This window comes from Sturnira hondurensis, unplaced genomic scaffold, assembly GCF_014824575.4.
Source record: "Sturnira hondurensis isolate 20B ecotype Veracruz unplaced genomic scaffold, ASM1482457v3 Scaffold0002840, whole genome shotgun sequence".
Classification (NCBI taxonomy): Eukaryota; Metazoa; Chordata; class Mammalia; order Chiroptera; family Phyllostomidae; genus Sturnira; species Sturnira hondurensis.
This window is the reverse complement of record NW_028075471.1, coordinates 4,370,369-4,585,636: the sequence shown is the minus strand read 5'-3', so window position 1 is coordinate 4,585,636 and position 215,268 is coordinate 4,370,369. Positions and strand designations below refer to the sequence as shown.

The 215,268-nt window shown below is 38.7% G+C and overlaps 1 protein-coding gene, 1 non-coding gene and 2 pseudogenes across 37 annotated transcripts; 3 read left to right on the top strand and 1 right to left on the bottom strand.

Moving 5' to 3' along the window:
* The first annotated feature begins 35,611 nt into the window (after window positions 1–35,611).
* Window positions 35,612–36,899, top strand: LOC118983626 (small ubiquitin-related modifier 3-like; annotated as a pseudogene).
* A 5,051-nt stretch (window positions 36,900–41,950) lies between these two features.
* Window positions 41,951–205,639, bottom strand: SLMAP (sarcolemma associated protein). Of its 36 annotated transcripts, none has more exons than XM_037040736.1 (24): window positions 204,820–205,639; window positions 137,411–137,564; window positions 121,479–121,551; window positions 117,421–117,457; window positions 115,704–115,766; window positions 109,965–110,060; window positions 109,629–109,700; window positions 107,923–108,063; window positions 106,785–106,922; window positions 105,591–105,759; window positions 105,452–105,502; window positions 104,904–104,954; window positions 100,185–100,247; window positions 78,194–78,253; window positions 71,719–71,799; window positions 71,380–71,439; window positions 57,338–57,460; window positions 56,012–56,086; window positions 53,575–53,895; window positions 52,817–52,934; window positions 51,194–51,365; window positions 47,195–47,329; window positions 45,171–45,260; window positions 41,951–43,792 (listed from the first exon to the last, which is right to left on the bottom strand). In XM_037040736.1, exons 1-23 carry the CDS (start codon window positions 205,015–205,017, stop codon window positions 45,177–45,179), a joined length of 2,535 nt encoding a protein of 844 aa, XP_036896631.1. In that variant the 5' UTR covers window positions 205,018–205,639; the 3' UTR covers window positions 41,951–43,792; window positions 45,171–45,176. The 36 variants fall into 36 exon arrangements, with proteins under 36 accessions (XP_036896631.1, XP_036896632.1, XP_036896629.1 ...); XM_037040737.1 differs by having other exon boundaries at window positions 137,417–137,564; XM_037040734.1 differs by lacking the exon at window positions 45,171–45,260.
* LOC118983702 (small nucleolar RNA SNORA33) lies at window positions 102,518–102,642 on the top strand. The gene has a single exon (XR_005065770.1). It is a non-coding gene; the product is annotated as a small nucleolar RNA SNORA33 (small nucleolar RNA).
* Window positions 163,218–164,540, top strand: LOC118983377 (pyruvate dehydrogenase E1 component subunit alpha, mitochondrial-like; annotated as a pseudogene).
* Window positions 205,640–215,268: the final 9,629 nt, after the last annotated feature.

Genomic DNA, 215,268 nt, shown 5'->3' with positions numbered 1-215,268 from the left:
CTGAGCTCTCTTCTTTTCCTGTCAGCCAGAGTTCCCTTCCTCAAAGACCCAAAGGACTTGAGCTCTCAACTGGGAAGTCTTGCCCCTACCCCTCAAAAGCCGGAGTATGGAGACTCAAGGAAATAACAGATCCCCTGCTTGGACTCAGCCTGCCTAGCTCAGGGATCAAGGAGAGTGAGTGGGGCCCTTTAGCCCCGTTTTACTGGTTTGTTCTCTCAGGGGGAACACGCCCCATATGGCAGCTGCTATCCAGTGCACACCCAAGAAATGCTTCCAGCATTCCTCCCCAGCAGGGTGTGGAGCGGGACCCAATCCTGACACTCTCCCCCTCCAAAACCAAATCCAACCCATCATTGAAAATGAAAGTTTTACTGAAGGCTTCTTAGGAATTTAATAGGCAACTTTCTTAGTGTGGCAAGACTTCCTGAAAGTCTTGCCTCCCGAAAGTCCTACCGCCCAGTCTCGTTCCCTCCCTAGGAACTATTTCCCTGAAGCCTCAGCTTCATGCCTCCCCGCTGTTCCCCTAGCCTCTCCTGTGTACACACGGAGTGCCATTAGCAGGCCTGGCTCCATGACTTGCGGGTCCTGATGCGCAATGAAAATGCAGGGTGCCTGGTTGGGAAACTGTGAAGAGTTTCAAGACTTTGACAGCAGGGCATGAAATCAGGTGCTGGGCCCTCCTAAGTGCAGAATGCCGTTGACTGCAGGGGCGCATGCCCAGGAAGCCGACCGGCCCTTAGTGCACGCCCCACGGGGACTAGAACACCAAGTTTTCAAGAATTTTAAAGCGAAAGCCTGAGATTCACCCCCTCAGAAACACAAAGCATACTTGAGGATGGCTGCTTTGGGCTAGTCCCACCCTGACCCTCAAACTTGCACTTTCCATCCTGCCCTTACGCCCACGATAGAAAAGTTTGAGCTCTCCCACTTGAGCTGATCATGCCTCTGCAAAGTGCTCTCATGGGTTCTCTACGAGAGAACAGTTGCCATCCCATTTTACAGCTAGGCAAACTGAGATCCAAACACTCCCCACCCGAGCTGTCACCTCCTGACAGTGGCATACACCACCAGCACCATGGCCTCCAGGTCCCCTGAGCTTGGAGCCATTTCCGCTAAAAAAGAGCCCAGACACCAGAATGAATGCATAAATGATGCAAACCACAGTGCTGAGGCAATTTATATTATTTCTAGAGTAACAGCATTTTCTCATGTTGAAGCAGCCCCACCCAAGCCCACACGAACACCAGGCCCAAACAGACCTCCACCAAGGGAGCTGCCCCCATCCTTCGCTGACTCATCACACACAGTGCTCCTGAGACCATAGACCACAGAAGGAAAACTTTTATTCAAACAGGTTTATAGTAGGGGTGTTTGTTTTATTTTATTCCTCATGAAAACTTGGAGCCCATTTTTAATTTTTATTTTGAGAATACGTTTATTAAAACTGTGAACAGTGAAACAAGGAAGGGCCTAGGAGAGAAGAAGCAACAGGAGAGAGACTAAGCCAGGCTGCTTTGGCTCTCTAGAAGCCTTGTGAGAAAGAAGTGAGCCACAGCAGGGGTGCTGTCAGCTGACTGGAGAGTCAGAGAAAAGGGGGCCTTGGAGACAGGTTCAGGGGCTCAGCCCAGGATGAGCTGCTGCTGCTGCTCATTGCTCTCCTGGTTGCAAGTCTCTTGGGGTCCCTTTGAGTTTAGGAGAGGCTGGCCTGTGGGAGAAGAATGAGAAAGGAAAGGTGCAGGTGTGTCCCCGGGAGGGGTGCATGCACTGGGCCCTTTGTCTTGAGGGCTTTAAAGGGTGGGTGTTTAGGGGAGGTCTTAGGAAAGCAAATCAATAGACAATTCATCAGCTTTTCCAGGTGTAGCCTTTCAGGGCCATGGTCCTCACTGACTGGTTGGTGCTAAGGTAGGGGGTCATTAGTCACGGCAATTAGTCCTGGTGTCACCTGCCTGGTTTTGCTGCTTTTCTGGGCCTGGGGCTGAAATACAACTGAGGCCTAGGTACTATCTTTAGGGAGGAAAGGTCAGGGGGGTCTAAACCACAAGACCAGTGATATGCCAAGGGGAGAAAGGCCATCCTGGGGGTGAGGTCTGATGCCAGTTTTGCCCATTGATAGGTACCCATGGCTGTCCACCCTCGTGGCCTTCCGTACCTGGCTGTAAATTGCTCAGCAAATTCACTGAGCTATCTGTCTAAGATTCCCCATTCCACTTGTCAAGGAATTTTCCCAGCTTCTTACTATCCCGCCTCATTTCCCCCTCAGAGACTTCCATCCCTGAAATGTTTTAGGGGCTATGAGGGAGGACTGTGTGTCTTCAGTAACTGCTTCCTGCTGACGAGGCCCGTGGTCCCTACCTATATAGGGTATGAAGGTCTCTCCCTGTCTGATCTAAGGAGGACAAAGGAATAGGATCAAGACTGAAACAGAGAGGCTGTTAGCTGATTCTTCCAAAGTAGGGATAGGCCGGAATCCCTGAAGCATCATCATCTTGATACTGAATTGTGCTGTCATTCCAGAGGCAAAGTTGCTAGATTGCTTCATATCTCATTGACTCAATTATGTAGTCCTGGTCACTACAGCTGATGCCCAATTATGAGACCTCTAGTACCTGGATGTGGGGCACAGGACAAAACATCAATTCAGTTATTCCTTAGAGTTCTATTTATTTTTGTCTAGTTTAAAGATATGATCTGAACATTTACTGTATTTTTTCCACCATAAGACACATTTAGGTTTTAGAGGAGGAAAATAGGAAAACAAATTTGAAGCAAAAAATGTGGTACAATATTTAATAATATAAATAACATAATATTTCACCAACGTACATGTAAACAGAACTCAACAGCAGCATTAACAACCACTATTCTTCCCAAATTTGGGGGGGGGGTATGTCTTAGAGTCCAAACAATACAGTATTTTTCAAAATCTCAAGTGTTGGACTGCCACCCAAATACTGGCAAAAAGACTGGCAAATCCATCTACCCATTTTTGGAATGTTCCTTTCCATGGGTACTTAAGATGAAACCTAACCCCGCCACGCATGTGTCCCCTAGGAATGGTTGCGTGGGCAGATGGCTCCATGTCCAGAGGGCAGATTCACCTTCCATCTCAGCATTGACGAGGCACCTTTCGAAAAAAAGATTCGCTCCACTGCTGACGGGGGTTTTCCCTGAGAAGAGCGATGAGGTGCTCTGAGTCACGGCCCCGTGTGTTTGTTGCTGGCAATGTCGGTGGCAGGCAACGGGGTCCCACCTGGGTCAGCAGGGAATGCTACCAGAGAGGGCCTGGCCCGGAGCAGGCCTGGCTCTTCTGACCTGGTGCCGGGTGCCCCTGCCACTTAAGGAAAAAGAGCTTTGTCTTCAAATATGTTAGCTTTCCAGCTAGCTCATATTTACTGTGTGAAACCCATGCCCCAGGAACTATGCAAAAGATTAAGTTAGCTCATTTAGTCATCAAAGCAACCCTAAGATACCACCATTTCACAGATGGGAACTGAGCTCAGACAGTTTAAATTACTTGCTCAGGGTCACACAGTAGAACATGGCAGAATGGGGACTTGAACACAGGTTTGTGCTGTGCTCCCCTCCAGATGGAAGCAGACAAGTTCCTTCCCACAGTGGGTCCTTGGGGCCCACTGGACTCTCCATCAGTCTGGAAGCCAGCCCCTAAATCACAGCAGCAGACTTTGGGAGGCTGGAGAAGGGATGGCCCCACCCGGTCCCTGGCTCCAAGCATGTGATTAGGTCAGAGTGAGCCAGCCCCCTCTAACTCCTCCTACTTCCCCACCCACTCCTCCCCTCCCCCCACCCCCAAGGCTAGAGGAGGGAAGCTCTAGCTTGGGTTTCCAAAACNGATGGAAGCAGACAAGTTCCTTCCCACAGTGGGTCCTTGGGGCCCACTGGACTCTCCATCAGTCTGGAAGCCAGCCCCTAAATCACAGCAGCAGACTTTGGGAGGCTGGAGAAGGGATGGCCCCACCCGGTCCCTGGCTCCAAGCATGTGATTAGGTCAGAGTGAGCCAGCCCCCTCTAACTCCTCCTACTTCCCCACCCACTCCTCCCCTCCCCCCACCCCCAAGGCTAGAGGAGGGAAGCTCTAGCCTGGGTTTCCAAAACGCCAGGTTTTCCTGGAAGGCAGGATGAGGAGGGACCAGCTTAACTTTCCAGTAAACAGCTGAGGGTGAGTCAGCCCCAGCCTGGATGGAGGCTGTCCTGCCTCCAGTCAGGGGCCTGGACCAGATGACTTCATGGGATCCTCCCCTCCTGGCCTGGACACCTTGTTGGCCTGAGACCCAACAGAGACTGGGGCGGCTTTAGCCAGGATGGTGGGGGCATCCTATCAATGTCTGGGACCTGATGCCTCCCCAGTGTGTTTTTTTGCAGATTTTGCATGGCTATTCTCCTTCTATGCCTGTTCCAAACCACCCCAGCTGGATACTGTGCTCTACAGACAACTTTGTTTGATTTGGTGTTTCATTTAAAAGGACTAAAAAGTTTTGGAGGTGGATAGTGGTGATGATTGCCAAACAAAGTGAATGAATTTTACTTAATGCTACCAAATTATAGTCAGAAAGGGTTAGAGAGGTAAATTTTTAAAAGACCTCCCAAAATTTTTAATAAAAAATTTTAAATACACACAATAGTAGAAAAATGGTTCAATGAATTTTCATATACCCATCACCCAAATGCAACCAAGATTTCTGTGTACTTGCTTCATTTATCCCTGTTTTCTCTATTCTTTCATTTTCAGAAAACACTCTAAAGCAAACCCCAGACATTGTCATTCCACCCCTACATCAGTGTTCATCTCTAAAAAGTGCGGACTTCTTCGTGTGGAGCCTTAATTCCATTACCACACCCGACACGACAAACTGATTCAAACAATGCTCTTTTCCTTAGAGGATTTCAAAATTGTGACTTCATCCCCTTACAAACGTAATCACACCTCACTCTGCTTTTCGCTTCTGGTTATTCTGCATAACTTACTGTGTTTTTGCGTATTGTCTGCCTGCCCTCGTTCGACCAAGAGCGGCAGAGGCAGGAGCCTTGTTCCGTTAGCTGATGTGTCTGTGGGCCGGGTTTGTGATCATTTGTATGGCAGCCCTAGGACGTGAGTACAAGACCTGAATGATGAGAAGGAGCCAGCCCTGGAGGACCTGGCTGAGCCTTCCAGGCAAAGGGAACAGCATGTGCAGAGACCCAGACAGGATCGATTACGTCAGGGGTTCTCAGCCATGCTGTGCATTAGAATCATCAAGGATCCTTAAAAAATAACACCTTCAAAAGAACGATGAAATCAGAATCTCTGGAGGTGGGCCCGGGCATTAGGATTTTTTGAAAATCTCCCCAGATAATTTTAACTCACCACAAGTGCCATAATTCACCATTTCACAAGGCAAAATAAATCCATAAAAACAAACTATTAAATTAAGTTGTGAAAACAATTCCTGGTGCTGATGGGAAGCTTGGCCCACACCCAAGCTGTCAGGCTATCACACACAACCATACGACTCTGGTGGATTAAACAAGTGAATAAAACCACAATTTTCGGCTAATCCCATCAAGAGGTGGAATCTATTTCATCCCCTTCAATCTAGGTTCAGCCTGTGACTTCCTTCAACCAATGGATCCTGATCTAAAGTGATGCAAGCAAAGACGTGAAAAGTAAGTGCAGGGACCCTGGGGCTTGCTCTCTCTCGCTGCCGCCGGAAACCCTTAGATCACCAGGGGAAAAGGCCCAGGCTGGTCTCCTGCAGGATGACAGGCCACATGGAGAGAGGGACAAATGTTCCAGCTGCCCTAGACTGGAACTGCCCAACCAGCCCACCAAATCAGGAGAAAGATTAACCGCTGCTCTTTAAAGCCACTATGCTTTGCAGTGATGTCTTTCAATGCAGCAAAGAAGAGGCTAAGTGATGCACCCACCTTCGATATTTCCCCAGATGAAGAGTAGGGACACTCTGCCACCAAAGTAGAATTGTGTCTTTTTTTGAAGTAACAGTTATGAGGTTCATAAAGTCATTTCTTTATTATTCTGAATCGGGTGACAGCTTGTGTTGAAGTGAATGATGAGGGAGGGGGTGGGGTAGGGGTGATGGGACTCAGTGCCTACACTCTGCCCCTGTGGCTCTGGAAGCACCCCCGCCCGCCACGTGCTACCACGACTCTCACCCCTGCTTCCATTCTTTGTTAAAAACCAAAGACCACTCTTCCCACACGGACCACATTTTCCAGTCTAAGTATCAAAAGGTTTCCGGTGTGTGTTAAGTGTTACTTCTGGATGAAAAAGGTAGTCAGGACACTTAAGTTTGGATGCCAAGGTGTTAGGTTTCTGGATCATTTGGAAGATTTATACAGATAATGAGAGAAAACATTTGAAATCAGCAGAATTCCAGAAAATTGCAGCTGGGCAGTTGTTGCACATTTGGAGGATCCCAGATTCCTCTGGATGTGGGGAGCACAATTAATTTAGCGTACAGGTAGAGGCCAGCTCAACCCCCTCCTTCCTCCCTAAGCCCTTCCGTCTCTCACCCACCCAGAGAGATTTATGCGCTGCACAGAGTCCATATGGAATGCAGAGACCATGTGGAATGCAGCAAGGGGCTGAGTTCAGAACTCTGGTTAACTCCTTCCTGACCTGCTGCATGTTGGGCTGGGAGCCAGGCAGGAGGATGACTTCTGGGACTTACCTAGTGGCCTCCATGTACCCGGCCCCCCATCGATGCTAACCTTGCAGCTCTCCCAGAAGCCCAGTTTGACAGGTGAGGAACGTGAGGTCAGAGAAAGGAACCGAATTGCCCCAAGTCTGACAGCAGTCAGTAACGACTGCTACTAAGAAAATCATTCCGAGTGATAATGTGAAATAGTGCATTCATAATGGCAATAATGGTAGAGTAACAATGCATCGTATTGAGATTTTCTGACCTGCCTTACAAGCATTTGCTCATTTAACCCTCATCCCAACTCTCTGAGATAGGAACTCTTATGAGCTTTACAGAGGATGCAACTAAGGCACAGACAAAGAAGGACACTTATCCAAGGTCACACATCTAGATGGTGGAGGGGGAACTCAAACCCGACTGAGGCCGATCTCACAGCTTCTTGTCTCTGTAGGGTCACTTAGTCACAGTCATCATGACAACGTGAACATTTCTAAAGCACTTTCTGTGGGCTTTGACCCATACTGGAGCCTTACCTGCATCATCTCATTGAGTCTTCATTACAAGCCCGAGCTGCAGATGCTGCTCTGCACCTCAGTTTCCTCATCTGTAGATAAAGGCTTATGAGGTTAAGTGCCAGGCATGGAGGAAGTGTTCAGTTAAGTATTATTCTCTTGTATTATTGTACCATATTATTTTCTTGTATTATTAAGGACAACATTATTAAGGATAAATCCATGACTTATATTAAAGGTTTTAGTCCATCTCACATCTTGGTTGGGTGCAGGTCAGAGAGACAGGGCAAGGGCTCTGTGCTTGCAGTCATTCAAGGGCCCAGGCTCCTTCTACCTCGTGGCTCCACCTCTTCCAGGTGTCCTAAATCCTCTCAGCTGAGTCAGCAGGAGAGGAACAAGGGCCGGGACGGTGTGGGGGAGGTTTATCAGGGCCCAGGCCTGGAACTGGCACTTCTGCAACACAAGTCACATGTCACTCCACACAGCAAGGAGGTCTGGGAAATGCATTCTGGCTGGTGCCCATGAAGAAAGGGAGAGTGCGGATATGGAAAATACTATTTCCATTTTAATTCTGTTCATCTGAGGCCTGGTCAAGGTCCAATTCTAGTCAGAGGAGCCACCCACTTACCTGTATATACTGAGCATTAAGGGCAAGTGACATTGTGGTGTACGTGGTGTTTTCCACACATAGTTCAATGGTGGCTCCCGTGGCCGTGTCATGTGGCCCCATATGCAGTACTTCCCTTTGCCATGACCCAGCTTATTTCCTACCACTCAGAAGATGGGCATGGGATCCAGGGCACAAGCTTGCTCTAAGGAAGCCTTTAACGGGCCCTAGCATCTGGAGTGAGCAAGGGGCCCCATCTAACGGATGCCCACCACAATGGGATTCCATGCAAGGACCCATCGTGTCCAGCCTGTCTAGGGTCTCAGCCTGTCCAGGAACTGGAAAACCCTCATGCTCTCTCCTAATAAGAGAGGGCAGAGAGCCCCCACCTTGGGAATCAAATGCAGGGCCCCTGACAGACCCTGGAGTTCACCTAAAATCAGCCAAAGGAGAGTGACTGGAGACAGAAAAGCCTGGGAGTGGTGGAGAGTAGAAGTCGGCTGGATCCAGTGGGAGACCCAGACATGGGCCACCTAAAACAGACATATAATGAGGGCTGCCAACCTATAGTAGCATTTACTGCATGCCAAGCCCTTTAAATGGATCATCCCCTTCAGTCCTCATGACGACCAAATCAGTGACATACTATTATTATGCCCACTTCCCAGATGGGGAAACTGAGGCACACAGGGAGGCAGTGTTGCTTGCTTACGGTCAGGCAGCTGGAAACAGGCAGAGTTGGAACTTCAGCCCTGATATGTCTGACGCTAAACCCTGTGTTCTTCCAGTTTTAGACTCTGCTGCTCGCTGGGGCTGGGCGATGGGGCCCGCAGAGCTCAAGAGCTGGGAAGACACAAGCAGGCTCTACCAGGGGCATCCAACCTGCGGCCCGCAGGCCGCAGGCAGCCCAGGAGGACTGTGAATTCAGCCCAACACAAAATCATAAATTTGCTTAAAACATGAGATTTGTTTTGACGGTTTCATGTCACAACGTATTTAATGCGTGGTCAGAGACAACTCTTCTTCTTCCAGTGTAGCCCAGAGACGCCAAAAGGTTGGACACTCCTGCCTAGACTTTCTGACTTTGTGCGTAATGACAGGAACCTCAAGCTGAGGGTGTGGGGCCTGCCCAGCTCCCACCCAGAGCATTTTTCTCCCTGCATCTAACAGGGCAATAACCAGGACATGCCTTTGTGTGGGAGAGAAAGAGGGACCCACACTCTGGGCTCCACCATTCCCACCCCACAGGGGCTTCCCGCTTGACAGCTCCCAGGTCTCCCTGGGAACTGTTCCTGGCAGAGTGTGTGCTCAGTAAATACTTGTCAAATGGACAAGTGAACAAATGAACAAAAGAATGAAAAGATACAGCCTTTTCTCTCAACATTACCTTGCTTTATTTTCTCTCGTATTTTCTATTTTGTCATTTATAATGAGCGTATTTCCCACTTCTGCAGTTGGGTCAATAGATCTCAAAATTGCTACTGGCAAGTGGAAGACATGATAAAATTGTTGCTTCCCCCCAAATATCTTTATCTACTTATTTCAACTATATCTTTATGTACATAGGGATGCTCTGTTATGTGATAAAGCAACTTTTCCAATGAGAAAAGAATAAACATCTTAAGTGATAATAGCGTTCCATCAGTTTCATTGGCAGAGTTTTCCCTTTCCGAGTGCTGCGTGAAACAGTGGTGTGTTCTCATAGCCCCTGCCATCTGGAGCCGACAAAACACAGCCCGTCGTGAGCATCTGCCTGCCAAGAATGCGGACAGCTAACAAGCACTGAGCTCCTCCCAGGCTTTACGTTGACTATCTGCTTATAATCAGGTGATCACTGCCCAGATCTTATTATTACTCCCATTTTACCAATGGGGAGTCTGAGGCACAGAAAAGTCAAGTAACTTCCTCAAGGTCACTGAAAAGCAGGGCCAAGACTTGGCCAACAGCCATTCCACACCGGAGCCTGGGTACCAACCCCTGGCACACCCGCCTCCCACTCAGTGAGCAAAGAGAAGCACTGAGGTTATCGTTTCATTTCGAGGATCCCGTGGGGTAATGTGGCAGTCTGTCAGTGTTGGCTGAGCACCTAGTATATGCTGAGTGAACTCTATGCTGGCGGCCATGGGGAATCCCTGCAAAAAGGCCCTGGCCTCTTTAGGTGTACCATATCATTCTAGGGCTACAGAGCTTTCACCCACCCTGCTAACTTAAAAATCCAAATAACGGTCACAGATAATTTCAGTGCAAGCTGGGTCCCTTAAGTGCTAACAAGAGCAGAATGTAAGGGCTCAGCCAGTGGGGCAGTCCAGCAGGTCTCCACAGAGGTGGTAACTTAAACCGGTAAACCTCTTCCAGGGCTTCAACCAGGATCCAATGGGCAGCTATATTCCTGCGAGATGAGGAGGCACAGATGAGGGTGCCCTTGCCTACAGCCGGCTTTGCCCCTTACTGGCTGTCATACCTAGCACTTCAGCCCAGGCCTTGGCCCTGGCCTGTCACCTGAGCTGGGGAGGCTGTGAGGGAAGTACAAGGTCTAGAGAGCCTCCTCAGGGGCAGACACCCTGACTGGCTGCTGTGTACTCTCTGGGCAGGGCCAGCCACTGAGTCTCAGACCCTCACAGAAGGGTTTCTCCATGCCAAGGCCAGTGGCTCCCCCTTTGGCTGGCCTGGGTCTGGGACTTGCTAGTTCAGGTTGCCTGATTACTCATGTAGCTCTGGGTTCAAGTCCTAGATCAGTCATTTGCAAGTGTGACATGGGTTCACCCCGCTGAGCCTCAGTTTCCTCTTTTCTAGAAAGGGTTTTTAAGAGTACTGACTTCACAGTGTTTCTGGGAGGTTTCAGAGACAAGGCCTGTGGGCCCAGTGCTCAGCACAGTGCCTGATGGACAGCTAGCACATGGGAGGTTTCAGGGACAAGGCCTGTGGGCCCAGTGCTCAGCACAGTGCCTGATGGACAGCTAGCACATGCTCAGGAGTAGGAGCTGGTTGGTGGGGCCCAGCCCTGGGCAGGTGGAAGATGCCTACAGGAGCCAGAGTCCACCCTCAGGTGCCTGACAGGAGTTGGACAGTTTATATTATCTGGGCCTCAGTTGAGGCCTCTGTAGAATGGGGAAAGGAGCAAGAGGGGCTGCCTCACACTGTCATGATTGAGTAACAAACATGCATACAGCAGGTACTTAATAAATGGCAGATTTTGTAATGCTCTGTTCACCCTTGGAAAGACAAAAGACCTTCTAGTTATCTCCATTTTTCAGGAAGGAAAAAGCACAGAAAGGTGGAGGACTTGCCCCGAGTCACACAGTGGGAAGGGGTGGGGAGGCTTGACTGGGGGTCCTTAGGCTGCACCGCTCTGTCCTCTCACCCCCAGCTCTGATCGAGAATCAGTTAGGGTAGAACCACCTTGGTGTTACAATCAGCCAACAGCAGCACTCAGGGCCCCTGACTCCCGGTCTAGGCTGTCTGCGGACTCAGCCTTTCTCTGTATGGTACCCCACCTTGAGCAAAAGGGTGCTTGGTGGGCTCTAATATGAGCAGCTAAGGGGAAAGTTGCCCCCAAATTCCTGCAGTCACTAATGGGAGGAAGGAGAGGGAAGCTACTTGTGTGTCTACCACATTATTTTTGTTAAGCCTCATGACCCCCAGAAGCATGTATAAAGTGTCATTAGCCCTATTTCTCCCTGTATAGGAGGAGTCCAAGCCCAGAGAGGTTAAGAAACCTGCCTGAGGTCACACAGCCTGGACATAGGAGGGTCGGGATTCTCACTGACCAATATGGTTGCAGCGGTGGGAAAGATGAACTTAAACATCAAGACCCCGGAGTAGGGAAGCCCTCAGAAGGGGTCTGAGGGAGGGCCCACAAACCCTCCTCAGAGGTAAGTCCTTCCTTACACGGTTATATTGCTGGAAGGGGACACACAAGGGAAGAGGAGGAGGAAATTCTGTTTGGCATTATTAAGTGCGTTCCCACATGCCATCGTCCTTTACCACGTCAGTGGTCATGGCCCAGCTTTTAGCTTCCGGCACTAGCTTTCTCCCAGTTGCCAGGGCCCCCACAGTGACCAGTCGCCCACCGTGACAGCCTGCTCGTTAACACACTGGACTTCGGCTGCTTTCTCTGGTTCCACTTCCTCATTCTCCTCCTGCTTATGCTCCCTGAGATCTGCTTCTGGGATCGTCTGGGCCTGGGGCAATTTGTCCCATGGACATTCCACAAAGCTCCGGAGACATTTTTGATTGTTTCAGTGACCAAGGGGAAGATGCTACTGGCTTCTGGTGGATAGAGGCCACAGATGCTGTTAAACTCCTTACGACTCACAGAGCAGTCCCCAACAACAAAGAATTATCTGGCACAAATGCCAACAGTGCTAAGGTAGAAAATTCCTGACTGAACTAAGACGCTGAGCCCTGGCTGGTATAGCTCAGTTGATTGGGTGTTGTCCTGCAAACCAAAAGGGTGACAGCTTGACTCCTGGTCAGGGTCTGGGTTGTGGGTCTCTGTGCTCTGCTCCCGTTGGGGTGCTGGCTGAAGGCAGAAGGCAACCAATCGATATTTCTCTCCCTCTCTTTCTCCCTCCCTTCCCCTCTCTTTTAAGTAAGTAAGTAAGTAAGTAAGTAAGTAAATAAAATAAACTAAGACATTGAATGGCCCCATCAATCCTTGGCCTGACATGAATGGCCCAGCAAAACCAGGATAGGGACAAGCCCGATGGTTGGGGAGCTAACCCTGGGGTCCCCTGGCTTTTGCCTGCCTCCCCTCTCCCCTTCCCACCTCCCCCCATTCTGTACAGTCCTGCTGCTCCTCGGTCCCAACCCCACAACAAGATCCAGTGCAACAAAGGGCATGCAAGGCAAGGCTCGGCCAATCCGAAACCCCCACCTCAGACCACGGTCAGGGAAGCATGTGACTCAAGATAAACTGATCAGAATTCTCTCTGGGACTTTTCTGCCAGAGGCTGTCTCTTTCCAGTAGGATCAGGGAGCTGGCCAGACAGGAGTCAGGGCTGTGCAGACACGTCAGGCCTGACTGACAAACGCCCAGAGGGCAGAGTCCTGACGACAAATAGAGGTTCAGGGACATGAATCAGAGCCTTCCCTTTTTTGGAATGGCTTTTCTGTTTTGACTAAGAGGGCTCTGTCTCTGCCACTGGGTTGGGAATTTCCTGTTCTTTTATCTCTTCCTCAAGAACCATGCCTCCTCCCCCTTCCAGGAGCTGAGAAGAGGAACCGCCAACCACAGGGCCACCCAACTACTCATTGATGAACTCGTTACTCACCTGCTGTCTGGCTGCCAGAGAACACCTGGGCCAGCTCACCTCACACGGATGAGGGAATTGAAGCTGGAAAAGCTCCACGTCCACCTTGGCAGGATCCCTGGGGCAGTGGTCCGGTTGGACTCCTTTGAAGGCCTGATGGAAGCTGCAGGTGGCCCTGGGGGGTTCGAGAAACTGATACCCATCCCTGCCCTGCCTATCGTCTCTGTATTGGGGTTTTTCAAGGGAGTTATATGTGGATTTTGAGCTGGGCTTGAATCCTGAACCTGCTGCCTCTTGGATGAGTACATCTGAGCAAGTCACTTCTCCCTAAGCCTCAGTGTCCTCACCAGCAAGATGTGGAGAGTGATACACCAACCCCTCAGGTTGTTACTGGTGTAAAACTTACAGGAGACAGAATAGGGGAAACCCTTAGTCTAGTGTCTGGTGCTTAGCAGACAGGCAACATTTGGGGGGAACAATATTCTAGAAATACTTTCTGTTTGAAAAATAAAGAGGAGACGCCCCAGGCCACCCCTCCCATCCTGAGCTAGGGAGGCAAGGAATCCTCCAGAGCTGCTGAGGAGGTGGGTGTGGAGGCCAGATCCACCAGGGACCTCCCTCCAGCTAGTGCTTGGTGGTGCAGGGCCTGGTGTTTGCAGGCTCCCCCACCCCCGGCACACCCAGGCCCCCACCCGGTGAGTCAGCCCCACTCCTTAAGACACAGTAAAACCCACAAGTCACTTCCTGGCGGCCCCAAACAAAGGCCTAGAATCCACAGTGCAGGAACTGACCCCTTATCTTTCCTCAGGCCTGATAATAGGGGCAGAAGGGTCTGAGTCAGCCTGGAGTAGCCAGTTGTTGCATGATTTGCCCTGGCCTCAGGCCTGCCTGAGGGCTCAGAGCCCCTCTTCTCCCCACTCTCCACTGTCCTGCTGTCCTTCAGGTCCATCCTTCAGCCCTCTGGCATTGTCCCCAGAGGAAACCAGCTAAAACTTCTCCGGGAGAAGCAGTAGCACGTAGTGGAGTGCTCCCTGGAGTTTCTCAGACAGGCAGGCTCTTGTGGGGCCCAGGGAGGTGGACAGGGACAGGAACAGTGTGAGGAGGGAGGGGAAAGGTACCGGGAAGGGCAGATCTCACCCTCCGGCCGAGCACTCCACAGGAGCAGCGGGGGGCTCAGCCTTCCCAGCCTCCCCCCAGCCCCACTCTTGTCTGACTATCCACCCAGCGGCGAGAACCACCCTATTTAAGCCACATCTGCTTGTCCTACTCTACTCAGAACCCTTCTGTACCATAGTTTTTTATCCACTCATTCACTGATGGGCACTTAGGTTGCACCCAACACTCAGCTACTGTAAACTGTGCTGCTATGAACATTGGGGTGCATAGGTTCTTCTGAATTGGTCGTCAAGGAACATGTGTAAAGCACACATGGACAAAGCCAAAGGGATCGAGGGTAGGAGGTGGGGATGGTGGGCTGGGGGGAAAATAGGGATAACTGTACTTGAACAGCAACAACCAAAAAAAAATCCTTCTGTAGCTCTCCACTGCCCTTGGGGGAGGGGCCAGGTTTTGTTCTGATTCCAGGGCTCTTTCTAGCACATTCCAGACAGAGCTCCTCACAGTTCCTACAAGGGAACTTCTCACACTTCTGGGTTTCTGCTGCCAGGACCCTGAGGAGTAAGGATACAGGAACTTTCTGGGTGTGTGAGTAGAGGTTTGAGGGAAGGCTTCCTGGACAAGGTGGCATTTGTGCTGTCCTGGTATTCTGACAAGAATGAGAGGCAGAAGGAGAGGCAGGTAGGTGATTTCCAAACAAGCCAACAACTCCAATTCATCCAGCTTCTCCCTGAGCAAGGAGCCTGGCCCTCTTCCCCAGTGGCTTCTAGTGGAAAGAGCAGGAAGCTCAGCACTTATCAGCTGTGACCTTGGACAAATGTCTCTTTATCTCTGATCTTCTCTGTAAACTGGGCTGAGGTCGGCTGTCAGGGCTGCCAGGGGAGGGGAAAGCCTGCAGTGGGTGTCAGGGGCCAGTGGGCGCTTGGACCATTTGGTTCGAAGGGCTTTTCTCCAGGGCAGTCTCTTGGTTGCTTCTCTGGTCGGGGTCAAGGGACAGGGCCGGGGTTGGGGGAAACGAAGCCAGGCCAACCTGGATTTTCCAATTGTTCCCAGCTGTATGTCTGCGCCTTGGGCTGGTGGGAGGAAATTCTCTGCACAAAGACAGGAAGTCAGAGGTGCTCTGTGGCAAAGGCAAAGCTCACAGCGGTGCCTGGTACAATGGAAGGGTCTTGCCGCACATAGAGAGCTGAGCAGGGGAATCACAGCAGAGGCTCCGTCACCCTGGTACCTCTCACCCCCTCTAAGGGCATCAACTCAGGATGTCACAGAGGGGGAAACTGAGGCCCAGAGTTTGGACCTGCCCTAGGTCACGTAAAGGCTTCCAATTCAGGTCCCCCTCCACTTCTTTCAAGTTCACAACCATTGACTGAGGATGTTTTATCAAGTACCTAGATGGTGGTAATCCCTTACCAATTGTATCTTAAGAGAATTCCTTTTTTTATATATGTACATATTAACATTGTAAACAGCTATACTGAAGAGTAATTTACACGCCATAGAGCTCACCCACAGTGAACACACTGAGTGACGAGTGAATTTCCACAGCAGCTCGACCACCATCACAGACTGTGTGCAACCACTTTCATCACGCAGTCAACCCTGCCCCACCCCCCCAGGCAACCACTGGTTTGCTTTCTCTCTATATAATTTTGCCTTTTCTAGAAATCTCTGCTCTCTTAAAAACAAAACAAAACAAAACAGGAAGAGCCCTGATCTGTGTCAGGCCTGGATGGGAAAGACTTTGAGGACAAAAAAGACGTGTTGGTGAGAAGCCTGGAGAGTGTGGGGCCTGACACCCCCCCCCACCCCCTCCCCAGTTCAACTTAGAGACTCTGGGAAGCACAAACTGAGGGTCCGAGAGGCCCAGGGACAGGGGGCTCCTCAGTCCGACCAACCCATGCCTTCATTCCACAGATGATAAGGACAGCGGCAGCGGTGACGCCCTACTCAGGGCCTGGCCTGGCCATGTCAGCTGCCCCAGGTCTGGATGCAGATGCCAGGAGGTCCTGGCTTCCCCAGGACCAGTATATGAATAGCTCACTGGGTGCAGATAGGGTCTGGTGTCTGCTGGATTTAGGGAGGCCAGCTCCTTCCGGCTGGCCAGTTCCAGTTCCAGCTGGAAAGGCTCTTGTGCCCAGCTTCTGCCTCTGGGCCCTGATAAGCTCTCCATGGGTTATAAGTGTTCAGAAAGGAAACTGCCAGCTGCACAGACTTGTAAGTGACCAGGAAAACCACCTTCCAAACTAGACCAGACCCAGAGCAAGCAGCCAAAAAAGAGCTCATTCACAAAAGCAGGGCAAGTTTGGAAGCAAGGCTGGGGGCTGGGCCGACCTTGGTCTCCAAATCACCTGGGCAGGTGAAACCACAGAGGCCTCCTCTCTTCTAATTGGGAACCTACTGTGTTTTCTGAGACCGAGGGCATACTATAAATGTCTTTTTTCTGCCCTGACGAGGCCTAGGAGGAGGAGGAACTTTCCAGTAGTTCTAGTGGGACAGCTTTTCTCACCCCAAAACGAGCAAAGCTTTGAATCTGTATGTGGGCATGACTAGGATAATCATGACAATAACAGTGAACATTCATTCAGAGCTTCTTAATTTTTTTTATTTTTAATATATTTTTAAAGATTTTATTTATTTATCCTTAGAGGGGAAGGGAAGGAGAGAAGGAGAGAAATATCAATGTACGGTTGCCTCTCGTGAGTCCCCTGCTGGGAACTGGCCTGCAACCCAGGCATGTGCCCTGACTGGGAATCGAACTGCGATCCTGTGGTTCGCAGGCCCGCGCTCAATCCACTGAGATACACCAGTCAGGGCCTCATTCAGAGCTTTGTGTGTGCTGTCCTAAGTGCTGTCCTATGGCGTATGTACCATTGTAGCCATATTGCAGAGGAGGAAACTGAGGCCCAACGAGGTGAAGAAAAGTGAGGAGTCGCACACAGTGGGGGCGGAGCTGGGAGCTGAACTCTGGAAGTTGGCTCCATTTGTGTTCCGTGCAGGACTGACTTCTGCCATGGAGATGCCCTGCCTTCCCCTGAGTCTTGTTAGCAGGCCAATACTCAATCCAAAAACACTGGAGACCCATCAAAGCTGCCCCAAGGCGCCAGTGCCTCTGCTCTTTCCAGCACTCCAAAATGCCCCTGTGCAGCCAGCGCTCTGGGATGCTGAGTAATTAGAAATGAATTTGGTAAGGCAGCTGCTACAAGTTAAACTGTGTCTCCCAGAAGATGTTCAAGTCACAGCATCCCCACGCTGCCACCTGTGAAAATGACCTTATCTGGAAAGAACTTCTTTGCACTCGTAATCAAGTTAAGATGAGGTCATAGTGGATTAGGATGGCTCTAAAGTCAGGACTGGTGTCCTTATAAGGAAAGGGTGATTTGGAAACTACAGACGCACACACAAGGAAGAAGTCACTGTGATTACGTGCTGTGTCCACAAGCCAAGGGACGCCAAGGCCTGTTCCACCTACTAGCAGCTGGGAGCGAGGAATGGGACAGACTCCGCCTGGAGCCTGCAGAAGGAACTGACCCTGCCTACACCTCGATTTTGGGCTTTTGGCTTTATGAACTGTGAGAGAATACATTTTGGTCATTATAAATTACCCAGTTGGTGGTAATTTGTTATGGCAACCCTAGCAAACGATTTTTTTCCAAATCTTTTCACTCGGCTTTGTCATTTTGCTGGTTTCCTCATTAATGAGTTAAATAAACCTTGACACGTGGTCACCATATACTTGTATAAGAATCCTTCTGGAAATTATACTTCGCCATAGAGCTGTTACTTAAGTTTACCCGTCCACTGTCCGATGGGCAGTGTCCCTACTGCCCATCCCTCTGTCCCAGGCACCGGGAAAATCCAGGCCAAACCCCCAGCTCCCCAGGGACGGTCGTCACCCAGATGGTGTGAGGAGGAAAACAGCCCTCTAAGCCTTAGTCTTTTTTAGCAGCTGGAGGGCAAGCCAGCTTGGCCACCCAAGGCTGAGAGGTGGAGGGCCAGGGGAGGATCGCTCCCTTCAGACCTCACCGCATCTGAAGAGCAGGGCAGAGAAAATGCTTGCGAACCCGTGCCAGAGGTGCTGTGGGCTGGGGATTGGTGACATGAAGCAGACGGCCAAACGGCCCACTGAGGACAGTGAGGTAATTCTGAGGCCGACTCACTCCAATTGGCAAAGAGCGTGCAAGAAGGAAGTCAGCTCCCCCTGAACCAGAAACGAACGGGTGCACAGGGTGGGCCAGGGAGCTGGGCGCTCGGTCCTTCATCCAGTGCTTAGCGAGGCTTCCGGTAGAAGGCCCAGCGGTTAACCGGTCTCCTCTCTCAGGACACCTTCAGAACCGAGGCATGTGATGAGAAGCAGGTAGGGCAGCGGGCAGGTTTGAGTCTCATCTTCCTCATTCACTCCCTATGTGATCAGCAACAAGGATCTGACCATCAGTTTCCTAATTTGGAAAATTACCATCTTTCCTACTAGTTCCCAGGAAGCCTTAATGGCCTCAGGGACAAGAACTCACCTAGGAAAGGGTTTGGAATGAAACTGGTATCTAAATGGTTAAAAAAAAAAGTAACATTAAGTCATCCTCAAATACTCCCTTGGCTTTTTTTTTTTGAGGAAATCACTCTAAACAGGAGGGCAGGAGGTAAAAGCAACTTGTCATTTCTTTCCCCCCAAATGGAAAATATCTTTTCATGTAAAAACATTGCTGCATTCCACTAATTCTAAGATGCACATTTTTTCACATTTTAATATCTCAAAAACCTCTCAGTATCGTGTGTCTTACTAGTGGGTGACGTGCAGTTTAATTGGCAGCCATTTGCTTTCATGACAGTGTGTAAAGTAATGGTCTTTCAATCGCTGTCAACCTAGACTTAGGAAATGTGGTCTAAAATTGATATACACTCATTGCACAAAATTCAGACACACAGAAGTATACAGAGTAAAGGTTCCGAATTCCAGAGCACTGCCACCCTGAAGACAGCCTGCTCTGTGTGAAAGTGCACGTTTGTTTTCATTCTCTTTAATTGCCCAGCAAATCTCCTCGGGCTAGTTACCCACACCTCCTCCAGCGCACCGGAGCCAAATTAATGCTCATCTAAAGATGGCGACACTTTGCAAATTTGGATTTTGTGATCAGACACCTTCCCCACCGGCACCCCCAACCCATGTGGCTGGTGCTGCCCGCTGCCCGGCTCTGCCTGCATAGTGGTGCCCTGTGCTGGGAGTCGATGATGTCAGCCTCTAAAAAAACGAATGTGCATTGCAGTTTGTAGCTTTACTACTTGCAAACGACAAAAGTCAGGGATGTGTGGGGCCTGAAAAGGGAAAGCAGTGGGAAATCAGAAATGTGTGTCTTATGCAAGGACAGGCTTTTTTACCCATTATATGATTTAACAGCCCTCACACCACGGAGCCCTCACACTTAGCTCTGTGCCAACTTAACCAAACTGGGAAGGAGGAGGCACATAGTTTCATAATTAGCACGTGGCGACTCTGATGAACAGGCAGCTGCCAGGGGCACTGGACTGACTTTGAAAACCACATTTTTTAGGGAAGAAAAGGAAAGTGACTTGACTAAGGTCAATTGACTAGTAGTCAGCAGAACCAACCTGGAAACCAGTCAGGTTTCTAGGCAAGCCAGCACAGGGCTCCTTCCTCCTCCACACCAGGCAGCCTCCCAGAGATGCCCTGCCACCCACCTCAGCCCTGCACAAAATCTGCCCTGCTCCGAGCCTACCTCCCCGGCCTTTTGTGGATCACCACTTCAACAGGAGACTGAAGTGAGGGGCAAGGGGAAGGAGGCGGGAAACGCACTGGCCTGGGGGCCCACCAGCTATGAATGAGACGTCTGTTTGCCTGCCTGTGCGCCTGGAATTTTGTATGAAAACAGTGAACTAGAAGGAGGTGAAAGCATGTTCCCCAAAGCAAGGCCAGCCCCCCTCGCTGCATAAAAGACCTGCTTTGTTTCAAACAAAGCGAAGGAGAAGCTGGGGAATGCATTGAGATTTTAGGGGGAGGTCAGGTGTCTGGGGTTGACATGCAGCGCCTAGGAGGAGGCAGCGATCTGAAAAACCAGGAGCCAAACCAAAACCTGGGATTTGGTTTTTGGAGAAGACTCCCATCATCTTTCTAACTGCTCTCATATTTGTGTGGTGCTTTACACAAACTTGCAAAAATGCTTTCTCAGACATTTTCTCAACAGAATGAGAGCTTGGAGAGGGACGGCCAGCATGATTCCTTCAGCCTTCTCTCTTGCCATGTGGGCGGCGGTGTTCTCTAACCCTGGGAGTCTGACAGACTGGCTGGGGTCCTGGCTTCTGCCCCCGTTAGCTCCAGCACCTTGTGCATGCTGGCGGATCATGGCATCGGCTGCGAAGGGGAGAATAATAATGTGATTACGGCTGCCTGGCAGGGTGTCTGTGAGGACTGAACGAGCTTCCGGGGTAAGGAGGGGTCTGGCTTATTGATAAGACCTTGATCAATGGTAGCCATTAGCTGTTATGACAAGGGAGATGTTTACTGTAAGATTGGATGTATAGTCTACCCTGGAAGCATCTGGATACGTCACCTGGATGTAAGTCCCACCCAGAAAAACTTGGAGTGTAGGGGGAGCATCACGTCAGGCAGTGGACCACCGAGTGAGGCCCCATGGGGGGAGGAGCCCACGAAGTTGTGGGTCCTGGCTGACAGAATTAGAGGAGCTGTGCAGCTTTTCATTTTATCTACAACACAAGTACTGAGGTTTGTTGAGGGTCCAATCACATCACTCCTCTGCCTCAACCCTCCCAAGTCCTCATTGTACTCAGAGGAGTAGTTACAATTCTCAGAATGGCCTTTAGAACCGATACAACTGGGCTTCTGCTTCCTCTCTGACCTCCATTCCCACCATTGTCTTCCTTACTCACTCTGCCCTGACTGGACAGGCCTCCTGGCTGATGTCATGTCAAACCTGACACGGATGCTCCCGCCTCAGGGCCCTTGCATGTGCTGTTCTCTCTGCCAGATGCGCTCCTCCCTCAGACATTCACGCAGCTCCCTCATCTCCTCCCCACTTCGGCTCGAATGCCGCCTTCCCACAGAGGCCTTTTTTGACCACCTCGTATAAAATAACAACCTGCCAACAGCGTCCCCATCTCCTGTATCTGCTAAATTTTCCTCCAGGTAACTTATCAGACCGTGACGTACTTTATGAGATATCCAAGTCTGTTATCTCTCCCCCCACTAGAATGCAAATTCCAAGATGGCAAAGATTTTAGTTAGCTTGCTAGGACATAGCACTATGCCTGGTATGCAATGGGTGCTCAGACAAGCATGTGTTGAATGGATAAACTTCTGTAAGGAGAACACAGCAGGCTGCTGTACAGCAGTATGGCACGAGTCTTTTGTTGTTGTTTAAAACCAACATTTGTTGGCGATTGCTTCGAACCAGGAATTGGACTAAGCCCTTTAACATGAATTAGCTTACTTAAGCAAGTACTATTATTATCCCATTTTTAAAAAATATTTTATTTATTTTATTTTTAGAGAGGGGAAGGTAGGGAGAAAGAGAGGGAGAGAAACATCAATGTGTGGTTGCCTCTCACTCGCCCTCCACTGGGAACCCAACCCACAACCCAGGCATGAGCCCTGACTGGGAATTGAACTGGTGACTCTTTGGTCCTCAAATCCACTGTGAGCCACATCAGCCAGGGCATATTATCCCATTTTATAGATGAGGAAAATAGATCTCAAAGTTTGGTCCCCTACTTAGGCACTAATGGCAGTAACTACATGTAGTTCTCACAACCAGAGTGTGGGTTCCTAGCTCCGTCCTGTGCTCATTCCTGATGCAGCAGGTCTGAAAGGACGGACACCAGAACTGTGGGAGGCTTACTGGTGATCTGTATTCAGGTTTTTCCAATTTTTTAACTTAATTAAAAATAATTTTAAAATTAATAAGCAAGTATTCATTTTATAATCAGAAAAAGATAACAATGGACCTACCTGTCCACCCATCCACCAGGAATCACGGAAAGAGTGGGGACCCTAAGGTGGGAGGTTGCCGGAGGCTCTTCTGGGAGCCTCTGAATCTCAGCTGCTCTGGAAGCGGGTTAAGAGCAGGAGAGATCCAAGGACCCCTGTGCCAGATGGCGATGGCAGGGAGGTAACGCTCAGGCCAGCTGTGAGGACGGCAGCTATTACCAGGGGCCACGAGGGCAAAGATGTAAGAGAATCCTTTCTCCACACGTACAGCTCTGTGGCTTTCCCTTCTGGACTCTGGCACCACGGGGGCAGTAAACATGCTTCTAGGTCTGAGACTGGCTCACCTAACTGATGCCAGCTCCCCCAAATTATGCTTGGCTTTGGAGCTGTGAGAAGGCTCACCTTTCCACCCAGAAACAACAGGCAGGCTCTTCTAAGACAACTCCCCCCCACCCCACCCCCTTGGTAGTATGGGTTTCTGTCCCTGCAGGGTCTAGTTGGGGGAAAGAAACGCTCAGCTCCGTGGGGCTGCTCCTCTCCTCATCCTCCAGTTCTCAGTGAGCACCTTATCAGGGCCAAGACACCAAAACTCCCAGCAAGAAGTGAGAAAACAAGAGAATATCCTGTTGTTAGGAAATGGACACAAATGTGAAGGAACGTGATGAATGAATTGACATCCTCAAATAGTTCAGCAAAAAAGTGTGTGTGTGTGTGTGTGTGTGTGTGTACACATATGTAGAGTGATAAAACCAAATGAGCAAAATGTAAACAATTAGTGAATCTGGGTAGGGTAAATTTGTGTTCCTTTTGCTATTCTTGCAATGCTCTGCTAAGTTTTACTTTTTTAAAGATTTTATGTATTTATTTTCAGAGAGAGAAGAAGGAAGAGAGGGAGAGAAACATCAGTTGGTTGCCTCTCCTACACCCCCAACTGGGAACCTGGCCCACAACCCAGGCCTGTGCCAGGACAAGGAATCAAACCGGCAACCCCTCAGTTCAAAGGCCAGTGCTTAATCCGCTGAGCCACACCAGCCAGGGCTCTGCTAGGTTTTAAATCACATCAAAACAAAAAGTTACAGAGAAAAGAAAGTATGTGTGTGCTGAATTAACTAAGGTGATCAGCTTAGTGTTCAGAGAAGCTGAATGAAGGGTCCAATTCTTTTTCTTGTGCTAATGCCACCCAGGAACTGGAGAAAACCGTGATCACCCCATTCCTCTTCCCATGGGTCACTTTGGATCCCCTTAAGCTTCCTGGTATGAAAAACATCCGGCTTGGACAAGAGCTTTGATCATAAAAATGCAGTAAATGCCTGGAGCCTGACACCGGAATCCGTGCAAGGGGCTGCTGGAGGATATAACCTGGAGGTGAATCTTGGGTACCACTCCATGAGGATGCCAACAAGGGGCAGCGGGGGTGGGGGGGGTGGGGGCTGGAGGGCAGCAAAGGCAAGTGGGTCATGGCTTTGCCATTCAGAGCACAGTTTAATAGGGGAGAGAAGCTATGCACATGTGACTGCTGTCATGGTCACAGAAAAAGTCCTCCAGGGGCCAGAGCAGGGAGGCTGCTTGGAATTTTCTAAGGAGAATGGCCTGTAGTATCCCCTCCTGATAAATTCCCTTCTGCTTACACCAGCCCCACAGGCTCCTCACTACACAAAATGTGAATCCTCCCCTGCAGCAGGGCAGACTCTGTGGCTCGAGGTGTGGATGCACCCTCAGCTCCCTCTATCACAAGCATTTCTTCCACCTGAAATCCTGTCTCCCCAGGCTCCTCCCAAACCCTACTGTTCCTCCAGGCCCACCCCCAGTCTGCATGCAACCACTCGCACACGTGCGATACTCTCCCACCTTCTTTGCAATGCCTTCCTGTTGCATCCCCAACAAGCCCAAATCTTTCTTGCCCTTCCAGGCCCGTATGCAAAGTATTGTCCCTTCCAATTTTTCAAGCTGCTCCCTGGAGAAGCCATTTGATTCTGAAACAATATGAGCCATTAGTAATATAACTTGGTTGTTCAAACATTTAAATCTCCCTCAGGATGCGTGGACGGAAAGCTGTTTTGAACTGACCAATCCCACCACATTCTTTGCAGTTCCGATCCTCCTGGGAGCCATTCTTGAAAACCCTGACAAGCCAACGCTGGCCTGCAGAGAAGACACGCAGCATGGAAGGCAACCTTGTCATATGAACAAAGAGAACCAAACTTGCTGGGACTTATGCCAGCTTGGAAACGTACATTCCAGTAACCGAAGAGCTGTCATGAAAGCAGGAGCTGAGTTCTGGGTAGCAAAGATTTTTTAGAACTAGGACCAATGAGGTTTGGAGACACCAGCCCTTAGGAGGCCCATGGCAAAGACCATGTGGTTATGCAATGCTGCCCTATGCAGTCATGTGCTGCCTGTTGCAAGAGGGAGCCAGGTGAAAGTGGGGAAGCATAGAAAGAATTGTCTCCAGCCTGACCAGTGTGGCTCAGTTGGTTGGGCGTCGCTCCACAAAGGGAAGGGTCGCTTGTTTGATTCCTGGTCAGGGCACAGGCCTGGGTTGTGGGGTTGGTCCTCAGTCAGGGCCCATATGATCAATGTTTCTCTCCCTCTCTTCCTTTCTTTCTAAAATAAACAAATAAATAAAATCTGAAACAAACGAACAAACAAGACTTGTCTCTGCCTACATAAGCAGCTCCCAAAAGTCCAACCATTAGGGCAGTCTCCAGTGGTCAACAGTGACCTGAGAAATTAGGGGCACATGCTGATGTGTGCAGAAAGCTAGTCCATTTAAAGGGCTTTTTTTTTTTTTTTTTGATACAGTTCCACAATCCAAAAAGGTCTGAAAACCAGGTGTTTTGGTTTGGCACCAAAACTCATTTGGCAGAAAATCCTGTCCTGAACTGACATATAGTTATTTATAGCCTTTACTGATTCCGCTTAGCTGAATATGCATATGGTTCACTGCAAAAATTTTACATTTTATTATAGAGTGTTATATGTACCGTATTACTTTTCAGACATGTAAAAAGCTTTCAATTCCAAAGCAAATCTGGTTTCCAGGATTTTATAAGAAATGGGGGCCACTATTAAGTGCATCCCACTTTTAAGATGTGAAATGGACTTTCTTCAATGAAATGGTGAAAGTAAATAGTAGCTGTGTATGGGTGTTCTTAAATAAAAAATGTTATTTCTTGGTAAAATGAAAAGTTGGCAGCCCTAGTTTAGCTCTGGAATTTCTGGAACATTTTATTGTTCTGTAAAGCCCAACTCTGGCACAAGGCACTTCAGGTGCCTTGCGAATTTGAGCTCGACTTGAACAGAGCTCGCCAGCTGGTGGCCCCACTGGCCACAGAGAGCCTGCAGGCACGTTTTGTTTGCCGCACATGTGCATTCTCCTCTCCCCTTTATTCTGGAATGTGAAGTCTTATTTGTCTTGAAGTAATAAAGTCTTATTTGTCTTGAAAATTTGGAAGCTATTGACAACAGTCCTGCATGCCACATGATCAACTGGAGGCAAGTGGCCCTCTTCGTTTTCCAGCTGACCCCTCTCCGTGTGCTGGAACACCCGCTTTGGCTCACTGCCAATGCACAGACTAGAAGAGACGGCCTTTCCCAGGACAGGATTGCTGGTCACCCACTTCATGTAGGAACAGTGCCCTAGCCAAAACCTCCACACAAAACTAGGAGGGCACTGCTCCAGGGAAGGCCTGGGGCAGAGGGTGCTGGGAGGCAAGAGGCCAACAGCGACTTGTCAGACTCAGTGAACTCCTTAGCTGATGACAAAGAATCTACCTTGATTAGTAATTCCTTCTCACTTTCACAGAAACTCCTGCAGAAGCAGCAGTTGTCAGGAATATTGTCAGAGCCCGCCTGAGGCCCAGCTGCTGAAAGCCTGTATGGAATATGGCCTTCTGCCCACGAGGATGGCAGTAGTATATTCTGAAGAAAATGTTTTAAAAGATGGTATTAGTGCATTTGAAACATCTCTCTCTCTCTCTCGTTCTCATTTTTACAGGCATAATACAAAGCAAAATAAAAGTAGAGATTTTTGGATATTCAACCTACACCTGTTCAAAGAGAACTAACACTTTGGTCATAGCACTTTGTACAGTGGTTCCCTTATCCACGATTCACTTTCCACAGTTTCAGTTACCCAGGGTCAACCATGGTCCAAAAATATTAGATAGAAAATCCCAGAAATAAACAATTTATAAGTTATACATCGCACGCCATTCTGGGTAGTATGATGAAATCGTGAGCCATCCCACCCCATTCTGCCTGGGATGTGAATCATCCCCTTGTCCAGCGTATTGATGCTGTGTATCCTCCCTGACCCTCAGTCACTAGTAGCCCACTCGGTTATCAGATCAGTTACAGAGTTGTAGTCCTTGTGTTCAAGTCACCCTCATTTTACTTAATAATGGCCCCAAAGCCCTTCATTGTAACTTTTATTACATACACTGTTATAATGGTTCTCTTTTATTTTTATTGTTGTTAATCTCTTACTGTGCCTAATTTATAAATTAAACTTTGCCTTAGGTATGTAATATAGGAAAAAATATAGGGTTTGGTACTATCTGCGCTGATAGCCATCCACTGGGGATCATGGAAGGTGTCTCCCACAGTTAAGAGGGTCCACTGTACAGGTAAAATGTGCCCCTCTTACAGAGACAGTCTGGCTGGTGAAAATAGACAGAACTCTTTTTTCAAATACAAAGCACAGAAGACAATATAAGAAACATCTATGTGTCTGTCATCACAAATAAACAAATGTTAAATTCTGCCACCTGTGCCTTTTTAAAAAAGAAATAAAGCATTCATCATCTCAGTTAAAGCTGCTGTAGCTTCAGTTCCTCCTTTGCTTCTCTAAATCTCATTTTCTTTGCAACACCATCCCAGAAGCAAATAATGAAGTTAGTAATTCTACTGTTGCTAGTTACAATTTTCCTACATAGAAAACAAAGGGGTTTTTGTCTTTCATTTAATGTTATTTGAGTTTTAGCAGAGTTGATGCATATAAACCCATTCGTTTTTTTTAAGATTTTATTTATTTATCTTTAGAGGGGAAGGGAAGGAGAGAAATATCAATGTATGGTTGCCTCTCATGAGTCCCCTGCTGGGAACTGGCCTGCAACCCAGGCATGTACCCTGACTGGGAATCAAACTGAGATTGTGTGGTTTGCAGGCCCACGCTCAATCCACTGAGTGTGGATTACCAGCCAGGGCTAAACCCATTCATTTTTTAAAAAAAATTTAAAATACATTTTATTGATTATGCTATTAGTTGTCCCATTCCCTCCCTTTATTTTCCTCTGCCCTGCACAGCCCCTCCCACCCACATTCCCCTGCTTTAGTTCATGTCCATGGGTCATACATGTAAGTTCTTTGGCTTCTCCATTTCCTATACCATTCTTAACCTCCCCTTGTCTATTTTGTACCTACTATTTATACTACTTATTCTCTGTACCTTCCCCCCTTCCTCTCCCACTCCCCCACTGATGACCCTCCATGTGATCTCCATTTCCATGATTTTATTCCTGTTCTAGTTGTTTGCTTAGTTTTTTGTTTTTGCTTTTTTTTAGGTTTGGTTGTTAATAGCTGTGAGTTTGTTGTCATTTTACTGTTGCTAGTTTTGATTTTCTTTTTCTTAGATAAGTCCCTTTAACATTTCATAGAATAAGGGCTTGGTGATGATGAACTCCTTTAACTTGACCTTATCTGGGAAGCATTTTATCTGCCCTTCCATTCTATTTTTTTTAAATGGAAAGTTTTTTTATATATATATTTTATTGATTATACCATTACAGTTGTTCTATTCCCCCCCTTCATTCCCCTCCACCTGCACACCCCCTCCCCCACCATTCTCTCCTCCTTAGTTTATAACCATGTGTCTCAAGTTCTTTAGATTCTATATTTCCCCCACTATTCTTGCCCTCCCCCGTATCTATTTTATACCTACTGTCTATGCTATTTTCTGTAACTTCTCCCCCCTTCTCCCCTTCCCACTCCCCTGTTGCTAACCCTCCATGTGTTCTTCATTTCTATGGTTCCACTCCTGATCTAGCTGTCCTCTTGGTTTGCTTTTGTTTTAGGTGTGGTTGTTAATAACTGTGAGTTTGCTGTCCTTTCACTGTTCATATTTTTCATCTTCTTTTTCTTATATAAGTCCCTTTAGCATTTCATATAATAAGGGCTTGGTGATGATGAACTCCTTGAACTTGACCTTATCTGAGAAGCACTTTATCTGTCCTTCCATTCTAAATAAAAGCTTTGCTGGATGAAGCAATCTTGGCTGTAGGTCTTTGGATTTCATGACTTGGAATACTTCTTTCCAGCCCCTTCTTGCCTGTAAGGTCTCTTTTGAGAAATCTGCTGACAGTCTGATGGGTACTCCTTTGTAGGTGACTGTCCCTTTATCTCTTGCTGCTTCTAGGATTCTGTCCTTCATTTTCATTTTGGGTAATGTAATTATGATGTGCCTTGGTGTGTTCCTTCTTGGGTCCAACTTCTTTGGGACTCTCTGAGCTTCCTGGATTTCCTGGAAGTCTATTTCCTTTGCTAGACTGGGGAAGTTCTCCTTTGTTATTGGTTCAAATAAGTTTTCCACTTGTGGCTGTTTCTTTCCCCCTTCTGGTACCCCTATAATCCGGATGTTGGAACGTTTAAAGATGTCCTGGAGGTTCCTACGCCTCTCATTTTTTTTTGAATTCTCATTTCTTCATTCTTTTCTGGTTGGATGTTTCATTCTTCCTTCTGATCCATTCCATTGATTTGAGTCCGTTTCCCTTCCATCACTATTGGTTTCCTGTGCATCTCCCTTCATTTCAATTAGTTTAGCCTTCATATGTATCTCTAATTTGTGACTATAATCAACCAGTTCTGTGAGCATCCTGATGACCAATGTCTTGAACTGTGCATCTGAGAGGCTGGCAATCTCTTGGTCACTTAGAGTTATGGGCTCTGGGGCTTTGAGTTCTTCTTGAGCCATCTTTTGAACTGTTCGTGCCTGTTATGTATCAGGATCGGAGCCCTAGGTGTTCACCAGAGCAGGGCAACTCAGTCACTGGGTTGTGACACTACATGTGGGAGCAGGGCCAAAGAGGAGCAATGGCGGTCCTGAGGCCTCTCGCTGCCACTGCCTCAGGTGCCGCAGCTGCCACTGTCACCGGGGCCTGCGGGTTTCGTCCCACTGCACGCGAATGTGCCACCACCGTCAGACTTCCACCACTGGGTTCACCTGCTGGGGCCTGTGTGATCCGTCTCACTGTGAGCGAATGTGCGACCGAGGTCAGTCTGCTCTGCACCCTGACTGAGTCCAGGCTGCCTGTGCACCTAGGTTGGGGGATCTTTCCTGCCCAACCCTGCTCCACTGCTGGCTCCGCCCCTCTTACCGTCCCAGTTGAACGGTTCGTTGTTGTTGGACTTCCATATAATTCAATTTTCTGTTCTTTGGCTGTGTCTTTGTTCTCCAAACCTTTGTTGTATTCAAACTTGGTTGTGGGAGAAGGCACAGTGTTTCCACCTATGCCTCCATCTTGGCGGAAGTCTCTGCCCTTCCATTCTAAATGATAGCTTTGCTGGATAGAGTAATCTTGGATGTGGGTCCTTGCCTTTCATGACTTGCCCCTTCTTGCCTGCAAGGTTTCTTTTGAGAAATCAGCTGATAGTCTAATGGGAACTCTCCTTTGTTGGTAACTCTCTCCTTTTCTTTTGCTGCTTTTAAGATTCTCTCATCTTTAATCTTGAGTAATGTAATTATGATGTGCCTTGGTATATTCCTCCTTGTAAACCCATTCATTTTTTTAAAATTATTTATTTATTTATTTTTAGAGAGAAAGGGAGGAAGAAAGAGGGAGAGAAACATCAATGTGTGGTTGCCTCTCACCCCCCCCCCCCCACTGGGGATCTGCATTGTACCGCAGGCACATGCCCTGACTGGGAATTGAACTGGCAACCCTTTGGTTCACAGGCTGGCAATCAATCCACTGAGGCACACCAGCCAGGGCCCCACTTATTTTTTAAAAAATGCCTTTCATTGATTATGCTATTACAGTTGTCCCAATTTTCCCTTTCTGCCCCCTCCACCCAGTACGCTCCGTTTCCTCCAGCATCAACCCATTTATTAGTTTTAATTGTTGTACAGTGTTCTATCACAACCATATAACACAATTCACCTCTTTCCTTATCGATGAACATGTTGTTGGTCCGTGTTACACATTTTCAGCTTCACTAAATATTGCTCAATTGCTCTCCCAAGTGGCCATGTCAAGTTACATTCCTGCCTGCAATGAACAATCGCTGCTTTTCCATACCTTCATGAACACTTAGCATTGCCAGATCTTCAAAATTTAAATGTAAAGATGCATTTAAAACATCTAAAAACAAGGCACAATTAAAAGCAAAATAAAGATGGGAATTTTTATGATATCTCATTTGCGTTCTAGTTTGCATTTCCCTGATCTTTTTATATTTTATTGGCCACCAGCGTTCTTTCTCTGAGACTTCCTCGTTCATATCCTTTGACCATTTTTCCTTTCAATTTTTCTTACCAGATTGTTATTACTTATAAATTTGAGATAGTAATCTTTTTGTTAGATATGTTGCAAATATTATCTCCAAGCTTGTCTTCTAATTTATTCAATGTCTTTTATGATACAAAGTTTTTAACATTAAGGTAGTTGAACTTATTTTTACCTTTATTAGGTTGACCCAACACCAAAGTCAATAATAATTTGTCCCTCCCTCCTTTTTCCTAATAGCTTTGTCTTTAATTCACCTGGCACTTATTTTTGTGTAAGGTATAGGAATTAGCTTTTGTTCTTTTCCATGTGGAAACCTAACTGTCCTCAAACTGTTTATTGGATTCTCTGTGATTTGTAACATAACATGACCTCTGTTATAATGTACCAAGATTCCATAGGTGCTTGGTTTCTAAGCTCTATTGTGCCACTGAGGTATGTCTAGCTCTGTCCTAACATTACATTCTAAATCATGATAGCTTTATTAAAAGCCTTGAAAAAATTTTTTAAATTTATCTTTAGATGGGAAAGGAAGGAGAGAGGGAGAGAAATATCAATGTATGGTTGCCTCTTGTGTGTCCCCTGCTGGAAACTGGCCTGCAACCCAGGCATGTGCCCTGACTGGGAATCGAACCGCGATACTCTGGTTCTAAGGCCCACGCTCAATCCACTGAGCTACACCAGCCACGCAAAAGCCTTGAAATTTGATGGAGCAAGTCCGTCCTTTTTCTTTTGCAGAAGTTCTTTCTTGGCAATTCTTGAATCTTTACATTTTTTCATAAATATATCAGTTGTTTTTATATGTAGTCAAAGAAAAATCCCATTGGAATTTTGATTGGAATGACATTAAATTTATAAATTCAGTTTTTGGGAGAATTGACTTCTTATGACACTCTTTCCCTTTATGAATACAGCATATTTATTTATTAATTAAAAGCTTTATTCTAGGAACTTTTAGTTTCTGTTGTTATCAGATGGGCTTTTTTCTATTACATATTAAAATTGGTTATTACTGGTATTTAGAAACACTACTGATGTTTGCATGTTGATCTTATACTGAACAGCCTTTATTAAATTCTCATGAGTACTAATAGTTGATAGATGCTTTTGGGTTTTCCACAAGATCTGAAAATGACAGGTTTGTGTCTTCCCTTCCGGCCCCTATACTAGATTTCTTATATGTTACATAGCACTAGCTGGTACAATGTTGAGAATTTGGAGTCAGAATGGGTATTATGTCCACTTCTTGACTTTAATAAAAATGCTAGTGATCCCATTAAGTATGATGATTTTAAATACACTTTAGCCCTGGCTGGTGTGGCTCAGTGGATTGAGCACTGGTCTGTGAACCAAAGGGTTGCTGGTCTGATTGCCAGTGTAGGGCACATGCCTGGGCTGTGGGCCAGGTCTCCGGTGTGGGGCTTGGGAGAGACAACCATACATTGATGTTTCTCTCTCTCTCTCTCTCCCCACCCCCGTCTAAAAATAAATAAATAAAAACAATTGTAGGACATTTTAAACATACAAAAGTAGAGCAAATAGTATAATGAATCCCCATTTACCTTTCTCCAGTTTTGACAAATGGTAGGTTTTTTTCATCTACTTTGAATACTTTTGAAGAGGATACTCAGGATTCCTTATATCATATAGTATGCATTTTTTAAAAAATATTTTTTAGAGGAATTTTATGTCCACAGCAAAATTGAATGGAATGTAGAATGCATTTTTTTAAAAAGCTCTGCAAGATTCGTTTTCACACTTTTCAGGGATTTACTGTTACTCTTATAAACACTGACTTTGGTAACTAGGATTTTTGGTTTGTTTACTAAAAAGTTAAGAGCCACATGTGTAGGGGGTATTGAGTAATTTTTCCCGTTTTATATGCTGTTTTTTAAAAAATTTTATTCTGGGAAGCGAGGAAGAGAGGGAGAGAGGGAAACATTGATCGGCCGACTCTTGCACGTGCCCCAATGAGGGACTGAGCCCACAACCCAGGCATGTGCCCCGACTGGGAGGTGACCTTTCAGTTTGCAGGACAAAGCCCAACCAACTGAGCCACATCAGCCGGGCCTGTGTGCTCACTCTTGTTTTACTTTCATCTTTCCTCCTCCCCTGTTCATTTTAATTATGTTATTCCATATTTTAGTTGTCCGTTTAGGCCAGACACAGAAACAAGGCAGGGCATAAATAAATGCTTATTCGGTACATTTTAACAAGGTAATTGGTAAAAACTAGGTCCATCTTTCCTCACTGTGATGTTGAAGGGTATACTTCAAATAAGGTCCTCCTCCAGAGTCAGAGGTATGTTTATGGTAATAAAAGATTCACTGCCACTGGGTGATTTTATCCCAGACCAGTGGACACACCAGCAGACCACCTACCAGTGGCTACCACTCACCACTAGAAAGGAGGGCTTCAAGTCCACATAAGACTTGGCTTCTACTTCCTTTATCCAACAAATATTTTTCTTTTTTAAAAAGATTTTATTTATTTATTTATTTATTTAAATTTAGAGGGGAAGGAGAGAGGGAGAGAAACATCAATGTATGGTTGCCTTTCGTGCATCCCCTGCTGGGAGTTGGCCTGCAGGGAACTGGCCTGCAACCCAGGCATGTGCCCTGACTGAGAATCGAACCACGATCGTCTGAGTCGCAGGCCCGCGCTCAATCCACTGAGCTATGCCAGCCAGGGCTCAACAGATATTTCTTAATATACGCTAAGCCCTGTATGAGACTCTAGATCTACCAAAGCAAGCAAAGCCCCTGTAGTAGCCCTGAGGGAGCTCACAGTCTAGCGGGAAAGCCAGACACGGAACTAGCAGTTACAGCCTGGGGAAGGAGCAATAGATATGAAGAGAGGCACACCTAGCCCGGAATGTCCAGTAAAAACTGTCCCCAAGCTTTTAACACAGCAGTAGAAGACCAAGGACATACTTTTAAGAAAACTGTCTACTTTGAGAAACCTTGATAAAAACTTGTAAGTGTAAATTTTAGGTATTACAGCTATCTTGAGGATACACAGCCTTGGTAATTCTTTATCTTAAAAAAATGCTTTTCCTAAGTGTATTCCCTTATTTTGGACATTACACAGCTTGTTTGGAATCAGTATAAATGATACAAAGTACAGGACACAAAAAATAATTTTCCTCCCATCTTTCTCCTTCTGGCTAATACATTCACGTGAGACAGATGAACAGAAAATGTCCAAAATGTATTACATATGTACATGCAGGGGCTCCATAAGAACACGAGGCCAGAGGCTGCACTGGGCTCTTGAGGCTTCATGCCATCTGGACTAAGAAGGGGGTGCAGGGCTTTGGGACTTCAAAGGGAAAGCAGGCAATTCACTGGTAGATGAGAAAGAGCAAACATATGGTAAACAAATGTGCCAGAAACAATGGGACACAGAGGGCAGTCCAACAAACAAGCTTTGCTGGATTTCTCCCTATCCGCCACACTCAATTCATATATGTGAGGGTAAATATTCTAAGGTTTCCTTCCTGAAGCAGGTTTTTTCATCTTAGTTCCTTTAGGCAGATAAGGGGGAGGGTCAAAGGTTCTTTCTTAGTCTTTTGTTTAATAACCAGCTTAAAACCATTTGGCCCCCAAGTCATATTTTGGGGTGGCAAACTCCGGTCCCCTTCAAAGGGAGGATGTAACTCTTACAGAAGTATCTCTAGTTTTTCCATTTTGATATATATTGTAAAATCAAGTTAGCCAACAATTTAGAAATTTCCTAATGGGAAGTTGGATGAGGAACCAGACTCCAAACTGGTTCCCAATGGTCCCTGAGGCTTCTTGGTATCCATGCCATTGGCCGCCCCATCCTTACCCCCCGTTATACCTGAGTCAGTCTGTGTAACCAATAAAATATGGCAGTGTGACGGTGTAGCACTTCAGGTTAGAAAAAACTTCTTTGTGTTCTTCACTCCCTTGAATAACTTGCTCTGGAAGAAGCTGGCTGCTCTAAGCAATTCTATGAAGAGGCCTAAGTGGTGAGGAAGTGAAGCCTCAGGCTAACAGCCACCTGAGTAAGTTTAGAAATGAATCCTCCAGATCCAGCTAATAGCTTAATTGCAACTTCATTAGAAACCCTGGTCCTGAACTGTCCAACTAAGCAGCTCCTGGGTCCTCAGAAACTTTGAAATAATAAATATTTGCTATTTAAGCTGATAAGTTTTGGGGTAGTTTGTTATACAACAATGGATCACTAAACTAACAGGTTTTGAGGACTTTTGCTATGAAATGAGGCCAAAACAATAAACATATTTTAGGTATTCAAAAATAAACAACTTGAGCAGGTAGACGGTTCTAGTTACTTGAGATGCTTCTCTCAGTACTTATCTTCACTGATTAAAAAGGCTTTATATGGACACAGCACATACATAACCCATCACCTAATTTTTGGCTAAAGTATTTAAAATATAAAGCTTTCATTTTTTTTTTTGCTATTTTATTAGCAACATGAAGTGCTAAATTTGAATGTCCGATTTTAAAACTATATCAAATTTAGTTTGTAGAGCCCTGGCCGGTGTAGCTCAGTGGATTAAGCACAGGCCCGCGAACCAGAGGATCGCGGTTCAATTCCCAGTCAGGGTACATGCCTGGGTTGCAGGCTGGTTCCCTGCAGGCCAGTTCCCAGCAGGGGATGCATGAAAGGCAACCATACATTGATGTTTCTCTCCCTCTCTCCTTCCCCTCTAAAGATAAGTAAATAAAAAATCTAAAAAAAAATTTAGTTTGTAGAAGAAAATATGATCAGCTCTATAGATACACTGAGTTTTTAAGGAAATAAGAAGTTGATTAAAATATCCCAAGCACATAAACTCTGTGAAAGTTAGTAATGGAGTACATGAGCAGTGGTAGAGTGTGTGTGACGGAGCAGTTGAATAAGCACAGGTTAACTACCTCAGAGCAAGATTTCAACCCAAACCAGAATAGCTTAACTACACAAAGGTTTTATGAACAGTGAAGTAACAGAGAGCATACATCTGTTTTTCAAGAAGTGTTAATGGTCAAGGTTTTTAGTGCCATTGGTGCTCCTTCCTGTCTGCATGAGGAACCCACCCACGAGGAGACAAGACTCTCAGGTTAGCAGGAACGGATCCCTCCTTTTAAGAGGGAAAGAGATGTTGTCTAAGCAGGCACACCTGCTTCAAATTCTGTATGGAACAAGATGATGGGACAAATAAATATATAAAAATTTAGGATAAAGAGACTCTAGGATGTAATTTCATAGAGCTTTAGTTTAAATCTCTAAGCGAAGTTTGGCTGTCCAGATACACTCTGGCCAATTCCAGAGCTCCAAATGAAAAGACAAAGTGAACAGCAGCTGTGGACATAGGAGCAAAAACAGGTCCTCAATCCCCCATCCCCATGTCTCTACCCCTGTGTTCCTTTTGCTTTTATTTATTGTGTTCTGGTGTATTTCACAGGCCTTATCTCAGTGCCCTTGTACAACAGAGTAGCAATCATATACGATTTGAGCTGAACCATGATTAATCTTCAGTAAGAAATATGTAACTGCTTAATCTACTGAGTGAGCAGTAACTGTAAACACACACCATGGGATATAGTGAACACTTGCTTCTATGTGCAAGGGGTTACTGGATCCATCCAATTCATAATCCAACCCACCAACGGGAGATTTCTTTCAAAGAGCCAGTCTAAGGCACTTCCCTGGCTAAAAAACAAACAAACAAACAAACAAAACCAACAAAAGCAAACAAACAAAAAAGCCCCAAAACCTTCACTAGTTACCTGTTACTTGCAAGGTATAGTTCAAAGCATTTAACAGGACAAAACTCCAGGACAGTAGATAAAGCCTTAAAAATGCCTTCTAATCATAATGGCTTTTCTAGGAAAAATCAATCTCAGATCTTAATGATTTGCTAAAGCAGGTGCTTCAAGAGAAACCAGTCCTGGCCACCTCCTCCTGCTGCTCCCTGTGCTGCTTGTTCGGTGTGGACCTGGTACCTCTTATTGTGAAGCAGGTGCTGGAGAGACTCGGGTGCTTGCCACAGTCAAGGAAAAGCCCAAGGAAGGAGTCCAGACTGAGAGCAATCACATTAATCTGAAGGTAGGGGAGCAGGATGGATCTGGGATGCAGGGTAAGGTTAAGAGGCATACACCACTTAGTAAACTAATGAAAGCCTATTGTGAACGACAAGCGTTTGTCAATGAGGCAGATCAGATTCTGAACTGACAGGCAGCCAATCAATGAAACAGATACACCTGAACAGTTGGATGTGGAGGATGAAGATACAATTGTGTTCCAGCAGCACACAGGAGGTATCTGAGAAAGGGGAACCTTCTTTACTCCAGAACTCTGTTCATCCAGACCAAGAAGACACTCTCAATTATAAAACCGTAATTTGGTTCCACCACACCCTGACCACTACTGTATAGTTTTCTCTTATTTCATTTCCCTTTCCCATTCCTTTCTTGTATACCAAGTAACTGATGTATGTGTACAAGTATCTGCATTTAAAAAAACTAAATGGCCAATGGTATTACACATTTTTTAAAAAACCCTCACCTGAGGATATGTTTCTCTTCCACTGATTTTAGAGAGGTGAAAAGAGGGAGGGAAGAAGAGGGAATGAAAGATTGATGTGAGAGAAACATGGGTCGGTTGCCTCCCACATGTGCCTTGAGCAGGTCTCGAACCTGCAATATTCTGATGTACAAGATGATGCTCCAACCAAATAAGCCAACCAGCCAGTGCCCATTGGTATGTTTTAATAGACATCAAGTGGAGATAGATGGGGAAAAATACTGGTTCTGTGAAAATACTCCTTTTTCCATTAGTGGCATGCTCATTCCGCTCTGATCTTTATATTCCAGTAAGTTACTTTGCTCTCCTTGTTTAACAAAAAAAGGACATAAAAATCCTTGCAATACCTTGTTCAATTGGAAAATTTTAATGTTTTCATCTGTCACTGTAAAACCAAGAACAATTTTCAAACTTTTTTTGTACATAGCTGTTACATGTAGAACAATCTGTCTTTAAATAGGGATAAATTACTCTAGAAGAAGTGAATCCTAGCCCTGGGTGGTGTGGCTCAGTTGGTTGGAGTGTTGCCCCATAAACTGAACAGTCATGGGTTTGGGTGAAGACAAAAAAAACCCCCGAGTCCCTAGATAGTTTTCCTTTCAGTCAAATATCTTGTTGTTTAAATAAATTTATTTAAAATTTAAAGAGAGAGGGGGAGGAAAAAAACTTAGAGAGAGCGAGAGCAAGGGAGAGACATTAAGAGACAGAGAGAGGACTTCCGGCCAAGATGGAGGCATAGGTGGACACACTGTGCCTTCTCCCACAATCAAGTTTGAATTCAACAAAGGTTTAGTAAACAAAGACACAGCCAAAGAACAGAAAATTGAACTATATGGAAGTCCAACAACAACGAACCCTTCAACCGGTAAGAGGGGCGGAACCAGCAGCGGAGCAGGGTTGAGCAGGAAAGATCCCCTGACCCAGGCACACAGGTAGCGCGGACCCAGTCGGGGTGCGGGGCAGACTGACCGCAGTCCCACTTTCGTGCACAGTGAGACGGATCACACAGGCCCCAGTGGGCGAACCCAGTGGTGGAGGGCTGACAGCAGTGGCACATTCGAGTGCAGTGGGACAAAACATGTGGGCCCCGGTGAGAGTGGCAGCTGCGGCGGCAGAGGCAGGAGGCGGCAGACGGAACCGCCATTGCTCCTCTTTGACCCTGCCCCCACGCACAGCGTCATAACCCAGCGACTGAGTTGCCCTGCTCTGGTGAACACCTAGACCTCTGATCCTCATACATAATAGGCAAGAACAGTCCAAAATATGGCTCAAGAACTCAAAGCCCCAGAGCCGATAACTCTAAGTGACCAAGAAATAGCCAGCCTCTCAGATGCACAGTTCAAAACACTGGTCATCAGGATGCTCACAGAACTGGTTGATTATAGTCACAAATTAGAGGAACATATGAAGGCTAAACTAATTGAAATGAAGGGAGATGCACAGGAAACCAATAGTGATGGAAAGGAAACTGGGACTCAAATCAATGGAATGGACCAGAAGGAAGAACAAAACATCCCACCAGAAAGGAATGAAGAAATGAGAATTCAAAAAAATGAGGAGAGGCTTAGGAACCTCCAGGACATCTTTAAACGTTCCAACATCCGGATTATAGGGGTACCAGAAGGGGGAAAGAAACAGCCACGAGTGGAAAACTTATTTGAACAAATAATAAAGGAGAACTTCCCCAGTCTGGCAAAGGAAATAGACTTCCAGGAAATCCAGGAAGCTCAGAGAGTCCCAAAGAAGTTGGACCCAAGAAGGAACACACCAAGGCACATCATAATTACATTAGCCAAGATTAAAATGAAGGAGAGAATCCTAGAAGCAGCAAGAGATAAGGGGACAGTCACCTACAAAGGAGTACCCATCAGACTGTCAGTGGATTTCTCAAAAGAGACCTTACAGGCAAGAAGGGGCTGGAAAGAAGTATTCCAAGTCATGAAATCCAAAGACCTACAGCCAAGATTGCTTCATCCAGCAAAGCTTTTATTTAGAATGGAAGGACAGATAAAGTGCTTCTCAGATAAGGGCAAGTTCAAGGAGTTCATCATCACCAAGCCCTTATTATATGAAATGCTAAAGGGACTTATATAAGAAAAAGAAGATGAAAAATATGAACAGTGAAAGGACAGCAAACTCACAGTTATTAACAACCACACCTAAAACAAAAGCAAACCAAGAGGACAGCTAGATCAGGAGTGGAACCATAGAAATGAAGAACACATGGAGGGTTAGCAACAGGGGAGTGGGAAGAAGAGAAGGGGGGAGAAGGTACAGAAAATAGCATAGACAGTAGGTAGAAAATAGGGGGGTGGGGCAAGAATAGTATGGGAAATATAGAATCTAAAGAACCTGAGACACGTGGTTACAAACTAAGGGGGGGAGAATGGTGGAGGGAGGTGCGGGTGGAGGGGAATGAAGCGGGGGGGAATAGAACAACTGTAATGGTACAATCAATAAAATATATATAAAAAAGAAAACAAAACAACAACAACAACAACAAAAAGAGACAGAGAGAGATTGAGAGACAGGAGTTCTGTTCCCCAGGCTAACTAGAAGGAATTCTCACCTCTGGCTCTGCAGCCAAGAGTTTCTGGCTTAGATCCTGGGGTGGCTGAAGGTGAGAAAGAATGCACCCCTCTTCTATGGTTCCATAGGCTAACTTTATGACTTCCTCTAACTCACTCTATTGCAATTGCCAGCTTCCTTGCCTGTATTTCCTCTCTTCATCAAAAGTTTTATTATGATAGGGACTGAGTATTGCCAGGACCTGGCACAGTGCCTCATACCAGACATCCAACAAGTATTTGCTAAACGAATGGATATAAAACCATTGAAGCCTGGAGACAATGTGGAGTAACAAAAAAAAAAAATCATCATCATCTCAATTCTCAACTCTATAACTATCATTTTGACTTTGAGTAAAAAATTATCTGGACTTTTTCCCTGATAAGCAAAAATGGTAAAAGAATGGATTGCTAAGACCTCCTCCAACATTCTAATTCTATATACATGTATATGAGCCATGTTTAAAATTATAAGATCGATTTTTAAATAAACACACCATGATTAGTAAGTGCAAATGAACATTAGATGTAGATACTTTGGCAAGTTACGCATTCAATTATGGAAACCAATTTGGAATTCTGCAAAATTCTTGTTTCTAATTCAAAGCCATATCAAATTTAGCTTTTCAAAGACGTACAAAAGCAACATATATTTATTACTAAAAATAAATCAGAAATCATAAAAGGAGAAGAGAACTGACCTACAATCATAGAGACAGAAGCACTACTGTAGACTGGGTATAAATCTTTTTGAGTCTTCCTGCTATGAACATATCCTGTATGTCTACATTATTTCTTAATAAAACCAGGGCTATTCTACACTGGTTGGTCTTCTACTTAATATATATAGTATGAATATCTCCTCCACATACTTTGTAAGCACAGTAGTCTAGAGTGGTAATATTAACTTAACCAATGACCCATTGTTGGATATTTGGGTTGTTTACCCATCACTATTACTAAAAAAATGCTACACTAAAGGTTAGTTAACATTTTGTGCACACAATTATGTCCTCAGAGTAAATTTCCAGAAATGAATGTTTTGGAGCAAGTCTGTACATAGTTGTTTTGTATGCATTTTTTTCCTCGTTAGTAGCAGATTTCCATCTTTTTGATAGTAGACATAGTTCCCTGGAAGGAGGCAAAAGTTACTGAGGTCAAGTTAAGCGAGAGATCAAAGTAGGCAATATTATTTTTGGTTGGAAGCCTCTGACTGTTCAGCAATGTGACTCAAAGTAGCTCTGAAGACAGTTCCAACAGGCATTCCTGTTGCTGGCAATTGGCTCATTATCAAAGTAAGCACATCACTTCCCAAAGACACAACTATGATGGGGACAGATGTAAGCAGAGATGCTTTCTTCAGATTCATTACTTTGCAGTTATATCTCATTCACACACAGAAAGCCTTAACATTTGGGTCAATCAATTCATTTTAAACAGCTGTAATGGTTCTCCTAACTTAAATACTTGCAGTATTTTTTCTAGTAAGACATTCTCACTAAACTCTCATTTTGGCACTCAAATGACAGTTCGTATACATTATCTTTTAAATTTTTATACTACCACTAAAAATATAGATGTTATTATCTCCATTTTATGAAAGAGGAAATGAAGACTCAGAGAAGATAAATGATTTGCCCAAAGCAACACAGCTGACAAAAGGCAGAGTCAGGATGCCAATTTGGTTCTGTTTAGCCTCAATATCTCATTCTTTTTGTTTTCTGATCCAGCCACGTAGCATCTTTGAATAATTCTTAAATGTATCATTAGAGGGTTGTTCAATTCTTAACTGCTATGATTAAAATTTCTTAATGGCTCTATCACTACCAGTGAATAATCCTTCTCTTTTTTTAATCTGGAAGTGAACTAAACAAAACTGAAGGTATTACTTATGAATAGGCTTTCTTATATGCTTAAGAAAAAATGGCAGTAACTACAAAAACCCATTTATTCAATTTAAATAAAGTAAATATTGATACTAGACTTTACATTTAGAGAGACCTGTGAGTCATGTTTAACAATAACCATAATAAAAGAGGAAAAAATAGAGCAGTAAGTTAAATAAAAGGCTAATAAAACCTGGAGGAAACAGCTCAGTGTTTTCTTTTAAGCCCCAAAGAACACCAAACATATATATGTTGCACAAAGAGTCATTTTAAGAGAAGTCTTATTAACAATCCAATAGTAGAGTCAGCACTAAAAATTTCAATGATATCCAACTCAAAAATGCATAGGGAGAGTAAAGTTGTTTTATTAAATCATGCACATCACGTGAGTTAGTGCAAATAGTTTAATCTGTACTCCAGAAATTCTATTGTACTTTATATCTTTACAAAATAGATTTAAAACAATTATTTACTTTAAAAAATGTAATTCTGAAGTTAAGCATTTCAGAACAATATTTGCAATAACCTATATACAAGAGGTACTGGGTACCACTGGCATATTAGCATTCTGTGGTAGAGTGGCTTCCTGCAACAGAAAATGATGAAATGAACCATATATGATGGTATTTTCTACAAGTCATCTGTGACTAATTCCTCCATAACTCTAGTGATCCTCCCAACAGCAAATCCCACATAGCTTAAAATATAACCTTTAAAGTACAAACAATGACTGCCAAAGATCACAAGGCAAATTACATCCTAAACTTCTATTTCAGTATTTGGCTAGGCCTGTGGACTGCCACAGAACATTTGAGCCAGCTCACTGACATTCCCTCCCAGTCTCCATTGGCTGAAAAATTTCTATGAGATACTTCAGGATATTCTATGATCTAAATAAACTTTATTGACGTAACTGTGGTGCTGCACAAAACCACTTCTGTGTTTTAAATTTATGATATCAAGCAGTGTTTAGGTGCTTCACTGTGCATGGAACACTATTAATCTTGGGAATAGTGCTTCTCATTAACCGAACACCCTGATTAACAATGAAAAAAAAACCCCAACCATTTGCATACCCAACCAGGAAATCTGCTGATGGTTAACAGCTTACCTTGAACATGAATTAGCTTTGAAATATCATAATCAAATTAAGTCAGTAAAAGCTTATCTAAAGAGATATTCTTTCTTCAATTAAACATGCTTTGGAGGAAGAGATGATAGAAAAAAAAATCATGCTTCCTAAAATGTTGTATATGAAAAAGTAACCTTTAAAGAAAATATCTCTTTAAATACATGAGGTTTAATAAATTACATTCCAATTGACTCAACAGTTTGGTTTACTGCACTGAAGTTATATAATTACTATGTTTTTGCTCCCAGGAATACTTCAGTTTGCTCAAGAAAATACACACTCTCATGGAAAGTTGTTCAAAGTTGATGTCCTCCACATCATCAAGTCACATTAAGGCCGAACAAGCGTGCACAAATTCCCCAAATTATCACTAGAACAGAATATTTTCCAAGTGTATTATATTTCCTTAAAAAAAATTCACACAAAGAGTTGTCTCTAAGTCTTGTTCCCAATAGCTCAGTGGTTTTATAACAAGTAAAAATGGCGTAAATATGTAAAAAATATATATATGTATATATTTCAAACCGATAGGCACTGAGCACACAGGGCCTCTCTTCCCATGTATGTATTGATTGTTTGGTTTGGGTAGTTATCGAATCAGAAAAGTGAGTTATTTGTCATTAGAATTCAGAGTAAAATACCCATAAATTTAATGTTATAAATAATTTGGTGTACCAAGAAGCCTACTTTAGGCCACCATAATATTCAGAATCTCAACATACTAATTTAAAAATTACATGAAAAACTGCAAGCAAATTATTGCTTACAATAAAGTCACAATTTTACATTCTCTTTATAGACACATTTTATATAATTTAAAGCAATGACCCTACAGCTGTATTCTTGCACTTCTGCTGTTTTAAGAGGTAAAAAGGAAGAAAATGGTTCTGTTTGTCCCCAGCACAAGTGTGATGCCAGCTTCTAGAGGGAGGACGGTGTACGGACCCAAGAAACGCTCTCATGGAGAAGCTCTGGCCAGACCTGGCACATACAGCACGATGGCTGTTACTGCAACCAGGGCAGCCAGCACGGGCATCCAGGGCCAGGGTTTCTGTGTGGAAAGAAACCAAGAGTCAATATCACATTCTCTCCTCTCTTTTCATACACCTATTAACCCCTTGGGTTCCAGAGAGTCCTGAATACTTAGAATGTTAGAAAAAACCTTATCTTTGCATAAGAGTAAATTATAAAAAAATAAATAAAGTTGAGGGAGTACAGGTATAAGGAGAGCCATAATAGCAGGAATTCTTTTAGAGGACCACTGTGTAGAAGAAGCCTGATGCATTTCAGGCAAGTCCTGGGCAGTTTTCAATTTTGTTATAGCTGAAACCTAATAGTGACTTCTAAGAAACCCTCTGGGCTCAGCCTGCTTTATTTACTCCGGTACCCATAAATTAAAACTAACTGATGTACATGGATGTCTGGAGTATACTTCTGCCTAAAATGTTTATTTCTTGATAAAAACCAGACTCACATGGTAGGGTAGTTTTATACAAAAGGCTGGTGAGTAAGGTGATAGAAAGAAAATGGTCTAAGCTTTGATCCTTTAATTTGAAACCACATAAGACAATATCAGATGGGATTCAAGATGGGGAGGTGCTACTCAGGGACTCTGCCCAGCTGATACTTTTGGTAAAGACCATGTCCAGTGCAATTATATCATGTGATCATCTCATATGGTCTACTAACATGCAAGCATGGTGGAGGCAAGCATGGATGGGCTGTTCTCTGTTAACTTTCAGAGGGCTTTACAGTATCAACTTGATTTTGGTTGATAAAGCTTTATTTTCACTAGTGTTCTTATTGAGAAAACTGGCTTTTAAGGAAATTTTCTAATCTTGCAAAACAGGGCTCAGAAAGATACAGGATAGGTTTACTCTTATAAGTAAATGCACACTGGGGTTGACACTGTGAGGCAATGGTCCATTATGCTAATCTCATCCTTCTTCATCTTCATAGCCATAGTGTAAATATAGGCAAGGGTTGAAACAAAGAAACTCTACACTATGGAGAAGAAGAGGTAAGGGAGGAGGGGAAGAAAGCTGGCTGAAAATCTCAAACGGGCAAACTCTTCATTTCTCATTAAAATTTGATTAAAAATATAATTGGGAAGGGGAATTAGTATTGCAGAAATTCATTGTTTACTCCAGTTTGCTAGAGACAAAAACTCCGTTAAAGGCAAAATATTAACAACTGGTTAGGTTGGAATTAATTCATGGTTAGCATTACTACAAAGGAAACAAGACAAAATGTTATGTGATTAGTTGATTGTTCAGTTCATTCATATGACACACTACATGGCACACTAAATGAAGGGTTTGCTCCAGGTAGTGAAATACCTGTGTGGTTTTGCCATGCATTATATTACAAATATGGCACAAACACGTGACGGGGACAAACAGACAAGGACTCAACAGTAGTGCTTGTACCTTTCTCTACCACAATGGACCGAAACACCAAAACAGGAAAGCCAGGAATAGGCCGATGAATACGGCTGGGACGGGTTGTAATATGGAAGGCTAAAGAAGGGAAGGGATATTAAAATCATTTTATGCTATACGAAAATCAGATAAGATGATTTAAACCCAAAAAGGGTGTGAGGAAGGGTAGAAAGACTGAGGAAATAGAAGTAATAGCACTCAGGTTTTACATTGACTCAAACATTTTAAAGACATCTAATACAATCCAGAATGACGGACTGTGGTGTGTAAGGTGGCAAACTACCAGTCTAAAAGGACCAGCTGGAAGCGATGGTTGATGTGGGTGTCCCTAACATTCTAATGAAATGCAGTACGTTCAGACAGAGCAATGAAAATACCTCAATCGCTTATGCTCTGCTTACAGTATATTACTTTTGTCCCATGCCTAGAATACATTATTTGACAATGGCTATACTGGAAATGGCTGAAGTTTCTCTCTCCATCAAAACTTATTTTTAAATACCAAAACTTTTTTTTGCCTGAGATGATATTTGTTTAAAGCTTAAAAATAAATGCTCTGTGGTATGTGCTTTCCAAGCCAAGCAAGAGACCTGACACAATGTATGACAAACATTTGGTATATAAAGACAGGCAGCCATGTCTCAGGGCTTTCAGTTATATTAGCAAATATAATCTATTATATTAAATTACCCCAGTGAATTTATTACATAGTAATATTGGACCACAAGTCCAATATCATAAAAAAGGAAATTCACCCTTGAGGTAAATTATTTGTACAACTATAAATAGCAAGGTTACTTTTGAAAAAAATTCCAAATGGTATAGGGGATCCATTCTGATTATGCTAGATGTCTTCATAGGTTAATTCAGTAGAAAGCAGAATGAAATTCCATACTCAAAGGGATATAAATTAACATAAAAGAGAGGAGTAACCAAACTTGGAATGAAACCTTATGATGTGATTTTAGGAGAGTTCTGTAATCTACATTTTCAAAATAAACCCAATACAATTTTGCTTAGCATAAAGCCTTCAGACGCAATTTATCAATTTCTAAAAAGCTTCTAACTAAGTAACAAGCTTTTTTTTCCTCAAAAAACAGACTTTTTTTTTAGCAAAGGACAGTTGGACAAATTCACGAGCATTCTGTGACGGCCATGCAACATCACTCTTCTGTATTTGTGCTGCAAGTTAAGCAGAGTGCCTTCCTCTGCAGGAAGTGTGTGACTCATGCCCGCTGCAGTGTCCAAGCCATGACAAAGTATTGACTAGTCAGAGCACAACCAACCACACTGAACATCACCCATCAGCAAGGCCCCACAAAGGCAATGATCACCAAAACATGTAACATAACATTTAAAGACCATCTGCCTTTCTAGCAAATGAAAAACAAACTGATATCATTAACCTCATTTTATACCAAAACGCTCTAACTACACACACACACACACACACACCACGCTCTACAGAAACTCACCAATACTTCCTAATATTTATAAGAGGTCAAAAAGACACTAAGTTTTTTAGAAATGTGCCTTAATGGGAAAATTATTACTATAAAATGAGAACCATAATTAAGTTTTCATTTTTGGATACAGCCAAATGCTAAGGAGTCAACACGAACTACTCTTTCTTAGGTGGGTCTCTGGTGGTGCTGAAATACAATGCTGCATTTCCTAGCAGGGGAAAAACAAGGGCCACATGACAGTTTAATTAATGACAGAACTTCAGATTCATCTGGGAAAAGCTGACAGTTCTTAGGCAATTATTTTCTTGCAAACAAGGAAGGTGCTTTCTCCAGGTAGTCGTCAGGCTCTACTAGGCATACAGGTTAAAGAGGCAAATTCTTAAATAAAAAACTTGATAACACAATGATTCCATCCAGGCATTCCATAATGAAAAGTTTAGTTCAGGCTGTAGTTTCTCAAATCAGTAATGAAAGCCTCTGATGAATTACTTCCAGGGCTCTCACCTGCCTTTCAATCAAAGCTAAGGCAAGTTTGCAAAGACTTACATTATTTCCTTTCTCTCGGAGCAGCTTCAGGTTGTCTTTACATTGTTTGAGCTCATCTGTGATTGATTGTTTTTCCTGCTCAGTCATTTCAAACTTCAACTTCAGTTCTGAGAGTACAGTCTGTGTCTTTTCATGCTAAAGGCAAAGAAAAAAGAGTGTGCAGATTCAACTTAAATGGGCATGAAGTTATGGTTCTAGTCAGGGTTATATACCAGACCCTATGAAGTCACCTGCAAGACCAAAGTCAAGCCTTTTTTGTTTTAAGAAGGATAAGAATCATTTGCACTAATGATAAGAATCCTTTAATGTTAACTTGATTCTATGTAAGAATGTTCTGGCTCTGAAGTGAAAAAAAAATTAAGAGAAGTCACCACTGTGTCATTTGTTTCTAATATAAAGGATCATTTTTTCCACTGAGTTAGAGGAGAAAAGTAAAATTTCAAATTGAGCAAAAGAAAACAAGTGAAAAAAACTCCGTAGCTTAATTAAATGGCAAGGTTAGAAAGTACGAGTTTATATTCTGGTTAGCAATGTCAGCCAAGCTATTTTAGTCTTAAAGTAGAAAGCATTAATTCCCATTAGCTCTCCTTCATTTAGCATCATAGGTTATCAAAATGTCCTGGATAAGAGAATTTCTAAGCAAATAAAGCAAAGAAATGTGCCTAAGGTACCAAGCATTATTACTGAGGACATTTCTATCTCTCAACTTAAACTTGTAAGCATCAACTAAAAGTACTTTTTAAAAATGTGTTTCTGATAGATATTTTTCTATAGTGAAACATGCTACTTCCTGCTCTGGAAAACAGTTCACTGTATATAATTTGGTTTTCCTCAGATACACTAGCTAGCCCTCAAACACAGGTGAGGTCAACGAGAAACGGTGTATGGTTTGCCGCTACTTTAAAAATGCCCCCGGAGGCAGGAATTCTAGACTGGTTCCAATTCCAGGTACTGCATCGCATCGTACATGAAAGCTGGGCTGCCAGTCAAAGAACAAAGACTGTTCTGCTGCTGGCTGTGCCTCTTTCTCTGCCTCCGCTGCCCTACTCTGCCGTCTCTGAAGGTTTTAGAAGGAAGAAAGAAAGATAAGGGCTGAGTATGAAATGAATATATCATGTATCTGCTATGGTTTTTTGTCCTCCCTAAACATAGCCCATGAGGCTGGAAAGTTTCCAGTTCCTTTCTGCTTGTATCTTAGAAATTCTTCAATAAAGGACGCACCTTGATATGGTGCTTCTGAATAATGCAAGTTCAGTACCTTGGAGTCATTAGGAGCTTACCATTATGCACTCCAAAGGTAAATACTAAGAAGTATGGAAACGTATAAAAACATTAGTCAGCAGAGGTGGAAGAAGGGAGCTTAGGGTCAGCAGAAATGTCACCAGAAAATGGAAAGATGGGTACAGAAAAGGAGGTAAAATATTAAAGGAGCCTCTTTTTACCTACCAATGTTCCCAGAACAAGTCCATGTGGTATGCCAGGGAATGAATTAAGGGGTAAGAGTCATGGACTTTATGACAGCTTTTTTTGGTGGGGTCTGTGGACTTCCTTCCAGAAGGCAGAAAGTGATGGACAGGCTGCCAAGGCAAATTTAGTGTACCTAGACTAGTCTCTGCATCTTAGAACATAATAAATAATCTGATTCTTAATAATGAGTAATAAAAAATAAGTCAAAAGTGCTGACCTAAATTTTCCCTTACTTTCCCTTTCCACAATTCTTACATCCAGCTTGCCCTTTACACCAAACCACTTAATCATTTCTCCGTTTCAGGGGTTACGAAGCAAAATGACAGGAAGGCAGCTCATTCAGGAAGATCCAGCTGTTTCCCTTCAACATGTGAAGTTGGTGGGAAGAAATCTGGCCTCAGGACAAGGTGGTGAAGCCAAACCATTTTCCTGAGTCAGTCTTTGCAGGGTGACTTGTGTGATCAATGTCTTATGAGTTCATTGATATTCCTACTAAATTAAAAATACACAGTTGCTTTCTTAAGTCACCATTGATGATATACATTATTTTCCTCATAATAGTGAGGATTAAATTGTACTGTTCTCACATATTTTTCTTTGTTAAATGTTCAAATAAAAGCTGCATTCATAAAAATTTAATTGTTGGAGCAAAGGCGACCTTCTGCAGCCTTAGTTTCACACCTTGCTTGGATATCATTTTCACTCCATCTTGTTTTCTAATTCAAAGGTGAGAAACAAGCTCAGTTCTGAATAAAAGGGAAATACCACACCATATTACCAACACCTTCAGTCAGTTTTCTTCTTAAATAACCTTGCTTATCAGCTGGTAATATCAGCCTTTTACAGTGCTGAAGATACATAATGATGACACTATGCACATTAAGCATGACTCTATGAGAGAAAGGAGAACAAAGAGGAAAGGGAATATATGTGCATTAATAAAAGGTAGTAATTCATTTGCAGTGGATTACACAGATATAAGAACCTCATTAAAGAACATTTTAATAACAGACTAGTGTCCAATAGTTGACATCACGACAAATGGAAAGAGAAGCAATTTTACATTACAAGAGTGTGATGACTACACGTCATTTCACAATGGAAAACACTGAACCAGAAAACAGAAAAGAAACATATTGACAAGAACAGATATATTTTTAAATACGCTGCATTTAATGCAATCCAAAGGCTATCAACAATTTAGATGCTGTGACAACATGCCACCGCCATATGTGAAAACAGTTAAAGCATTTTGCACTGATGGCTCAGTGACCAAAAACAGGCAAACAAATAATGCAACAAAACGGTAATGCACTCATAGTAACATACGACAGAATCATCTTCCAACCAGAGCATTCTTCCCAGATTTTGAAAGGATTATGGGATATGGACCGGAAGAACACAAAGTGCTTACAGTATCAAACACTAGGATATGTACTTTGGTACAAAATTTGTGTTCCAACTAAATAAAATGAGATGTGTTTCCAAACACATATCCTTAGGAAGAGGATAAAAATGGACATATTACAGAATCAATATGGTCACATATAATGTTACAGGGTTTTTTTCTTTAGGAACAAACACGAAGACAGCACAATAATCATTTCCAAGTTTAGGATAGTACAAGGAAAGGAAAGTGAGAAGAAAACTGCATTGATTAAACAGATCTTCTAAAAACAATTTTGGGAAAATATCTTATTAAAGAGAAAGAATTGTCTTCAACTTCCTTCTATTTATAATGAATCCTCTGTTTAAGAGAGTCTACAACTGGGATGGGCCCTGACCAGCAAGCAGATCAAGACGCATCAGCCTTCTCTAACCCAGAGCTGGTCAGGAGTCAATGAGGGAGCAGTAAAAGGCTGGAGGGACTGAACAGAGCTCTTATGGCCCCATTGTCAACTTCAAGGCTTCACTCAGGAAGAGGCTACTGGGGTCTTTGTTCCAAAGTCAACACTCACATGCCATTTTTAACATGATTTTTTAAAAATCCACCAAGTCAAGGTTTTAAGCAAAATGACATGAAAAGGGAGCAGGCCTATTTGTGAAGAAGGGGAAAATGGGATGGGGGCGGTGGGAAGAAAGTAAAAGGTCATAGGACATGTGTTTGGCTAGCTGGCTATGAGGTAAATTCTAAGTAACTTTTCAGGCTAGTTTCATCTGAGGGATTTAAACAAGATTATGGTGTGGCCCCACGTTGCTTTCCAAAGTATTTTAAGTTAAATAAGATACTGTTTTGAAAGAGAAACAATGACTTGAGAGATCTCATACAAAGGGCTTACCATACAGGTCAACTAACTGGTACAGAAAAAAAATTTAATATAATTTTGTATATTTATATTTTTGAGGCCAAACCCTACAGATGAATTCTCTATATGGACAATGATATACAGCTTGAAATCTCCAAGCACAGATGTTCCAAGTATCAGGTTTGCGATAGGTAATGTGACTTTATTTCTAACTAGTATGAATATCTGATGCGCTTTTGGCTTTAAGTCCAACCATAACTGGGCTCATAACGTCTTTTCGCTTTACCTCTTTCTGTACATCCTTTGCTTGGCTTTCAGCCTTACTGAGAAGAGTCTTTAAATGAGTTGAATCCTGAAGATGCTGTTCTTTCAAGGATCCCATCTGATTCTCCAGCTCTTTCCTAGTTATCTGCAGGCTACTGAGATCACTGGTAAGCTCTAAACTCTGCTTTTGAGAACTGCAAAATAAACATTGACAGAATTATTCACATAGATGGTAGAGCAGCAAGTCAAATTCCTTACACATTTCACTGGAAGGGACAGAGTGGATTTCAGGGGAGGAAAGACGTGTTTTACATGGTGTAAAGAAATACCACGTATTTGTTGTATTTTTTATTATTAATATCTCTAAACATTAAAAAAGTAATACACATAAATGTGGGAAAAGCTACATAAAGATATGGTTACTGAAAGAAAAAAAGTGCTGAACAGATACTGAGAACATACAATACAGTAATGAGAGTAAATCAGCACATCTTGTTCCTTCAACTAGTTCTTGTTTTTTTTCAAATGTATAATTGGTTTTATATTTTTTATAAGCAGATAATGAGGCTTACTATTTTCTGATATATCTAGTCCTTTCTTTGTTTTCCTCCAAAGCTTGTTTTATATGGGACTTGACCGTGATCACTGAGTTTTTGCTAACCTTAATGCTGTTGAGGAAGGTGACCACAAGGGTAGCAAGAGAGTAATAATGTACTGGGGAGATGGACTAATTAAGATTGGCTTCAAAAATAAACAGGTACTACTTTCATAGTTTTAATAAAAATTCAAACATTGTTTAAATAAAAACAGAACAGGTAACATTTTTAAGGAAAAAAATCTGAATTCTGCAACAAATGTTTGTGGGAAAACATGACTTCACTAAATTTGGTGAAATAAATCTATTGCATTCATTGGTTTGCATGTAAGGTACTGGATGTTAGAAAGATTTAACTGATTAGAGGACTCTTGATCTTTTGTATATTACTACTCTTTATATAACCCTGTTTGAAATCTGGAAGCTGAATGTCTATGTTTCAATAGAATAAATTCTTTTTTTAAAGATTTTATTTATTTATTTATCTTTAGTGGGGAAGGAGAGAGGGAGAGAAACATCAATGTATGGTTGCCTTTTGTGCGTCCCCTGCTGGTAGTTAGCCTGCAAGGAACCAGCCTGCAACCCAGGTATGTGCCCTGACTGGGAATCGAACCACGATCGTCTAGTTCGCAGGCCCGTCAATAGAATAAATTCTTTATTACAGTTATCTCCTCATCACTCTTATTAAAAGAAGGGATCATTGGTGTGAAAAAATCAAACTTGTATTTGAAATTTATTACCATTCAGTTTATAGGGAAAGTTCAATCACTAATTATAGATCTTTGCTGTTTGTTAAGGAATTTTTTTGCGGGGGAGGGAGCATTTAGTTAATCTGTATTCTATGAGTACACCAAAGAGAAAGGATGGGCATGATGACGGTGGTGGTAGAAAAAAAATGCTGAAGTATTTATTTAGCATGGTTAACCTGCCAAGTACCAATAAGAGCCTGGCTAAACATTTTGCTCCAAATATATATTTATATATAAAAATCAAATTCAGATTAAAATTTAAGATAAATATTTTGAAATTAAAAAGAGAGTTCTTGCATACTTGTGCAATTCTTTTTCTTGCCGTTGCAGTTCTGATGATAGCAAAACATTTTCCCTTTTTAGAGAATGGCATTCAGTTTCCAATACTTTCCATTCCTTTCTCAACTTCTCTAGTTCACCTAAAAGAATCCCAAAACACATTTGTTAATATAGGAACATAACTTCTGTAATAATTCAGAGAATAAAGGGAAGAATTTCAGAGAACAACATACTTATCTCTCCCTTAAAAACATGTAGATTTTACAGGACTATTCTTAGATTCCTGTTACTTTGCATCTATACCTCAGAGTAGTCCCATCACCTTGAACTTTTTACATTTCTTCCCCACTTCAGTTTTTAAAATCCTCACCTGAGGATATGTTTATTGATTTGAGAGAGAGAGAGAGAGAGACAGACAGAGGGAGAAATATCAGTGTGAGAGAGAAACATCAATTGCCTCCTGTATGCATCCCGACCAGGGACTGAACCTGCAACCTAGATATGTACCCTGACTGGGAAGTGGAAGTGAACCTGCAACCTTTTTGGTTTACAGGATGATGCTCCAACCAACTAAGCTACCTGACCAGGGCCCTACTTCACTTTTATAAGACAAATCATTTTTATCTAGAGCTTGCAGACCTGAAGAATGTTCATAGCCCCAGTATAAGACACTGCTTTGTACAAGCAATCGCTATCAAAGAAAAATAGCCCGAATGGTTAACTTTTACAAGTTTTAAGGTTATCATTGTTAAGAGCTTTATGTAATATACACTTATCCACCTTGTAGCCTTGTTGCTTCTTCTCTCTGTTGGTCCTCACACTGTTGACATCGAAGCTGAAAACTGTTTTGCAGGCTTGTGATTTCTTTCTCATACTCAGACGCTGCTTTCCGCCACCGCTCAAGCTCACTTCGCACCTTCTTAACCTCTTCTTGTAAAGAAGCAATATCAGTGTCTCGTTCAGAAGCAGCCTTTTTTGCTGCTTGATGAAGAAGCAAAATTTCATCTCGGGCACTAAGCAATTCATTTCGAGTGCTTGTGATTTCATCGTCCTTCTCTTCCCGAAGATTCTCAATATTGATGTGTAACCTCTGCAGCTGGGCTACAAAAGTATATTTATCTATCATTTTCTTAGTCCATAGTAATCGGAAGTAAAAGAAGAGCCCATATGGGGCTGTAGTCACTACACAGCCCAGGCATCACAGCTGTTTGTTGCTTTAGATTAAACTGTACAAGCAATCTATGTTTAATGCAGAAAATGTCAAAATACAGAAACACAAAGAAAAAAACCCAAAGTAATGTTTATTTCCCCCACGCAGAGAAAACTGCTTCTAATATTTGGTACTTATTCTTGTAGGTATTTTCTACGTATTTATATCTACACATATAAAAATAGAACAGGGAGGACTCATAATATGCATAGTGCTCTCCACCTGGCCGGTGATGAACATCTCTTAACAACAAAAAAACAATTGTTACACTGTAATTTTTTGATGGATCATTTTAGACATTGCAGGCTATTTAGTTTTTAATTAGTATAAACAATATTGCTTATAACACAATACTAATTTTTTTCTTAGGGTGAATTCCTACACATAGAATTGCTTGGTCAAATGGTAAGCATTAGAAAAGTCTTTAATATTCTTGCTCCAATTTTATGTTCAAATGTTAATACCTTAAAGAAGCCTTCTCCAATGACTTCCCTAAAAAAAGCTCTGTCATTCTCAAGCTATTTACTCTGCCTTTATTTGATGTCACATTACACACTTATTTGCTTGTTGTTTATTTTTCCACTATATCATACATCTCATGCATGCTCTAGTCCCAATAATACCAGAGTAAAAATTAAAAATTGGTTGAATTAGTAAAATTAATGAATATTACCTAATCAAAGAGGTACATTTTAAAACATCTGTTTATGCCCAAATGATGGAACTAGAAATAATTTGTATAAAGTAATACTCAGTTCAGGACTATGGTACTAGTTTTCAATACTATAACAAAAAATTATAGGTAGAGAAAGTTCCTTAGGTAGAAGAAAAGAATAATTAAAATAGTTATGAGGATTTAAGGTTGGGAAAGGAGAGGATTGCTCCATAAACATACATTAAAGAAAATATGAGGCCTTTTAAATTTGTACAAAGAACTCAGGGAATAACAGTTTCAAAATCTAAACGGACACAATGACCAGAGATAGTATGATCATGGATTTGTGGATTAAGTCCTGAAATGTACATGCTGGCACTAGGGGGCGCTCAATAACGCCCAAGTAAAACATCTTTAAGACAATAGGCAGCAGCACACCCAAGGCCCTTTGGGGAAAATTGCACATATATAATACAAAGTGGCAATATAGGGTCAAATAAGATTTATGTAAATTAATGAAAAATAGCATTAAGCTATAATAAGGGTTTAAAGAGGTTTCAATTTAAAAGTCATACAACCTGCACCAGAAATTCTAATTTGACCACAATAAAATTTAAAAATTTAAAGAACTCAAGTATGCCACTCAAAGAAACAAAACAAAACCCCCAAAGACTGGTTTTTCTCTGGGATACTTTACGACAAATATCACAAGGCTCACACAATTACTCATATTTTCTGAAGTAACATTACTTGTCTATTTAATTTCTTTTTACACTATCTCTCAAACTAAAATTTTAATATAACATCAGTTCCCTCTTTGGCAATAAAGGCAAATTAATCCTGGAGTATCTCATAATTATAGTCCCACAGTAGGAGCAGCTCTGGTTCAGATAAAACCCTTGACAGGCAGGGGTCTTTCAGGTCATTTCTGTAATGACCCCACAATACCCCACTAAACAGGGGTTGAGAAAAACAGCCTTTATCTGAAGGCAGTGCAGGGGCCATTTTACTACTTTATGTGGTATATAACTTTTGTTGCAATGCCAAGTGTGTTATCAACACTAGCAATAATGCCACCAACAAGCCAAAAGTGCTGATGCACAAAGCAGCTCAAACTAACTTGCTACAATAACTCAGAAAGTGACAACTTTATCAAGTTCATACCTTTACCCCTTTCTCTACCCATTCTAAATGTCTATTGTTGGAATAAAGGGTAATCTTCCCTTATATCTTCTTTAAAAAAAACTCACCAGTTATAGGAAAGAATGAAAGCCACAAAAAGTGGGAACCCCATGCACTCTCTTAATTTACATTCCTTAAACAATCTCAATTACCCTTAGGGTGTTCCATACCTTGAAGAACCTGTATTTGTTTAGTGGATTCCTCAACTTGATTTCTATAAGCTTTTCTTTCTTCTTCCAAAAGAGCTGAAAGTAAAAGATAGTACATCTAATTTTGTGAGTTAATGAAAGTATTCAAAATCAGGCAGTTGGAAATTTCTATGAAATTCTCTTCTAAAGCTTACTGAAGAAAACAAAAGTTAGGCAGTAAGTATCATCAGTATTAGTAGTTAGGCAGTTTAAATTTTTAGGAGCACAAAACAGTAGTAATAAATCTACTGAATTGAGTAGTGGAGTTTTCTAAATTATAGATAATATTTGCTATTCTTCATGAGAAGCATTTTTAATAGCTGTTAATTATTAGCACTTTGAGCTTAAATTAAGAAAACTCAAAATCTTCATGTGTACTATGTACTTTACTAAGTACATAGTAAATACTGACTAAATATCTGCTGCCTGCTAAATATTTTTCCATTATAATTAAATAAGTTAGTCTAGACCCTCCAAAAGGTTCAAGTTAAGTGAATACCCACTCTAATGTTTTCAAGAAGCAGAAAAAAAAAGGAAGTAGTAACTTCTCCCTGAGAATCTTTCTTCTAGTCCGAAAAGCTGTCTTATGGAACATGAGGACTCTAAAGGCCACTTACTTTCTCTCATTCTAAGACTTTCTATGGTACTAATTGCCTACAGCCAGGTAGCTACTGTGAGTGATATAGAAATACATGCTCTAGTCTATGGCCATACCACCCTGAATGCGCCAGATCTCATCTGATCTCGGAAGCTAAGCAGGGTCAGGCCTGGTCGGTACTTGGATGGGAGAAATACATGCTCTAGGGAACAGCACAGACTCCACTGGCCGATGACACTACAATTAAGTGAGCTACTAGAAAAGAAGTGGTTGGAACATTAGAAGATTCTTTGCCTTAACCTAGCCTGATTCCTCCCATTAACGGATGAATATAAACCTCAGTATCTTATTTTGAGTAGAAAACATTAGGGTAAGTAAAACTTAGAAATTTATATACATTATGTTTTTTCCTTTTGTTACATTTAACATATGACTAACTATTAAGGTCTTTCATTGGTAGAGGTCTTTCTTGATGTTCACATCAACAATGTGAAGGAAGTAGAGCAACTGAACTCTCCCCACTTTACTGATTTAAAACATAAGTTCAGAAAGGTTAAGTGAATGTCCCAAGATCACATATCCAATAAAACTCCAATAAAACTGTGGATCTGGAACAAGGTACCATGCCTCTGGACTCCAAGTTTGGGGCCATTAAGTTATACTATGTGGCCTCCACATCCCCTAAAGAATCAAAGTAATCTTGATCTCACCTTGAAGTTCAAAGCATTTTTGTTTACTTGCTCTAGCTAGCTCCTGGGCTTCAATCAATTCCTTGCGAAGATGCTGAATTTCTTGTTTTGCCTCAATTTCTGACTGTGCACCCTGTAAGTCATCTGATGAAAATAAGTTTATTTTAAAAGCAACAGTTAGTATCACAATATAATCTCTACAACCAAAGGTCAGCAATCTCTTTCACATTCAGACATGCATAGTTAAACATAGCCCAGCTGAGTTAAATAAAATTTCGATGCAAACTACATTAAGAATTTTAGTCATTTTCCCTAGAGAAAGAACACAAGTACAGTTAAATAAATATATTAGTAACTCATAGCATGATACAACAAAATATATATTAATACATATTAAAATTATAAGTTTCACTCATGTAGAGCTTGTGTAAGGCCTGAAGTTCAGTAAGACAGGCATAATGCTATTTGCTATCATTTTTGAAATTTCTTGCTAACAAGTCAGAACAATTCAATTTAACTGGAAATGGGAAAGCAGAAACAAGCTTTTCTTTAAGAAAAAGTATTTTACTTATTTAAATTTTTTTTTAAAAGATTCTATTTATTTTTAGAGAGAGGGCAGAGAGGGAGAAAGAAGCAGAGAAACATCAATGTGTGAGAGAGAAACATCAAGTGGTTGCCTCTTACAGACCCCCAAGTGGGGATCTAGCCTGCCACCCAGGCATGGGCCCTGACTGGGAACTGAACCAGCAACCTTTCAGTTTGCAGGCTGATACTCGATCCACTGAGCCACACTAGCTAGAGCTAGAAAAAGAATTTTAGCATGATTTCCCCAGTTGTGGAATACAAAATTAAAAGTAAGCTGAAAGCTGCAGAATACTCACTTTGTCATCATTGTTTTCCCAACGCTACACACCTAACAAATATTTGTTGAATCACTAAATGATGTAAATGCTTTTATCAAAATACTAAATTAGATCCACCATTACACCTCAAATATGCCCCTCCCTTAATTTCTTTCCTCTCTAGTCACTCATCTTTCATTGTATCAAAACTTTCTGCTACTGAACACTGACTGAAATAAATCAGGTAGGGCCATATTCTTCTAGTATATTGGTTTATGAGTTAGCTCAAGCACAACAACTTCAATCCACCAAGAAAGAGCTTGAGAGTAAAATTTTATAATACAATCACAGTAAGTCTCAGATTTACATACACAAACTTTTACACTTACTGATTACATGAGGGGAGGGGAAGAGGAGGAAGAGAGGAGAGAAAACTCTTCCTTATAGGAGAAAGCCAGCTAATAAATATAGAAGGAATGACAGAGTTATGAAATCTCTATTTGACAACTAATATAGTAACAGTTGATTCAGGTAAGAATCATAAGTAGATGCTAAAATTAAGTAGATAAAAGTAGTAACAGAATATTTACCTACCAGTGATAGAACAACTCAGTATCAGTTACCTCCTGATACAATGCCCAGTATTATTACCATTATATCCCTACCAAAAATGCATAGCATGAATCCAATCACAAGGAAACACAGGGTACAGCCAAAATAAGGGACATTTTAAAAATTAACTGTGCTCTTCAAAAATGTCAATGTCATGAAACACAAAGACAGGAGGAACTGTACCAGATTAAAAGAGACTAAAGAGACATGACAACAGAATGCAATACAGGACTCAGGATTTTTTTTTTTTTTTTTTGTCTTACAGGTTATTACTGAGACAACTGACAAAATGTGAGGAAGGTTGTGGATTTGATAAAAGACCCGTTAGAAATGAGGAATACAGTATCTGAAATGAAGAATACACTGGAAGGACTAAACAACAGGCTGGATGAAGCAGAGAAGATTACATCAGCAATTTGGAAGACAATGTAGAAAAAAAAATCAAAATAGCAAAAAAAAAAACTTAAAAAAATTAGGATAGTTTAAGGGACCTTTGGGACAATATTAAGTGTAACAAAATCAGGATCATAGAGAGCAGAGAGGAAGAGAGAGAACAAGGGATGGAGAACCTATATAAAGAAATAATGACTGAAAACTTCCCTAACCTGGTAAAATAAAAATGATACACAAGCCCAGGAAGCACACAGAGTACCAAACAAGATGGACCCAAAGAGGCTCACACAAAGACACATCATAATTAAAATGGCAAAGATTAGCTCAGCTGTCTTTTCTATAAATCATGGGACATTCTTAGTTATATCATAGCTTATTTCTTCTCCAGAAATAAGAGGATTCCTATCATTTTTTTTCTTTTTAGTAATAAATGTTAAATGTATATATGTTTCACACTTTGGCTCCATAAAATAAATCACACTGTATCCATCTAATACAATACTAGACACACAGTGAGCACTTAAATATCTGGTTAATACACAAGGGAATCAAAGATTTGCATCTAAAATGTGCAGACTTCTAAAATAATAATCACAAATAAATTAATGTGACAACTAAAGGACTGTTTTATTTTGAGAAAGGAGATCCTTTCACAGATGAAAAATCACCATGTAATCCATCTTGAAGGTCTATTAAACCAGACATTTCTTGTATGCAGCAGAACAAGTCTTTTGATCAGAGATGTGAAACAAAACTAGTATCTGCTTCTCAAATTAAAAATAATGAAACAAATTTTATGTTAATTGTGTTTTGAGAAACAAATTCAGTTTAGACAATAATGGGTTCTACTAACACAAGGCTCAAATTAGTTCTCTGTACCACATAATGAAAAGGACCAGCATTTTATTTATTATTTTTAAAATATATTTTACTGATTATCCTATTACAGTTCTCTCACTTTTTTCTCCCCTTTATTCCCCTCTGCTTTGTACCCTGCTCCCACCATCATTCCTCCCACCTCAGTTCATGTCCATGGTCCATACATAGGTTCTTTGGCTTCGTCATTTCCCATACTATTCTTAACTTTTCTCTGTCTATTTTGTATCTACCATTTATGCTTCTTATTCCCTCTACCTCTCCCCTCATTCTCCCAGCTCTGGCTGCCCCTCCTCACTGATGACCCTCCATGTAATCACTATTTCTGTGGATCTGTTACCATTCTAGCTGTTTGCTTAATTTTTTTTTTTTTAGGTATGGTTGTTTATAGTGGTGAGTTTGTTCTCATTTTACTGTTTGTACTTTTGATCATCTTCTTTTTCTTGGATAAGTCCCTTTAACACTTCATATAATAAGGGCTTGGTGATGATGATCTCCTTTAACTTGACCTTATCTGGGAAGTAATTTATCTGCCCTTCAATTCTAAATAATATCTTTGCTGGATAGAGTAATCGTGGATGTAGGTCCTTGCCTTTCATAACTGAATACTTCTTGCCAGCCCCTTCTTGCCTGTAAGGTTTCTTTTGAGAAATCAACTGATAGTCTAATGGGAACTCCTTTGTAGGTAACTGTCTCCTTTTCTCTTGCAGCTTTTAACTCTCTCCTTATCTTTAATCTTGGATAATGTAATGATGATGTGCCTTGGTGTGTACTTCCTTGGGTCCCAACTTTTTTGGGACTCTCTGAGCTTCCTGGACTTTTGGAAGTCTATTTCCTTTGCCAGATTAGGAAAATTCTCCTTCATTATGTTTTCAAATAAGTTTTCCATTTCTTGCTCTTCCTCTTCTCCTTTTGGTACCCCTATGATTCGGATGTTGGAACATTTAAAGTTGTCCTGGAGGTTCCTAAGCCTCTCCTTATTATTATTATTATTTTTGCATTCTTGTTTCTTCATTCTGTTCCAGTTGAATGTTTACTTCTTCCTTCTGCTCCAAGTTGTTGAGTCCTGGTTTCCTCCCCTTCACTGCTAGTTCCCTTTAATTTTCCTATATTTCATTTTTCATAGCCTTCACTTTTTCCTCTATTTTGCAACCATACTCAACTATTTCTGTGAGCATCATGATTACCAATGTTTTGAAGTCACCTGATAGGCTGGCTATCTCTTCATTGCTTAGTTGTATTTTTTCTGAAGCTTTGATCTGTTTTTCATTTGGGCCATATTTGTTTGTCTCAGCACACCTGTTATGTAGTTAGGGGCGGGGCCTTAGGTATTCCCTAGGGAGGGGCAACCCAAGTTCCTGCATTGTGGTGCTATATATGGGAGAGGGGTCTGAGAGAGAACAATGCCACTTGCTTGATTCTCATTGGCTTTCAGTCATGTCCTCTGCTACCCACAAGCAAATTGGGCCATTCTGGTGCTGATTCCCAGGTGGGTGGGTTTCTGTACATTCTAGGACCCTGTGGGTCACTCCAATGGACTGTCTTGTGAGGTGGGGAGTTTCTTCTGCCGCTTCAACCCCCACAGGTTTTTTCACTCAGAGGTTTTGAGGCTTTATTTCCCTGTGCCAGAACCCTGGGTTGTATGGTCTGTCTTGCTCCCCAGTTGTTTCCTCCCGCAAATGTGGGACTACCTGCTCTGCCAGCTGCCACCTTGTCCATACCAGTCCTCCAGCCACCACCTTGCTGCAAGTCCTCTCCACTCTGGCTGCCCATCTCCACCCCTCCTACCAGTCTGGAAGAATGTTTCTTCTTTAACTCCTTGGTGGTAAGACTTCTATACAGTTCGATTTTCTGGCAGTTATGATTATTTTTTGTTTTTAAATTTGTTGTTGTCCTTCTTTTGGTTGTGCAAGGAGTCAAAGTGTATCCACCTACACCTCTATCTTCGGTGGAAGTCAGGACTGGCATTTTTATTAGATCAAATAAGATGCCATGTAGTTCCCTGGCTGGTGTAGCTCAGTGGATTGAGTGCAGGCTGCAAACCCAAGGGTCACTGGTTCGATTCCCAGTCAGGGCACATGCCTGGGTGGCAGGCCAGGACCCCAGTGGGCGCCAAGTGAGAGGCAACCACACACTGATATTTCTTTCTCTCTCTTTCTCCCTCCCTTACCCTCTCTAAAAATAAATAAATAAAATCTTTTAAAAAAGATGCCATGTACCAAATAAATACATAAATTCTACATTGTGTTTAATGATAGAAGATCTTCACCCAAAACATTTACAAATTAAGTTGAATACAAACACAAATTACTATAGCTAATCGACTAGTTAGTGTGCAGATCCTCTTTTCAGAAAGTCAAGTGCCAATTTGCCAATTTTTTTTTTTTTTTTGCCAAAAATGAACGAGCAAATCTTTTCTGCTAAGGTCGATCAATGGCTCATTACATTTCATATGGTTGTGTGGAAAAATACATTATTAGCTTATTGTGGCTTGTGTCCACTCTCACAGTGCCTTATTTCTGTCATGGAAAGAGACTTTTTGTATCAATCTATTTCACAGGCTTAGGAAAAGCATTGTGATGAGTATCAGTAGAAAGTGTTCAGAAGATAAATGAAACTCTTCCTGAGCCAAATCCATTTTATTTAGATATGCACGTCAAAAAGAATTTTTTTAGGAGCTATAATGGTGTAGAAAGAGCAACAGAATGTACCTTCCCTTTAACACAAATGGTTTATATTTAGAATTACTTGGTGTATAGTATGGGCCAGGGGCTAGCTTTTCTCAGACTAAGTCTAAATTCTGTAAAGAAATCTACACCACACAAGAACTCACTAAATGAACCAGCCTTGGCACATGCAATACCTACATAATATCCTAAATTAAATTTGCTGTCACTATTTCTTTAGAAGAGTGACTGGAGATTTAACTTAAACTGTGCCCTTTGCTCTAAATATGGCTGAACTGCTGTGAACCACCTGGTAAAGGGCCAACCAAAGCATTTTCTCCTGAGTTGTAGTTTGCAAGTTTGCTGAAGACTAATGCAGCCACAACATCTGTTAGCTCATCCACTGACAGAAGTGATCTTGAGGCAGCTGGCCAGGTGGGTGTATCCTTTTTCAACTACCAGCACTCCTCTTTAGAAGGTCTGGCAGTTGCTGTCTTGGTTGATGAGAACAGTGTTTACAATGGACAAAGACCTTTTTTCCATCATGGGTATGTGCAGTCATATGCGATAGTCTAGGCAGCAGCCTCTTATTGCCGATTCTCACTCTTTGCCATTCCTTTTGACCAGCTAGGTTCCTTCCTGACTACTAGATCTTTTATTGGCTCCTTTGTTCTCCCTGTTATTTTTTTCTCTCCCTATAATTTCCCCTTGCTACCATGGCCCACCACTATGCAGAGAATTCCCCAAACATGGTTAGCTGTGCTCCAAGGTTTCCAGCACACCTAATTAAAACACTATCAACACTATCTTCTATAAGACTGTAGGCTCTGCATGTGTCTTATCTCTGTATCTCTTAGGTCAATAAATGTCTCAGAAATAAACAACAGTGACTTTGTAGTCCTACTTTCTGTTGTACTTCTAAGAGCTTTTCTAGTTCTCAGAGTGAAAATATGAAACAAGAAGACCTTTAAATGTGAAAGGGAGTACTTTTCATAATTACACTGGCACAACAGGCAAACCAGAGCCAACGGTCACCTTTACTGTTCAACATGTGCCAGACTAAAACCATCACTTTCTCACCAGGATACCTCTTCTTCCAGAAATAAACACTTCTTTTAATAACACCACCATCTGTTCAGTCGCTCAGGTTCAAATGCTGGAATTCCATCTGACTTTCACTTCTTTTTTTTAGATTTTATTTATTTATTTATTTTTAGAGGGGAAGGAGAGAGGGAGAGAAACATCAATGTATGGTTGCCTTTTGTGCATCCCCTGCTGGTAGTTAGCCTGCAAGGGACCGGCTTGCAACCCAGGCATGTGCCCTGACTGGGAATCGAACCGCGATCGTCTGGTTCGCAGGCCCGCGCTCAATCCACTGAGCTACGCCAGCCAGGGCGCTGACTTTCACTTCTCTTGCATATTCTGCTTTTCAGGCCTATGGATTCCAGATGATTTACTAAAGGATAGATGATCAAGACAGCAAGAGGGCCCCAAACTAGACTTTGTTCTTTTGTTTAAATTTCCACAACGGCCGCCTTCATGTAGACCATCAGTGATTATGTACGCCTCCTAATTGACTGCCTTACCTTCAGCTCTACCTGTTCCAATTCATCCAATAAATCTCCCCAAAATACAGGTCTGACCAAATTTTTGTGCTCATAAGACACTAAATTCTACCACAATAATCACCCCAACATATAAAACACTCAAATGATTATGTGAACAAACTTTAATTATACTGTACTTGTCAAACTCAAACCATATTATTTAGCACATAGTTTTTATTCTTTTAATTCTTTTTAATCCTCACCTGAGGATATGCTTATTGTTCTTAGAGAAAGGGGAATGGAAAGAGAGGAGAGAACATCAGTGCAAGAAACATCATTCAATTGCCTCTTGTATGTGCCCTGACTGAGGACTGAACCCATAACCCAGGTATGTGTCCTGACTGGAATAGATCCTGCAACCTTCTGGTCTACGTGACAATGCTCCAATCAACTGAGCCATACCAGCCAGGGCAAGCCTGTCGTTTTTAATATTTCCTTTGAGAAGATATCTTGAATTTCTCTTCTTATAATGCTAGCTAGTCACTTAAAACTATACTGATATCAAGAAATTCTCCAAAAGTCAATAATGAAAAATAACTATAATACTATTATCATATTGAAAGTAGTAATTCCCTAACATCAAGTATTTATTCAATATTAAAAACTTCCTCATTTGTCTCAAATTTCTTTTGCAGTTGGATTGTTTGAATGAGACCCAAACAAGGTTTACACATTGCATTTAGTTGACACGTCTATTTTTTATAATTTTTTTCTTTTATTGATTTTAGAGAGAGGAGAAAGGAGGGAGAAAGAGAGAGAGAGAATCACTGATGTGAGAGAGAAACATCAATTGATTGCCTCTTGCACACAGCCCAAACCTGCAACCCCAGCATGTGTCCTGACCAGGAATCAAAATCACGACCTCTCGGTTTGAGGGACAGTGCTCCAACCAACTGAGCCACACTGGCCAGGGCAGATGCCACATCTTTTAAATCTCTTTTAATTTATAGCATCCACCATTCTTTCCTTTTCCTCCTCAAACCTTGTAATTTACTTGAAGAAACGGGTTCATTGTCCTATGGAATTTTCCACATTCTGATTTCGCTGCTGTAGCCCTACCACATCATTTAGAATATGGCCCTAGTTCTCTATGTGTCCGCAAGTTGACCAGATTCAGGTTCAGGTTATTTCTTTTTTATTATTGAATGTGTTATATATGGTATGATACACTTTCAGGGTCATCTCAAATGATATTTCTTCCATCAAGCTCAAACTGCTGTCCTTCTCTGTCTTCCAAAATAAACAAAAAGAATTTTAAAAATCTGAACATTCTTTCTCCTTTCTTTTTCTCCTAATGGCAACACCCACCAAGAAGCAGCTTATCATTGTAACTTTTCTATCACCATTTGACTAGAAACTCCTCAAACTCCAAGGATGGTCTTATCAGACTTTGAAACTATGAGAGTCCCTGGCACAGTTCTCTAAATAGAGCAAACTTGCATTCAATACTACTTGAACTGAATTCCAGTTTTCATTTTATTATTTTTTGGGGGAAATGATTTCAAGCTTATAAAAACGTGTGGTTCAAGCCACATCTTTATTTCCCTTTCAAAAGTGGCATCAATTGGTTGAAAATTATTACTACTTCAGAAAAGGTACTATAGTTATCATCCTTTTAATGATATTTCCTGGTGAATGTTTAATCTATTTTAGATAATTTTCTTAATCCTAGATGACTAACAGGAAGGTAGCATACTATAATTCTAAGTAAAGATTGGCTATTTAAAAAAATTTGACTACAATAGTTCAAGAAGCCAGGCACAGAGTTTCAATGAGGAAAATAAAGGGACTACTTAAGTGTAGCGTCTTTCTCCAGTTCTAAGGTTAACACTGTAATCTAATAATTCACTCTTCATTTAAGGAAAAAAAATCTGTTAGCCTACTGAATTTATGTAGATTACAAAGCACAACCACACATAATCAAGCATAACCCAAATATTTCTAGTAAGTGGCAGTGAATGCATTAAGAATTTATACAACTCTTACAAAAGAAAAAAGAAAACAACTATTAAGGTCTGTGATGACTCTTTCTTGGAGACACTTCTAAAATATGCCTGTCTCTAAACTGGCAATTTTTCTTTATATCTAATCAGTGACTTAACAGTCTGTTCTTAAGCTGCAAAATCTTTCAATAGGTATTGATAAAGGTACTACTTCATTAATAAAAATTGGCAATCATATAGCAAAGTAAGAAACCTTTGGGGGTCATATTTTTTACTTTGTCACCTTAAAGTAAGTAAGGAACTCTGACCCATCTTCACCAATGGCATCCCAAACAATTACTAGCAGCTTCCATAGGCACCTTGCATGTTCAGGCTCTTTCTCTCCCACAACTTTCCCTTTTATGGGCACTTACTTGTACAGATACAACTTGGCCTTCCCGTCATACTCAAGGATTTAAAGAAAACCTTCCCTGACATGTGGCAAGTAACAAATAAACACATCATCATCATCATTATTATTATTATTATTATTATTATTGATCTAATTGGCTTTTTAAGTGATTTATGAATTGTGCCACATCCCATATAGCAACTAGAAGGGCACTCCCTATTAAATGGAAAAAATCCACCACCACCGACTGCTTTCCCCTAGAATATAAAGTAAAAAATATTTTTTTTAACCTCACAATCTTATTCAATTAATGAAAAGTTACTCTTAAACAGACAGGTCTGCTTTTATCATCACCATCATCATCATTATTAGTGTCTTCATTATGGTGCTAAACATGTTATATTTGCAACACATGGTAAATGGATTATTTAGTTTAATCACTGCATAATTCTATGAAGTCGGTTTTTCCCAGTTTGACAGATAAAAAAGAGTGAAGTACAGAGGGTTAAGCAATTTGCCCAAGGACATAGTACAAATAAATGGCAAAGCTGAGATTGTGCCAAAAGCCGTTTGACTCTTAGCTCCTTGGCTAGAGTGTTACTCTCCAATGTTCTTGGTTTTACAACTTTGATTTAAAAAGTCTGTTGTTAATTCATTCAATAAATATCTGAGTTATACTGAACAAATGGCATTGTGGTAGGCAATAGGATAAAAATAAAATTTAGAAAAGACTGAAATAAAATTACAAAAGCACTAATAACAGTTGAATATAATTAACACAGTCATAAATGCTACTTATAAATCAGTCTGAACTTGACTGCTAAAAAGATTTCTGGGAGATTTCAATAGTAAATAAGAACATTAAAAACAGCTACTTTTGTATGACAGATATTCATTACTCATTCGCCTTCCCTCTATGTTCCCACAAAGGCCCAGGGGCTCTGACATGTTTTCAGTTGACAACTTTTTACATAATAACAGTATTGTATTTCTGCAAAGAATCAAAAATATTCCAGCATAAGATTTCTAGACTATACAAAAATTACCTTAGATTTATTATTACAACACTAGAAAAAAAGCCTGCCTTGATCAACACCAAAGGTCACCTGAGGGGAGTGCTGGAAACTATGCTGACACTTAAAGACAAGTTGGCAATTTGTTGCCTGGGCCACTAATCCTCAGGGCTTCCCTTGTTAATGGAATTCAATCAATGGTGGCTCAAAGGGCCATGTGAGCTTCAGTATCCATGGGAAAGAAAAAAGGTCAGGATGCCCAAACTAAGTAACTGTAGAGGTAATCTCTTTGTTAATCACCCTCAATCCCCATCATTGCACAACTAGGCCAGCAGAAAGGTCATGCAGGGTGAAACGAAGGCTTCCTTAGACAACCAAAGCTCAAGGTCTGGACTGGGAGATCCCTTAATAGCCCAGTGAAAAGCATAAATATTTCTACATAGACAAACTTTCATAGGCTGCTTCCGCTGTTGATTTCAAAGAGCTGCCTCATGTTAGTCCATTGCTATCAACATGTTTAACCAACTGGAACTTCCATGTCAACTTTTCTTGTGTACAATAAGGCAATAGAAGAGAGTCTAAATGCTGATAACCACAGATTTATAAATAATTCAACCCAAGGCACATTATTTTAAAAACACTTCTATAAATGCTGATTTATTTCCTGCCCATTTAATTCTCAAGAAATAAATGTATTTCTGGACTTCCAGTCAAGATGGAGGTGTAGGTAGACAAACTTTGCCTCCTTGCACAACCATACAAAGGATCACAACCAACCTCAAAACAAAAAACACCCAGAACTGCCAGAAAATCGAACTGTATGAGGTCTGAAAACCAAGGATTTAAAGAAGCCATATTGATCCAGATGGGTGGGAGGGCAGTGATGGGGAGCGAGGGTAGAGAGGATGTGGTGTGGCTGCAGGTGATGCAGCAGTGGCCATTGGAATGGGCTGTCCCACAGTCATGTGTGGCGGATAAAAATCGGGAGAGACACCTGGGGAGCAAGTGATCAGAGCCCAAGGTCATACTGCACAGCCCAGGGTTCTAGCACCAGAAAAATAAAGGCTCATAACTTCTGGCTGTAAAAACAAGTGGCGTTTTCGGATGGCAGAAGAAACTGCCAGTCTCTCAGGAGAGTCCATTTAAAGGGCTACATGGTCCTAGAATGTACACAAACCCACCCACTCTGGGAATCAACACCAGGGCAACAGCTAGAGGGTCACCAGTCTCACATGAGAAATGGTTGAATAACTGGAAGTGGGGTGAGTACTGAGTAAGCCTCCAGCAGCCAGGCACTAGCACTGCTCCCCTTCCAGTTACAGAGCAACATAAGCAATGCAGAGCAACATACAGAGCAACAAAGCAATGCAGGAGGTTGCCCCACCCTGGCGATTATCTAAGGCTTCACCTGATACAAAGTAGCAGGTGCACCAAGACATGGCGTCAAAGCAGTTCTACCTAATACACAGAAACAAAGGCAGGAAGGCTGCCAAATTGAGGAGGCAAAAAAATGGCTCAAATGAAAGAACAGAACAAAACCTCAGAACAAGAACTAAACGAAATGGAGATAGCCAACCTATCAGATGCAGAATTCAAAACATTGGGGATAAGGGTGAGATCTCACTGAGTATGGTAAAAGCATAAGGGAAGATATGAAGGTTACACTAAGTGAAATAAAGAAAAATCAACAAGGAACCAACAGTGAAGGGAAGGAAGCTGGGGTTCAAATCAACAATTTGGGACATAAAGAAGAAATAAACCATCAATCAGAACAGAATGAGAAAACAAGAATTCAAAAAAATGAGGAGAGAAAAGGAAGACTCTGGGACATCTCCAAAAGGACCAACATTTGAATCATGGGGATGCCAGAAGGCGAAGAGGAAGAACAAGAAGTTGAAAACTTGTTTGAAAAAATAATGAAGGAAAATTTTCCTAATTTGGTGAAGGAAATAGACATACAAGTCCAGGAAGCATAGAGAGTCCCAAACAAGTTGGACCCAAAGAAGAACACACCAATACACATCATAGTTAAAATGCCAAAGGTTAAAGATAAAGAGCGAATCTTAAAAGCAGCAAGAGAAAAGGAGACAGTTACCCACAAAGGAGTTCCCATAAGACTATCAGCTGATTTCTCAAAAAAAAAAAAAAGTTGCAGAAAAGAAGGGAGTGGCAAGAAGTATTTAAAGTTATGAAAAGCAAGGACCTACAACCAAGATTATTCTATCCAGCAAAGCTATCATTTAGAATTGAAGCGGAGAAAAAGTGCTTCCCAGACAAGGTAAAGCTAAAGGAATTCATCATCACCAAGCCCTTATTATATAATATGTTAAAGTGATTTAAGAAAAAGAAGATCAAGTCTATGAACATTAAAATGACAAGATCACCACTATCAACAACTGAATCTTAAAAACAAAAATAAAAAACAAAAACAAACTAAGCAAACAACGAGAACAGGAACAGAATCACAGATATAGAGATGATTTGGAGGGTTATTAGTGGAGAGGGGGAAAAGGGAGGATGGGGGGAAAGATACAGGGATTATGAAGCATAATTAGTAGGTACAAAATAGACAGGGGGAGGTTAAGAATAGTACAGGAAGTGAGGAAGCCAAGTAACTTATATGCAAGACCCATGGACATGAACTAAGGCAGGGACTGCTGGAGGGAATGCAGGTACTGGACAGAGGGGACAAAGGGGGAAAACTTTGGACAACCATAACAGCATAATCAATAAAATATACCTTTAAAAAAGAAATAAATGTACTTCTTCAGAAGTGAGACAGTGAAAGAATTTATTATATGCACTGTTTGTTTTAGTCTCAACCAAAATTTCTAGAAGACTGTTCTAAGAACTTGGTATTTTTTTTTAATTTTATTTATTTTTAGAGAGAAGGGAAGGAAGAGACAGAGGGAGAGAAACATCAATGTGTGGTTGTCACCCATGCAGCCCCCACTGGGGACCTGGCCTACAACCAAGGCATGTGCCCTGGCTGGGAATTGAACCAGTGACCCTTTGCTTTGCAGGACAGTGCTCAATCCACTGAGCCACACCAGCTAGGGCAGAACCGGGTATCTTTTTTTTTATTTTTTTTTATTTTTAGAGAGAAGGGAAGGGAAGGAGAAAGAGAGGGAGAGAAACATCATTGTGTGGTTGTCGCCCATGCAGCCCCCACTGGGGACCTGGCCTGCAACCCAGGCATGTGCCCTGGCTGGGAATTGAACCAGTGACCCTTTGGTTTGCAGGCCAGTGCTCAATCCACTGAGCTACACCAGCCAGGACAGAACCCGGTATCTTTACTGGGGAAGAGAAGACCAGAAATTTTTAACTGCTATCATATATAACAGAAGAAACAGGTAGTTTTTTCAAGAAAGTTAATGTTTTCACCTTTTTCTAATTTATGTTAAAAATAATAATGAGTTTCTATCAAAGACATCAAAGTCAGCATAAAAACCATAGCTGCATTTCATATTCTACCACTTCCTGTTTTGCCCTTCATAACCTATACTGGTTACAAATTACTTTGCGATTTAAATATTTTTGTTTGAAGTACTGGCACCAACACCAACATTTTAAATTTTTGTTCCTGCTACATTCCAGAACCTATCTTAATTTTTTAACTAAAACTTAAAACTTCACATTATACATGGAACTGATTTTGTAGCAAAGGGTAAATAAACCTGATGCCCTGGTTTAAAATGTCTTAAAAACATGTTAAAGTACCTTTCAATAGGGACACTTTAGCAAGTGGTTCATTTAGATCTTGCTCATCCATTTGGGCATCTACAGGGGGAAAAGAGATAATTACAAATAGTAGTGAACTCTAGCAAGCTGACACTATCAAAATAAATAAATGAAATGTATATTCCTATTGTATTTGAACAGCTGAAATTTATACAGCTTTTGGATAGATTTATCAATATATCCAAGATTTTTAAAAAATGACTAAATGGAAGCATTGCTTTTACTTCAAACACCACTTTGAAATCCACCCACATTAACCTGCATGTCTAAACTGCTTGGTAACAATAACACCTGCAGATCAGTTAGGTTAAAGCTCACCTGTAGTGTCGTCGCTACTTTTTTCCTTGCTTGGACTCAGAGTATCTGATAAATCAGAATCCTTTGCTCTTGCCTGGTTTTCTACCAAGAAAAAAGTAAAAGTAGAATCTCATTATAATTAAATAGCTTCTATCAATAAAAGCTTCAGACTATGCGTGCTCTAAATCTACTGTATGCAAAATACTTTTAAAATTAACTGAGGTCACTGAATCTCTTACTTCTTCACCACTCTAGTCCAAAATGGAATGCTGGTTATTACACGTAGCTCATATTAAATTATAATGTGGATCATGTCTGCTGTGCAGAGGGCTGAGGCTTTTGTTCAAGGCTGTCCACTGGCCAACTGGAAGCAAAAATGAAGCAAGCTTTGCAAAAGTATTCAGAGAACTGCAACAAATACAGCAAAACTCCCTGGACAATGTGGACATTGTATGAATATGAAACAAAATGGCTCTATTATATAAAAACACTACTTAGGTTGTTTTAGCAATACTTGTACTCACAACAAAATAAATAAAATCATAATTATTTGTTATAAAAATAACATTTAAAACAATAAAATAGCCTTTTATATATATAAAGAAAATATAATTGTACCTAAACCACACTGGAAAAAAAACTTTTAAAAAAGTTTTGTATTTGCAAGTAGTGAGCTGCCTGATCCAATGAAGACATTGTAGGTATAGTTTTCAACGAACTGCTCTCAAAAATCCTAGCTGTAAATCCAACAATTAATTAAAGATGAATGGCAATTAATTAGGCCCTAGATTCTCATCTGAAATGGCACACCTGTGTATACTACAATATAGCATTTGGATAGCATTTCCATAGATGATTATTTTTCTGTAATAACTACATCAGATAATTAGATATAATCTGGTCCCTGCATTAATTCCCACATAAGCTCTATTTCAGTCAAACCAGCATCTTTACAGGGCCAGAGCATGTCAGCTAATTACAACCTGCAATTCTTTGCTTAAGTTGAATTTCCCTAAACTTAACGACCACTCTACTTGGCTTGTTTATTCTATAAGATATAGCTTAAGTCTTCATCACCTCTAAAGAAGTCTTTACATCTCCAGCTGGCGAGGTGAAGATGCTGCTTCTTTTATTGCATCTTCTGTGTCATGTTTTTGGAATTAATCATGTTCTATATCATATCATTCTGTGTTTGCGTGTGTGTGTGTATTTATATATATTTATTTTCTTAGTGAATTAAAAATTCACTAAGCATATGATTATTTTTATAATGTTAATATATACTTGACTGTAATGTTAGTGGTGACATGTACCAAAACTTAAATGCACATATCCACTTCTAGAACTTTTTCAAAGGAGATAATAGTCTACATATAGTACCTCTATAAACATGTTCATAGAAGCATTACTCATGATGAAATGGAAAATATTCAAAATATACTGAGTACAGAAATAAACCCAAGTCTTTATGGTCAATTAATATTTGACAAAGGGGGCAGAAGCATAAAATGGAGTAAAAATAGCCTCTTCAAAAAATGGTATTAGGAGATCTGGACAGCTACATGCAAAAAATGAAACTTGATCATCAACTTATGCCATACACTACAATAAACTCAAGATGGATAAAAGTCATGATACCATAAAAGTCCTAGAGGAGAACATAGGCAGGAAAATCTCAAATATTCCACGCAGCAATACTTTCACTGATATGTCCCCTAGAGCAAGGGACATAAAGGAAAGAATAAAGAAACAGGACTTCATCAAAACAAAAAGCTTCTGCACAGGTAAAGAAAACATCAGCAAAATGAAAAGGGAACCAACTGTACGTGGAAATATATTTGCCAATGATATCTCAGACAAGGGTTTGATCTCCAAAATATATAAAGAACTCATTTGGCTCCACACCAGGAAGACAGACAACCCAATTAAAAAATGGACAAAGTACCTGAACAGACACTTCTCCAAGGAGGACATAGAGAGGGCCTAGAGACATATGAAAGAATGCTCAGTATCACTAGCCATCAGAGAGATGCAAATTAAAACCACAATGAGATACCACTTCACACTGGTCAGAATGGTCATTATTAATAAATCAATAAACAAGTGCTGGTGAGGTTATGGAGAAAAGGGAATCCTAGTACACTGTTGGTGGGAATGCAGATCGGTGCAGCCACTGTGGAAAACAGTATGGAATTTCCTCAGAAAACTAAAATGGAACTGCCTTTTGACAAAGCAATTCCACTGCTGGGATTATACCCTAAGAATCCTGAAACACCAATTCAACAGAACTTATGCACCCCAATGTTCATAGCAGCACAATTTATAATAGCCAAGTGCTGAAAGCAACTTAAGTGTCCATCAGTAAACAAGTGGATCAAAAAACTATCATACATTTACACAATGGAATTCTACACAGCATAGAGAAAGAAGGAGCTTATACCCTTCATGACAGCATGGATGGAACTGGAGAACATTATGCTAAGTGAAGTAAGACAGGTGGTGAAAGACAAGTACCATATGATCTCACCTTTCAGTGGCCCTAATCAACAAAACAAAAAAGCAAGCAAAATGTAACCAGAGACACTGAAATAAAGAACAAACTGACAGTGACCAGAGGGGAGGAGTGGGGGAGATAACGGGGAAAGAATGGAAAGGGTCATCAAAGAACATGTATAATAATGGACAAAGCCAAACTGAGGAAGGATGGAGAGTGGGGCGGGGGAACGTGGTGGTGGGAAAATGAAGACAACTGTATTTGAACAACTATTTAAAAATAATTAAAATATATTGAGTATTATTAAGTAAAAATAAAGTTTGTTAAACAACAGTATGTATAAAATGACCTGCTTAGACTGAAAATAGCGATATATTTAGCTATGAAGTTTTGTTATATATATTTATGCAAGGGTAGAAGTATCTAAAACAGAGAAAACAATGGTTACTTCCAGAAATGGGGACACAGTGGACATTTACTTTCTAACTTTACATAGCATAAATTGTTTAAAAAATTATACTAAATACTGTTTTATAAACAACTAAATCAAGATGTATTTTCCATTTTGAAAGCAATCAGAAACCTATTTAAAGTCATTACCGTCAAAATATCCATACAGTATTAAAATATAACTTGTTATGGCTATTACATATAAGAACACCCCTAGAATTTCTGGCTTAACTTGTGAAATGCATGATGGATTACAAAAAACCTTTGCTACTTTTCTCACTGCCATTTCTTGTCAAAGGTCAAATGCTAAGAGACAAGGAACTTAGATTAGAAGTAAAGTCACTGACCATGGAAGCCCAAGAGCACCCCATCTGTTCTGTGCATTCACAGAGTGCTATAATCAGACATTTCTGAATGCCTTAGTTTTGAACACAAAATTATAATCTCCAATAAGACTAATACATCTAATCTATATATATAGATAGAAAAGGAATCACTCTGGGAGAATAGAAAGGAAAAGAGAAAAATGACTTTCTTCTGATTTTTATATTTTTGGCAATTTTTTGATCAAGATAATTAGGTAAAACCAAGGGGGATATATTTTCAAAAGTATTTCTCTGGATTAGAAGGAACTTTTATTTTATATGCAGAGTGTTACCCAGGAAGGTAAAATTGCCTTAAAAGTTGGACTAGAATCTAAGCTCCACAAAGGCAGGGATCTTTGTCTGTTTTGTTAACTGCTACATAACCACAACACCCTACCCCCTCCATTGCATAGAACAGTGAACAGTCTACAGTAGGTGCTTCAAAACAAGAAAAAGGATGATCGAAGGTACAAATCTGCTGTAAGTAAAAAAGCAAGGTTTTGGCTAGTGAACTCATGGTCCATCATGTTTATGTCCTGATACTACTGTTACTATATGGAGGCAAACCAGATCTATTTAAGAACGAAGCACAGGACACAACAAATGACTGATAAAATACATACTTCTTTTCAAAACCTCTATTCTTCAGCTATGAAGCAGCACCCAGTTTTCTGGTATAAAAAGAATTTCTCATTCATTTTCTCTGCAATATTTACATATTAAGGTACATACCAATAATACACAGAAGGAAATGGGAGAATAGCTACCAATATCAATACCAAAACTATTCCCAAACTGGGAGGTCTACAACAAGGTGACTATTTTCACTGTATCTTTGAGTAGACATAATGATGGATGGGCAAAACAAACATATGGGACCATACACTACTTCGTATACCACTAGAACCAGTACTTGGAAAGAGAGCAAGGTTAAAGGTCAAGAAGGGAAAGGAGAATGAACACTTATGTGGACACCAAAATGATGTTTCCTGCTTTATAAGCACTATTTCATTGAATTCCCACAAAACCCTACAAGTTACCTACTGTTACTCTCATTTTACAAATAATGAAATTGAAGTTTAAAGAGCTAAAGTAAGTTGCCTGATAGCATATAGCTAGTGGTAGAACTTGAAGTTGAATCCAGCTGTCTTACCTATTCATATTCTTATTACTTGCACCCCTAAAGCAATTGTAAACATTCAATAATTGCAAGTTGAGTAAAGGCTTATATAGAAAGCATATGCAATCTATGATTACAGTGTAAGAAGAAAATACTAAGATTGTACAGCTGATAACTGGTAATTTTTAGCAACTAATACTTTCAATGCAGAAAAGAAAATTCCCCCCCAACATCGCCAGTGAAATAAAAATAAGACAATTGAGCCAGATCCAAAAGAAAATATGCTATAGCCAGATATAAAATATTTAAAATGTAACATTTCAGCCATCTGGTTTGTTACAGGTATTACATCTGCATAACAACTGTGAGAAGTACTAGTAAAATGTTGGCTGCTGACAGAAAAATCTCTGGTATATAAAACTTGTATCTGGGTCTGGCCAGGTAGCTCAGGTGGTTAGAGGGGCATCCTGATAAGCCAGGTGACAGGTTCAGTTCCCAGTCAGGACACATACAAGAATCAACCAATGAATGAACAGGTAAGTGGAAGAACAAATCTATGTTTCTCTCCCTCTCTCTGTCTCTATCTCTTCCAAATCAATAAAAAAAAAACCCAACAACTTGTATCTATCTGTATTATTATTCTTAAAAAGTGTATTTTATTTTCTTGTATGGACTTGCTGTAACTTACTTAATAAACACCTTTATGTTTTTCTCTTTTTGCTTTTAAAACAACACTAAAACAAATAACCTTGATCATTTGTTCAATTTCTTCCTTAAAACCCAGAAGTGGAATTGCTGGCATGGTCTTTAAAACCTTCAATACATATTTTATAGCCCAGTTGCAAAAGGAAATCAGTAAGATTGCTCAAAACTTTAAAAAAATGACATCACATGATTTCAGGCAAATATGTCTAATTCAGAATGCATTAAAAAGAAGCATCAAGATACTTTAATAAAAGAGATGCTGATTTTTTTCCCTAAGGCTCTACTTACACTTCAAAGTGTTGGCTATTAAATCAGGTATTTAGGTGGTGAAGTAAAAGCTATTTTAAAGTTTGTTCTCATCTCACTCTAATACGATGAAATAAATTGCCTGTGTTCTAAAAATAGTTTGCTGTTCTGAAACCCAATGCCTGTTTGCCAGAACAATATTAGTGATGCATATTCTACGCATTCTTTCCCCAAATATGGCAGCTGCCATGTACAAAATTCAGAATGGAAGCTACCAGAAATGACACTATCCTTTTGAATATTTCAAAAAAGCCAAACAGATATAATTACTTTCATTAAAAAGAATATGCTGAAATTGAGTATTCCAAGCTTTTATCACTCATTGTTTTAATTAACCAAAATGACTGAGAATCTAGCTGTAGATTTTACACCGGCATGTTCTGACAAAAGCCCTAGAATAAGAAGAAGCAGGTCCTATCAAATTTGCCCAATTTTCCATGCACAAAAGTGACTTGACAGTAAGATGCTTTAAAACCCACTTTTCTTCTCTAAGTCTGACAATTGTAACAAAAGATAATTAACAAATAAACCACTTCAGGAAATTAATAGGACTGTTCATTTTAAAATATAAGAAGATTCTACATATTCACTTTTGTATAAATCAATCTGAGATGACAAAAGTGAAGAAAATATTATCAAAAGAAATGATAAAGTTACAATATCCCCCCAAATTGAACTGCAGACATTTTTGACCGGTTTTTTTTCAACAAGAGTTACACGCTGTTTGAATAAAAATTTGAGACAAAAGCTGAAAATAACGCTGGAAGTGAAAGAGATTGTAACAAATCTTTAATACCTAAAGAAACCTATTCTAAGCATTTAAACACACATATACACACACCCCTTTAAAAAGAAACTTTCCAATTAAGATAGCCTTCTTAAAACAGAACTTCAACTATTTTGTATTATTATATGCTACTATTACAGCACTGTCATTTTGTGAGCTGTAAGAAAGAAACTGATTGTTAGTTAAAACAGCACGACCTTGGAAATATACACTAACCTTCATTATCCAAGAGTTGTCAGACCCAGAGAAAAACCCCACAGAAAACAAACCTTTTGAGAGCTTTGTTTCTTCTACCACTTTGGTTAGATGCCCCTCGACGATCAGCTTCTCTGCCAAAGAAAATAAATGTTACTACGCAAGTCCAAACTGAGTAGCATTTCCCTGAGCAGGGCAGTGTGACACATTCCATGACCAAATTTAAAGATGATAAACCTACTCGCATGACTAGGCTTGAACAAACACTAGACCCTGAAGGGGAACTAAAAGAGCTCTAACTATAAGTGAGCGATCAGATTAAAGCAGAAATCTGGGGTAGGGAAACATCCACCTTTTATTTTTATTAGTTTTCACCTTATTTTACAGTCTAACACTTCACAAAAGCACTCAGAACAAAGCAACCTTTTCTAAATCAAGAATATTAAGTTCTAAGAAGATATTTTATTTAAATAAAGAATACAAATTACTGTGTATCAATAATTTACTTTTCTTTATCGATACAATTCAGCAGAAATACATATACAGGCATCCCTATACAAATGATTCAGCTATATGAATCATTTTAGAAGAGGTAATTATTTAAAGAAATATTTTTTTTGTTTTGCTTTATGGGGGATTCTCTGTAAATGTATAATGTAGCTTCTTTACCATTTATTTGTCATATTTTCTTTTTTAAAAAAGATTTCATTTATTTATTTTTAGAGAGAGGGCAAGGAAGGGGGAAAAAAGGGAAACAGTGATGTGCGAGGGAAACAGCAATCTGTCGTCTCTGGCATGCCCTGCCCTGAGGACGTGCCCCGAACCAGAATCGAACCACTTCAGTTTGCGGACACCCAACAGAGCCACACCAGTCAGCATATTTTCATATTCTTCTTTTCACTGAAGAGGATAATATACATGCTCTGCATATCCCCTTATTTAATCTTGTATGTCAGTTGATCTACTTCAATGTACACTTCTGCACTATGTGATATAATTTCTCTATCCTTTCACTCCTCAACCCACTGCAACTTGGTCTACACCTACCATTCAACAGTCAACACTGCTTCAAGATCACTATAATCTCCTATCTGACAAAACCCATGGCTTCTTTTCAAATTTTATTTTATATAGGCTCTTTGTAGTATGTGGCACTGTTTGCCTCAGATGCCTTAAAAAAAAAGTCAAAGTAATAGATTTAGATAATTTTAAAAGGCATTAGTCCTACAAGATGTATAATGTAAGCTGTCCTACTCCACTTCATTCCTAAAATTCATTTCCTAGAAGCAAAAACCTTTAAATTTTAGCCATTTGTTTTGGCATTTACATTTATATTTCCAAATAATTTATGAGGGGAGGCCCCCCAAAACTGGAATTATCTTCTAGGAAACCATCTATATCAGTATACCAGCTGGCATTGTTGTTGAGAGACTGTTTGACTTCAGTGAATTGTTTTCGAAGATTCTTTCAATGCGTTTGCCCATTTCATGATCGGTGATTTGTGAGCCCACCTGCCTACAGTGTGTTGAGTGTTCAGCAGTTTTGGCCTAAAATGGCAAGACCCCCATGCCTCACCCTCCCTATTCACCTGATGTTGCCCCGAGAGACATTTTTTCTTGTTCCCCTGGATGAAAAAAGTCCTTGAAGGGAAACATTTTGCCAACATGAAAAAGGTGAACCTGTTTTCAGCACTGGAAAAGGCCTCTTGATAGGTTTATTACATTAAATGAAGGGTACTTTGAAGGTGAGTGAAATTTAAACACGTGAGACTACACAATTTTTTAATAAATAAATTCTGTTTTTTGGGGGTCCTTGTACTGTGATCTATTTTTCCATTTTAGACATTATTTATAGACAATATCTTACAGATGATTAAGCTTTCCTACTATCATCCTCATAAGATTTGCACTTTGTTCATCTATAATCAGTATTTATATAGGGGGTACAAAAGTAGGTTTATATTTGTGAACACGCAAAACAGTTTATTTTTGTATTGTTATTAATTATTGTATTATTTTTTCACACAAACAACTGTAAACCTACCTTTGCACCACCTTGTATTATGACTATTATTTACATCTCAGTCATATAATATTCTATGATGATATTTCTCTTATACAACCATTTAGTATTTTTGGAGCTTGTAATTCCTTATTTTGTTTTGTTATTTTTTTATTTTAAAAAAGATTTTATTTACTTACTTTTAGAGGAGGGAGAAAGAGAGGGAGAGAAACATCAATGTGCAGTTACCTCTTGTGCACCCCCCACCAGGGACCCAGCCCGCAACCCAGGCATGTGCCCTGACTGGGAATTGAACCAGTGACCCTTTAGTTTGCAGGCCAGTGCTCAATCCATTGCCCACCAGCCAGGGCTGTTTTGCTAATTTTTTACATACTTACAAACACAGCCCATGTTCTTACAGAACCATAAAACTTTCAAATATTGTCAAACATATTGGGTCATCTATCACATTATATTTCTTTGTTCCTCCAGCCCTTTAATCTTCCTGCTCCAGTCTGGGTTGGATTCTATGCAAAATACACTGCTCCCAGATTACAAATCTTCCTCTTCTTGCTTTATTCCTGTTTTAGTTTAACATGTCCTTGGATAATTTCCTGAAATGGGTATGTAGAAAGTAAATGCTTTGTATTTTGTTCCTCTGAAAATGTTATTTTTTTATCCATACAATTGACTGATGGTTTGACCAGATACAAAATTTCTACAGGAGATAATTTTACTTGAGAATTTTGAAAGGTCCGTTCCACTGTCTTCTAGTTCCAAACTAGGTGAATCTAGTACTGGTGAGTTCCACCAGCATGCACAGTAGAGACTTCGTGTGCTCAGCAATGCCTGTTTTACCTGTTCTGGGCATCTGGGAGGACTGATGTTCTAAATCCCTAGCACTGAGGAAGTTCCACATGACTGGCTCTAGCCAAGGCCAAAGCATTTGACAGCAGAATTTTCTATACTTTTCTCTTTCCCCACTCTAGAAACTACATGTTGAAATGGCAACAGCATAAAATGATAAAGCGTGCATTAGCCTAGATCCCTGAGTAACAATTTAGAGAAGTGTTCTTCCTCACCATAGACACGTAACATGAGTGAAAAATAAATGTTTATTCAATGAAGCCATTACAATTTCAGGGTTTCTTTATCGCTATATTATAGCTGAGTTTATGTTGAGTAATAGGTATGAAATCCTTTGCTTCTCTTGGCTGTTTTCATAATCTTTTTATGCCTGGTGTTCTTAAATTTCATTAAGCTCAGCATATATATATTTTTAACTGAGATACAATTCACATAATGTATAATAATCTTTTAAAGTGAATAATCCAGTGGCATTTAGTACACTCACAATTTTACACAACTACCACCTCCATCCAGTTCCAAAACATTTTTATCACCCCAAAAGGAAAAAACACATACTCATTAGGAATTTACTTCCCATCTTCCCTCCAGAGCTCTAGGCATCATTCATCTGCTTTCTGTCTCTATGAATTTCTGTTCTCGATATTTCGTAAGTAGAATAAGGCCATATGTAAATTTTTTTCTCTGGGTTTGTGTGTGATCTTCTAAAATACATTGTGTTGAGTATTCACTGCATCCTTTCAGTTTAGAAGCTCATAGCTTCAATTCTGAGTTCTTCTTCATTAATAAATTCTTTTCTTTTCCTTCTCCTACTCTCTCTTTCACCACATTCTGGAAATATGACTCAGATGTTAGATCCCCAGGTTAATTCCCTAATTTTCTTAAAAGTTCCCTCATTTTTTCTTAAAACAAACAAAACAACCTTGTCCTTTTAAAATATTTTATGGATTATTTCTTCTACTTTCTTTTTTAACCTTTTTAGAGATTTTAATTTTAACATATATCTGGTATCATATTTTTAGTTTTTGAGAATTCTACTTGTACTCTGTTCCTTTTTAAAAATAGTATCTTTTTCTAGTTTCATCCATGAACTATTTTCTCTTTCTGAATTAATTAAACATATTTCAAGTTTTATTCTGCTTCCTGTATTTTTTGTGTTTCTTCCTTAGTCATAATTTGTTTGCTTTTATTTGTTTTCATCTCTGTCTTTCTCAGCAGAAAATTTCCTCACAGTCTAGTGATCTGGGCCACCTCATTTACGGTGAGGAAACAAAAAGCTGACAAAGTTCTCTGTGTATCAGCAGGGCTTGTTACCTGCTGGGCCGCACAGTAGCATTATGTTAAGGGGACTATCAACGGTCAGTATCAAGTGTTTTCTCTTGGTCTGATCATGTATATAGACTANTTCTGAATTAATTAAACATATTTCAAGTTTTATTCTGCTTCCTGTATTTTTTGTGTTTCTTCCTTAGTCATAATTTGTTTGCTTTTATTTGTTTTCATCTCTGTCTTTCTCAGCAGAAAATTTCCTCACAGTCTAGTGATCTGGGCCACCTCATTTACGGTGAGGAAACAAAAAGCTGACAAAGTTCTCTGTGTATGAGCAGGGCTTGTTACCTGCTGGGCCGCACAGTGGCATTATGTTAAGGGGACTATCAACGGTCAGTATCAAGTGTTTTCTCTTGGTCTCATCATGTATATAGACTAGACTCCCCCAACCGCCCATCTGGGAAGTGTAAACCTGATGACTAGCACTCTGATTCCATATACAAGCTTTCACTTAATTTTTTCACTTTTTTCTTTTCAGTAAGATGCTCACACACCACCCTCAGCCATGACTACAGACTCCATTTCAGCCTCCAGAAAGATAACCTTCAGTCTATAGGTGGAAGGAAAAAGACACTTGTCCGTCAGCATGGACTGAGGATGGAAATATGTATCACCTTGCAATCATGCCCTATAGAACAGGTACGAAGTGACTCTGATACCTGAGCCACAGTTTTAACTTTTTTGGGGGGGAGGGTTTATTAACCCCTCCCCACTTACAAGCCCTTAAAAAGAAAAAATAAAAACCCAAATCTCTTACCACTCAATTATCTGTTTTACATATTCCAAAACTTTGTTGACATTTTTTTATTACAGTCTCTAACTTTCCCTTTTTTCTTTGCAATGCATTTCTTAAAAAAATTTTATTTACATATTTTGAGATAGAGGGGAAGGGTGGGAGAAAGAGAGGGAGAGAAACATCAGTGAGTGGTTGCCTCTCACGCATCCACTACTGGGGACCTGGCTTGCGACCCAGGCATGTATCTTGACTGGGAATTGAACCAGCAACCCTTTGGTTCTCAGGCTGGTGCTCAATCCACTGAGCCACACCAGCCAGGGCCTGTTTGCAATATTTTTTGAAGTATATTTTATTGATTATGTTATTATGGTTGTCCCATTCATTTTTCTCCCCTTTATCCCTCTCTGCCTGGTATCCCTACTGTCTCCAGCATCCACTCTCCCTACTCCCCTACCCCAGTTCATGTCCATGGGTCATATGTATAAGTTCTTTGGCTTCTACATTTTTTTAAAAAAATATTTTTTATTGATTATGCCATTACAGCTGTCCTATTCCCCCCTTCATTCCCCTCCACCCTGCATACTTCTCCCCCATCATCCCCCCTTTCCTTTATGTCCATGTGTTACAAGTTCTTTAGATTCTATATTTTACATACTATTCTTGCCCTCCCCCTATTTTCTACCTACCATCTATGCTACTTATTCTTTGTACCTTCTCCCCATATCTCCTCCTCCCACTCCCCCGTTGCTAACCCTCCATGTGATCTCCATTGCTATGGTTCCGCTCCTGATCTAGCTATCCTTAGTTTGCTTTTGTTTTAGGTGTGGTTGTTAATAACTGTGAGTTTGCTGTCCTTTCACTGTTCCTATTATTCTTGTCTTCTTTTTCTTAGATAAGAACTTTCAATATTTCACATAATAATGGCTTGATGATGATGAACTCCTTCAACTTGACTTTATCTGAGAAGCACTTTATCTGCCCTTCCATTCTAAATGAAAGCTTTGCTGGATGAAGCAATCTTGGATGTAGGTCTTGGAATACTTCTTTCCAGCCCCTTCTTGCCTGTAAGGTCTCTTTTGAGAAATCCTCTGACAGTCTGATGGGAACTCCTTTGTAGGTTACTATCTCCTTATCTCTTGCTGCTTCTAGGATTCTCCCTTTCATTTTAATTTTGGCTAATGTAATTATGATGTGCCTTAGTGTGCTCCTTCTTGGGTCCAACTTCTTTGGGACTCTCTGAGCTTCCTGGGTTTCCTGGGAGTCTATTACCTTTGCCAGATCAGGGAAGTTCTGCTTTATTATTTATTCAAATAAGTTTTCTACTTGTTCTTCCTGTTCCCCTTCTGGTACCCCTATAATTCAGATGTTGGAATGTTTAAAGATGTCCTGAAGGTTCCTAAGCCTCTCCTCACTTTTTAAAATTCTTGTTTCTTCATTCTTTTCTATTTGGTCATTTTTTTCTTCCTTCTGGTCTACTCGATTGATTTGAGTCCCAGTTTCCTTTCCATCACTATTGGTTTTCTGTGCATTTTCCTTTATTTCAATTAGTTTAGCTTTCATTTGTTCCTCTAATTTGTGACCAAAATCAACCAGTTCTGTGAGCATCCAGATGACAAGTGTTTTGAACTGTGCATCTGATAGGTTGGCTATCTCTTGGTCGCTTGTAATTATTGGCTCTGGGGCTTTAAGGTGTTCTTGAGCCATAATGTTTTGGTCTGTTCATGCCTATTATGTATGAGAGGTGGAGCCTTGGTGTTCACCAGGGCGGGGCAACCCAGTGTCTGGGTTGTGATGTTATATGTGGGGGCGGGGTCATAGAGGGGCAATGGTGTTCTGCTCTCTCAGATTTCGGTCCCCTCTGCTGCTTCCTGCAAGCAAACCTGGCCCCCCTGGTCTCGCCTCCCGGGTGTGTGGGCCTATGCACCCTCCAGGATCCTGTGGGTATATCCAAAAAACTCTCTGTGAGCCTGGGAGCGTCTCCCGGTACCTTGACCCTGAAAGTCTTTCCAATTGGTGCTTTCAGGCTCTAATTCCCGTCACTGGGGCCCTAGCCTGAGTGGTCTGTCTCACTGCTTGTGCCTTTGCTTGGTTTAACTGTGCGTGCGAATGTGTGACCGTGGTGAGCCAGCTGCCTTGTGCCCTCACTGGGTCCGCCAGTTGCCACCCCACACCTGGGATCTGCCAACTGCCGCCTGTGCTCCTGGGTTGGTCTGGCCGCTTTTTCCTGCAGGACCCAGCTCCGCTGCTGACTCCACTCCTCTTACTGGTCTGGCTGAATGGTTCATTGTTGTCGGACTTCCATACAGTTCAATTTTCTGTGTTTTGGCTGTGTTTTTGTTACTAAAACTTTGTTGTCTTTAAACTTGGTTGTGTGGGGAGGCACAGTGTTTCCACCTATACCTCCATCTTGGCCGTAAGTCTTGGCTTCTACATTTCTTACACTATTCTTAACACCCCCCTATTTTGTACCTGCCAATTATGCTTCTTATTTCCTGTACCTTTTCCTTCCCTATTCCCTCTATCCTGCTGATAACCCTCCATGTGAACTCCATTTCTGTGACTGTTCCTGTTCTGGTTGTTTTTGTTTTTTTTTAGGTTAAGTTGTTGATAGTTGTAAGTCTGTTGTCATTTTACTGTTCACAGTTTTGATCTTCTATCTCTTAGATAAGTCCTTTTAACATTTCATATAAGAAGGGCTTGGTGATGATGAACTACTTGAACTTGACCTTATCTGAGAAGCACTTTATCTGCCCTTTCATTCTAAATGAAAGCTTTGCTGGGTAGAGTGATCTTGGATGCAGGTTCTTGCCTTTTGTGACTTTGAATATTTCTTTCCAGCCCTTTCTTGTCTGCAAGGTTTCTTTTAGGAAATCAGGTGATAGTTTTATGGGAATTCTTTTGTAGTAACTGTCTCCTTTTCTCTTGCTGCTTTTAAGACTCTCTCTTTATTGTTAATCATGGATAACGTAATTATGAGGTGCCTTGTGTGCTTCCTTATGTACAACTTCTTTGGGACTCTCTGAACTTCCTGGAAGTGTATTTCCTTTGCCAGTTTGGGGACGTTTTCCTTCATTATTTTTTCAGATAAGTTTTCAATGTGTTGCTATTGTTCTTCTCCTTCTGCCCCACCCTCCATGATTCGCATGTTGGGACATTTAAAGTTGTCCTGAAGATTCTTAAGCCTCTCCTCACTTTTTTGAATTCTTGTTTCTTCATTCTGTTCCAGTTGGATGTTTATTTCTTCCTTTTGTTCCAAATCATTGATTTGAGTCCTGGTTTCCTTCCCTTCACTGTTGGTTATCTGTACATTTCTCTTTATTTCAACTTTGCATAACCTTCATTTTTTCCTCCATTTTGCAACCATCCTGAACCATTTCTGTGAGCATCCTGATTATCAGTGTTTTGAACTCTGCATGTGATAAGTTGGCTATCTCCTCATTGCTTAGTTCTTTTTCTGGAATTTTGAACTGTTCTTTCATCTGGGCCATATTTCTTTGCTTTTGTGCACCTGTTACATTGTAAGGGGAGGAGCCTTAGGTACTTGCCATGGTGGGCAACTCACATTGCTGTGTTGTGGCAATGTATGTGGGGGGGATGGAACAATGCCAGTTGCTTGGCTCTCATCCTGCTTTCAAGAGACTGGCAGTTTCTTCCGCTGCCACAACCCCCAAAGGTTTTTACAGCCACAGGTTCTAAGGCCTTATCTTGCCCATATTTGAACCCTGGGTTGCATGGCTGGTCTCACTCCCCAGTTGTTCCTCCTGGTTTATCTGCATGCGAATGTGGGACTCCTTGGTCCACCAGCTGTCACCCCGCCACTCATCCTTTCTGTCCCAGCTGTCTGTCTCTGCTCCTCCTACCAGTCTGGATGTTTCTTCTTTAGCTTCTTGGTTGTTGGACTTCCACACAGTTCAATTTTCTGGCAGTTCTGGTTTTTATTGTTTTAAATTTGTTGTTTCCTTCTTTTGGTTGTGTGAGGAGGTGAAGCCTATTTACCTATGCCTCCATCTTGGCAGGAACTTGTCTTTGCAATCTTATGTCTTTTCTAATCTTTTACTACGAATGGGTCTATATTTAATAAAAAATGAACTGCCTCCCTTTTAAAACTCTCTTCCTTTGAATCCAAAACTCTTACCACTAAGTTATCTATTTTATGTATTCCAAAACTTTATCAACATCTATTATTTGTTGTAGTCTCTATTCCCATTTTCTTTGTCTTTGTGATCTTACGTCTTCTATAAATTTTTACCATGAATGGGTCCATATTTAATAAAAAATGTACTGCTTTCTTTTTAAAATTCTTTTCCTTTGACCTCTTGGATACCACTGTTGCTATTTCTTTTATGTGCTTTCTCATTCCTTCCATCTCAGCCTTTCATTGGTTTTCCTTTCTTCTGACTGTGATCTAAAAGTGTGTTAGTCTTCGTCTCTGTCAACAACAAAAATTATTTTAAAATGACATTAACTACCTGCTACTCTTATATTTTCTAAATGTTGATGACTAGTCTAACCCTCTCTCTTATGTCTCAGAACCCTATTGTCTAACTACTTCCCATTTTCACCAAGAAATCTCACAGGAACTTAATTTTACCATGTCTAAAATGGAATTTACCTTTCTTCCTTTCTCCTCTAGATGGATTTGATATCTCTCTCTCCTTCTCTTTCTATAACTGTCCATTCACATCTCCATTATGCTATTGCCAATTATTTATGTCTACCCTTTCCAACATACTCTGAATTTTTAAAACTTCTTCAAATATTTACTATGCTAGGTAGAGTACTAGGTATTCCTCATAGATGATAAGGAGCAATGTGATAAATCTAGAAATTTAGAATCTAGAGAAAGCAGGGAGGTATTAATAATTTAATTACTAATAAAATTCTAACACAAAATACAAGTTCTGCAAATGCTTTTTATGTGAAAATAGCAAGTAATGAAATAGTATAAACATGAACTTTGGAAGTCATTCTAAATTTTCTTCTAATGTGTTGAAGATCTAAGTACCATCTTGTTTGAAAAATTATAAACACATATCACATCTGGCGTAATTTATTGTTTTAAACCTTCTCACCTCTAGAATAAAGTCTGAAGTCCCTACCATGACCTACAAGGCCTATATAATTTAGCTCAGAGGTCAGTCAACTACAATCCCTTAGAGCTAAATCCAGCCTGTTTAGCACATAGTTTTATAGGAACACAGGCAGGTCCACTGATTTACAGATTGACCATGGTTGCCTTCCACGACAATGGCAGAGTTTAGCAGTCCCAACAGAGACTTTATAGCCTGCAAAGCCTAAAATATTTATTGTCTGGCCCTTTATTTCTTTTTAAAGCATTTTTATTGTTATAAAACTCAAATTTCAGATCCACCTTGGCTTTTCACATGGTTTCGATTCAGAAGAATCTAGCAAGACTGCTGTTGAGTAGGGAGGGACCCTGGAGACAGCCTATGAGAGCCTGTGCTCCCCAGAGGAGGCACATAATAGATTTCCATACCTGCCTGGATAAAGGGTAAACAGAACTAGCATGCCAGCATTGCATTGCCATGGTAACTGAGCTAGTGCCCAACATATGGCCTGTGCTGAGACACTGTGCAGGCTGATGAGTGTGATGAAAGAAACAGAAAGCACTCTTCAGAGGTTAGGCGGAGGTGCAGACCCACCAGCCTGGCCTGAATTGGATGGGAAGTTGGTTGCTTCTGCAGCTACATGGAACTTTAGTACCCAAATTTTTAATGAAGGGAGGGTAGAGACTGAGCCCCTTTAGCTTCCCCTTACTCACCCGGTTAAAGGGTTGGCTCATACCAAAGTTGAGTCCTGAACCCTAGGCCACGACCCAGGTACATGCGCCTTGGTGGCGGCCTGTGAAATGCTACGACTGTGCTGAACAGATAGTCCCAGACTATGCCCTTCTCTGACTCTGAAATCAGCACATGGATGCGCAGGCCAGAGTGCTTGCCAGCCTGAGGGGTGCAAGCAGCCTCAGGCTGGCCCCACAGACTAGACCCTGTACAACTGGCAGTGTGGTCTGCAGTGACCCCAGGGCCCAAAATGGGAAGCTGCGGCATGGCAATGATGACCCTGGCCCCACAAACATGTACTCCAGGAAGGGAATCTGAAGCCAGAGAGCCACCCGAGTAGCAGCCTTGGCCTCCAGAAGGACAGATAAAGATGGAGTGGGGTTTCTGGACACTGTCTTTGGTTCTGAGTTTTATGCTTTGTGCAAGAGATTAGCCTGGAGTCAGAGTGTCCTCTACTCTACCAACTTGGGCAACATTTCAATAAAGACCTTTTTCCTTAGGGGGGACTGGTGAGGGTTAAGTGCAGACAACTGTACTTGAACACAAAATAATAAAAATAAATAATAAAAAAAGAAGACCTTTTCCCTTCCCCATCAATCTTTGGTTTATGCCTGTGTTTGTTGGCAGGTGGCAGAGTCCCATTCTACTAGGTAACAGTTTCTATCTCACAGACTCTTTCCCCAGATACACGTACAACTCACTCAATTTTGTACTCTCGCTGTTCAAACCCCACATACTTTGTCATTCCCAACTGCATTACATTTTTATTTTTCTTCAGTGAACTCACCGTTACCTAACATATTTTATTAATTTTTGTCTCTTCAAGGAAGTGTAAACTCCATAGAAGGAAAGTTTTCTTTTTCTAGTTCATGTCTATACCTACATTTAAAATAATGCCTGGTATACACACAGTAGATACTTACTAAATATTTGGTGAATGAATGAATGAACTGAGTATCTATTTTTAAAGCAACCAAAGTTGGAAAAATTATTTGAATGTTTTCCTCATTCTAAAACTAAGGGTCAAATACATATAAAAAGTTTTGAATAGTACCAGCATATAGGTACTGAATAATAATTACCTGCTGCTTCTATCACTATTGAAATTATTATTTTCTAAATATTTTATTTACTTATGTTTAGAGAAGGGGATGGGAAGGAGAAAGAGAGGGAGAGAAACATTGATGTGAGATAGAAATATTGATCAGTTGTCTCTCATGCATGCCCCAACTAGGGACCAAACCCACAACTTAGGCACGTGCTCTGGACAGGAATTGAACCAGCAACACTTTGTTTTGTGGGATGATGCCCAATGTATTGAGCCACACTGGTAAGGACACTATTGAAATTATTTAAGATTATATTTATTATCATATCTGGTGAAATATTAGTGGCCCATGATTAAAGAAGAAAAAATACTGTTTTTAAAAAGTTTCTAATCACTAGTTCACAAGCTTGGGGTGGAAACCTTAATTCTTTAGGAGTAATAAAAGTCTGAGACCTAATCACTAGAGGCCCTGAAAGAGCTATTTACCTTGGCACAAGTGGAAGATAAAATACAAGATTTTTCTTTCTTTTTGAAAACTAATTTTGAGGGATACTCTAAAAGATAATTATTCATTTTCTCCTCTTTTAAAAATACACTGTAAACAACAACACACAAAAAGAGGTATAATATACAAAAGTACAGGTTAATAAACTCTTTTAAGCAAATGTCTGTATGATTATATCCCAAATCAAGAAACAGAACCTAACTACCCACCCCCTTGCTGCCAAAGCCTTCCACATCCCCCTTTCCAATCCTAAGTTTTACAGCATTTTACTTCTTACCTTTCTTTATGGTCACACTACCTAAATATGCATGACTAAATAATACAATTTTAGTGGTTTTAAACTTTATGTAAATGGAATACTACAGTATATATTCTGTTATATCAGGCTTCTTTCATCCAATATACCTCAACATATTTATCCATTTGACTACTGAAGGTGTTTTGGATTGTTGTGAATTACTGTGAAAAATGAGGCTGTGAAAATTCTTAAGTTTGTACCCAATACATATGTGTAGGCATTTCTATAGGGAACCTACAATATTTGAGAACTATCACCTAAGCACTTAGTTTAGTCAGAAAACATGACAGAATTGTAAAATCTATTAATTCTTATCAAAGTCTGAATAGAACAGAACCAAATTTATTTCCAGGTTGATAAAAATAAATTGTGCACTAACTATACTACTATGCACACAAAATAATAATTAGAAACAGTGTAAACAATGTATTTAAAAGCTCTAATGGAGCACTGGTGAGCCTAGATTGGATTAAGTTCTTAAAGTTAAAGACCCACGTGACAGCTACAACTAGAAAGAAAATAAATAAAACTGACTCTCAGATACTGATGTCAGTTGCCTAGGGGATTGTATACTGACAGAGCGCAGAATACATGAATGTAAAAGAAGTACATAATCTGCTATTACAACTGCCAACCTGGAAAATATTTCTAAATCTGAAAGTTAGGTTTTATCCAAAAAATAATGTCATGAGTAGAGCATCAAACTAATGTGCTTCAGATCAAACATTTAATAGCATGCATACTGGTTAAAAAGTTAAATAGATTGTCAGAAACATATCATTTAACAGGAAAATAAAGTTAGATTAATTAGCATTCACTATCATGTGACTGGGAATAAAAAGGAGGAAAACAAGTTACTTAAAGAAAGTTCCCACTAAAATACTTTTCACTGCTCCCAATCCCCACGAGTAACTTTTCTAACTACCAGTTAACATGTGTGCCAGGAATTAGAGTGTTTAGTAAATATTATCTCATTTAATTCTCATATTAATCTTATGAAGTAGGTACTCCCATGCTATTATATAAATGAGGAAATTGAGATTTAAAGAGGTCATATTGTCCAGAGTCATACTACCAGTGAGGGAGTAAATCAGAATTCCCACCAAAATCCCTATGATCCTATTCTAAACATCACAAATGAAAATGAGCTGAAGTCACCTAAAATGTTATCAAAGAGAAATACAACAAAGAAACTGACATTAGAACTAACATTAAGGTATAGTCAAAGTAAATATAAAAAAGTCAGCAGCAACATCAAACCAACAATTTACTTCCCTTTAGAGAGTGGCAGTCCACAAAGTAGAAACAGAGCTTTAGAACCTTGTAGGGGAGGTCCTGTGAGTTTGCTAATTTTAATAATAACGATTTTTACGAGGTTATTTATTTCTGCAGCAAAATAAAACTAAAGCAATTCTTGCTACAGAAGATAGCCTGCATTTTTAAAAAGTTATTTATTTACTTATATCTCAACCTGAGGATATTTTTTTCATTGCTTTTAGAGAGAGAAGAAGGGAGATAGAGAAACATATATGTAAGAGAGAAACATCAGTTGGTTGTCTCCTATATGTGCCCACACCAGGGATTGAACCTAGGTAAGTGCCCTGATCAGGAATTGAACTTGTAAACTTCCGGTTACAAGATGACACTCTAACCAAGCTATACTGGCCAGGGAGATACCCTCCATTTTTATAAAAATAATTCCAGAAGCTATTTGTCTTAAAACCTAAGAATAAAAAAGAATAAATGAGAAAAAAATGGAGTTCAAGGATTAATTGAAAACTAAATGAAATGGGCCAATTTTAAGAATACAGAAACAGACCTTTTTTTTACAGTCTATATACCAAAACACAATTATCATGAATTTTAAGACTATCTTCTGTGTAGTTATATTGGTAGAAAATCTGGTAGAAATGTTGGAAAGCTAGCTCATCAGGGAAATGATTGGTACAAATAAACAAAAAACAATGGCCTTCCAATATATACTAGATTGGACAACTACTCTAAGAACAAAGAAACCAAAAATTAGTAACATCTAGTTTAAACTTCGGAGTTTTCTTATAATGAGGATATAAACTACTCTGAGCAGGGAGGGTACCACACCAAGTAGTCTCTATTCTTTGTCATAAATAAACTATTTTGGCTTAGGAAAATAAACATTTAAAAATAAATTTAAAATCTGATTCAAGTAGAATATGTAATCAGAATAATCCAAAGACAGTTGAAAGAGTATCATCTCACAGAGTGATGAAAAGTAAACAATCACAAGAGCAAAACTGGTTCAATGCATTCATTACTCCAAATGAGGCAATTTCTATGTGAGAGCAAAGCCGTAACGGAAGGGAGGAGGGAATGAAAGAAGCATACACAGATAGTGGCTGTGATTTCAAAATGGGGTGGGAGGCACGAAGAGAATTTTTTTTAAATCAGGAAAAAACAATTAGAACATGAAATATTAAGAGAACTAGAAATGATAATAATAATTAAGAAAATGTTAAGTCTCCTAATAAGCACAGATTAAGAATTCAAAGACAACTTCTAGCTAAGATGGAGGCATAGATAGTTGTACTTTGCCTCCTTGCACAACCAAAAAAAGGACAACTTTAAAAACAAAAAATAACCAGAAATGCCAGAAAATCGAACTGTATGGAAGTCTGACAACCAAAGAATTAAAGAAGAAACATTCATCCAGACCGGTAGGAGGGGTGGAGATGAGCAGCCAGGGTGGACAGGACTCTCAGCAAGGCAATGGCTGGAGGACTGGGGTGGGTGAGGTGGTGGAAAGGGCAGTCCCACATTTGCATACACCTGATGGAACAACTGGGGAGTGAGACAGACCACACAACCCAGGGTTCTAGTGCAGGAAAATAAAGCCTCAAAACCTGACTTTTAAAAAATATATTTTATTGATTATACTATTATAGTTGTCCCATGTCCCTCCCTTTATTCCCCTCCACCATGCATACCCTCTTCCACCCATATTACCCCCCTTTAGTTCATGTCCATGTGTCATACATATAAGTTCTTTGGCTTCTACACTTCCCATACTATTCTTGCCCTCCCCCTGCCTATTTTCTACCTACCGTCTATGCTACTTATTCCCTGTACCTTCTCCCTCCCCTTTCCTCCTCCCACTCCCCTGTTGCTAACCTTCCATGTGATCTCCATTGCTATGGTTCCGCTCCTGATCTAGCTATCCTTAGTTTGCTTTTGTTTTAGGTGTGGTTGTTAATAACTGTGAGTTTGCTGTCCTTTCACTGTTCCTATTATTTTTGTCTTCTTTTTCTTAGATAAGTCCCTTTAACATTTCATATAATAAGGGCTTGGTGATGATGAACTCCTTGAATTTGACCTTATCTGAGAAGCACTTTATCTGCCCTTCCATTCTAAATGAAAGCTTTGCTGAATAGAGCAATCTTGGATGTAGGTCCTTGCCTTTCATGACTTGGAATATTTCTTTCCAGCCCCTTCTTGCCCGTAAGGTCTCTTCTGAGAAATCAGCTGACAGTTTGATGGGAACTTCTTTATAGGTAACTGTCTCCTTATCTCCTGCTGCTTCTAGGATTTGCTGCTCCTTCATTTTTATCTTGGCTAATGTCATTATGATGTGCCTTGGTGTGTTCCTTCTTGGGTCCACCTTCTTTGGGACTCTCTGAGCTTCCTAGATTTCTTGGAAGTCTATTTCCTTTGCCAGATTGGGGAAGTTCTCCTTCATTATTTGTTCAAATAAGTTTTCCAGTTGTTGCTCTCCCTCTTCCCCTTCTGGTACCCCTATGATTTGGATGTTGGAATGTTTAAAGATGTTCTGGAGGTTCCTAAGCCTCTCCTCATTTTTTTTATTCTTGCCTTTTCACTCTTTTCTGTTTGGTTGTTTCTTTATTCCTTCTGTTCCACTCGATTGATTTGAGTCCCAGTTTCCTTCCCATCACTATTGGTTCCCTGTGCGTTTTCTTTCATTTCACTTAGCGTAGCCTTCATTTTTTCATCTAATTTGTGACCAAATTCAACGAATTCTGTGAGCATCCTGATCACCGGTGCTTTGAACTATGCATCTGATAGGTTAGCTATCTCTTGGTCGCCTAATTATATTATTTCTGTAGCTTTGATCTGTTCTTCCTTTCCAGCCATTTTTTTTTGGTCTTGTTGTGCCTGCTATATATATATGAGGTGTTTACCAGGGCAGGGCAACCCAGGTCACTGGGTTGTGACGCTGTAAGATCAGGATGCTCACAGAAATGGTTGAGTATGGTCACAAAACACAGGAAGAAGTAAAGGCTATGAAAAGTGAAATATAGGAAAATGTAAAGGGAACCAACAGTGAAGAGAAGAAAACCAGAACTCAAATAAATGATTTGCACAAAAAGGAAGAAATAAACATTCAACTAGAACAGAATGAAGAAACAAGAATTCAAAACAAATGAGGACAGGCTTAGGAACATTTACGACAACTTTAAACATTCCAACATTCAAATCACACTGGTGCCAGAAAGAGAAGAGGAAGCACAAGAAAACTTATTTGAAAACATAATGAAGGAGAACTTCCCTAATCTGGCAAAAAAAAAATAGACTTCCAGGAAGTCCAGGAAGCTGAGTCCCAAAGAAGTTGGACCCGACGAAGCACACACCAAGGCACATTATAATTACATTACTCAAAATGAAAGACAAGGAGAGAATCTGAAAAGCAGCAAGAGAAACGGTGACAGTTACCTACAAAGGAGTTCCCATAAGATTATCAGCTAATTTCCAAAGAAACCTTACAGGCAAGAAGGGGCTGGAATGATCCCAAGTTATGAAAGGCAAGGTCCCACATCCAAGATTAGTCTATCCAGCAAAGCTTTCATTTAGAATGAAAGGGCAGATAAAGTGCTTCACAGATAATGTCAAGTTAAAGGAGTTCATCATCACCAAGCCCTTATGATATAAAATGTTAAAGAGACTTATCTAAAAGAAAAAGAAGAAAATCAAAACTATGAACAGTAAAACAATGACAAACTCAGAACTATCAACAACTTAACCTAAAAACAAAAACAAAAAGAAACTAGGCAAACAACCAGAACAGGAACAGAATCACAGAAATGGACATCACATGGAGGGTTATTGGTGAGAAGGGGGGAGGGGAAAGAATGAGGGGAAAGGTGCAGGGAAAAAGAAGCATAAATGGTAGGTACAAAATAGACAGGGGGAGGTTAAGAATAGTATGGCAAATGGAGAAACCAAAGAACTTACATGTATGACCCATGGACATGAACTAAGGTTGGGGAAAACTGGTGTGTGTGAGTGCAGTGTGGCAAGGAATAAAGGAGAAAAAACTGGGACAACTGTAATAGCACAATCAATATAACATATTTTCAAGAAAAAGAACTAAAAGACACGATTATTTCAGGGTATTTTTAACTCCATGGTTAAGAGGGAGATGCCCTTGGGGGAGGGCATGATGTATCTCTACAAGGCAGATCTCATAAGAAAGTTTCTACAGTGTCTAGCATGACGCCTGTACCCTCTCCTACACAGACAGTAGAAGAGAAATCAAGGGGGCAGGCAACAGTCCATAAAAGGCTTCTTTCACTCTATGCCATGAATGATGGTAGGTCTTCAAGCCCTTAGATTCTTTTGCCCTTATCTTTTCTTTTCCTTTTAAAGATTTTATTTATTCACTTTTAGAAAGGGGGGAAGGGAGGGAAGAGAGAGGGAGAGAAATAGCAATATGAAAGAGATGCATCAATTGGTTGTCTCTTGCATGCCCCCAGCTGAGGACCTGGCCTGCTACACAGGTACATGCCCTGTCAGGGAATCAAACTGGCAATCTTTCGGTTTACAGGCCAGTGCTCAATCCACTGGATCGCACCAGTCAGAGCTACCCTTTATCTTTTCACTCAGCATACAAATTAATCAAACAATGGAGTTGAAGATGTATGTATGAAATTAGAGATTCACAATTTAACTGAGAAAGCATATCAACACATTAAGTTTCACAGTAAATCTTGAGTAATTAAAATTTGCAGGGAACATGGAATGTAGAGTTCTTCTTAAACTAATCTTCATGCCCTGGCTGGTGTGGCTTAGTGGATTAAGCACCGGACTTAGAACCAAAGGGTCGCCCGTTCAATTCCCAGTCAGGGCACATGCCTGGGTTGTAGGCCAGGTCCCAAGTGAGGCGCCTGCAAGAGGCAACCACACATTGATGTTTCTCTCCCTCTCTTTCTCTCTCCCTTCCCCTCTGTCTAAAAATAAATAAAATCTTTAAAAACGAACAAACAAACAAAAAACTAATCTTCATGCCTGAAACTCTTAAGAAGGAAATATTGCTAGGGCTGTTTAGCAAGTTTTACTAAGGTTACTGGTTAATTATAGATTTTTATATGGTATATTTTCATAGAAAAAATTTAAAGTTGTGGAATTATGCAAAGATTATATTTAAATCTGTTCAAATCCAATCTCTTTGATGGGATTAAAAGCTTTTCTCCTAAAAAAGAATAATAAGAAACACTGTTTTATCATAAAAAGCAAAATGAAATGTGTTCGAACTCATTTAATTTCCTCAAAATCACTAAATAACTGAGAGAACCAACAACCAAATAATCTCTTATGGATTCATACACATAAACTAAAATAAATTTAGTTAAAACTCTCAATAAATTAAAAACAGACATGCAGAATACTACAGAAGTTAACTATTCACTTTCTAATTTTTAAAACATAAGGTAAATATATACTATACAAGCACAGTAAATAATGAAACCTAGGTATTTAACACTTGCTTTATAAAAAACTGGAAATAAGAATATGAAGCATCACTGCTCACAGAATATATACTTCATGTTGAAGATTATAAATCAGTTTAAGATGTTTATCAAAAAAATAATAGTAAAAACGTTTGTATGCATTTGTCAAAAAATAATCCAAAATTGTTTCAGAAGGTCACTTGAGGAAGATTTTTGCTGAAATTGCCTTGCTTGACATTATACTTATTAAACACAATTTCTATAATGGTGGCTTGCCATAAAAAAATTACAATCTCCTTTGTGACAAAAAATCGAACTAGAGGTAACTGTTACAAACTTTAATGTAAATGGATATCATTGTTAACCAACCTCTTGCTACTGAAACTCAGGAACTAAACAGATTTCTACAATGGGCAATATCCCTAGCTACCTGAGCTTACAGTCCAACTTTCATTATTTGCAGTTAGGGATCAAATGGATTCAAATGTCTAAAAATACTTTCTCTTTTTCCTGTTCTTTGGTTTACACTTTGTCCACAAGTACAGGATTTTATAGTCTTACCCCCAACCCCACCTCCAATGATCTCATTTAGCATTTTCCCAGGCCATTACATAGTCCCTGAAAACATTTTATTGGCTATTATTTCAACTGAGGGGATTGCTCTAATTTACATGACTTCTGTTCTACCTCTGAATGTTTGGTCCATTTTCTACCTGAAATGATGATGCTGTAAAAGTCTCCAAACATCTTTTTCTTTAAAACAAACTTTGCTCTGCATTAACTACAGCTAAGTATTTTACAAATTTTATAATGTTTTAAATGATTTTTGCAAATTGTAACTTAGTAAAACATTCTTTTGATAGTTTTCTGCTCTCATTTTGTTGGGCTCAAAATATAAATCCCCAAAATTCAAAATAAAAATATTAAAAACTGTTTACATATAAGACTAAGTATAAAATTATTCTCCTAAAGATTTATATTTTATATTACATATACTACTTTTATAGTATATATATTGCTTTTAGTTGGTTTCAGTGGGTAACAAAATTATTTTGCCTCAAATTCCTGTGCCAATTTCCTGCGAAGTATTAGTAATAAAAAGATAAAAAGATGCACTTATTTTTGCTTTATGAGAAACACTTTTTCAAAATAAATTGAAAGGACAAAAAATAGGTCCTATTTATTAAATAATTTGCCTCAATCTTAATAGTTTTTAAAATGGACAAAAACAGAAGCTCTTCTAAAACTATTAAAGAAATCCCTTAAAGCATCTCTAAAGAGTATGACATTTGATCTGTTGAGTTTGTATCTGCTACAATTACCATGTAACTCTTATAACCTCCAAGTGCTCTGAGATGGGGGTGGGTGGGGAAACACATCACACATGTGAGCACATCCACAAAATGAATTCACGAGCATAAAAAGTTTGAAAACCACTCTTCTAAAAAAGAGAGTGAAGAAAAGAAAAATGCCTGACTGTGTGTCTGATAGGAAAAATCAGATATCACCAATGAAGTTTACTACAAGTAGTAACTTTTAATTGTCACTAACAAGATTAAGAGAATATCTCAACTGTGCGACTATGACAAATTTAAACAGCCACATACTTTTCAAGACAGAGGGAATTTACAATATTCTTTTCAGAATTCAGCAGAAGTCTAAATCACCTCAAAAGCCAACCTATCTATCTATAAAATACTATTATTTTTTTAAGTCCTTACCTGAGGATATATTCATTGATTTTAGACAGAGAAGGGAAAGAGAAGGGAGAGAGAAGGAGGAATAGAAGAGGGAAAGAGGGGAAGGAAGGAGAGACAGAGAGAAACATTCATCAGTTGCCTCCCATACGTGCCTCAACCAGGCACAAACAGGCACATACGGAAGAATTCGAAACCTAGGTATGTGCCCCGACCCGGGATCAACCCTGCAACCTTTTGGTGTACAGGACGACACTCCAACCAACTGAACCACCTGGCCAGGGAAGATACTATTTTAAAAAATATGTTACTAAAGATAACCTGTACAGCTTCCCAGGGGGAGGCAGTTGATGTCAGACTACAGGACAATCTGTTGCTACTCCTTCCCTAGAAAGGCCCTGCTACCCTAAGGGTCATCTTCACATCTGAGTGCCCAAACAAAATAATTATTTTGTGCTTCATTTAAGAACTTTATTTAAGAACCTCAAAATCCATATCTGTGACAGAACTAAAACTTAAGTAAAGCAGATTAAGGTTATTAATATCTCAAGTTTAGGTGCTTGACCTTCTATTCTATTCCCTGTTTGATAATGAATTTTTTAAATATTTATTTATTTATTTATTTTTAGAGAGCAAGGAAGAGAAGGAAACACCAATGTGTGGTTGCCTTTCGCGCACCCCCTAGTGGCACCTGGCCTACAACCCAGGCATGGGCCCTAACTGGGAATTGAACCAGTGATCCTTTGGTTCTCAGACCAGCACTCAATCCACTGAGCCACATCAGCTAGGGATCAATAATGATTTTTAACTAACAAGCTTGAAACTTTCTCTTTTTTTTTGTGGGCAATACAGAATGTTCATCTCCATCTGTGAAGGTGAATGCAACAGAAATATTTTTTCAAGAGACAGAAACATAAACAGTAAGAAATGTGCAGTGCTGTCTGAAGATGGTCCTTTGTGCACAACTACAATAACAAACACATTGAGATCTTCATTTTCCTCTTACTTGTCAATTACAGCCTCTGACCTCATTAAAATCGACGTGAAAAATACTCTGTACTCACTCTGGCATTCTATGAACTGATGAATAAAAGTGCAGTCCCCGCCACTCTTTGAAAGCAAGTGCTCTAATAAAGAAAGAAACACCTTTAAGGATATAGTCTGTTGCTGTTTTCGAAAATTGACAGCAAAGGTAGAAAAACTGAAATGTTTCAACATGGGTAACTCTGAATGAGATTAATAAAAGTTTAATATATTTTAATACTAAGAGTAGACATATTCTGAAGTTAAATGAAGTGAAATGACTGAAAATTGTACTTACGTAATCATTGATTTATACCCTGAATGGTTAGCTTTTAAAGGTGCAGTTTCTATCCAAAGTGCTCAAGAAAACCATAGAAGTATATTGCTTTAAAAAGTTTAACACTTTTAAAATACACCTTTCTCCATGACAGCTGAATAAAAAACTTTACATAATTTCAAAATTTTACATTTATTCTTACTGAATTTTCAAATGACTGTTCTCTAACAGTCCCTCTTCACAATTACTCATCTTAGTAAGAGGAAAAGGTATTTTAAGAATACCATAAAATAATGCCTTAAGATTTTAAACAAAATAATGCAGCTATTTTAATTTTTATACTTTCATTTCAGTCTCCCCTTTGAGTCACTTAATGTGTGTACTTCATATACAATCAAAACACTACATTGTTTATCTCTGTCCAAATGATTAAAATTAATGTCTGCACATTTTAAAGGAAGAGCTTGGTAAATAGTTTTCCTCAGGTCAAAGAGAGCTTTTCTATGGATGCAGAGAATTAAAATCTAACACCGTAGTTTAATAAAAAAAGTTTTAGCCCTTTATTACAATAGTCTTTACTTTGATTCAAAGAGTTAATTTCTACATGTGGATAACATCCTTCAATGACATATTTCTATCTTTCATAATTACCAAATACATTTATAAAGGTAACTGTTAAAAAACATATTCCAACATGATGACTATCTAGAGGGTATGAAAGCACCAAAACCTGTCAAAGAGGACAATGTGTTAATATCACTCTATAAAAGCCCTTTCCCTCTTCTCCTCCATCTCAACCCACCTCAACCCTCTTCATCTCAACTTTGCTTGAGAGGCAGGCATCTCCTGCTCTGATCACTTGTCAGCCTCTCTTGACGCCCTTACTGATACTGATAGCCTTCCTCACTTTCATACTCAAATGAATCACTGTTCTTTATCTCGATACATGTGTTCAGAGTCTCCATTCTACAGTCACAATGAAACAAGACAAAAACATGAGAAGAAAGGTTGATAAAACTCATGTTTTATAGACCAATGCATTACATACTTAGAGATACAATATAGCCCCCAAAAGAAAAAAACAGACTAACTGCCACAGAAATTTGAAGTTTAAAAAAAAAAGGCTAATAAATAGCATTTGCCAATTGGAGCCAAAAAAAATCCAAGACAGGACTCCTCACTTGAATAGTAAGTACTAAGACAGAAAAAGTTGTTTTACATAAATCCTACCTAAGCTATAACATTTTAGAACTCAAACTATATAAACATCACTGCTGAATATGAAAAGTCATTTGAAACCAAATTTTAACTCAACTAAAGGACTTTATAAAACTTACTTAAAATCAAATTTCAACGTCAAAGGACTTTACATGACATTTATTAGTGCAGGATCTCCCACCATGAGTCACCAAGCCAAAAATTACCCTTTCATTTAGTCTGATTTTAATAGCAGGATCCTACATTAAAATGTTTGCTACACCAGTTTAGATAAAATGCAAGACTATATGAAAAGATAATTACATACATGACTTGCACAAAGGCATATCCTAAGACATGTGAGAGAAATGTTTTTCAGATAATATATGTAAAAGATTTGGACCATGGCATTTTAATATGCCATTACTTGAACTCCGGCCCTTGGGAACTCACTTTGCCAAAACTATAAAAGATGTCACTGATAATCCAAAAGAAATGGGGGAGGGGAGTGTGTTTAAGATGCTAAATAGGGTTGAGGAATAAAGAAAAAGACAAATATGGAAACATAACAGAGAACCACAATATTAAAATGTGTTTCATTAGGTACATGTGACTACTGAGCCCTTAGAAAGTGAGATGTGTTGTAAGTGTGAAATAAATAGACTGATTTCAAAGACTTATTAAGAAAAAAAGAATGTGAAATACTTCCCTCATAATCTTTTAATATTAACTTGTGTTAAATAATATTTTGGACAGAGTAGGTTAAATTAACTATATTAAAATAAATTTAAAAAATTTACCTGTTTCTTCCTATATTTAAATGTAGTGACCAGGGAAAATGGGACAACTGTAATAGCATAATCAATAAAATACATTTTTAAAAAATGTTGTGACCACAAAAATTTAAATTATGTATGTGGCTGTCATATTTCTGCAGAAATTTAGACAAAGCTGGCAATAGTAAAGCCATGTTACAAACCTTAAAGACATAGAAGTCATTAAGGTGTCTGAAAATGGCCACAGGGGAAAAAAATTACGTATGTGGCTCTCACAATAACTGTATTAGGCAGTGCTTTTCTATATCCACTAAAATATGTTCAATTTATGCTTATTAGATATTTAAACATTTATAGTATAAACCTGTATTTATAGCAACTATGTTAGATTTAATTTTAAAAATGGGGTTTACTGAAGGAGTTTTAATCTTAACATCTCCAGCCATTTCTGAAATATTCTCTTACATCTCTACTTGGTTGTCTTACTACCATTTAAAGAGTAATTTTAGTTAAAATCATTATCAAATAGCCCATTATCTATGGATTTTGGTAAATCTGAGTACTAGATAACTGGTTTGTTATTTTATTACAAATGATTCAGAATAGATCCATCTTATTCCAGAATCTACTCTGTAACTAAATCTGGTGTAATGAAACTTTTGTGCATATCCAGATATTCACTATTAAGCTTCTTTTTAAAAAATTTTCAAAAATTTATTTGCTTATTACTTTTACAGAGAGAGGAAGGGAGGAAACATCTATTTATTGTTCCACCTACTGATGCATTTGTTGGTTGATTCTTGTATGTGCCCTGACTGGGGATCAAACCCACAGCCTTGGCATACTGGGACGATGCTCTAACCGACTGACCTATCCCACCAGGGCCTCAGTTTCTTTAAAGACATTCAATTAGTCACTCTCATACTGCCCAATTTATCAATAGTACAAAAACAAACACACCAGCAAGGGGAAAATAATTACAGCAAGGAATACTTTAAAGTATCCAAAATACCTTATTCAGTCTTAAATCAAGGAGTTGTCCTCAACTGTTCTCATCATATATATCTATTGGAACTGGCAAGAATATTTAAGCAGTAATGTGACAACTCTAAATAATATTAAGATGGTTCAGTATATACAAAAGGATTCTCTTAACTGAAGGACTAGAATGTTCTCAGCTTGAGTTAACACTAATATTAATAAATGCATGCTCAAATCAAAAAGATGATGGACTTGAATAAAAAGTGTACATGCCAGAAAGAGGCAAAATAGTAACAGAAAACAAATTCATTTAAGGATGACAAGCTTTTAGAAGATAAGAATTAAGTCATTTTACCTATGTTGCTAAATATATATAAAAACAGAAATTAGTAATATTGGTACAATGAATATAAACTACACCTTTAAAAATTCTTAAATTGAAACTCAATTAAACCAGAATTTTAAAATGTCAATGTATTTTGCAAAATATATAGAGTAGTCAAATAACAGATTATTAAAACTTTTTAAAATTTAGCATTTCAAAATTCATTATATATTCAATGTTTAGATCTTGACCTTGCAGTTTACATATACATAATTACCCGAACATACTTTGCCAGCAATTTATTAAAAACCAAACAACCAAACAAAAACAACCAAAAAAGTAGCTCCTAACTTTATCAGAGTTTGGCTGCTGCCCAAGTACTATAAAGATATCCCCTGATACATGGAAAAAAAACTATTTAATAAGAAATTCTGGGTATCAACCTTGCTATCTTCCACTAACTTCTTTCGGCATAAAAACTGAGCTGAGAAGCACACAGATTTGCAAATAGAGAAAACAATTTTACTCACTCTGTACTCCAAGCATCTAATGCAGAATCTGGCACATATCTGGTACTCAATTAATGTTGGATAGGTGGGGAAGGGAGGAGTGTGCATGACTGAAGGAATTTCGAAGCTATTGGGTAAAAGCACCTATTGTACTAGTAGTAGGGCAACCCAATAGTGGCTATAAATTTTTGGCAAGAGATAACCCAAACTATCCAGAAAGAAGGATTACAGTACCAAGAAATAATAAAGGATTTTTTTCAGATGGCAGAAATAAATGACCTTGTTTTCCTTGATCAATGAAACAAATGAATGAAAAAAGCATTTTCTATGATATGCCCAAGGGCTCAATGGGCTATTAAGTAAACTCTTGGCTGGGGCACAAATATTAAAAATGGGGGCCCAATTATCCCCAGGAGCAGTACTTGATGAAAGAAAATGATAGTTCTTTGAAAAATTTAATGGGGGGAAAAGCTATATTATTTTCTTACTATCTGAATAACTAAAATTTCCATATGACAAAGGATACCCAACTATAGATTGAAGCATTAAGAATTATAAAACAAAGGGATCCAATGGTCTCTGAAAAACATGCTTTTCATTCCAAACACTTAAAACCTTAAAGTCCTGACCTCTCTAACCTGCTTTAAATAGTAAAAGGATATCATGAAAAAAAATATTTAAGTTTTTTACACTACCTTTTTCTGTGCTCCCATTTATTTTAGGTAAGAAGTCATCAACTTGTATCCCTAGGATTAAGACAGTGTATCATTGCCTGATCAAAGAAAGCATTACTTAAAAACTGGTCTCAAGTGTAACCATGGCATTTCGTAATCCTACTTAAATTAAGACTGTATAGAACACTTTAAACTTATTTGTACAAGAAGTGTTCAACTTGCCATCTTCTACCAACTCCGAGGAAAGGCTACAACTGTTTAGTAGTTTTTCAAGGAACCTCAAAAAATTAAAAAGGGTCCTGCTGTTTATGTATTTTTCTCATTTAAATATCTCTAAGTGATGTGTCTCAGAGGGAGAAATTTCATTCATCTCAAAGAACTAAACAATGGTGCCCACTGGTGGCCATCAAGCATCTTTTTAAAGGAAATTTTCTGGAAGAGTGTAGATGCTCTATACATAATATGGAAAACATCACTCTAAAAGAAATTAAGTACCCAATGTGAGACAGCAAACATCAACAGTTTAATGATAAAATTCAGCTTTAATTAAGAAATTTGATGACACCTACCTAAGCTGCTGCATTCTTTAAGAGTTTTCTCCTGAAGATGTTCTAACCGTACTGTAAATAAAAGTCCAAGAAAAAGATATTTCACAGATAAAAAGAGAAAAAAATCAAATTAAGTCAATTTCTGGATTAGCTAAATTACCTTGTAAAGCTGTTAGCCTTTCATTGGTGAAGTCATTATCAGCTTGTAAAGCTTCTATTTTTGCTTGGAGTTCCTGTTCTTTTTCCTCCATTTCATCTATTTTATGTTGTAATTCTTTTTTCTCAGCTTGCCCTTTCTGTTGGATTTCCTCTTGTTTTCCCTCTGCTACCTGTTGAGAAAGAAAGAGAAAATTCAGTTATTTAATAAAATCTTAACTTCTTTTAAGAAACCTAAAGCAGAACTGTTTTCAGTCATGAAACTTCTAAGGAGAATATTCAATATCATAGAACATATTTGTAAATATCAAAATGCCACCAAAAGTGATCTGCAATGGGGTCATACCTCCACATCACCTAGGGAGAAAGACAACTTGTAGCAGGCATGCAGGCTCAACATACAGAGATAGAGCAGTCAAAATGAAAAACAGATGTTTAAAGAAGGTAATAAGGTTTTCCTATGAGATTACTATTGTTGCAATTAGTTTATAAGTTCTAAAATATAATTTGTTCTGGAATTTCAAACACAGTTACGTTTAGCTAAAGAAATGATGGTTACAAGCACTTTTCAAAATAACCTCTTTTAATATCCTTTAAAACCACTATAGGTTAACCAATCACATAAGAGGGGAGGTATGCTCTAACAAACGTCTCTTCTAGCCACTCAACCCATGGTTTGAATGATATAAAGATGGGTCTTCACAAACTCAATTATAACATTTTAAAGGACCAACTTGCTACTATGTATGGTTTGGTCTGATAAGGTATCCTTATCCTACATGTCTTATAGCTACAGAGAACTGAAGCTGAAGCAGAGTCATAAGCATCCCTAGGAAGCTACAGGCTTTATTTAGGCAGATCACTCCAAAGTTCTTTCTGGGCTTGGTCCAGCACTAACAGCTGGGTCCTACCTTGGGACTGCCTAAAGACAAGCAGGTTCAAGTTTAAAAAAAAGTTTGAGTATATTGTGTTTTGCTGCCTATTGTCAAGCACTATTGATTTCCATCCAAAGAACTATGCCAGCTTTTATAGACTTTCAACGATCTATGGCAATGGGGTTTGGGCTAAATAAAATATAAGCACCTTATTTTTACCATGAATTTCAACCAGCATCTATTCAGCAATACCTAAATTCTTAAACTATCCTGTATGCTGGAGTCAATTAACTTAATTACTTTCAGGTTGAGTTAATACATACCTTCAATTTATCAGATAAATCTTTAATCTCATTAACTGCTCCATTATATTTATTGGCTAATTCTCTCAATTCTTCCTGAGTCCGTTCATTCATTTCTTTCAGGTGGGTACATTCATCTTCGGTATTACTCAGACTTCGCTGCAATTCAAGTTTACGGGCAATTGATTTAAATAACGTTAAGGATTTCAATTTACTCAAGGTACATTCTAAAACAGAAAACATAACTAAGAATTTAAAACAAAAAACACAAACCAGAGACAAGGAGGAGAGAAGGCTAACTTTATATAATTATACCATTGAGTATGACTTTTATTTAGTCTTGAAAATATTTTAAGCCTACCAATTCCTGAAAGCAAGATTAATAACACACAGCGATCAATTTAATAAGAAAATTATAAAACAGGTGGCAACTTTCTTTCCTTGCATGTCAAGTTAATGACATGACAGTGGATCACTCACTATGGGATGGGGCTGTTATAGAAATTATCCCTATATGAAGGTGTGTTTCCTATTTAGTTTAAAACAGGCATTTTAACTAAGTCAATTAATCCATTAATCCATTCTGTGGCAATTTTACCTTGGTTCAAAGGAATGATCCCTGTTATCAGTAAGGTTGTTTTTAAAGCAAGAACCACATGTTGTTTGTAAAGGACTTAAAAAGGACCTTAGAGATAATTTTCCCTTTGAACCTTTAAGGTTAAGACACAGTTTTCCTCTCTGGAGGATGGGTAAAGTAAGAACAATTGGTATAAATTCTCTGGCTTATACTGACTATCCTCAACTGGAAGAAAAGCAAACTAAGGTGCCCGAGATCAATTCCCTGGCACATATCACAGTCCACTGTGTGGAGGATGAATCCTAAGCAGAAGGCAAATAACAAGATGGATTTTATTTCTTCAGTAACTAGAGACTAGAGACTAGAGACTAGAGACCATAACCACCAGAATTCACCTGGTTATGTTGGTTATGTTAAGAATTCCTGACAAAGAAAACAGCATACTGCTCCTCCTCACCTGACAAATAGGAAATATTTCCCAGCTATATAATAATACCCGTTTAAAATGTCCTGAAATATTGGCGATTTTATACTCAAATTTCAAAATAATACTACCATTTAATATTTGTTAAATTGAAATACCTCAACTTCTGAAAGTTTTCTAACCACTTCAATTTTCTCCTGAAGAACCCGCCTCAGAGACTCTTTGGCTGTCATCTCATAGTTGTGTTTATCCTCTTGTAATGCTATGAGTTCTTTCCGTAAACTATCTTCTGTTTGATTCTAGGGTTAAAAAGATATTTATAATTATAGACAAGTTATTTTTTTAAGTATTTACTACTTGAAAAAACAACACATTATGATGGTCTTTGAATTTTATGTTAAGATACCTCCAAACACAAATGATGTTGGACCTGTATTAATTGAAGCTGTATTTAAGTTATATTAGTAGCCCTGGCTGGCGTGGCTCAGTTGGTTGGGTGTTGTCCCACAGAGCGAAAGGTCGCCTGTTCCATACCTGGTTGGGGCACATGCCTGAGTTGCCAGTCAGGTCCTGGTTAGGGATTTGCAAGAGGCAGCCCACTGGTGTTTCTCTTGCACACCAATGTTTCTCTCCCTTTCTTTTTCCCCCCCTTCTCCTCTCTACAAAATTAAGTAAATAAAATCTTTTTTTAAAGGTACATTAGTAAATTATGCCTTTACTGATATATGATTAATAAATTCTTCCAAGAGAAAAAGAAAACTAAAAATTTCTCTCAAATATACAAAGTGAATTATCTCTTCTATTTCTCATATTCTCTGCAAGCCACAATATTTATAGTTGTGGACAAAAATAACCTATTACCTTCAAAGGGCCCAAGCATTTTAAAACAATGGTTAAACCAAAAAATAATAATAAAAACGAGAACACCACAGGGAAGAACTGATTCCAGGTCTGAGACAGGAAATGTGCCAGATAAGCCTGGAATGTTTTATCTGATATGATAGCAGGAAGCCATCAAGGTCTGCTGGGATTCTATCAAAAGGACTCACATGCCAACATGAAGTTCTCACAGATCAAATACTGGGGAACTTGGGTATCAATAAGACAAATCCAATAGGTTAAACATGCCAAATATATTTAAATCTAAGTTGGGGGAAAAATAGTTCATGGTTGTTCTGTGGTGGATGAAAAGGAGCCAATGCATTATTGTGAAATTTAGTAAATCAAGGGCAAAATAATTTATCCTGCTTTTTTCCTAAAGAAAATGTACCCCACGGTAACCAAATAGTTTATGAGAAGTTTCTCTTATAGAAGTAATATAGCTAATAAATGAAGGAATGACAAAATTACATCACCATTTTTGCAGTCCTTAATAAAATAATGAGTCTAGGCAAGGATCATTAGTGATTGCTAATATCTCAAAAAGAAAGACAACTACACATTATGGTATCTCCTGATGAAAGTACACAATACCACTCATCAGGAATGTTGGCAAAAGAAAATGAACCTAAGTCAGATCAAATCCCTGGATCAAACTACACATTTTATGGTGTGGGAGGAGGAGCTAGAAGAATGTTTAAATAATAATCCAGAATGAGAGAAATTATTCAGGATGAATGACCCAGATTCTCCAACAAATATCAACTGTGGTAGAAAAAAGACAAAGGGTTGTATACAGGTAGTCACTATACAATTCTTTCTGCATATATGCACGTATGTTTGAAATTTCCCATAATGAGAAAAGATCGAAAAGAATGATGAACATGTATAAATGTGTAAGCATGTTTTACAAACGACAGTCAAAGAAATGAAGCAACATTAAAAACTAGGCATTTTTCTTTATGTACTTGAGATTAATACCTACTTTGGAGCATGCCTGTAATTGGTTTCCCATAACTTCTAATCGTGATAAGAGTCTATCTTCATCTATTAAAGCCTGTTGAAGAAAAATCAAATATAAGTAAAATCCCAGAGTAACTGAAAAATAACACATCAAAAAGGCTGCTACTGTTAAACAAAAGAAAGAAAATCATAAAACTGTTCAATATCAGTATAAAATGCTAAATTTTCAGTATTTTTTCATTAGGAAAAAACTGTGCTTTTGCTTGCTACAAAATTTTAGTTTTAGTTTAATCAGCATCTCAGGGTAATATTAAACTATGCGTAGATGCTTCTTGGAAATAAAGGCAATTGGAATTACCTGCCAGCTGGTATCGGAAGCCTCTTGAGTGATGGCTAGTAGCCGCTGAAGTGTGGCTAACTTCTGTTCCAACATCTGTTCACGATGTAAGGCCTCCTAAATATTACAAATCACAAAAGAGATTCTAATAAACAGCACGATTCCTTTGAAGAGTAGGCAATTTTTAGCACCTTCTGAAAATATTATCATATTACACTGCACTCTGCATCTTACTTTTGAAGTTGATAAATTTACTTTGTAAAAAATATATAGGCCATATCATTTTAGTCTCATTTGTTGGGCTATAAAACTACCACCAGGGGTGCTCTAGCGGCAACTTCCCCTATAATAGGAAACAAGGTACCTTGACTTGTTTTCTTTTTACTCATACTTCATAAGAGTTAAAAAAAAAAGCACCAACAGTTGAAGCATCCATCAAATGTTTTAATCTTGAATTTTATAAAAATTAATCAATCCAATCAATCAACCAATCAATCTCAGAACAAACTAATGAGTCTTATTCCAAACTAAGATAAAGCAATCTGATCAGTAGCAAATACTTTAAAAAATATATGTTTATTGCCTTGACTGGTGTGGCTCAGTGTGTTAGGTGTCATCCTGCAAAGTGAAAAGGTCACCATTTTGATTCCTGGTCAGGGCACATCACTGGGTTGCTGGCCAGATCCCCAGTTTGGGGCATGCAAGAGGCAATCCATCCATGTTTCTCTCCCTCTTTTTCTCCCTCCCTTCCCCTCTTTCTAAAAATAAATAAACTAAATCTTCAAAAATATATGTTTATTGATTTTAGAGAGAGAGAGAAGCGGAGAAAGAGAAAAACATCGACATGAGAAACATCTATTGGTTACCCCTCAAACACCCCCTGTGGTGATGATCCAAACACCAAGGATCAGACTTCCACCAAGATGGAGGCATAGGTGGAAACACTGTGCCTTCTCCCACAACCAAGCTTGACTACAACAAAAGTTTTGGAGAACTAGAACACACCCAAAGACCAGAACACAGAATTATACAGAAGTCCGACAGCTACGAACCGTTCAACGGGGACGGTAAGAGAGGCGGAACCAGCAGTGGAGCTGGGTCGGGCAGGACAGATCCCCCGACCTAGGCGCTAGGCGCACGGGCAGCCCAAAGCCAGTCGGGGTGTGGGGCAGACTGACCAAGGTCGCACATTGGCGCACAGTGAGACGGACCACGCAGGCCCCAGGGGACAAACCCAGTGGTGGAGGGCCGACAGCGGTGGCACACTCAAGTGCAGTGGAACGAAACGCGTGGGCCTGGTGACAGTGGTGGCTGTGGTACCGGTGGGGTCGCAGCAGAGGGCGGCAGAGGGAAGCCATTATACCTCTTTGACCCCGCCCCCACATACAACGTCACAACCCAGCAACTGAGTTGCCCTGCTCTGGTGAACACCTAGGGCTCCAATCCTGCTACTTAACAGGCACGAACAGCCCAAAAGATGGCGCAAGGGAACTCAAAGTCCCAGAGCCAATAACTCTAAGCGACCAACAAATTGCCAGCCTCTCAGAAGCCCAATTTAAGACACTATTTACCAGGATGCTCACAGAATTGGTAGAGTACTGTCACAAATTAGAGGAACATATGAAGGCTAAACTAATTGAAATGAAGGGAGATGCACAGGAAACCAATAGTGATGGAAAGGAAACTGGGACTCAAATCAATGGAATGGACCAGAAGGAAGAACAAAACATCCCACCAGAAAGGAATGAAGAAATGAGAATTCAAAAAAATGAGGAGAGGCTTAGGAACCTCCAGGACATCTTTAAACGTTCCAACATCCGGATTATAGGGGTACCAGAAGGGGGAAAGAAACAGCCACGAGTGGAAAACGTATTTGAACAAATAATAAAGGAGAACTTCCCCAGTCTGGCAAAGGAAATAGACTTCCAGGAAATCCAGGAAGCTCAGAGAGTGCCAAAGAAGTTGGACCCAAGAAGGAACACACCAAGGCACATCATAATTACATTAGCCAAGACCAAAATGAAGGAGAGAATCCTAGAAGCAGCAAGGGATAAGGGGACAGTCACCTACAAAGGAGTACCCATCAGACTGTCAGCGGATTTCTCAAAAGAGACCTTACAGGCAAGAAGGGGCTGGAAAGAAGTATTCCAAGTCATGAAATCCAAAGACCTACAGCCAAGATTGCTTTATCCAGCAAAACTTTCATTTAGAATGGAAGGACAGATAAAGTGCTTCTCAGATAAGGTCAAGTTCAAGGAGTTCATCATCACCAAGCCCTTATTATATGAAATGCTAAAGGGACTTATATAAGGAAAAGATGATGAATAATATTAACAGTGAAAGGACAGCAAACTCACAGTTATTAACAACCACACCTAAAACAAAAGCAAACCAAGAGGACAGCTAGATCAGGAGTGGAACCATAGAAATGAAGAATACATGGAGGGTTAGAAACAGGGGGGTGGGAGGAGGAGAAGGGGGGAGAAGGCACAGAAAATAGCATAGAGGGTAGGTAGAAAATAGATAGGGGGGAGGGCAAGAATAGTGGGGGAAATACAGAATCCAAAGAACTTGAGACACGTGGTTATAAACTAAGGGGGGGAGAATGGTGGGGGAGGGAGTGTGTGGGTGGAGGGGAATGAAGGGGGGGAATAGAACAACTGTAATGGTATAATCAATAAAATATATTAGAAAAATAGTAAAAAAAAAACAAAAAACACCAAGGATCAAACTCACAACATAGGTATGTATGTGCCCTGACCTGGAATTGAACCCCCAACCCTGTGGTGTATGGAACGATGTTCTAAACAACTGAGCCACACCAGCCAGGGCAATAGCAAATACTTTTTAATGGCTTAGCTGCACAGATGACAGGTACAATAAAAACCTTTTTATTTTTTTTATTGAAAATGTCATACACACAATTAAAAAAAGAGGAACTGCTTCAATCTCAAAGCCTATTGCATTTTCAGATGTTCTGATTCTATGACTGTATACAACTTATTAGTAATTAAATATACCAAATATAAGTAAGAGTCCAAGAACTAGTTCAAAGTAATTAAGGGGGGGGGTGTCAAGGAGTTATATAACTACTTGGCAGCTGCAAAGAAATATTTTTACAGAAAGACATTGGTGAGTAAACCCTTATCTCTAGGTCACTTATTAACATTCGACAACTGTTAAGAGGGTCTCCTTCACTGGAAGTCAAGGTGAAAATGCTCACATAATTGTGGTTTCGGCACATCTGTAAATTTCCCTTCTTTTTCTATCATTACCTAAAGAACACTCACTACCCTAATACCTCTGAGCCACCTCAAAAGTATATAGTTCAAATATAGTAGTTGACCCTGGCTGGCGTAGCTCAGTGGATTGAGCACGGGCCTGCGAACCAGAGGATCGCGGTTCGATTCCCAGTCAGGGTACATGCCTGGGTTGCAGGCCAGTTCCCTGCAGGCCAACTCCCAGCAGGGGATGCACGAAAGGCAACTGTACATTGATGTTTCTCTCCCTCTCTCCTTCCCCTCTAAAGATAAATAAATAAATAAAATCTTAAAAATATATATAGTACTTGAGATTTAAAGCATGCGGTTATTGCTCTCCACATCCTAGATAAATAATGGTTAGGTAAAAGCCAGTGTAATTAGAGTTAGAGGTACTGTTTTTTAATGTAACTCTAAAAGAATAGATTAAGGAATCTAATAAAAGCTATCCTGCCCAGAACCCACGTTAAAACACAGCTTACACTTATAAGAGACTAGTTTCCAAGTTTATTCTAAACTTCTAAAACATTCCTAATATTCAGGAAATTCATTTATGCTGCAAAGTTTTCCTTAAAAACAAAACTACCAAACAACCACTACTTCCACTAGAGGATGGAATTTCACCTTTTAAAGAAAAAAAAATCCCCTCAACTCCACTTAGTAAAGTTTCATAACTCCACGAACCACATTCTAACAGAAATCTGTATTTCCAAGAATGGGCTTTTAGTTCTAAGGCATGAATTGTATCTATTCTAGTTTTTATTCAAAAGATTTACAATTTACATTAAAATTTTAGGAATTCAAAGAGATGTATATGGAAAAGACAGTGCAATATAATATTCTTTCAAAGAATTAGTAAAACAAAAACTGAAAGATTATGCCTGCTATGAATATTTTAAAAACTGATATGAAAGTTAGAAGAAGTACTGGAGTGAGTCAGGGTGTTAAGAGTCATTGTCCACGATGACTAATAACAATAGGTATGGCCTTGCGAAATCATTTTACCTATATGAGCCCAGATTACTCATATGAAAAATAAAGGTTAGACTAAATTAATCTCAAAGTTTACTTCCACTTCTCTATATGAGAGATCAATTAATGTGACTTTCTACTAAATGGTAAACAACTACTAACATTTATGGCATATATACCATGTGCTAGGCACTGTTTTAAGTATCTTACATATACCAATTCATTTATTCTTCACAGTCCTGTGAGTTGTTATTACTATACCCATATCACAGATGAGAAAAATGAGGCACAAAAGGGTTAAACAACTTTCTCAAAGGGTCAGAACTTAAAGCTACAGACCAAGTCCAAGGAATTCTGGCTGGACTCTATGCTCTGAAACCCTCTACTGGTAAACTCTAAGTTTGTAAAGCTGCTTTTCCTTGCACCATTACATCAGGCCCAGTGGAAGATAAGATCTGATTAACACAATGATAATTTTGTTCCTTTTCACAGATGTGTACGTTTTTAACTGAGGTAGAACAGTTCTTGCTGATTGATTCCTATAAAAGAATGTAGGGACCCAAGACTACTGGTTTAGTCCTATTGTTTTAAACTAAGGGCAACTTCATGTAGGCAACTGAAGACCTACATGTGCAAAATGGCTCACCCAGGACCACAGAACTCATTGAGTAGCCAAACCAAGATAAAAACTGCAATGCAATCTCTAAATTCCTGGTCCAGGGTTTTCCTTAACCACGCTTCCTCACCAGAATAAGAACCATAATCCAGCCCAAATCTCCCCAAAACTAGGGAAAAAATAGCATTTGTTTCCTTTTTAGAGATTTGCATTGCTCTTTAAGTATGGTATTAAATTCCATTCCAAGTAGCTGCCCTATCAAGAAATCTTTTTATAGATTCAGCAGAGCAGCCCAGTCAGTAAGACAGACTGTGAGGTCTGACTGCCTGGGTCCAAATTTCCACTGTAACACATATTAGGTATGTGATACTGTGTAAACTGGTTAACCTTCCTGTCCCTCAGTTATCCCATCTATAAAGATGGGAATAAAATACATACCTCATAAATTGTTATAAGGATTAAATGAATTAATTAGGTGAAGTGCTAGACTAGAGTCTGGCATATAGTAAGTGCTATATAATTATTTGCTATTATAAGCAACCAACATTCTTTCAGGTTTAATTTTATTTAAAAGTCATCCATAGATAAAGAACTTTTTTTGGAACTTTCTCATATTGGAAGAAAAAAACTTCTTATGTACAGAATCATATCTTCTCTAGACTTAACAATCCTAATTCTTTTTACCCTTTCTTCTTCATAAGACCTATTTTTAATTCTTTTTTTAACTTTGAAAAGATATTTATGACATGTTGATATTACTCAGCACAGTGGATGGGCAGAAAAAAAGAGAGACTTATTTTGTACTTGTATCCAACCAATATTTCTTTAGACTATATTTGTGAACAAAATCAAACCTAAGCTGTTTAATTTTGCTTTTAAATACTAATAAGGATTCTCAAGATTTACTTTTACCTGTAGATACTGAGAAAGCTGGAATAGTTCCTGAGAGTACATACTTGGAGTGTTAGCAGCAACCTAGAAACAAAATGACAGTGTCAACAGTCACACAAAATATTTATGAGACATTAAAGCCAAGTCCTTAAAATGCCTATTTACTGAAATATGCAAAATAAAAAATTATTTTTCAAGTTAACCATTTCCCTTAGTTTTCAAAATACTGCTGTCCTATATCTAAAATGTGTAAATGGTATGATCATGTAACCAGTTTGAGATTCATAAGCATGGTGACGGAACAAGTGCTACTCATGAACATGTTCCTTAATAAACCAAATCACAAATTTACAGCCTTTTCTTAATCCGGAATTAATACCTTCTGCATCAGCAGATCTACATTTTCCCCTTTCAAATTTATATTTAAATAGTTCTTTGATATGTCAGTAAGTCATAGTTCATTTAGAAGTAGCCATCTTGAAAATCGTATTTGTGTGTGGGAGTGTGGGGAGAGGCAGAACATGAACTACAACACTGTGTCCAACGACCAGAGGCAATAAAAATAGTTTTGTCCTTTTTCCCCCTTTAGACTACAGGTAGGTTTTAAGAAGAAAAAGATGGGAAAAAATGGCGTTTAAACATTACAAATCATAGTCAAATGCTTAGAACTCAAGAGTACAAGAACAAATAACCTTCTGTAGAGGGTTTCTCCCAAGTATGGAATATAAAACCATGACAGTATTGCAAACAACAACAAACAAAATAAGGTAGGGGACTAATAGGTTGCTGTAACATTTACCCACACCCTCAATACCACCAAGCCTTATATCTTAACTTATTCATGATCACATCATTACTAAGTTACTAATGATCTCATTAATAAAATCATTCTTGATTAGGCTCAGCAAGTATATTTTCATTAATATGCTAACTAGAAGACAGAGAGGTAGCATTATTTTTTTAAAGTTAGTCCTAAATCAGTGAGGCCATCATTTACTTCTGAAATAATTCTTGGTATTAGTGAAGTTGATGATTAACCACTTTTACTTCCAAAAAAGGGATCTCACAGAGAGCTTCAGTTTCAATTAGGCTTTCATTCTTTATCCAAATGGAAGAAAAAAATGTAAAATATTTCCCCCAACAGTTTAGTTACTGCACTAAGAAAACTTATATCCACATTAATGTCAAAAGGTACAAAAAATGTCGGTACAAAAAATGGTTTCTCACCATTTAGCAATGATATCTACAGTTTAATATACCATTCCTTCTACACAAAAGAAAAAATATTTTCTAACAAGTAATTATTGCAAAGTTTCTGACCAAGTCAGGCTAAAACTAATCTTCAAGGACAATAAAAGAGGAATTTCTATAACCGTATTTCTGTGTTATTTCTATATGTTGAGTGAGCTCTCTGGGAAGAAAGCTTTAATAAATATTTCTAGACAGAACTGTATTCCAACATAAGGAGTAGTAACTAACACTTCTTACCTCTGGCTAGGCACAAAACAAGTACTCCCAGTCTACATAACCATTTATTCAAGGTAACAAAGGCTTTTCCCTAAGAAGCACCCATCCTAAATTCTCCAGATATTGAATGTCAGAAGACTACAGTAACTATATAGCTATATATACTCTACAGATTTTGTTACAAAAGAGAAATAATTTTCTAGGTGAAGCATATTATAAACAAAGCAATATAGCTCAGTTAGTTTGGAAAAAATATTCATTAGCAACTTACTTTGTCAACAGGACTTGGTAATGGAGCATGGATGACACTGAAAAGTAAAATTTAGAACTTTTATCTAATTTCCGGCCAACAGAGGAAACAGTATGATGGTACCAGAATATCTTAAAGCCCAAAGTTGACATATAATTGTCTTCATATAATTAAAAGGATGTGAATTATTTTTTAATCCTTCATAAATGTGTAGAATTCTTAGAAAACAAGATAATAAATACACTAACCCACCTTTCACACAAAATACATTTCTAAATACAAATTCAAAATCCAAAAGGTATTAAATGCCCTTCAAGGATCCTCTACTTAGTAAGGGCTATGGTGAATTCTTTGGTCATATGGAAATATGGAAAAGAAGCACTCCTTAAAATTATCTACTTTCAATTTTGAAATAAATAAATTTTAAAAAAATTAAATATTCCTACACAGAAAGTCTTAAAAAAGGAAAGTTCTATTGAAAAGAAAGCTACAATCTGGAAGTTTAGTCTCATGGAGGATAACTTTAGCTAATCAAAACACTAATACTACTCCTCTCCACCCAACCACCTCACACAGCTAACAACTGAAAGCTTAGATGTGGGTATAAAACTAAACTCGGTATACCCCTTTAAAACTAAACAGTAAATAGTATTAATTGGTACTAATTGTCTTTTGGCCTTATAAAGTACTACTGACAGAGAGGCAGTATTGTGTAACAGTTAAGCATGCAGGCTCAGAAATTATACTGACTGGGTCCAAATTCTGGTTCTACTTACCAACTGCCTAATCTTGGGCAAATATATAGGCCTCAGCTTCCCCATCCATACAATGGGAATAACCATAAAACAACCCTATGGGGTTATTGTGAGTATTAAATGTGCTAATACTGTATAAACAAAGAGCTTAAAACAGTACCTAGGATATAGTAGCACTTGATCACTACTACCACTTCCATGAGGACGCAGCAGCTAAGGTAGACACAGTTCCTACCTTACAATGTCCTGTAAGATGCTGTACGTGGGTTGGGGGTGAGTAGAAGGAGCAAAACCAAGAATGCCACCCATGTTCCCTACCAGTTGCTAATCACTTCATATCCTAGAGGTCATTTAACTTGAAGGTCTACTGGGTAAAATTCCTAGATTCAATTGCTTAATCATGTGTCAGCTCCTGAGAAACTGATCTTTCAGGACTTAAAAGTAGGAATGACAATTCTAATCCCATTGTAGTAAGTACAAACACCCTAAGAACTGTTTCAATTCATACACTAAAATGCTGATCAAAAGGAGTATTAAGTACTAATATCTACCTCCCTTGTGAACAACTATGATGATATACTGTACAGACTCTCACTGAGACCTTAAAACCCTTTACTCTGCTTCTTTGATTTCACACCTGTATTCCCCAGCACTGTGACTAACTCACTCCTATATCCCCTAGCAAAGGCCCCTATCATAAGGCCCTAGCAAAGCTAGTACCTAATGAAGGTTTAAAAAAGTATGTACAGGGCCTGGCTGGTGTAGCTCAGTGGCCTGAGTGCAGGCCTGTGAACCAAAGCATTGCTGGTTTGATTCCCAGTCAGGGCACATGCCTGGGTTGCAGGCCATATCCCCAGTATGGGGTGTGCTAGAGGCAATCACACATTGATGTTCCACTCCCTCTCTTTCTCCCTCCCTTCCCCAAGTCTCTAAAATAAATAAATCAAATCTTTTAAAAAGTATGTACAACTTTAGTTTTTCTTTACCTCATAAAACTGGAGCAGACATTTTAAACATAAGTTTCTTCTTCTTGACTATACAAGTAATACAAACTGATTATGTAAAATGTGTAAAGCATGAGGAAATAAATAAAAAGTACTCAATGCTGGCACCCAGAGAAGACCATTTTGGGTATACATCCTTTTATGTGGAAGTATGCACATATTGGGAAATGAATTTTAAAAAGTATAAATAGAAGCAAATGGTGTTAATAATTTTTTAAAAAATCTAGTTTTCTTAGTGACCCAGGTACAACTTTTTTCTGTTCTCATGAAAATCATAACAAAGGGCAAAAAAAAACAAGCAAAACATTTTATAAGTGATATATTTGTATTTTATAAAAACTCTCTTACATATGAGTGTATTCTATTTGAATTATGGAAAAAACTCATATGCAACAGGAAAGACAGAAAAGAAAAATTGTTATTTAGTATTAGGGTGGTTAAGATCTGCTTTTTATCAATTAAAAATTATTTGTGCAATATAATAAAAATCACAGAAGAAAAAGAATCAACTTTTTGAGAACCACTGAAGACCTTTAAAGCATTAAATGTTATGTGTACAATGTACCTTAAACTCTTAAGTATTCTGGTATATCTAAAATCATCTTGATTGCTAAAAAACATTAGATTACAATAACAGAAACACCATGTGTTTATTATGTGGCAGGCATTATGTGAGAAGCTCTTTATGTACACAATCTTGCTTAACTCTCCCCATAAAATACCTGCTAAATAGGTACTATTATTATCTTCATTTTCAAATGAGAAAATGAAGGCCTGATCAAGTCCCAGAACAGGTAGGATTAGGCCTTGAACTGGACTATCCTCCTCATCTTCCTCTAGCTCTAGAGACTTGCTTGTTCAAAATTCATCTTGTCGAGAAAATTAAGAGAAAATCAACCACATTATGTACAATGAAATTAGCAGTAAATTTTAAATGATGCTAACATTTAACCACATTAAAAAAAACAAACAACAAGAAGGAAATGGGGCAAAGATAGAAAGCATTGGGGAAACGAGAGATAGGGACACAATTCTCTGAAATATACTGAAAAAACTCACGTGCCCTACTAGGTGAAACCTGAGAACACAGATGACCCTTTATGTAATTGCCCAAAGCTTTTGACTAAATGAAAGAAAAATCTCATTATCAGATACAAATATCAATATCTTTGTTGTACAAGCCAGTGCTCAATCCACTGAGCCATACCGGCCAGGGCTGCAAACCACACTGTTCAAATATCAGTATCTTTAAGAAGCCATTATTTCATTAGTTGATTAATAGTTACTCTTATTTTTTAAATCTCAACTCTTGACTTATAAAAACGGAGTCACATTGAAGTTCCCAAAGTTAATTTTATTTTTAATAAACTATAACTTAGAAAACATTAATGGTTTAAATTTATAATGTTTTAAAATTTCTGCTTTGCTTCAGATATCATTGAAGCTAAAAAAATAATTGGTAGCTTTGAACTAACGTATAATATATAATCCTAACAAACACACAGACTATAGTAATAGGAGGGCCTCTCTCTGCTTTCTTTTTCCTTCTCTTTCCTGACTACTCTATCTACTTTGCCTTCAACTTTGCTTCTCTCAACCTCCCATCCTCAGATCTTTCTCTCTGTTTTTGAAAAACAGAAAATATTATATTAGGTAAAGAAACAAACTTCTAGCATATTGGTATCCCCTGTATTAAAAAATGCTTAAGTTTAAAGACTTTTTAGCTTCCTCCAACACTTCATAATGATAATCTGTGAAAAGTACAAATTAGAATGTACTTGTTTATATATTAATATTTAGACTTTGACTAATTTTTCCCCTTTAAGTTTGTCCTTCTCTAAGTAATCTTTTAAAAAAATAACAGCATTGAAAAATTCCTCCAAAAACTCCCACCAAAATAGGCTACTAACTATATCAACATTCTTAAGATACTATAAGATTTTAACACTGTTATTAATCCCAAAGGCAATCAGAATCTAAGAAGTCCCATATTAAATGCAGGTCAAAATCAATACAGTTATCACACACCAATAATTTATATGTTGTAAATATTTTGGGAAACAATGAACGACCTATCAAAATATAAACTGTAAAGGTAAATTAGAAGACAAAATGACCTGTGCCTCCATTACTACTTACTAGAATTACAACCAATATGAAAAACAATTAAACTGAAGTGCATTATTCCAAAAGTACTACACAAATTTTCTAACATTGTTAGAGTAATCCTAAAGTATTAACAGTGCACCATCATCTAGTCTAGAATATTATTAACCAAGGTAAATAATGCAAAAACTTTATCACACTGAATTATACTCACTCTGAGCGGAGTCGGGCTTCCATACCATCTGGTAGAAAAAGTTTTATTGTGGAAACAATACACCCATGGGTAACTGGTTAAAACAAACAGATAAGATGAATAAAATAATTGTTTAAAATATAAATCTTCATGCCTCACATCTGCAGACATATGTTTTATTATCATATGTAATAACTTCTGGGGGGAAAGTAAATAAGGTGGTTTAGTGACAATATTCATTCCCCTGGAAAAACTTATCCCTACCCATAATGAATCACAATTACAGGTAGAATTTCATTTTGAAAAGTGTCCTAACCTCCAATGTTCTAACAAATCAATAAAAGGTCAACTGAATAGACAGAAATACAACTGAGGGGGAAAATGCACTTAATCCTTTATTTGCCAGCAGTAAACCTAAGTCCAACTATTCCCCAGGTTAAAATTTGACCCTTATTCCTAATTTTCCTGTCAACAATCTATAACTCCTATCTATATCTCACAAAACTCTAATACTTCGCATAAGACAGCTTAGAATACGCTATTCAATTCCTCTTTTCACGAATGAGAAAACCAAGTCCTCAGACAGGTGGAACTGTTTCTACAACTCTCTGCTATTAAGTATCAGAACTGTTTGTCAGACTTCAACACTGAAGTTTCCAGTTTAGTATTTAACATTCTGATTTTGTTTTCCTGGTGGTTATTTCTTCCCCAAAACATATTCATGTAACATTACACCAGTCATGTAGACAACTTCCTACTATTGCTTCTTACTTGCTTCTTTTCTTTCTGAAGATTTCAAAAGGCAATAGGCCCCCAAAGTAGCACTTATACAGAGAGCTTCTCTTTGTGTGTGGGTTTGATAGGAAAAAGAAGTTTTTTTGGATGGTTTAAAGGTAGAGTTTTTTATTTTTCATTCTTCAGATATTATATCTTCCAGGGCTCAAAGAGTTAATTTATTTAGTTTACGAAACTCTAATTAAAAGTGAAATATACTATATTATGACTAGAGGACTAGTGGTTATATAACTGCACACGTTTGCAAAAACTCATTGAATTGTACATGTAAAATTGATGTTGTTGGAAAACTGTATCTCAGTAAAACTGACTTAAAAGAATAGAGCAAATATACAAAGAATAGAGCAAATATGCTTATAGGAGAGTAACTTTTAGGTAATCAGGCCCATGAATCATCAAGATGGTATTATAAGCATGAAGTAATATTACTCTGTCATTTGAAAATGCACATTAAATTTAATTAATTCAGCACACTTTACTCAATACCGATTTTCATTAATTTATTATATGAAAAGTTCTAACACATTATCAAGAACCATGTATGGGACCATCTTCTAAACTCTAACATAACAGTTATGACCATGACCACTGAGCTCCTTCCTTTCTTTCAGGCCTCATCCCCCACCCCCTACCAAAAATATCCTATACAAGAACAAAGCTACCTGCATCTCCAAATACCTTGCTTTTCGCAACCCCATGCCATTTACACAAGCTGTCCTCTTTATCAGTGAATATCCTTTATCCTCTGGCCTGCATGACCAAACGCTACTTATCCTCTAGGCTCAGACTTTCTAGTTCCTTCACCAAAGCTCAATGTCTGAGTTAGGTATCCCCAGAACCTCCTATATGTACTCATTATAACACTAAAGACTCTGCATTTTGAATATTTATCATTCACACAATACCTGTCTCACCAGTTAGATTCAACTCTTTGAGGGCAACAAGGATTGTCTGCTTCTGGCACAAAGCAGGCATTTATTTAATAAAGGCTTACTGAATATGTCAAAGAACATGTCTGGTTAATATTTCACAGCTTCCATTACTCAGGGGTGAAACTGCCTGCCTCTCACATTGAGAACGGCAAGGTTCATCTCCAATGGCAAGAAACACCTAACTCCCTCCTTTTGGTGGCAGAAGACAGGAAAGGGATGGACATTTTATTCCAATTCTATGGCTCACCTAAACAGGCTACAATAAATACAGAAGCACAATACAAAAAGATCCAGTAAAACTGACACTTTAACAAAATATTTCATAATAGTTTTTTGTTTTCTTTTTTCTAGATAGGTAAAGCAGGTTACATTGCTAAGATGGCAAACGAATATGTTACATCGTGATTTCTGTCACTCAGATTATAGCATCTGAAAGGCCAGCAATTGGACTGATGTAAAAACTGTGAGATAAACCAAGGGCTAACACTGACTGGGCAATTCAGGATTGCTATACTACTGAAGGCAACCTATACTAGAGTAGTTTGAAGGATCTCTTGAAATAACAGGCAACAACAGGAAGTTTAATGATGAAGACCATAAAAGCCCAAGAAACATTAAAAAAATAAGACCTAGGCCTTGGCTGGGTGGCTCATCGGGAGCATCATTCCCATAGACCAAGGTTGCAGGTTCCATGTCGGGTCAAGGCAAATACAAGAATCAACCAATGAATGCATAAATATTGTTTATCAATATTTATCAATATTGTTACCAATCAATGTTTCTGTTTTTCTCTCTCTAAACTCAGTAAAAAAATAAAACAAACAAATAAATAAACAAGACCTAAATGAAAGGTGTTAACATTTCCCGTAGAGGTGTTAATAATTCCCCAAACTGGGGAATTCTTTGCTTAATTCTGTTTTTTCTTTTCTAATCCTCACACAAGGACATTTTTTCATTGCTTTTAGAGACAGAGGAAGGGAGAGAGAGAAACAATGATGTGAGAAAGAAACATTGACCGGCTACCTCCCGTATACACCCAGCCTAAGGATCGTATGTGCCTGGACTGCAACCTTCAGGTTATGGGATGACACTCCAACCAGCTGACCGAGCCACACTGGCCAGGGCTGCTCAGTTTCCTTTTGACTGCAATATAAGATACAAGAATCACCGAACTTTTACTCCTAAATTTTTGCTTCATACAGTTTCTAATTCAAAGACCTTTTTCTTCAAGTTAGAAGAGAGGCAGGAAAAGTTGGCTGAATAGACAAATACGCTTTTGATTCTAAAAAAATATTTTTGAGTTGATACTGTATTAGTCTGTCTTCATTTGTGAGTTGAGTTATTACAAAAAGTTTATCTCAGGTGTAATTCCTATAAGAAAGGTCACATAAATGCTTTAGCCTTTCTCTTTACTCACTTATTTTCAGAAAGATAAATGGGTTTCCTAAGTTCTTCCAAATGTGCTCAAATATTTTTCTTTTCTTTTTTAGAATCATTGTGTATTCATGGATTTAAACAAATTTGACACATTCCAATCCACTGCTACTGTTATTTGATGCTCAAACTGGCCCACCTTTGATCAGTGAGAAATCCACATTAATTACAGAGTCCTTCTGATGAAAACACAGCAGTCTTGGGCAACTTCAGTGCTTTTTGGTATCACAAATCTTCTAGGCTCAATCTGTGTACTTCCTGCCCTAGCCTCAGAATCAGCTACTATCTCTTCCAGATATCCTGTTTCTACCTTTTTATTTGGTGGGAGAATTCCTTCCTCTAGATGTGTAGATTCATTTACCACTTTCTCTAGCATATCGTGGAATACTGCTCGTATCTGTCAGTTCACCCAGGAGGCGTGGTAGTTCTTTGGCTTTACCTGTTTGGTTCAATATTCACTGAGAACCTACAGGCTACAAAGCAGTATGATGAGACTAACGGAAGAAAAACAAGATGATTACAACTATGTCCTTGTCCTTGAGATTTTGATTTAGAGAAAACTGAAATACTTAATATAACAAAAGGGGAAACTTTCACAAATGCTACAAAAAGAACAAAACACTATGGGAACTGGGAAAGGACAAGGGCAGGGGAAGGATTTATGAAAAGGGTTAAAAAAAAGACTATGGTTTTCTCTTTTTTGGAAGGAAAATGGAAGGAAAGGCAGAGACAATGGCATGAGCAAAGAAACAAAAAGAGAAAGATATGAGAAAGCACAAATCTAAGGAGAGCAGCTGGAGAAGACTGAAGAGGTTAAGTGAAGAATGTATTTCAAGGCCCTCCAGGTGGCAGGCCTCATGCTAAACACACTATACATGTTAACTACTACTGACAAAATATGCAAATAGTTATTTTATGTCCTATTTTATGAATGAGAAAACTAAGGTCAAAGAGGCTAAAGCAACTTGCTGCATATCATACCTTCGACAAGTGACAGTGCTAAGATTCAAAAGAACTTTTCCATATATCATCTTACCTCTAAATAGTCTAGTCTAATAGTTTAACATATATAAGGGAAGTAATGGGAAATAAAATAAAGAGGTTGAATTGAGTCCACCTTTTTTAGGGCCTGAAGTGCACAGTGAATGATTCCAGACTTTATTCCACAATATGGCACAGTCACTAGGGCTTTTAAAAGCAGGGGAATGACATAAATGAATCTGTAACAGAAGAATGGCCAGAAGTACACAACTGCTGTAATATCCTAGGTTGGCACAGGATAAACAAGCAGCAGCAGGTAAAGAGGGCAAATGGTACAGACGACACAATTACTGGGGGCAAGAAAGAGAAAGGACTCAGACAAGATACCAAGAAGCTGAGCTACAGTGCCTGGGAGAGTGATGGAGCAACAGGAGAAGTTGGAAAGTCAGTAGAACGCTCCAGTCTGAAGAGGAAATTAAACTTCGTACAGAGGGGTTATAAGGTGATAGCAGGACATTCACGAGGAAACAACAAGCAAGAAGCTGGAAAAACAGGTGTTCAGCTAGTACGCACAGATTCACCAGAGAAAGCAAGAAGTGAAACTTGGGACTTGAGGATAAAGGAAAGCATACAAAACAGTTATCATGAATCTATAATTGAGCAGGGTTCTTAAACCCAGTTGTCTGAAAGAATAATTTGAGGCTCTTTAATCTATGTATGTCCAGACCCCATGTATAGCAATTCTCCTTCTTAGGGCTGATGGAGTAAGCTCCAGGCATCCATAGTTTTACAAACCTCTGCAGGTAACTGTAGTGAATATCCTGGGTAGATTATTTTAAATAAAAGGGGGTGTAGGGGTAGGCGGGGACTCCAAGATGGCTGCACAGTAGGTAGAAATTATACTCATTTGTTCCCAGCCCTAAACTGATTTACAGCTACATGAGAGCAAATCAACCTGAATAATCCACTGAAGGACAGCTGACTGAAATATTATAACCAAGGATTTACAGGAGAAGCCACAGAGACTGGTAAGATGCACAGAAATGTGAAAAGAGCTAGCCCCTGCACCCACAAGTGGTGGCTGAGAAGCTGGAGGGTTATATTGGCTGCAAAACTCCCCCCCACCCTCGCACAGGAATGTGGGGTCTTAACCCTATGCAGGAATCTCCAATCCAGAATAACAGAGATAGGAAAAGAAGCCCTAGCATCTGGTAGTGAAAATCATGGGGGATTCAGTCGCCTAGGAGAGAGGAGAGAAGAGAGAAGAGAGTCTGATGGAAATACAGATACCACCTTCACAGTCACAAGCACTTCTACTGTTACAGCACAAGCCTGGGGAGTGCACTGCCCAGTCCCCAGATTGCTGGCAAGGCCACTCTGCTACATGCAGATCCTGCTGAGGGGTCTGCTGGCTACACCCAGCAATGAGCTTTGGGGTGCTCTTTTTCTGCAGAGGCTCTTGGCAGAGACTCAGAGAGTGACTGAACTGTGTGGCTTTGGAGCAGAGTCCCCTCCCCACCTGTTAAATCAGTTGGCCAGCCCAGTCCTGCTGAGTTCAGTCATGCAGCAGATGAGAGGTGCTGCAGAGCTGGGCCTTTTGAAATGTATCCCCTGGGGAGGCCTTGTCCAGGAACCAGATATGTGGGTGCTGGGTTGTATGGCTAAATTGTGGGAAGGGGACTCAAGGGAGGAAGAGGGGACGCTCATACTTCTGTGAGCTCAGCCCATACTCCACACTATTTCAGGAATGGAAAGAAGTGCTTGCCCTGCTCCTACAGGATTGCAGGAACCACCCCCAACAGGAGACTTCCAAGTCCTGGATACCCTGCCCTGCTGAGCTCAGTTCCATTCGGGGAGGGAAGAGCTGCTCAGAGTTAGGACATTCAGAGTGTGAGTCCCTCAAAGTCTGTTGTTGGGGACCAGGATGAAGTGCTTGGCCCCCTCATGGGGGCTAGGTCAACATCACCCCAAATGGGAGACTTTTATAAAAAAGATTTCACCCTGGCTGGTGTAGCTCAGTGGATTGAGCATGAGCCTGCGAATCACACGATAGCGGTTCGATTCCCAGTCAGGGCACACGCCAGGGTTGTATGCCAGTTCCCAGCAGGGGACTCATGAGAGGCAACCATACAATGATATTTCTCTCCTTCCCTTCCCCCCTAAAGGTAAATAAATGAAATTTTAAAAAAAGATTTCATGTATTTATTCTTAGAGAAGGGGGAAGTGAGGGAGAGAAACATCAATGTGTGAGAGAAACATCAACTGGTTGCCTCTCGCGCATGTCCTGACCAGGGACTGGGCCCATAACCTAGGCATTCTGGCAGGAATCGGACCCTGTTGGGAGCAAATCTACCTCAGAGGGCAGCCCCAGCACAGCAACACACATATGGTGCTCCAAACTGGAGGAAGCCAACCCTTGTACACAGATTAGCCCATTCCACACATACCCAGGCCCAACAGACATAGTCATAAACAGTGAATAGTGTGGTAGCTCCAGACAGGTAGCCCAAGATCAATTACACACAACATCTGACATCAACCTGTTTCTGAACCTTACCCAAGTGGATGGGGTGGTGGGCTTCATTTCACACCAGAGACTGACCCTTTTGCCACACCCAAAGGAGGATTCTAGCAAAAACTAGACTCTGTTGGGAACCAATCTACCTCAGGGGGCAGCTCCTGCACAGCAACACCCATATGGTGATCAAGGTTTATCCTTCCACTCAGCCAGCCTGAAGGATAAACTCCACCCATGAAAGGACCAAGAGCATCCAAGACTTAACTACAACCAGAGGATGCACATAATCCACAAGAAACATTCCTGGAGCACAAAACTCAGATGATCTATAAGATTGGGCCACTGAGCCCAACAAGACACTTTCATCTTAAAGCCATCACAACAAGTTTGGGAGTCACAGCAGATCTACCTAATACACACTGACAAAATGGGGAGACAAAGAAATATGCCACAAATAAACAAGAGAAATCCTCCCCGAAAGAATTAAATGAAATGGAAACAACCAAAATACCAGATGCAGAGTTTAAAATAATGGTTATGAGGATCCTCAAAGACCTTAGGGAAAGAATGGATGATCTCAATGAGAACTTAAACAAAGAGATAGTAAACATTACAAAGTACACAGAAACCACAAAAAGTGGTCAGAAGCAAAGAATACAATACCTGAAATAAAGAATACACTGGAAGGAATCAATAGCAGGTTAGATGAAGCAGAGGATTAGAACGGTGATTCCCATGCTTAGAGGACAAGATAAAATAAGCACCCAAGCAGAGCATCAGAGAGAGAGAGGGAGAGGGAGAGACAGAGAGAGACAGAGAGAAAGAGAGAGAGAATTTTAAAAAGTGAGGAAAGTCTAGAGGACCTCTGGGGCAACATCAAGTGTAACAACATCTGCCTCATAGGGTATCAAAACAAGAAGAGAATGAGGAAGGAACAGAGAACCCATTTGAAGAAATAATAGCTAAAAACTTCCTTAACCTGGTGAAGGAAAATGCCACAGAAGTTCAGGAAACACAGAGAGTCCCAATCAAGGTGAACCCAGAGGCCCACACCAAGACACATCATAATTAAAATGACAAAGGTTAAAGACAAATAATATTAAAAACAGCAAGAGAAGAGCAATTAGTTACCCACAAAGGAGGTCCCATAAGGCTGTCAGCTGATTTCTCAAGAGAAACACTTCAGGCCAAAAGGTATTGGCATGAAATATTCAAAGTGATGAAAAGCAAGTACCTACAACCAAGACTAATCAATCCAGCAAGGCTACTATTTAAAATTGAAGGCAAATAAAGAGCTTCCCAGACAAGAAATTCATTACCACCACATCAGTATAACAAGAAATGTTAAAGGGCCTGCTTTAAGAAGAAGAAAAAAAATTGAGAGAGAGAAACATAGGTATAAAGAATAAAGTAACAATAAATATATTTATAAATACAGAAACGCTCCAATCTAAAGATATAGGGTAGCCAAATGGATAAAAAAGAACATGACCCATATGCCATCTATAATAGACCCACCTCAGAACAAAAGATACACACAGACTGAAAGTGAAGGGATGATAAAAAATATTCCACGTAGCCCTGACTGGTTTGGCTCAGTGGGTTGAGCAACAGTCTGCAAACCGAAAAGAAATCAGTTCAATTCCTATTCAGGGCACATGGCTGGGATGTGGGTAAGGTCCCCAGTTGGGGGCATGCAAGAGGCAATCAATCAAAGTTTCTCTCAAACATCGATGTTCCTCTTCCTCTCTTTCTCCCTTGTTTCCCCTCTCTCTATAAGTGAATAAATAAAATGTTTAAAAAATATTCCAAATGGAAACAAAAACAAAGCTGGGGTAGCAACACTTAAGACAAAATAGACTTCTAAACAAAAGCCATAAGAAGAGACAAAGAGAGTCACTACACAACACTAAAGGGATCAATCCAATAAGAGGATATAACCCTTGTAAACATATATGCATCCAACATAGGAGCAACTAAATATTTAAAAAAAAATCCTGGTGGACATTAAGCAATCAACAGCAATAGAGTCATAGTAGGAGAATATAACACCCAACTGATATCAATGGACTAATCATCAGAAAACAAATCAATAAGCCATCTACATCAATAAGCCATCTGTGGCCAGGTGGGTCAGTTGGTTAGGGTATCATCTCATACACCAGGAAGTTGTAGGTTCATCCCCAGTCAGGGCATGTGAAGGAGGCAACTTATCAATGTTTCTCTTTCACGTCCATGTTTTTTCTCTCTCCCTGACCCCATCTAAAATCAGTAAATGTATCCTTGGGTGAGGATTAAAAAATAATAATAATACTTGTTTAAAAAATCAAAAAGGCAACAGCAACCTTAAAGAGCACAATGGATCTGATGGATTTAATTGATGCTTACAGAACATTTCATCCCAAAGCAGCAGAATATACATTTTTCTCAAGTGCACTTGGAATATTCTCAAAGACAGTCTACATGTTAGGACACAAAATAAGCCTTAATAAATTCAAGAAGATTGAAATCATATCGAGCATCCTTTCTGACCACAATGAGATGAAACTAAAAATCAACTACCATAAAAAAATCAAAAAACATTCAAACACATGGAGGCTAAATCACATGTCAGTAAACAATGAATAGGTTAACAATGAGATCAAGGAAGAAATCAAGTTACCTGGATACAAATGAAAATAAACACACAACAACCCAAAATCTACGGGACACAGAGAAAGCAGTCCTAAAATGGAAGTCCACAGCTTTACTGAACTACCTCAAGAAGCAAGAAAAATCTCATTCAAAATCCAACACTACACCTAAAAAACCTAGAAAAAGAAAAATAAACAAAGCCATAAAGTAGAAGGAAGGAAATAATAAAGATTGGAGTAGACATAAATGAAATAAAAACTAAAAATACATATGAAAGATCAATGAAACCAAGAGCTTGTTCTTTGAAAAAATGAACAAAACTGATATATCATTAACCAGACTCATAAAAAGGGAGAGAGGACCCAAATAAACAAAATCAGAGATGAAAGAGGAGAACAACTGACATTACAGAAATACAAAGGATTATAAAAAATACTATGAACAAATCTATGCCAACAAATTGGGCAACTTGAGTGAAATAAAGTCCTAGAAACATATAATCCTCCAAAACTGAATCAAGGAAAATCAGAAAACCTCAATAGACCACTTACAACTAATGAAATTGAAACAGTAACCAAAACCAAATTCTGGGCCTGATGACTTCACGGGCTAATTTTAGCAATCCTTCAAAGAAGAACTAAACCTATCCTTCCTCAAACTACTGCAAAAAATTCAAGAGGAGGGAAGGCTTTTTATGAGGCCAGTATTATTCTATTACAAAACCAGATAAAAACACTACAAAGAAAGAAAATTATAGGCCAATATCTCTTATGAAATAGATGTTAAAATCCTCAACAAAATATTACCAAAGCAGACCCAGCAATATATTAAAAAGATCATACACCACAAGCAAGTGGGATTTATTCCATAGATGCCAGGTATAATATTCACAAATCAGTAAACATGATACATCACATAAACAAACTGAAGGATAAAAATCACATAGTAATATTGATAGGTGCTTGCCATCAGAAAGATAACCCAGCAAATTTAACCCAGCAAATTTGGTTGCAGTCTGTGCTGAATCAGCTTTGTGATTTTCCCTAGCAGCTAGAAAGTGCTAGTATGTAAAGCTTGTGGTGAAAGCTACCAAGAGCTAGGAATAAGCAAAAGTCAAAAGTCAAGGAGTAGTCTATTTGATGAGAGTATCTTTGAAATGGCCAATGATGGACTCCAAAGGACAGACAAGAAAAGGAGCCCAGGTCTGAAGGCTACTGAGAATGAAGGGTAAACTTAATGGTAAAAAAAGAAAGAAATGATACAAATTATTAACAAGGGTTTTAGTGGTAATAAAAATGTTGCCCTGGCTGGTATAGCTCAGTGGATTGAGCACAGGCCTGTGAAGCAAAGGGTCGCCAGTTAGATTCCCAGTCGGGGCACATGCCTGGGTTGCAGGCCAGGTCCCCATTAGGGGACACATGACAGGCAACCACACATTGGTGTTTCTCTCCCACTCTTTCTCCTTCCCTTCCCCTCTCCCTAAAAATAAATTTAAAAAATGTTGATGCCTGGCCATATGCTGAGCACTTTATGAACACCCTTTCAGTGTTCACATTGAACACTGGGCCACATTGTGGATACTGAACACTACAATGAACCTTGAGGTAGTTAGTAGCAGTATGAATCCCATTTCATAAAATGAGGAAATTAAAGATCAGGCAGGGTAAGGAGAGGTAACTCACAGCAGAATAAAAAGGACAGGGATAACAAGAAGGTTGCCAATTCCCAATCCTTATATTAGGAGGGTCATAAAAATCTTAGTTAAGATGGCAGAAAGAACTTTTGTAAAATGACAGATGAAGATTCATGGGACATTTTAAAATTTACTCAACTAATATTGGTGCCAGGTTGAGTATGGAGTTTCCAATGAAGACAGATACATTGTCTGCTCTTGCATAGCTTACAGTTTAGTGAGGAAGGCAAACACATAACGGGAAGGAGTGCAGTGCGTAATAGGGACAGGGGGCACCTTGCCCATCCTAGAAATATTTTTAGGGGAAGGAAAAAGCATGTGTGTGCAATAGCTTGAAGGCCAGAAAAGGCAAGGTCTCCTGTGAGGAATAAAAGTAATTCAGTGAAGTTGGATCATAAAGCAAAAGGAAGATACCATTGATCTTCTTAATAGGCTTTTTTTTTTTTCCATAGAGGCTTAACCCAGGAACAGATATAGATGAAGCAGACCTAAGTTGATAAGCTGATTGGAATTATATGTGAAATTTATAGAACTAACTGGTCCCAAACCTTGCACCAGAGGATTAATGAAATGTTGTGTGACCCAGAAAACTCATGTCCTGTCTGAGCAGTTTGTGGGTTTGAAAACAAAGTGGTGGCCAACAATTGATTTGCTCAGGCTCCCTTTCCAGGAGAATCTGATAGGTTGGCTTTCTCTCTTCTGACCTTCCTTAGGAAAAAAAACACATTAGAATGTCATCCTATTTGTTTACAATGACTGTTTTTTACCTATAAGACAGATTATTATACAGTACTAATCAATGAGTTTTCTCCCTGGAGCCAAACTATATGGAAAGCCAACCATCAAAATTAGCTTGTTTTAAAAAGCTTGGAATAAAAGAGACACTAGTATGAACTGGCATGTTCAATGGCAATAGGCTTATATAACCTTTTAACAAAATCCAGACTTCACACACACACATTTTCATACTTTATTCTTCTTAAAGTTTCCATTTACACATTGTATGATATAAACTTCATATATACTAGAGGGTTGCACTGCAGTTTTATTAGCCCTGTCCTTTTTAATTCGACTCCCTCTTCTCCTTTTTACTCCGCCACCCCCAACCATAAACACTCTAGGATGACTCAGCATTAATGACCTGGTATGCATTCTTCCATGTTTTCCACCATATTCACACAATCATATATAAACATATACACATACATGTACATATGTAAAGATGGGTGAGACTTTTTAAAAAATAATAAAATTATTAAAAGTAATTTTCCCATACTCAATAATATATCTTATTGAAATCCCTGAAATTCACATAATTCCAACTTATTCTTCTTAAAGCTGCTTAATGATCAATTAAAAATTATGCTTCTATTGCTTTTTATACTATGGACACTGGTACCAAAATAAAACCTTCCATCAATCCTCATAAATGATTTTTTTATCATTTCAAGTGTCTAATTTTATATCCTTATTATAAAAACAGTCAAAAGCACTATACTGTATTGTTTTACATGAATTCATGTTTTAGATTAATGGTATAATGCCACACACATCTTTCAGCAATCTTAAGATGTTTGAAATTTATCCTTATTGATATATGGGAATTTAGTTTATACATTTTAATAGTTGTATAGTATTTTTGCTACATTTATTCTATTTAAATCATATATTTCATTTTAGTTTTTCTTTTCATCCTATTTATTTAGAACTTTTATAATGAATAACTACTGAACTTGATCAAATGCCTTTTCAGCATCTACTGGTTATAGAGCTACATGTTTTTCAGCTTTAGTTGGTAGAGTAAATTGACAGATTCCCCCTAAACTGAATCACCTTTGCATTTCTAGAATAAATCCTTTGTTGTTTATTCTAGCTTCATTTCTAAATTTAACTTACTAATATGTTAATCAGAACTTTTTATCTATTATCACAAGTGAAATTATGGGTCTTTGGGTACTATATCTTTATCAGAATTTGGCAATAATAATAGGCTGCTGGCTTCTTTTTTATTTTTCAAGATTTTATTTATTTATTTTTAGAGAGAAGGGAAGAGAGGGAAAGAAATATTGATGTGTGAGAGAAACATCAACTGGCTACCTCTTGCTCACTCCCAACCAGGGACCTGGCTGGTAACCCAGGCATGTGCCCCAACTAGAAATTGATCAGGTGATCATTCACCCTGTGGAACAGTGCCCAAGCAACTGGGATGAACTGGTTAGGACTGCTGGCATCTTTAAAGTATTCTGAGAGCTTTCTATTTTAACTATGTTTCAATTATTTAAATTATATTAGATTTACCCATTTTTTAAAGAATAAGATCAAATTGAGCCATAAAACCCTCGGTCTCTGGTGATTCTTTAGTAACTTATTAGTCTCTTTTAAGGAAACGGACTTTTTCAAGTTTACCACATTTTGGGATAATTTTGCTAGGAAGCTGTTAATTTACTCTAGCTCATTTGCCATAAGTTGCCATGTAATAGGCTCTTAGAATTCCCTTAGTATATCCTGTTTGTCTCCTTTTTCATTTCTTCTATATTTTTTGCTAGTATTTTTTAACCTAATAAAAGAATCAAGGCTTGTGAATTATATATTTTATTGTGTGGGTTTTTTTTTTTTAAGAACCAGCATTTGGGTTTATCCCTTCAGTTTTTTATTTCATTAATTTCTGCTTTTTAGTTCTTCTTCCTAGCTTCCTTTTTTTGTTGTTCTTTTTTTTTTTTTTTTAAATTTCTAAGTGCCAAGCTCCTTCATTGTTTGCCTTTCTCCTTTACTACTCAAGGGATTTAAGATTACAAATTTTTATCTGAGTTAAGGATTTACTACATTTCAGTATAAAAGGCTTCTTTCTTTTCTACATAGTTTGAAATTCTCCTTTTAGTTTTTTCTTTGATTTAGGGGTCATTCAGTAGTGTTGTATAATTTCAGGACAATTTTCCAAGTGATATAAAGCTTACCTTAGTACTTTTTAACATAGGGTAACACCTACATTCCTTCGTTTTGTCTGGCATATGCTTAAACCAGTAGTACTCACCTTGTGACACAGCTGTATCCCAAGAGCCCATGCATAACATCAGTCAACTTTTTGAAGCCAACAAATACCAAAAGAAACAACACTTTAAATGATGAAGAAATTTTTCTTAATTTCTTTAAAGTTGGTATAAAAGTTAAATTTGCAAAGAAGCTTGTAAGAGTTTATGTTTAAGAAATAATATTGTACAAACATGTAGATATCCTGTCTCAGGATTGTTCTCTTATCTTTCCACAGCATTTTTTTAATGAGTGTCACTTACAGCTAGATAGGGAAGAAGAGTGGGAAGGAGCCTGAAAAGGGCTACATTCTGTCACAGTCACCCCCCTGGAAACCTGCATACATATTAGCATATTAAAAGCTCTAGGAAGTTCACCTTATCTTGAAATAACTAACATGTCCTAAATGTATTTGATTACCTTATTCTGCAAAATCAATGAACATCTATTAATTCTCTTTGGGAACTGCAAGCCAAGGAGATAGACATTCCTTGTAGAGCAAGGCAGTGTAATAAATTCTCTGCCTTCTGCAGGCTATTCACCCAGGGCCCAGTTAAACGTTTGCTAAATGGCTTGGTAGCAGAGGTATGATGTGGCAACAATAGATGTCATGTCCACTTCAGTTGTTCTCAGTATGGCCACATATAAGTTGAGTTCTTTTATTAAAAAGTACTAAATATTTTGCATCAAAATACAAACTTTTTTTTTTCAATTTTACAATTGTAAATGGAAGTTCCTAAAACTCTGGCCCTACACAAATTCAAACATTAAAAGCCAACATCTCAGGAAGGCCAACAAAACCCAGTAAAAATAATACTGCAGTTGCAACACCAATGGAAGTATGAGACAGAGGTACACACACACCAGCATCCACATGTACACTGTGTAATGTCAGAGAATGACAAATTAGGGTATCACCACATTTCCAAGGGGGTGACTGTTATAGAATGTGGCTCCTTCCCAACTCCCTCCCACTGTCCATTTTAAACTAAAGCAGTGGAACTGCGTTCTACTGTTTCCTATTCATTTAGTTTTATGATCCGGCCATATAACTTTATGGTCATAAGGAGAGAGTTACTAACTATAGCCAGAAAGCTTCAGAATTCTAAAAATACAGACATTTATTCAGCTAAAGAACTTCTAGTTTCAAACACTGAGACGAAATTTTATATCTGTGATCATTACTGTTAGCTGCTTTCATAACTCTGATTTTGTTTGGGGCAACAATGCATGCACAACTGACAAAGGTAAGTAACTTCCCAGGCTCCTTTGTAGCTACAGGTAGCTAAATATATGACGTATCCATGTGGCCAGTGAAACAAAAGGAGAAATCTGCTGGGAAGATTCTATGAAAGACTGTTCTTTCAACATAAAAAGAAAGCCACACAAGAAGGCATTTTGTCCCGACCTCATCCTTTTTGCCTAGAACTCTGGTGTGAGGAAAATAATGCCTGGGGCTGTTGCCATCACCCTTTAACCATGAGGCAAAAAGCAAAAGGTAGGAAACCTACATGTTAAAGATAACGGCATGGAGGATAGTAAGACCCTAGACTCCTGATAAAAGCAATGAGTCAACCAAACAAAGTCTGGACCTACCTGTCTCCAGACTTTTTATTAACAATAAATATTATTACAAAAAATCCTTATGGTTTAAGCTCTTATTGGTTGGGTATGGAGTCACTGAAGCCAACTGTTTCCCACCCGACACAGTGTGCCCTATGTTTTCATACTATGATGAAGAATATAAATTACTTATTAACATTTCAGATTTTAGAATTTTATAAAAAAGAATAAGGAATATGAGAAATTTTTAACTTTCACTGCATACAATGCTGTATCTAAATTTCTTCCACAAGCACAAAATATTTTAACATTTAATGACAGAATAAAAAATAAACAAACTTAAAAAGACAAAAAAATAGGAAAAATTGATCCATACCCGTACCTTTCCGTGTATTCTCCGTCACATCAACCCCAAACTGGATAATGTCACCAGAAAGAATTTCACATGGTGGACTTTCTTCAGAGCCTCGACTCAATCTCTGGCTATTTATAAAAGTACCATTACTACTTTTAGTGTCTTGGAGATAAAACTGCAAAAATAAAATAGAAAAGAAAGAGTCAAAGATTAATAGCAATAATCACAAACCTACATTAAAAAGAAGTACTTCCAACTTTGCAAGCGGCTGCAGGTGGATTTTTTCCCCCACTATCAATTCAAACCACTTGTTTTGCTAAGGTTCTTCTTCAAAGTACATAAAATCAGAATACTAAAATTGGTGATTTAAAGTTTAGCTAGACAAAACAGTACAATCATTTCGGAAAACAGCACAGAAGTTCCTCAAATGTAAACATAAAGTTAACATATGACCCAAGAATTCCACTCTGAGGTATCAATATAGACTCAGGAGAACTGAAAACATTATGTTGTCACAAAAACCCCTACCCAATGTTCATAACAGCATTATCCATAATAGCCAAAAAGTAGAAACAACCCAAACGCCCATCAACTGATTTAATGGATAAACAAAACTGTACATCCACATGATGTTATACTATTTGGCAATAAAAAAGAAAGAAGTATTGATTCACTCTACAACATGGACGAACTTTTAAAACATATTAAGTGAAAGAAGTCAGCCACAAAAGACCATATATATGTAATTCCATTTACATGAACTATCCAGAATAAGCAAATCCATAGACAGAAAATGTACATTAGTAATCACATGGGGCTGAGGTGCCAGGGTGTGGTGGTGGTGGTGTGGTGAGAATGACTGCTAATGGGTATAAGGTTTCTTTTTGGAATGATTAAAATATTCTAAAATTAGATAGTGGAGCCTAACCTATGTTGCTCAGTTGGTTGGGCATCATCCTGCAAAGCAAAGGGTCACTAGTTTGATTCCAGGTCAGGGCACATGCCCGGGTGGTGGGTTCAGTCCCTAGTTGGAGAGTGAATGAGAAGCAGCCAATTGATGTTTTTCTCTCGCTTTTTTTCCCTCCTTTCTCTCCTCTCTCAATAAATAAGTAAATCCTTTTTAAAAATTGGAAAAATTAAATAGTGGTGATGGTTGCATAATTATTAATATATTTAAAAACTCTAAATTGTATGCTTTTATGGCATATAAATTATATCTTAACAAAACTGTTACTTTTTTTTAAGCCATCTAGACAAAATTCTCTTTCCATCTCACTCTGACTTTCCAATTTTCCTAGGATGTCTGAGTTAAATCAAAGAAAGTGTTGTTTACTTCACAGGCAGCACAGAAGGTTTTAGCTGACAGAATTAGTAACTATCAATTAGCTAATTTATTTGATATCAGGCCCAATACAACTTCAGTAAATTCTTTGTGATAAAGCAGACTGAAAACACGATGGTAAAATACTGAACCCAACTATGAAGGTACTACATACACTTCCTGGCCTCCTATCACGTAGGTAATCTTTCCTCTTTCAAAAGGGAAGGGATAGGATGAGCACAGGAGGCCCACCTGTTTATCACCCACCTAGCCTAAAAGAAATTAGGAACATCTGGGATCACACACAATAGATTTACTAGAAAAAGAACAACCAATAAAAAAAATGTAGCTCTCTTTTTGAATGTTTCTACACTCTTCAGCCCTGCTTATTCTAGCAACATATTTTTACTGAATTCCTTCCTAAGGAAGGAAGGGAAGAAAAAATCATATATCTATATCTATACCAGAAAATAAAGTTTTTATTCACTCTCCAAGAAAGGAGAGGGGCATGGTGTAGAGAGGTACACTAGCCAAAACCCTAATATTTATTAAAATACATGTTATACCACCAGGACCTCATTTAACCTTAACATTAAAGCTGTAACATAGGTATTACTACTACCTTTTGTAGATGAGAAAAATGCTGCACAGGCAAGTGTTTTTGCAAAGGTCACAGAGCTATGGAACACAGGAACAAGGATTCAAACAGAATGAAAAGGACCATCTTTTATTACTTAACATTGACCTTTATGTTTCATTTATCCTTCAGTCCTCCCATAAGCTCTCTTCCAAAATGAAACACAATAAAAGAATAAGCAATTTGCAGAAAAAAATGAAAATGACATTTCTCTTCATTATTTCTTAGGTGACAATATAAAGGTCATCAGGCTGTCTGTATGCCTATACATGACTTATTCTCTGTTTATAATTGAAAAGAGGACATTACTTTGGCTAGCAGTTTGTATATTTAATTATAGACCATAATAAAGAAAATTGTGTTAATATTTTACAAGTCCATTTAATATTTACAGGCCTTAACATTTCATACCAAGGAGAACAGTGCAGACAGTACACTCAAATAATAACATTTATCCTCAAATTTTTTCTACATTGGAATCTACTGTATAAGGAACTTTGTTTTCTGTTTCTTAATAAATATATTCTTGGGAAATGTGGTGATATCTGGATTCTGTTTTGGTCATTTTTAGTAATGTGTGCATTGGCAAACCAAATAAAGGGACTATATTAAATTTATGGTGGTTTTCAAAGTTCAGGTTTTGATCCATTAGTATTACTAAATTAACTTAGTGGACTGCAACTAGCACTTCATTTTAAACATTAAACAGAATAGAACAGAAACAAGAATATATGAAATGAGGTTCAGTACTATTTAGCAAACTTTGGAAAACAAAAAGGTGTGCATGTGCCTCAACATCTTATGATCGAAACTCTTATACAACTCTAAAACCACAAAATTTCAAATAAAAAAAATTGAAGCAATATTAACCTATGTTCTTTTATTCTGACACGTCTATATTACTGCCCAAAGCACTCCATGGTACCTCTGGCATCCATTTAGCTTGAATGTATCATTTACATTAGTTGTTCATTCTTCCTCTCCACACACTTTAGAATAAAGTCCAAAATTCTTACCATTACAGCCTATAAAGCCCTAATTGGGCTTCTGGTTCCTTCTCAAAACTGACTCACTTGCAACAATCTCTTTTCTCACCCTCTCAGTCACACTAATCTCCACTCATGCACCTGAGTCTCTGCACTTGTGTGGAGCGAGACATCATTTGTTTACTTACCCGAGGAAACATTTTTGTTGATACGATTTAACCTTCTGCCTTTGGCTGCTTTGAAAGATTGATATAAAAATGTTTCTGCACCATCTATGGAACAATCTGCCATTATTCAGTGTACACTGAATAGAAGCTATTCTATTTAAAATCAGGTGAGGTTCCTTAAGGCATGGATAAAGAAGTCAACTTGTTTGCGAAGGACTGAGAAAGGACTGCTTACAGTAACTGGATACATTTTCTCTAAGTAGGTAAGTTAGTCGGTTTGTTGTCACTTTCAAATCAGAAATACCTTTCTTTTTTATGCTGATAAAACTTTTTCCATCAGGCTCCCCCTCATCCCATGAAAATCACTTTTGGCTACTCTAAAATATCCCATTGAAGCTATAGCTATGTTTCCTAACAGCCCAAGGAATGCCCAAAAGCAGCCCTAGTACTTGCCTTAGCCACGGGCCATTTACTTTGACACTGAAGTGTGTAAGTAGCTCAGAATTTATAAAATCATCTGTAGCTTGTGGCCAAAGTTCAACTTCCACTGTGTTTAGGCTTTATCTTGAATTAATCCTTCGCTTTCCCCTAAATGAATGTTAAGCTCCCACATATCAGGCATTGACAGTGATTCCTGAGCTGAAAGGTTGTCCTTGCCCCATGTCCTTTTCCTGGTCTTCGGCGGATCCCAATCACCTTCAATGACATAGGCACGGCATTTCACAGATTGCATAATTTGTTCTTTGGCCTTCTGAACAGAAGGCCAAATATTCTGAACAGTTAAGAATAAAGAAAAAGTTTCTGCTGTTTATTCCATAAACAAATACATGTGAATCACTTTCAATTTTGTTACAAACAATGCTTTCATTTCTACTATAATGATAAACTGCTTTTTACTAGCCTTTTCTGGTTACAATACCCAAGCACCAATAAATTAATAACATCTAAACAAAGCACAGACACAGCAGACATGACATAAGCTAAAGGTCAGAAATGCTTAATCTATAAAGAAGAATTTTGAAAATGTGAGTGCAGAATGGATGAGGATTCTAGATGGTAGATGCTGTACCACATATTTTTAATAATCACCTAAAATAAAATTAAAGAGTGACTAAGATAGCAAAACCAAAATCCTATAGACAACATTTACAACAAAAGTAGGTGACAAGGTGTCCACATGACCCTCAAAATATGAGCCTGGAAAACCATCAGCAGCCACAGAACCTGCATGAAATCAGCATCTGTGCAGGAGGATAAATATGGAGGTAACAGGGCATTTGAGGGACTTGAGGAGAACATCAAAACAGTCACTAGGTATTTACAGGCAGTATGATAGCCAATTTGAGAACAGAAGCTGAAAATGGAAAGGTTATACCCAATCCAATAACAAGTGAATGCCAGGTAAGTTCTGGAAGTTCTTAGAAAGGCACTGTGAGTCAGATAAATTCTTAAAATCAATCCCCACCCCCACCCCCAACAAAGCTGCCTTCCAGAACAGGGCTCCACACTGAGGGAAAGCTGCTCGGTGTGGAACAAAAATTGGGCAAAATTGGGACTATAGAGACAAGGAAAGAAAAGGCCCAGATAAAAGTAGAAAAGGAAAGGAAGTCACCATATGTTTTTAACATTTTACAAAAAAGCAAAAAACCAGAAGAGGGAGCTCTGTGACATTAGAAAAGTGATCCTGAATCATGACCCCTTCTAAAAGTTCAGAAAAACAAATTTCAGAATTTGTTTTGAAAATAAGCAACAGAAAAATGTCAAGGTCTCATCCCATACAGTTATTTTAAGAAAAAAGAGACTGAAGAACAGAATAACATCCCTACAAATAAAGACAGGCATACACTGGACACACATCAAAATTACAACATACTATTTTAAAACAAACTAAAGGCATTAAGAAAATAATTCAAGAAATAAAAAATATAAATCACAATTATAAAACTCTAGAAAAGATGAAAGAACTCCAGAAAGAAATAGAAACAAAAGGAAAATTCATTTCAGAAATAAGTACAAAATGAAGGACATGAGTGCCTAAATATAACAAATAATGCATTAAAAGAAATAAAGGGTAAAAAGGAGAAAATTTTTAGAAATCAAAACAAATTAATAAAAGTGACATCAGCAAAATGGTGGAGAAGGCAGCCCTAAGCTCCCAGACCCCCTCAGAAACTGAAAAACAAGCAAACTGTGGGAACCAATTGTGTTGGAACTCTGGAAAACAAAGTTTCACAGAAACCAGTGAATATGGAATCAAGAAAAATGCAACTTAAAAATGGTAAGAAATCTTTGTGGCACTGATTAATTACCCTAGCCATCCATCCCCTTTCCCAGTACAGGAGAAGCTTTGATATATGAGCCTGCATTCCTAGTACGTGATCCTGGCACTGGGTTCTAGAGGTAGCAAAGCAGACCTAAATCTCAAATTATTGTGTCTATCTCACCTACCCTGCCTAGGATCTCACCTGATGAACTGATACAAGGTTCTTATCTCTGTTTAGCTTAACTTGGAACTCACTCAAGCTAAATAATAAGCAACTGTCCAAAAAAGTAGGATTTATCCCACATGAATCAAAATAATAAAGTCAATCAATGTACCACATCAATAGAAAAAAGGAAAAAAACCACAATCATAAACCATCTCAGTTGCTGCAAAAAAGGCCTGACAAAGTCCAATACCCTTTCATGATTAAAAAGCAAAAACAAAAAACTCAGGAAGCCAGGATTAGAAGGAAATGTCCTCTACTGATAAAGAACATTTATGAAAAGCCCACAGGCAATGTAACAACGGTGAAAGACTAAAAGCTTCCTAAGATCAGGAACATGACAAGGAAGCCTGTATTCACCACTGCTGTGAATGCTGTACTGGAAGTTCTAGCCAGTACAAGAAAAAGAAATAAAAGGCACCCAAATTGGGGAAGAATTAAGAAATCCAAAACACTAAGTCGACAAGATATATACAACCCAGTGTTCACTGCATGATTACTTACAATAGCCAAGATATGGAAGCAGCCTAAGTGTCCATCAATAGAAGATACAATAAAGAAAGATGTGGTACATATATACAATGGAATATTACTTGGCCATGAAAAGAATGAGAGCTCACCATTTGTGAAAACATGGATGGACCTAAAAGGTATTATGGTAGGTTAAATAAGTCAGGCAAAGACAAATATCACATGATTTCATTTATATGTGGAATCTAAAAAACAATAAAAATAACCCAAATGGAAACAAACTCATAGATACAGAGAACAAACTGATGGTCGCAAGATGGGAGGGGAGTTGGGGAGCTGCATGAAAAAGGTGAAGGGATTAAGAAGCACAAATTAGCAGTTACAAAACAGTTACGAGGATGTAAAGTCCATCATAGGAAATATAATCAATAATACTGTTAATAACTATGTATTGTGCCAGGTGGTTATCAGACTTATGGGGGATCGCTTTGTAAGTTATATAAATATTTAACCACTACGTGTATACTTGAAACTAATATACTAAATATCGATTGTAATTTAAAAATTTAAAGATTCTGTGTAATACACCACTAGAAATAAAAGCTCAAAAGGGAAAAAAATGGAGAGTAGTGGATAAACTATGTCAACTCACAGACGACTGACTCTATATAATATCACAGAAAGTGATATTATACTTTAAACTATGTCAACATATTAAACTATGTCAACTCACAGACGACTGACTCAAAAATATCACAGAAAGTGAATGGAGCTAATAAATAAATTCAGCAATGTTGCAGCTTAGGAGATAAACACAAACATTAATCATGTTTTATACATCAGCAATGAAAAATCCAAAAAGGAAATTAAGAAACCAATTCCACTTACAATGGCAACTAACCAAATACCTAGGAATAAATTTAACCAGAGGTAAAAGACTTGTATACTGAAAACTACAAAATACTGTTGAAAGAAATTAGACTTAAACAGAAAGACATCCCATGTTCAAGGACCGAAAGACAGTATTGTTAACATGTCATTTTTTAACCAAAGTGATCTACGCAATCAATGCAATCCATATCAAAATTCCAACAAACTTCTTTTTTTTTTCAGAAATGGAAAAGTTGATCCTCAAATTCATATGAAATTACAATGGATCCTAAATAGGCAAAACTATCTTTAAAAAGAAGAACAAGATTGGAGGATGCACACTTTCTAAATACAAAATTTACTACAAAACTAAAGTAATCAAGACAGTGTAATACTATTATAAAGACAGATATAAATAGAACAACAGTCCAGAAATAAATCTGTACATCTATAGCTAATGAGTTTCAACAAAGGTGCCAAGTCCAGCCAATGGAAAAAAAATAGTCTCTTCAACAAATGTGCTAGGACAACTGGATAACACATACGAAAGAATGAATTTAGACCTCACCTTATTACAAATACAAAAATTAACTAAAAATGGAACAAAGACCTAAATATAAGATCTAAAACTATAAAATATTTTTCATTCAATATTTCTTCAAATATTTTTTTCTCCCTCTTTCTCTCACTCTTCTCCTCTCTCTCACTCAACTCCTTCTGGGATTTCAATAGTATGTGCACTGGTACACTCAATGGTCCCTTAGATACTATTCTTTTTTTTTTTTTTCATCTTTTTTGTCTGGTCCTCAGACAGGGTAATTTCACTTCTTCAGGTTTTTTGACTCCCCTGCTTGCCTCAAACCTGCTACTGAATCCTCAGCATATTTAAAATAATTAAAGTCACTCTGGCTGGTTTAGCTCAGTGGATTGAGTGCAGGCCTATGAATCAAAGCATCGCAGTTCAATTCCCAGTCAGGGCACATGCCTGGGTTGCAGGCCAGTTTCCAGCAGCGGATGCATGAGAGGCAACCATACATTGATATTTCTCTCCCTCTCTCCTTCCCTTCCCCTCTAAAGATAAATAAATAATAAAATAAATAAATAAATGGTCCACTTTAAAATAAAATAAAATAATTAAAGTCTATGTCTAATAAGTCCAGTCTCTGAACTTCCTCAGGAATAATTTCTAACAATTTCCTTTTTTATTCTCTCTGTGAATGGGCCATAATTCCCTGACTCCTTGAATGTTTTGTAATTTTTTTGTTGAGAACTAAAAATTTTGAATATTCTAAATGTGGTAACTCTAGAAATTAGGCTCTCTCATCTCCACAGGGACTGCTTTTATTTCTTGAAGACTGCAGTCATCTGTTTAGTGACTTTATATTCCTTGTTATGTGTTGTTACTGAAGTCTCTGTTCTGTTATCTCTGTGGTGAGCCAGTATCCGACAAGAGATTTCCTTAAATGGAGGAATCTAATTTTAAAAAAAGCGCAGAGGGGGGAGAATTCTGTCTCTTTAAATCCCAATTTCTAAAGGACAAGCAAGTCATACCAAGAACCATGGACTACCACACTGACAGTTGCCTGCCACAGGGCTGGAGAATGAAATATGGCAGCCACGATGCAAAACACCAAAATTCTCAAAAATTTACCATCATTTATCTTCTTTAAGCATTCCACTGGATGCTGCAAGTGTTTGACTACACTCCAGAATTTCAAATTAATCACTTTAGATAATTCATGCTAGTTTAATAGCAATGATGAAAAGAAAAGCACTTCTTAAAGCTCGCTCTCTGCCATTTTCCATGATATCACTCCCATTCACCACATTTCAGCCTACGTTTTTTTTCCCCTTGGGCCAAACCAGTACCTAATCTGTAATAATAGTTACCATTTATTATCTGCCTGCTATGTACAGATACTTCTGATCCTTATGACAGAAGTAGATATTACCATCTTCATTTAATAGATTAAGAAACTGAGGCCCACGTGTATTAAGTAGATTATCCTGGTCTCACAGCCACTGCTAATTGGGCAGTTATCCCTTCAAAAACTCCACACTGCCTTCCTCCTCTCCTACTTAGACTAAACATTCCCTGGTCTTTGAGTCCAAACTTATGAAATCCCACTTTGTTTATGAAGCTTTTCAGATGCAGTCAGAAGAGAAACAGCCAATTTCAACTTTAACTCCACCTTTAAGGCAAATTATTCAGTCTATAAAATTTACTTGGTATCTGTCTTAGAAAGACTACATATTTATAAAAACCGAATGCAGAGGAACTCTACCTGACAATAAACTAAGAATATGAATTAAGCACCAAAATTCTGAGAGGCTGGTAAGAAATATAGTTAGGCACAATTAGTAAGGATGCAGCATGTGTAAGGGTGCTGACCCAAATGAAAGGCACAGAGAAGGAGGTGGTGGAGGAGGAACAGATTACTGCCATACACTTACATATAGTTAAGGCCCAGTCCCAGAGGATAAAAAAACACAAACAAAAGAAGTGATAGAGTGAAGATGTAAGTGAGGGCTTTGTATATTACACTAAGGAGATCATGGAGTTTCTTAAGACAGAAGCCACTACTAAAGGATTTGATAAGCATACTGCTTTAGCGAAGATTATTCTAAAAGCTCTGACAATTGAGTAACTGTGTGTAGGATGAAGTGCAGTGGGAGTCATTAGAAGTAGGGAGATCCATGATTTGCATATTTTTGCCACTAACAATTTAATTGTCTTAAGAGTACACAAATCTGACTTCCAGCCAAGATGGAGGCATAAGTGGACACACTGTGCCTCCCCACACAACCAAAATAGAGACAACAAAAATTTAGAAACAAAAAACAACCAACAGACAGAAAATTGAACTGTACAGAAGTCCGACAACCATTCCTCTAGACCCGTAGGAGGGGCAGAGTCAGCAGTCTGCAGAGAGGGGTTGCAGCAGGAAAAAGCGGTGGTTGGCAGACCGGGAGCGCACAGGCAGCAGCTAGCAGACCCCAGACCCAGGGAGGCAATGAGCAGACCCAGTGAGATGCACAAGGAGGCTGGCAGATTGTGGTCACACATTTGCATGCAGATAAATGAGGCGAAAACAGGCATAACAGGCAGCAAGACAGACTGTGTAACCCAGGACCCCAGCACTGGGAAATAAAGCCTAAAAGCACTGATTAAAAACACTTGTGGGGGTTGAAGTGCGGGGAGAGACTCCCAGCCTCACAGGAGAGTTCATTGGAGAGACCCACAGGATCCTAGAATGTACACAAACCACCCAGGTGAGGTCCCACCACCCAGGTGAGGTCCACCCACCCAGGAACCAGCACCAGAAGGGCCCAGTTTGCTTATGGGAAGCGGCAGAAGGGACTGAAATCCGAGAGAGCGCGGAGCAATCGCCATTGTTCCCTCTCTGACCCTGCCCCCACATACAGCGTCACAACCCAGCAACTGGGTTGCACCACCTTGGTGAATACCTAAAGCTCCGCCCCTCACTACATAACAGGCAAGACCAGACCCAAATGGCTCAAAAACAAGAACAAATCAAAACCCCGGAGCCAATAATTTTAGGCGACCAAGAAATAACCAACCTATCAGATGCACAGGTCAAAATACTGGTGACCAGATGCTCATAGAATTGGTGGATTTTGGTCACAAATTAGATGAAAAAAATGAAGGCTACTCTAAGTGAAATGAAGAAAAATGCACAGGGAACCAATAGTGATGGGAAGGAAACTGGGACTCAAATCAAGGAAGTGGACCAGAAGGAAGAAAGAAACAACTAAACAGAAAAGAAGGAAGAAACAAGAATTCAAAAAAATGAGGAGAGGCTTAGGAACCTCCAGGACATCTCTGAATGTTCCAACACCCTAATTATAGGGGCACCAGAATGAGAAGAGGAAGAGCAACAAGTGGAAAACTTATCTGAACAAATAACAAAGGAGAACTTCCCCAATCTGGCAAACAAAATGGACTTCCAGGAAGTCCAGGAAGCTCAGAGAGTCCCAAAGAAGTTGGACCAAAGGAGAAACACACCAAGGCACATCATAATTACATTAGCCAAGATGAAAATGAAGGACAGAATCCTAGAAGCAGCAAGAGATAAGGGGACAGTTACCTACAAAGGCGTTCCCATCAGACTGTCAGCGGATTTCTCAAAAGAGACCTTTCAAGCAAGAAGGGGCTGGAAAGAAGTATTCCAAGTCATGAAAGTCAAGGACCTACATCCAGGATTGCTCTATCCAGCTAAGCTTTCATTTAGAATGGAAGGACAGATAAAGTGCTTCTCAGATAAGATTAAATTCAAGAAGTTCATCATCACCAAGCCCTTATTATATGAAATGTTAAAGAGACTTATCTAAGAAAAAGAAGAAAAAATATGAACAATACGAACAGTAAAAAGACAGCAAACTCACAGGTATTAGCAACCACACCTAAAACAAAGCAAACCAAGCAAACAACTAGAACAGGAACAGAACCACAGAAATGGAGATCAAATGGAGGGTTAGCAACAGGGGCGTGAGGGGAGGAGAAAGTGGGAAAAGGTACAGAAAATAAGTAGTATAGATGGTCAATAGAAAATAAACAGGGGGAGGGTAAGAATAGTATGGGAAATGTAGAAGCTAAATAACTTATAAGTATGACACATGGACATGAACTAAAGGGGGAGAATGTGGGTGCGAGGGGATGTGCAGGGTGGAGGGGAATGAAGGGGAGAAATAGGACAACTGTAATAATAGCATAATTAATAAAATATATTTAAAAAAGAGTACACACATTTTATATGCATGTTATATGCAAATTTATTTGTTTATATAACCTTCCTAGCTTCCTGACTGGCCAAGTACCACATGTTTCAGAGGCTGGAAATTTTAAGTTGTGCCAGTGAAGGGGAAAATATAAAGTTTTACTTATATGCTATAGGAAAACACATAGGAAAGTGATAAAATGTTCTTGCCAAGCTAAAATTTCACATGTAAACCAGAAAGATCTTGACAACATATACCCAGAGGTCTTGCAAATGTTATAAATTTACCAGGATTTTTTCCATCTCCACATGACATTCCAGACACATTCACTGTACCATAACTTTTTCCTGTGGTGATAGATAACAAAAGAGAAAAAGGATTTCTATCTGTCTACATAAGAACAGAGATAAAACCATGAAGGACAGAGTAGAGAAGGTAGAAAGGTGAAATTTAAAAAAATTTTTAAAGATTTTATTTATTTGTATTTATAGAGAGATAGGAGAGAGAAAGAGAGGGAGAGAAATATCAGTGTGTGGTTGCCTCTCACGTGGCCCCCCACTGGGGACCTGGCCCACAACCCAGGCATGTGCCTGGACTAGGAATCGAACCAGCGACCCTTTGGCTCACAGCCCATGCTTTATCCACTAAATTATACCAGCCAGGGTGAAATTTTTAAATATTTAACGAGAACATTAAAAAACATACAAACCATAGCCAGAGTGATTACATCCTTTCAAAATATGCAATCAAACTGTGACATTCCTTCACTAGGATTTAGGACAAAGTAGATTAGATTTCTGAAGCTCGGGAAGATACAAAATAAACATAGCATCAGAGCATTACAGCTCTGAGAGGTGAGACTGTTGAAAGTCTACAGTAAATTTTAATTTGGAGGAGATTAACATATTTCCCTCATTCCAAAACTGATAGGTTGACAAGCAAATGCTAATCATGTTCCCCTCTAGTGGTGTGTTAATCCTAGCAAGATGCATCCACCTTTGTCTTTGAGCTTCCTACTTAGGTAACTGGTATTAAAGAACAAATATTGATTCCAAACTCAATCTTTTTAACCCCAAGAGGTCTCTAATTACCTGAAAGAATGTAAGAAATTTAATTCTAATATATTAAAATGCTATGCATTTTAGCATGTTAGAAATATAATGAGGGGGCACTGTGGTATTTTAAATACACAATACTAACTATATTTTACAGGTCACTATTTTCCTCACAAAATGGTAGCTTAAACCATCCTGAGATGAACCTAAATAACGAAATAATTGCACCACTACTCTTTATCTCTGATGCTAAAAAAAAAAGAAACAACACAAAACCTGACCCATAGAATAAAAGCTGTGTTTGCCACAAAAGGAAGTCATTGTGATCACATTTGTGGGAAATACAGAACAAGGTTACAATGTTTGAAAGATGTAAGCTTATATATTGTTTAATAATGTACACCATAAGCTTGATCTAAGGACAAGTTGGTATTGATTTGTACAGTCACTAAGAGGTAGAGGAGAAGAAACTTTTAAAAGCATTTTCCATTAAATATTGGCAAAATTGGCAAAACACAGGAATCTAGATCTTATTTAGGGAAAAAAATTGCCCACACATAAAACAATTTATTTGGCAAACAAATTCAATGGAAATGTTTAAAGATGCAAACAGTACATCTGCCCCACAACATGAACATTCAGTTTGTTTAAATGCTTGCTTAATAAGGTAATGAAAATAATTATGGTGCCCTTTCCCATTCTTTGGGCACAACCACTCAGGTTGGCATATAATTTTAATGTTTAAAATACCTTGGTCTTTACTCATGACTCTCCATTGTTAGTGATAATTAAGTCTTCAAGAGAGCTATCTCCTCAAGGCTTTGACAATTCACACATCCATAGGTGAGTTCTTTAGATATCATAATTTTACTTTGAAAAAGAAAAGGAAATAAAGTCACTAACTCAGGACTACAAGTGAGTAAACAGAAGTAATAACAATGCAATTTATGAAACAATAATTTTGACTGAGATGGGAAATAACTATTGGGACCAAAGAAAATAAACCCCCTACACTGCTGAGCATAGTGCAGAGACTCCCATTTTTCTGCCACCACAATTCAGATGTGCAAATACTGCCCACTCCCAACTATCTCTCATGACATCCACTGCTTCTCGGGATGGGCAGATAATGCCCCTAGTTCAGAGTCACTAATTCTTTTTTTTTTATTTTGAACTAAAATTTAATTCTTCTTGTCCAATGCTATTCAAACGATTCTATAGAGTCAGACAATGTTTTGAAACTACAAAGCCATTTTCATATATTTGCAATCTTATTTAAGTATTATAAAGATCCTATCTGCTTGACTAAATAGGATATTTCCATTCTTATTTATAGGCATGGAAACTGGCTCAGATAGATGAGGAAAAAATGTATCACATTTCAAATTCTACCCCCATTTATGGCTTAAACACAAGGCTTTAAGCATTTTTCCCAAGAAAACTTTTAGGGCTAAAGTGAAGTTTTCTTTTAAAAAGATCATTAATTTCTTTCACTACCATGAAAAGAAACATCATTTGTATTCAGAATCCAGCTATATAGAAATTTTAATGACAGAGCAAAGCCAAATAAAAACAAGTTAATTTTTTAATTCTGTCAAAGAGATACCATATAATTTACAATAATCACCAGTTTTGTGAGTGCTTACTATATTCTTGGATAAGCTACTTTCCATGCACTCTTTCAATTAATCTTTACAGCACTCCTATGAGATATTATCTCTTATGCTTTATTATCCCTACACTACAGATAAAGAAATTAGGACTAAAAGAGGTTAAGTTGGGCCTCCCAAAGCTAGTACTGGAGAGAAACGTACATTATAATCTTTTTGATTCCAACCATACTGCTTTGTTACTTATGTTTGTCTGGGCAATTTCTTTTCCACTACCTCTAATGTATTTCCCAATCACCATGTGAAACTGGGATGATTTTGTTCATTTAATAAATCAGTAAATCAAGGCTGACACACAAGCCAAGTAGCCTATCTATAGCAACAATGGAGAAAATAATAAAAACAGTCATCAGGTCTTAGGATACCAAATCACCAGAAAAGGTAACCTTTTAAAATTTCTTTTAAAAATGCATTCACTGTCTCCTTCTACCTATTTGACCCACAATTTTAATAAACTTGGGTTTCCTAATTTTTGTGTCCATAACAGATGAAAGGGAATAAGCATTTGCTTATACCAGGCACTTTATATACATTACCTAGCCTAAACTTCAGAATACTATGATATAAGCAGTATCCCATATGAACAGACAGGGCTAGGAGTTAAATCATAAGCCCAAAGTTTACACAGAAAGTAAGAACAGCAAACAAGCTCTTCTGAAGTCCTCATGACTGGCAAATTCCTTGAAGATCAGGATCAACAATATCCCTAGACCTTAACAAAATGCCTGCTTCATAGGCACCAAGTAAGTGTTTTAAATGAGTATTTCATTAATGTAACATTTACAACCCAGACCCATTACTTCCTTTACCCACCATTTCCTGAGTACCTCAGGTCAGGAATTCAGCCATCGGCCACAATCTAATAATAGAATGAATATGTGACTATCAGAAGTCACTTAGAGCAAATGTGAAACAGTAGTAATAACAAACACTATCAGTAATAACAAGTAATACCTATAACCTTCTAAGGCAGGAGTGTCAAACTCACCTTCACCGGGAGCCACATCAGACTTGCGGTTGCCTTCACAGGGCCAAAATAATTTTAGGAGTGTATAACTGAACTACTCCTTAACTGTTAAGGAGTTGAAATTACATTCGGCCCTTTGAAGGCAACCTCAAGGCTGATGTGGCCCCTGATGAAAGTGAGTCTGACACCCATGCTCTAAGGCATCTAATTTATCACCAACTCCTATGAATTCCAACTCAAAACAATCTCTTAATTCCCCACTGCCTTTCCCTTTCCATGTTGTTCCTCCAACCCAGGCCCATAACCATTGCCAAGATGATGGCTATGGTACCACACTTTCCACCCTCCACACTGATGCCAGAGTTATTTTCTAAAATACAAACTTGATCGCTTTATTTCCCTTTATAAAAGGGCCGTTAACAACTGCCTTCAAAATTCTCAAATTTGAGATCTGTGCTAACTTTCAAAATCTTGCAAAATGACCTCAATCATCCTATCTAACCCGATCTTCTATTCTTCCTAAAAGTACTATGCATTCCACCCTTGCTTGACTACTAGCAATTCCCTACACAAGCTCCAAGTCTCTGTACGTCTGCTTATGCTGTTCTTGGACCCGAAAAGCTGTTGCACCCACCCACACTCTTTACTCGTTCAAAGCCTTCTTTTCTTTCTGAAGCCCAGTTTAAACATCTTAGTTAGTAAGATTTCCATCTCAGATAACATTTCTCAGTAAATAAACACCTAAAACAGAGATTCAAGGCTTTATTCCAATTTAGGCAGCTAACTCCCAAAACTCTACGTCCAAACCACACTTTGAACAGCAGCATAATTCCATCTTTTCTACTCTATAACATTAATTCCCTGTCAAAAATTTCAAATGCACCGGTCACAAATGATTTTTTAACAAATAAATTAAATAATTAGTACTCTAGAATAGAATCTGTAATGTTTTGCTTTACTATAACACAGACCAAACTATATTACATCCAAATAACAATATGCTATGTGGTTTAAATTCCAGCTATATCATATTCTAATTTACTGTGGGACCTTGAGCATATTTCTTAACCTATCTGAGCATCCTATTTTATAAATACTTATAAAAAGGTATTTATAAATCCCTATGTATAAATTGAGGATAAGATCAGTACTTACCTCAAGTGTGATAAAGGTTAGATTATGTTAAGCATGTTAAGTAACACAGTATATGTACATAGTAACTGCTAAACAAATGGCAGCTATCATTATTAAATTCAAAGAATATACATAAACATATAGTCATTGACTTTCTTCAGTCAGAAAATTGAGGTAAGACTTTTCCTTTACTGATTAAAGTTCTTCAAAATTAAGTTCTTTGACAATTAAGCCCTGGCTGGTGTAGCTCAGTGGATTGAGCACAGGCCTGTGAACCAGAAGATCGCGGTTCGATTCCCAGTCAGGGTACATGCCTGGGTTGCAGGCCAGTTCCCAGCAGGGGCCAGTTCCCAGCAGGGGATGCACCAAAAGCAACCATACATTGATATTTCTCTCCTTCCCTTCCCTTCTAAAGATAAATAAATAAATAAATAAATAAATTTTAAAAAAGTTCTTGGACAATTAATTACTTAAAGAGTAAACAGCTAATACAGATGTAAACAGATCAATAACAGCTGAACTCTAACATATACAGGTATTAAAAATAGTATGCCATTGCCCCATTATACATGAATATTACCATAAGTAACCATAACCTGTACATAGCAGGTGATCAGCTAAGCCTCTGTCTCACACTACAGACTGAAAACCTTTCATGAAAAATATGAAACACATAGCACAATATGATTAGTGAGTTCCCTACTAAAATTTAAATCAAAAGGAAATTACTATTTTCAAGTACTATATGTAAATACACTTAGAATATATTACACAGATGAGCAGTCTATAGCACAATGAACAATGTGAACCAATTTATGAATAAATTAAGCCAAGTGATATTTAGCAGATCTCATGATTCCATTTCTAACTCAGAATGCTAAGGTACTCCTCTCCCTGAGTGACAGGGCTATATACCCAGTCAATTCATGGAATAATGCAATCAGAAGGCCATGATTCACTCAGTTCAAAACTTAAAATGCTTACTTTGGATACCCTATAGACTATTAGGGTGGGGGCAGAAATATTCCCACTACACACTATTTGAACTTTAGTTTCAAAAAAAGAGAGAAACAAAGACACACGGGATGGGGCAAATAAGCATCCACCTGCAGAACTCTCAAGAAGCCTAAAAGCTCAGGGAAGATGGGCAACTAACAAAGTGATTATTATCAGTTTTGATTAAGACTAGTCTGGCTGTGGCAAGAATACAGAGAAACAGCACATACTCTAGGCGTGAGAGTGTAAACTACTACAGTCTTTTTTGGAAAGTGACTCAGCAATACCTATGAAAATTTTAAATGCTTATGTTCTTGAATGAGTAATTTCACATCAAGAATCTAACCCACACAAATACTGAAATATTCACACACATGTACAATGGCAAATGCATAAGCATGTTCACAGAAGCAAAGTTAATAGAAGTTAAAAACTGGAAATAATTAATGCCCACACAAACTGAATTATGTTCATCTAATGAATGCATTACACATAATAATCACAATATCACAATCATCAAAAATAATGAGGCAGAGTTATCAGCACTGAAATCAAACTATATCAAAATATACAGCAATCCCCTTTTTATTTTTTAGGTATATTTTATTGATTATGCTATTATGGTTGTCCCATTTATTTTTTCTCCCTTTTATATCCCTCTTCCCTGCATCTTCCAGCCTCCAGCAACCCCCACCCACTTAGATCATATCCAGGGATCATACATTTAAGTTCTTTGGCCTCTCTATTTCCTATACTATTCTTAACCTCCCCCTGACTATTTTGTACCTACCATTTATGCTTCTTACTTCCTGTACCTTTCCCTCCATTCTCCGCCTGCTCCCTCCTTCCATGTAACCTCCATTTCTGTGATTCTGTTACTGTTCTAGATGTTTGCTTAGTTTCTTTTTGTTTTTGTTTTTTTTAGGTTCAATTGTTGATAGTTGTGAGTTTGTCATCACTTTACTATTTGTATTTTTGACCACCTTTTTTTCCTTAGATAAGTCCGTTTAACATTTCATATAATAAGGGCTTGGTGGTGATGAACTCCTTGAACTTTACCTTATCTAAGAAGCACTTTATCTGTCCTTCCATTCTAAATGATAGCTTTACTGGATAGAGTACTCTTGGATGTAGGGCTTTGCATTTCATGATGTGGAATACTTCTTTCCAGCCCCTTTTTGCCTGTGAGGTCTCTTTTGAGAAATCAGCTGAGACTCTGATGAGCACTCCTTTGTGGGTAAGTGTCTCCATTTCTCTTGTGGCTTTTAAGGTCCTCTCTTTCCCTTTAATCTTGGGTAATGCAGTTATGATGTGCCTTGGTGTGTACTTCCTTGGGTCCAACTTCTTTGGGACTCTCTGAGCTTCCTGGACTCCCTAGAAGTCTATTTCCTTAATTGCATCGGGGAAGTTCTCCTCCATTTTTTCCTTCATTATTTTTTCGAGTAAGTTTTCAATTTCTTGCTCTTCCTCTTCTCCTTCTTGAACCCCTAAGGTTCAAATGTTGGATGTTGAAAGTTGTCCCAGAGGTTCCTAAGCCTCTCCTCATTTTTTAAAAGTCTTGTTTCTTCATCCTGTTCTGGTTGAATATTTATTTCTTCCTTCTGTTCCAAATTGTTTATTTGAGTCTCAGTTTCCTTCCCTTCAGTCTTGGTTCCCTATATATTTTTCTTTATATCACTTTTCCTAGTCTTTACTTTTTCCTCTACTTTGCAACCACACTCAACCACTTCTGTGAGCATCCTGATTACCAGTGTTTTGAACTCTGCATCTGATAGGTCGGTTATCTCTTCACTGCTTAGATTTTTCTGGCAGTTCTGGTTGTTGTTGTTGTTTTCTTTAATTTGTTGTCCTTCTTTTCTTTGTATAGGAGGCAAAGTGTGTCTACCTATGCCTCCATCTTGGCCAAAAGTTGCAATCCCCTCTTTAAAAAAGGATGATATATTCTAATACACCATCATAAAATGATAATATGAAAGAATGTATACAAGTTACTCACAGTACTTATCTACAACAAAAATCTTAAAAAGTTAAAGTTTAAAACGGAAAAAGCTATAAAACTTTATCCAATAAGTTGACCAAAATTTCTATTCCATATTATGGTCATTTAGTAGACGAGAGTGGAAGGAAGATGAAAAGAAAAAAGAAGACAAACAACAACATCAGTAGGAAAAACAGCTAAAGGGAAGCTAAGAAATCAGCATGCACAGCCAAGACAAGAAAATATGTTCCAAATGAAAGAACAGAAAAAAGCTCCAAAACCAAATTATGAAGAGACAGCCAACCTATGAGATGCACAGTCCAAAACACTGGTGATTAGGATGCTCACAGAAATGACTGAGTATGGTTGCAAAACAGAGGAAGAAGTGAAGGCTATGCAAAGTGAAATGAAGAGAAATGTACAGGGAACCAAAAGTGAAGGGAAGGAAACTGGGACTCAAATAAACAATTTGGAACAGAAGGAAGAAATAAATATTCAACCAGAACAGAATGAAGAAACAAGACTTTTAAAAAATGAGGAGAGGCTTAGGAACCTCTGGGACAACTTTAAACATCCAACATTTGAACCTTAGGGGTTCCAGAAGGAGAAGAAGAAGAGCAAGAAATTGAAAACTTACTCGAAAAAATAATGAAGGAGAACTTCCCCAGTCTGACGAAGGAAATAGAATTCCAGGAAGTCTAGGAAGCTCAGAAAGTCCCAAAGAAGGTGGACCCAAGGAGGAACACACCAAGGCACATCATAATGACATTACCCAAGATAAAAATGAAGTAGAGAATCCTAGAAGCAGCAAGAGAAAAGTAGACAGTTGCCTACAAAGGAGTGCTCATCAGAGTCTCAGCTGATTTCTCAAAAGAGACCTTACAGGCAAGAAGGGGCTGGAAAGAAATATTCCAAGTCATGAAAGACAAGGACCTACATCCAAGATTGCTCTATCCAGCAAAGCTTTCATTTAGAATGGAAAGTCAGATAAAAAGCTTCTCAGATAAGGTCAAGTTAAAGGAGTTCATCATCACCAAGCCCTTATTATATGAAATGTTAAAGAAACTTATCTAAGAGAAAGAAGATCAAAAACATGTACAGTAAAATGACAGCAAACTCACAATTATTAACAATCACACCTAAAACAAAAACAAAAAGAAACTAAGCAAACAAGTAGAACAGGAACAGACCCACAGAAATGGAGATCACATGGAGGGTTATCAACAGGGGAGTGGGAGGAGGACAGAGGAGGAAAGGTACAGAGAATAAATAGCATAGATGGTAGGTAGAAAACAGATAGGGGGAGGATAAGAATAGTATGAAAAATGTAGAAGCTAAAGAACTATGGGGGGAATGTGGGTGGGAGAGGATGTGCAGGGTGGAGGGGCGTGAAGGGGGAAAACAGGACAACTTTAATAGCATAATCAATAAAATATATTTAAAACACACACACACAAATACTCATGGACAGGTAAATAGATAAACTAATTGTGATAAAATGGACTTCTACTCAGTAATAAAATGGAATGTAATAACATGAATGAATCTAAAAATAATTATCCAGAACAAAAGAAGCCAGGTAAAAAAAGAGTACATATTGTATGATTCCACCTATACAAAACTCTAGAGAATGCAAACTAATGAAATGTGACAAAAAGCAGATCAGTAATTGCCTGGGATGGAGATGTACAGGAGAGATCATAAAATGGATAGGACAAAACTTTCTGGGATAATTGATATGTTCATTATTTTGATTACAGTGATGATTTCACAGATGTATACCTACTTAAAACTTATCAAAATGTACACTTTATTTTTTAAATTGATTTGAGAGAGAGGGAAAAAAGAGAGAGAAAAATCACACTGCTTCATACTCTAACAAGAATGATCCAGTAATGAGGAGGGGCACTTGGCCCAGCCCTGTGGAATTAGAAAAGGCTTCCTGAAAGGAGTTGTCCCATGCTGAGTCATGAAGGGTAAGAGTGAGTAAGGCTGAGTGGGGAGGAGATTGAGACAGCATGAACAAACAGAGGTAAGAAGGGAGTGGAGAATGTTAAGTATGAAACTAAGAATTACAGGAGGGAAAGGTGAAGCTGTAGAGGTAAACAGTAGCTAAGCCTTTTAAGATAAATCAAGCAGTACAACTATTATCATATAGATAAAAGGGGACTTGTCACTACAGGGTTTTTAGGAAGGGAAGGACTAATATTAAAATGACATTTCACTGAGGGAGGGAATGGCTTGAGGAGTACTAGAAGGAAGGGAGACCAGTTGTGAGGCTACTGAAAGAAATAATAGTTCTAAATTAGGACATCATTAAAAGTAGTGAAAAGGGTTTAGTGACAGATATGCATAAGGGATAGTGAATGATTCATTTCAGTTTGGGGTATATTGCTTTTAGAGTCTCTATAGAACTTCCAAGTGAGTAAATATAAGCAGGCAGTTAGGTAGAAAACTCAGACATTAGGTCTTGAGACATCCGAAAGGCATTAGCATTTGTGTGGTTATTAAAATTATTGGAATATATGAGATGATTCAAAAATAACATTCACAGGAAAAACAATGACTGAAATTTAGGAACACTAACGTTTAAGGAGAAATTACTGGAGAAAATGCTTGAAGGAATTTCAGCTAGAACAGTCAGAAAGGTCTAAAAAATAAACAAGAAAAGAAATATTGAAAAGGCAAAGAGACAGCCAAATGTTAATTCCTCTAAAATCAGTGTAAAAAAAAAAATCTGTAGTCACCTGAATAAGATAGCAGAGATCTGAGGAGATCAAGAAGAGTCAAATTATATAACAATCTGGATTTTCCCATTCTGTTGTATTAACTTTTTAAACATCAGGACCATTTCTTCCTGAAGTTATATAGTGAAGCCAATCTGAATGGAAAAGACTAAAAAGATTAAACAAAATTGTACTCTATCTATTTAATGGGAGATTCCCCCCAGAAATAGGGGAGGGGTTGAGCTGCCTATACATCTGTCGCCCTGCCCACACAAGGAATCCTGGGGGAAGAATTAAATAGGAACATGTGGAAATATACCACCTTCCTTTTAATCTTCCCTACTCCCCAGCCACTGGGGACTGGAGGTCCTGGGCCCTGGGCATTGGGGACTGGAAGAAAGGTGTGGAATCTCTAGTCTGTCAGTGTGTCAGTGGCGGGCCCCGTGCCCCTTCCCTGCATGGGCTTGTCAGCAGAGCTCAGGCCTGTCAGACTAAAATATTAGTTTTGGGGGTTTAATAGAGGGAGAAAAACTAAATGGGACCAAAGCTTATATATAGCCTTCTTTTCTTATGGTAAGCTTCATTCAACAACCTCAGGCATATGTTTTAGAGAACAGGGATATTTGGTCCAATGACCTTGGTGATAATAGATTGTAAATAGATTTTTGTTACAGATTTTCATTCTTGTGTTATTCTCAGCTCTTGAATCTATGTAGTAGTTGTAATACAAATATTTAAATAGCTATTTTTTATGTCACACTCTGACCTTTCCCCCCTCTACCACTGTTACCCAGATATTTAAAAAATTAAATAAAAGACTCCTTTCCTTTCCACTGAACTCTGCCTCCAGAGTGTTTGCCTGTCAGTGGTGAGTGGTCAGACTCCTACTGGTTGGGTTGGGTAACACTTATAGAATATTATCCATAGTTTCAGTAAAGGAATACTTATGGTTGCTCTTTACAAAGAAAATTATTAGCAATATATTTCTTAATAAGCCAAACATTATTGTCAAGCATAATAAAATAAATAGAAAAATGTTTACTTTTTATCTTTCCTGACTTCTTGACTGTTACACATTACCACACCTATGACTTCACAAAAACTAATAATATAAAATCTTACGGCTATATATAACAAGGAAAAGTATTTAAGCATGGATGATGTAGATGCCTCTAATGCTAGTAATTAGGGGAAAGTATTAAACATACAATAAAAATTTATCAGCAATTGAAAGAAATTTTTGACGTTAGAAGAAAAAAGGTCACTTGAAAGGAAAAAGGAAAAAGAAACAGAGCAAGGATCAATTTCCATTTCTTGATTTTAGCGATACTTTATCTACTTTACACTTTTTGGCAGACCATCTAAAAAAAATCACTCAGTTTTGGATGGCTGTAGTGTACTGTACTAACTGGGAGTGATTCCTAAGTATTCGGTCCCACCCATATAGAACTCTACCAAGAACTTTAAAAATGATCAACAGGAAGCATATTTTCAGATGAGTTCCTAAACCAAAATCAGAGAAACACAGAAAAGAAATGACAGAATTATTTACTTGAAATGGGAAAGGTAAGAGCATTTTCATGGAGTGGGGTGGGGGGACCTCCCAAGGTGTGTGTCACTAGCCTAAACTGGAAAAGCAGGATTAATAGCAGAGCAAAGAAGTTCTCTAAGCCAAAAAGAAAAAAAACTTGTGTCGGGTTAGTGCCTCTAGTTCCGATGAGTCAGACAGAGCGGAGAAGAAAGCACTACCACACTCGACTTCAACACATGGGAAAACTGTGCAGCTATTTTCTTATCTTTTGGTGTATTCCCTCTCTATTAAAACATTTTAATTACATTCAAGGAAGCTAAAATGAAAGCTACCTCAGAATCTGACTTACTCCAAGGAGCCGGACAGGTTTGCCACATTGCACAAGGACTAGACTAGTCCATGTGCACATGGACTTTGCACATGGAATGTGCTCCATGTGCTCCCAGTTTGTGCACATAAACTAGACCAACATACAAAACTAACATCACTATCACAACCTTCTAGCATTAGTTTGATTTTGTTGATTTAATATAACAATTTGTAAAATATTTATTTCTATGGTTACTAGCAGGGATGAATGCTTATTTACTACATATAGTCATCTTGAACAAACTGATGTTTCTTTGGTTCTTTGTTTATCTATAATAATCTTGATGGCCTTTTACTTTGGAAAGGGCATTTTATGTGTTATATATATTCCTTTTTCTGTCATAATGAATGCAATTGATGCCCCATTTCCATTTTCCTAATTTTTCTTAGAATAAAAGTTTTCAATGTTTATTTACATGCTCGTTGATTTTATTTGCCTTCACTTAACTTTAGGCTGTAGTAATTACTCACCTACCAATAAATCCTGAAGTGGTTTCCATTATTACACAGTCATACTGCATGCCTGAGAACTTTTCACTCGACTGCTCTAATCATTCCTCTTTAAATCTTTTATAACATTTAATTGTGTTTCTTATCAAATATATGGCTGTTGTCCATTTTTTAAAAGAAATATTTTTTGTGGCTAAGTAGTAATATGACATTTAATGGGTTCCTAGCAATTCTACTCCTAGGTATCTACCCAAGAGATATGAAAGACACAAGAACTGCACATAAATGTTGCTACCAGTGTTGTTTATAATAACCAAAAGTTGGAAGCAATCTAAATGTCTATCAACCACTGAATAAAATATATTAGCAATAAAAATGATCGATATATACAACATAAACCTCAAAAACAAAATGCTATGTGAAAGAAACCAGTCACAAATGACTGTATATAGTATGATTTTGTTTGATATTTCTAGAATACGTAAATCTACAGTGGTTGCCTAAGGCTAGGCATGGGATCAAGGACTGAATGCAAATGATGCACGAGGGAGCTTTTTAGGTTGATGGGACTGTTTTTACAGCTGGATTGCAAAATCATAGACTTATTAAAAATCATTAACTTCAAGTAAACTCAACTTACATTTATAATAGAGGAATTTTATAGAATGTTAATTATATCCCAATAAAACTGTCTTTGAAAAGCCAATGAACAGAGGAAGGAGAAAAAGAATACATGAATATATATACACATATTAAGTAATCTTGAAATATAAAAATTTAAGGGATTCAATTTGTTAAGGGTAAAGGCGGCAGAAAGTATTTTAAATGGTAAATATTCAGTACTTCTAAGAGTGACATAAGAGAAACATATTCACAAGCTGGTCATGGAAGTATAAATTGGCACAACCTGTCTGGAAAGCAATTCGGCAAGGTTTACCAAGAGAGCTTTAAACACATGCCCTTTGACTCATTTCTGAGAATCCAGCTTAAAGAAGCAATAAAGAACATGAATAAAAATGTAGGTATAAAGACATTTAGCAAAGCAATACTTCTTACCTTTTCTAATAGTTGTTTTTTTTTTAATGGAAACTAGCCCTGGCTGGTGTAGCTCAGTGGATTGAGCATGGGCTGTGAACCAAAAGGTCACCAGTTTGATTCCCAATCGGGGCACAGGCCTTGGTTGCAGGCCAGGTCCACAGTGTGGGCCATGTGGGAGGCAGCCACACATTGATGTTTCTCTCCCTCTCTTTTCCCCTCCCTTCCCCTCTCTCTAAATAAATAAATTAAACCTTTAAAAAATGGAAACCATAGGAAGAATAGTTAAGAAAATCACAGCCCATCCATGAGTATTATAGAGCTTTAAAAAATGTTTGTGGACCTATAACCCAGATCAGAGCATTATGTCATAGCCACTGTCACCACAGCCTATACTCAGGAGGAAGATGCTCTAAGAGAAAGATTCCGTTTCCTGTATGTCATGACTAACAGAGTGCTGGTATTATATCCTGTAACTGGAAATGATGCTACATTTGAAATTAAGAAATATAACCTTAATGGGTTGGAAGACAGTCCTCCTATCACAACATTGCTGAAAAGGGAAGAGGGACTCAATACAGAATGATAGACTGTTTACCACTGGTGTTAAAAAGAAAACTATTCATGGTTTCTGCCACTGTGTAACGTCCAGAAGCTTGTGGAGAGCCTTGTGATTGGTATAAATATCATGGATCATCTCATCACGCCTGGTGGACTCATGGCTTTAGATTTACTTATAGACCTCTTCCAAAAATTTCCATATTTTACAGGAGAAAGAAAGGGTTGCACTGAAGGAAATCAGATCAATGCACATGTACATCTACAACTTCCAGTGAGGTAATGGTGTTGTCAGAGCCCAAGTCCTCCAGGGTGCTGGTACTAGGCTGGCTTGTAGGTATAATGAAAATGATGAGGTCTGCTTGACTTTATATTTTAAGCTTACGGTATGACAGCTTCGTGGAAATCACTGTTTATTTTCATCTGTGAAAATAACCACAGTGGAATGGGAGACTCTGTTGAGAGAGATCAGTAGTCAGCACTGATTACTACAGGAGAGGCCATTTTATTCCTGGGCCAAGGGCAGATAGAAGGGATGCTATGTGTTCAGGAGGCAACAAAGATTTTTTAGCTGCTATTATAGACCTGTAAGGAGACCATGCTGATGGAGGTACAGACTTATCATTACCAAGAACACAGCATGAGTGATCCCAGGAGTCAATTATCATTCACAAGAAGAAATTCAAGTAAGAAGAGTAACCTTATTATGTTTCTCATAGAATAGTACACAGCATTGTCAGTGTAGACAAATTAAAGGAAACTGATGTTGACACGTGAAAAGAAATTAAGAATAAGGTCCAGTTTGCTACACAGTTGATTCCAAACCATCTCTGAAAAAATTAAGCTATCTCATCTGTGGAAGCAATCCACCTTTTGAAGTTTATGGTACAAATCAGCGAATTAGGTTTAAGTAGATCACTTAATGGAAGACTGTAAATCTATTACTACGCCTTCAACAGGACTTCATGGTCACCTTTAAGAAACTTTGTGGTCTCAACTGTAAGTGGAATTTTTAAACTAAAACAAACCAAAAACACCAAAAAAGACTATTCAAAATGTTTAAATGGAAAAGCTCATAAATTCTTACATTCGGAAAGAAAAACACTATATAATTAACATGATCCAAGTAGCAGAAGACACAAAAAAACATACTTGGGGTATTGGAAGACACCAAGTTAAATCTCTGGGAAAATGGAATAAGTTATTTGACATATAGGACATGTAGGATAGGGACTCTCTCATATATATACTTACACAAACAACTCATCCTAAAATAAAATCTGATCTTTAAGGCAAGCAGAGCTCTACCCTCTTATCAAGAAGTCACAAAGCTTTCTCAGGGTGATTTTGCCCATCAAGCCAGAAGACATATCACCTTTCTCCTGTTATGAGAAAGGTGAGGGGTTAACTAGCAATGTTTTATAAACAAAAGTTATTATGATTATAGGAAAATATCCACTAATATCAGTTATAAGTAACAAATTATATCCCTCAACAGTGGCCATCAAACTCCTCCACTTTATTTCTTAACAATGTTACTCTATGAATTTACTCTCTAACACAGAAAGGATGACCCCTGTAGTGGGTGTCTACCAGCTACACTACACACACAAAAAGGAGAGCTTCTGAAAAATCTAAGAATAAATGTTTGAAAATACAACTTTCATTCTTACCCCTCAGAGGGAAAAAATATCATCATCTTCATTATGACTGCTATAATAAATTGAGATACCACGAAGTGACTTACTCACAAACAAAAATTTCCAAAACAATGGAATAGCTGAGTCTCTTATTCACTGAAGATATAATTACCTCATATAGTCAGTGAAGGAAAATGACATATTATGAAAGTCATCTATTTCTATAGTCTTTGCTCCTTGGGGTTCCCAAATGAATTTCAACATGGTTGCTGACTCTGAACGTGACTTTCACATGCTCAGATTTATCTCTTAAAGCATTTGATCTTACTCTACCAACTTCTACTTGAGTTCCCCTTCTAATGTTCACTTTTCCTACAATGGGCTAGTCAACTGACATACAACATTCCCTTGGGCTTTACGTCATTTCCTAAATTCAAAACTGAAACATCAGTTGAAGAAAAATAGGTATGGCCCAACAGACTATGCAATTTAATTACATACAGATAGATTAAGCTGCCCTTATTAGCTAGCTTCAGAACAAAAAGAATCAGGAAAATCAAGTATGAGATTTTCACTGCTGAAAAGGTCTACAAAATACCCTCATCAATGAGATAACTTAGGGCCCCAAAGAAACTGCTGGTATAAGAACACAAGAGAAATAAGAAAACCTCGGGGAAGGGGTTAGGGACTCCAAATGTTCTATTTCACAAATCAATGCCTCCATAATCTCAAAATATAAATAGAAAATTAGGTATTTCAAATGATAGACAAATTTAAGAATCACTCACTTGACTAAAAATATTACTGGCAATAAATGACTGCTTAAGTCCCTACTGTGTGCCATACTCTGTATTATTAAGTCTTTTACATATATGAACTTGTTTAATTCTCACAACTTCTCTGTGAGGTATTATTATTATTCCCACTTTATAAAAACAAGAAAACAAGAGACAAAGAGAAGTTAAATTATTTGTCAGAAGTCACTAAGCAAAGAACCAGGATATGAACCCATGTGGTGATCTCCTCAGCTGTAGTCCCTAACTCCCCACTTCTGACCTCCCAGCACTTAACCATGCAACTACACTGCTTTTTTAATTCTGGTCCAACTCTTCATTTTGCAGATGAGGAAAATGTGTCTCCTGAGGAAGAGATAGAATTCATTCAAGGTTCAAAACTATTCAATAGCACTGACAGTATTAGGACTCATGTTTCTTATTCACATTACACGTTCCTATTCCACATTAACCTTCACCTCCATTCCGCCCATTTAGTCTGTTTCAAAAATAACCAGTTCTTCCCTGGCCAGATAGCTCAGTTGGTTAGAGCATCATCCTGACATGTGGGGGTTGTGGGTTCAATGTCCAGTCAGGGCATATACAAGAATCAACCAATGACCCATAAAAGGGTGGAACAACAAACTGATGTTTTTCTCTATTTCTGAAATCAAGATATAAAATTTAAAAATAATTTGTTTTTCTGAGTATAAAATACTTATCATTGAAGTTAAAAGAGTACAATAAAGTACAGAAGAATTTAAAATCACTCCTCTCAGCTTCCAAGGTAACCACTCTGAACAGTTTAACATATTTCTTATACTCATTACAAGACTGGCAATCTACTGGTCCAGTAGTTTTTAAAAAGTTAAGAAACATACTTTATAGATAGTTGTATATTTATTTGATTTTTTCTTATGCTATTATGCTATTATTCTCCTACAGCATTAATTATTTTTTGAAAATGTGAGTAAAAAGCAAATGATATTTCATAAATTTCATTATTTAACAATAAGCCTTCTGATTATATTGTATATGGTAGATTTCTTGGAATTAATCTCTGTGATAAAATTGCTACACATATACCTTTAGGCAATATCTCTGATAATGTTTGTAGATTAAGTACCTAAAAACAGCATTATTGAGTTAAAGGGTGTAACAGTATCTAACACTTGTGTGGTGCTTACTATTGCCAAACTGTTCTGCTTCACAGATATTAGTTTGTTTAATCCTTGCATCAACCCTATGAGGGAGAAAATGAACGCCCAGAGAAAACAAGTGACTTGCCCAGGATTATACAACCAGAAAGTAACACAGCCAGGATTCACACCCAGGTAATCACCATGCTGGACTATTTTAACTCCACACTTTTCCAACCACATTATGCCCAGCCTACTAGAAGTTTACTACAAATACACAAAAATCATGTGAGGAACCTGCATTTTAGTAAGCATCCCGAGAGATTCTAAAGTTTGAAAACTACTACCCTGATCTAAAAATGTAAAAAGAGAACATTTAATAAATCCTTCCCGTGAACACCTTGATAATTATATTGATGCTTTAAATAAGGATGGGAAAACCAAGGAAGAGAGTATTCAAAATGGGTAAAGTGAATCTCCATGACCTTGGATTAGGCAACAGCTTTTCAGACATGACACCGAAAGCACAAGTGACAATATAAACTTAAAAATTTAAGATACTTAAAAATTATTTTAAAAAAACAAAAAAGATAAATTGAGCTTCATCAAAATTAAACTTTTGTGCTGGAGCTGGTGTGGCTCAGTGGATTAAGTGCCGGCCTGCGAACCAAAAAGTTGCCAACTCAATTCCTAGTCAGGGCACATGCCAGGGTTGCAGGCCAGGTCCCCAAAAGGGGGTGTGCAAGAAACAACCACACATTGATGTTTCTCTCCCTTTCTCCCTCTCCGCCCCCCTCTAAAAATAAATAAATAAATCTTTTTTAAAAACATTAAACTTTTGTGTTATTAAAGATACCATCAGGACATATTTTATTCCACTTACACTAGGCACCTAGAATAGGTAAACATAGAGCTAACAAGTAAAATTAGCAGTAATCAAGGGCTGGGAAAGGAGAAAAAAGGGAGTTTAATGGGCAAGAGTGTCTGTTTGGGACGATGGAAATAATGAATATGGATGAAAGTGATGGTTGGACAACATTGTGAACATATTTAAGTACATTAATGTCACTGAAACGTACACTTAAAATGGTCAAAAAGGTAAATTTTGTTATATATATTTTACCTTAATAATAATAATAATTATTATTATTTACCATCAAGACAATGTACAAAATGGAAAAAATGTGCAAATCATTCATCTGATAAGGGAATTGTACCCAGAATATACAACTCAAAGGTAAAAAAATAAATAACCTAAGTTTTAAATGGGGAAAAGATGTGAATAGACATTTTTCAAAAAATATATACAATAGTCAATAAGTACATTAAAAGATTCTCAACATTATTAGTTATTAGGAAAATACACATCAAAAACACAATGACATATCACTTTATACTCACTGGATGGCTACAATAAAAAAGACAGACAAAGGTACTTAGCAGGAAGTGGAGAAACTGAACCTTTATAAACCGCTGGTGGGCATATGAGGGGGGACTCAACACAAAACCAGAATTATCTTCTGGAGGGCAAAAGATAATCCCTTGAGATACAGGCTTCCCCCACTAGATGAATGTTCTACGAATCCACTGTATTGGTATATTAACAGTTAGTGTTGTTGTGAGAGGCTGTGTTTGGCTTCAGTGAATTTTTTGAAGACTCAATGCATTTGCTCATTTCATGATGGGTGATTTATGAGTGCACCTGCTCACACTGTGCTGTATTCAGCAGTTTTTGACCAAAAAATGGCATGACCCCTGTGCCCTGCCCTCCCTATTCTCCTGATCTTATCCCAAGTGACTTTTTTTGTTTCCCCCAATGAAAAAAGTCCTCAAAGGGAAACATTCTGCTAGGACTGAAGAGGTGAAACAAAAACAGCAAAAGCACTAAAAGTCATCAAAATAGATGAGTTCAAAAACTGTTTGTAGCAGTGGGAAAAAAAATGTCTCCATAGGTGTACTGCATCAAACAGAGAGTACTTTGAAGATGACCAAAATTTAAACATGTAAAAATAAATATACATTTTTTATAAATAAGTTCCTGGATTTTGGGGGTTACCCCTTGTATATAACCATTTAACCTCTTTGAAAAAGGATTTGGCAGTTCCTCAAAATGTTAATTTAAATATGGAGTTACGATACAACCCAGTGATTCTAGTCCTAGGTATGATACCAAGAGAACTGAACATATATGTCCACATAAAAATTTGTAAATGTGTGTTTTCAGCAACATTATTCATAATAGCCAAAGAGTAAAAAACCCAAATGTCTATTCACTGGTGAATGGATAAATGAAATGGGTTATATCCCTACCGTGGAATATGATTTGACAATAAAAGGTAGGAATAAATACTAAAACATATATAACCCTGAAAACACTATGCTAACTGAAAGAAGCTTGACACAAAAGGTATGATCCCATCTACCATATATGAAATATCCTGATAGACAAATTTATAGGGACAGAGGTGATTGATTAGAAGTTGCCAGGGGTTGGAAAGGAGGAAATGGGGAGTGATTGCTAATGACTACAGAGTTTCTTTCTGGGGCAATGAAAATGTTCTGAAATTGAATAGTTGTAATAGATTCACAATTCTGTGAATGTATTAAAAGCCTCTGAAGATTTCCAGCCAAGATGGAGGCATAGGTAGATACAATTTGCCACCTCACACAACCAAAAGAAGGACAAGAACAAATTTAAAAACAAAAACCAGAAATGCCAGAAAATCGAACTGTATAGAAGTCCAACAACCAAAGAGTTAAAAAAGAAACAGTCATTCAGACTGGTGTGCCAAGACAAAGAAATATGGCCCAAATAAAAGAACAGATCAAAGCTCCAAAAATAAAACAAAGTGATGAAGAGATAGCCAACCTATCAGATGCACAGTTCAAAACACTGATAATCAAAATGCTCACAGAAATGGCTGAGTGTGGCTGCAAAACACAGGAAGAAGTGAAGGCTATGCAAAGTGAAATGAAGAGAAATGTACAGGGAACCAAAAGTGAAGGGAAGGAAACTTGAAACTCAAATAAACAATTTGGAGCAGAAGGAAGAAATAAACATTCAACCAGAACAGAATGAAGAAAGAAGAATTCAAAAATATGAAGAGGCTTAGGAACCTCCAGGACAACTTTAAACATTTCCAACTTACAAATCACAGGGGTGCCAGAAGAAGAACAAGAAATTGAAAACTTATTTGAAAAAATAATGAAGGAAAAATTCCCCAATCCAGCAAAGGAAATAGATTTCCAGAAAGTCCAGGAAGCTCAGAGAGTCCCAAGGAAGTTGGATCCAAGGAAGCACACACCAGGCATGTCATAATTACATTACCCAAGATGAAAGATAAGGAGAGAATCTGAAAAGCAGCAAGAGAAAAGGAGACAGTTACCTACAAAGGAGTTCCCATATGACTATCAGCTGATTTCTCAATAGAGACCTTGCAGGCAAGAAAGGGCTGGAAAAAAGTATTCCATGCCATGAAACGCAAGGTCCTACAGCCAATATTACTCTATCCAGCAAAGCTATCATTTAGGATAGAAGAGCAGATAAAATGCTTCCCAGATAAGGTCAAGTTCAAGGAGTTCATCATCACCGAGCCCTTATATGAAATGTTAAACGGATTTATCTAAGAAAAAGAAGACCAAAACTATGAAGAGTATGCCATGGCTGGTGTGGCTCAGTGGACTGACTGTTGGCTTGCAAATCAAAGGGTCTCTGGTTCAAGTACTAGTCAGGGCACATGCCTGGGTTGCAGGCCTGGTCTCCAGATGGGGGTGTGTGCAAGAGGTAACTGCACACTGATGTTTCTCTCCCTCTCTTTCTCCCTCCTATGCCCTCTCTCTAAAAAATAAATAAGATATTTTTAAAAACTATAAACAGTTAAATGACAACAAGACTCACAACTATTAACAACTCAACCTAAAAAATAAAACAAAAATGAACTAAACACACAACTATATCAGGAGCAGAGTCACAGAAATGGAGCTCACAACTAGGGTTATCATGGAGAGGGGTGGCGGGAGAATGGGGGAAAAGGTACAGGAAATAAGAAGTGTAAATGGTAGGTACAACATAGACAGGAGGAGGCTAAGGATAGTATGGGAAATGGAGAAGGCAAAGAAACCTCATATGTATAACCCATGGACATGAACTAAGGTGAGAGAATGCTGGTGGGAGGGGGAGTACAGGAGAGAGGGGAATAAAGGGGAGAAAAAAAGGGACCACTGTAATAGCATAATCATAAAATATATTTTAAAAAAGAAAAAGAAAAAAGAAAAGCCTCTGAAGTATATACTTAAAAATAAACTAAAAATATGATTATAAGAAATTTATGATAAGGACATAAATTCTGATATAAAGGCTTAGAAATGTCTTTATGGAAACCAGACAATAGAAACAAAGATGGTAATATCAATACTGTCAAAAAAAATTACAAACTAGGAAAGTACAGTGTCATGCAAACAAAAGTTTAAAAAGTTCTACTAAAATTCATACTGAGGAAGATGGAAAAGTCAGCTTCCAAACTGGAAGAGAACAAAAAGAATAACTATTAAAACAAAAATCATTCAATGACTCATCTAAGAGGTTACTTATTGGCTTTGAAATTTAACCAGAATATGTTGGGGACATATGATAGTATTGCTTTTGCAGAACAAATTTGATAAACTGAACCATGTGAGTTCCCTGTCAATAAAGGAGAAGCACTGCCATTTGTCCTAAATATACTGAGGTGATGATAAAAGATGGTTGATGGCACACTGCAGGCTTGACTGTCAACTCCAGGGAGGAAGGGACTTTATTTTATTTAATTGGAACAGTAGGAAATGCTCAATAATGTACATAGGAAATGCTCAATAACAATGGCTAAATGAATCAACAGCACTTTGAAATCTATAGAATACTGTGCATATGTTTTAGGAATTTATATATAGATTAGGGAATTCTATACATCTAGAAATGGGATGTTAATGGGTGGAAAACCAGAGATATTGGAGATCTAAAACTAGAGTTTCAGGGAAGAAAAGAATTTCCCTCTCAAACTACACTGACTAGAGGCAGATAAGCCTACATAACTTGCTTGTATTCTAAAATGTTTAAATGTACTAATAAATTTCCTTCATTTTTACATTGTCAGTTTAAAAACGAGTCCATAAACCTCTAAAGACTTAAACATTTAAGTAGTAAAAATAACCATACACACTTAGAATTCTTTTTTTTTTAAATCAGTGTATGGTTGCTTCTCATGCGTCTCCTGCTGGGAATTGGCCTGCAACCCAGGCATGTGCCCTGACTGGGAATCGAACCTCGATCGTGTGGTTCGCAGTCCCGCGCTCAATCCACTGAGCTACACCAGTCAGGGCACACTTAGAAATCTTCATGGTCAAATTAGAGGGACACAAAGTATAAAAGATAAAAATCCAGCCCTGGCTGGTGTAGCTCAGTGGATTGAGCGCAGGCCTGCGAACCACATGATCGAGGCTCGATTCCCAGTCAGGGCACATTCCTGGGCTGCAGGCCAGTTCCCAGCAGGGGACTCAGGAGAGGCAACCATACATTGATATTTCTCTCCCTTTCTCCTTCTCTTCCCTTCTAAAGATAAATAAATAAAATCTTTTAAAAAATTAGTACACATACAAAAACTTTCTACAAGTTCAAGGAGTTCATCATCACCAAGCCCTTATTATATGAAATGCTAAAGAGACTTATATAAGAAAGAGATGATGAAAAATATTAACAATGAAAGGACAGCAAACACACAGTTATTAACAACCACACCTAAAACAAAAGCAAACCAAGAGGACAGCTAGATCAGGAGTGGAACCATAGAAATGAAGAACACATGGAGGGTTAGAAACAGGGGGGTGGGAGGAGGAGAAGGGGGGAGAAGGCACAGAAAATAGCATAGATGGTAGGTAGAAAATAGATAGGGGGGAGGGTGAGAATAGTGGGGGAAATATAGAACCTAAAGAAATTGAGACACGTGGTTATAAACTAAGGGGGGGAGAACAGTGGGGGAGGGAGTGTGCGGGTGGAGGGGAATGAAGGGGGGGAATAGAACAACTGTAATGGTATAATCAATAAAATATATTTAAAAAAAATAAGTAGTAAAATCAATACCAACCTATGGTATTTTATATTAAAATATCACTAACCAGGTTGCATTTAAAATGGGATGGTAGTAAAAGACAGAAAACTGTACTTGAACAATTAAATAAATACATTTAAAAAAATTTAACCAACAAAATTTTGTTCTTTAAAGCACAGTATTCTATTGTTAGAATAATGACAGATGACTAGTTAGTTCATTTTAACTCACTTTTCTTTTTAAATGAGAAGTCTGCAGATAATAGCCATACAATTAAAGCTATAGTTCAAGTTCAAATAATTCTTTGCACACACTAAAATGACAGCCCACTAAAATGTCCTGTTATACTTCTCACATTTGAAAACTCTTTTACATTCACCTCTTTTAAAGACTTTATTTCCATCTAAATATCAAGTAAAATTTGAGATGAAATTTTTTGCTTCCCATTAATAAACATGTCTTCATATAGATCAAAGTTCAGTAAAGGACATAAACTGTTTCAAGTAAAAGAGATCTGTATTACTCACTAAAATTACAATTTCTGGGTACTTAATCTGAGCAAATTTAGATGCTATGCCAAAAACAAGCAATTTTCAAAGTTTTCTCTTGATATAAGAGTTTTTGATAGTTTTTTGAAAACTGTACTGAAAGTATTGAAATAAACTTAGAAAATTAACCATACCTTAACTTTTCGTATGTTCTCAACCTGTTTTTCAAGACCCTGAGAAATTTACATTGTTTCAGGCATGTTATCTTAGCAGAGCCGGAATTACAACAAGGAAGTGACAGTGCAGATTCTCGGTTTTGACATACATGCTTTACAATAGAAAACATTGTGTAAGTAAAAGAATTCTAAGGTTCAGAACTGTAACACATGCTAAATAAAATAGTACTCTTTTAAAAGTAAGACTGCTGCTATATACTGGTGGGCCAAACTCATAAAAAGCTGTTCTTCCAAAATCTCCTTCTTCTCCAACACCCCCGCTCAAAAAAGATTTTCCATCCCAGAACTCATGAAATGTATTTAAAAAATAAATATCAGTAGATCTTTTTTATCTCCACATTTATGGATATAACTCTCTGAAACTGAAAATATTTCATTTGACCTCTTTGTTTCAAAATTATGTGTTTCTATTAAATTTATAGTAAATTTTAATTACTTCTCCAATATTTAAAATTAACTAATTTCTAATTACCTGCTACAAATTACCTTAATTTCTGTTTTTAATATAGTTTATTGATTATGCTATTACAGTTGTCCCATTTTCCCCCTTCACTCCCCTCCACCCTGAAGACCCCCTCCCACTCATATTCCCCTGGCTTTAGTTCATGTCCATGTGTCACACTTATAAGTTCTTTAGCTTCTACATTTCCCATACTATTCTTACCCTCCCCCTGTCTATTTTCTACCTGCCATCTATGTTACTCATTCTCTGTACCTTTTCTCCCTCTCTCCTCCTCCCACCACCCTGTTGATAACCCTCCATGTGATCTCCATTTCTGTGGGTCTGTTCCTGTTCTACTTGTTTGCTTAGTTTCTTTTTGTTTTGTTTTAGGTGTGGTTGTTAATAATTGTGAGTTTGCTGTTATTTTATTGTACATGTTTTTGATCTTCTTTCTCTTAGATAAGTTCCTTTAACATTTCACATAATAAGAGCTTGGTGATGATGAACTCCTTTCACTTGACCTTATCTGAGAAGCACTTTATCTGCCCTTCCAATCTAAATGAAAGCTTTGCTCCATAGAGTAGTCCTGGATGTAAATCCTTGCCTTTCATGACTTGGAATAGTTCTTTCCAGCTCCTTCTTGCCTGTAAGGTCTCTTTTGAGAAATCTGCTGACAGTCTGATGGGAACTTCTTTGTAGGTAACTGTCCCCTTATCTCTTGCTGCTTCTAGGATTCTCTCCTTCATTTTCATCTTGGGTAATGTAATTATGATGTGCCTTGGTGTGTTCCTCCTTGGCTCCACCTTCTTTGGGACTCTCTGAGATTCCTGGACTTCCTGGAAGTCTATTTCCTTCACCAGATTGGGGAAGTTCTCCTTTATTATTTGTTCAAATAAGTTTTCCACTTGTTGCTCTTCCTCTTCTCTTTCTGGTACCCCTATAATTAGGGTGTTGGAACATTTAGAGATGTCCTGGAGGTTCCTAAGCCTCTCCTCACTTTTTTGAATTCTTGTTTCTTCCTTCTTTTCTGTTTGGTTGTTTCTTTCTTCCTTCTGGTCCACCCCATTGATTTGAGTCCCAGTTTCCTTCCCATCGCTATTGGTTCCCTGTGCATTGCCTTTATTCCACTTAGCATAGCCTTCATTTTTTCATCTAATTTGTGACCAAATTCAACCAATTCTGTGAGCATCCTGATCACCAGTGCTTTGAACTGTGCCTCTGATAGGTTGGCTATCTCTTCCTCACTTAGTTCTATTATTTCTGGAGCTTTGATCTGTTCTGTTGTTTGGGCCATTTTTTTTTTGTCTTGATGCACCTGTTATGTAGTGAGGGGCAGAACCTTAGGTGTTCACCAGGGCAGGGCAACCCAAGTGACTGGGTTGTGACACAGTATGTGGGGGAGGGGTCCAAGAGGGAACAATGGCGCTTGCTCCGCTCTCTGCTGGATTTCAGTCACTTCCACCACTTCCCCCAAGCAAACTGGGCCCTTCTGGTACTGATTCCTGGGTGGGTGGGCTTGTGTATGTTCTAGGACCCTGCAGGATCCTAGAAGTCTCCTGTGAAACTGGGAGTTTCTCCTAGCACCTCAACCCCCACCAGGTGTTTTCAATCGGTATTTTGAGGCTTTATTTCCCCACACTGGGACCTTGGGTTGCACAGTCTGTCTCATTCCCCAGTTTCACCGGTTTTATCTGCACTCAAATGTGGAACCATCCAGACTGCCAGCCACCTTGTGCACCGTGCCCCTCCACAATCCAAGGCCTCACTGTGCCCACCCGCTGCTGCCTTGTGCTCCCAGGGTCCACCAGCCACCATTTTGCTGCGAGTCCTCTCTGCCCAGCATCCGACTCCACCCCTCCTACCAGTCTGGATGAATGTGTCTTCTTTAACTCATTGGTTGTCAGACTTCCATACAGTTCAATTTTCTGCCAAGTTCTGATTGTTATTGTTTCTAAATTGTTGTGGTCCTTATTTTGGTTGTGCAAGGAGGTACAGTGTGTCTACCTACACTTCCATCTTGGCCGGAAGTCCCTTAATTTCTAACTGTTTATAAAACAGTTCCATATACGTGACCTCATTTTCTATAGTATAAATTCAGAGGAATTATTAGTCTTACATATTTAAATGGAAATTGTTTGATATGCTCATTTTTAATGTTAAAAGTACAGTTTAGTAGTCACATATCCAGCACCTAGAAAAAAAAGAATGCAAAACTAAAAACTATTATAAAGTTATACATATAGAAAATAAATGACCAAAGTAACATACAATTAAGTAGGAGACTTTGATAATTCACAAACTGGATCTCCCACTGCAAAAATATTCAAATTTTACCATGGTGTTTAACTAAAAAAAAAAAACAAAAACAAAAACTTGGTTTATGAGTCCCCATAGCCATTTTTTAATAGTTAGGTATTTATCAGGATGGATACTAAAACATTAACCCTTTTTTAATATTAAAGAATTTATGCTAAAAATTTAATTTTGGCAAACGTAAAATAACTATGAGTAATCCCCACTAGCAGCTGTGAGAGAATCTCTCATTCATATTCTTTGGACAGATGTACAAACATATACACATACACTTGGCACAGAAGTACTTTATTTTTATTTTTTTACTTTCATTTTTCATTTTTCAATTTTAGTTGATATACAATATTATATTAGTTTTGAGGTATACAATAGTGATTAGACTTTATATAACTTACTAAGTGGTCACCCCAATAAATCTAGTACCCACCTGACACCATACATGGTTATTACAATATTATGCTATATTCCCTGTGCTACACTTTACAACAGGACTCGCTGTGCTTCCTGAGTTTGCATGTCTACTTCCTTCACCAAATTAGGGAAGTTTTCTTTCATTATTTTTTCAAATAGGTTTCCAATTTCTTGTTCTTTCTCTTCTCCTCTGGCACCACTATGATGGAATGGTGGTACACTTGAAGTTATCCCAAAGGCTCCTTACGCTATCCTCATGTTTTTGGATTATTTGTTCTTCTTGCTGTTCTGATTGGTTATTTTGCTTCCTTATATTACAAATCATTGATTTGATTCTCAACTTCATCCACTATGCTGTGGTTTCCCTCTAGACTGTTCTATATTGCAATAGTTGAATCTTTCATTTCTGACTGGATCTTTTTTATGCCACTGAGGTCCTCACTAAGTCCCTTGAACATCCTTATAATGAGTGTTTTGAACTCTGAATCTGATAGATTGCTTATCTCCATTGCATCAAATATCTTTTTCTGGAGTTTTGATCTGTTCTTTCATTTGGGCCATGTTTCCTTGTCTCCTCATTTTGACATCCTCCCTGTGTTTGTTTCTATGTATTAGGTAGAGCTGCTATCACTCCCTGTCTTGGTAGCATGGTCTAATGTAGTAGATGTCCTGTAAGGTCCAGGGGTAGAGCTTTCTCTACTACCCAAACTGGGTACTCAAGGTGTGCTCTCTGTGTGGGATAAATACACCCTCCTCTTGTAGTTGAGCCTTGACTGCTCTTGGCAGATCAATGAGAGGGTTTTACCCAGGCCAGTCTGCTCCAAGGACTGGCTGTGACCACTGATGACCAACCTCCTTCCTCTGTGGTGGATCCACTGTGCAGGGGCCCACTCCACAGAGAAGGACTTACTTCAGCAAAGCTCAGGAGCCTGCTGCATCAACCCCTTTGAGTATGTTGCTTGTGGAGGTGGTTGGGTGGTGGACCTCAGACATGGTTTGTAGCTGTCCATTGGGTGCATAGGCCAAGATCAGCCACCACCTGTGTTCTGTCTAGGGCCATGTGGCATAAACTATAAAGTGATCTACAGATGGCTGCTACTTGTGCTGGCTTGGAGGTATCCAAGCTAGGCCAGGCTACAAACCAAGGCCAGCTGCTGCTAGTGCCATGCCTGGGGCCATTTAGCAAGAGGTATGGGGGCTGGGGACTTGCTAAGGCCAGCTATTGCTTGTTTTAAAGGATTCAGGAAGATATGAAGCATAATCCGAGATAAGCCATTCATATGGAAAAGCCACTGTTAACAGCTCAAGTGGGCCAATAAGTTGGGTGGGGCAGAACCTAAGGGAATCACCAGGGTGAAGCAAACAGTGTGAGCCAGTTTGATGAAGTCTCAAACATGGCACCTACCTGCTAGCTCTATAGCTCTGTGACTTGTTGGGGGAGGACTCAGGAAAGGAAAAATGGCCTCTGACCACAGTTCTGTCTGGGAGAAAGCTATCCCCCAGCTCTTGCCCTGATGCCAGACACTTCAGTTCTTCCCCACGTGCCACGGGTGCCTTTCAGGCTGCTATCCCACACCTGGAGCTCAGAGGGCATGAGCCTGAGTAAGTCCATGTGTGAGCCTTTTAAGAGGAACAGCTTGGGGATCCTACAGTTTCTTCCACTAATTCAATCCCAGCTGGTTTTTATAGCCAGAATTAATAGGAACTTATTTCCTGGTACTGGAACCGTGGGCTGGGAGGCCTGCTGTGGAGCTGGGAACCCTCGCTCTTGAGATCTCCCTCCTAATGCTGCCCCTCCTACTACTCTGGATGGATGTGGTTTCTTCTTTAATTCTGTAGTTGTTCAACTTTCATTCAACTCAATTTTTGATGGTTCTGAGTGATGGTGGTTCTATAACTTAGTCATAATTTTCATGTGATTGTGTGAGGAGGCGAGCTGTGTTTACCTCCACGTCCATCTTCACTGTGCTCAATATTCAGTACTTTTTTTTAACCAAAAGAAATGCAAAGATACATTCCTAGCTTTAAAAATTCACAAATCAGACTTCCGCCAAGATGGAGGCATAGGTGGAAACACTGTGCCTTCTCCCACAACCAAGTTTGAATACAACAAAGGTTTGGAGAAACAAAGACACAACCAAAGGACAGAAAATTGAATTATACAGAAGTCCGACTACATCTAACCGTTCAACGGGACGGTAAGAGAGGCGGAGCCAGCAGCGAGCAGGGTCGGGCAGGACAGGGCCCCCGACCCAGGCACGCAGGCAGACAAGAACCAGTTGGGGTGCGGGGCAGACCGCGGGCGCATATTTGCGCACAGTGAGACAGACCACGCAGGCCCCAGGGGGCGAGGGCTGACGGCGGTGGCACACTCGCGTGCAGTGGGACGAAACGCGTGGGCCCGGTGACGGCAGCAACTGCGGCACCGGTGAGGGCCGGGGCGGCAGGCGGCAGACGGGACACCAGAGTCCCCCTTTGACCCCGCCCCCACATACAATGTCACAACCCAGCGACTTACTTGCCCTGTTCTAGTGAACACTTTAGGGCTCTGATCCTGCTATGGAACAGGCACGAACAACCCGAAAGATGGCGCAAGAAGAACTCAAAGTCCCAGAGCCAATAACTCTAAGCGACCGAGAAATTGCCAGCCTCTCAGAAGCACAATTCAGGACACTATTTATCAGGATGCTCACAAAACTGGTAGATTATAGTCACAAATTAGAGGAACAAAGTCACAAATTAGAGGAACATATGAAGGCTAAACTAATTGAAATGAAGGGAGATGCACAGGAAACCAATAGTGATGGAAAGGAAACGGGGACTCAAATCAATGGAATGGACCAGAAGGAAGAACAAAACATCCCACCAGAAAGGAATGAAGAAATGAGAATTCAAAAAAATGAGGAGAGGCTTAGGAACCTCCAGGACATCTTTAAACGTTCCAACATCCGAATTATAGGGGTACCAGAAGGGGGAAAGAAACAGCCACGAGTGGAAAACTTATTTGAACAAATAATAAAGGAGAACTTCCCCAGTCTGGCAAAGGAAATAGACTTCCAGGAAATCCAGGAAGCTCAGAGAGTCCCAAAGAAGTTGGACCCAAGAAGGAACACACCAAGGCACATCATAATTACATTAGCCAAGACTAAAATGAAGGAGAGAATCCTAGAAGCAGCAAGGGATAAGGGGACAGTCACCTACAAAGGAGTACCCATCAGACTGTCAGCGGATTTCTCAAAAGAGACCTTACAGGCAAGAAGGGGCTGGAAAGAAGTATTCCAAGTCATGAAATCCAAAGACCTACAGCCAAGATTGCTTTATCCAGCAAAACTTTCATTTAGAATGGAAGGACAGATAAAGTGCTTCTCAGATAAGGTCAAGTTCAAGGAGTTCATCATCACCAAGCCCTTATTATATGAAATGCTAAAGGGACTTATATAAGAAAAAGAAGATGAAAAATATGAACAGTGAAAGGACAGCAAACACAGAGTTATTAACAACCACACCTAAAACAAAAGCAAACCAAGAGGACAGCTAGATCAGGAGTGGAACCATAGAAATGAAGAACACATGGAGGGTTAGCAACAGGGGGGTGGGAGGGGGAGAAGGCACAGAAAATAGCATAGATGGTAGGTAGAAAATAGATAGGGGGGAGGGCGAATAGTGGGGGAAATATAGAATCCAAAGAACTTGAGACACGTGGTTATAAACTAAGGGGGAGAGATTGGTGGGGGAGGGAGTGTGCGGGTGGAGGGGATTGAAAGGGGGAATAGAACAACTGTAATGGTATAATCAATAAAATATATTAAAAATAATAATAAAAATAAAACTTGGAGAAAAAAATAAAAAATAAAAATTCACAAATCAAAAACTACTAGGGGATATCATCTACAGTTACTTTTTGACATCTGTGTCAAACTTTTGCTATGTAAAACTTTTGCAGAATTTTAAGTTCTAACATTCCTACATATTTTGACATCTGTGACTTACATTTCACTTGCACAAATTACATTTAACTCAATAAATTTCAACTTACATTTAAGTCTATTGAGAAATTAATCTGGATAAGGAGGACCTAACCTCATTCCACTTCTCATTCCACTTCTCTCCTACCACATCCCATGCATGTGGGGACCCACTAGTTTCCTTGAAAATAATGACAATTAAAACTGGAAAACAACATTATCATCACTGAAGTATACATATACCTATCTTTAATATGAAAAGAAATACCTTTAGTTATCCTCTGCACCCACTCACTCAAACACTTTCAGAACTGTCATACTCAGAGCCTTTTTAACCCACTGCCAGTTGAGCTTCCAAACCCAACACTCTACTGAACAGCCCTCAAGCCACTGATAAGACTCTTACCTGTCAAACCCAAGGACTACTTTCAGCCCTTATAAGGTGCTATTTGAGTACTACTAACAATTCTCTGCCTTGTACCTCACAAATCCAATCTTTCCTGGAAAGAAAAGATTCTTTCTGCTGAACTAAGTGGTATGCTCTTCTCTAGCTGTTTTTCCAACACTGTTTTCTTTTTCCCTGCCAGCTGTTCAAATGTTGATCTTTCCCAGGGTTTTTCCTTAGCCTCTACTGTTCTAGAGATGTATAAACTTCCCTGGGAGTGTACTTCCTACAGCCTTCACTACACTGATTGTTTGAAATCTGTCTCTCCCCATCCACATGATTTGGTTGGACTCCAGAAATGTATGTCTAACTGTCCTTTCTATTATATCACTCAACCAGGTCTCCTTGCCTCTAGGCACAATTGTCTTCCACATGACCACCAAGACTGCTGCTATAAAAAAAAAATCTAACCATATGATTCTATTACTTAAAATCTTTTGGAACGCCTCACCACCTGTTGTAAAGGAAAAAGCATGACATTAAAATCCTTCAGAACTTGATCTGAAATTACCTTTCTGCCTCACTTCTGTCCGTTCCCTCATGACATCACACAAAATCACTCACACTTCAAGTCACCAATTTTCACTCCTCCATTCTATTACTCATGCTATTTATTAGTGCTGCCTAAAATGTGCTTCCCTCTCACTCCCATGCTAAAATCCTGCTCTTATTTAAAAATTTGTTTCAGTTATTCAGAGAAGCCATTTTATTCCTTCCTTCACTGTCTTATTAATTCCATCCTCAACATTTCTACCATAGTCCATTTGAATACTACCTCTCCTAGCAATTATTTCACTGTATTGTAATGATCTATAAACATGTCCACTTAGGAAGAATCCCAAAAAGCAGCAGTCATATCTTTTCACTCTTACAACCCTCTCAGCTAGTGAATATGCTACATAGCAGATGTTTAATAAAGAGATGCTCAAAAGCAAATACTATGTAATTTATATCACTATTTTAAAAATCCAAATCTTTTACCCTGTGAACTAATATATCCCAGCGTTTTATTTGAAAATTTAATTGATGTTGATTTAGTCCATGACAAAGCAGATGACAGGCAAAATAGAGTCGATTAAAGAGATGTTTTAAAAAGCAACATTGCCCTGACCAGTGTGGCTCAGTTGGTTGGGTATTGTCCTGTGAAGTGAAAGGTTGCCTGGCCTGTGGGTTCAGTCCCCAGTCAGGGTACATACAAGAGGCAACTGATGGACATTTCTCTCACATCAATGTTTCTCTCCCTCACCTTCTCCCTCCCTTTTCCTCTCTCTAAATAAAAACACATGACTTAAACCTCATAACTCCATGTTAGAGTTATGTACAAAAGATATTAAGTAGTGTATCAATGACATACTAGTCTATCTCTCATAAGAAGAACACTACTTCAAATTCTAATTTCTCTGAAACAAAAACTATTTAACTTATGGATATTAGAATGCTCATAAGGGACTAAAAACAACTTTATTTTTCCTAAAATGCTTTCTTATTTGATAGTTACCAAAGCTGCATAATTTCACTTTGAGATTGAAAGAAGCCAAGTATAATAGAATATATGACTGTACTCAATTATTCCACTGCTTCTTTCTTTATGAGTATTAATTACACTTCCCTTCCCAATTGCAACATGCTTGGCCAAATAACTTGTTTTGGCCAATGAAATGTGGGTAGAAGTGACTTTTCTCACTTCTGAGCAGAAGCTTCAACTGTATTTCATTGGGTCTGCACAGCACTTTTTTATCTACCACCAGAACATGTGACAGAATAGGAACTGCTCCTTCAGGCTGAATTCCATGAAGGAGAATAACTGTGAATGGTGCTGCCATCTACCTAAGCACATAACTTGAGCATGGAATAAATCTTTGTTGTTACAAAACACTGAGGTCTTGGGGTTGTTTATTACGACCGTATAACTAGTATAAACTGATAGATTGAATTAGATGTTCCTCCTCTATAATATCATAACACCCAGGCATATGCCACTACAAAAATATTATACTATACAGACACTACTCGACTTACAACAGGGTTACATCACAATAAACCTATTATAAACTAAAAACAGTGTAAATCAAAATGCATTTAATACAATGGAGCTGGGCTTAGCCTACCTTAAATGTGCTCAGAACACTTACATTAGCCTACAATTGGGCAAAATCATTTAACACAATGAACACACTGTAGGTTATTGTTTGTTTACCCTTGTGATAACATGCCTAAATGGGCGCTACAGTTTGCTGCTGCTGCCCCTTGTCACATGACAGTATCATACTGTATTATTGCTAGGCCCGGAAAAGATCAAAATTCAAAATTTGAAGTACAAATTCTTTTGAATGCATATCACTTTTACACCATAATAAAGTTGAAAAATCCTAGTCAAACCATCGTAAGACACAGACCTTCTATACACCAAAAAGTGTTCCTGCCATCCATATCTCACATTAACCCAACCCCCACCTCATCTCACTACCAGGTAACCAGTTAATAATTCCTTATGTATCCTCCCATATTTTTTTATGTGTAAATAACAAATACATATTGTTATTTTTCCCCTTTGCACAAAAGGTAGATTGTTATATATACCGTGCTGTTCCCTGTTTGTTGTATTGTTTTGTTACCTCACAATATATTTCCTCATTCCTTTTATAGACTTTCCAAAGAAACAGAATCTTGAAGTTAGCCCCTGTACTCTATAACTCATCTTATAATCCCCTTACAATCATCCCAACAAACACATACATAATGCAGGCCCACTTTTACAAAATCTCTGGAATTTAAAACATTTTACCTGATATTTTATTATAAAGAATTTATTGAAGTGTGGAATACCTGCAAAGAAGTGAACAGATGAAAAGTGTACCAGATGATGAATCAACCTAAGTGAACGCACCGTTGTAATTACCATCCAGGTCAAGCTGTAAAATATTAATAACATCTCATCTATCTGATTTTTAAAATATTTCATTATCTACTAATATCTAGAAAATATGTTAGAGAAAATTAATGGTGTTGATTTCCTAAACTTCTATTTGAAATAAAGTTTAAGGAATTATTTCTTACTTTCCATTTCTGAGGGACTGACCATTTTATTTTCTTTTAAAATTCTAACTAAATAGTTCATACATAGAAAAAATATAAATATAATAAGAACTCAAGAATAATAAAACAAACACCCATGTGCCTAACTAACACTCAGTTTCAGAAGCCCCCCAACCTTCCTGCTCAGCGCAAGCAGTATGACTCAATGGTTCAGAGTGCAGACTCTGAAGCCAGACTGCCTGAGTTTGATTAGAAGGTTTACCACCTATTAGCTGTGTGATTTGGGAAAGTTAAGATTTTCTGAACCCTTACTTATAAGTTCCTTTATTTATAATGGAGAACAGTAGTAGCGCCTACTTCACAGCAAGTATTCATTTAATTATGAGAATTAAATAAGTATATATTTGTTAAGTATAACACTTTCCAGCATATATTATGTAAAATTTAGCTATTTTTGTATTCACTTTCTGCCTCTATCATAAGAAAATATGCTTACCATTTCATTACTATCTATGAAGTAAAACAGGTTTATGAATAAATTTGTAATTTTTAAACTTTATGTTAACTGGCATACTAGACTAAGTATTCCTTTACAACTTGCTTTTTTCATTCAACATTTAGCAATTCATCTAACTAATAAATACAGCTGTTATTAATTCATGTTCACTTCTGTACCATATTTCTGTACCATTTATGTAAATTAACAGAAGTGTTTACATATTTCTGTCAATGGACATCTATCTGGATTATTTCCATTTTTTGCAATCATGAAAAATGCTACTATAAACTGCTTGAACATGTCTCCTGATGCAGATATAAAAAAGTTTTTCTACAGTATATACCTAAGTGAAGAACTGCTGGATTGAGTATACACAGGCTTAGCATTATAACAATGTCAAACCATTTATCAAAATTTTTATATCATAGCATAACATACTTTTACTATAAAAGATGTCTTAAATCAATGATCTAAAGTTTTCAATTTAAGAAAAAAATAATAAACTAGAAAACAGAAAAAGAAATTAAACCTGAAGTAAGCAGAAAGAATATAATAAAGATAAGAACAGAAATCCATGAAAAAGAGAAAAAATAATACAGAAAAATATATTAAAAATAACAATTTTTTAAATGACTAACCAAAATGACAAAGAAAAAAGAGGATATACAGAACAGACTGACAGATGTCAGAGGTGAGGGTACCTGGGGGGCTGGATGAAAGAAGGTGAAGGGATTAAGCAAAAAACAAACAAATGTATATATAACACACAGGTACAGACAACAGTATGGTGACAGCCAGAGGGAAATGGGGATGAGGGGGTAGGTGGAGGTGGCCAAAGAGGGGGAAATGGAGATGGAAACAGACTTTCCTGGGAGTGATATGTGCATGATACAGTGTACAGATGTTTTGTTGAGTTGTAGGCTTAAAACCTGTATGGTTCTGTGAACCAATATCACCCCAATAAACTCAATTTAAAAAAATGATCACCTTTGTTGCATTTAAAGGCCCCAAAGCAAATGCTACTGGTCTTCTGCATCCTTATAATAAAGTGACAATCATTTAATCAAAGAGTGTTAAATAAACTTGTTACTAAAGTAAACAAAATCCAAAGAAAAAGAAAAAAAAGATGCACATTACCAATATCAGAAACAAAGAGGTGACATCATCTACAGATCCATTTACTATCTACAGATCCTATAGATAGTAACAGTATAATAAGGTAATGTTATGAATAATTTTATGCCATTAAATTCAATTTAAATGAAGTGGGCAAATTTCTTAAAAGATACAAACTACCTACATTAATTGAAAAGAACTAAGTGGCATGAAAAGCCCTGTATCTATCAAAGAAATTGAACTTAACATTTAAAACTCTCTACACATATACACACAAAACCCCCAAACAAAATAAAATACAAACATATCCAGATGGCTTCATGGTGAATTTTAAACAAGCATTTAAGACTAATCTTTCATGAAGAAAGAGGGAAAAATCTTTACCATGATGTAAGCAAATCAAAACTAGAAATTTAATATAAAAGAATACAGTACAATCAAGTAGAATTTTTCCCAGGAATGCAAAGTTAGTTTAACATTCCAAAATCAATCAATGTAACTCACCTTTATCAGCAACAGAACATAAGAGCTCCTATTGCTCTATAGTGTCACCTACACTTTGATATTATCCAACACTGTAAATGAGTATAAATGGTACCTCAAGGATTAAGTTGCAGTTCTCTAGTTAAACATATTTTTTTATTGGCCATTATTACTTCTGTTAAATTCTTATTTGTGTGTCTTTTTTTATTGATTGATCTTAGAGGGAGAGAGGGAGCATCAATTTGTTGTTCTACTTATTTATTCACTCATTGGTTGTTTCTTGTATGTGTCCTGACCAGGTTCAAACCCATAATCTTGGCATATCAGGACAATACTCTAACCGACCGAGCTGCCCAGCCAGGGTCTAATTTGTGTGTATTTCAACCTTTTCTTTTTTAGATTTTATTTATTTATTTTTAGAGGGGCAGGGAAGGAGAGAAGGAGAGAAATATCAATGTATGGTTGCTTCTCATGCATCCCCCGCTGGGAACTGGCCTACAACCCAGGCACATGCCTGACTGGGAATCGAACCACGATCCTCTGGTTCTCAGGCCCGAGCTCAATCCACTAAGCTACACCAGCCAGGGTATATTTCAACCATTTTTAAGTTCCAAATTTATCAATCTTTTACTTCAATTTATACTTTTTGTGAATTACTTACTATTCTTCCATATACCAAGGACATAAACATATTCTACATTCTTTTCTAAGAAGCTTTTTTAAAAAAGACAAATTTCTTAAATCAGTACTCCTATAATTTCTTTGGAAAATGTTATTATGGAAAATATATTTGCCAATGATACCTCAGACAAGGGTTTGATCTCCAAAATATATAAAGAACTCACACGATCCTACTTCAGGATGACAGACAACTCAATTAAAAAATGGGCAAGGACCTGAACAGACACTTCTCCAAGGAGGACATACAGAGAGCCAAGAGACATATGAAAGGATGCTCAGCATCACTAGCCATCAGAGAGACACAAATTAAAACCACAATGAGATACCACATCACACCTGTCAGAATGGCCATCATAAACAAAGCAACAAATAAGTGGTGGCAAGGTTGTGGAGAAAAGGGAACCCTAGCACATTATTGGTGAGAATGAAGACTGGTACAGCCACTGTGGAAAGCAGTATGAAATTCCCTCAAAAAACTAAAAATGGAACAACCTTTTATCCTGGCAATTCTACTGCTTATTCAGGATTTATATGGCAATTCAGGATTTATACCTTAAGAATCCTGAAACACCAATTCGAAAAAAAACTATGCACCCCAATATGCACGGCAGCACAATTTACAATAGCCAAGTGCTGTAAACAGCCTAAGTGCCCATCAGTAAATGAGTGGAACAAAAAATTGTGGTTCATTTACACAATGGAATACTATGCAGCAGGCAGAAAGAAGGAATTCTTACCCTTCATGACAGCATGGATGGAACTGGAGAGCATTATGCTCAGTGAAATAAGGCAGGTGGTGAAAGACAAATGCCATACAAGATCTCACCTATAAGTGCAACCTAATCAACAAAACAAACAAACAAGCAAGCAAAACTGGATCAGAGACCTGGAAATTAAGAACAAACTGACAATGACCAGAGAGGATAGGGGAGGAGGATAACGGGTAAAAGAAGGGGAAGGATCAACTCATGGAACTTGTATAAAGTACCCAATGACAAGGACAAGGACAAGGACAAGGACAAGGACAATGGTGAGAGAGAGGACTAACTGTGGAAGAGGTAGATAGGCAGGGCAGGGGAGAGTAATGGGGGGGGATGGGGACAACTGTAATTGAACAACCAAACAAAAAGAAAGTTACTGTGTTGACAATAAAGTTTTAACTACCTACTAAATACTGGCCACTGTAGTTTTATTGTAGGACTATAAGGCAGCATAAGCAATTACAGTGGCTTTAAGGAGATTATAAACTAATTAGGGCCATAATAATTAAAGAACCCAGAAAGTATATAATGAAGGGTTATGTTTTGTGATAAACATGATCAATATATTAAAAGAAGAGATAAATCAGTGAGAACTGTGGCAATCAATATCCATGAAGAAAATTTTAAACCTTCACTTAATTCTGATTTAGAAAAACAACAAAATCCAGTATTGACCCAAAATATACCCAAACTTAAAATAGCCAACAGATAAAAACTACAAAGTCTGAATTAATGCAAAACTTGCATGTGACAGCAAGAAAAAATGGAACATATAATAAAAGTAACAATGTAAAACATATGCAAACATCATATAAATTTTTATTTTATGTGTCTGCACTGCTTAGGGCATACATAACTAAGAGGTACCCAGGTAAACTCTGCAGACAACCAGAAAACTCAAAATTCAAAAGCAAAGGAAAGTTGACAGGTTAGGTGAGATGAATAATACTCTCAGAATATTACAAAAGTCATATGTACAGTGTCAGGTAGGTACTAGAAGTGTTGTGGGATCCCTTCAAAATTATATAATTGTGTGATCACTACACTGTTTACCTGAAACTAATATAAAATAATATTGAATATCAACTGTAATTGAAAAATTTATTTTTAAATAGTACATAGTCAAAAAACTGGAGCTATGGGCTGATTCTGGAAATGATAAGAGTACCGTCTTCTAGCAAGTCTTTTTTAAAAGTGACTCTACCCTAAAACTTTTAAGTTTTTTTTCTCCAATGTTCAGACACTGGCACTCCAAATATTTTGTTTTGGTGAATAATAGTTTGGTAGCAGGACTTAAATATCAGAATCAAATACTTTACATATGAAAAACAGAGGGTAATAGTTAATCAGCAGGACCACAACAAAGCAGTCACTTCAGGAAATAATTTTCTATTAAAGTCTGTAATTTACTAGCACACCGAAGCATCCATATTGCTATGATGACAAAACAGTAATAATAGTAAGAAACAATAACAACTAACTTTTAGAAAACAAATACCAAATATTTGAAAGTGCTTTTTAATCACTTTCCCACACATATGCAAATAGTTTACACCTGTTGTTACACAACCTTTCAAAATAGCTGCAGCTAAAACAAAAGTCAAAATTTGGATACAATCTCAAATCAGGTCACTGGCAAGGGGTAAGGGAAACCAATTAAATTCAAGTATAATGCCAATAAACTTTACTGATGCTTATCTACAATTCTGCCTCCACACAAATAGCAATTATGAACAAAAACCTCAGCTTAGAGTATCAATTTAAAAATGCAAGGCCAGTACAACCACATAAGTCTTATGTTTTAAAACATACTTCTACTGAAATTCTAATGTAGGGTCTATCACTTAACACCTGCCTCTTACTTGGACTTTCACATGCAATATTTTATTCATCACTGTCCTTGTAACTTTCATTTTTCATTGAAAAATTAAATCTATACTTCTAGCAACACCAGAAATATTATTTAAATGAGTTTATTCCAGAATTAAAACTGACAAAAAAAATACCTTAAAATGGTGTACACCAACACAACCTTTTAATATGCTGACAAAGAAACAATCTTGAAAATAAAAAATTATACTTTGAAACTCTCAAATCTTATCTACTCACTATACTATGAATCAAATATTCATCATTTTCCAATCACTCTATTATGAAATCAGCATATTAAAAGATGGGTATTTCATTATCTACTATAGAAATACCAGTTTAGTTATCAGGGTTATCTCAATGGATTAAGGGGAGGCACAGCTTTCCCCAAAGTTGCAAATCCAAGATTCTCACCCACAAGGTTTATGACATGGTTCCTTCAAGATGTATGGCCTACTGCCCCATCAATCCTCACACAGTCTTACTGAAATGAACCTTACTCCGGTTCACCTTTATCATTTAATCTAAACTATTTGACTAATCCAGTAGTGGGGCTGCTTAACATACAACTGCCTCCTGACTATCACTGTGGGCTTTCATGCCTTTTATGCAGACCTCCCTACACACTAAGGATACCTATTCCTTTCTACCTTAAATCTTCAAGGTCCAATTTAAGTACTCCTTCCCAGACAAACAAGCCTTCCCTATCTTAATCACGCAGAGCTCTTAATTCCAGTTAGAAACTTAATTCTTCCCTAATTGTTTATTGAGGTCAGCTTTTGCTCCCCAATTATACTACAAGCTCTTTATAAAGAATAAAGTAACATCTTAACACCTTCAGCATGCCCCCATGTTGCCTAATATAAATTCTTTGACATGCTTCCTGACTGACTGACTAAAGTCTCATCATAAAACTTATTCAACTCCTACAATTTCAAGTCTTCAAGTAAGGCAAGCCAAGTATGCTACTGGTTTTTATTGCTTTTAACAGGGAAACTATACAAACCTGTTAGTACTGGATAACGGATATTGATTATAAGACTATTTAAACTGCTTTTACTTACAGCACTCTGACACCATATGTGAGGTATCTTTTCCAACACCACATCAACTCTCTGGTACAAGCTGAGTGTGATCTGATTTGATATGATTCGATTCCATTCAACTCTGACATTACCTGGAGTTAATGTCAGATCCCACAAGTTAAGTGCTCAGTCCCATAAGATTTCCCCCACTGCAGATGCCAGTCCAAAAGTCCCAGGTTGTCGCTGATACTTCCAAAGAACCAGCTATAAACTCAGGTCTGATAATTCACTAAGATGACTCAGATCTCAGGAAAGTGCATTAGTTACTATTACTGGTTTGTTACAAAGAATACAATTTAGAACAGCCAAATGGAAGAAATAAATGCAAGTACAAAGTATGAGGGAAGGGGCTTGGAGTTTCCATACCCTCTCTGGGTGAGTCACCTTCCCAGCACCACAATGTGTTCACCAAACCCGAACTTCCTTGAGTCTCAATGTTCAACAGTTTTCACAGAGCTTAATTTTCAACCTGCCACCACCCCTCTCCCTGGAGTTTGGTAAAAGAGTGAAAGTTCCCTCCCTCCAATTACTAGGTCTTTCTGGTGATCAGCCCCATCCTGAAGCTATCTAGGGGTACCCAGCCACCAGTCATCTTATTAGCATACAAAAAAACATTCTTATCAGCAGTATGGGGAATAAAGGCAGAAAAAAAAAACATTCTTATCACTCCAGAGATTCCAAGAGTTTTAGGAGCTGTGTGCCAGGAACCTGGGACAAAGACCAAATATTTCTTTTTTATTATATCATGCTATTTCTTTAACACATTCATTCCAAAAAGTTTCAAGGTACTAAAGAATTAATTCCCTTTGTTTAGATAATCCCAAAGAGAGATATTGAAAGAAGAACATGTCTTTCTTCTGAGAAAGGAATATGTGGAAAATAAGTACACAGATTTTACTATGAAGGCACACCAAGTAAAAAATAAAGAAAAATTATAATATTCAAAAGTTATTGAGTACCTATTCTGTGCCAGGCATTCTAGTATTGCTATAAGTGAATTATCATTAAATCGCTACAATAATCCTATGAGTTTGAATCCCACTATTAGCCTCCTTTTACAGATGAGGAAAACTGAGGCACAGAGACTCCCCAAGGTCACACATCTGGCGAGAAGTGGAGCCAGGACTTCAACTCAGGTAGTCAAACTCCAGAGCCTTTAAGCTTTTAGCCACACTGTGTCCCCTAGGTCTCTATCAGCAGTGTTCAACTACCCCCAAAGTTTTGATAGCAGCTCTATTTTCCCCTCCCCAATTTTGTTTAGCTGGGTTTGCATTTCCCAGAATACACCATTCTCTTTCAGGCTTTTGTGCCTTAAGCACATACTGTTCCCTTGGGCTGAAAAGCTCTGCTCTTTCTTGAATGCAGTTAGCAAAGCCCTACTCACTCTTCAAACAGCTGCTTAAAAACAACTTTCTCTGTGAAGCCCTCTTCATTCCTTCCACATTTTCTGCCCCCAATCCTAGGGGAAGGAATACATCACTCCCTTAGTTCCTTGGAAACTATGATTCACAGATAGCTCTATTGTTGGACTTATTTGTATTATAATTTTATTTTTCAATACTACGTGCTTAATGGACACTATGCTGCACTTCAAGTATGACACCCAGACACTTGTTAAAGACTAGGAATGCATAATGGTGCCAGTTTAAGTTCAAGTATAATTTAAATGAACACTCTCTGCTGGTCAACACATCATCATTCATTCTAAAAATATTTTATCGCACTTTATGTGCCTACATACACAAAAGATTCACCAGTGAGTGAAATGAGTATCTTAAGCTTCCCAGGTTCAGACTGAGACTTTTAAACTGTTTATTTCCAACCATTTCTCAACTCCCACATTAAGACTCTGGCACTACAACTTCTCAATAATTCCCAAATTGTACCTATTAACAAATATTTCAAAATTGGAAACACAATCTTCATTTACTAAATTGGTTAAAACAAAAGCCTAGCCAAGGGTAAAACAATCCACAATAGGAAAATAGTGACAAAAATTAAGTTAAAGGTACTTCAAAAGCTGCTGTTAATCCTACTCACATTTGAATAGTCACTCTACACTCTTCCACCTCCTACACCCTAATCTGTTTTCACAAGCTATTACTCCATCTAACATTTTTTGTAAGAGCTTTTTTGAGATATAACTCACATACCATACAATTCGCCAATTTAAAATGTATAATTCAGAGCTGTGCAAATATCATCACAATTTTATAACTTTTTCATCATTCCCCAAAGAAACCCATACCCCACACCCATTTAGCAGTCATTCCTTGTATCAGTCAGGATTCTCCAAAGAAACAGAAGATCATAGATAGATAGATAGATAGATAGATAGATAGGAGGGAAGGAAGAAGGGAGGGAGGGAGAGGCTGATGTGGCTGTAGGGGCTACCATATCTGAAATCTGCAAGGCAGGTTAGCATGCTAGAGACAGAGAAGAGTCACTGTTGTAGGCTTGAGTTATGATAGCTCTCTGAAAGCAGAACTTCTTCATTACGGGAACTTTAGTCTTTTCTCTTAAGGCATTTAACTAATTGGATGAGGCCCACCACATCCTAGAGGGTAATTGCTTTAATCAAAGTCTACTGATTTAAATGTTAAATCACATTTTAAAAAATACTTTCACAGCAATATCTCCACTGGTGTTTGGACAAAAACTGAATACCATAGCCTAGCCAAGTTGACATAAAATTAACTATCATTCCCTGTTACTCCCAGTCCCTGGTAACCAGTAACCACCATCTACTTTCTGACTTTACTGATTTGCCTATCCCACACATTTTATATAAACAAAATTATAGCATATATGTCTTTTTATGTCTGGTTTCTTTAACTTAGCATAGTATTTTCAAAGTTCATCCATGTTGTAGCATGTATCAGTACTTCATTCCTTTTTACTGCCAAATAATATTTGGCAATATACTATACAATATTTTATTCACCCATTCATCAGCTGATGAACATTTGGGTCATACTTTTTTTTTCTTTTACTATTATGAATAAAGCTGCTATGAACACTTATACAAGTTTTTGTATGGACACTGTTTTAATTTATCCTGGGTTTATTATACCTAGGAGTAGAATCATTGGGTTACATGGTAACTCTGTAACATTCTTTTTTACTATGCAAACTTTTTGAAAAATTCAAAACTATAAAGCTTGTATATTCTAAAAAGCATAACTACCATACCTATACTTGTAACATACAATATGATCTAATTTCCTATCCTGAAGTTTTGAAATGGAAGGAATTTGTAGCTAGCATCTAATAATATAGTTATTATTTCCGTAGCTAAGTAGTTAAAAAAAACAAATACAGTCACTTCTTCTACATTAGATTTACTTATGGGGACATATATATTCCATTCAAAACACAAACTCCATACATACCAAACTTAAAAATTACCCATTGAAAGAAAAAAAGCATATTTTTCAGTATATTATAGTATCTGAACAGTGATACTCCAATGTACAGGGTGGGAGAGCACACAAAATAGTTTATTCTTATATTATTATTTATTAATTATTATACTATTTTTCCATACAAACAACTGTAAACCTACTTTTGCCCCACCCTGTATTACACATAAAAAGTTGTTTTTATTCAACTTGTAATATGTTTAAGTGATGAGTAAGTACTGTTTGAGGAACTAATATTCAACTAACACTCTCACCACTATCTATGTCATCTATAAACTGAAGATAGTAATACTAACCACTTTAAAAGTTTGCTGTGAAACTTAATTGAGATAAAGCACATAACTCTTAGCACAACACCCAGTGCTCATGAATGATAGCTATTAATGTCACAAGAGTCTGGATGCTGCTCAGAACTTACAGCATATTAACACATTTCAGAATAGCTTACTACAATTCACTTGATACTATACGCTAAAAAGCACATTTTTAAAAATATATATTTTATTGAATAAGCTATTACAGTTGTCCCATTCCCCTTTCATTCCCTTCCACCCTGCACACCCCCTCCAACCCACATTCCCCCCCTTTAGTTCATGTCCATGTGTCATTTAGCTTCTACATTTCCCACACTATTCTTGCCCTCCCCCTATTTTCTACCTACCATCTATGCTACTTATTCTCTGTAACTTTTCCCCCTCCCTCCTCCTCCCAATCCCCTGTTGCTAAAAGCACATTTTAAATTATGATCTGATTATTTACTTAAATGAAATAAGAACAAAAAACAATGTTTCTTTACCTCCATACCCAAGTAGGTAAATACACAGAAAAAGTTCTGAAAATCACATAAACTAGTAACAACTATTAATTCTGGAGGAGGAGAAGAGGATGGAAGGTACCTATGTGAAAGAAGACATATATACACTCATTGTACTTCCCTGTTGCTTGAATTTTTATGAGAATATATTCCAGTTATTTGTATAAGTAAAAAATAAGAAAAGAAATAACAGCTTAAAATTCCACATTGGAAATTCATTTCTGCTTGGCTCGACTGGAACAAGTCAGTAGTCATTAATGTAGACAAAACTACAAGTCTGAAATTGTTGATAAAATTTTAAAAAACAGCCCTGGCTGGTATAGCTCAGTGGATTGAGCGTGGGCCTGTGAACCAGAGAATCGCGGTTTGATTCCCAGTTAGGGCACATGCCTAGGTTCCAGGCCAGGTCCCAGCAGGGGACCCACAAGACACAACCATACATTGATGTTTCCTACCCACTCTCCTTCCCTTCCCCTCTAAAGATAAATAAATAAATAAAATCTTAAAAAAAAAACCAAAGTTTCCACCCTGACTAGTGTGGCTCAGTGGGTTGGGTGTTGTCCCACAAACCCAGGGGTTGTCACTTGGGTCCTGGTTGGTGCACATCTGATTTGCTGGCCAGGTCCCTGGCTGGATTGGTGCAAAGGGCAACCAATCAATGTTTCTCTTGCCCACTGATTTTCCTCTCCCTCCCTTCTCATCTTAAAGGTGAATAGGTAAGGGGGGGAGTGGTGGAGGGAAAATGGAGACAACTATACTTTAACAACAATAAAAAATGTGAAAAAAATTTTATAAAAAAAGAAAAAAGTGAATAGGCAAAAATTTATATATGAAACAAAGTTTCTTATGTCTTTAAATTAAAATCTAACCAAAACTGTATATTTAACAAAGGATACAGTACTAATCACCAAAAGCTTCCATGGGTTCAAATACCTATAAACTTTACTTATTAATCTGTCAGCTATTCCCTTTAGAGGATAAAAAATTTCTCTGGCAAACAAATTTTCCCAAGGCTGTTTCATTCATTTGCATGAATACCCAAATCCAAATCAGTTGCCTGATGCAAGTCCAAGAAAAAATATATTTATTGCTAGGAGTAGTAGAGATATGTTTAGCTAACTAAATGCTAGTTAACTCAGAGAAATATTAACTCAGATTGGAAAGTCTCAGTATCTCAGTCTTGGAAAGTCTGTCATATGACAAGTATTTTAGTATGCATCCAAAAAATAATAGCTTAGATTATGTTTCAAGAGAGCAAAAGACATATACATATTTTTTAATCCTCACCCAAGGATATGTTTATTGATTTTAGAGAGAGAAGGGAGGGGGATAGAGAGAGGGAGGGGAGGAGACAGAGACAGAAATACATTGATCAGTTGCCTCCAACATGTGTCCTGAATCAAACCCACAACCTAGGTATGCGCCTGATCGAAAGTGGAACCCGCAACATTTTGGAGCATGGGATGACACTCCAAACAACTGCGCAATCTAACCAGGGCAAGACAGATTTTCATTACAGTGATTGTTCAATACATACTAAGATAGTTCAGAATAAATGTCTAGTAGCTGCCTTTTACTTTCAGAAAAATCTACACTCTGGTTCCAACTCCCACAGTTCCTAATAGGTATCCTCGTACAAATAACCTCTAAACATAACTCTGTTTGGATAAAAGGGAGCCATTCTGTAGCTGCTCTACCTACTTTAGAGTGTTATACAAACCAAGTGAAATAAGGAAGCATTCTATTATAGAATCCTAAAAATAAAAGTATTATTTTGCATGAAAACACAGATATATGTAATGGCTCAAAATTATTATCACCAACCATAGATTATCTGTCTGATCCTAAAACACTTAGCAAAGTGTCTTACACACTGCAAGTTCTCAATAAGTAATGATTTATACAAAAAAACTACTTATTGGTAATCGAGTCCATAATCACAAATTAAGAACTCAAATAACCTACTGCCCTTTCACCCTTATCAGGGTTCACAGAAATACAAATTGCTCCACTTTTCACATTTCACTCATTCAAACATTTATGTAGTGCCCATTCCCTTGTTCTCAAGAGCTCACATCTGGCAGGGCAACAGTACATATTTGCATCATAGTTATTTTGTTTCCTGTGTCTTATAATAAAATAATATACAAAGTTATGGTATACAGAGGAAAAAGCAACTAATTCTTCAGGCAGTAGGATTCAGGATCTCAAGGTATGAAGAGGAAAGGTCATTCTGGAAGTCAAGACAAAGCCGCAGAAAAGGCACTTGTTCCAGGAACTGTCAACGCTGTTATATAGCTACTGCACAGAGTTTGAGGCAAAAGAAAAAAAGAGTTAGAAGATGGAGCTGAAAAGGAGAAATGAAAGTCAGATTTTGATGGAGTTCATATTATTGTGCTAAAAATTAATGGGCAACAAGATTTTTAAAATCCTTTTTATTTTTCAATTAAAGTCGACATACAATATTATATTAGTTCCAGGGACACACTCCAGTGATTAGACATTACATAACTTTCTAAATGTACATCCTAATATTTCTTGTACCCATCTGATACCATACATACTTATTAGAATATCATCGACTATATTCCCTATACTGTACTTTATACTCCCATGACTATTCTGGAACTATTAACTTGTACTTCTTAATCCATTCACCTTGTTCACTCAGCCCCCCAACAAACCTCCCATCTGCAACCATCAAAATGTTCTATGTATCTATGAATCTGTTTCTGTTCTGCATCTTCATTTATTTTATTTTTTAGAATCAACTGTTGATAGGCATGTATTTATTGCCATTTTATTATTCATATTTTTTATTTTTTTTCCTTCTTCTTAAGGTGTCTCAAAGACAACCCAGAACATTTTAGGTAATCAAGTAATACTGGTTTGGTGGTAATAAACTCCTTTAGTTTTTCCTTGTCTGAGAAGCTCTTTCTATGTCCTTTGATTCTAAATGATAGCTTTGTTGTGTAATCATGGTTGTCAGTCCTTCCTTTTCATAACTTTGAATAATTCTTTGCCAATCCCTTTGGGCCTGCTAAGCTTCTGTTGAGAAATCAACTGGCAGTCTTATGGGAGCTGCCTTGTAGAAAACTGTTTTAACTAACTGCTTTTCTCTTGCTGCTTTTATAATTCTTTGTCTTTAATCTTTTGCATTATAATTATGATTTGGGTTCATCTTGCTTGGAACTCTGTGCTTCCTGGACTTGTATGTCTATTTCCTTTACCGAATTAGGAAAGTTCTCTCTCATTATTTTTTCAAATAAGTTTCGATTTCTTGCTCTTCTTCTTCTAACTTCTGGCACTCCTATCATTTGGATGTTGGTACATTTCGAGATGTCCCACAAGCTCCTTATTCTATTATAATTCTTTTGGATTATTTTTCTTTCTTGTTCTGATTGAATGCTTTTTTTTCTTCCTTATATTCCAAATCGTTGATCTGAATCTCAGCTTCATCCCCTCCACTGTTGGTTCCCTGTGGACTTTTCTTTATTTCACTCAATGCAGCTTTCATTTCTGCCTGGGTCTTTCTTATGCCATTGAAGTACCCAATGAGTTCCTGCACCATCCTGATAACCACTGTTTTGAAGCATGCATCTGATAGGTTGCTTATCTCCATTTCTTTTAGGATTTTCCTGGAGCTTTGATCTGCTCTTTCACCTGGGCCATATTTCTTTGTCTCCTTAATTTAGCAGCCTCCCTGTGTTTGTTTCTGTGTATTAAGTAGAGCTGCTTTGACTCCCTGTGTTAGTAGCATGGCCTATTCTTGGTGAATGTGGCTCCTTTTAATCCTTGGTTGTCGGACTTCCACACACCTCAATTTTCTGGTAAATTTGAGTGATTCTATTTTGTAGTTTAGTTGTAACTTTTGCTGTAGTTGTGCTCACAGGTGAAGCGTGTTTACCTGTGCCTCCATCTTGGCTGGAAGTCTCTTAATCTGGCATCAGTGGATTCAAGTAAACACAGATGGCTATCCCAAAAAGTAGAAAGAGCACAATAATGGACAATCCAAGCAGAAACCCAAAGGCTGCCTCTAAGAAACCTATATAGAGCCTAAGAGAGGTTTTCTTCACCCAAGGTCCATGGGCCCTCAAACTATCTTCCAACTGAACATTTTCAATAATCTGTAACTGAAATTTATCATTTTCCTCTATTTCCTTGTATCCAGAACTCATCCATGTGTGAAAATCCTAACCCAAGCACAGCCAATCTTTTAGGAAATGACATTAGCACTTGAGGAGGGGGTCCATCTCCATCTTTCCCAAAACCTGCCTGCAGCCAGCCAGGTGGTACAGGGGTCCCTTGCATGTGCCCCATTTAATTATTTTTCATTCCTATTATGAATCTGGTCTATATCCTTACAAAATGACACACCTAAAATGTTATACAGCCTCAGAATACCAGAGTGGTTAAGAGCTTGGGTTCTAGGCCCTAGAATCAAGAGTTGGAATACCTCAGTTCAAATCTCAGTTCTACCATTATTAGCTATGTGAACTTGGGCAAGTTAACCTAATCTAAATTTCCTGTGCCTTACTGTCCTCATAGATTAGTATGGGAAAAATAAACACCTACCTTTAACACCTATTTAAGGATTAAATTAATATGTAAAGCAGTCAGAACTGGGCATGGTATGTAGTACACTATAAGTGTTAGTTAAGCTGTTACTCATTTTTTCTTGTTCCAGGTCTCTACCTATTATTGTATCACTCTTACTTGGTTTTGGTATGTCAGTATTCTGCACAGAACTCTCCCTGGCTTTCCACAGCGTATGGGTCCATGTCCTTAGTTTGGTAACCAAGGTACTCCACAATTTGGCACCACACTATCTACTCAGCTTCAGTTACCCAACATCTGCTTTACACAAAATAAAAGGAAACAGATATATAAGACAGAGACCCTCTCCTGCAGGCTCTGACAACTAATTATAAAAATAAGGCACAAACATAAAACCATCTCACAGAATGGATGTTCATTATAGCTGCTTTCCAAAAGAACTCTACAATCCAAAAAAATTTGTTTCTACAGTGTTTGTTTGGAAGATGCCAAACTCATTAAAATTATCTGCTTTTGCCTATTTTATTCCACTCTCATCCCCTCGATTCACACAAAAAAACCCAGAAAGTGCTTTTTCTTTACGTGTATTTATCCACCCCTTATTTTAAAGTCCAATTCAAACAACCATCATTCTCTTGCCTTTTAAACCTATTTAATACTATCTTATTTCAATGAACTGTTCTCAAGGTGTACAGTCACCCTTTTTAAAATATAATCTCCTAAAAAGAAGAAATAACAATTTCTTACAAGTTCTTTCCATTTCCTTCCCCCTTACCATGCCCTCCACTAAAACAGATCATGCTGGAACAGGTGCTCAAAAGTATTTGTTGAATTTAAGTAAAAAAGTGAAACTGGAAGTAAACAACACCTACTACTACTACAATAAGACTGAAAATAGACTTCATACCATGTCAACCCCTAGACTACCACCTACTCAGAAAGCCTCAAATCAGGGGCAGTCATCCAAATCATAAAGAGGTTGCCCACTCACTATCCTTTCTTTGTAACCAGCACATGGATAGATTTGCTTTTCAGTGGTACATTAAGTCAATAGAAGGATTAATAACCATTCTATTATCTACTCTCTAACTTGAAAAGCTTGACCTCCACAAAGGATGATACACAGGGCCAGCATCCAAGCAGGGCATAACATCCTATATACCTAGTAGTTAGGGATCCAACTACTACATCCCTAAGTAGATAATTTAGGAAAGGTTACTAAAGTCCACTTCATGGCAAATCTGTCACCGTTGCTCTGGCTGGGTAGCTCAGTTGGCTGGAGCATCATCCCAATACGCCAAGGTTGCCAGTTCAATCCCTGGTCAGGGCATTTACAAAGGGAGATGCAAAAAATCCAGAATTATCTTCCAGAGGGCAGGCCTCTGGCAATACAGGCTTCCCCCTGCTAGGTGAGTGTTATAAGAACCTATCTGTTTCAGTGGACCAGCTGGCGTTGTTCTGAGAGGCTACATTTGTCTTCAGTGAATTTTTTTTGAAGACTCTTTCAGCATGTTCACCCATTTCATGAGGGGTGATTTATGAGCACACCAGTGCACACCTTGCTGAGTGTTCAGCAGTTTTTGACCAAAAATGGCATGACCCCTAAGCCCTGCCCTCCCTATTAAGTTGATCTTTCCCCAGCAACTTTTTTTTTTGTTTCCCAGACTGAAAAAAGTCTTCAAAGGGAAATGTTTTACAAATGTGGAAAAGGTGAACAAAAATGGCAGAAGCACTAAAAGGCATCAAAATCAATGAGTTCAAAAACTGTTTTGAGCAGTGGAAAAAACCCTCGATGGGCATACCGCATCAAATGGGAAGTACTTGGAAGGTGACTGAAGTTTTAACATGTAAGAATAAATGTACAAATTTTTTATAAATAAATTCCTGGGTTTTTGAGATCCCCCACCCTGCAAGAATCAACCAAGGAATGCATAAACAAGTGGAATAACAAATTGATGTTTCTCCCTCCATCCCCAACTCACTGACTCTTTCTCAAAAAAAAAAAGTCACCCTACAACATGCAGATTTTAAGTACCATAACACATTCCATGAACTGAGCATTAAAAAGTGTCACCTGGCCCTGATCAATGTGACTCAGTTGGTTGGGTGCTATTCCACCAGGTAAAAGGCTGCCAGTTCAATTCCTGGTCAGAGCACATGCCTGGGTTGCAGGTTCAGTACCCACTTGGGGCATGAGTGAGAGGCAACCAGTGTTTCTCTTACACATTGATGTTTCTCTCCCTTTCTCCCTCCCTTCCCCACCTCTCTAAAAAGAAATAAAATATTTTTTCAAAGTGTCACCTACATTTCCATGTGCCTACATGCGGAAAATTTTCTATAATGAACAATCCTTAAATAATCAGAAAGTTTAAAATGTTTATTATTTCTTCCACATTTTAATGGGCCTCCCATAATGGCCAATGCAGAACACACGATCACAAATGAAAATCAACCGAAGGGCATATTACTCCAACTTGCCACCTCACAGGTAAAGTGCAAAGCCTTCAACTTCGTATGTTCTAATTTAAAAAATTACTTCTATATATGCCATCATATGAAAAAATATTTCTCATACCTTCCTAAGACTCTATTGCACTACAACAAATTGCAAAAAGCTTCCTAGATGGTTCCTTTTCCCCTGACCTCAAATACCCTCCTCCCTAAGTGCTGAGCCCTTAATAAGGCCCAGGAAAGGGTACTAAGTGATTTACATGATTATCTCAATTCTCAAAACAAAAGTAAGTACCATTATTATCCCCAGAAGAGAAAAATTGAGGCTTACAGATGTTTGGGAAGAAAAAAAAACTTGACTGAGGAGATGCTTACAGAAAGAGGGGATTCTTGAGTTGTACAAAAGAATTTGCTGGGAATAGCCCAGGGACTTTTGCTGTGAAACAATTATAGCAGAAATCCTCAAACTGGTAATTTCACAGAGAAAACAATAAATAATATTTGGTCAAACTGTAAGTTTTCTTTGGAACTGTGTACCTCACAATATCTGGCACATAACAGATGCTCAATAAAAACCAATGTTTGATTTTAAATTTTAAATAGTTAATTCCTTAACTAATTTGATCACATGGCAAAACCAGGTTATTTGTTTTAACTAGATTAGGTGGTACAATAGGCAATAATTGTATCTACACCTAAAGTACTGAGTGTCCTCATATTCTGAGTATTTGACTAATAAAGCAGATATAAGAAGGAAAATGGCAGACATAAGTTGTGTACCTTATCAAGATGTTTTTCTAATAACAAATTCCACTTAAAATTTTAACATGCCATCAAAACTTATATAATAAACATTCACTATTGATCTGGTCTTGGTCATTTTAAAATAACTTATTGTGGAGGTTTTAGTATAACCATGAAAAGCAATGTACATGTAATCACTGGCAAATACGCAAAAGAAAAAATCTGCATCTCCTTTGAGTACTGAATCAAAGTAAAAAATGTGCATTTCCAGAGTATGTACTTTAAGCAAACCTGTAATCTGATTAAACTGGATTGTAACTGTTGCCCAGGGATATAAACAGACAAAAATGTAAAAATGGTTGAGTTAAGGCACTATAGCAGATAAATGATGTGTGAATCTGACTGATGAAAAGATGAGTTCTATGAATATTTACTTTAAATTATTATGGGTAATCTATGAAATCTTTCAGGCAACCAAACTTTAGTTTCCAGGGAGGGCAAAAAAGTGTTTGTTCACAGGTAAATGAGCATGTGGTGTTATATAGAAAAATATACTTTTCCTTTTTTCTGTAACACTTTTTTTAAAGACTCTATTTATTTATTTTTAGAGACAGGGGAAAGGAGGGAGAGAAACATCAATGTGTGGTTGCCTCTTGTGTGCCCCCCACTGGGGACCTGGCCTGCAACCCAGGCATGTGTTGTGCCTTAGACTGGGAATCAAACCAGAGACCCTTGGGTTCATAGGCCAGCACTCAATCCACTGAGTCACACCAGCCAGGGCAAAAAACATACTTTTCATTTCTCATCCTACACACAGAATAGGATAAAGGTATTATGCAAGCACACAGCACTCGGAAAATCTTTTCCTCCTTTCTTTGAAAAATTATTTATATAATAACTCTTTAATTCAGTAGCAACAGAGTATTACTTTCTTCCTTTTGAGGCTCAGGTTTCTTTCTTTTTTTTAAACACTACTCTTGAAAATTTAAATTCTTCTTTTAAAAAGACTTAATTATTTAACTCAAAAAGAGGGAGCAAAAGTCAGGAGGCGAAATCTGAGTTATTCTTATTAGTCTTACATAACTTGCTCTAAGTTGGAATTGATTCCATAGCTCAACTAATTTCCTAACACTGATTTTTAAATAGCACCTCTGTAAGTACGCATGAAGTATTTTTAATACGTGCTTCAGGCAACATCAGAAAGTGATTTCCAAAAGCAATAGGTATATGTTCACTCAATTCGCAAACAAAACTCTGAAAATGTAGTCAGTTATTCACGCCTAATTAAATTGGTAATTGTAAATCACTCCTTCATGGGTATATTATATATGTATCAAATCTTTCAACTTTACACAAATGATGGCCTTTACTAGACAGGCCCTGATTTGAACTCAACTAAAAGCTACGTTAACCACATATCACCAGACACTTGAGACCCAGTGTAATAATGACCACGGATTCCCCGCATTGCTTTGGGAACTGCTGCTTGCTTAATCAAACTCTGAACTGCAAATTCACTTTCTAAAAAGACTGAAAGCAAGAAGCTGAGCTTCACTAGTTTTCCTAAACGAATCACGGTTTGGGATTTCACTGGGAATGACCACATTATCAAGATGCCATCGCCCTTCCGAGACATTTAATTACAATACCTTCTCTGTTTTCCATTCAACCACCTCAATTAAATTTCCACTGGAACCAGACACACAAAAAGTTGATTCTGTGGCCTTGCTGGGAGTCTGCTCTAGGTGCAAACCCTGGGATCCTGCATACCTTATGCAAAAAGAGCAAAGGGAAACAAAAAGTAATTTTTAAACAATGTAGTCACTTTACCTTGCCCGTCTTGTGATCAAACCAGACGAGAGCATGGTTCCTTGACAGCACTTTGCAATCAAAGGTAGCATTATTCTGCGCAGGTCGACAGCGGGCCACGGAGCGGCCGATCTTAATGGGCTCGTCCAGGTAGACATGACGCTCCTGAAACGGGTGCGAGTTCGGGCGGCAAGTGAAGATGGCCAAGGCTGACGGCATCGAGGACAGACTGGGGGATGTCTCTCCTACCAAGGGACAAAGAGGAGTTCCACCGGATCCGGACTGCCCTTCACAAGCCTATACCCCTATCCCCCCCAAAATTTTATATTAAAACAAACTGCACATTGTCTAAGCATAACCAGTGAACATCAACAACTCTTCACTTGAGTGGGAAGACAAGCCAGTACAAGCCCCATCACCTTCTTTAAAACCCAGCAGCGCCCTGATCACAAAAAGTCTCCAACTGGCAGCTTTCAGTCCATCTTCTTCCCTGGGAAGAAAAGGCTCAAACATCGGACAGCTTCAGCCAAGAAAACTCCTGGAAGACAGTTTGGGAACTGGAGGTATCCAAGCAGATGAGTCACACACCAATTCTTGTGTTTTGTTTGGGATCGCGGCTGCTTTTCCCCTTCGGTGGCGGAAATGTTGCAGCACTGCAGCATGAAGGAAGGGTCGGTTCGATGCGGCCAGGAAGGTCCCTTCGGAGCCAAAAGAGGTGTAGCCGGCAGCCACCACCCGTCCTCTAGAGCCTCAGAGGCGGAAGGGTCGTAAGGGTCCGAGGGGGTCTAGACCGCCAGCGGGACAGTCTGCATTGCCCCAGAAGCGCGGAGGCCGCCGGGAGGTGGCACGGAATCTTCGGCTGGCACAAGCCGAGGCGGCGGTGGCTGGGGTCCTTGGCACGGGGCGCAGGGACCCGCAGGGGCGCGGGGACCAGCGGAGTAGGGATTCCCGGGCACCTGGCGGGCGTGCCCGCGACCAGGGCGGGGATCGGGCTCCGCAGGCCGGTGCTGAACGAGCTAGGCGCGACCCCGGCGAGACTCGGGGGGTCTTCGCCCGCAAGAAGTTGATCCCTGGACGCCTGGGCTCTTGGCTACTGGTCAGCACACCGGCCGCCTCTTCTCAGGGTCGCCCCAGCGAGGGTCGCATCTCAGGGACAGCAGCCCCAGCTCCAGGCGGACGGAGAGGTGGGGGAGGGAGGCTGGCCCGGAGGTTCGGGGAGAGGCCTGGAGGCCCCGGGCTGAGCCTGCCCCAGCCTCCACCACTCTCGGCGGGTGGGACACGTTCAAGCTGTGCCAGGCGAGGCAGGAAACTTTCCGACCTGGTAGAGAAACACCAAAACAAACGGCCGTCAAGCGCCGGTGCCCGCCTGCCTCAGCTCTCGACCCCCTCAACCCGCCCCCCTCCAGCTCTCTCTACTGGCCGCCAACTCGGCTGACCTCTCCACGGACCGGTTGCGGAGATTTGAAGTCCAGACGCCAGGACAGGTCCAGTTTCCCCTGCCGCCGCCTCAGCTTACCTTGCCAGCACCAGCCGCCATAGTGACTCTGACTGAAACCTACCGGGTGCACAGGCACGGGAACGCGCACCCTTCAAGGGTCCTCCTAACCCCTCTCCCGCACCGTAGTGCGGGGACGTCACGTGATCGACGCCATGGAAACCATGATGGTCAGGGGCAGAAAAGAGGGCAAGCTAATTTTTAACTCCGGACGCCATCTTAGTTAAGGGCCGGAAGCTTCAAACGACGGAGCGAAGTTCTATGACCATGTTAGTTAAGGGCAAGAGAGAATTTGACCCCTGGAAGGTTTATAAAACGCGTCAGCTTCCTACTTTACCGTGTTGGTAGGAAGGCACCAACTTGCACTCAATTTATTCACTATAACCCTCGCTGAAGAAACCAATGAGCAAAGAGAACACACCCGTCCAAACGAGATGTTATTAATTTTATCTGTGGGCGGTACAGTTTTCCCACAGCTGCCTTAGGATTAAGAAACCAATTTCCCACAAGTTCTAGAATCTGTGCATGAGAGAGTCCATTCTTCTGCTAAAGTCTTCCCATTGTGTATCATGTGCTGAGAAAAACTTTTCTTAGTCCCTGCATTTTGTTTTGTTGACCTGTCTTCTCTATAGACTTACCATTTTACCCCAGGGGTTCCAACGCAGATTTTACCCCAGGAAGAGTGTGACTTAAGCAAGTTTAAAATCATGTTCCTACCCTGGCTGGTGTGACTCAGTGGACTGGGTGCTGACCTGCAAACTGAGGGGTCACCAATTCTATCCCCAATCAGGGCACATGCCTGGGTTGCAGGCCAGGTCCCCAATTGGCAGTGTGTGAGAGTCAAACACACATGGATGTTTCTCTCCTTCTCTTTCTCTTTCCCTTCCCCTCTAAAAATAAATAAGTAAAACCTTTAAAAATTTAAATTTAAAATAAAATAAACTCATGTTCCTTCCAGAGAGAGGTCTGGAAAATTTCCAATATGAAAAAAAGAAGTATTTCCCCCACTCATTGTATTAAGATTGGTGAGATGTCATATGATCTCAAAAAGAAAAAACTGCAAAGTCTTGAAGAAAATTTCCAGAAAAGATGATGGAAAAAAGTCTCACTCATTTAGAATCAATGGTGGCATCATAAAATTCCTGCAACAACAGATTCCACCACAGTCACCTTGAGCAAGTTTCCAAACCTTTTCAAGCCTGGTTTTCTAATCTATAACACGAAGATAATGCATAACTCACCTGTTATTATGAGAATTCAAGGTAATTATCTACATTACTCAAGAAAGAGTAGCTAGTCTTCATTCCGTATTAATATATAGGGCTTTGGCCCTGTCCTAAATTTTGTTCTGGGCCCTGGGGACATACATGTGAACAAAACCTCAAATCCTCCCCTCTGAGAGCACACCTGGGTATAAGGATGAGGGTATGGGGGATGACAAACTCAAATTACTTTGATGTATTCAGGGCTAAAAGATAGAGGCAAGCATGTGATGCTGAAGAAATCAAGGAGCAGCCTTCTTGGGGGGTGGGTAACTAAACTGAAGGAAGGAAGGCAGGAAAACCCCAGTAAATATGATGTTTACTGAATTTTCATTCTTATGAACTTTCAGAAAGAAGAAGTAGCAAGAAAAAGAACAAAGCTATTTGAAAGAACAAACCAATGTGCCTGAAACCTACTAGTGACTCAATAAGTGGCATAAAGTAAGTCTGGAGAGAAGAGTACATGCTAGGTTATAAAGAACTTGCATACTTTCCCAAGACTTTTCACTAATTCAGCAAATATGTACTAAACTACTACTGTGTTCAACATACTTTACTCTAAAGAAAAATAAGGATATGTTGAAAAGTTTAAAATAAGAGGTTGAAAAGTTTTATTTCAAGTAACTTTTAGGCTTATGTGGAATAAAGTAATATAGATCTATCTACACATTTCTAATGAGTTCCATGCATTAATTTAAAAGCCATTTATGCATTCTTTCATGTATACATTCTATAAATATTTAATTGAATGCCTACTGTGCAACTGATACATTGAAAGGCACTGGAACTACAACAATGAAAAAAAAAGGACTCCTTTGAGTTGCTCACAATTTAGGTGATGACACAATACGATCCTTGCCATAATAAGTATATCAAGAGTAATGGAATTTATGGCCTAGATGGTAGCATAAGTAAATAGGGTTCTCGTATTATCCCACAACCATATCAAAACTACAGAACAACCGTCATTCAGAACTGCCTGAAATATAGCTGAATAGAAGTCCTACACCTAGGGATTTAAAGAAGCTTCATAGATACTGATAGGAGGGGCAGAGACAGAATGAGTTGGTACCACACCCATGTGTGGTGGATAAAAATCAAGAGGGACATCTCAGCTATGGAGGTCCCGCTGAAGAACAAGGGAGCCTCAGCCACACCAGGCTCCCAAGCACAGAGTTCCAGTGCCAGGAAGAGAAGTCTCCGTAACTTCTGGTTGTAAAAACCAGTGAGGATTGAGGTTGAGTGAGGCAGAAGGCTACTGGAGTTGCATACAATTTCCCTTGAAGGGCCTGCAAAGGGATTTACTCTGACTTGTTCCCTCTGAGCTCCAGCACTGGGGCAGCAGCTTGGAAGGCACCAGGGATATATTCCCTGACCAGTTCCTTCCTAGGAACTGAACTGTCTGGCATCAGGACAAGCGGTAGAAGGGCAGCTTTCTCCACCCAAACAAAAGTTCTGACAGGAGCCATTGATTTTTTTTTTGAGCCCTCCCTGCACAGAGGCTCTGTCAACCTGACTATCACTGTTTCCCCACTTTGGTGATTCCCTGAGACCCTGTTTCACCAAGCTTGCAGGGCCGTTCAAGCTGTACAAGTGACTTTTCATTACAAATGGCCTGTCTTCTTGTGTTTCAGAATTTCTTAAAATCTCTCAAACAAGCTGTATCCAGCCTCAGTGTGTCTGTACCTCTCTACTAAGTGGCCCTAGGCCTGGAACTAGCAGCAGCTGGCTCTGGTTCACAGCTTGGCCTCTGTTGGGCACCCCAAGCCCAACAAAGGTACAAGGTATCAGCAGATTGTTTTATAGCTCAAGCCGAGGGTTGGGGGTAGGGTGTCCCAAGTAGGGCTCAGGTGGCAACTGACCTTGGCCTGCACCAGAACCAGTGCACTCAGTGGACAGCTTCAGACCACATTGACACACTACCCACCTGCCTCCATAAGTGGCACACTCAAGGGGTGAATTCAGCAGGTATCAGAGCCCCACTGAAGTGAGGTGTGCTCTGTGTGGCTGGTGCCTCCAGAACTGACCCTCCACTGTGGTCATAGGAGGTTGCAGGCAATCGTTGTAGCCAATCAGCCTGGGAGTATATCCCTCCCACTGATGTGCCAACAGCAATTATGGCTCAACTACAACAGGAGGAAGTACACAACCCACATGAGGTAGACGGTGCACCTGGATTGCCCAGCTCAGGTGAACAGGGAAGCTGTGCCAATGGACCCTGCAGGATCCCTACTACATTAGGCCACACAACCAAGCTCTGGGGAAAAAGCAGTTCTACCTAATGCATAGAAACAAACACAGGGAGGCTGCCAAAATGAGGGGAGAAAGAAACATGTCCCAAAATAAAAAACAGAACTAAACTCTAGAAAAAGAACAAACTAGAGACAAACAATCTACTAGATGCAGATTTTAAAACACTGGTTATAAGGATGCACAATGAACTTAGAGAGAATTTTAATAGCATAAAAAAGGACATGGAAACCATAAAAAAGAACCACTCAGAAAGAATACATTAACTGAAATGAAGAATAATTTACAGGGAATCAACAGTAGAGTAGTTGAAGCCAAGAATCAAATCAGTGATTTGGAATGGAAAAATCAAAAAATACCCAATTAGAACAAAAAAATGAAGGTAGTGTAAGGAGCCTCTAGGACAACTTCAAGTATACCAGCATTTGCATCCTCAGGCTGCTGGAAGGAGAAGACGGAGCAAGAAACTGAATGCCTATTTGAAAAAAATAATGACAGAAAACTTCCCTGACCAGGTGAAAGAAATAGACATACAAGTCCAGGGAGCACATCACCAAACAAGACGAGCACAAAGAGGCCCATACAAAGACATGTTATAATTAAAATATAAAAGGTTAAAGACAAAGGGGAATTTTAATTTTTTTTAATTTTAGAAAAAGAGGATAGGAGAAGAGGGCAAGAAAGAGAAAAATTGATTTTTTTGTTCAACTTATTTATGCATTCATTATTGGTTGATTCTTGTATGTGCCCTGACTGAGGGTCAAAACCACAACCTTGATGTATAGGGAAAATACTCTAACATATTGAGCTACCTGACAAAGGCCCTAAAGAAAGAACCTTAAAAGCAGCAAGAGAAAAGCAGTTAGTTACTTACAAGGGAGCGCCTATAAGACTGTCAGCTGATTTTGCAACAGGAATTTTGCTAGCCAGAAGGAACTGGCAAGAAATATACAGTGATGAAAAGCAAGGATCTACAACCAAGATTACTCTACCCAGCAAAGCTATCATTTTTAATTAAAGGACAGAGAGAGAACTTCCCAGACAAGGAAAAGCAAAAGGAGTTCATTACAACCAAAGCAATATTACATAAAATGTTAAAGGGTCCTCTTGAAGAAGAAGGAGGAGAGGAAGAGGAAGAAGAAGAAGAAATAACAATGATAAAATGGCAATACATACATAACTATCAACAAATGAATCTAAAAACCAGAATAAAAAAAAGAAGCAGAAAAGAAAGATTCATGGATACAGAGAACATTCTGACAGTTGCCAAAGAAAGGGTTGTTGGGGGGATGGATATAAAAGGTGAAGGTATTAAGAAGAACAAATTGGTTGTTACAGAATAATCATGGGAACATAAAGTACAGTGTAGGGAATATAGTCAATAATATTCTAATAGCTATATATGGTGTCAAATGCATACTAGATTTATCAGGATAGTCACTTAGTAAATTATCTAATGTTTAATCACCTGGGTGTACACCTAAAATTAATATGATATTGTATGTCAACTGTGTTTGAAAAATAAAAAGATTATTTTAAAAAGTAATGGAAATATGGTAGAACAGCTTAAACTGAGATTTGCAAAGTGATAGAAGTAGGCCAGCTACTCTGGTAGCCGTGGGGTAACAAAATTTTAAGCCAAGAAACCCCAGAAACTTGAGACAATAGGACTTTAGGGGAATTACAAGTATTCTTTGTTACTGGAGCATGAGGTGTGGGGATCAAGTAGCGAGGCATAAAGGCATGGTTTTAATTGCTGAAGGACTTGGAGGCAACTGAATGGGTTTTAGAACATTCCCATCTTTTTCCTACAAGGTCAAAGTAGAGTAATAAAAATCAAGGTTTCAGAATCAAGTATTGCATCACCATCTACCAGCACTGTAATTGGTAAATTATTTAACTTTTCTGAGTTTTATATCCTCATTTGAAAAGAGTAGATAATCTCTCACAGTCTTATGACGGTAAGATAAAATAATGCAAGACAAAGTTATTACCATGATGCCTGGAAAATAGTAGTATTTTCCAGGATACTGGAAAATAATATTCAGAGAACATTAGTTTTTATTATTATTACTGAGAAGAAGAATTCTCCCAGCTTGTCACATATAGGAAGGAGCAAGTTGTATTATCCCTAATTTGTCTACAGAGAAACTTGTTTATGTATGTGGAAACAAAAGTGTCTCTATATGTTGAGTTCTACTACAATACCTCTTAAAACTAATGTTAAACAATCATAATAGGCTTTTTCTGCAAGAAAATCTTGGATTGCTATAACATGGCAGGGTAAGGGATCCTACTAAGCTATGCAGTGTGTTGAAAATGCCAAAATGACATTGAAGGCGTTCTTCACCCACTGGTATTTGGCAGGCACAGAAAAAACTTAAGAAATCTCATGTATGAGATATTTAGAATTCTAAGCCATGTGGGTGTTACTCCCTGTGATTCTATATCCATACAATGTGTTAATTAAATAAAAACATCATGTTTTAAGAAATTTGGAATGATGATATTTCCCAATGTTGTAGCTCCCTAGTATTTTTTTATTTTTACCTTTTTTCTCTCTTTTTTTTGTAAATCTTAAAGAGAACACTAGACAAATAACTATTAGTACTGCTATGAACAATGCTATTTTCAGTCTTAGAGGAACAGAGAATTGTACATTTATTACCCTGAAACAGTGAAAGACAGGCAATTATTAGCATTTCAGATGTGTAGGAGACAACTCTTTAAACTTACTTAAAATGCAACACTCCCTAAGTGATAATGATCTAATTGGACTTTAACCAATGACATTTGATATAATGAACTGTGGAACACTTGCATAACTGCTTAAGAGGAGTAGTTGGATTGGAAATGTAGGTAAGCAAACTAAAGATGAGGCCTAAATAGTCAAAGATTAAAATTCAGAGTATATATTTTTAATGACACACATTGGCTTATTAAAAAGAAGTTTGATTCTTTTCCCAAAGAGGAAGGCTCTCCTCATGAGGGAGATTCTAATGAGTGGAAATACCCTGTAATTTCCCAGGTGCCTGGGGTGGAGTGGCCCAAACATTCCAGAAGAACTGCTCATCTGTGTTTGGCTTCCTGGTTCAACAGGAAATAAAAGAATAAAAATTACCTAAAGATGAGTAAAGACTTTTATTTTTCAATCATCAGTCTTTTTATGTGAACACAAAGAGAGGGTATCAAAATATTAACTCTCAAAAGAATCCCTCATTTTGTAGGCAAAGAACCTGAGGCTCAGAGAAGGAACATTTATTGAATGTGTATTTGTCACATGATTAGTACCACACAGAGATGTCATGANCTGTAATTTCCCAGGTGCCTGGGGTGGAGTGGCCCAAACATTCCAGAAGAACTGCTCATCTGTGTTTGGCTTCCTGGTTCAACAGGAAATAAAAGAATAAAAATTACCTAAAGATGAGTAAAGACTTTTATCTTTCAATCATCAGTCTTTTTATGTGAACATAAAGAGAGGGTATCAAAATATTAACTCTCAAAAGAATCCCTCATTTTGTAGGCAAAGAACCTGAGGCTCAGAGAAGGAACATATATTGAATGTGTATTTGTCACATGATTAGTACCACACAGAGATGTCATGATGCCTCATGACATCTCTGTGTGGTATTAATCACATTTTATATGTAGGAAAACTGAGAACCAAAGAGGTTCAGCGATTGATTGTAAATTACCATGCTAAATCTAAAGTACATGCTGTTTTTTTAAAAAAATCTTTATTGAATTTGGAGGGGAAGGGGTTGGTGAAACTAGTACACGTTCGTTGCAAATATTCAAATAAGAATAGTAAGGAAAAGTAAGTCTTCTCTAGCCTCATCATAAATCCTCAGTCTAGAGCTAACCACTGTTAACAGTTTGTAAGCTATGTCCTTCCAGATGTTTTTCTAACCCACATGAGGCGCACCCTTTTAAAAACAATGCCACATTATTTATTAAAAATGAAAAAGTGATAAATACTTTATGTCAATATTTTTCCTAAAAGTGGTAAATACTTTATGTCAATAGCAAAAAGTCAGTATCGGAGGGAAAGGGAAGAAGGGAAGGAATTATATTTATTTTTATTATTTTTCATAAGATCCCTTTTGATTACTGAAAGTGGTTTCTTACTTTTAATAATCAATTTAAGAATGTTACTTGGAATGCAGTAAATGCTTAAGAAAAAAAGGGATGGGTCAGAAAGGCATTTTATATAAGGCATTTTCTTTCTTAATTTTCATTGGTATACCTAGATTTATTTTAAAATAATTTAATTAAATAACCAATTAAAATATCAGAGATAGTTCATATGTGGTGGTTTTGTTCATCTAGTGATTTTAAAAATATATTTTAAGGCCCTGGCCAGGTAGCTCAGCTGATTAGAATATTGTCCTGATATTCCAAGATTGTGGTTTCAAGACACATAGAAGAATCAAGCAATGAATGCGTAAGTGAGTGAGAAAAACAAATTGATTCTCTCTCTTTCTCTCTCTCTCTGTCTCTCCCTCATTCTAGATCTCCCTCACTCTCTCTTCCTTCCTGTTTCTATGAAAATATCAAGTAAAATAGATATTTTTAAAGTATATTCTTTGTTCTGGAAAAACCATGACATTTTTTAATCACTGTTTTTTAGTATAATTATTTGTTCCTTTTTTAATATGTATTTTATTGATTATGCATTACAGTTGTCCCATTCCCCCCTTCACTCCCCTCCACCCTGCACACCCTGCCTCCTCCATCCCCCCCTTTAGTTTATGTCCATGTGTCACAGTTCTTTAGATTCTGTATTTCCCATAGTATTCCTGCCCCCCCCCCGTCTATTTTCTACCTACCATCTGTGCTACTTATTCTCTGTATCTTCTCCCCCCGTCTCCTCCTCCCACTCCCCTGTTGCTAACCCTCCATGTAATCTCCATTTCTATGGTTCCACTCCTGATCTAGCTGTCCTCTTAGTTTGCTTTTGTTTTAGGTGTGATTGTTAATAACTGTGAGTTTGCTGTCCTTTCACTGTTCATATTTTTTGTCTTCTTTTTCTTAGGTAAGTCCCTTTAACATTTCATATAATAAGGGCTTGGTGATGATGAACTCCTTGAATTTGATCTTATCTGAGAAGCACTTTATCTCTCCTTCCATTCTAAATGAAAGCTTTGCTAGATAGAGCAGTCTTGGATGTGGGTCTTTGGATTTCATGACTTGGAATATCTCTTTATATAATATAAAGATTAAAATATAATATAATTATGATATATCTTGGTGTGTTCCTTCTTGGGTCCAACTTTTTTTGGGCTCTTTGAGCTTCCTGGGTTTCCTGGAAGTCTATTTCCTTTGCCAGATTGGGGAAGTTCTTCTTTATTATTTGTTCAAATAAGTTTTCCACTTGTGGCTGTTCCTCTTCCCCTTCTGGTACCCCTATAATTCGGATGTTGGAACATTCAGAGATGTCCTGGAGGTTCCTAAGCCTCTCCT

Excerpts from the sequence above, each read along its gene's own strand:
- SLMAP (XM_037040734.1), bottom strand. The coding sequence starts at position 205,017 with ATGCCGTCAGCCTTGGCCATCTTCACTTGCCGCCCGAACTCGCACCCG. Across the intron at positions 109,701-109,964 it reads CTTCCGATACCAGCTGGCAG|GCTTTAATAGATGAAGATAG; the intron begins GTAATTCCAATT and ends TTTCTTCAACAG. Across the intron at positions 106,923-107,922 it reads GAAAACTTTCAGAAGTTGAG|CGAAGTCTGAGTAATACCGA; the intron begins GTATTTCAATTT and ends CTTGAATTGCAG.